The following is a 287,344-nucleotide window of genomic DNA, read 5'->3' on the forward strand; positions in this document are numbered from 1 at the left end:
AAGGCCTCCTGGAGGAGGTGAGCTCTCAGTAGGGCCTTGAAGGGAGGAAGAGAGCTAGCTTGGCGGAGGGGCAGAGGGAGGGCATTCCAGGCCAGGGGGATGACGTGGGCCGGGGGTCGATGGCGGGACAGGCGAGAACGAGGTACGGTGAGGAGATTACCTTGAATGGATTATCATCAACCGATGGTATTTATTGAGCGTTCATTGTGTGCAGAGCACCGTATTAAGCACTTGGGAGAGTACAGTGCAATACAATTGGTAGGCAAGTTCCCTGCCCACAATGAACTGTTATTGCACTCCCCCAAGTGCTTAGTACAGTGCTCTGCACACAGGAAATGCTCAATAAATATGATTGATAGGACTGTGCCAAAATCCCATTCTTCATGATCTCTTCAAAAACATTCAATAACTTCAGTTATTCCTGTTTGTTTATTCCCCCTTTAGACTGTAAGCTCACTGTGGACAGGGAAAGTGTCCACCAATTCTGTTGTACTCTCCCATGTGCTTAGTACAGTGCTCTGCACAGATTTAGTGTTCAATAAATGCCACTGATTGATTGATTGTTTCCAGGATTTAAGAGTTCTTGCTCTAGGGAGGTTATTCCTTTTAATCTGCATCTAACCTAAAAACTAAAACTAAATATCTCCTATTGGAGGTTAAGTACATTTTCTGATCAGCCTTAAACAAATCTGAACCAGCGAAACTCCAGAGCTTGTGGGGTGGGTGCTTGTCCCTTGTCAGTTGCAGCAGGAACATCAGTATAATATTAATAACGGTGGTGCTTGTTAAGTGCTTACTGTGTGCCAAGCACTGTACTAAGCAGTGGGGTAGATAGAAGATACTCAGGTTGGACATTGTCCTTGTTCACATGGGGCTCACAGTCTAAGTAGGATGGACTAGGATTTATTCCCTGATTTACAGATGGGGAAACTGAGGAACAGAGAAGCGAAGTGACTTGCCAAAGGTCACACAGCAGATAAGTGGAAGAGCCAGGATTAGGACCCAGGACCCCTGATTCCTGGGCCCATGTTCTTTCCACTAGGCCAGGCTGCTCCTCCATCTATGGAACGCTTACTATATGTAAAAACACTCAGTCCATCGGTTCAAAGACGACATTACAGCCACGAGCCTGCGTCATCCCGAGAGAATCTCTTGCGTATTTTTTCCATGAAAATACAGTAGATGGGCAAGGTCTGCTCTACCACCAGCAGGACACATACTTGAGTTCTTTTTGTGGTAGTGGTGATTAAAGACAGAGCCATCCACAGTCTCTCCCCTGTCATCCCTTGGCTCAGTGGCATGGACTGAGGGCTTGCTGTGAGTTTCCAAACGCTAAAATGGCATGGATGGGCTGAAATGGTTGTTGCAAGAATATAAAATTTGGCAGTTAGAAATTCATCAGGGAAGGCTTCCTGAGGAAGATGTGATTTCAGAAGGACTTTGAAGATATGGGGACCAACGGGTTGGATGTGAAGGGGGAGAGAGTGGAGAGGGTCTGAGCAAGAGGTTGATGGGTGAAGAGATCAGAACGAGGCAAACTAAGTAGATTAACTTGAGTGAAATGAAGGGTGGAGCTGAGGTGTAGTGGGAGAAGAGAGTGGATAAGTAGGTGGGAGAGAGCTGACGGAGAGAGCTGGCTGAGTGTCTTAAAGCTGTGGGTAAGAAGTAGGTCAGGACGATGAGAAGATTGAGCAACTATTTGAGATCTCTGAGGACTGTGGAGACGTGTTGAGAAATGTTTTAGAAAGATGGTGGAGGCAGCAGATATTGTATACCCAGCAGATATTGGGTTGTATACCCATCCGAGAAGTTTGAACAGGAAAGGGAGGAGGAAGTTGAATCAATAGCTGGATGGTTCAGGTTGGCCCGGAGTAGGTTCTTTTTTAGGATACAAGAGATGTGAGCACTTTTGAAGGCAGAGGGGAAGAAGCCATCGGGGATTGAGTGGTGGTTGTCAAAGTAGGAAGCAGAGTGAAAACATTTTTCAAAGGCGAAGGGATGGTATTGGAGGTGCTGGGGGAGAGGGTAGATTTTGAAAACAGGTAGGACATTTCCTCTTAATAGATGGCTGAGAAGGATGAAAGAGGAGATGTAGGAATGGGAGGCAGCTAGGGAGGATTTTGCTGGAGGTGCTCATGCCTGAAGGCTGGAGTTTGGTGATGTTCAATGAATAGAGGGAAAGAGGGGCAAGGAATTGAGCTCAGTGGAGAGGACGGAGTTAAGGATGAGACTATGGGAGGGGAAATTGGGGAAGGAGTCCTTATACCATGATGGCCAGGGATAAGTGGAGGGGGCATCTGGACTGGGGGTCTCTTAGGAGGGAAGGGACAGTTTTGCAGTGAGGGTGAGTGTGCGGGAGAGAGGCAGGTTAGGAGGTTGTGACAGAAGGGTGGGATTTGGCTAGAGAACAGAGCTGCTGTCAACTACTGTGCTCAGGAGGCTGGAGACCTGGAAGGAAGGACGGCGGCTTTAGCTGCCGCTGCAGAGCAGGCTCCCTAGCTCAGACTTGGGGGACAGGGGACCTAATTCCAGGTTCTCATTCTGCCTCTGGCTTCCACACAGAGTTTCTCAGAGGAGGCAGCCTGCTCAGCCTTTCCCACATCTCAAACCCAGAACTCACAGCAACCATGGCAGTGGACAGAGCATGGGGCTGGGAGTCAGAAGGCCCACTTCTCTGCTATGACCTTGGATAAGTCACTTCACTTTCCTGTGCCTCAGTTACCTCATCTGTGCAATGGGGATTAAGACTGGGAGCCCCACATGGAACAAGGTCTGCGCCCATCTGATTAACTTGTCTCTCTCCCAGCGCTTAGTACAGTGCTTGGCCCTGTACTAAGCACTGAAGAAATACCTCTGAAAAATAGTATTTATATGAGCTGTGGAGGACCTCGTGCTGCAGCATTCATTAAGTCAGTCAATAGATTGTATTTATTGAGCACTTACTGTGTGCAGAGCACTGCACTAAGCGCTTGGGAAAGTACGATACAACATTAAAACGGACATATTCTCTGTCCACAATGAGCTTTCATTGAGCTAGAGAAGCAGCATGACTCAGTGGAAAAAGCACGGGCTTGGGAGTCAGAGATCATGGGTTCTAATCCCAGTTGTGTGACTTTGGGCAAGTCACTTAACTTCTCTATGCCTCAGTTACCTCATCTGTAAAATGGGGGTTAAGACTGTGAGCCCCACATAGGATAACCTGATCACCTTGTATCCCCCCCAGCACTTAGAACAGTGCTTGGTACATAGTAAGTGCTTAACAAATACCATCATCATTATTATTATTATTATTATTTCAGTCTAGAGGGGGAGACAGATGTTAATATAAATGAGAGATATATAAAGTAGGAAGTGCTGTGGGACTGGGAGAGGAGATTAATAAAAGGAGCAAGTCAGGGCAACACAAAAGGGAGTGGGAGATGAGGAAAGGAGGGCTTAGTCAGGGAAAGCCCCTTGGAGGAAATGTACCTTCAATAAAGCTTTCAAGGTGGGGAGACTAATTGTCTGTCGGATAGGAAGTGCCTTCCTAGGGCTGAGCAGTATACTAAACTATAAGCCCCCTCTTTTCCTCAGCTCCTCCTCCCCGCCATCGCTCCAACTCCCTCTGTTCTACCCCCAGCCCCAACCCACAGCCCTTGTGTATATACATACATATCTATAATTCTATTTATTTGTATTAATGCCTGTTTACATGTTTTTATGTATATATATATATACATATAATTTGGTTTTTTTATATTGATGCTATTGATGCCTGTTTACTTATTTTAATGTCTGTCTCACCCCTTCTAGGCTGTGAGCTCATTGTGGGCCAAGATTGTCTCTCTTTGTTGCCGAATTGTACTTTCCAGGCACTTAGTACAGTGCTCTGCACACAGTAAGCACTCAATAATAACAATAATAATAATAATAATAATGGCATTTGTTAAGTGCTTACTATGTGCAAAACACTGTTCTAAGAGCTGGGGAGGATACAAGGTGATCAGGTTGTCCTACATGGGGCTCACAGTCTTAATCCCCATTTGACAGATGAGCTAACTGAGGCGCAGAGAAGTTAAATGACTTGCCCAAAGTCACACAGCTGACAATTGGTGGAGCCGGAATTTGAACCCAAGACCTCTGACTCCCAATCCCGGGCTTTTTCCACTGAGCCACGCTGTTTCTCCATAAATACGATTGAGTGAATGAATGAATAAACTAGGAGCAGCCTCTTTCGGTGATAAGGTTCCTTGGCAGGGAGTCAAGTGTACTGGACAGGGAACACCAACCCTGGACTCTCCAGAGGCCTGGCGCCCCAGTGGGGTGGGACAAACCCAAGGCCAAGCAATGTTTGTTGAAAGGATCACGGAGGCTCCTCTAATTATCCTTGCAGTAATTACAGGCTTTGTTGCTTCCACCCACTGTACTCAAAGAGGCCTAACGAGCCTCCCAAGCCTTCATCACCCAGCCCCAGGCACAGACTCCAAGCACCCACAGAGAGCAAGACCCATTGCGTAGAGGCTGCTGGCAATATATTCCACAGAGCCTCCTGGGAAAAAAAAAAAAAAGGGTGTTGACTGTCTGACAGGGCTATTCAACCAATCAATCGTATTTATCGAGCACTTACTATGTGCAGAGCACTGTACTAAGCACTTAGCACAACACAACAGAATTAGCAGACACTTTCCCTGCCCATAGCGAGCTTACAGTCTAGAGGGGGAGACAGACAGGAGTGTCTAGGTTGTTTTCTCAACATTAGCTGACACCGCTGCTGAACAAGTCACTTTCCCTCTCCAGCCCCTTCCCTCAAGGTTAGCATTTACCTATAGAGCAGGCATCTCTCCTGGCAGATGTCAAGTGGGCCTAGAATACAAGAGCACAGCTTCACGGGAGTGCTTTTTTTTGTCTCTAGGTCCCTCTCCTTGGGCTTCCACTTGACCCCAATCCAAGCACCCCACATCCCATCCGCACCAGACCAGCACTAGTCAGGGAAATGGCCAGTATCCCTGAACTCTGGGGAGAGGCCAGACAGCTCGTTCATCCTTTTCCACTGCAGCTAGCCCCGAGAGTGCCCATCCGCCAAACTAGCTCTCTTCCTCCCTTCAAGGCCCTCCTGAGAGCTCACCTCCTCCAGGAGGCCTTCCCAGACTGAGCCCCTTCCTTCCTCTCCCCCTCGTCCCCCTCTCCATCCCCCCATCTTACCTCCTTCCCTTCCCCACAGCACCTGTATATACGTATATATGTTTGTACATATTTATTACTCTATTTATTTTACTTGTACATATCTATTCTATTTATTTTATTTTGTTAGTATGTTTGGTTTTGTTCTCTGTCTCCCCCTTTTAGACTGTGAGCCCACTGTTGGGTAGGGACTGTCTCTATATGTTGCCAACTTGTACTTCCCAAGCGCTTAGTACAGTGCTCTGCACACAGTAAGCGCTCAATAAATACGATTGATTGATTGAGAGTGGAGCGTTCATTTGGGGATGTAACTAATCCGCAAAGTGGAGGCAGCCACCTAGGCTACAGAGAAGATGAGCTCCTGGTTAGCCCCACTCCCAGGAGCTCAGTGATCACAGTTTGCCACAACATGCCTCTCTCACCCGCTACAGACTCTGACTCTTCCTGTCAAACTCAGGGGGCAGAGGAAGATATAATCCCTACTGTGCTCAATCACCTAGGACCCGTGGGGAAGGCTAAGGTCAGTAGGGTTGGTGGGTGTGGGGGCTTCTCATTAGTCTCGGGCTAATTGAGCCTCTCTGCTGCTTGCTGACCCAGCTCAACCCTAACTGGAAGAAGTTTGGAGAAGTGGGAGAGGTAACATAACGAGAGTTGAACATAACAAGAGATGAACTTAAACCCCATGGGGATTTCACACAAAACCTCTCAGGGGTTTCTTCTTCTCTCAGGGGTTTCTTCGTTGCAATTAAAGCTGTCAGAATAACAGAAATGGGATTCACTAAAACCTAGGGGAATTCTGCTGAAAATGGGGAAATCACCTATTACCCGGGCTCCTGGTTGCCCTCCTCCTAGGAGGCGGCCAGTATCTAAATAGTACTTTTTTCTCAGTCTCGGGAACCCCTAGGGAAGTTGAAAGAAGGGTCTGAGGCTACTAGGAGTCAGTAAAGAGGCTCCAGTCCCAAATTGCAGAGGAGGCACAAACACTAGCTCACTCAAACTCCAGATGGAAGAAAACCTCCTTCTACCCCCTCTCCATCCCCTCCATCTTCCCCCTCTCCATCCCCCCCATCTTCCCCCTCTCCATCCCCCCATCTTACCTCCTTCCCTTCCCCACAGCACCTGTATATATGTATATATGTTTGTACATATTTTTTACTCTATTTATTTATTTTATTTGTACATATCTATTCTATTTAATTTTGTTAATATGTTTGGTTTTGTCTCTGTCTCCCCCTTTTAGACTGTGAGCCCACTGTTGGGTAGGGACTGTCTCTGTATGTTGCCAATTTGTACTTCCCAAGCGCTTAGTACAGTGCTCTGCACATAGTAAGTGCTCAATAAATACGATTGATGACGATGATGATACCCCAGAAAGAGGATGAAAGGAGAGCGGAACCTCGAGGCTGAGTCCCGACCAGCCCAGGAGCGGGACGGAAGCCACCCGGGGCCCAGATTGGAGGGGCCGCTCTGCTGATTAAGCAACGGCAGGAGAGTCGCATTGAGCCTGGCTGCTGTGAGTCACGATTTCTGTCTCTCCTGCCTCCTGTCAGGGGCCTGTAGGTTGGCCCACTTGGACATGCAGGAACTCGTTCCAGCTTCCCTTCATTAGGCCACCCACACCCACTCCTTTCGATGGCGGCCCATTGAGGCTGGCTGCTCTGCCTCAGCCTTCTGGCGGCAGGGAAAACCTGTCACCCAACAAAGAGTCAGCCGTCAGGCCCGGCTTTTGGTCCCGCTACCCTCGTTGGAGAGCAAAAGTCGCCTCCCTGAGAGAGCCATTTGACGGGTTTGACAGCTTCGGTACCCTCTTTGGTACCAACTTGCCGGGGAGGGAGGGAAGGCAGAAAGACAAGGCTTGCTGGGAGGGAGGCCTGACCTACATGGACACCTGGAAGCCAGAGGGCATAAACTGAGTCAGCGAGGGCTCAGTTGTTTGATTATTAATTATAGCAAATGTTAAGCACTTGCTATGTGCCAGGCGCTTTATGAAGCGCCGGGGTGGATATAAGCAAATCGGGTTTGACACGGTCCCTGTCCCACCTGGGGCCCACAGTCTCAATCCCAGTTTAGAGATGAGGTAATGGAGGCACAGAGAAGTGAAGTGACTTGCCCAAAGTCACACAGCAGAAAAGTGGTGGAGCCGGGATTAGAATCAGCCGGGCATCTGACTTCAAGGCCCATGCTCTACTCACTACACCATGCTGTTTCTCAAAGACTCGAGACTGCTGGACCATGCCCTTGGGCGTCTGTGCCACCTCAGGGCACAGGACTGGAGTACTCGAAAATCCAGTTACGATCCCTTCTTCTGTCACTGACTCCTTAGAGAAGGAAGCATGAGAGGCTGAAGGAATATGTTCATCACTGGTGCTGAAGAGCAACAAGAACAGAGAAGCAGCATGACCTAGTGGATACGGCACAGGCCTGGGAATCAGAAGGACCTGGGTTCTAATGCCGCCTCCGCCACTTGGCCGCTTTGTGAGCTTGGGCAAGTCGCTTCACTTCACAGTGACTCAGTTACCTCATCTGTAAAATGGGGATTAAGAGTGTGAACCCCATGTGGGACATGGACAGTGTCCAACCTGATTAGGGAGTACCTACTCCTGAAACAGAGTGAGTGCTTAACAAATACCATTAAAAAATGGCAGTGGGACAAAATACAACATATCTACTGGAAGATTCTGCTAGGGAGAATATGAGTGAAAGTGAAGATCCATATTATACTTAAAAAACCTTAATTGAGAGGAAAATCCACTCTGAATCAAGCCCTGCCTCCTTTCACTCCCAAGCTGTGTGACTAAATGTGAGCATAGTCACCTGCCTTACTTGGGTGGTTTGGAAGAAAATACCTTTCTACATTTAAGGAACTCTTGTTTATTTTTTAAAATCTACTTTCAATCTCCTAATGAGGAAGTTTCCTAAAGACAGTTAGGCACTCCTTGCAGCCAAGAATCGGCCCTGTGCTTCATTACATGTGGGGTGATTACCATGAGAAGGCTTCTGGCTATCTCCAGAACACTAGCTGACAGAATTTAGTGACTCGATCAATTAATTGTATTTACCGAATGCCTACTGTGTGCAGAGCACTGTACTAAACACTTGGGAGAGTACAATATAGCAGAGTTGGTAGAATCCTTCTGGAATTAAAGATACTCACATTCCACTTCGTCCCCTTTGAGACCAAACCATTTGCAGACGTGATGGTGGGCCCAGGTAAGCATTTTCCAGGTTTTATCCAGAGATGTGTCTATGGTGTCGCTTTGGGTTGGAGACGACTTTGCAGCACAAGACAAGACAAGAACTTCACTGAGTCTATCATCAACCAATCACTGGTATTTACTGAGTGCCTACTGAATGACAAGCACTGTACTAGGTGCATGGGGAATTAAGAGAAACAAGACACATTCCCTACCCTCAAAGGCGCACAATCTAACAAAGAAAACAGACAAAAATTGTTTACACATGATGGGAGCAGAAGGAATGACAAGGATATAACAGGTAATAGTACAAATATATCAGGATGGAACAGCTGAATAAATGATTGACTATGCAAATAAACATTCATACACACGAATATTTGTATATATATAAACACGTGTGTGTGTGCTGAGAATAGGAACAAATTACATAAGTGCTAAAGATGGCTGTTGGGTTTGCAACAAGAGTGGGTTTTTTGGGGGTTTTTTTGCTTTTTATGGTAGTTGTTAAGCGCTTACTAGGTACCAGGCACTGTACTAAGTGCTAGCATAGATACAAGCTAAACAGGTTGGACACAGTCCAGGTCCCACATGGGGCTCACAGTCTTAACAGTCTTTTAGACTGTGAGCCCACTGTTGGGTAGGGACTGTCTCTATATGTTGCCAACTTGTACTTCCCAAGCGCTTAGTACAGTGCTCTGCACACAGTAAGCGCTCAATAAATACAATTGATTGATTGATTGATTAACCCCCATTTTACAGGTGAGGTAACTGAGGCACAGGGAAGTTAAGTGACTTGCCCAAGTTCACAATACAAGTGGCAGAGCTGGAAATAGGACCCAGGTCCTTCTGACTCCTGGGCCCATGTGCTATCCAGTAGGCCACGTTGCTTCTCTGTTGTGAATTTATCTGGAAGGCTTCTTGGAGGAGGTGTGCTCCTCCTCAATGTCACCAAAACCTAGTTCTTCCCAGATGACACGGTCTCCCCTGCTGCTCTCCTTAGAGGGGACCTCATCTTCACCCACTCCTCCAGTCTCACTGGGAAAGGGGGAGGAGTTGGCTTGCCGTTTTCATATTGTTTCACTTCCCCCATCCCTCTCCTTCCTTTCCTTTGAAGTCCATATCATCGACCTCTACCGCCCACTCCAGATCCTAGTAATGGTCATCTACTGCCCCCGAGGGCCCCAACTCCAACTTTTTGAACCGTTTTGATCCCTTTCTCGCATTCCTTCTCTCTTTCTCCATCCTTGGGGATTGCAATGTCCACATAGACATTCCTGACGACCCTTCTGCTACCTGCTTCCTATCGCTTCTCAACTCCACTCTCCTCCTTCTCCACCCCAGCTCACCCTCTCACCAACGTGGATGCCCACTTCATCTCATCATCTCTAGTCACTGTACAGTCTCTACCCCTACCAACTCCGAAATCCCTCTATCTAATAATAATAATAATAGCATTTATTAAGCACTTACTATATGCAAAGCACTGTTCTAAGCACTGGAGAGGTTACAAGGTGATCAGGTTGTCCCACGTGGGGCTCGCAGTCTTAATCCCCATTTTACAGATGAGGTAACTGAGGGCCAGAGAAGTTAAGTGACTTGCCCAAAGTCACACAGCTGACAAGTGGTGGAGCTGGGATTTGAACCCGTGACCTCTGACTCCAAAGCCCGGGCTCTTTCCACTGAGTCACGCTGACCACAACCTTCTCACCTGACTTCTCTCCTACACACCTCCTGCCCACAAATCTGTCCTATTCTTCCACAGAAGCCTCTTATCCTTTGACCCCCATCCACATCGGGCTTGGGTTTTATTGAGAGCAGCAATATGGCCTCGTGGAAAGAAGATGGGCTATTTTTCTGCCGTGTAAACTTGGACAAGTCATTGACTTCTCAGAGCCTATTGCCCCCCTTATTTAGACTGTGAGACCCACGTGGGAAGCGATTTTGTCCTACCTGATTCTCTTACATTTACCCTGGAGCTTAGTACGGTGGTAAGTGCCTAACAAATACTAATACACTTACTACTGAGAAGGTCCGCACCACTAGTCCCACGTCTGCACCCATCCCACAAACTTGAGTTGGCAAGAATGATGGGAAGTTTGTTGCGGATGGGGAATATGTCCATCAATTCTGTTATATTGTGCTCCCTCAAGCACTTAGTACAGTGCTCTGCCCACAGTAAGTGCTCAATAAATATAACTGACTGATTCATTAGTAGTCACCAATGCCCCTTTCATTGGACTGAAAACAAGATTGGGCTTGCAACTGTTCTTAAGTCACTGGTGCTAACCGCTCGAAAATCTTTCTTTCCAAACCACAGTGCAGTTCACTTGCTCTAACCAGTGTTAAATTGTATCAGTCACAACAGCGGTAGTAACGACAGAGAAGGAGGCTGAGGTAAATGACCTTTATTAACATGGGCGTGAACTTGTTTTTGTAGGATGATCATAGGTTTAGGAGCTCATATGGGTCAGGGGGTGGGTCTGAAAAGGCAGGGGAAAAGCAAAAGAGGACAAGGGAACAAAGAGAGAGAAAAGAAAGAAAAAGAGAGAGAAAAAAGAAAAGGACTTAAAGTAAAAAAAATGAAAGGGAGAGGGAGATAAAAACCAAGAAAGGATGGTGGAGTGGGGGGAATCAGAGAAAAGAGGGGATTGAATGAGGGGAGGTAGGGGAGACCAAAGAGGAGGCTGGGAAAAGACAGAGAAAAGCGTCGACAGACATCACACATACACACACTCACACAACACACAGCACACACACACACACGCACATAACAAACAACACACACACACACACACACACACACTCAGGTGTCCAATACTCAAGATATGGACAAACACAGACGCTTGGACACGGTCATACTTACCTTGTGGCACTAACCCTCTCCATGGCCATGAGTCCTCACACTGTTTCAACCTGGGGCATAATATTGGATCATCTGCAGTTGTGGCCTGGGAAGTGGCTATGGAAGTGGCTACATCGAATAAATGTAGGATAAATTCCTGGACAAGAGGTCCATGATGGGTTGGTTGTTAGAGGGAAAGTTAAGGATGTTAGAATTCAATGGAACATACCTAACCATTCGGTTAGATGACAAGGAAGCAATTACCACACATTTCCTCAAAGCATCAGTGTGAGGGAAAGATACTATGAATAATAATAATAATACCGATAGAATATCAGAATTCTTTTATCTTCCCACCCAAACCCTGTCCTCCCCGACTTTCTCATCACTGAAGATAGCACCACCATTCTTACTATCTCACAAGCCCATAAATGTGACATTTTCCTCGACTCACCTCTCTCATTCAATCCACATATTCAGTGTTACCAAATCTCTTCTGTTCAACCTTCACAACAGCACTAAAATCTGCACTTTTTTCTCCATCCATTCTGCTATCATATTAATCCAAGCACTTAGGCTATCCTGCCTTGATTACTGTATCGGCCTCCTGGCTGACCTCCCTGCCCCCTGTCTCTCCTTACTCCAGTCCACACTTCACTCTGCTGCCTGGATCGTTTTTCTACAAAAACATTCAGTCCATGTTTCCCCCATCCTCAAGAATCTCCAGCGGTTGCCCGTCCACCTCTGCTTCAAACAGAAGCTCTTTACCATCGACTTTAAAGCACTCCATCACCTTGCTCCCTCCTACCTAACCTCCCTGATTTTCTACTACCACCAGCCCGGACACTTAGCTCCTCTAATGTCAACCTTCTCACTATACTTTGATCTCATCTATCTCAATGCCGACCTCTCCCCCACATCCTGCCTCTGGCCTCAAACACCCTCTGTTTTCATATCTGGCAGACAATCACTCTCCCCATTTCCAAAGTCTCATTGAAGGCACATCTCCTAGAGGTCTTCCCTAAGCCCTCATTTCCACTTCTCACACTCCTGTATTACCTCTGCATTAGTTTTGAATCCTTTACTCACCCTTTCCTCAGCCCCAGAACACTTATATATGTATCCATAATTAATTTATGTATATTTAATGTCTGTTTCCCCCTTGACTGTAATCTTGTTGTGAGCAAGGAATGCGCCTACCAACTCTGTTTATATTGTACTCTCCCAAGCACAATGCAGTGCACTGCTCACGGTAAGTGTTCAATAAATGATTGCTTAATAATAATAATGACAATAATAACATTTGTTGAGCAGTTACTATGTGCCAAGCATGGTGCTAACAGCTGGGGTAGATTCAAATCAATCAGGTCAAACACAGTCCCTGTCTCACATGGGACTCATAGTCTAACAGGGAAGGCGAACAGAACAGGTATTTAATCCCCATTTTACAGATCAGGTAACGGAAGTCGAGAGAAGTGAAGTGATTTGTTCAAGGTCCCACAGCAGGCAAATGGCAAAGCAGGGATTTAAAAAACCCAGGTGCTCTAATTTCCAGGCCCCTGTTCTTTCCACCAGGCCACACCCTGACCCATTAGCAGCATTTCCTTTGAAAATCTACTTCCTCTCTTTCAGTTCTCAGTGAACATGGAGAAGTGGTCAGCCTCCTCATGAAAAGCCTTCATCTACTTGGAGTTTTCAAGCCCATCAATTAAGCAATCAATCAATCTGTGGCATATATTGAGCACTTCCTGTGTGCAGAGCTCTGTGCTATGTGCTCGGGAGAGTACAATACAACATAGTTGGTAGACACGTTCACTTTCCACAATGAGTTTACAGTCTTGAGGACAATCTTACCGTCTAGAGGACTGTCCATTAGCCCTCTTTGCTCTAGGCTAAATAACCTCTATTCCCTTAACCACTTTCATTCTTCTCTAGACTCTTTAGTTTCTCTATATCCCTGTGAAGACCAAAATTGAATTCATTCATTCATTCATTCAGTCGTATTTATTGAGCACTTACTGTGTGCAGAGCATTGTACTAAGCGCTTGGGAAGGACAAGTTGGCAACATATAGAGACAGTCCCTTCCCAACAACGGGCTCATAGTCTAGAAGGGGGAGACAGACAACAAAACAAAACATGTGGAAAGGTTTCAAGTCATCAGAATAAATAGAAGTAAAGCTAGATGCACATCATTAACAAAATAAATAGAATTGTAAATATGTACAAGTAAAATAAATAGAGTAATAAATCTGTACAAACATATATACAGTTGCTGTGGGGAGGGGAAGGAGGTAGGGCAGGGGATGGGGAGGAGAGGAGGAAAAAGGGGGCTCAGGCTGGGAAGGCCTCCTGGAGGAGGTGAGCTCTCAGTAGGGCTTTGAAGGGAGGAAGAGAGCTGGCTTGGCAGACGTGCGGAGGGAGGGCATTCCAGGCAATTCTTTAAAAAGAGCATCATTATGTTGCCAGTTCACTAGACTTCCAGTGAACAATGACCCCCACACTTTTCTTTCAGCTATACCTCTGTCAAGTCAGTCTTTTCCCCTATAACAATAATAATAATGGTAATTGCAAAGTGCTTACTATGTGCAAAGCACTGTTCTAAGCGCTGAGGGGGATACAAGGTGATCAGGTTGTCCCACGTGGGGCTCACAGTCTTAATCCCCATTTTACAGACAAGGTAACTGAGGCACAGAGAAGTTAAGTGCCTTGCCCAAGATCACACGGCTAAGTGGCGGAGCCAGGATTAGAACCCATGACTTCTGACTCCCAAACCTGTGCTCTTTCCACTGGGCCACGCTGCTTCCCCCCGCCTCCTTCTTCTCCCCCTACTCCCCCTCCCCATCCCCCCCACCTTACCTGCTTCCCCTCCCCACAGCACCTGTATTTATGTATATATGTTTGTACAGATTTGTTACTCTATTTATTTATGTATTTTACTTGTACATATTTATTCCATTTATTTTATTGGGCTTATATGTTTTGTTTTGTTGTCTGTCTCCCCCTTCTAGACTGTGAGCTCGCCCTTTTAGACTGTGAGCCCACTGTTGGGTAGGGACTGTATATTTTGCCAACTTGTACTTCCCAAGCGCTTAGTCCAGTGCTCTGCACACAGTAAGCGCTCAATAAATACGATTGATTGATTGATTGATTGATTGTTGGGTAGGGACCGTCTCTATATGTCGCCAACTTGTACTTCCCAAGCGCTTAGTCCAGTGCTCTGCACACAGTAAGTGCTCAGTAAATACGATTGAATGAATGAGAGAGTGAATGTCATCCTGATGTTTTATATGTGTCTCTATGTGCACTTTTCCCTGCCCAACATCTCCCTAACTCTCTAAATTCTCTAAAATAGCTCGTGGTTTCTCAAAAACAGCTGTGAGTTGTGAATTTTGTTGGGTTGGGGACTTTTCATTGGGAAAGGGAGAAGGGTGGCGCCCTCTGCTGCCCAAATCAATGAATAACTAGTAGGCGCTCAATCAATCAATCAATCAATCGTATTTATTGAGCGCTTACTGTGTGCAGAGCACTGTACTAAGCGCTTGGGAAGTACAAGTTGGCAACATATAGAGACAGTCCCTACCCAACAGTGGGCTCACAGTCTATACGATTAAATGAATAAATCAATGAATAACTTGGACTCCAGATCACGCCCAAGGGCTCCAGCAGCCAGTACCCTGTTGGCATGATTTTTTTTTTTTGGGGGGGGGGTCTTAACTATAATGCAACAGTCACCGGACCATGACTGAGAAGCCCCTCACCTCTAGGCACTTAGGGTACCTGATGACCTTGTAACCTCTCCAGCGCTTGGAGCAGTGCTTGGCACATAGTAAGCGCTTAATAAATGCCATTATTATTATTATTATTAATTGGCGGAGTCGGGATTTGAACCTATGACCTGACTCCAAAGCCCGGGCTCTTTCCACTGAGCCACGCTGCTTCATAAATACGAATGAATGAATCAATCGATTATTTTTATTGAGTGTCTGCCATGTGCAGAGCACTGTACTAAGCACGTGGGAGAGAATAACAGAACAGAGTTGGTAGGCAAGTCTCATGCCCGCGAGGAGCTTAAAATCTGGTGGGGGGGGGGAGGTGGACATTAATATATGAAGAGATAATTAGAATGATGGCATTTGTTAAGCACTTACTATGTGCAAAGCACTGTTCTAAGCGCTGGGGGGGGGATACAAGGCGATCAGGTTGTCCCACATGGGGCTCACAGTCTTAATCCCCATTTTACAGATGAGGGAACTGAGGCTCCGAGAAGTGAAGTGACTTGTCCAAGGTCACACAGCAGACATGTGGCGGAGCTGGGATTCGAACCCATGACCTCTGGCTCCAAAGGCCGGGCTCTTTCCATTGAGCCACGCTGCTCAGTTATGGATATGGACATAGAGGATGCAGACTTCTAGACTGTGAGCCCACTCTTCTAGACTGTGAGCCCACTGTTGGGTAGGGACCGTCTCTCTATGTTGCCAACTTGTACTCCCCAAGCGCTTAGTACAGTGCTCTGCACACAGTAAGCACTCAATAAATACGATTGATGATTGATTGATTCCCAGCCAGGTTTTTACGGAGTATCTGGATGAAAGGCACAATCCAGGCCAGAGAAGCCCTCTGGGGTTCACAGCCCCAAGCAGGTAAGGCAGGGTCAGAGGGTCACCGTCCATTGTGTAAGATGCTGGCACCCCGGAATATTAGTGGCCGGAGAAGATGTGGGGCGGGAGAGGGGAACTGTGACATCTGTTGGGAGGCGGGCAAGGATTCATGAGGGCTGGAGAATGTCATAATAATAATAATAATAATAGCATTTGTTAAGTGCTTACTGTGTGCAAAGCACTGTTCTAAGCACTGGGGGGGTTACTAGGTGACCAGGTTGTCCCACGTGGGGCTCACAGTTTTCATCCCCGTTTTACAGATGAGGGAACTGAGGCTCAGAGAAGAGAAGTGACTTGCCCAAGGTCACACAGCAGACATGTGGTGGAGTCGGGATTAGAACCCATGACCTCTGACTCCCAAGCCCAGGCTCTTTCCACTGAAAGGCAGGTATTGGAGGCATCTGGGCTCAATCGTTTGCATTTAGAGGGTCAGGAACTACTACCACATCTACGGCTAGTGAGCACGGTGTCTGTTCCCCAACAATTCATTCAATCGTATTTATTGAGCGCTTACTGTGCAGAGCACTGTACTAAGCGCTTGATGTCTTCCTCAAAAATCTCCGATGGCTACCAATCAATCTGCACATCAGGCAGAAACTCCTCACCCTGGGCTTCAAGGCTGTCCATCACCTCGCCCCCTCCTACCTCACCTCCCTTCTCTCCTTCTACAGCCCACCCCGCACCCTCCGCTCCTCCACCACTAATCTCCTCACCGTAACTCGTTCTCGCCTGTCCCGCCATCGACCCCTGGCCCACGTCATCCCCCGGGCCTGGAATGCCCTCCCTCTGCCCATCCGCCAAGCTAGCTCTCTTCCTCCCTTCAAGGCCCTACTGAGAGCTCACCTCCTCCAGGAGGCCTTCCCAGACTAAGCCCCTTCCTTCCTCTCCCCCTCGTCCCCCCTCCATCCCATCTTACCTCCTTCCCTTCCCCACAGTACCTGTATATATGTATATATGTTTGTACATATTTATTACTCTATTTATTTATTTATTTTACCTGTACATATCTATTTATTTTATTTTGTTAGTATGTTTGGTTTTGTTCTGTCTCCCCCTTTTAGAGTGTGAGCCCACTGTTGGGTAGGGACTGTCTCTATATGTTGCCAACTTGTACTTCCCAAGCACTTAGTACAGTGCTCTGCACACAGTAAGCGCTCAATAAATACGATTGATTGATTGATTGGTTCTCCAGCTCAGGCTAACTCCTTATTCTCACCCTTTTAACTTTGGAGGTTTTCCTTTCCTCTGACGTGGTCCCCTTCTCGATCATTTCCAAGCCAGAGGGTCAAGTACACCAGATCTCCACTCCCACCCATTTTGAAGAGTGAGGTGGTACAATTCTAGACTGTGAGCCCGCTGTTGGGTAGGGACCGTCTCTATATGCTGCCAACTTGTACTTCCCAAGCGCTTAGTACAGTGCTCTGAGCACAGTAAGTGATCAATAAATACTATTGAATGAATGAATGAATGAATTCTATATGGGTGGACTATCTCCCACTGTCCACTTCTCAGCCCTTCCTACTTCCACTAGCTTTCCTGACATGATGACTGTGGCATTTGTTAAGCCTTCACTACGTGCCAGGAAATGTTCGAAGTGCTGGGATAATAATAATAATAATAGTAATGAGGACATTTGTTAAGCGCTTACTATGTGCAGAGCACTGTTCTGAGCGCTGGGGGGGATACAAGGTGATCAAGTTGTCCCACGTGGGGCTCACAGTCTTAATCCCCATTTTACAGATGAGGGAACTGAGGCTCAGAGAAGTTAAGTGACTTGCCCAAGGTCACACAGCAGACACGTGGCAGAGCCAGGATTCGAACTCATGACCTCTGACTCCAAAGCCCGTGCTCTTTCCAATGAGCCATGCTGCTTCTCCGATAGACACAAGGCTAGACACAAGGTAATTGGGTTGGAACAGTCCCTGTCCTACACGGGGCTCACAATCTTCATCCCCATTTTCCAGATGATGGAACAGAGGCATAGAGAAGTGAAGTGACTTTCCCAAGGTCACAGAGCAGACAAGAGGCGGAGTCGGGATTAGAACCCAGGTCCTTTTTACTCCCAGGCCTGTACTCTATCCACTAAGCCATGCTGCTTCAGAAATGATGATGATGGCATTTATTAAGCACTTACTATGTGCAAAGCAGTGTTCTAAGCGCTGGATCCAAGGGATAGAATAATTAGAGAAGCAGCGTGGGTCAGTGGAAAGAGCATGGGCTTTGGAGTCGGAGGTCATGGTTCAAATCATGGCTCCACCACTTGGCAGCTGTGTGACTTTGGGCAAGTCACTTAACTTCTCTAGGCCTCAGTTACCTCATCTGTAAAATGGGGATTACGACTGTGAGCCCCCCGTGGGACAACCTGATCACCCTGTAACCTTCCCAGCACTTAGAACAGTGCTTTGCACATAGTAAGTGCTTAATAAATGCCATTATTATTATTATTATTATTGTTCCTGATGACCTGCAGGGTCACCAGGTAATACTACTAGTGATAACCGTGGTATTTGTTAAATGCTTACTATGTGCCAGGCACTGTACTAAGCACTGGGATAGATACAAGTAAATCTTGTTGGACACAGTCCCTGTCCCACGTGGCTGACCGTCTCAATCCCCATTTTACAGATGAGGTAACTGAGGTCCAGAGAAGTCAAGTGACTTGCCCAAGGTCACACAGCAGACAGTGGCAGAACCTGACCTTCTGATTCCCGGGCCCGTGTTGTAGCCACTCTGCCATGCTGCTTCTATAAGATGAGAGTAGGCAGGAGGCTTGACTGACCCAGAATTCTCCTTTTCATCTAGAAGATCATGGGTGGAAGGGAGACTATTTAGGGGATGGCTTGGAGGTGGGACGAGGGGTCTCTTTCTTCTCTGTTCTCAAGAGGAGGCCCCACAGCTTGCCTCTATATGTTGCTAACTTGTACTTCCCAAGCACTTAGTACAGTGCTCTGCACACAGTAAGCACTCAATAAATATGATTGATGATGATCCAGAGGGACGAGTTATGCTCAGTGTTTCTGAAGAACCAAGGAGCAACTGAGAAACAGCAGCATTGTCCATGAGACCAGAGGTTTGTCCAGTATTTACCTTGTTCAGCCGCAGCCAAAAAGGGGACATAATTCTGGGCACCATTACAAAGGGCCTAGAAAGCAAAAGTCAGAGTTTGGTCATGATATAAAACCATGGAAAGTCTGCAGCCGGACACGCACACCTGAACCTGCTTGCGGCTATTGTCCCTACGTTTTAATTATAATAATAATAATTTTGGTATTTGTTAAGTGCTTACTTTGTGCCAAGCACTGCTTTAAGCGCTGGGGGGAATACAAGGTAATCAGGTTGTCCCACGTGGGGCTCACATTCTTAATCCCCATTTTACAGATGAGGGAACTGAGACCCAGAGAAGTGAAGTGACTTGCCCAAAGTCACACAGCCGACAAGTGGCAGAGGCAGGATTAGAACCCATGACCTCTGACTCCCAAGCCTGAGCTCTTTCCACTGAGCCATGCTGCTTCTCAGAACGACATAGAGCGTCAGAAGGGATACAGAGAAAGGGCAACCAAACTGATCAGGAAATGGAGCAGCTTCAAAATCAGGACAGGCTGAAAAGATTAATACTGAAAGACGAGAGCCAAGAATGATTAGAAGCAGTGTGGCCTAATGGAACAAGCATGGGCCTGGAATTCAGAGGATGTGGGTTCTAATCCTGACTCTGCCACATGTCTACTGTGTGACCTTGGGCAAGTCACTTCTCTGTACCTCATTTACCTCAACTGTAAAATGGGGATCAACCTGTTCCAGTTGGACACAGTTCCAACCTAATTACCTTTATCTACCCTAGTGTTTAGAGCAGTGCTTGGAATATAGTAAGCACTTAATAAGTACTACTATTTGTATTATTATTATTATTAAAGTTTACAAACTCCTGAAGGGGGTAGGTAGGAGGATCATGTAATTGATGTTCAACAAATTCCAGAACTTCAGGACAAAGGTCCGTTTGTAACCATTTGTTTCAGTGTCTGTGTCCCCCTCTGGGCCGAACTTCTTTTGGGCAGGGGTCGTGTCCACCATCTCTATTGTAATAATAATAATAATAATATTGGTATTTGTTAAGCGCTTACTATGTGCCAAGCACTGTTCTAAGTGTTGGGGGGATACAAGGTAGTCAAAGGTTGTATTGTTCTCTCCCATCTCTTAACAGAATGCTTTACAAACAGGGTTTAATAAATGTCATCAATCGATTGATTGATCCATTGGCACTGATGAGAAGGAGGACAACCAGCTTACTGCTCCATCCAAAATCTTGTTGCCAGTTTTGGAAACGGAAGACTGGATTGGATATCTACTGGTCTGATTACGCTTGAAAATCCTATATGTAGACATGAGCCCTCTCTTCTGTCATTAGAGACAAGCAGAGACCAAGACAGAGGAGGAAAGACAAAAAATACAACCACAAGAGCCAGTCACGCACACACACTTGGCCAATGACAGAAGCACTCAAATGGGGCATCTTAAGGACAGAGTAAGATGCGGGGATGGAAGCAGAGGCAGGTAAGTGTTGAAAGGGGAGCTTGGCTTTGTAGAAAGAGTTCAGGAATATGAATTGGGAGACTCAGGCCCTAGTCCTGGTTATGCCACTTGCTGCTGTGTAACCTCTCTGCACCTCAGTTTCCTCATCTTTAAAGTGAGAATAAGGTAGATGGTAGAAACTACCATGGTAGGATAAGCCTGGTGTGGGGAACAGGGACTGTGTCCAGTCTGAATCACTTTATAGCTACTTCTGGGTTTAGCACTTAGTAAATCCTATTAGTAGTAGTAGTAGTGGCAGCATGGTGTAGTGGAGAACGGTCCTGGGAGTCAGAAGGCCATGGATTCTAATTCCGACTGTGCCACCTGTCTGCTGTGTGACCTTGTGTAAGTCACTTAACGTCTCTGTGCCTCAGTTCCCTCATCTGTAAAATGGGGATTGAGACTGTGAGCCCCATGTGGGACAGGGACTGTGTCCCACCCAATTTGCTTCTACCCACCCCAGCACCTTAGTACAGTGCCTGGCACATAGTAAAAACTTAATAAGTACCATAATTATAATTATTATAGTAGTGATAGTAGTAGGGCACACCTTTTCTTTGTCTCCAGTGTTGCAGCTGCCACCACCTAAATCCAGGAGATTCTAGGGAAAAGGTGCCTAAAAACCAGCCAGGGAGAAGATTGTAGTTTCTGCAGCAGCGGAAGTGATTAAAGAGGCAGTGAACGTGGCAGTGGTGGCACAGGTGGTGGACATGCCCCTACCCTGCCACCTCCACTGCCCCTGTGGATTCAAGTCAGATTTCAGGGGTTCCAGTAGGGATTTTTAGGGTGATGGGCCAATGGATCAAGCAATAATAATAATGATAATTGTAATATTTACTAGGCTTTTACTACTTTTACTTAACTTCCCCCTCTAGACTATAAGCTCCTCGTGGGCGGGGAACATGTCTATGAACTGTTATATTGTACTCAGCATACTGCTCTACTCATAGTAAGTTATCAATAAAGATGATTGATTGATATGTGCCAAGCACTGCACTAAACACTGGGATAGATAATCAAGTCGGACACAGTCCCTTTCCCACCTGGGGTTCAAAGTTGAAGATTCCTAATCACAATATTAATAATAATAATTACGTGCTTACTGTGTGCAAAGTACTGAACTAAGCACTGGGATAGATACAATAACTGTGGTGTTCATTAAGCACTTACTATGATGATGATGGCATTTATTAAGTGCTTACTATGTGCAAAACACTCTTCTAAGTGCTAGGTAGGTTACAGGGTGATCAGGTTGTCCCACGGGGGGCTCACAGTCTTAATCCCCATTTTACAGATGAGGTAACTGAGGGCCAGAGAAGTTAAGTGACTTGCCCAAAGTCACACATCTGATAAGTGGCAGAGCCGGGATTTGAACCCATGACCTATGACTCCAAAGCCCGGGCTCTTTCCACTGAGCCATGCTGTGAGTCAAACACCGTACTGAGTCCTGAGGTAGATGCAAGACAATCAGGTCCCACATTAGGTTCACAGTCTAGGTAGAAGGGAGAACAATCAATCAATCAATCAATTGTATTTGTTGAGCGCTTACTGTGTGCAGAGCACTGTACTAAGCTCTTGGGAAGTAAAAGTTGGCAACATATAGAGACAGTCCCTATGCAACAGCGGGCTCACAGTCTAGAAGGGGGAGACAGAGAACAAAACCAAACATACTAACAAAATAAAATAAATAGAATAGATATGTACAAGTACGATAAATAAATAGAGTAATAAATATGTACAAACATATATACATATATACAGGTTATATATATATATATATATATATAAATAGGGATTCAATACTTGTATATACCTGTGTATATATATATATATATATATACACAGGTATATAAAATAAATAGAATAGATACGTACAAGTAAGATAAATAAATAGAGTAATAAATATGTACAAACATATATACATATATACAGGTGATATATATATATACATATATATATGAAATAGGGATTCAATACTTGTATATACCTGTATATATATATATTTTATATATATATATATATATATACACACACACACACACACACACACAGGTATATACAAGTATTGAATCCCTATTTTATATATATATATATGTATATATACATATATACAGGTGATATATATTCATATATATATAAAATAGGGATTCAATACTTGTATATACCTATATATATATATACATATATATATATACAGGTACATACAAGTATTGAATCCCTATTTTACAGATGAGGGAACTGAGGCCCAGAGTAGTTAAGTGACTCGTTCAAGATCATACAGCAGACAAACAGTACAGCCGGGATTAGAATCCAACTCCTTTGACTCCCAGACTCAGGTTTTTTCTACTAGGCCAATGCTGCTTCTCTTCTGCTACAGTCAGATTGGATATAGTCCCCATCCCACATGGAGCTCACCTGGGGATCTATCCCTTCACCACTGCTCTCTGGATAACCAGCTTGCCCACTACAGCCTCGGCAATTCCCCAGATGGGCTGCCCAAAAACGGTCTTAGGACTGTGCGAGCCCACAACCCCTACCCTCCCTCCTCACATCCACCAAACTAACACACTTCCCCCTTTCAAAGCCCTACTGAAAGCCCACCTCCTCCAGGAGGCCTTCCCAGAGTAAGCCCCCCTTTTCCTCTGGTCCTTCTACCCTCTCTGCCCCACAGTACTTCATTCATTCATTCATTCAATTGTATTTATTGAGCACTTACTGTGTGCAGAGCACTGGACTAAGCGCTTGGGAAGTACAAGTTGGCAACATATAGAGCCAGTCCCTACCCAACAGTGGGCTCACAGTCTAAGAGGGGGAGACAATCAATCAATCAATCAATTATATTTATTGAGCGCTTACTATGTGCAGAGCACTGTACTAAGCGCTTGGGAAGTACAAGTTGGCAACATATAGAGACGGTCCCTACCCAACAGTGGGCTCACAGGCTAGAAGGGGGAGACGGAGAACAAAAAACATATTAACAAAATAAATAGAATATGTACAAGCAAAATAAATAAATAGAGTAATAAATACGTAAAAACATATATACATATATACAGGTGCTGTGGGGAAGGGAAGGAGGAAAGGCAGGGGGGATGGAGAGGGGGAGAGAGGGAGAGAGAAAGGAGGGGGAGAGACAAATATATACTTGTGTATATATTTATTATTCTATTTATTTTATTAATGATGTGCATATATCTATAATTCTATTTATTTATATAGATGCTATTAATGCCTGTTTACCTGTTTTGATGTCTGTCTTCCCCCTCCTAGACTGTGAGCCTGTTGTTGGGTAGGGATTGCCTCTATCTGTTGCTGAATTGTACTTTCGAAGCGCTTAGTACAGTGCTCCGCATACAGTAAGCGCTCAATAAATCCGACTGAGTGACTGAAAGAATGAATTTTATTCGCTCAGAAGGAGCCTGTGAGCCTCACTGTGGTCACCTGGCTAATAGCTTTGGGCCTCAGGGGCTCCCAAGATCAAACGATCAGGTTCAGACAGCTGGAAGCCATAATCATCTACAAGACCCCCAATCTCCTCTATGTTGAAAAGCTCAGGGGAACTTGTGAGCTGAGTGAAGAGTAAGGACCCTGCTGATCCATTGAAAGGGATTAAAATTTGCAAATCATTTTACACTGGGGGGCGGATTTTCACAGGATTAGAATCATCTCTTGCTGTTTATAACAAGCTGGGAATCAAGGGCTATTTCCTGATTTGTCATTGCTCCGAGACACGTGTCTCTTGAAGGGTTGGGTTTCTGGAGGAGAAACTGCCCTCTGCTTAAAGTTGGACCCATTCATTCAATCAGTGGTATTTATTGAGCATTGACTGTGCCTAGAGCTGGTTGGGAGAGTGCAATAGAGTAAGTAAAGCTGAACCCTGCCCTCAAGGAGCCTGGAATCCAGGAGGGAAGGTAGACAATAAAATAAAGATATGCGTGTAAGCACAGTGGGGGTGGGGTGAAGACCTAAGTGCTTAAGGGTAACAGATTCAAGTGCGGTGAGTGACTAGGGAAAATGGAAAATAGGAGGGAGAGATAATAATAATAACGATGGCATTTGTTAAGCGCTTACTATGTGCAAAGCACTGTTCTAAGCGCTGGTGGGGATACAAGGTGATCAGGTTGTCCCACGTGGGGCTCACAGTCTTAATCCCCATTTTACAGATGAGGTAACAGGCTCAGAGAAGTTAAGGGACTTGCCTAAGCTCACATAGCGGACATGTGGCGGAGCTGGGATTAGAACCCATGACTTCTGACTCCCAAGCCCGGGCACTTTCCACTGGGCGTCTCTCTCTGAAATGTTTTTAATTTTTTTGTCCTCTTCAGCAGTGTGGCCTATTGGAAAGAGCATGGTCCTGGGAGTCAGAGGACCTGGGTTCTAATCCCAGCTCCGCCACTTGTCTGGTGTGTGACCTTGGGCAAGTCACTTAATTTCTCTATAATAATTCATTCACTTCATTCATTCAATCGCATTTATTGAGCACTTCCTGTGTGCAGAGCACTGTACTAAGCGCTTGGAAAGTACAAGTTGGCAACATAGAGAGATGGTTCCTACCCAACAGCGGGCTCAGTCTAGAAGGGGGAGACAGACAACAAAACATATAAACCAAATAAATAGAATAAATATGTATAAGTAAAATAAATAAATAGAGTAATAAATATGTACAAACATATATACAGGGTTGGCTCTAAGGATGGCATTTCTTAAGTACTTACTATGTGCAAAGCACTGTTCTAAGTGTTGGGGAGGATACACGGTGATCAGGCTGTCCCATGTGGGGCTCACAGTCTTAATCCCCATTTTACAGATGAGGAACCTGAAGCACCGAGAAGTGAAGTGACTTGCCCAAAGTCACACAGCTGACAAGTGGCGGAGCTGGGATTTGAACCCATGACCTCTGACTCCCAAGCCCGTGCTCTTTCCACTGGGCCATGTTGCTTCTCTATGCTTCAGTTCCCGCATCTGCATAATGGGGATTCAATACTTGTCCTCCCTCCTGCTTAGTCTGTGAGACCCTACCTGGGCCCTGATTATCTCATATCTACCCCAGTGCTTGGCACAGAGTAAGCACTTAACAAATATCGTAATTATCATTTATAAATACTGCGTGTTCAAATGAACATGTTTTCATATGTTATAGTTTCAGCATTGGTCTAGTATACATTTTTGTACACTGTGTTCTCTTTGCTTGCCTTGCTGTACTAAACGTTACAACTGTGACCCCACTGTTGGGTAGGGACCGTCTCTATATGTTGCCAACTTGTATTTCCCAAGCGCTTAGTACAGTGCTGTGCACACAGTAAGTGCTCAATAAATACGATTGAATGAATGAATGAATGAATGACAGTTTCTTTGGCCAGGTGTCCTAATTCATACTGTTGAGAATGGGGCATTGTGTTTGCTGCTTTTCCCTTACTCTTGTGAATGTTGCTAAAATTGGGCATTTGCTATTTACCCCATCCTCAATCCCTCAGGACCTATGTACATATCTTTAAAGTATATATTATAAATTATTTATATTCATTTCTCTCCCCACCTTTAGACTGTAAGCTCCTGTGAGCAGGGAACGGGTCTACTAACTCTGTTGTATTGCACTCTCCCAAGCATTTAGTACAGTGCTCTGCACATGCTTAAGCACTCACAAATGCCTTTGACTGAATATTGGCATTACCAGGTACACCTTTGCTGCTGCAACACTGGGTCCCACATGCATTGATTCTTAATAATAATAATGATGGTATTTGTTAAGCACTTACTATGTGCAAAACACTGTTCTAAGCACTGGGGAGGTTACAAGGTGATCACGTTGTCCCACAGGGGGCTCACAGCTTTCATCCCCATTTTACAGGTGAGGTAACTGAGGCCCAGAGAAGTGACTTGCCCAAAGTCACACAGCTAACAGTTGGTGGAGCCGGGATTTGAACCCATGACCTCTGACTCCAAAGCCCGTGCTCTTTCCACTGAGCCATGCTGCCTCTCTTCCGACTAACCTGCCAACTGGTTGTCCAACAGGATTGTCTTGCTTCGGCCAACGTGCCCTGCTTTTCATTCATTCATTCAATCGTATTTATTGAGCGCTTACTGTGTGCAGAGCACTGTACTAAGCGCTTGGGAAGTACAAGTTGGCACCATATAGAGACGGTCCCTACCCAACAGTGGGCTCACAGTCTAGAAGGGGGATGCCATGGCCATGCCCTTTCCGTAATTCCCTTCAAGTAATTTTACTTGTTGATGCTATTATTTTGACTAATTGCCTTTGTAATTTGATCTGGGAGCACTCAGCAGCTCAGACTGGGGATTGGCCAATGTCTATGCACAGGTTGGTATGGGTGTTCAGATAAAGAAATCCAGTTCTTCCTTCTACTTAGGCTATGAACCTCGTATAGGATAGGGACTCTGTGTCCGACCTGATTATCTTGTATCTATCTATCCCAGTGCTTGGTACAGTGCTTAGCAGGGCTTGGGAAGCAGCCTGGCTCAGTGGAAAGAGCCCAGGCTTTGGAGTCAGAGGTCATGGGTTCAAATCCCGGCTCTGCCAATTGTCAGCTGTGTGACTTTGGGCAATCACTTCACTTCTCCGGACCTCAGTTCCCTCATCTGTAAAATGGGGATGAAGCCTGTGAGCCCCCTGTGGGACAACCTGATTACCTTGTACCCCCCCCCCAGTGCTTAGAACAGTGCTTTGCACATAGTAAGTGCTTAATAAATGTCATTATTATTATTATTATATGGTAAGCACTTAACAAATCTTATAATTATTATAAACAGAAGAGAAAACAATCATTCATTCATTCGTATTTATTGAGTGCTTACTGTGTGCAGAGCACTGTACTAAGCACTTGGGAAGTACAAGTCGGCAACATAGAGAGACGGTCCCTACCCAACGATGGGCTCACAGTCTAAAAGGGGGAAACAGACAACAATGCAAAATATGTAGACAGGTGAAATCAAAATTGTCAGAACAAATAGAATTATAGCTATAGTAATAATGGTATTTGTTAAGCACTTACTATGTGCAAAGCACTGTTCTAAGCGCTGGGGAGGTTACATGGTGATCAGGTTGTCCCGCGGGGGCTCACAGTTTTAATCCCCATTTTACAGATGAGGTAACAGGCCCAGAGAAGTTACGTGACTTGCCCAAAGTCACACAGCTGACAATTGGCAGAGTCAGGATTTGAACCCATGAACTCTGACTCCAAAGCCCGTGCTCTTTCCACTGAGCCACGCTGCTTCTCATAATAATGCACATCATTAACAAAATAAATAGTCCACTAGTGGGCCAGTAGAGTGAAGGACCTTTCCAAAGAGGCTAATATGACAAAAGATTAATTTTAGGCATTGAGAGAATTGGATTTAAAGTGTAAAGTCTCAGTAATCCTGTTCTCCCTCCTACTTAGACTGTGAGTTCCATGTGGGACAGGGACTGTGTGTCTGATCTGATTATCTTGTATCTACGCCAGTGCTTATACAGTGCTTGGCACATGGTAAGCGCTTAACAAATACTATAATTAATATACACAGAAGAGCAAGAAATGAATTTGGATGACTGTCACCCTGTCCAGCTAGGGACCCTGAAACCAAACGCATAGCACCCAGAAAAGCCCTACTAACACCTGGGATAGCTCGGAAGAAGCCAACTTAGAATCCAGGGAGAAGTCCAGAGAGTCATAAAGTACTTAGAACAGTGCTCGGCACATAGTTAGCGCTTAATACCATCATTATTATAAAGAGCACGATCCAGGAAAAGGTAGGGGTCATTAGGAAAATGATGTAAGAATCTCTAGGAGATACAACAACAAGGCTGGCAGCCCCTCCCCTCAAAATTCAGGCCCCCAGACCACCTGCACGGACTCTCTGTAGATATACAGGGTATGAAAACTGGGGGGCTTGAGTGCATCACAACCCAACCTACCAGAGAAAGGCCTAAGGCCGTATAAACTGAATTAAAGATACAAGATTGGACTGTGCTCAAAATACTGAGCAGACTTGTTGTAATGCTAAGTGTGAAACATGAAGTTGATTGCCATTTTGTGAGCTTGCAGTCATGGGTTGGGAGCTGTAGGTTTGGGGGTTTTGATGTCATTTGGAGGCTTTGTGAACTGTAAAGCTTACAACCCCTTAAAATATGGGTGCCTATTTTTTATGGTATTAAGTACTTTCTATGTGTGAGACTTTGTACTAAGCACTGGGGTGGATACAAACTAATCAGGTAGGACACAGTCTCCCTGTCACAGTCTTAATCCCCATTTTACAGATGATGGAACTAAGGCACAGAAAAATTAAGTGTGTTTAATTAAGTGTGTTTAGTAGAGTGGTTTAGTGGAAAGAGCCCATCTTGGGAGTCAGAGGTCATGGGTTCTAATCCCCGCTCCGCCACCAATCAGCTGTGTGACTTCAGCTATGTTAACTTCTCTGTGCCTCAGTTACCTCATTTGTAAAATGGGGATTAAGACTGTGAGCCCCACGTGGGACAACCTGATTACCTTGTATCTACCCCAGTGCTTAGAACAGTGCTTGGCACGTAGTAAGCACTTAACAAATGTCATCATTATTATTATTAGTAGTAGTACCCAGGTCCTACTGGCTCCCCAGGGTTGTGCTGTACCCACTAGGCCAAGCTGCTTCCTTTATTTGTCCTAATAGATGGGCAAATAAATCTTACTGAAGTCTATGACAACTGCTTATTGAATTTAATAGCAATAAATGTGCTGCTAAGCACTTACAATGTGCTAAGCACTGTAGTAAGGACTGGGGTACATACATTGTAATCATATTAGATACCACCCCTGATCCCATGGGGCTTGCAGTGCAAGAGGGAGGGAGATGAAAGAGGGAGAGAGAACAGAATCCCCATTTACAGATGAGTAAACTGAGGTACAGAGCAGTCATTTGGCTTGCCTAAGGTCACACAACAGGCAAATGGTGGAGGTGGGTATTAGAGAAGCAGCGTGGCTCAGTGGAAAGAGCCTGGGCTTTGGAGTCAGAGATCATGTGTTCAAATCCCGGCTCCGCCAATTGTCAGCTGTGTGACTTTGGGCAAGTCACTTAACTTCTCTGTGCCTCAGTTACCTCATCTGTAAAATGGGGATTAAGATTGTGAGCCCCCCCCGTGGGATAACCTGATCACCTTGTAACCTCCCCAGCGCTTAGAACAGTGCTTGGCACATAGTAAGCACTTAATATATGCCATAAAAGAACCCCCAGGCCCACGCCCTTTCCACTAGGTCTTGGGGCTCACATTCAGATTACAAGAAGATGGATGTATTTAGGGAAGTAGAGAGGGCTACTTTTCAGCCCTGGGGATGGATTCAACCCTTCTTTGGGGTTGAAGGAGGGACTAGGCAGCTGAACAGTGTAGGAATGGTAATGATTGAGCATGCACTAAGTACTTGGGAAAGTACAATAAAAACATAAGACACATGACCTGCCCGTAAGGAGCTTACAATTAAGGGATAGATCTAAAAATAATTTTAAATGGTGGAATCAGAATAAATAATTGGACATACAGTTGAATATTTGTATAGACAGAAGGGTTAAAGATGGGTATAAATATGTGTGTTAGACAAAAATTGTGGAATTGATACAATTTGGAGTATTGAGAATTAATTAGTGATGGCTTTAGAGGAGGAGGGATTTTAAGAGGGCTTTGAAGATGGGGAGAAGCTGAGGTCTGGAAGATTAGATGCAGAAGGGAGTTCTAGACTGTGAGTACAGTGTGAGTGAGGGTTTGGAAGTGGGCAAAACAAGAGTGGACTACAGTTAGGAGGTGATCTTTGGAGGAAAGTAGAATATGAGCTGGGGAATAGGAGGTGGAGAGGCGATGCGAAAGGAGAGAGCTAGTGGAGACCCCTGAAGCCGATGATAAGGAATTTTTGTTTGTTGTAGAGAGAGGTGAGCAAACTTTGGCGGATTTTGTGGAGTGCTTTTGTTGGAAGCAGTTTGTCCTGGAACTCTCTCCTGGAGAGTTTCAGTCTATGGTGCAGATGAATCCGGAAGCTGGTTAATTAATTAAATTAATGATGGCATTTGTTAAGTTCTTAATATATGCCAAACACTGTTCTAAGCGCTGGGGGGGGGGGATACAAGGTAATCAGGTTGTCCAACATGGGGCTCAGTCTTAATCCACATTTTACAGATGAGGTAACTGAAGCACAGAGAAGTTAAGTGACTTGCCCAAAGTCACACAGCTAAGTGGCAGAGCCGGGATTAGAACCCATGACCTCTGACTCCCAAGTCTGGCTCCTTCCACGGAGCCATGCCGCTTCTCTCTTCTGGTTGCGTTACAGGGGTCTGAATCTTGGTGCTCTGAGCCTGGGGTGCCCAGAGGACCAGATCAGACCAGAACCCTGTGCCCCCAGTAATATAGCCCAAGGCCCCAAAGAACTTAAAAATGCACTCGCCCAGTGTGCTCCTGCCTAGAATTTCCTGAGCCCAGAATTTCACAGGAGTGCCCCGAAAATCCCAGGGCTGACATCATGGCAGGGACAGTACCAAGAAGCCAATGGCTGTTGATTCTCCAGTTCAACCTCACTGGGCACAATTTCAAAACTATCCTCCCTTTCTCTCCATAATACCAAATATTCGTTTACTTCATCTTTCTTCTTCACCTCTCCAGTGCTCACACTGACTTTTTCCAGCAGATTGTTGCCCCATTTTGTTCTGTTTTCATCTCCTTTGAAACAAAAAGCACATTTAATTTCTATTTAGTCCCTCTCCTCCATCTCCCTCTGCCTCAAAAGCTCCCAACCTTGGGGCCCTTAAGGCTGAATCTGACCTGCACAGAGCAATGCCTGTCACTTGGCCAGAGAGTTGGGTTGGGGGCTGGATTTTCAGCGAGACCCTCCCAAACACTGAGGTGCCAGAGGAACTCCAAGGACCCAGCATTGGCCTGGGAATCAGAACTCCTGCTATTTCCCATGGTGTGACTTTTGGTGAGTTTCTTCTCTCCTGGTGTCTTCTCCCTAAAAGAAAGGGAAAATAGATCATTCTTCCCCCTCAAATCCCCACCCTGCTTCCTAACATACCCGTCACTACCCTCTTTTCTCTCTGAAAATAAATGAGATAATGCTGAAATTTGGGTGACAGTTGGAGTCTCTAGATCCTTCTAGGCCGCCCCTCCCTCCTACCCACTGTCCTCTGCCTCTGGGCAGGACCGCACCTAAACCATTTGAACCAACGGACATAAAGCCCAGTCTTGGAAGTCTCCAGGGCCAAATATCTCACAGCCTCCCCTCAGTAACTGGCAGTCCTTTGGAAAGTTCTTTCTTCTTTCTATAATAAATCTCCCCTGCCATGATTTAATCGTATTTCCTCTTATTCAGTCCTCAGTGTGATAGTCCCCACTTTCCTGTACAGCTCCTTCTCCCCTTTAAGCTCCATGAGGTTGATGTGTGGGTGTTCTGAAGGGAAAGAATTGATCCCCAAGGGGGCCCTCAACATGACCAGGAGCCCAGTTACAACCTGGAATGCCATAAATTCTGACCCCCGGCTACCAGGGAGTGGCAGGGATAGCAATCCCGCACGTTGTTCTGGCCCCAGAGATCAGGGAGTGGCAAGAAAGTAATCTTGCACGTTGCCAGAAGGAGGCTGCTCTGGGGATAGTTAGCAGAGGTGTCACCCTGGGCCTTGGTGGTCTGGAGCAGACAGAGCTGGAGGGGACGGCTCTGCCCACTCAGTTGCCTGTCTCTGCTTTCTTTCCAGATGGAAACATGGATGAACCCTCCTGTCTCAGCCCTGCCCTAATTCAGTAGTAGACACCCTACTGATCCCTAGGGGGGTCACTGAGATCCAGAGGAGACACTGCCCCTGTGTCTCTGCTTCTCAGAATTGCCCCCTTCCCTGACAGCCTCCTGAGCCCCCCGCCCTCCCCCCCGACCCAGCCCCCAGCACTCCCGATTCTCCCGCTCCCTGCACTCTGCGCGCGCCTGCGGGGCTGAAGTCCAAAGTTCAGTACCTTGGTAAGCACACGGATAAATATGAACCTTGGAGAATTTCCCTGGCTCCAATGTAAACAGAGAGTCCAGGGGCCCTGTGTCAGCGCCGGCTGGCTAGGGCAGGTGTGGGGGGTCTGCAGCATTGGGCTGGTGGGGTTTCGGGGGAGTGAAAAGGGGGAGGCCTGGCTCCACTCCACCAAGGGCTGGCAATAGGGCCATGGTCTAGTCGGGGAACTAGGGTCAGACGGGCAGAGGCGGCCTCCACCAGGAGCCATGGTCTCCAAACTGAGCCAGTTGCAAGCGGAGCTCCTGACCGCTCTCCTGGAGTCAGGGTTGAGCAAGGAGACCCTAATCCGGGCCCTGGGTGAGGCAGAGCCCTACAGCGTGCCCAGCGAGAACAGCTTGGACAAGGGGGAGCCATGTAGCGATCTAACCGAGCTGCCCAACGGGCTGGGGGAGCCCCGGGGCTCAGAGGACGAGACCTCGGACGATGGTGAGGAATTCACACCGCCCATTCTGAAGGAGCTGGAGAGCTTGAGCCCCGAAGAAGCGGCTCACCAGAAAGCTGTGGTGGAGAGACTCTTACAGTAAGACCCCCTCCCGGCCCCAACACCCCCGCCTGCCCACTCCCCTGCTGAGCCCCAGGCCGGGCCCCAGGGTCAAACTCCTTAGTCCCCCAAGGTCAGTTCCCCTGGTCCCCAGGGCTGCCCCAAGCCAGGACCATGTTCAAGGTGATCTTCACACCCCCCTCCTCGGAACCCAAAGGGCAGAATGGTCACCAGCACCACCCCAGCCCGGAGAATCAATGGTGGGGATGTGGAGAGGGGGCACCGAGCCTGGACAAAAGGACAGAGTTGGCAACCCAGCCGCTCCCAGCTCACCCCAAGAATCAGGCTCTGCACAGTCTCTCTAGACAGCCTGGCCTCTCGTGAAGCAAAACCTTCCCCGATAGCTCCGAGTCCTTTCGGAAATGCCCAGGTCCCAACCTATCTGGGAGGTGGGTTGAACTGAGGGACCTGTCCTGGATGGTGGAAGAGTGTAGCTACTCTGAGAGCAGGGGCTAAGTAATCAATCAAGCAATCAATCATATTTATTGAGCGCTTACTTTGTGCGGAGCACTACGTTAAGCATTTGAGAGAGTACGATATAACAGATTTGATGGTCGGAGAAGAGTTCCCACCAACTCTGTGGATAGCAAGTAATCCAAATGGCTCTTACCTGGGGGAAGACAGTGCTCAGGATCGAAGCTTGCTTCTCCCTCCCACTTGTTCTCATGAACGCTCATTCCTCCCTCCCTGTCCTCCATTTTCACTCCCTTTTGTCCTCTCAGACTCTTCCACTGAAATCGGCCCCCATCTGCCCGCATTCCCTCCCTGGGTGATGGCTCTCTCTGCCCAGCCTTCCCTGTTCCCTACTCCTTGGGGCTTTGTTGGGCCCTCAGGGCTGGCTGCACCCCCCCTTCCCCTGGAGGCCTGCCTAGTTACTAATTATCCAGTGCCTTTATTATTTCTTGTTTTATAATTTTATAAATGAAAAGCCCCTGATAAGCCATGTGATCATTAACTTCGACAGTTGTGTTCCTGGGAAGACATGGCGGCCAAGAAGGGCCTTAGCTTCTCAGATCCATCTCAGAAATCTCTCAGCCTGACCCTCCTTCCTGTTCTGGCCACGGGACACTTTGGGACCTGGAGGCCGAGGGATGTAGCTCCTTCTCAGGATCCAGGAGCCTCTCCGTCCGATATCCTGACCTCCCTCTCAGGGCAGTCTCTGGAGTGAGACCCACTGTTGGGTAGGGACTGTCTCTATATGTTGCCAACTTGTACTTCCCAAGCGCTTAGTACAGTGCTCTGCACACAGTGAGCATTCAATAAATATGATTGATTGATTGATTGATTAAGGGGGCTGTGCTATATCCAGTCCCTGCTAGAGGCTCCTGCTCACCAGACCCTAAGGCCAGTTTGGAGGTTGAATATAGAGGCGGGGAGGTGGGTAGGGCATACCCGGAGGGGTCTTGTCCCCAAGGTGCCTCAACCCTCTCTTCCTGCCAGGGCAGAGTTGTCAAAGAGACCCCCCAAGGACTTGGAAGAAAGGAAGAGTCCCTGGGGCATTCCTGGCCAGAACCCAGCTGGGGGCCTGAAGAAATTAAGCAGAATCCTAGGGCCAGAGGGGCCAAGAAGGGGTTCCATTCTCTTGGCAGATAGCCTGGGGCAAAGTGTACTCTTTGGCTGGGGGATGGGGCCAAGAGAGAACATCCTGTCCCAGGGAGAGGGCGAAGCCAATTAGGGGGTCTCAGAGGCCATCTCTAGGACTGGAGCTGTGGCATTCCACTGGGGTAGCTCAGGGTGGGTCTCTGGGCCTGGTCAAGCCAGGCCCGAACCAGTGGGAAGAAAATCCTGCCGGGCGGTCTTACCTGGCTAGGGCAGAATCAGTCTCTGGAGTCAGTGGCCAAGTGGTGAGGGCTCTATCCGGGGTCCCAGGCCCCACCCAGGAGCTGAGGCCAGAAGGAGAGAGTATGAGAGAGAGAGAAAAGGGAGACAGAAGAAGAAAAGGCAAATGGAGAAGAGGGAAAGCTGGAGAGAAAGGTCAGGGAAAAGCTAAGAAGAAAAGTGGAGAGAGGAACAGAGGGAAGGGGAGGGGAGGCCAGAGTGCTGCATCCCCTGCTCTGGGATTGGGTTTTCTTTAATGCTAACAGCTTGATATTTACTTTCCATTTAAATTGGAGATGTTGCTATAAATTATCAACCAGCCCCTTGTTCCTGCAGAGTTTATAACTAACCACCTGGGTTACTTATTGTTCAGGTAACAAAAGGGAGGTGAAAACGCCCTGGAAAAAAAGGGCCCTCAAAGCCCAGGACTGGGAAAGTGGCTGGAAGGAGACCTGGGGAGCTGGAGATCTAGGAGGAGGGGGCGCTTGGGGTTAGGGCCCGGCCTGGAGACCAACACTGACCCAAAAGAGGCAAACTTTGGGCAGATTCAGGGGATCTTTGTTCCGAAAAGAAACTGGCTGCATGATCGGGCAGCTGGGAAATAAGACATGATTAATGGCTCAGTTTCAAGAAGACCAAAGCCCAGTCAAGAGGCTAGTTACCTCCCAGACCCAAGAGAGGAGCCACACCAAGACAGGGGTGTAGCCTCAGAAACGGAATAATCTTGATGGAAGCTCCTTAAAGAAACTTAATCTGTTGGTTTTCTCCAGCATCTGGAAGACCTTACTGAGAAAGGAAACCCTGAGCCTCCTGAAACTGCTAATGATGATTGCAAAATATTAGTAACAGTTATAGCCAATAATTCGGATTTCTTTGGCATCTTTCTTCCTAGGAATGCAAAGTTCTTTCCCTTCTCTCATCCCCACAGTATTTTTTTAATTAAAGCTTTTGCTGTGGCAGTTGAATTAATATGCACACTCACACACAGAAAGTCATAAAAACCAAAATGTACATTACGATTTTCGAGTTCCATTCAAACCTAATCCATTGAACATGTTCTAGTCATTCTTTTCATTTGGTTTATTGCTCTTCCTTTTCTTTATAAATAAATTAAACCTTAGTCTCCATATCCATTGAACTCTTTCCCAATTTTCTAATTTTATTATCCATGATTTTAAAAAATTCATCCACTGAGTTTCTGTGCTGTTCTTAAAAATGTTCCATGTTTCTGAAAAATGTCTTGATCCCTATTGCGTTCAGTTTTAGAAGTTCTTCATTCCCCTTCTTGTATCTTATTATGTCAATCTCTAATAGGTCAGGCTCTGGTTAAGGAAGCCAGGAATACCCTATTATGTTCTTTTAGGATTCCTCTCTTTAACTGCTTATTGCTCCAGGGTATAGCTTGTCCATAACTCTTCTTTATTTCATATTGCCTTCATTAACAAGGACCTCTTCATTCTCCACATGCCACCTACCATTACCTTTTTGTCCCAGTTCTGTCTCAATCACTCAATCAGCTCTCCCCCTCTTAACCTCAGTGATCTCTTACTACAACCCAGTCCACACATTTTGCTCTTCTAAAGCCAATCTACCTACTGTACCTCACTCTCGACCGTCTCACCGACAAAGCCTTGCCTGTGTCCTCCCTCTGGCCTGGAACTCCCTTCATATCCAACAGACCCCCACACTACCAGTCTTCAAAGCCCTGATAAAATCATATCTCCTCCAAAATGCCTTCACTGACTAACCCATTTCCCCATATTCATTCGTTCAATTGTATTTATTGAGCGCTTACTCTGTGCAGAGCACTGTACTAAGCGCTTGGGAAGTACAAGTCGGCAACATAGAGAGAACAGTCCCTACCCAAAAACGGACTTATGTATTATAAGACCACCCTTCTTCATCACTTATGCACTTAAATGCTTTGATACTCACCTCATCCCCAGTCCCACTGCACTTATTTATATAACTAAAGATCTTGAGCCTGGGCTCAATCCAGTTTCCCCATAATCCAGAGGAGCCCAATCTGTTCCTTAGTCTCTGCCATTTCCTCTATCTGAAACTATTTTAATGTCTGTCTCCCTCTTTAGACTACAAGCTCCATGTGAGCAGGCATCATGACTACCAATTCCTTTGTACTGTAACCTCCCCAGTGCTTCATACAGTGCTTTGCATACAGTAAGCACTCGATAAATACCATTGATTGATTTTTTTTAATTTCAGTATTGGCTGCCCTTTCCCATTTCCTAGCCTCAGAATTCACCTTATTTTACTTTAAAAATTTCATTTTGTGAGTCCTTCCTTTCCTTTCCTTCCCAAATTCCTGTCATTCATTCATTCAACGTATTTATTCATTCATTCATTCAATCGTATTTATTGAGCACTTACTGTTTGCAGAGCACTGTACTAAGCGCTTGGGAAGTACAAGTTGGCAACATAACATATAGAGACGGTCCCTACCCAACAACGGGCTCACAGTCTAGAAATCTTTTCATTCATTCTGTTATTTTCTTTTATCAATAGTTATTATATGCTGCACCTTTCCATGTTCTCATCATCTTTCTTTTCATGGGGTCAATCTAGGTGGATGGTACCTAAAGAAGGTATGTAGAGAAGCAGCTTGGCTCAATGGAAAGAGCACGGGCTTGGGAGTCAGAGGTCATGGGCTCAAATCCCGGCTCCGCCAATTGTCAGCTGTGTGACTTTGGGCAAGTCATTTAACTTCTCTGTGCCTCAGTTACCTCATCTATAAAATGGGGGTGAAGACTGTGAGCCCTACGTGGGACAATCTGATCACCTTGTATTCTCCCCAGTGCTTAGAACAGTGCTTTGCACATAGTAAGTGCTTAACAAATGCCATCATTATTATTATTATTACCTAAAACATCTGACCTAGCTCTTCTCCTACCTCTCCTTATTTAACCTGTAGTATTGGTAGAACAGAACACAGATTAATTCTACTTTCCAGAGGCTCCATCTACTGAGGATCATTATGTTTGTACCTTCGAGTAGGACTGATAATTTTACCCACAAAAATATCTTTTTCAGTCCTCTCAGACACCTCCAGATATAATCTATATTAAAAATTGGGATTAAAAATGACAAAATTAACTGAAGACTGCTTCCTGGTGACATTTTCCAACAGTGGCTTCTCCTTCTTTTAGCTTTATTTCCCAATTTGCTTAGAGCCATCTTTCCCTCTAGATTAGAACTGCAAGAATGAGAGATGTTCATCCTCCTTTTAGGATGGATTCAATGTTTCTTTTTTCTTCTCTTTCCCTCTTGCAATGGAACACCTTCACAGAGTCACGTTAAATCATAAAACTATGCCTCACTGCCATCTGTATGCGTACATAAGCAATTTTGGCCCTGGAAGGCTCACTGTTCCTATTTTTTCATCTTTTCATTATACAGGACTCCTCTCCCTAGCATATTTTCGGACCAATTATTCATGGACTTCACCCACAACAGAGACTACCCAGACACCCTTTTCTAACCTCTCAACACCCTATTACCTACCCCCATCCATTCACTTTACTGTTCATTCACTAGTTTTATATAATAACTTCAAGTGACTCATCAAATTCATTTGAATTCCATATATTTCCATTGTCTTAAATAACCCAGAAGAATCTCACCTACCCAGACATCTTGAGCGTGGGCTCAGTCCAGATATCCCATCATCCAGATGAACTCAATCTCTCACTTCCTGTCCATTGCACACAATATGAGTATTGAATATTGTCCGCACAAATCTGCACAACTTCCCATGAGAAGCAGCGTAACCTAGTGGGTGGAGTGCAGGCCTAGGGGTCAGAAGGACCTGGGTTCTAATCCTGGTTTTGCCACTTGTCTAATTCTGGTTCTGCCTCTTGTCTGTTGTATGACTTTGAGAAAGTCATTTCACTTTCATTCATTCATTCATTCAATCAATCGTATTTATTGAGTGCTTATTGTGTGCAGAGCACTGTACTAAGCAGTGTACTGAGGCACTTCTCTATGCCTCAGTTCCCTCACCTGTAAAATGGGGATTAAGAATATGAGTCCTATGCGAGACAGGGACTCTGTCCAATCCAATTTGCTTGTATCCACCCCAGTACTCAGTTCAGTGCCTGGCACATAGTAAGTGCGTAGGAAATACTACAATTATTATTATTATCTCGCCATTATTCTTACCTCATTGCAGTTTTCTCCACTGGTTTCCTTTAGTTCCATCCCCAATGTGACAGGCAGCACCACAGACTCTGATGCAACCTGGAAGTGGCGCTGAAGGGGCTCTGGGGAGCTCTCACTGCTTCTCCCGAGGCTTAGTGGAAAGAGTCCAGGCTTGGGAGTCAGAGGTCATGGGTTCTAATCCTGCCTCTGCCACTTATCAGCTGTGTGATTTTGGGCAAGTCACTTCACTTCTCTGTGCCTCATCTGTAAAATGGAGATTAAGACTGGGAGCCCCACGAGGGACAATTTAATTACCTTGTATCTACCCCAGTGCTTAGAACAGTGCTTGGCACATAGTAAGCACTTAACAACTACCATCATCATCATCATCATTATTATTATTGTTCTCCCAGGACCCCTGCAGTCCAAGGAGGGGGTATGGGCTGGGAAGAGGGCAACCAGCTGCAGGGACCATCAACAAGAGTCCTCAGGGATCCTGTAGTTTCTTGTCAAGCTTTACTTTTGAGATTCCACCAAAAACAGCCCAGATAACCAGCAATCTGCAATAATGGCAGTCCAGGTTCTACTTCAGCTGGCTCTTGTTCTAAAGAAAGTTTGTTCCTGGTCCAAATTACTGCAGAACATAACTTGATTCAAACAGCGGTGTTTAAGGAGCACCTACTGAGTGCTCTACATATGAGAGAACAGCAGAAGATGAGGACAGGAATGCTCCCTGTTCTCAGGGAGTTTACAATCTAATGGGTTGTCCTCCATTTTAGGGAGGCTCAGTGATCTCTTTTATGTTCAATCAATCGATCAATCATATTTATTAAGCACTTAGAGTATGCAGAGCACTCTGCTTGGGAGAGTATGATATAACAATACAAGAGACACATTCCCCACACCAACCAGTTCTTAATTTCTTCCCTTCATTCCTTTCCTTTGTGCTTCTAAGGCCTGGTTTGTCTGCGATTTTTGATAATCTATGCATTCTGTATTTAATGCTTTCAGTGGTCTGCAGCTCTTACTAGTCTTTTCATCCTTTATTAAACAGGATTATGAGCAATCCTTGAGTGGGTGTTGTGGTCTTATCTCCTTCTGTTCAGGCTACAGAAGGTTTATTAATTTCCCCTACAAACTCTTCATAGAAATCTGCCCTGCTTCAAGTCACATCTGGTGCATCCTTTCCTTAGAAAGCTCACTCTGGGCCAAAGTTTTTGAATACTATTTCAGGTTCTAATTCCTTAATTATAATAATAAAATAACAATAATAGCAATAATAATAATATCTAAGTGCTTACTATGTGCCAAGTTTGTACTAAGCCTTGGGGTAGATAACACATAATCAGGTCCCACAAGGGGCTCACAGTCTAAGAAGGAGGGAGAACAGTCGAGGGGACTGAGGCACAGAGAAGTTAGGTGACTTGTCCAAGATAACTCAGCAGGTTGGTGGTGGAGCTGGGATTAGAACCTTGGTTTTCACTAGATCACTCTGCTTCTGTGTATGTGCCTTAGGGGTGCGTCCATCAATCGCTGTCTTTTTCTGGATATTTTCCTGTTCCCACCAAACTTGAACAGAATTTGGTCATTAATATCTTGAACATTTCTATTCACTGGCTATTTTTATCTTCAGTGACATCATAGTTTTCCTTTCCTTTCACCTGGGGTAATTATTTCCAAATAAGATGTATGCAGTGTTCAACATAGATTTGCTCAATAGGATCACTAGAAGGAATTTCAGCAGTTTCCTCAGCGCTTTTTCCTTGGACTTTCACACAACTGTATCATAAATTACCCATAAACTTAAATTTACCTCAAATTATTTTGTTTCCGGATTTCGGATCAGTCTTGTATGCCCCCTGGGTTGATTTTTGAAGATAAAGAGATTCCTCTCGCTGGAGCCCAGCATTCTGGAAGATCCTCTTCCTTTCAAAGATTCTGTGGGTGCCTGGGCATGGCCCTGGCCGCATGAGGAGAACGACTCCCAGAAAGGGGCTGTGGCTTGTCCCAAGACACCCACTGAGGCAGTTGTAAATTTGGGACCCAAAACTAGAACCCTCACCTCTGAACTTCTCAGTCCAGAATCTTTCCCTCAACTTCTCTGTCCCCAGAGAAACAGGACCCTGGGGCTCATCAAGTCCATCGTCTTCACTCTAAATGCCCTCGGCATGGGTTGAGGCTGGAATCTTCCTGTTTCCCATGCAATAGAGAGAGATGCTAAGGCATAAAGAAAAGAGTTTTGCCTAGTTGGAATCAGGCTCAGCCTTTGTCCCCCTCCACTTTCCGTACCCCCTCTAGAAAAGCAGCATGGCTTAGTGGATAGAGCCCAGTCCTGGGAGTCAGAAGGACCTGGGTTCTAATTCTGGCTGTGCCACATGTCTGCTCTGTGACCTGGGGCAAGTCACTTCACTTCCCTGGGCCTCAGTGACCTCATCTGTAAAATGGGGATTAAAACTGTGAGCCCCAGGTGGGACAGGGACTGTGTCCAACCTGCTTAATTTGTATCTACCCTAGCCCTTAGAACAATGCTTGGCACATAGTAAGTTCTTAACCAGTACCATTATTATTATTAATGATAATAGTAATAATAATAGTGTAAAGATAGTGTTGATCTTCCTGCTATATAAGGGCTGTTTGTTGCAACAAGATGGGATGGATCCCAGTCCTGGGAGTCTTGCTCTATGTCCGGAAACACTGCTGGCCCGCCGCTCCCAGAGCCCTCTCTGCCAGTATTAGCACCAGGGTGATCCTCACATCCCACCAGGAGCTGCTGGGGAGAGTGGCAGAGGGCAGGACACAGGAGAGGGAGATAGAGGGTGGGGCAGGATAAGTTTTAAGGCAAAAAAGCAGAAACACATCCTGCAGAGTCACATTAGTTCTGTGGCCTAATAATGGCATCTTCCCCGGTCTTTGACTCCCAAACTCTCGGCTGAGGACCTGGCCCAAGTCTGGCCTTCCTTCTCAGATCTTTCAGGCCAGTCAGGAAGAGGAGGAAGAGGAATAAGAGAAGAAAGAATAAGAAGAGAAGAAAGAGGAAAGGAAAACAGGCCCCACAGGGGGATCCCCACTTGGGCCCAAAATTGGGGGCTCCGCCCAGCCCAACCCACGCCAGTTCCTACCCACATTTGACCCAGCCTGCCCGGATCAAGCATGCCACCCTGTTCCCTTCCCATGCTGGACCAGGCCTGGACAGTAATAATAATGATGCTAATAGAAATAATAATTGTGATATTTACTATGGGCTTACTAAGTGCACTGGGATAGCTATAATAGAAGCAGCATGGCTCAGTGGAAAGAGCATGGGTTTGGAGTCGGAGGTCATGGGTTCAAATCCCGGCTCCACCAGTTGTCAGCTGTGACACTTGGGGCAAGTCACTTAACTTCTCTGTACCTCAGTTACCTCATCTGTAAAATGGGGATTAAGACTGTGAATCCCCTGTGGGACAACCTGATCACCTTGTAACCTCCCCAGCGCTTAGAACAGTGCTTTGCACATAGTAAGCACTTAGTAAATGCCATCATTATTATTATTAGTAGAAGTAGTAGTAAATTGGATACAGTTCATGTTCCATATGGAGCTCACAGTCTGAAAGGGAGGGAGAACAGGAATTGAATCCACATGTAACAAATGAGGAAATGGAAACACAAGGAAGGCCCAAGGTCACTCAGCAGGCAAGGGAAGGAGTCGGGATTAGAACGCAGGAATCCCAGACTCTCACCTAGGCCAGGCTGCTACCTTCCAACTCTGAATCAAACAGAAAGTGAATTCAGAGTAATTGTTCACATATGGCATTATGTGAGGAAAGTGAATCCCAAGGTGGCCCAGTTTCACTTTCAAATTGGTAGGGACTCAGGTGCTGAACTGCACAGCCTCTTCCTGAGAATGGGGGATCTCAGGAGGGCTGAGGGGTATTCACAACAATCCTAAACCCAGCCAGGATGGCTTTGCCCAGGTCTGACCTGGGAACGCGGCTGAGTCTGGTTCTTGTGAGGCTTTCTTTCAAGGCTTCCTCCCCTCCTCAGACCTGCCCTACCCCCCTGGGCCCCCTCCACCAGAGACACCTGGCCAGTAGGGAGAGAGGAAAGGGATTCTAGCCAGCTGTTCAGTCGCAGAAATCAAATAAAATGTTTGCACTGAGCTGGGTGGACTTTGGCCTGCTTATCATATCGCCTGGCTAGCAACTCAAAGTCAACATGGCAGGCAGTAGGGCTGGGCAGCAAAAATGGAATAGGGCTTCCAGGAGAGAGAGAGTAGAGAGGTTAAGATGGAAAACAGGAGGTGGGACATGGTGAGAGGGAACCAAGGGAAGTAACCTAAAGGGACTCAGGAGAGCAGGAGCTCTAGCATTACCGGCTTTACCTCCTTGGTCCCAATCATTCCCCTCACCCTAATGGAGTTGGACTTTACCGATTATCATTATTTTAAAAGACATTTGTTAAGCGCTTACTAGGTGCCAGGCAGTGTTCTAAATGCGAGGGTAGATACAAGATCATCAGGTTGGACTCAGTCCCTGTCCTACATGGAGCTCACAGTCTTAATCCCCGTTTTACAGATGATGTCACTGAGGCCCAGAAAAGTGAACTGACTTGCCCAAGGTCACAAAACAGACAAGTGGTGGAGCTGGGATTAGAACCCAGGACCTTCTGATGCCCAGTCATGTTCTCTATCTACTAATCCACACTAATCTATCTCATTATTATCATTATCATCATCATTATTACGTTTGTTAAGTGCTTATTATGGGTCAAGCGCTATTCTAAGTGCTGGGGTAGATGCAAGTTAATCAAGTCAGACACAGTCCATGCGTGTTTCTATGCCTCCCTGGTGAGTAATAATAATAATAATTTTGGTATTTGTTAAGCAGTTACTGTGCCAAGCGCTGTACAAAGCGCTGGGATGGATACAAGCAAATTGGGTTGGACACGGGCCCTGTCCCACATGGCGCTCACATATTTTACAGATGAGGTAACTGAGGCCCAGAGAATCAATCAATCAATCGTATTTATTGAGCGCTTACTGTGTGCAAACCACTGTACTAAGCACTTGGGAAGTACAAGTTGGCAACATATAGAGACAGTCCCTACCCAACAGTGGGCTCACAGTCTAAAAGGGGGAGACAGAGAATAAAACCAAACATACTAACAAAATAAAATAAATAGAATAGATATGTACAAGTAAAATAAATAAATAAATAGAGTAATAAATATATACAAACATATATACATATATACAGGTGCTGTGGGGAAGGGAAGGAGGTAAGATGGGGGGGAATGGAGGGGGACGAGGGGGAGAGGAGCGAAGGGGCTCAGTCTGGGAAGGCCTCCTGGAGGAGGTGAGCTCTCAGTAGGGCCTTGAAGGAAGGAAGAGAGCTAGTTTGGTGGATGGGCAGAGGGAGGGCATTCCAGGCCAGGGGGAGGACGTGGGCCGGGGGTCGACGGCGGGACAGGCGAGAACGAGGTACAGTGAGTAGATTAGCAGCAGAGGAACGGAGGGTGCGGGCTGGGCTGGAGAAGGAGAGAAGGGAGGTGAGGTAGGAGGGGGCGAGGGGATGGACAGCCTTGAAACCCAGGGTGAGGAGTTTCTGCCTGATGCACAGATTGATTGGTAGCCACTGGAGATTTTTGAGGAGGGGAGTAACATGCCCAGAGCGTTTCTGGACAAAGATAATTCGGGCAGCAGCATGAAGTATGGATTGAAGTGGGGAGAGACACGAGGATGGGAGATCAGAGAGAAGGCTGATGCAGTAGTCCAGATGGGATAGGATGAGAGCTTGAATGAGCAGGGTAGCGGTATGGATGGAGAGGAAAGGGCGGAGCTTGGCAATGTTGCGGAGCTGAGACCGGCAGGTTTTGGTGACGGCTTGGATGTGAGGGGTGAATGAGAGAGCGGAGTCGAGGATGACACCAAGGTTGCGGGCTTGTGAGATGGGAAGGATGGTAGTGCCATCAACAGAGATGGGAAAGTCAGGGAGAGGGCAAGGTTTGGGAGGGAAGACGAGGAGTTCAGTCTTTGACATGTTGAGCTTTAGGTGGGCAGACATCCAGATGGAGATGTCCTGAAGGCAGGAGGAGATGCGAGCCTGGAGAGAGGGGGAGAGACCAGGGGCAGGGATGTAGATCTGGGTGTCATCAGCGTAGAGATGATAGTTGAAGCCGTGGGAGAGAATGAGGTCACCAAGGGAGTGCGTGTAGATCGAGAACAGAAGGGGACCAAGCACTGAACCTTGGGGAACCCCCACAGTAAGGGGATGGGAGGGGGAGGAGGAGCCTGCAAAACAGACTGAGAATGAACGACCGGAGAGATAAGAGGAGAACCAGGAGAGGACGGAGTCTGTGAAGCCAAGGTCAGATAGCGTGTTGAGGAGAAGGGGGTGGTCCGCAGTGTCAAAGGCAGCTGAGAGGTCGAGGAGGATTAGGACAGAGTATGAGCCGTTGGATTTGGCAAGCAGGAGGTCATTGGTGACCTTTGAGACGGCAGTTTCTGTGGAATGTAGGGGACAGAAGCCAGACTGGAGGGGGTCGAGGAGAGAGTTGTTGTTGAGGAATTCGAGGCAGCGCGTGTAGACAACTCGTTCGAGGAGTTTGGAAAGGAATGGTAGGAGGGATATGGGGCGATAACTAGAAGGTGAGGTGGGGTCAAGAGAGGGTTTTTTTAGGATGGGAGAGACATGGGCATGTTTGAAGGCAGAGGGGAAGGAACCAGTGGAGAATGAGCAGTTGAAGTTGGAAGTTAAGGAGGGGAGAAGGGATGGAGCGAGAGATTTCATGAGATGAGAGGGAATGGGGTCAGAAGCACAGGTGGCCGGAGTAGCACTTGAGAGGAGGGAGGAGAACTCCTCTGAGGATACTGCTGGGAAGGATGGGAGAGTAGCAGAGAGTGTTGAGAGCCGGGGGGTTGGAGAAGGGGGGGAAGTGACTTTGGGGAGGTCGGACCTGATGGATTTAATTTTGTTAATGAAGTAGGAGGCCAGATTGTTGGGGGTGAGGGAAGGAGGAGGGAGAGGAACCGGGGGCCGGAGAAGGGAATTGAATGTATGGAAGAGCTGGCGGGGGTGATGGGCATGGGAGTCAATGAGGGAGGAGAATAGTTTTGTCTGGGAGAGGAGAGGGCTGAGTTAAGGCAGGAAAGGATAAACTTGAAGTGAACGAGGTTGGCATGGTGTTTAGACTTTAGCCAGCAGCGTTCGGCCGCTTGAGCATAAGAGCGAAGGAGGCGGACAGTGGCAGTGATCCAGGGCTGTGGGCTAGTGGTACGAGTGGCGAAGGGAAAGGGGAGCGAGTGAGTTTAGCTGAGTAGAAAGGGTAGAGTTGAGAACAGTAATCTGATCATCAAGACTGGGTAGAGAGGAGAGGGCGGCGAGGTGAGGTGTGAGGCGCTCCGAAAGATGGATGGGGTCAAGAGAGCGGAGATCTCTGTGAGGGAGTAATATGGATTTACGGGGGAAAGGAGTGTGAGTGAGGAGGCAGGTGAGAAGATTATGATCAGAGAGAGGGATTTGACTTGCCCAAGGTCACACAACAGACAAGTGGTAGAGCTGGGATTAGAACCCACCACCTTCTGTCTCCCAGGGCAAGCTACCCAAAGTTGAACAAGCAGGATTCATCAGACATGGGGGTCCCAAATCTTGTCTCCAGGGCTGGGCAGGGCCAGGCCAAAGGACAGCCTCAGTGAGCGGGCTCTGCCTTCTGCTCCTCCCAGGGAAGATCCATGGCGGGTGGCAAAGATGGTGAAGTCATATCTGCAGCAGCATAACATCCCTCAGAGGGAGGTGGTGGACACCACGGGCCTCAACCAATCCCACCTCTCTCAGCACCTCAACAAGGGCACCCCTATGAAGACCCAGAAGAGAGCCGCCCTCTACACCTGGTACGTCCGCAAGCAGCGAGAGGTGGCCCAGCGTAAGTACCAAGCGTCAGCCGGGATGGCGTGAGGAGGCCAGGGCTGCCCTCCCCGGGAGCACTGGAGAAGTTTGAGAGTGTTGGGATGACAGATGTCAGGAGATCGTCCCGGGGAGCCAGATTCCACCCCTTTCTGTGCTAAGACGACCAGTGTGGAGTCTGCTAGGATCTGTCTTCCTTCTGGGATTGTCTGCCCCTGACCCTGGGCAGCCTTGGGTCTAGTTTACCCGGCCTGGGTACCCCCTCCCTACCCTGGCCCTAAGCCAGAGATCTGAAAGGGTGTCGAGTCCAGAAGGGTATGAGAGGGCAACAGATTTGCTTTCCTCAAAGAGAGGGAGGCCCAAATGTTCATAGGAGCTCAAGGCAGTAGGAGCTGGGACTGGGGACCCAGGGCTGGCAGGCTCTGCCCACAGCTCCCTGTGCCTCCAGAGTTCACCCACGCGGGGCAGGGCGTGCTGGCGGAAGAGCCCTTGGGAGATGAACTGCCCACCAAGAAGGGCAGGAGGAATCGCTTCAAGTGGGGCCCTGCGTCCCAGCAGATCCTGTTCCAGGCCTACGAGAGGCAGAAGAACCCCAGCAAGGAGGAGCGGGAAGCTCTGGTGGAGGAATGCAACAGGTGAACCTGGGGTAGAGGGTGGGGGCCCAGGTTTTGTGGGGGCTGAGACAGAGACTCCATGGAGCTCCATGGAACACTGAACACGCTGGTCTTGAACCTGTGTAGCCAGAAGGCACGTGACGGGGGATTTCACTCCTCACCCATCCCAAGCTGCCTCCACAGGCTCCATCCCTGGCTTTGTCTCTTCCAGGGAGCTGACCTTCTTGTTCATTCATTCATTCGCTCGTATTTATTGAGCGCTTACTGTGTGCAGAGCACTGGACTAAGCGCTTGGGAAGTACAAGTTGGCAACATATAGAGACGGTCCCCACCCAACAACGGGCTCACAGTCTAGAAGGGGGAGACAGACAACAAAACAAAACATATTAAAATAAAATAAATAGAATAAATATGTACAAATAAAATAGAGTAATACATACAAACATATATACATATATGCAGGTGCTGTGGGGAGGGGAAGGAAGTAAGGCAGGGGGATGGGGAGGGGGAGAGGGGGAGAGGAAGGAGGGGACAGTCTGGGGAGGCCTCCTGGAGGAGGTGAGCTCTCAGTAAGGTTTGAAGGGAGGAGAGGGAAGTGCAGGATCATCCTGCCAGGAGAACAGACTGCCTCTGATCTCACAGTTCCCACTTTGTCCTTCTTCCCCTGCTCCCACCTTGTCCACTCCATCTTCTCCTGGCAGAGCCCCTTTCCGGTCCCCAGGCCTCTGGCCAGAAGGTCACCTCCTTTGGCACACTTGCCCCCACCCTATATAATAATAATAATGATGGCCTTTATTAAGTGCTTACTATGTGCAAAGCACTGATCTAAGCGCTGGAGCACTGTTCAAAGTGCTGGACAGTAGCAGCCTGGGCCATTCCTGGCTGGAGAATCCTGGCCCCAAATCTGGTGAGGGAGAGTTAGAGGGATCTCAGGACTTGGGGCTGCCCACAGAGCAGAGATGGGCACCTCCCTGCCAAGGGGCTGTGCTACCTTCATCCTGTTATGGGGACGACTCACGGGTCACTGTGATGCCCCTCACAGGGCTGAGTGCCTCCAGAGAGGCGTTTCCCCATCTCAGGCCCAGGGCCTGGGCTCCAACCTGGTGACTGAGGTGCGAGTCTACAACTGGTTTGCCAACCGGAGGAAGGAGGAAGCCTTCAGACACAAGCTGGCCATGGACACCTACAGCAGCCCCCAGCCTGGCTCCACCCAAACACTGCCTCCTGCACACGGCTCCCCTGTCCTGCCGCCACCAACCGCCCTCTCCCCCAGCAAAGTCCACGGTGAGCACTGACCTCGGAGGAGACCGTTGAGCGCAGCCAGGAGAAGGTCTGGAAAACGAATGGGGGGAAGACTGGGGGCCTTAAGGAGAAAGGTGCTCAGGGGTGAGGGCCTCAGGGCTGTGCTAATGGTGGGAGAAGATTGTTGCCCCGGGGCCTAACTTCATCTAAACTGGGCCTCTGGGGTGGGACTGGTAAAGAGGGACATAAAAAGAGGCCAAAGGAGAGAGGAGATGGAACTAACTGCCTCCTCTCACTTTGCTCATTGACCCCTGCAGGAGTGCGATACGGCCAGCAGCCAACCAGCGAGGCCGAGTCTTCAGGCAGCAGTGCCCACGGGGGCAGTGCCATGGTGACAGCCCCCGCCATCCTGCACCAGGTGTCACCCCCAGGCCTGGAGCCCAGCCATAACCTGCTCAGTGCCGACTCTAAGCTGGTGAGTGTGTGCCCCGCTCTGCTGGGGCCCTGGCTCCGGCCCCCACCCCACCTCTGCCGTCTGGTCTCCTCCTCTAGGACAGGCAGGAGACCGAGAAGACGTGTTCCAGTCAGAGGTGCCAGGGGACTCTCCTCATGCCCACCTGACCCTCTGCCATGTGACGAGGCCGGGGGGTGGAAAAACTAGAAGCAGGGAAATTAGTTCTGTGGCCGGAGCCTCCAGGGCCTAATCAATCAATCAATTGTATTTATTGAGCACTATGCTCAGAGCACTGTGTAAGCACTTTAGAAAGCACAGTGCAACAGAATTGGCAGACACTTTCCCTGCCCATAATGAGCTTCAGTCTAGGCTGGAGAAGTCAGAGTCAACCTGGTCTGCAAACCTGATACTGAACCTCGATATGAGAAGCAGCGTGGCTTCGTGGATAGAGCATGGGCCTCGGAGTCACAAGGACTTGGGTTCTAGTCCCAGTTCTGCCACATGTCTGCTGTGTGACCTTGGGCAAGTCGTTCCATTTCTCTGGGCCTCGGTTACCTCATTTGTAAAATGGGGATTAAGACTGTGAGCCCCATGTGGGACAGGGACTGTTTCCAACCTGATTAACTTGTACCTACCTCAGTGCTTAGAACAGTGCTTGGCACGTAGTAAGTAGTATCATAATAATAATAATTATTATATTGGGGGAATTTGTGACCCCTCAGCTGCCCTGGCCTGGCTTTAGCCACCCTGAGATGGGCCCCATCCCCCCAGTGGCTATAAAATGCCAGGAGATTTTGATAGGTGGTGACTCCCTGAGTGCGATCTCAAAATCTCAGGGACTGGATTTCAAAAATCAAGGATTGAGAGGTGGGAGGCGGGAAATGGTCCTCAACATTGGTTTTTTTTTTCCTTGCTTGTTTTTTATGGTATTTATTAAGCACTTTGTGCCAGACACTATTCTAAGCGCTGGGGCAGATACAAGGTAATCAGGTTGGACACAGTCCATGTCCTACATGGGGCTCACAATCTTAAGCCCCATTTTACAGATGAGGAAACTGAGGCCCAGAGAAGTGAAACGACTTGCCCAAAGTCACACAACAGACAAGTGGCAGAGCCGGGACTAGAACCCAGATCCATCTGATTCCCAGGCCTGGGCTCTATCCACTAGGCCGTGCTGCTTCTCACTATTGCTCTCAAGCTTTTCTTGTGGGGAGACCGTGGTAGGAGAAGCCAAATCCACGGTCCCTCTTGCCTCCCTCCTGTTTCCTTGGGAAGTTGTACTTCCCAAGCGCTTAGTACAGTGCTCTGCACATAGTAAGCGCTCAATAAATACGATTGATGATGATGTTTCCCAGGTTGGCTGTAGTGCTGTCACTTGTTCTCCCCTGCAGGTCTCAGCCCCCGGTGGCCCCCTGCCCCCCGTCAGCACCCTGACGGCTCTGCACAGCCTGGAGCAGGCCCCCTCTGGACTCAATCAGCAACCCCAGAATCTCATCATGGCCTCACTGCCTAGCGTCATGGCTATTGGGGCCGCCGAACCCCCCTCCCTGGGCCCCACCTTCACCAACACTGGTGCTTCCACTCTGGTTATTGGTGAGTCACAGGGGCTAAGGTTGGCGAGGACAAGGCTCCTAGCCCTAAGACCTGGCAGGCCCCCAGAAATCCAGAAAGGGGATTGAAGGGAGGAGAGGGAAGTGTGCTTTGTCCTTTGCTACCCTGCCCTTCTTACCCGTGGAAGGAGAGGGTTTAGTCATTGAACTTCCATCCTAGTGACCCAGTGCAGTGAACATCCAGGCGTCTGTGGGCTGGGTTCTCCAGGCCGAGGCCGGACTCTGGCCGGATCGGGACAGAACTCTTTAATCCCGAGTCGCTCGAGACTGGCTTGGCTGGCTGCTTCCAAGGTCTAGAACAAAGTGGGTGAGAGGAAGGTTGGGAAGGGCTCAGCTGATTGTCCTCTTCCGGCGTTCCAGGCCTGGCCTCGACTCAGGCCCAGAGTGTGCCGGTCATCAACAGTATGGGCAGCAGTCTGACCACCCTGCAGCCAGTCCAGTTCTCCCAGCAGCTGCACCCTTCTTACCAGCAGCCACTCATGCAGCAGGTGCAGAGCCATGTGGCTCAGAGCCCCTTCATGGCCACTATGGCCCAACTGCAGAGCCCCCACGGTAAGGTTTTTCTACAGGGGTAGAAAAGGGAAGCTAAAAGGGGAGGGAGTCCTGCCAGGCTGAAGACCCTGGCACCGCAGCAGGAAGCACGGTCCGGAAGCCATTTCCTTGGGCATTCCCTACCACGCGCTTCCTCGGGTACCGTCGGCTCCACTCACTGGGATTCCGGGCTCGGGGAGAGGGGCGGGGAAGGGCCACGGGATGCCCTACGGTGCCACGCCCAAGGTCTCCTCATGCCCCCTCCTGCTGCAGCCCTCTACAGCCACAAGCCCGAGGTGGCCCAATACGCGCACACCAGCCTCCTCCCGCAGACTATGCTGATCACCGACACTGCCAACCTCAGCGCCCTTGCCAGCCTGACCCCCGCCAAGCAGGTAAGGAGGAAAGGTACAGGCCCCACCGCTACTCCTTTCTTATAAGCTCTCTCCTTCTGAGAAAGTCCATTTTTGTAGAACGCTTTTCTACCAAAATATTCAGGCCATGTTTCCCCTCTCAAGGACCTCCAGTGGTTGCCCATCCACTTCATCAAGCAGAAACGCTCACCATTGGCTTTAAAGCACTCAATCACACTTGCACACTTGGTCCCTCTAATGCTAACTGTACCTTACTCTTGTCTAGCTCACCACCAACGCCCACTTCCTGCCTCTGGTCTAGAACGCCTTCTTTCCTCAAATCTGACAATTACTTTCCCCCCACTTCAAAACCTTACTGAAGGCACATCTCCTCCATAAGGCCTTCCCTGATTAAGCCCTCTTCTCCCTCTCCCTTCTACGTTGCCCTGACTTGCTCCCTTCATTCATCCCCGCTTCCAGCCCCACAGCACTTATGTACATATCTGTAATCTACTTATATTAATGTCTGCCTCCCTCTTTAGACTGTAAGCCCATTGTGGGTAGGGAATGTGGCTGTTATACTATACTTTTCCCAGTGCTTAGTGCAGTGCTTGGCACACAGTAAGTGCTTAATAAATACAATTGACTGACTTTTGGGATAGCCCGCACTCCACTTCATGCCATCCAGAGCCCAACTCCCCTAGCTGAAACGTCATTCAATCGTATTTATTTTTGCACGCTTACTGTGTGCAAACCGTTGTACCAAGCACTTGGGAGATCGTACAGTACAACAAAGACGCATTCCCTGCCCACAACAAAGTCACAGTTTAAAGGGGGGGACACATTAATATACATAAATTATACTCCCCTACCTAGTCTCTTCCTCTTGGGGGGCATCAGCTTCCTCAGCTCCGACCCCACCTCCTCCAGTTGAGTGTCACCTCCATCCCACTAGGTGTTCACTGCGGACTCGGAGACTCCCAATGAGTCGGGGCTCCATACACCAGTGTCCCAGGCGGCCACCATCCACATCCCCAGCCAGGACTCGGGCATCCAGCACCTCCAGCCAGGGCATCGTCTCAGTTCCAGCCCAGCAGGTGAGGCATGCCCCCACTCCCGCCTCCCCAGAACTGGAATCCCAGCTGGGGCCCTGTCGCTTCCCGCGGCTCCAGCCGCACCCAGGGAGCCCAATCCGCACCGCCCGAGGAAAATGGGTAAAACGGGAGCAGAGAGCCTGGTGAGGAGAATAGAGGAATAAGAATCTAGGATATGTGGGGATGGAGCAAAGAAGCACCAGTGGCGGGGGAAGCAGGGTGGAGAGGAAGGAGAGGCAGAGGCCTGCAATTTTATTAAGCAACACCCACCCACCCACCAGGAAAGTGGTACTGCTCCCACTCAGCAACCTCCAGAGGCTGATCGGGCTCCGGAAGGTGCAGGTGGGGCTGGAGGGGTGGAGGAAGAGAGAGGGCTTTGTTTTGCCCCAATTCCAGGTCATCCTCAGCCACAGGAGCCCCCTGAAGCTGGGGATCTGGGAGTCAATAATAGTAAAAATAATAATGGTATTTGTTAAGCGCTTACTATGTGCCAAGCACTGTTCTAAGTGCTGAGTCAAGACTGACTCATTGGCATAGTTCAGTCTGGATCTGCCTCAGAGAAAATCTAATCCCCCAGATCAGTCCTTGACCTCCATGGTGCCCCTCAGACTGGGGAAAACCCAGAGCCACAAGGGACTGCACCAGTCTGGAGCCAAACCACTGAGGCAGGACCAGGACCTAACTAGCCTCTGGTAGTCAGTCGTATTTATTGAGCACTTAACATGTGCAGAGTACAGTGCTCTGCACACAGTAAGCGCTCAATAAATACGATTGATTGATTGATTGACTTGACACCCGTCCACATGTTTTGATTTGTTGTCTGTCTCCCCCTTCTAGACTGTGAGCCCATTGTTGGGTAGGGACTGTCTCTATATGTTGCCGACTTGTACTTCCCAAGCACTTAGTACAGTGCTCTGCACACAGTAAGCGCTCAATAAATACGATTGAATGAATGAATGAAATACTGTACTAAGCGCCTTGGAGAGTACAATGTAACAATAAACAGAAACGTTCCCTGCCCACAACAAGCTTACAGTCTAGAGGACTGGTACAGGTTCACCCTGGGACAGTCATCTCACTGTGGGACCACCCTAGGAAAGAGTTCTCCAAGAAGAACTCCCCTAAGGATCACTCTCCTAAAACTTTTTTGAAATGGTATTTTGGATGCAGTCGCTGTCCCAGGTGGAGCTCACAGTCTTAATCCCCATTTTACAGATGAGGGAACTGAGGCACAGAGAAGTTAAGTGACTTGCCCAGTATCATACAGCAGATAAGCAGCGGAGCCAAGACTAGGAGCCAGGATCTTCTGACGCCCAGGCCTGGGCTCTTTCCACTAGTCTACACTGCTTCTGTGGAAAGCAGAACCGGTTTTCAGGCTGGCTTGGCTGCGGTGAACTTTTCCTGATGATGGGGGAGAGAGAGAGAGCAAAGGAGAGGAAGCACTGCTTTTGCCTGGGTAATGGGGTTTGATTGGTACTGGGGCAGCAACAGCCAGGGAGGGGCAGAGCCATGAACCAGAGCAGGCCTAGGGGTCTGGGGAGAAAGGTGGTAGGTGATGTAAGGAAGCCTGTAACTTCAGTGCCTGTTTGCTTTGCCAGTCTCCTCCAGCAGCCTGGTGTTATACCAGAGTTCCGACTCAACCAACAGCCACAGCCACCTGCTGCCATCCAATCACAGCGTCATCGAGACCTTCATCTCCACGCAGATGGCATCCTCCTCTCAGTAACCATGGCGACTGGGCTGGCAGGAGCGTCCCCTTCTGGGAAGGGCACTGGCCCAGCCTTTTGCTGGGAAGAGACTGGAGCTGGCCCACATCTGCGGGCAGCCCCTACCCGCCTCTCCCTCACCTGCACAGCCACAGCAGGGGCAGAGCCTTTCTCAGGAAAAGTTTTTAGGAGACCGGCTAGTGAAGAGCCCTCATTCTGACCTCCACATCCCTCTCCAGCTTCAGGGAACAAGGTGAATCTGGGGGATTCTGGAGACGCCCAACTGGGTCTGGTTCCAGACATACCACAGGCCTTCAGCCTGATGCCAATCTCTGCCCTCTCAATGTCCTCTTTCTCTAGAAAGGTGGAACAGAAGCCTGGGGCACTTTATACTATGGAACTGAAGACCACTCCACTTAGCAGAAGAAAGGAGGGGTCTTTCACCTGAAGTTCAGGTTTGGAGGTGTCAGAGCAAGGTTGGGGAGACGGCAGGGAAGAGAGGCTCCTGCCTCAGGGACTGTGCCACTTCCGCCTTAGATTCTAGACCAACCACAAACCTCAGCCCCCATCCTTCCCGGAAAGCCTGTAGCCAGTACCCATGCTAACTTGGGGGAGGGAGAATTCATCTCACCCAGCAATACCCAGGAGGTGCCCCTTAACAGGCAGTAGATAAAACTCCAGGAGCCCAATCCCTCCCAGCCAGCTAGAATCCTCAGGTCCCCCAGTCCTATCTAGCTGCCACTTTAGCCTCCTCTGGTACCCAATCTGGATTCTCCTTCCTCCCACCTTCCTTTCCATTTCTTAGGCATCTGGGAATCTCTGAACTTCTGAGTTCCAAGCCCCATTTGAGCTGGTGGTTCCTAAGGCTGCAGCTTTCCAGGCAGGACCACTCGCCTCCTCTACTATAGACACAGCCCAATTTTCACTAGCAGCGCAGTATGGGGCGCTGATAGATACTGGGAAGGCCACATTCCCAGGCAACACTGAGGATGACAGAATTTAAATGTACTCTGTGGAAGAGGGGAGGGATGGGTGCAGTTATGTAGGGTTCAAGAAAAGAGAATCCTTTAGACATCCCTTACAGTTGCTGGTAACTACTGGCTATGGAGGAAAAAAAAGTCTAAACCATGGCAAATTGCACCCTTCTGGTTTTTCCAATGAACAGCTGGTCTGTGAAGGAGGGGAGGGAAAACCTGAGGATCTGAACAGAAGCTCTCCCCTTCATATGCTTGAAGGGCCCCCACTTAGGATACCCAGGGCTCTGGAAGTTGAGACCGAGAGGAGGGACTCAACACTGCAGCTGCTTGCTCCCTGCAGGGGGTAATCCTGTAAATATATTTAACTTTCAGTAAAGTGAGAGAAAAAAAGAAACCATATTCTGTTCATGAACTTGCAACAGAGATCTGTTGCGGGGAAAGCGCAGGGGCTGGGGTGGGGTAGGGGGTCCAATCATTGTATTACGGTAAATGAGGATATGGGAGCTGGGGGTTTGCACTCAGCTGGGCTCTCCCAGGTGTAGAGACCACAGGGAGTCGTAGGCCTTCTGCCCTTGGGGTTTTCAGGCTTCCTTTGGAGATGCAGTGAAACCAGTGCTCTCTTCCCAACCAAGGATCCCATCGCCAAGCTGTACTTTGGACAAAATATGAGGGGCCAGGGCCATGGGCAAGGCCTGTGGCCACACTTCTGGAGATCCCAGGATAAGACAACTGTAAATGACATGATCTTCCAGCACTTTCCCTCTTAATTCTGGGTTTAAGGAGCATAAGCGGATTGCAATGTCACTTCCTGGCCCCTTGTGCCTGCCCCTGAGAGGCCCTCCAAAGGAAGCAGGCCCCCGCTTTACGCAGAGTACCACAGGAAACAAACAAAAGATGGGATTTATTTTAGACCATCGCAGCAGACCAGCTGATGATCCAGAACAACTTAGAACAGGAGGAAAAGCCCCAAGCCCTGGGCCCGGATCTGCTTCCACACCACTCTGTATCTGAAGAAGGAGCTTGGGCTGAGAGGCTAAAGGCCCAACTGGGGAGGAAAGGCAACGTCAGAAAAGGTTGTCCAAGAGCTCGGCTGACTTGATCTCGACAAAGGTCCCGGGAGAGACAAGAAACGAAATCTCCTCTGAGCATGGTTGACAGTGAGTTGAATCCTCTTATCAACGTCCTCCACCATCAGCCGGGGGAATAAAGGAACAGAGTTCTCTGGGGAACGAATGTTGGAATCTTCTGGCCAGTAAACAGTGGGGGAAGCCCAAGTTCATACCCGAAAGCTCCAGCAGGGTTCACGCTAGACATCAGAGCGACCCACAACCTTCCACGCGCTCAGCTACCACTCTTTTCTTTTCCATTTTTCTTTCTTTTTTTCTTCTTTGCCCAGAGCAGCAGCGTGTGGGCCCCACTCTGTTCAGTCTCCCCATTAAGAGATGGGATTTGCGGCTTCTCATCCCCGGGGCACCTCGATGCGCCCATCATGACCCGATCAGAGACCTTCTCCTTTTTGTCCTTTTTCTTCTGTTTTTTTTTCTTCTTTACCGGCGTCTCCTCTCCCTTCTGCTTGCCGGTTTCCTGGGCTGCCATGAGAGGGACTCCCTGCTGCAGGATTTCTGCAGCGGATACAGCGGCTTCTTGGCACCGCCGCCACTCCTCATCATCGCTGTCCAGTTCACTGCAAGGAGCAATCGGTTAGGGATGTGGGAGGGCTCTCAAGACCCTCCCCCACGCCGCCAAGTTTCACACCACTCACAACCAGAGTCCCACTCACTGAAGAATCTCACAGGCTGAGCCAAGGGCAGTTGGAAATGAAGCACGCTCTCTCCCGGCCCTGACTAAAGAGTCAGGATCACCTTTCTGACCCAATAATGGAGCCACTGGCCTCTCCCTGGCAGGCCTCACCCAGCAGGTCCAAGTAAGGAAATATGCAGAGGCAGAAAATGAAGGAAAAGTGGAGCACACAGCCTGGTTAGTACTTCACCTGGAACTGGAAGGAGGCAACGTCCTTCTGATTTGAGGAGGAGGTGGCTTTCCACAGTCTCCTGGGATGGATGTGAAGAAGAGGCGGAAACCTAAAACACAAGAGAATGAAAGAATGACTAGGGGAGGTGGATGCCTTTGTACATATCTTTAAATTTATTATCAATTATTTATTCATATTAATGCCTGTCCCCTCATCTTTAGACTGTAAGCTCATTACGGGCAGGGAACGTGCCTGTTAATTCTCTTGTATTGCACTTTCCCAAGTGCTTAGAACAGTGCTCGGCACATAGTAAGTGCTCAATACATACCACTGATAAAGCTGCAGTCACAGAAAGTTGTTCCTAACATGGTGGAAATATCCACCGTCCCCGTTCAGCAGGGAGCTCCAGGGAAGCTGGCTCCGATCAGTCAATCAATCAGTGGTATTTCCTGAGCACTTAATTTGTGCAGAGCACTGTAGTGAGCATTTGGGAAAGTCTAATAGAGTTGGTAGGTTGCCTTCTCACAAGCAGCATGGCTTAGTGGACAGAGCATGGGCCTGGGAGATGGAGGGACCTGGGTTCTAATTCCAGCTCCGCCACTTTCAATCGTATTTACTTGTCAGCCACTTGTCAGCTGTGTGACCTTGGGCAAGTTGCTTAACTTCTCTGAGCCTGTTACTCCATTCTGTAAAATGGGAATTAAGACTATAAACCCCACGTGGGAAAGGGACTGCGTCTAACCGGGTTAACTGACTGTCTACATCAGCACTTAGAACAGTGCTTGGCACACAGTAAGCGCTTAAGTACCATTATTCTTATTAAGCTCCAGATTTACTACGCTTAGTAGGAAAGTTAGCAACTCACCATCATCCTCACAGGTGGTCGCCTCCAAGGGACCCCGTGCCGGTGATGACCCCAGTTCTGAGACCACAATGCAGCTAAAGGGAAGAAGACGACAGGAGCAAAAGAAGATGGACCCTTGAGGAAAGCCCATGGATTTTTCATGCTACAGCAAACTAGCTTGAAATCCACCAAAAATCAGAGTGCCCGTCCCTTTTTCTCAGCAGATAACCTAATCACTGCAGTTTCTTTTCAGAATGTTTGGAATCAAAAAGGGAACCAATGTACAAATGTTTCGGTCAGGAAGCTGCGCTCATCTTAATGCAAAGAGAAAAACTGCCCTGAGACACTCACTGATGCCCTTGGGCATTGTGGTCCCTGTAAATAGCAGTATCACATTAAAGAGAAGATTAGGATCACTTCTTCTACTTAGTTAAACCCAGAGTGGTCTTTTGAGTTCCACTAGTTGCTGCCTCAGTTTGCTTGTCATCTGAGGCATTTTAGGGAGGAGCCAGGGACCAGAGAAGATATTGACCACAGGTCGCATAATTTAAGACGATGGTCCACCCACGAAAACCCTTATTTTTGCCTCTTTGTGCCCTAGGAAATTTCCTGTTCCTAAGGGCAGCCTAGCTGGGGAAGGGGTGATGGTTTTGTGTGAGCGACCCACATTTGAGTGGGGGGGTGACTCGATTTCCCAAATCACAGTGGCTTTGTGTGAGCATCCCACTTAGATGGGGCTGACTGGACTTTGCACCCCAATCGCACTGACTTTGTGTGAGCATCCCACAATCCTCTCCCGCACAAGACAGGAGCTGCATCTTCCGATGATCAGACCCACATGAGCATATCCACGGCTAACAAGAAACAATCCCTGAGCAAATCAACAACCACGGCCTTTGAACTCAAACCGACTTTTCCTAATTTCCTCACTTCTGCTCCTCAAGAATTGAAGGCTCCTTGTCCCCCTAAGCTCCCTCCCTAGGCATGAAGAAGCAAGAGACACAAAATCCGGGAATGACGTTACCTGTCCAGCAAGGATCCAAGTTTCTTTGCTACATGAAGACGAAACTCTGGAGTGGTCTGAAGTTCGTTTCCATCTTGCTCATGCTCATCTGCGTTAGGCCTGAAATATACACAAAGGGTCCTGACATCTCTGTCAGGTCAGATCCTGCTTTTGCTATCAATCTGAGCCGAAGGACATGGAACTAAGCCAGAGGTCTGGATCCAGGTGCAGGCACTCCCAGGGGCAAGGGACTGATAGTCACACCCACTCTTACCATTGCAGAGTGCTGAAACCCTTTGGCTTCTGCCCAATGAGAGTGTTCCTATTTCTCTGAAATATGAGTCTAAAGCCCGAAGTACCTGAGGCTTGGTGGAACAGCTGGGAAGTTGGCTTTTCCTGAGATACCTGTGGAAACAAAAATGAATTACACAGATTAGAGAGCACTAAAAATCGTAGAATCTGTTAAGCACTCATTATGTGCCACGTACCTTTACTAAGTTCTCAGGTAAAAGACAATCAGGATGGACACAGTCCCTGTCCAACACAGGACTTGCAGTCTAAGTAGGAAGAACAGGCAACGAATTCCCAGTTTTACCGATGTGGAAACTGAGGCACAGAGAGGTTAAGTGACTTGCCAAAAGTAAGCAGGCAAGTGGCAGAGGCAGGTTTAGAACCCAGGCCCTGACTCTCAGGCCTGTGCTCTTGCCAATCCAACATATTCCAATTACTTGCACTCCAATCTATCAATCAATGGCATTTATTACTCTGGGCAGAAGCCCTGATTTTGGTCTTCTAGACTGTGAGCCCACTGTTGGGTAGGGACTGTCTCTATGTGTTGCCAACTTGTACTTCCCAAGCGCTTAGTACAGTGCTCTGCACACAGTAAGTGCTCAATAAATACGATTGATTGATTGATTGGTAGAGTGGAAAGAACACTGCTCTGGGAATTAGCAGTCCTGGGGTCTAGTGTGAGACTAGAAGGTTTCTGACTGGAAACCACCTAGGACATTATACAATTAATACTACTGATTGACTGACTGGGGAATAATCTAAGTTGTTCTTTGGTCAGAAAACTTCACTAAGGATGGAATAATCCCAGCTGGCAAATCTGGACTAGAACCCAGGTCTCTTGATACCCAGAAATGTTCTTTCTTCTGGATTAACAGCAGGGTCGAGAGCTTACCTACAACAGAAACCAAAGACATGCTTTCCCGCTAGAAAATCAAATACTGAGGATTCTAATTCTGGTTAACTTCCCTAAGACATGGCGAAGGGAGCATATTTAGGGCTGAATATTCACTGAATATACTGGATATGAATGAAAATATCCAATAGTGAGAAGCAGCTTGGCCTAGTGGATAGAGAATGGGCCTGGGATTCAAAAGGATCTGAGTTCTAACCTGACTCCACCACTTGTCTGCTGTATGACTTTGTGCAAGTTACTCAACTTCTCTGTGCCTCATTTACCTTTGTCCATAAAAGGGGATTAAAAATGTGAGCCCCATGTGGGACATGGACTATGTCCAATCCAATTATCTATCTTGTTTCTACCCCACTTTTTGACACTAAGGTAAATAACCCCAACCCTTTTAAGAGTTTATAATGAAAGAAATCCATGAATGATATAATAACAACGATGGCATTTAAGTGCTTACTACGTGCCAAACACTGTATTAAGCGCTGGGAGAGATACAAGGTAATCAGGTTGTCCCACATGGGGCTCACAAACTCAATCCCATTTTCTAGATGAGGGAACTGAGGCCAAGAGAAGCAAAGTGACTGGCCCAAAGTCACACAGCTGACATGGTTGGAGGCGGGATTAGAACCCCTGACCTTTGACTCCCAAGCCCGGGCGCTTTCATCATTCATTCAATCGTATTTATTGAGCACTTACTGTGTGCAGAGCACTGGACTAAGCGCTTGGGAAGTACAAGTTGGCAACATATAGAGACGCTCCCTACCCAACAGTGGGCTCACAGTCTAGAAGGGGAGACAGACAACAAAACAAAACATATAAACCAAATAAAATAAATAGGATAAATATGTACAAGTAAAATAGAGTAATAAATCTGTACAAACATATATACATATATACAAGTGTTTCTAGACTGTGAGCCCATGTTGGGTAGGGACCATCTCTATATGTTGCCAACTTGTACTTCCCAAGCGCTTAGTACAGTGCCCTGCTCACAGTAATTGCTCAATAAATACGATTGATTGATTGATTGAAGGAGGTAAGGCGGGGGGGATGAGGAGGGGGAGAGGAAGGAGGGGTGCTCAGTCTAGGAAGTCCTCTTTCCACTAAGCCATGCTGCTTCTTAGCCCAGAGAAGCAGCGTGGCTCAGTGGAAAGAGCCCGGGCTCTGGAGTCAGAGGTCATGGGTTCAAATCCCGGGTCTGCCACTTGTCAGCTGTGTGACTTCGGGAAAGTCACTTAACTTCTCTGTGCCTCAGTTCCCTCATCTGTAAAATGGGGATTAAGACTGTGAGCCCCACGTGGGACAACCTGTTCACCCTGTAACCTCCCCAGCGCTTAGAACAGTGCTTTGCACACAGTAAGCGCTTAATAAATGCCATTATTATTATTCTCTGGGCCTCAGTTCCCTCATCTGTAAAATGGGGATTAAGACTGTGAGCCCCACGTGGGACAACCTGTTCACCTTGTAACCTCCCCAGCGCCTAGAACAGTGCTTTGCACATAGTAAGCGCTTAATAAATGCCATTATTATTATTATTATTCTCTGGGCCTCAGTTCCCTCATCTGTAAAATGGGGATTAAGACTGTGAGCCCCACGTGGGACAACCTGTTCACCTTGTAACCTCCCCGGCGCTTGGAACAGTGCTTTGCACATAGTAAGCGCTTAACAAATACCGTCGTTATTTTTTTATTATTAGAAGTCACGTGAATGGTCGGGGGTCACAGAGCAGACAGGGGGCGGGGGCAGGATTGGAACCCAGGCCCGGGCTGATGGGTAGGGTTGGGCCAGGCTGCCTGTCAATCAATCAATCAATCGTATTTATTGAGCGCTTACAGTGTGCAGAGCACTGTACTAAGCGCTTGGGAAGGACAAGTTGGCAACATATAGAGATGGTCCCTACCCAACAGTGGGTCCTGCTGCTGGGAGGGTTCGGCTCCCTACCGGCGTGGGGTCCGCTGGTGGGGCCTGCCCTCGGGTCCCAGCCCTGGGCAGCCTGCCGGCACCGCTCCAGCTCCTCCTCATCCTCCTCCTCCTCCTCCTCCTCGCTGCTGCTCTCCGAGGCTCTCACCATCCCTCCGAAAGTTGCCATCTTCCTCCTGGCCACCCCGCCGCAAAGCATCACGGGGCTTGGCCAGGGCCCCGCGCGCTGCACTGTGGGGATTGTAGTCAATCAGTCAATCAATCAATCGTATTTAGTGAGCGCTTACTGGGTGCAGAGCACTGGACTAAGCGCTTGGGAAGCCCAAGTTGGCAACATCGAGAGACGGTCCCTACCCAACAGCGGGCTCACAGTCTAGAGCTCCGCCACTTGTCAGCTGGGTGACTTTGGGCAAGTCACTTCACTTCTCTGGGCCTCAGTTACCTCATCTGTAAAATGGGGATTGACTGTGAGACCCCTGTGGGGCAACCTGATCACGTTGTAACCTTCCCAGTGCTTAGAACAGTGCTTCGCACATAGTAAACGCTTAATAAATGCCATTATTATTATTATTATTCTCTGGGCCTCAGTTACCTCATCTGTAAAATGGGGATGAAGACTGTGAGCCCCAAGTGGGACAACCTGATCACCTTGTAACCTCCCCAGCGCTTAGAACAGTGCTTTGCACATAGTAAGCGCTTAATAAATGCCATTATTATTATTATTATTATTAGAAGGGGGAGACAGAGAACAAAACAAAATCAATAGTATTTATTGAGCACTTACTGGGTGCAGAGCACTGGACTAAGCGCTTGGGAAGTCCAAGTTGGCAACACAGAGAGACGGTCCCTACCCAACAGTGGGCTCACAGTCTAGAGCTCCACCACTTGTCAGCTGGGTGACTTTGGGCAAGTCACTTCACTTCTCTGGGCCTCAGTCACCTCATCTGTAAAATGGGGATTGAGATTGTGAGCCCCCCGTGGGGCAACCTGACCACCTTGTAACCTCCCCAGCGCTTAGAACAGTGCTTGGCACATAGTAAATGCTTAATAAATGCCATTATTATTATTATTAGAAGGGGGAGACAGAGAACAAAACAAAATCAATCAATCAATCGTATTTATTGAGTGCCTACTGTGTGCAGAGCATTGTACTAAGTGCTTGGGAAGTACAAGTCAGCAACACATACAGTCCCTACCCAACAGCAGGCTCACAGTCTAGAAGGGGGAGACAGAGAACAAAACATATTAACAAAATAAAATAAATAGAATAAATATGTACAACAAGTATACAATATTAAATATCAAAATACTGTGAGGTTACAAATCTGACAAAAACATTTTCCACTGTTAAAACAGTGGGAAAAGATTTAATACTCATAGTCATTTTAGACTGTGAGCCCACTGTTGGGTAGGGACTGTCTCCATATGTTGCCAACTTGTACTTCCCAAGTGCTTAGTACAGTGCTCTGCACACAGTAAGTGCTCAATAAATACGATTGATTGATTGATTGATTTTCAAGGACGGAAAACCTAAAAGTTTGCAAAAAGCCAACTCTGATCTCAGGATTTTTCTATCTGATCTGCCTTTACAATTCTCCTAAGATTTTTTTCCCTTTTTTATATCAATCAATCAATCAATCAGTCGTATTTATTGAGCAATTACTGTGTGCAGACCACTGTACTAAGCGCTTGGAAAGTACAATTCGGCAATCCCTACCCAACAACGGGCTCACAGTCGTCCGACTCGGGACCCCGGCCCTTATGTCTGGTCTTCATTCATTCAGCCGTATTTATTGAGCGCTTACTGTGTGCAGAGCACTGTACTAAGCGCTTGGGAAGTACAAGTCGGCAACATATAGAGACGGTTCCTACCCAACAACGGGCTCACAGTCTAGAAGGGGGAGACTAGCTCTCTTCCTCCCTTCAAGGCCCTGCTGAGAGCTCACCTCCTCCAGGAGGCCTTCCCAGACTGAGCCCCTTCCTTCCTCTCCCCCTCGTCCCCCTCTCCATCCCCCCATCTTACCTCCTTCCCTTCCCCACAGCACCTGTATATATGTATATATGTTTGTACATATTTATTACTCTATTCATTTATTTATTTAGTTATTTTACTTGTACATATCTATTCTATTTATTTTATTTTGTTAGTATGTTTGGTTTTGTTCTCTGTCTCCCCCTTTTAGACTGTGAGCCCACTGTTGGGTAGGGACTGTCTCTATATGTTGCCAATTTGTACTTCCCAAGCGCTTAGTACAGTGCTCTGCACATAGTAAGCGCTCAATAAATATGATTGATTGATTGATTGAGACAGACCACAAAACAAAACATGTGGACAGGTGTCAAAATCGCCAGAACAAATCAATCAATCAATCGTATTTACTGAGCGCTTACTGTGTGCAGAGCACTGTACTAAGGGCTTGAAATAGAACAAATAGAATAAATAGAACAAATAGAATTAAAGCTAGATGCACATCATTAGCAAAATAAAAAGCATAGTAAATATGTACTAAACGTTTTCCAATGGCTGTTAACACTGTCCAAATATTTCCTAACATAGTGTTGTGATGACCCAGCCAAGAGGGAAAAGTCTCAGTTGTATTTTCAACACAGTCTTATAGATGTTTCTTAAATATCTGATGCAGAAAGAAATATTTGATACCACCAGCATCTGAATCTTCCTTGTCCCATAGCAGGGCATTGGAGAATTTCATTGTTAGGAGAAAGTCTTGTAGACAGATAAACTCTACCTAGTCAATGAGTAACAAACAAATAATTTTGGTATTTGTTAAGCGCTTACTATGTGCCAAGCATTGTGGCTCAGTGGAAAGAGCATGGGCTGGGGAGCCAGAGGTCGTGGGTTCTAGTCCCGGCTCTGCCACTTGTCAGCTGTGTGACCTTGGGCAAGTCACTTTGCTTCTCTGGGCCTCAGTTCCCTCATCTGTAAAATGGGGATTAAGACTGAGCGCCCCACGTGGGACAACCTGATCACCTTGTATCCTCCCCAGCACTTAGAACAGTGCTTTGCACATAGTAAGCACTTAACCAATGTCATTATTATTATTATTTAATATGGTGTTCTGCACACAGTAAGCCCTCAATAAATAGGATTGACCTATGTAAGCCCGCTGTTGGGTAGGGACTGTCTCTATGTGTTGCCAACTTGTACTTCCCAAGCGCTTAGTACAGTGCTCTGCACATAGTAAGTGCTCAATAAATACGATTGATTGATTGATTGATTGATGTAAGGGGCAGAATAAATTCAGTACATTATCATCAATGGTATTTATTGAGTATTTACTTTGCGCACAGCACTGTACTAAGCCCTTGGGAGAGAACAATAAAACAGAGTTGGTAAATACAAATTCAGATATGAGTGACTGTCAGAGTCGTAGTACTAATAGTAGTATTTAAAACACACTGTGTGCAGGGTTGAGACATAATAATCAATCAAATGTATTTATTTGTTCATTCACTCATTCAATCGTATTTACTGAGCACTTACTCTGTGCAAAGCACTGTACTAAGCACTTGGGAGAGTACAATATAACAACAGACACATTCTCTGCCCACAAGTGCAATTATTGAGCATTTACTGTATGCAGAGCACTGTACTCGGCACTTGGGAGAATACAACACAACAATATAACAGACACTTTCCCTTCCCACAACAAGCTTACAGTCTAGAGGGGAAGAAGACACTATTTTCCCAAGGAATATACACAAAATAATAATAATGGGGGTATTTGTTAAGTGCTTACCATGTGCCAACTACTGTGCTAAGTTCTGGGGTAAGTACAAGATAATCAACTTTGCTTAGAACAGTACTATACATGTAGTAAGTGCTTAATAAATGCCATCAATATTACTATTATTATTAAGTATGAGGGAGAACAGGTAGTGAATCCCCATTCTGAGGATGAGGGAACTGAAGCCCAGAGAATCAATCAGTGGTATTTATTGAGTGCTTACTATGTGCAGAGCACTATACTTAGCACTTGGTTCTGCAATCAATCATGCCATTGATTAATTTACTGATTGAGTGGGTGGGTGTAGATGGAGAATAGAAGGGGACCTAAAACTGAGCCTTGAGGGATGATAATAAGCACTTACTATGTGCCAAGCACTGTTTTAAGCGCTGGGGTAGTCTTAATCCCCATTTTACAGATGAAGTAACTGAGGCAAAGTGAAGTTAAGTGACTTGTCCAAAGTCACACAGCTGACAAGTAGCAGAGCCGGGATTCAAACCCACGACCTCTGACTCCCAAGCCCGTGCTCTTTCCCCTGAGCTGTGCTGCTTCTCCCCACTATCAGAGGATGGGAGGCAGAGCCAGAAAAAGAGACTGAGAATAAGCTGCCAGAGAGATAGGAGGAGAACCAAGAGAGGACAGTGTCAGTGAAGCCCAGGTTGGATAAAGTTTCAAGGAGGAGCGGGTTGTCTATAATGCCAAAAGTAACTGCGAGGGCTAGAAGGATTAGAATAGATTAAAGGCCGTCAAATTTGGCGAGAAGGTATTGGTTACCTTAGAGAGGGTTTCTATGGAGTGAAGGGGGAAGAAGCCAGACTGGAGGGGATCTAGGAGAGAACTGGAGGAAAGGAAGTGGAGACTGTGGGTGTAAACAACTCTCTCAAGAAGTTTGGAGAGAAATGGTAGGAGGGAGATGGGGTGGGACAGGCGAGAACGAGGTACGGTGAGGAGATTAGCAGCGGAGGAGTGGAGGGTGCGGGCTGGGCTGGAGAAGGAGAGAAGGGAGGTGAGGTAGGAGGGGGCGAGGGGATGGAGAGCCTTGAAGCCCAGGGTGAGGAGTTTCTGCCTGATGCTCAGATTGATTGGTAGCCACTGGAGATTTTTGAGGAGGGGAGTAATATGCCCAGAGCGTTTCTGGACAAAAATAATCCGGGCAGCAGCATGAAGTATGGATTGAAGTGGAGAGAGACACGAAAATGGGAGATCAGAGAGAAGGCTGGTGCAGTAGTCCAGATGGGATAGGATGAGAGCTTGAATGAGCAGGGTAGCAGTTTGGATGGAGAGGAAAGGGCGGATCTTGGCAATGTTGCGGAGCTGAGACCGGCAGGTTTTGGTGATGGCTTGGATGTGAGGGGTGAATGAGAGAGCAGAGTCGAGGATGACACCAAGGTTGCGGGCTTGTGAGACAGGAAGGATGGTAGTGCCGTCAACAGAGATGGGAAAGTCAGGGAGAGGACAAGGTTTGGGAGGGAAGACAAGGAGTTCAGTCTTCGACATGTTGAGCTTTAGGTGGCGGGCAGACATCCAGATGGAGATGTCCTGAAGGCAGGAGGAGATGCGAGCCTGGAGAGAGGGGGAGAGAGCAGAGGCAGAGATGTAGATCTGGGTGTCATCAGCGTAGAGATGATAGTTGAAGCCGAGGGAGCGAATGAGGTCACCAAGGGAGTGCGTGTAGATTGAGAACAGAAGGGGACCAAGCACTGAACCTTGGGGAACCCCCACAGTAAGAGGATGGGAGGGGGAGGAGGAGTCTGCAAAAGAGACTGAGAAAGAACGACCGGAGAGATAAGAGGAGAACCAGGAGAGGACGGAGTCTGTGAAGCCAAGGTCAGATAGCGTGTTGAGGAGAAGGGGGTGGTCCACAGTGTCAAAGGCAGCTGAGAGGTCGAGGAGGATTTAGGACAGAGTATGAGCCGTTGGATTTGGCAAGCAGGAGGTCATTGGTGACCTTTGAGAGGGCAGTTTCCGTGGAATGAAGGGGACGGAAGCCAGACCGGAGGGGGTCGAGGAGAGAGTTGTTGTTGAGGAATTCGAGGCAGCGCGTGTAGACAACTCATTCATAATTAGAGTACGTTCATTCTAATGATCTTATATCTACCCCAGCACTTAGTACGCCACTTGGTATATAGTAAGCACTTAACAACCATCACTGTTAATAATATTAATTATTACCATTAATATGTTAACTATTAAAAATGCCATTATTATTATTTTAGTGTCAAGTACAGAAAGGACTGCAGCAGAGAGCCAACTCATTCTCCTCTCTTTCTGTGACTGGTCCAGTGACCTGATCTGCTTTATAGTTCCACTTCCTGGCTTTGAAGAGGTGACCCCATCTGAGCAGAAAATGATTTTTTCATTCATTCATTCAATTGTATTTATTCAGCGATTACTGTGTGCACAGCACTGTACTAAGCGCTTGGGAAGTACAAGTCGGCAAGACGGGCCCTACCTAACAACGGGCTCACAGTCTAGAAGGGGGAGACAGATAACAAAACAAAACATGTAGACAGGGGAGGGGAAGGAGGTAGGGCGGGGGGGGGATGGGGAGGAGGAGAGGAAAATGGGGGCTCAGTCTGGGAAGGCCTCCTGGAGGAGGTGAGCTCTCAGTAGGGCTTTGAAGGGAGGAAGAGAGCTAGTTTGGTGGATGTGTAGAGGGAGGGCATTCCAGGCCAGGGGAAGGATGTGGGCCAGGGGTCGACAGTGGGACAGGCGAGAACGAGGCACAGTAAGGAGATATGGCACCCATGTCCCTTTTATTGTTTACCTCTTACGCTCCAAGGTAAACCTTCCCAAGGACCTTCACTGGCTGGATCTGACATCTCATATAGTCCCATTTTGCACAGCCTGTGACAGTTGCTTAACTTTTTTTAAGCTCATCTATGTGGCTACTGACCTCTCGCCCATGTCCTGCCTCTGGCCTGGTTCGCCCTCCCTTTCCAAATCCAACTGCCAATTACTCTCCCCATCTTCAAAGCCTATTCAAGGCACAACTCCACCAAAAGGCCTTCCCTACTAAGCCCTTGTTTCGTCTTTTCCCACTTGTTTCTATGTCACCCTGACTTGTTCCTTCTATTCACCACTCCCACCCCGAGCCCCACAGCAATTATGAACGTATCTGTAATTTATTTATATTAATGTCTATCTCCCCCTCTAGACTGTAAGCTTGTTGTGGGCAGGGAATGTCTGTTATATTGTTGTGTTGTACTCTCCCAAGTGCTTAGTACAGTTCCCTGCACACAGTAAGTGTTCAATAAATATGATTGATTGTGATCCAGAGCTGTACCTTGACCTCAACCACAGATCTGTGGCACAGAGTTGGGGTAACTAGGCCACCACAGTAGGGCAACTACCCATAAAGGGATTAGGAAGTTTCACCATTTATCCCAATATGTCTAAAATATAGGTACTATAAAATCTGTGCAGTCCTGATAAATAATCCTGGAGCTCTCTCCCAATTCATTCATTCAATCGTATTTATTGAGCGCTTACTGTGTGCAGAGCACTGTACTAAGCGCTTGGGAAGTACAAGTTGGCAACATCTAGAGACGGTCCCTACCCAACAGCGGGCTCACAGTCTAAGCTGCGAGGCCTAGTGAACGCCTGGGAGTCTGAAGGACTTGAGTTCTAATCCCAGCTCCACCACTTGTCTGCTGTGTGACCTTGGGCAAGTCACTTAACTCTTTTGTATCTCATCAGAAAAAACGGGGATTAAGACTCTATGCCCCATGTGGAACATGGACTGTTTCCAACCTGATTAGCTTGCATCTATCCCAGCACTTAGAACAGTGCCCGGCACAGAGTAAGCACTTAATAAATACCATTTAAAAAAACAGGCTGCTAATGCCAGAAGTGGCCCTAAATGAAAGAAACCATAAGGTTCCTTGCAAATACTCAAATGACGTTAGGCTGAAGCAATGCCGATTCAGGTTGAGGAATTGAGTCTGGGGATTGGGCCTGATCTGATTACTTTGTATCTACCCCATCACTTAGTATACTACAAGCCACTTTTAAAAAAAATGTTGGTATTTGTTAAGCGCTTACTATGTGCCAAGCACTGTTCTAAGCACTGGGGGGGATACAAGGTGATCAGGTTGTCCCACGTGGGGCTCACAGTCTTAATCCCTGTTTTACAGATGAGGGGACTGAAGCACAGAGAAGTTAGGTGACTTGCCCAAGGCCCACAGCTGACAAGTGGCGGAGCCGGGATTAGAACCCATGACCGCTGACTCCCAAGCCCGTGCTCTTTCCACTAAGCCACGCTGCTTCTCTTACATAGTAAGCACTTAAGAAATACCATCTTAATGATTATTAACAGCAGGAGAAATTGTTACATTAGCTGCCAAATACAACTACAGCCAACTTCCTGGAGTCCCTATTTCTGTTGGCTCCAGAGAATGGCCATTCACAGGTTCTGTGCCAGGCAGCTGCAGTAGCAGATCCAGGGAGCCAGGGCTCTGATGTTTATGGTATTTAAGTGTTTACTACGTGTCACATACTGTTCTAAGCACTGGGGTAGATACAAGTTAATTAGGTTGGACACAGTCCCTGTCCTACGTGGGGCTCAGTCTAAGTAGGAGGGAGAACAGGAGAACTGAGGCACAGAGAAGTTAAATGACTTGCCCAAGGTCACACGGCAATCATATGGCAAAACCAGGATTAGAACCCAGATCCTCTGACTCTCAGACCTGTGCTCTTTCCACTAGGCCAGCTCCACACTAGGCATTTCTGTCTGGTGAATGCATTTACGTGTGGTCAAATACTAATATGTGTTTGTTTTTCTTATATTTTCTTAGCATGAGTATGTGAAATTTTGTCTGGGTGGTCCTCCTATGAGCACGTGCCTGTCTCTGACTCAGAGCACTTGAGTTCAAAGCCCAGCTCTACCACTCGCCTACTGGGTGTCTCTAATAAACTTCTCAGTGCCTCAGTTTCTCATCCATAAAATGGGGATTCGATACCTGTTCTCTTATTTAAACTGTGAGCCTCATGTGGGACAGGGATTGTCTGCAGCATGGCCTAGTAGAGCACAGGCCCGGGAGTCCGAAGGACCTGGGTTCTAATCTCCACTCTGCTGCTTGTCTGTTGTTTGACCTTGGGCAAGTCACTTAAATTAATTTAAATACCACAATTACTTAACTTCTCTGGACCCGTTACCTCATCTGTAAAACGGGGATTAAGACTGTGAGCCCCATGTGGGACAGGGACTGCGTCCAGCCCGCCTGGCTTGTATCTACCCCATCGCACGAATACCATCATCATTATTATGATTACCCCAGTGCATAGTACAGTGTCTGCCATATAGAAAGCGCTGAACAAATACAACTGTTAACATTTGGGTGTCTATGGGCATTAGCTACACGTGGGTGTGAGGGAATCTCGCCCCCAAATCTCCTTTTTTCTCCCTGGCTCCCTCCTTCTCCAGGGTTATTCGCTTTGCGGCTCTTTTTCCTTCTACATACCCAATTCCCTGGCTCCGTCCTGGGAAGTTTCTCCTGTTCCCTTCCGAGCAGCTTGGTTCTGGATGGGGAATGGAAGAACATGGTAGGCAATGGGAACAAGGCCCAACTCCCGTCAGCCAGGCCCTACTCAGGGAGGCCGGCCCTGGTCATTCATTCATTCAATCAATCGTATTTATTGAGCGCTTACTGTGTGCAGAGCACCGTACTAAGCACTTGGAAAGTACAATTCAGCAACAGAGACAATCCCTATCCAACAACGGGCTCACAGTCTAGAAGGAGGAGACAGACATCAAAACAAGTAGACAGGCATCAGTAGCATCAAAATAGGTAAATAGAATTGTAGATATATACACATCATTAATAAAATAAATAGAATAATAAGTATGTACAAATATACACAAGGACTGTGGGGCGGGGAGGGGGTAGAGCAGAGGAAAGGAGTGGGGGTGATGGGGATGGGAGGAGGAGCAGGCGAAAGGGGGGGAATCGAAGAACACAGTAGGCAACAGTAATGGGGACTGGGCCCCGTCAGTCAGGCCAGGACCCCCTCAGGCCCGACCCCCGTCGGTGAGGCCCGGCCCCCATCAGTCATCCTGGCCCCTGTCAGTCATCGGCCCCCGTCAGTTAGTCAGTGAGGCCCGGCCCCTGTCAGTAAGTCAGTGAGGCCCGGCCCCCCGTCAGTCATCCAGGCCCCCGTCAGTCAGTTAGTGAGGCCTGGCCCCTGTCAGTCAGTGAGGCCCGGCCTCCCGTCAGTCAGTCAGGCCTGGCACTCGTCAGTCAGTCAGGGAGGCCTGGCCTCCGTCAGTCAGTCAGTGAGGCCCGGCCCCCGTCAGTCAGTCAGTGAGGCCCGGCACCCAGTCAGTCAGTCAGGCCTGGGCACTCGTCAGTCAGTCAGTAAGGCCCGGCACCTGTCAGTCAGTCAGTGAGTCCCAGCCCCCGTCAGTCAGTCAGTGAGGCCCGGCCCCTGTCAGTCAGTTAGTGAGGCACGGCCTCTGTCAGTCAGTGAGGCCCTCCCCCTGTCAGTCAGTCAGGCCTGGCATCGTCAGTCAGTCAGTAAGGCCTGGCCCCCCGTCAGTCAGTCAGGCCCAGCACCCCGGCAGTCAGTCAGGCCCGGCACTCGTCAGTCAGTCAGGCCCAGCCCCCGTCAGTCAGTCAGTGAGGCCCACCCCCCGTCAGTCAGTCAGGCCTGGCACTAGTCAGTCAGTCAGTAAGGCCTGGCCCCCCATCGGTCAGTCAGGCCCGGCCCCCGTCAGTCAGTCAGTCAGTCAGGCCCGGCACTCATCAGTCAGTCCCAGCCCCCGTCAGTCAGTCAGTGAGGCCTGCCCCCCGTCAGTCAGTCAGTCAGGCCTGGCACTCGTCAGTCAGTCGGTGAGGCCCAGCCCCCCCCCCCCCCATCAGCCAGTCAGTGAGGCCCAGCCCCCGTCAGTCGGTGAGGTCCGGCCCCCCGTCAGTCAGTCAGTGAGGACCAGCCCCCGTCAGTCAGTGAGGCCCGCCCCCATCAGTCAGTCAGTCACTGAGGCCCAGCCCCCGCCAGTCAGTCAGTGAGGCCCGGCCCCCGTCAGTCAGTCAGGCCCGGCACTCATCAGTCAGTCGGGCCCAGCCCCCGTCAGTCAGTCAGTGAGGCCCGCCCCCCCGTCAGTCAGTCAGTCAGGCCTGGCATTCGTCAGTCAGTCAGTGAGGCCCGGCCCCCCGTCCGTCAGTCAGTCAGTGAGGCCCGCCCCCTGTCAGTCAGTCAGTGAGGCCCAGCCCCCGTCAGTCAGTCAGTGAGGCCCGGCCCCCCGTCAGTCAGTCAGTGAGGCTCGGCCCCCGTCAGTCAGTCAGTCAGTGACGCCCGCCCCCTGTCAGTCAGTCAGTGAGGCCCGCCCCCTGTCAGCCAGTCAGTCAGGCCTGGCACTCGTCAGTCAGTCGGTGAGGCCCGGCCCCCCGTCAGTCAGTCAGTCAGTCAGGCCCGCCCCCTGTCAGTCAGTCAGTGAGGCCCGCCCCCCGTCAGTCAGTCAGTGAGGCCCGCCCCCCGTCAGACAGTCAGTGAGGCTCGGCCCCCCGTCAGTCAGTCAGTCAGTCAGGCCCAGCCCCCGTCAGTCAGTCAGTCAGGCCCGCCCCCGTCAGTCAGTCAGTCAGTGACGCCCGCCCCCTGTCAGTCAGTCAGTGACGCCCGCCCCCTGTCAGTCAGTCAGTGAGGCCCGCCCCCCGTCAGTCAGTCAGTGAGGCCCGGCCCCCCGTCAGTCAGTCAGTGAGGCCCGGCCCCCCGTCAGTCAGTCAGTGAGTCAGTGAGGCCCGTCCCCCTTCGGGTGGTGCGTGGGGCGGCGGCGCAGGCGCACTGGGCCCGGGGCCCTGAGGCCGAAGTTCCGGGTGCGGCCCTTGGACCGTCAGGTGAGCGGAGGCCGCGGAGGAGGGACCCCCAGAGCCCCCGCCGTCACCCCCCCACCGCCGTCACCCCCCGCCGTGACCCCCCCCCCCAGGCCGCGCCCAGGCCCCTCAGGTGGGCTCCGACCAGGACCGGGCCGCCAGATGACTGTGAGCCCGCTGTTGGGTAGGGACCGTCTCCATATGTTGCCAACTTGGCCTTCCCAAGCGCTTAGTACAGTGCCCTGCACTCAGTAAGCGCTCAATAAGTACGATTGAATGAATGAATGAATGAATGAATATGGGCGAGGGACCGGAGACGGCCAACAGCTGGAGCAGGGCTGGGGCACATCAGCATGATGATGACGATGATGGTATCTGTTAAGCGCTTACTATAACAATTCTATTTGTTCTGACGATTTTGACGCCTGTCTACATTCATTCATTCAACCGTATTTATTGAGCGCTTACTGTGTGCAGAGCACTGGACTAAGCGCTTATGTTTTGTTGTCTGCCTCCCGCTTCTAGACTGTGAGCCCGTTGTTGGGTAGGGATCGTGTACGTCACCAGCTTGTACTTCCCAAGCGCTTAGTACAGTGCTCTGCACATAGTAAGCGCTCAATAAATACGATTGAGTGAATGAATGAATAATAATGACATTTATTAAGCGCTTACTATGTTCAATTCACTGTTCTAATAATAATAATAATGATGGCATTTATTAAGGTTGTCCCACGTGGGGCTCACAGTCTTAAGCCCCATTTTACAGATGAGGTAACTGAGGCACAGAGAAGTGAAGTGACTTGCCCAAAATCACACAGCTGACAATTGGCAGAGTCGGGATTCGAACCCATGACCTCTGACTCCAAAGCACGTGCTCTTTCTACTGAGCCATGCTGCTTGGGGAGGTTACAAGGTGATCAGGTTGTCCCACGGGGGGCTCACAGTCTTCATCCCCATTTTACAGATGAGGTAACTGAGGCCAAAAGAAGTGAAGTGACTTGCACAAAGTCATACAGCTGACAGTTGGCGGAGCCGGGATTTGAACCTGTGACCTCAGACTCCAAAGCCCATGCTCTTTCCACTGAGCCACGCTGCTTCTCGTGGTATTTGTTAAGCTCTTACTATGTGCTAAGCGCTGGGGTGGATACAGGGTAATCAGGTTGTCCCCTGTGGGGCTCACACTTTTAAGTCCCATTTTACAGATAAGGGAAGGAGCATGGATCAATGAAAAGAGCCCGGGCTTGGGAATCAGAAGTCACAGTTCTAATCCTGGCTCCGCCATTTGTCAGCTGTGTGGCTTTGGGCAAGTCACTTCACTTCTCTGTGCCTCAGTTCCCTCATCTGTAAAATGAGGATGAAGACAGTGAGCCCCATGAGGGACAACCTGGTTTACCCTGTATCCCCCCCCACCAGTGCTTAGAACAGTGCTTGGCACATAGTAAGCACTTAAATACCAAAATTATTATTGTTATTAAGTACTTTCCTAAGGTCACACAGCAGACAAGTGGCGAAGCTGGGATTAGAACCCATGACCTCTGACTCCCAAGCCCATGCTCTTTCCACTAAGCCACACTGCTTCTCGATGTGCCAGGCACTGTACTAAGCGCTGGGGTGGATACAAGCAAATCAGATTGTGCACAGTCCCTGTCCCACAAGGGGCTCAAATTCATTGAGCTCTTACTGTGTGCAGAGCACTGTACAAAGCTCTTGGAAAGTACAATACAGCAATAAAGAGAGACAATTCCTGCTTACAGGGCTTACGGTTTAGAGGCGGGGAGACACATCAGAACAAGTAAATAGACATCAATTTACATAAATAGAATAATAATAATAACTAGAATTATAGATATATACATGTGTCCCCCATTTTACAGATGAGGGAACTGAGGCACAGGGAAGTGAAGTTACTTTCCCAAGGTCGTACAGCAGACAAGTCCCTTCTACTGTGAGCTCGTTGTTGGGTAGGGACCGTCTCTATATGTTGCCGACTTGTACTTCTCAAGCGCTTAGTCCAGTGCTCTGCACACAGTAAGCGCTCAATAAATACGATTGAATGAATGACAGCCTGCGTCCAACCTGATTGGCTTGTGTCCACCGTAGTGCTTGGCTCATAGTAAGCTCTTAATATTTATTACTCTTATTTTATTTGTACATATTTATTCTATTTATTTTATTTGTTAATATGTTTTGTTTTGTTCTCTGTCTCCCCCTTCTAGACTGTGAGCCCGCTGTTGGGTAGGGACTGTCTCTGTTGCCAACTTGTACTTCCCAAGCGCTTAGTCCAGTGCTCTGCGCACAGTGAGCGCTCAATAAATACGATTGAATGAATAAATACGATTGAATGAATGAAAGTGTCAGAGCAGGGATTCTATTTATTTTATTTTGTTAGTATGTTTGGTTGTGTTCTCTGTGAGCCCACTGTTGGGTAGGGACCGTCTCTATATGTTGCCAACTTGTACTTCCCAAGTGCTTAGTACAGTGCTCCGCACACAGTAAGCGCTCAATAAATACGATTGATGATTAGAACCCTTCTGACTCCTAGGCCTGTGCTTTATCCACTATGCCGCGGATGTAGCCGGGGCGAGGGAGGGTTGCAGAACTAAGGGCAAGAGCTGGGTCAGGCCGGGGGAAAATCCAGGCTCCTGCCAGGAGGAGGGCGACGGGAAAGAGGACGTGGCATTTCTGAGCAGTTGGTCGGGCTCCTGTTGGTGGTTGAAGAACTCGGAGACTCCACTTCCTGGTAGCCACTGCTCCTGACCTGCTGAGTTGTCAAAAACTTTAGGGGGTTCAGCCTTGGAGGGGGAGACAACCACCCCATTCCTCCCCTGGAAACACGACCCCATCCAGCAAAACCCCCAGCACTGGGCTCCGCCAGAGGGGAGGGGAGACCGGACAGCCCCCAAACACCAAACCCGACCTGGAGAGACATATATACCTGCAATTTATTTACTTATCTGTTTATTTATATTAATGTCTGTCTCCCCCTCCAGATTCCTGTGGGCAGGAATATGTCTGTTGGCTGTTATATTGTACTCTCCCAAGTGCTTAGTACCGTGCTTTGCACACAGTAAGCACTCAGTAAATACGATTAAAAGAATGAACGGGTGAAGCTGGGTCCGGGGCACCCTGGGTTTCTGAAAACGCAGCCCTGACATGATGCAATCTCTCCCTGCTCACGCAGAGACTGGCACCTACTTGGCACGTCCGGGGCGTTGGCAGCCAGTTCAGCTCCCGTAGGAAATAAAGAACTGTAGGCCTTCCTTTAAGCGGAGTCTGAATGGTTTAATCAGAACCTTTTGGACATACCACTGTTCTGGAGGTGATAATCGATAGGCTGATCCATATATACTTGATGTCTCTTCTAATTCATCCTCTCTGAAGCATAAACATTTGATCGGGGAAGGTGCATTTAAAAGTAGATGTGTATGATCGATAAATGGCCTTTTGAGAGTAGGATTAGAACTTTCACAATCGACTCCAAGTGAACATTTTAGTTTTAAGCTTTCAGTTTATCTTCAGGATGTTTTAAATTGCAGCTGACATTGCACTTAAGCATGTTTTGCTTTATAATTTCAAGACATTAAAGCCACTGACATTCGCCTTTAATTTTTAAAAGCAATCTGGTCGTCTTTCTTGTTTGTAGAGGTGAAGTTGGAAAACTGATTCCAAAAATTGCATTCCGAAGGTCTTACAAAGTATGTATTCCTCCCAACCCCATTACCTGACATTCTAAAGTGGAAATTTTAGTCCAGAGTGAGCTTAAGTTGAACTACATAGTCGTACAACCCAAGATTGAAAACAAAAATGAAATGACAGTTCAGAATATCTGAGGATTTGTAAAGAGAAGATAAAAAGAGTGACACCCTTCCATTTTTCAAACACATTCTGTCCTAATCCCCAAGTTGCCTGATGCCATATAACAAGGAAATACAGTTGGCACTTTAGTAAACAAGATGTTTCATTTTTTGCCTTATGTTGTTGTCATTTTTTTATTAATGTTGTTTAGGAGCTTACTGTATACCAGCCACTGCGCTAAGCACCAGGGTAGGTACAAGCTAACCAGGTTGGACTCAGTCCATGTCCCACATGGGGTTTACAGTCTCAATCCCCATTTTACAGATGAGGGTGACTGCGGCCCAGAGAAATGAACTGACTTGCCCAAGGTCACACAGCAGCCAAGTGGTGGAACCAGGATTAGAACCCAGGTCCTCTGACTCCAAGGCCCATGGTTTATCCATTACACCACACTGCTCCCTGGGTTTACATCACCATTTCATCTCGAAGGTCCCTATATTGTTCTAGTTGGAAATTATTTTGTTCACCTAATGTATCTATTCTTGGAGAATAATTTGACAGCTAGCAGCAAATAACTAATCTATATTCATTGTTTTGTTTGAATGAAATGAAAGCAATTGATTTGTAAAGTTGATTTTACAATGTAGTCATCTTTTGTGGGAAGAAGATAATATGCATTCAAATAATGATCCTTGATTGAGCAGTGTCCTTTTGCTATTCCAGAAAAAGTTGACTTTGGTCATGTAGAGAAATGTTGTACACTAGCGTTTTAGTCCTCTCACTGGCACAGTCATACTAGAATTAAAATAGGAAGATATAAAGGAAAGAGGTAAAGAAGGCGAGAGTTTATCTACTTCTAACCCTGTGACAGCATCAGTGAAATTCATGTTCTGCTGATCCTCAGTAGTGCCAGCAATGCGAGTCATTCCACCATGGGTTTCTGCTGTCACTGCTCTTTGAACTGGTCTCAGTTAATCAGTCAATCAGTGGTATTTGTTGAGCACTTACTGTAAACAGAGCACTGTACTAAATACTTGGGAGAGTGCAGTACAATCCAGCTGTGCTCATTCCAGGTCTCCGACAAGACCTGAAAGCTTCCAAGCAAAGCAGAAAAGAGCCAAGAGTTGCCAAGTGGGAATGGAAAAACTTAAAATTATATTTTTCTGAGCCTGCCTGCCTATCTCATCCAAGCCCCATCCCACTTGGAACCCTTTCTTAAAGCCTAATCTGCTTTTTATTCTGGACAGAAGTTGCCACCCAGGTTCCCAAAACCAATCTCTCCCCAGAACTAATGTTTTTCCAACACTTGTACTTTCCTAGAGCTTTTGCAAATGTTTAATCTTCTGTATTTCCTTTCTCCAACTCTTCTTTAACAGATCCTTTTTGTTTCAGGGGCAAACTCTCCCCATCTCTGATTGATACAAACATTTAATAAATATTATTACTACTACTGTTATGCTGTTTTAAAGTTTTAGTGTTTCGTTGCTCCCAATGTTCCCATCTCCATTCTCCCCCGCCACCCCACCAACCCCCTACCTATAGTCATATATTTTTGAGCCCTTTGAGGGACAGAGTCTGTGTTTAATTTCCACTTGTACAACTCTTCCTAGAACTTAGTACAGTGATCTACACACAAGTGCTTAAGAAATACTGTTAATACTACTACTTGATATTTTTTAGGGAATCTGATCTAGAATTATTTTTCTATTTTCCTTAAGCCAGAGCACTTGGCTATTTTATTATTAGTAGTAATAGTAGTATTACTAGTAGTATTAAGCAGTGTCTAGGTACCAAACACTGTACCAAGTAAAGGGGTAGATACAAATTAATCTGGTCATGCACGGTCCCTGTCCTACACGAGGCTCACATTCTAAGTAGGAGGGAGAATGGGTATTGAATCCCCATTTTATAGATGAAGAAACTTAGGTTCAGAGAAATTAAGTGACTTGCCAAAGATGTCATAGCGGGTCAGTGGCGGAGTCAGGATTAGAATCAAGTTCCTCTGACTCTTAGTCCCAAATTCTTTCCAGTAAACCAAGCCGTGGTATGGTGTTAATTATCTCATATTTCCTGTCCATCATCCCTTTTTCCCTCCTTAACATCTTTCACTGAATTACGTTAACAACCGTGGAAGGGAAGAAGAGAATTTGATTACAATAATAAATCCCTTGAATTTATGTACACTAAGGAGTATACAGTGCTTCACACATATTATCCTTTTGTTCTCACAACTTCCCTGGGGAGGGAGCAGGTATATGTTGTTATTCCATTGTATATATAAGGAACAAGACTCAGAAATTATTCAAGATCACATAAATTTATTGGTTCTACCCTAGTACTAAAAGTCTTGCTTCTGCCCCAGTGTCCTTTCCACCGACTAACCTATGGGCATACACTCAGGGGGCAAAAATGAAAACACTGGGGAAAAAAACCTACAATATTTGTTGGTGTCTCAGTGGCTAATGGTGGCTGGCTTAGTAGCCAGCCAACTTGGGAGAGTTTGATATTTGATACTTTTGTTTCCAAATCAATGCAGCGGAGCTGGTACGGACTCTGAATTTTTGCTACATCCTTGAGCGTTCCTCTTCACTGGGCTAGCAGTTCTCACCTGCTCACTGCACCACACCCTGCCTCCTGATATCAGAGGAGGAGGTGGCCTGTATTTAAGTCTTTCTCCTATGTATATGGACTCCTAGTTGGATGGAGATGGTTAAAGTGTGACTAATTGCCCTTAACTGTGGGTGGAGATTATCAGTGGTTGCTCAGAGCAGACAGACACAGTGTTTTTGGAAGTAGAACAAGTATTTCTATTCCAGAACCTGACCCAGGAACCCTGACATTGTCAGGCTTACCTGACTATTGTCTTTGGATCGTCTATATGTGTCATCAACCAGTGGTATTTAATGATAGTTTACAGTGTGCAGGACACTGAACTAAACACTTGGTAGAGTACAGTATAATAAAGTTGGTAGACAAGATCCTTGGCCACAAGGAGTTTACAATCTACAGTGGCTGACAGTCTACAAGTCCTGCTGTTTTGGATGGAGGCTTTTTTAGACATTAATAAGACTCAGCTTTAATCAGTCAGTTCTATTTATGGACCACCTTCCTTGGGCAGATCCCTGTACTAAGCATTTGGAAGAGCCTGCACCAGGAGCTAAAGACCTGGCTCCTAAGAGACAGGCAAGTTATAAATTACTCATAAATAGTAAGAGTAAGGAAAGAATGAGATATAGTACCACTAATATATCAAAATGAAACTTAACATCACTGTCTCCGGCTTTTTTTTCCCTTTCCCTCTTTTTCCCTTTCTCGTTCTTCCTCTCCTTCCTGTCTTCCTTCTATTCTCCCAAACTCTTCATCTGTTCCCCCCAGAGTAGACTGGCTCCAATGAATATCACTAAAGTGCTTCACTAATATCCTAGGGAAGAAATTCCCAGGTATGTTATTATCAAGGACACTTCCAAGATCTTTGATTTTAAAAAAATTATTTATCTCTCTTATTACCTAAATTTGTAAATGTCATAATCCTTATAATCTCATTTTGTGTTTAATCTGGAGTTTTTAAAATCAGGTATGAGTTTATTGTATTAAAACATATTCTTAAATTCCTAACCTTCTCTGGGGTTTTGAGGGAGCTGGGTTTGTCCCAGGATTTACTAATTCAAGTGACCCTCATGTGGGGCAGGAAATGTGTTTTATCTGCTTATATTTTGTCAATTCCATTGCTTATTACATTGGTTGGCACATAGTAAAAGCGCTTAACAAATGCCACTTTTTTTTAGGTCAATAACTTTTTTTTCTTTGTTTTGTAAATCGTCATCTGAGAGGTCAGGCATGTTTCTGACATTCCCAATCGTCAAACATAAGCCTGTACCTTTCTGCCCATTTGACATTACAGCCATCTCTCCATTAAACAAGTTAGAAACATTTCATATTAGTTTTAAAAATGAATGTCACAGACGTTCAGGTTCGAGATGCTTGGCAAAATCTCTTGTCCATTCCTCCCTTCAGGGAAGAGAATTAATGTTTGAGTTTTTAAAACTGAGGTGGAACAAGATTCATGTGACCGAAGTCCCTTCTGAGCATTTTGCTGGGGGTAGTCAGTCAGGCGTATTTATTGAGCGCTTACTGTTTGCAGAGTAGTGTACTAAGCTCTGGGGAGAGTACAATATAACAATATAATAGACATGTTCCCCACCCACAAGGAGCTTACAGTATGGGGGTGTCGACAGAAATTAACATAAATGAATAAAATTACAGATATATACCTAAGGGCTGGGGGCAGGGATGAATAAAGGGGACACGTCAAGGGGGCACAGAAGGGAGTGGGAGAAGAGGGAAGGAGGGCTTAGTCAGGGAAGGCCTCCTGGAGGAGATGTGCCTTCAATAAGGCTTTAAACGGGGGGAGAGTGCTATCAAGCTGATGGTAAGGAGTTCTGTTTGATGTGGAGCTGGAAGGTTCTTGAGGAGTGGGGAAACATGACCTGAGTGTTTTTATAGAAAAATAATCCAGGTGGAGGCCGCAGCCAAGGTTACTTTAATATGACAGAGAAATTCCCAATTCTATTATATGCTACCAAGTTCATTCGTTCATTGTCGTTTTTGTTGAGCACTTACTGTATGCAGAGCACTGTACTAAGCACTTGGGAAAGTACAACATAACAATAAACCAATACTGGGTAGTACAGTGGTTTACGCACACTAAACATTCATTAGTTGATTGATTAAATGTTGAAGGTTAATTTGAAAGTGATCATTTTGGTATGGCTGGGAGACTTCAGAGGACCAGTCTTGATGTTTGGATCTCTCTCCTTTCTCTTTTTGGGAATCAGTTCCAATTCGGGCTAGGGAAGAGGATCTGAATGAGTTCCCTAGGTTAAAGTGGCTTTTGTATTTTGTTGAGTTCACAACTGAGGACAGCTGGGAGAAGGGAAAGTATAGAGATGAGTCATCTGAAAATTATTTGTTTAAAAAAATACTCATTTAATAATAATAATAATAATGACATTTATTAAGCGCTTACTATGTGCAAAGCACTGTTCTAAGCACTGGGGAGGGTACAAGGTGATCAGGTTGACCTATGGGGGGCTCACAGTCTTAATCCCCATTTTCCAGATGAGGTAACAGGCCCAGAGAAGTTAAGTGACTTGCCCAAAGTCACACAGCTGACAATTGGCAGAGCTAGGATTTGAACCCATGACCTCTGACTCCAAAGCCCAGGCTCTTTCCACTGAGCCACGCACAAAATCCCTCTTTTCCCCAACTCCTGCTTCTCTCAGGCTCTCCGAGGCTTGTTTATTTCAGTTATATCTGATGTGCATCTGGGTTTTTTGGGGCATGATCCAACTGCTTATTTTATTTACTTGGACTTATAAATGAAGAAGTATAGTCCCCAGCCCTGAGCACCACTAGTACAAGTGGTGTTCTCAACAGTGACTTATGAAGTAGTACTTTATCTGACATCAAACCTCATCTAGTTTTTAGATCATGAGCCCTTAGAGGGCCAGGGACCATGTTGAACTCTTCCCTATTTATTTTTTTCCCCAGTGCTTAGCGTTCTGCACACAGTAAGCGCTTAATACTATATATAACTACTTCCAGTACCCTCCCACCCACCTCACCACTGGTAGATACATCTGCTGAGTAGGTCTCCCAGAGTTTTTCAGAGTTTTTCCATTTCTGGACTACAGATTGCACTGATTACCCTCAACAGTTGTCTCACAATGTGTGGAGACTGGAAACCTGAGTGTGGGTGGCTCAGTGCAACTGATCACCTTAATCAAAAATAAAACAACAAATTTTGGCCTCAGGCTATAGGGCATCCCCTTTCTCTTCCTCCAGTCCTAAACCCGAGGCCTGTGTAAGTAGTCAGCCTAATTTTAGCCTCTCAGGTCCCGAAGAGGCAGACACACTTTTTGGCAAGACCCTTATTGTCTGTGTAAGTAAAGGCAATTTGAGCCTGGCATCAACCTAGAAATTTTCATCAGCAGTATATTTACATGGTGTGTGTCTGGCAGGGGCGGGGATATCATATATTGAATGTGAATTAGACTGTAATGATCTTTAGGGAAAATGTCTTCTAAATGGTTTTGCGCATTGGAGGAAACAGTCACGGTGGTGGGAAGAGTCAGGTGGTGGAGCCCGAGGTTTGAAGGCACCACGAAAAGGAAGTGTCTAGGTGTCCTTTTGGGACATCATGCAAAATGATGTAACTGAGTGAAAAAGCATTGTAGAAATTGGTCTCCTCTTCTTGAGGGAGTCATTCTGCCACTGTCTTTGGTGAGGGATGCTCATTAGCCCCGGAGCCATTGCTTTTGAAACTGTGAATCAGATGTTTAGAATGAACAAAGTAGAGGAAGGGGGTTAAGATTTTTTTCCGTCATTTTCCACATCCTGTGCTGCTTGTAGGCCTTCTTTAAAGGTCTTGGTAAGTATTGTACTTTTAGTTGTTTCAGATGGAGCCTCATTTTCTTTCCTAAAGATTTTCGGGTTGGTGGTGGTGCAAAATTTGATTGTCGGCCCTGTCTTTCAGTTGTTCAGTTTTGGGGGCAGGTTTGTTTTGGGGTTTTTTAATGGAATTTGTTTAGCACTTACTATGTGCCAAGCACTGTACTAAGCACTGGGATAGATACAGGATAATCAAGATGGACACACTCCGTGTCCCATGTGGGGACTTAGTTTTGATATCCATTGTACAGATGGGATAACTGAGATCCAGAGAAGTTAAATGACTTTCTCAAGGTCACACAGCAGCAGGTGGCTGGGTAACCTAGGGCAAGTCACTTAACTTCTCCGTAGTTTGTAGGAAATATTGCTCATTAAGGTGTGTATTGCTCGAGGAGGAAGATACATAGGCACCTGGATTTTGGGAATAGGGGTTGGGGAGGCTTGGGTCCCAGTTAGGCATCAGACAACATAGTTGTAAATTTTTCTCCCGAGTTGTAAGTCCTATGCCTGAGCAGACTGGCCCAGAAATATATACTGAAATCCTTTGTCCAGGTCTGTTAATATTATGTGAAAATTCAATTAATCATATTTATTGAGTGCTTACTGTGTGTAGAGCACTGTACTAAGTGCTTGGGGCAGTGCAATGTAACAGTTGGCAGACAGGTTCCCTGCCCACAATAAGCTTACGGGGGGCAGGGGGAGACAAAATTTAAAATAAATTATGGATGTGTACATAAGTGCTGTGGGGCGGAGAGTGGAGTGAATAAAGGATGCCAATCCAAGTGCAAGGGCGATGCAGAAGGGAGAGGAAGTAGGAGAAATAAGGGTTTAACTGGGGAAGGCCTCTTGGAGGAGATGTGATTTTAATAAGAGTTTGAAGATGGGGAGAGTGATTGTTTAACAGATAATGAAGGGGGAGATAGTTCAAGGCCAGAGAGAGGATGTGGACAAGGGGTTGGTGGCAAGACAGTCACGATTGAGGTACGATGAGTAGGTTGGCAATAGGAGCAGAGTATGTGGGCTAGGTTGGTGTTAAAAGAATGAAGTGAATGTGCAGGATTGTGGTAGGAAATCAGCGAGGTAAGATAGAAGGGGGCAAGGTGATTGAGTGCTTTAAAGTTAATGGTAAAGGTTTCTGTTTGATGCGATGGTGGAAGGGCAACCACTGGAGGATCTTGAGTGGAAAAATGTGGACTGATTTTTTTTTAATTAATCCTGGCAGCAGAGTGAAGTATGGACTGGAGTTGGGAGAGATAGGAGGCAGGGAGGACAGCAGAAAGACTGAGGGAGGACACAAAGTGGGATAGGTCTTGGATCTGTGCTTGGATCTGTGCTTGGATCTGTGCTTGGATCAGTTTGGATGGAAAGGAAAAGGTTTGGAGATAGGTTAAATATGTGGGTTGAATGAGAGAGATGAGTCGAGAATAATGCCAAGGTCATAGGCTCGTGAGATGGAGATGGTGGTGGTGCTGTCTACAGTGATGGGAAAGACATGGGAGGGACAGGGTTTGGGTGTGAAGAGAAGGAGTTCTGTTTTGGTCACAGACTTCCCGTGCTGTTCTGGGTCCCTATTCGGAAATACTTCAGTGTCACTAGCCGGCAAAGTAGGATCATCTCTGGGTGGATCATGATTTCATACTCGTCTTTCCACCCTCTCAGCCCATATTAAATTATAATCCCAAACTGGTACCTGTATATCCCAAAGGCAGTTAGGTAACCTGGAACCTCCCTGTGCTCTAAGTGGCAGGATTTGGAATTAGGCAGACTAAATCTGACTGTCTTTCAGGGTTCGAGCGGGGAGATTTTCTTTGCTTTGGATTTTCGTGAACGGCTGAGAATGGCAAGCAAAGGGCCCACAACTTCCACAGCTCCTGAGAGCTCCAGTACAGGTGGAACCAGTGGGAATAGTAACGGTCCTGGAGAAAGCAGTAATCAGGACAGTACTTTTGAATGCAACATCTGTTTGGACACAGCCAAGGATGCGGTTATCAGCCTATGTGGACATCTCTTCTGGTGAGTAATTTGCACTTTCTTAACCAAATCAGAACAATGGGAGTAGGAGGAAGATACTCTAGGTGTGTTTAGGAAAGGTGGCAGGCGAAAGGTCGTCTACCACTCTGAGAATCTCTAGGGTACTGGATCATATCTATTCATTCAATCATATTTATTGAGTGCTTACTGTGTGCAGAGCGTTGTACTAAGCCATCTATCCCATATGGCAGCCTCAACCTCTCGGTGAGTTGTCCAGGAAAAGTCAGCCATCCGTAATTGGTTTGAGGAGTTCTCGGGATTACTGTAACTAATCCCCCAAAAGAACAGAAAATTATGCGTGTCAGATCTCTGCGGGCTTTCTTACGTTAAGAACGGACCCATTCTTAATGTATACTCTTAGTAGGTACATTCCCCACTTCTGTCCTGGCAAGGTTAAGCTGCTTCTCTCCATCGCAGGGTCCACCATGAGACCAACATTTTTTCATTTCAGAGTAGAGTTTTAGCTCGATCTGTTCTCAGACCCTTACTGGTGTCCTCTGGTCAGCTGGCAGGCTTACAGTCCTTTTCATCCTCCCCACAGGCCTTCGTTGTCATCACTCAGCCTTTACCTCACAAGGCAGTTGTTTTTTGTAGCTTAAGGTTCTGCCATTCCAGTAGGCAGAGAAAGATGACGAATCAGTGCGCAAGCCAGAACCCTGAGAGGAATGAACCTGCATTTGTCCTTTCCCTTCCAAACCACAGGGAGTAAAGCATTATTCCCTAGGCGGTCTTTTCCAAATGCAGGTCTATTAGACGGCAGTGCGTTCTTAACGCTACCGGCTCAGCTTGGTCTGACCAACCAAGGCTAGTTCGGGGATAAAATATGAGGGACCTCCAGGAGGTTTTGTGTTTGCAGAGCACTTAAGTACATATCTATAAATTATATCTTACACATTATTTTTTAAAATTAATATCTGTCTCCCCCTCCAGACTGTCAGCTTGTTGTGGGCAGAGAATGTAACAACCAACTCTACTGTAGTATACTCTCCCAAGCACCTAGTACAGTGCTCTGCAAACAATAAAAACTCAATAAATACCATTGATTGTGCGCAGAGTTAGTTTGTGTGATTTGAACATCTAGAAGTCAAAATGTACAAAGAAAACATCACCTGCTTTAAGCAGGTGTTTCTATGCTGGCAAAAGAGACTAGGGTGGGAATTAAGCCAATTTTTGCTTTTCCTCTCATCTCTAAAATCCGGGCATATAGATTTCACACAAATTCATTCAGTTGTATTTATTGAGCGCTTACAGGAGGCCTTCCCAGACTGAGCCCCTTCCTTCCTCTCCCCCTCGTCCCCCTCTCCATCCCCCCATCTTACCTCCTTCCCTTCCCCTCAGCACCTGTATATATGTATATATGGTTGTACATATTTATTACTCTATTTATTTATTTATTTTACTTGTACATATCTATCCTATTTATTTTATTTTGTTGGTATGTTTGGTTTTGTTCTCTGTCTCCCCCTTTTAGACTGTGAGCCCACTGTTGGGTAGGGACAGTCTCTATGTGTTGCCAATTTGTACTTCCCAAGCGCTTAGTACAGTGCTCTGCACATAGTAAGCGCTCAATAAATACGATTGATGATGATGATGATGATTTAGCACTTAGCACTCTACTAAGCACGTATCATTGCCCATCAAGCTGGAAAGTGGCATGGAGCCAGTTAACAGCCTCAATATTCTCAATTCCACCTGAATATCTAGACTGCGCTGACATTTTAGAGCTTGTTCCTGGTTGCGTTGATCCACGCTTAGGGAAGGCAGTTGGATAGGTTTCAGATTGATCGAGGCTGGAAAACATGTTCTTCCAGCCTTTCATCATGGAGGAAAACAAGCTCCCCAGCAGGGACTTGGCCCATTCGTTGCAAACGCTAAGCAGTGCTGTGCTAGATTTGGGAGGTTGCCATTGGGTTTGTGCAGTTTCTGAAGAGATAAATTACGTGCTGTTGCTACCAATCATGGAGACCATTCAGGGGTCAATAGTGCCCACTAGTCAAGTTTCTTCTAGTTTGCTTTCAGAATATTTTTTAAAATCTTTTAATGACTTTAGAGCCACTAAAGACTTCCCCTAAGAGAATCTGAGCTTAATACTACTACTACTACTACTACTACCACTACTACTACTACTACTACTGCTGCTGCTACTACTACTACTACTACTACTACTACTAGTAGTAGTAATAATAATAATTGTGGTATTTATTAAGCATTTATTATGTGCCAGGAACTGTACTAAGCTCTGGGGTGGATATAAGCAAATTTTCAGAATATTTTTTAAAAATCTTTTAATGACTTTAGAGCCACTAAAGACTCCCCCTAAGAGAATCTGGGCTTAATAATAATAATATTAATAATAATAATAATGGTGGTATTTGTTAAGCATTTATTATGTGCCAGGAACTGTACTAAGCTCTGGGGTGGATATAAGCAAATTGGGTTGGACACAATCCTTGTCCTGCACAGAGAAGTGAAGTGACTTGCCCAAGGCCACACAGCAGACAAGTGGGTGAGCTGGGTTTAGAATCCACGACCTTCTGGCTCCCAGGCTCGTGCACTATCCTCTATGCCATGCTGCTTAAAATGGCAGGGAAGGGTCAGGGAGTAGGCAGAATACAACCACTGAGTCAGATCTGAACCTCTAAACAGGTTCAGAGTCAAGACCTTCGGCCTCTGGCAACTCCCACGGCCAAAATCCAGCTGCTCCGCCCCCAACCCACTCCCTGCACGCCCCAATCCTGAGAACAACAATGGGTAGGGGTTACTGACTGTATCTGCAGCTGGATGTGAGCCAGAAAGCAGCCACCATGGACAGAAGTGGTTGCACTTCTTCTTTGTGCTCCTCATCAGTGACCCTCTAAGCTGTAAACTCCTTGTGGGCAGTAGGTGTGCCTACCAACTCTGTTGTATTGTACTCTCCCAAGCATTTAGAACAGGCTCTGCACACCGTCAGCACTCAGTAAATACCATTGATTGATTGATTGATTGGTCTACGTCAGCCCCTGATATCTGGTAAGTGGCCCTTGTGCTGAAATGCTTGCCCTCTGCTGATGTAGGATAATCCCTGCTTCACTCCATGATACCGGTGACTGCCTTAAAGTTACTTTCCTATGCAGGACACTGATAGCACTGATTTCCCCCTCTCTTGATGCAATTTCACCTAATCCCGTACATGTGATCCGCCTTAGAATGTCTGGAATTGGAATTTTTGGTAACTGGGGCTTTTAGGATCACAGGAATTGTTTGACTTAATCATAGTATTTGTCAAGGGCTTACTATGTGCCTAGCACTGTACCAAGCACCGCAGCGGATACAAGATGATCAGACTTGCAGTTCTTTTCAGTCGATGGGCTGGCCAGTGACAATTAAGCCGAACTCTCAAACACAATGTAAAGATAGTTGCTTTTAAAATAAAGTCGATGACCTGACAGCACAGGATTTGATTTTCAGCTCTGCTGCTCCCAAACTGCTCTGGACTTGTACCATTTTAAGTGTTTCTAGTAATGGAAATATTTTTTTTCCCTTTTCTCTGTGTCCTGTGATTATTCACCTTGGGGACAACTGCAGTTGGCCTTGTTTACATCAGGTAAGATGTATTTCATTTTACTTTGCCTTTCATCAGCTCCTATTGCACAATGACTTCCTGAGCCCCTGGGGACTTTGTCAGAAATGGCAGTCTTCCCTTCTTGTTGGTTTTTTTTTTCTTTCTGGGTCTGTCTGTGACAACCGTTACATCAGAGTTGAGCAGTTATTTGGTATTCAGCTTTTTCTAAGAAAGGAAAATGTTAAATGAGCTCTAAATGCCTCTAAGTTTTACCCTGAATATTCTAAAGATATTAAGGAAAGGCCTTTTTTAAATGTCAGTGCATATACAGAGCAATTAATGTTCACCACATTCTATAATCCAAATGCCATGCAGATCTTTAAGGCTCTGACTCTAATAAATACATCAAGAGCAATAGATCATCTTCTTAATGTGGATTTTGCAGTAGTTCTACCCAAGGCAAAGGGAATACAACATAATCTCATTGCTCCCTTCTACCCTAATAGGGTTTCCTGGGGTAGGCCTGCTAAGAGCTTAAAAAGGGATCAGTGGTCAAAAGGAAGGAAAAATCCACTTCGTCATCATCATCATCATCAATCGTATTTATTGAGCACTTACTATGTGCAGAGCACTGTACTAAGCGCTTGGGAAGTACAAATTGGCAACACATAGAGACAGTCCCTACCCAACAGTGGGCTCACAGTCTAAAAGGGGGAGACAGAGAACAAAACCAAACATACCAACAAAATAAAATAAATAGGATAGATATGTACAAGTAAAATAAATAAATAAATAAATCGAGTAATAAATATGTACAACCATATATACATATATACAGGTGCTGTGGGGAAGGGAAGGAGGTAAGATGGGGGGATGGAGAGGGGGACGAGGGGGAGAGGAAGGAAGGGGCTCAGAAGGGGCTCACTTCCAAGTGGAGTGTCCAAAAGTACATCTGACGTTAAAAGGGAGAGGTCATTAAAGAAGCTGAAACAAAGAAAAATGTTTGGAGAGAACCTAGGAATGGAATTAAATGTTCCTGTTAGAATTTCTTCCGTCATCTTGATGTTCTCCAGTTCTCACCCTTTCTTTAAACGTGGGCCAAGACTACATTCCCCTGCCGAACAAGTTCCAGGCTTCTCATGGGTGGGAGTCTGGGGTGACACTGAAGCCATCTACTAGGCTATAAAGAGTTGAAGAATTCTCTTCTGTGGCTTGGAAGTTGCACTGTTTCATTCAAATATGCTTTGCTGTTTTGCCACACACCCCCTCCCGCCCCTACTCCAAGCCTGATATTTCTTCATGTGATTTCTAGTGGTTGGAGACTAGACCAAACAGACAGGTGTGTCCAGTATGCAAAGCAGGAATCAGTCGAGATAAAGTAATCCCACTTTATGGAAGAGGCAGTACTGGTCAACAGGATCCCAGGTAAGAGATTTGAAGGAGTATACATCTTTCTTCCATCTTTGGACATAAACTCTATATACGTCACATATCCTGTCTGTCTGCAGTTCCAACTCTTCCAACTCTCCCTTTCTTCCTTTAGTTGCACATTCCCCCATTTGGCCTTTGGAACACATGCACACACACACACACACATCACCACCACCCCCCTCCTCCCATCCCCAACTTCTCCCTAGGGAATAATCTTTAATTTGAGGTGAAAGGCAAGCCTTGACAGAAATGTCAGGGCTAAACTGGGAGAGAGGTGATATTTCAGTGCTATGAATAATCGATGTGTGGGCAATGATTCTTTTTGTATTAGGGTGGAGAAAATTACAGTTAGGTGCTAGTCACAGTCTCTCACCTGAGGAGAGCAAATCTATTAATCAGTAGTATATATTGAGCCCCTACTGTATCATTGCACTGAACTAAGCACTTGGGAGAATACAACACAGTTAATAGACATGATCCCTACCCTCAAGAAGCTTCCAGTATTTAGAGGGGGACAGATACTAAATTGTAGATAGGAGGAACTAGAGCATATAAACGATGTACATAAATGCAAAGCATTATCTAAGCCAATTGCTTTCTGCTGTGTCAGGACTTAGACCATTTTTCTTCTGCAGAGAGAAGACTCCTCCTCGACCTCAGGGACAGAGACCTGAGCCAGAGAACAGAGGGGTAAGGAAAAAAAAGAGTTGAATCTGGGAAACTAGAGTGGCAGAAGACTCTCTGGGGAAATCCCACCATTGGGTTCTCAGCTTTGTGTATTTCGGACCCCCTGAAGGTCTTGCTTCGTATCCTGCCTGTCTCTCTCAGTCTCTGAGCCTTCTCCACACCCTAGCCTCTTTTGCCATTGGAAGCCTTTTCACTCCCCAGAAGAATTCCCAGAACCCATTTGGAATCATTAGTCTTGGCTCTCATTCGACTTGTGGGTGCACTGTACATATACATTCATTCATGCAGTCGTATTTATTGAGCACTGTGTTCAGAGCAATGTACTAAGTGCTTGGGAGAGTTCAAAGCAACAGTCACAGCAGCAACGTTCTCAGCACGGGCTTGGGAATCAGAGGTCATGGGTTCTAATCCTGCCTCCGCCACCTGTCAGCTGTGTGACTTTGGGCAAGTCACTTAACTTCTCTGTGCCTTAGTTACCTCATCTGTAAAATGGGGATTAAGACTGTGAGCCCCACTTGGGATAACCTGATTACCTTGTATCTCCCCCAGTGCTTAGAACAGTGCTTGGCACATAGTAAGCGCTTAACAAATACCACCATTATAATAATTGTTATTATTTATTTGCACTCTGCACCTCTCAAAGTTTATCAGGGTCAGGCAGAGGTGTTCCAATACCATTTGTAGATTTTCTCTGGTAAAGGTGGGAAGAAGCTGCATTGAGCCTTCCTCACATGAAATAGCTCCTGATGAAATAATTGCCTTTTCCAATGTAATGCCGCCTCCTCTCCCCAGAGCACTGATGTGCCTCTATTTCAAATAAGCAGTCCTCCTGGACTGATTAGCGACCTTTCTGCATTGAAGAGACAGGAGCTGGCTGCCCTGATTCCCTGGAGAGTTGCCCTCTTATTAAATCAGCCAGTGGACCTTTAGAGGTGTGGCTAGTCCCTAGAGGAATTTGGTGCCTCTACACTGCCAGTTCTGGACATCAATCAGTCATATTTATTGAGCACTTGCTGTGTTCAGTGCTGAGGGCTTGGACATCTCAGCAATAGTAGTAGAGATGTTAAGGCTACTTAAGTGCCTACTAAGTGCACTGAGCATTTGGGAAGGTACAACTGAAGTAAGGGGTTGGGAGGAAATGTTTGAGCTCAGAACCTTTTGTCTACTCTAACGTACAGTAAGCACTGAGTTTAAGCCGTAATTATTAAAAGACACGTTCTCTGCCTACCTGCCTTTAATCTAATGGGAGAGGCGTACAAAATATTTACAAATAGCTGGTGTGATAAAAAGAACAAGGTTCAGATAGGGAGTAAAATGAATATGCCAGGATTAAAGAAGCAGCGTGGCTAAGTGGAAAGAGCATAGGCTTTGGAGTCACAGGTCATGGGTTCAAATTCCGACTCCGCCACCTGTCAGCTGTGTGACTTTGGGCAAGTCACTTAACTTCTCTGCGCCTCAGTTCCCTCATCTGTAAAATGGGGATTAAGAGTGCGAGCCCCCCGTGGGACAACCTGATCACCTTGTATCCCCCCAGCGCTTAAAACAGTGCTTTGCACATAGTAAGCGCTTAACAAATACCATCATTATTATTATTATTAAATACTAGAATAATAAATAAATGAACGCACAATTGAATACGTGTAACTATATAAGAGGGTGGGTACAGTTACCTAAGTGCTAGGGGTGATTCAATTTTGGGTATTGGGAATTAATTGAGGAAGGCTTCCTGGGGGAGGTGGGATTCAGCACTTAGAACAGTGCATCGCACATAGTAAGCGCTTAACGAATGCCATCATTATTATTATTATTATTTTAGGAAGATGGGGAGGGCTGGGGTCTGACGGATTTGAAGGGCTAGAGAGTTCCAGACTGATTGAACAGCATGGACAAAAGTTCAGAGACTGGAAAACTAAGAGCTGGGTAAAGTGAAACAGAGAATTAGGGAGGAGTAAAGAGTGTGAACTGGGGAGTAGAAAGTGCAAAGAGCCAATATGTAAAATGGAGAAAACTGGTGGAAAACCAGTGGGGCAGCAGTGAGGTGAATGGACCAAAATAAGCAGTAGCTGGAAGCCGGGAGACCAGTGAGGAGGTCAGTTTAGGAGTAATTGTAATTCGATGAATGATTGAACTGGAGAAGTGGCCTTTGAGGTAGAGAGTAAGAGTGGATCGGGAAATGTTTTGGAAGAAAAACTGGCTGGATTAAGAAGTTGGCTGAATGGAAGCCGAAAGAGACTGAGCAGTTGCGAATGACACCTAGATTGGTTTTGGAAAAGAAATGGATACTTTCCTTATTAAGGAATTTCTAATATTATTATTATTATTTTTAAGCCCCTGTGTGCCCAGAGCTGGGGCAGATACAAAGTAATCAGGCTGGACACAGTCATCATCATCCTCAGTGGTATTTTTTGAGCGCTTACTGGATGCAGAGCACTGTACTATGTGCTTGAGAGAGTACAGTCCAACAGAGTAGGTAGACACGGTCCCTGTTCCTTTCTCACATGGAGCTCAATGTCTAAGGGGGAGGGAAAACAGATAGTCAATCCCCATTTTACAGATAAGGAAACCAAAGCCCAGAGGAGTGAAGTGACTTCCCCATAGTCACACAGCAGGCAAGTGGCAGAGCAGGGATTAGAACCCAGATCCTTTGGCTTCCTGGTCTGGGATCCTTTTCCTAGACCATGTTGCTTCACTGAACAAGAGGACAAATAGCTGGTAGGCAGAAGGGGAGTTCCTTTGTGTATCCTTACAGAATCAGCAGTTCAGGCAGGGACTTTTATGTCAACAGTGTGCTTACTTAGGCAGTCTACTGTATGATGTGTTTAAGAGGAACCAAATCTGATTTCCTTAGAGTTTCTTTTTCCCCAGTTGCCTCTTTCATTGCTCCTATCATTTTATCTTGGCCTTGGGAAGGGCTCTCCTTCTCCTTTTGCTCCTAGCAGTTGTTTTTTAGCCTTGAACATACTTTCATTCATCCATTCAATCGTATTTCTTGAGTGCTTACTGTGTGCCGAGCACTGTACTAAGCGCTTGATGACCATACGGTCTGAACAACTTTCAATTATTCTGTACTTCATAATTCTCCGGTTTCTGGCTTTGCTCAGTCACTCTCTGGTGGTGCAGCAACCCACTCAGGTGCCTGAGGTGAGCGAGTTGAAAGTGACAGACAGTTAAAGCAAGTAAGAAATGATGCTCCGGGCCTAAAGTGTATCAACTGGTGTTTGTGGTGGTGAAACGGGTGGAGAATATTCCACCACCTTGCGCGAAGCGCTTTTTTTTTGTTTGTTGACCAAACTGTTCATTTCCCTGCCCACCCCTTCATGTTTTCCTAATTGGAGTCTTTCTCAATGATGCAGAGAAGGACTGATCTTTCTGATAAGTCTGACTTATAGCAGCCCTCGTGTAGCAGGCTTTGTGTGGATGTGAGCAAAAATGTCAGGTTGTTCATGTTATCTTTGTACTCACTATGGGACGAAGAGAATTTGAGTTAACAGTTTAGTTTTAAGCCACTATTGCACGTGAACGATTGCCAACTGGTAGCGGACTGTGTTTATTTCTACTCCTAAGTTTGTTTTTTTCGTTCCTTCTACATAGGGATTCCAAGGCTTTGGTTTTGGAGATGGCGGTTTCCAGATGTCCTTTGGAATTGGGGCATTTCCCTTTGGGATATTCGCCACAGCATTCAACATAAATGATGGGCGGCCTCCTCCAGGTAAGGTTCTGCTTTGAGAACATTCTGTTCGGTGTTCCTGTCCAGATAACCAGCCTTTTCCTACTTACTGATGGCTTTCTAATTACTAGTCTGTTGTAAGCGTGGCTTCTCTGCCTGCCTTGGGAAGTCCCAACAGTATTTAGTTCACTACCCGTCCTGGGTGAATGACAAAGATAAATCTTGGAGCTTCATAAGTAGCTGCTTGTGTCATTAATTTTGCTATTCCCTTCGTCCCTCATTGAAACCAGTTGAATCACTTTTAGACAGTGACCTCACACTGAGAGCTACAGGTCATTTCAACTTTCTATCTCCTCCAGCGCTTAGAACAGTGCTTGGCACATAATAGTAATATAATAATAATAATGATGGTATTTGTTAAGTGCTTACTATGTGCCAAGCACTGCTCTGAGCCCTGGGGGAGGTACAAGGTAATCAGGTTGTCCCACGTGGGGCTCACAGTCTTCATCCCCATTTTACAGATGAGGTAACTGAGACACAGAGAAGTTAAGTGACTTGCCCAAAGTCACACAGCAGACAAGTGGTGGAGGCAGGATTAGAACTCATGACCTCTGACTCCCAAACCCATGCTCTTTCCATTGAGCCATGCTGCGCTTAACAAATACCATTATTATTACCATTGTTACTATCATTATTATTATTATTATATCTACCCCAGTGCTTAGTACAGTGCTTGGCAACTACTAGTGCTAAAAAATACCACAATTACCATTATCAATTATTATTAGAGTTGAAGAACCCATACAGATTTTCCAGGCCTTTGGAAAGGACCTGCTCAGTATCAATCAATCAATCAATCAATATATCAATCGTATTTATTGAGCGCTTACTGTGTGCAGAGCACTGTACTAAGCGCTTGGGAAGTACAAGTTGGCAACATATGGAGATGGTCCCTACCCAACAGCGGGCTCACAGTCTAGAAAGTCTAGAAGTCTTTTGTGTTCCCTGATGTGCATTCGTGGGGGTTTGGAATTGTTTAGTTGGTGGTGAGGCGCTCAGCAGGAGTCTACGTCATTCAAACCCCTTTAAATAATAAGTTCCAGGCAGGAGCCCCAGATTGGAGGTGATTAGTGGATTAAGCTCTTTGACAGTCATATCCAGATCAATGCAGCAACTTGTCTGAAACAATGTCACCGTCGATGGCAGCTCCCTTCTGCGTCACCCTTGCACTTGGATTTGCTTCCTTTATTCACCCCTCCCTCAGCACCACAGCACTTATGTCCATATCGGTAATTTATTTATATTAAATGTCTGTCTCCACCTCTGGACTGTAAACTCATTGTGGGCATTCATTCATTCATTCAATCGTATTTATTGAGCGCTTACCGTGTGCAGAGCACTGTACTAAGCGCTTGGGAAGTACAAGTTGGCAACATATAGAGACGGTCCCTACCCAACAGTGGCCTCACAGTCTAGAAGGGGGAGACAGACAACAAAATAAAACATATGAACAGAATAAAATAAATAGAATAGTAAATATGTACAAATAAAATAGAGTAATAAATATGTACAAACATATACAGGTGCTGTGGGGAGGGGAAGGAGGTAAGGCGGGGGGATGGGGAGGGGAAGGAGGTAAGGCGGGGGGATGGGGAGGGGGAGGAGACAGACAACAAAATAAAATATATTAACAAAATAAAATACCATCATTATTATTATAGAGAAGCAGCGTGGCTCAGTGGAAAAGAGCCTGGGCTTTGGAGTCAGAGGTCATGGGTTCAAATCCCGGCTCCGCCAACTGTCAGCAATGTGACTTTGGGCAGGGAACTCCTTTACCAACTCTGTTCTTTTGTACTCTCCCAAGCACTTAGTACAGTGTTCTGCACACAGGAAGCACTCGATAAATGCAATTGGTGGATAATTTGAGGAAGTTTTCACACTTCACACAGTATATGTTTGGTTTTCACCATTCAGGATGTCTTCTTTTAGCATGAAGGACTACAGTGTGCAGTCAGTTCTCTTTCTCAAACATGGGGTTGCGTGGTTGACTCTCCCCAAGTTAAAGAATAATTGGTGTTTGTGCGTGTTATGGAGAAGCAGCGTGGCTCAGTGGAAAGTGCATGGGCTTTGGAGTCAGAGTTCATGGGTTTGAATCCCAGCTCTGCCAATTGTCAGCTGTGTGACTTTGGGCAAGTCACTTAATTTCTCTGTGCCTCAGTTACCTCATCTGTAAAATGGGGATTAAGACTGTGAGCCCCCTGTGGGACAACCTGATCACCTTGTAACCACCCCAACGCTTAGAACAGTGCTTTGCACATAGTAAGCGTTTAATAAATGCCATCATCATCATCGTAGTACGCTTGCCTTTTATCCTGATGTTGCCTTGCATTCTATCCAGGCAGATCGATGCACTTTTTCTGGAACCCTAATTCCCCCTGGAGCATTCTGTCCAAAACATATTGTGAAAGGCACATATCATGAAAGTTCTGTTGCCAACTTGTACTTCCCAAGCACTTAGTACAGTGCTCTGCACATAGTAAGCGCTCAATAAATACGATTGATTGATATATGTTTGGTTAAGAGCCATCAGTGATTTTTTTTTTTGCCCACCATAACTGCCCTGCAATGCCAGATTATCTAGGACTCATATTTTTGCAATTTTGACTTGCCTCGCACCAAATGAAATTCAGGATATGAAACTCCGTATGACAGGATTTTTTGAAGCAGAGAGTAGGTTCAAATCCTATGCCAGTAACTTCTAGTCCATTCAGTGGTAAACTTCATCAATCAATCAAACCTATTTAATGAGCACTTTCTGTGTACAGAGCACTGTATAAGCACGTGGGAGAGAACGGTATAAGTTGATACCTGCAACTAGCGCAGTTGACTGAATATGGGAAAAAAATCGTGTGTATCTTCTGTTTGTATTGACAATAAGATTACTCAACTTCTCTTTCTCCTGTTTTTTTCAGCCGTTCCAGGGACTCCCCAATACGTTGATGAGCAGTTCCTGTCTCGGCTTTTCCTGTTTGTGGCTCTGGTGATCATGTTCTGGCTATTGATTGCATAACGGTTTCCCGTGCCCTGTGTTTTTGAGGATTGCAGGGCCTCTGAACTGGTTACAGCCACTCCCACACTTTTTAAAAACCTCTTAGTGTCTGGCTTCCTAGCTAATCACAATTTCCAGGAATCAGTGTTGTTGGCAACACAGTGAGGAATTTTGCTTCCTGCATCAAAGCTTCGGAACTAAGTAGCGGTGAGGAGTACATCTCGGTTCAGTCTTTGGTAGCATCCAACCGCATCATTGGACATTGGCATTCATTTTCACTCTTAGGAGAGTGACACTTTGAAATCCCGTGCCAAACAGTTCAGGCCAGATGAACTCAAAGTGAGTATAAAGTGGGGAAGAGAAGATAACTACAGTGCATTTGCACCTGGATGTACTATCCCAAAAGCAGAGAGGTGGACCAAATGGTATTTATCGGAACTTTATTTCATTTAAGTCAAACACTTTCTGACTATAAAGTGGCATCTTTTACAGACACTTCCCAAAGAGGAACCTAGCTCCAGATATCAGCATTCCACTATCCTCCTCCCTGCCCTTCCTTAGAAGAATAGGGTGAAGTGTGTGGGCCCTTAGTGTCCTTTGCCTTATCTTGGGAACTTCCCCATGGTTCAAAGAAATCAGCCTGAAATGATCTAATAACATAATGCCCGAAGATTGTATTTGTGTCTGGACGGTGCGGGGCTCTATGGCCCTAAAGAAAAGAATCTCCACTGGGTTTATGCAATATAATCTTTTGGTTTAAAAGTGCATGTGACTTTTCTCATGAATATCCCAACTGCTTGAATCTGCTTTCACCAAGAATTAAAATTGCACTTGTCTTATTTTTCCAGCATGGCTGTCTGGACTCCTGCACCCACTGAAAAAAAACCTTTTCGGACCCACTAAACCTCCTTAAGAGGGATGCGGGGGGACTTGGGTTTTCTGATATTTTGTTTTTTTAACTCACTGCACACTTCAAATATTTTCAGCTAACCAGGAAAAAAAAATCCAGTTCTCTCTAAGCAGAAATCATTATTGGAGTAACTTCTAGGAGAAGCTCATTGCCGCCTCTGTCCTGCCCTCTCTCAGTAAGGGCAGCTATGTCAACCAAGGCTACAAAAGATAAATGTATAAATTACCAAAAAAGGGAAATCTTAGGAAGGTAGGGAAGATAGCCCTGGTGAGCCTGAATCAGGTGATTCCAAGTTGGTGCAGAAGTCTGTAACATGCTCAAGTTTTGACTAATTTGTTCTAATATTACTTTGTTGTATATTTTTGAAAGTGTTGTGTCCATTGTCTTTCTAGTGCATGCAGTACAACACATGACTCCACAGTGGATAGCCTATGATTCCTCCTGAGACATGAAGCATTCCTTAGCAAAAGGACATCAATTTCCCTTCCTTCCCTCGGTCTTGGAAGTGTTTCACTTTTTAAATATCAATTTTTATTTGTTTTTGAAATGTGATCTGGAAAATAGCTTGGTGCTAGGTGGGTTTTGACTATTTGGCATAGCATCTCATTAGGGCTTTTATCTGAATGCCAGAGTGCATTTTGGATTGAAAGAAGGGGATTTCTTCCTTTGAAAACCTTTTTCTCCCTCTTGCTAGATCTTCCATGATCTTCCTTTGAAAGAGTCCTCTGAGAGCAGTTTACAAGCAGTACCCCGTGCTTATTTCAGAAAAGGGAAACGCTGCCTTAAGTAGCTCCTGAAGGATTTTTCACACAAGCCAAATGAGTCTGCGTTAAGTGGAAGGAACGGCTGTTCTTTGAGGACCTTCTAAAAACGGAGCCCAGGATTTGAGACTTAAAATAAAGAAGTCTTTACGTTTACTGGATCAACAATGGAGTATTAATTACAAGCTAAAAAGTCTAGTTTTTAGTCTTTGATGACCATCTTTCAGCTGCGAGGGTAAATAGCTGGGCAGTGTCCCCATCTAGTGTAGTGAGAAAAGAATGAGTATGCATCAGCCAACCTAAATTTTTTTTTTAATTATTTCTTTCTCTTAGCACAGAAAGTGGAATATTTAGAGGAGTGGTGAGGGTAAGGATCTGACTAGGAAGCTTACCCATTTTGATTCTTCATATAAACAAGGCAGAGAGAGTACAAAGGCAACACAGGCCGCTGCATCCCAAGAATGGGCTATCGAAGTCTGGCTTTGTTGTCATTTTGTTTTTAATTGTAGATAGTTTAACTTTCCTTTGATGGCAGCCCTGGTGGGACCGCATTTCATCAGAGGTCCACAGGCTGAAGTGATGGGATCCGTATTTCCCTAGCAATCAATTTATCTTCAACTTATATTCTTTTAAAAATGGATACAATGACTCTGGGTGTGCTTTTTGCGTTCTCCCCCTTCCATGTCTTTGTATTAGGACTGTGCCCAGTCACAGTTAGACAATGACATTATGTACAGTGAGACACGTTTATTGGTCACTAATTTTCACTGTTGTGAAAGTGATTTGATTTAGAATAAAAAATGGTTTTACATTGAGTCTGCGAAGTGTAGACTTTTTGCGTGGTAGGCGGGTGGATGAGGAGGAATGGAAATCCCTGACCGATCAAAATTAATTGTGGTAGCGAAAGCCTTCAGCCTGATGCCTGGCTGACAGTCATGTATGAAATGGGTTCAATGTCTGGTTCATTTAGCAACCACACCCCAGATATGGAATGTCTAACATGTTTGTGTTGAATTCCTGTATTCAGCTGAATCTTTTCCCAGCAAATCTTCCTTTTGATTGTTCACAGTCCACAGAACATTGAGCATATTATTAACTTTGTTGGTCACACTACAGTGGACTAATTCATGTATTTGGTAAGAGGTCAAAGTAGTTTCTGAACAGATTCTAAGTAGGAGTACCTGAGTAGGAGTCGTTCCTCTCAAAATCTTATGGGTTAGGGATGCTTAATACTGAACCTCTTTTTATGCCACTGTAAACTTAACTTAAAACCAGCTGCATCCCAGGAACACTAGAACTGGGGCCAGGGCTGACTCGAAACATTTTGGTGCCCAAGGTAGAAGCAAGTGACACAGGAAGCAGTAGAACCACAAAGCAAAAAGTCAGAAAGAGAAAAAAACATGCCCCAGTTTTAGGCAGTTGCCTAGTCTGTCCATATTTTAGTCATCCCTGTTCAGGGCATTGTAACATCCCATTGCCTGTACCATCCTGTGCTGTCACGTAAACAGAACATTTTGTCACTCAATTTTTGTTCACCTTGCCTACATGCTACTTACTGAAAAGAGTTGCCACCAAAATGGATTAGCTTTTGGATAGTTTATTTGCATAAGACCATCTCACTATTAAATGTATTGAAAAGCTGTCAGAAATTTTCCAAGTTCCAGGTCAATTAGGATTTAATGCACACATAAATACTACTGCATGAGTTTACAATATTAAAGGCCAGCTCCTGTCTTCAAAGAACAGGTTCTGATCATCTAGCTTCTGCAAAGGAGAAAGCAGCATGGCTTAGTGGAAAGTGCATGGGTATGGGAATCAGAGGACCTGGGTTCTAATCCTGCTCCACCACTTGTCTGCTGTGTGAACTTGGGCAAATTAATTTCTCTGCACCTCAGTTACCTCATCTGTAACATGGGGATTAAGGCCGTGATTCTCAAGTGGAACATGGGCTGTGCCCAACCTGAATATCTAGTATAATAATAATAATAATTTTGGTATTTGTTAAGCGCTTACTATATGCAAAGCACTGTCCTAAGCGCTGGGGAGGATACAAGGTGATCAGGCTGTCCTATGTGGGGCTCACAATCTTAATCTCCATTTTACAGATGAGGTAACAGGCTCAGAGAAGTTAAGTGACTTGCCCAAAGTCACACAGCTGACAATTGGCGGAGCTGGGATTTGAACCCATGACCTCTGACTCCCAAGCCCGGGCTCTTTCCACTGAGCCACAGTGTTTCTCTAGTATCTACCCCAATGCTTAGTTCAGTGCTTGGCACATAGTAAGTGCTTAACAAAGACCATTAAAAAAGGAACATATTTGACTCAGTTTGCTCCTGTGTTGAGCACTGACCTACTTGTCTGCCCATTTATTTGCTTTTTATATATTTGGTTGTCATGTCAATTCTCTCACTCTTGGTTATATGTTTGCCCATTTATATTTGTCTTCCTCATTAGATGGTTAGCTTCTTGAGAGCAGGGATTACATCTGTTACTTCTTTTGTACATCCCCCAAGTATCCAATATAGTTCTCTGTACATGGTCAGTGCTTAGTAAATGATGTTAATGTGGCTATTGTTGTCCTTCAGAAAAAGGACTCTGAACCCTTCCCGTTTTGGGGGCTCATATGATCAATGTGATATTTATTGAGCACTTACTATGTACAGAGAGCATTGTACTAAGTGCTCGGGAGAGTAAACTGTAATAACAGAGTTGGTAGGCATGTTCCCTGTCCACAGCAAGCTTACAGTCTAGAGGGCTTACAGCAGGCCTTAATATGTTCTGGTGCTGGACTTCTAGACTGTGAGCCCGCTGTTGGGTAAGGACTGTCTCTATGTGTTGCCGACTTGTACTTCCCAAGCGCTTAGTACAGTGCTCTGCACACAGTAAGTGCTCAGTAAATACGATTGATTAATTGATTGATTGCTGAAGGGAATATACGTTCTTAGTGGTGGGACTCTTCAGGCCAGAGAACCTGAGGCTTCCCTGCCTTCCCCTTTTTAAATGTGTTTATTAATCAATCAATCATATTTATTGAGTGCTTACTGTGTGCAGAGCACTGTACTGAGTGCTTGGAAAGTACAATGGCTTTACAGTCTTATGTGCAAGTTCTGGGGTAGATACAAGTTCCTTTGGACACAGCCCCAGTCCCACATAGGGCTCAAGTCTAAGTAGGAGGGTCACACAGTAGAGACGTGGTGGAGTGGGATTAGAACCCATGACCTGGGACTCCCAGGCACTGCTTCTGACCCCATTCCCTCTCATCTCATGAAATCTCTCACTCCATCCCTTCTCCCCTCCTTAACTTCCATCTTCAACTGCTCATTCTCCACTGGTTCCTTCCCCTCTGCCTTCAAACATGCCCATGTCTCTCCCATCCTAAAAAAACACTCTCGACCCCACCTCACCTTCTAGTTATCACCCTATATCCCTCCTACCATTCCTTTCCAAACTCCTTGAACGAGTTGTCTACACGCGCTGCCTCGAATTCCTCAACACCAACTCTCTCCTCGACCCCCTCCAGTCTGGCTTCCGTCCCCTTCATTCCACGGAAACTGCCCTCTCAAAGGTCACCAATGACCTCCTGCTTGCCAAATCCAGCGGCTCCTACTCTATCCTAATCCTCCTTGACCTCTCAGCTGCCTTCGTCACTGTGGCCCACCCCCTTCTCAACATGTTATCCAACCTTGGCTTCACAGACTCCGTCCTCTCCTGGTTCTCCTCTTATCTCTCCGGTCGTTCATTCTCAGTCTCTTTTGCAGGCTCCTCCTCCCCCTCCCATCCCCTTACTGTGGGGGTTTCCCAAGGTTCAGTTCTTGGTCCCCTTCTGTTCACAATCTACACGCACTCCCTTGGTGACCTCATTCACTCCCACGGCTTCAACTATCATCTCTACGCTGATGACACCCAAATCTACATCTCTGCCCCTGCTCTCTCCCCCTCTCTCCAGGCTCGCATCTCCTCCTGCCTTCAGGACATCTCCATCTGGATGTCTGCCCGCCACCTAAAACTCAACATGTCCAAGACTGAACTCCTTGTCTTCCCTCCCAAACCCTGCCCTCTCCCTGACTTTCCCATCACTGTTGACGGCACTACCATCCTTCCCGTCTCACAAGCCCGCAACTTTGGTGTCATCCTCGATTCCGCTCTCTCGTTCACCCTTCACATCCAAGCCGTCACCAAAACCTGCCGGTCTCAGCTCCGCAACATTGTCAAGATCCGCCCTTTCCTCTCCATCCATACCGCTACCCTGCTCATTCAAGCTCTCATCCTATCCCGTCTGGACTACTGTATCAGCCTTCTCTCTGATCTCCCATCCTCGTGTCTGTCCCCACTTCAATCCATACTTCATGCTGCTGCCCGGATTGTCTTTGTCCAGAAATGCTCTGGGCATGTTACTCCCCTCCTCAAAAATCGCTACCAATCAATCTGCGCATCAGGCAGAAACTCCTCACCCTGGGCTTCAAGGCTGTCCATCACCTCGCCCCCTCCTACCTCACCTCCCTTCTCTCCTTTTACAGCCCAGCCCGCACCCTCCGCTCCTCTGCCGCTAATCTCCTCACCGTGCCTCATTCCTGCCTGTCCCGCCATCGACCCCCGGCCCACGTCATCCCCCTGGCCGGGAATGTCCTCCCTCTGCCCATCCACCAAACTAGCTCTCTTCCTCCCTTCAAGGCCCTACTGAGAGCTCACCTCCTACAGGAGGACTTCCCAGACTGAGCCCCCTCCTTCCTCTCCCCCTCATCCCCTCTCCCTCCCCCCTCCGTCTTACCTCCTTCCCTTCCCCACAGCACCTGTATATATGTATATATGTTTGTACATATTTATTACTCTATTTATTTTACCTGTACATATCTATTCTATTTATTTTATTTTGTTAATATGTTTGGTTTTGTTCTCTGTCTCCCCCTTCTAGACTGTGAGCCCACTTTTGGGTAGGGACCGTCTCTAGATGTTGCCAACTTGTCCTTCCCAAGCACTTAGTACAGTGCTCTGCACACAGTAAGCGCTCAATAAATACGATTGATTGATTGTGCAGAGCACTGTTCTAAGCGCTTGGGAAGGACAAGTTGGCAACATATAGAGACCGTCCCTACCCAACAACAGGCTCACAGTCTAGAAGAGTATTATTATTATTACTCTCTCTGTGCCTCAGTTCCCTCATCTGTAAAATGAGGGTTAAGACTGTGAGCCCCCCGTGGGGCAACCTGATCATCTTCATCATCATCATCATCATCGTCATCATCAATTGTATTTATTGACCATTGCCAAGATCCGCCCTTTCCTCTCCATCCCAACCGCTACCCTGCTCATTCAAGCTCTCATCCTATCCCGTCTGGACTACTGCATCAGCCTTCTCTCTGATCTCCCATCCTCGTGTCTCTCTCCACTTCAATCCATACTTCATGCTGCTGCCCGGATTATCTTTGTCCAGAAACGCTCTGGGCATATCACTCCCCTCCTCAAAAATCTCCAGTGGCTACCAATCAATCTGCGCATCAGGCAGAAACTCCTCACCCTGGGCTTCAAGGCTGTCCATCCATCCCCTCGCCCCCTCCTACCTCACCTCCCTTCTCTCCTTCTACTGCCCAGCCCGCACCCTCCGCTCCTCCACCACTAATCTCCTCACTGTACCTCGCTCTCGCCTGTCCCGCCATCGACCCCCGGCCCACGTCCTCCCCCGGGCCTGGAATGCCCTCCCTCTGCCCATCCGCCAAGCTAGCTCTCTTCCTCCCTTCAAGGCCCTGCTGAGAGCTCACCTCCTCCAGGAGGCCTTCCCAGACTGAGCCCCTTCCTTCCTCTCCCCCTCGTCCCCCTCTCCAGCCCCCCATCTTACCTCCTTCCCTTCCCCACAGCACCTGCATATATGTATATATGTTTGTACATATTTAGTACTCTATTTAATTTGTACATATCTATTCTATTTATTTTATTTTGTTAGTATGTTTGGTTCTGTTCTCTGTCTCCCCCTTTTAGACTGTGAGCCCACTGTTGGGTAGGGACTGTCTCTATCTGTTGCCAGTTTGTACTTCCCAAGCGCTTAGTACAGTGCTCTGCACATAGTAAGCGCTCAATAAATACGATTGATGATGATGATGATGATGGGAAGGCCTCCTGGAGGAGGTGAGCTCTCAGTAGGGCCTTGAAGGGCCTTAGAATAGATATGTACAAGTAAAATAAATAAATAAATAGAGTAATAAATATGTACAAACATATATACAAATGCCAATTATTATTATTATTATTATTCAGTCCTGCTAGTTGACTGTCTCTATATGTTGCCAACTTGTACTTCCCAAGCGCTTAGTACAGTGCTCTGTACACAGTAAGCGCTCAATAAATATGATTGATTGATTGACATACATATTTATTACTCTATTTATTTATTTATTTATTTTACTTGTACATTTCTATCCTATTTATTTTATTTTGTTGGTATGTTTGGTTCTGTTCTCTGTCTCCCCCTTTTAGACTGTGAGCCCACTGTTGGGTAGGGACCGTCCCTATGTGTTGCCAATTTGTACTTCCCAAGCGCTTAGTCCAGTGCTCTGCACATAGTAAGCGCTCAATAAATACGATTGATGATGATGATGATGGGAAGGCCTCCTGGAGGAGGTGAGCTCTCAGTAGGGCCTTGAAGGGCCTTAGAAAGGATATGTACAAGTAAAATAAATAAATAAATAAATAGAGTAATAAATATGTACAAACATATATACAAATGCCTATTATTATTATTATTATGTCCTGCTAGTTGACTGTCTCTATATGTTGCCAACTTGTACTTCCCAAGCGCTTAGTACAGTGCTCTGTACACAGTAAGCGCTCAATAAATACGATTGATTGATTGACATACACATTTATTACTCTATTTATTTATTTTACTTGTACATTTCTATCCTATTTATTTTATTTTGTTGGTATGTTTGGTTCTGTTCTCTGTCTCCCCCTTTTAGACTGTGAGCCCACTGTTGGGTAGGGACCGTCCCTATGTGTTGCCAATTTGTACTTCCCAAGCGCTTAGTCCAGTGCTCTGCACATAGTAAGCGCTCAATAAATACGATTGATGATGATGATGATGGGAAGGCCTCCTGGAGGAGGTGAGCTCTCAGTAGGGCCTTGAAGGGCCTTAGAAAGGATATGTACAAGTAAAATAAATAAATAAATAAATAGAGTAATAAATATGTACAAACATATATACAAATGCCTATTATTATTATTATTATGTCCTGCTAGTTGACTGTCTCTATATGTTGCCAACTTGTACTTCCCAAGCGCTTAGTACAGTGCTCTGTACACAGTAAGCGCTCAATAAATACGATTGATTGATTGACATACACATTTATTACTCTATTTATTTATTTTACTTGTACATTTCTATCCTATTTATTTTATTTTGTTGGTATGTTTGGTTCTGTTCTCTGTCTCCCCCTTTTAGACTGTGAGCCCACTGTTGGGTAGGGACCGTCCCTATGTGTTGCCAATTTGTACTTCCCAAGCGCTTAGTCCAGTGCTCTGCACATAGTAAGCGCTCAATAAATACGATTGATGATGATGATGATGGGAAGGCCTCCTGGAGGAGGTGAGCTCTCAGTAGGGCCTTGAAGGGCCTTAGAAAGGATATGTACAAGTAAAATAAATAAATAAATAAATAGAGTAATAAATATGTACAAACATATATACAAATGCCTATTATTATTATTATTATGTCCTGCTAGTTGACTGTCTCTATATGTTGCCAACTTGTACTTCCCAAGCGCTTAGTACAGTGCTCTGTACACAGTAAGCGCTCAATAAATACGATTGATTGATTGACATACACATTTATTACTCTATTTATTTATTTTACTTGTACATTTCTATCCTATTTATTTTATTTTGTTGGTATGTTTGGTTCTGTTCTCTGTCTCCCCCTTTTAGACTGTGAGCCCACTGTTGGGTAGGGACTGTCTCTATGTGTTGCCAATTTGTACTTCCCAAGCGCTTAGTCCAGTGCTCTGCACATAGTAAGCGCTCAATAAATACGATTGATTGATTGATTGATTGATTGATTGATTGACTGATCAGCGCCTGGGTCCGCAGGTCGGTTTCCTCAGGCCCCGCGGTGAGGCCCGGGCGCGAGCCGGGGAGCGAGGCTCCTGATTGGCTGAGCCGGGAGGGGGCGGGGCTTGTCGCCAGTGGGCGGGGCGCGCGCGCGCTCGGGAGAGGCCGGGCGGAGCTAACGGGCCTCGGGGGCGGGGGGGCGCGCGCGGGGGCGGCCCCCGGCCAGGTGCGGAGTGGTCCCGCCCTAGGGGCCGTGCGCAAAAGCGGCGGCCTGTCAATCAGCGCCTGAGGCGAGGGCAGCCACCTGGGCCGCCCTGAGGGGACCAGGCGCGACGAGGGAGGCCGGGCCATGGCGAGGCTGGCGGCGGGTAAGGCACGCGCTCGGACCCCTCCTCGCTCACCCCTTATTCACTCGTATTTATTGAGCGCTTACTATGTGCAGAGCACTGTACTAAACACTCCCACGGCCGCCGCTTCCTGCCTCTCCCCGCCCGGCTCCATTGTCCATTGTGCCCGGGCCCCAAGCTGCCCCGCGCCCACCGCTGCCCACCGCGGGGCGTCATGGGAATCATCATCATCATCATATTTATTTTATTTTGTTAGTATGTTTGGTTTGGTTCCCTGTCCCCCCCCCCTTTTAGACTGTGAGCCCACTGTTGGGTAGGGACTGTCTCCATATGTTGCCAGCTTGTACTTCCCAAGCGCTTAGTCCAGTGCTCTGCACGCAGTAAGCGCTCAATAAATACGATTGGTGATGATGGGTAGGGACTGTCTCTGTATGTTGCCAGCTTGTACTTCCCAAGCGCTTAGTCCAGTGCTCTGCACACAGTAAGTGCTCAGTAAATACGATTGATGATGATGGGTAGGGACTGTCTCTGTATGTTGCCGATTTGTACTTCCCAAGCGCTTAGTCCAGTGCTCTGCACATAGTAAGCGCTCAATAAATACGATTGATGATGATGATGATGATGATAATGATGGCATTTGTTAATTATAATAATAATAGTGATGGTATTTGTGAAGTGTTTACTAGGTGCAAAGCACTGTTCCAAGCGCAAGGCGATCACGGGGAATCAATCCTATTAACTTATCAACTTCTCCGCGCCTCAGTTACCTCATCTGTAGAAAGGGGATTATTAAGACTGTGAGCCCCCCGGGACAACTTGATCGTAATCATAATAACGATGGCATTTATTGAGCGCTTACTGTGTGCAGAGCACTGGACTAAGCGCTTGGGAAGGCCAAGTTGGCAACATAGAGAGACGGTCCCTGCCCAACAGTGGGTTCACAGGCTAAAAGGGGGAGACAGAGGACAAAACCGAACATACTAACAAAATAAAATAAATAGAATAGATATGTACAAGTAACATAAATAAATGTTGAAGCGGCGTGGCGCAGTGGAAAGAGCACAGGCTTTGGAGTCAGAGGGCATGGGTTCAAATCCCGGCTCCGCCAATTGTCGGCTGTGTGACTTTGGGCAAGTCACTTCACTTCTCTGGGCCTCAGTCACCTAATCTTTAAAATGGGGATTGAGATTGTGAGCCCCCGTGGGACAACCTGACCACCTTGTAACCTCCCCAGTGCTTAGAACAGTGCTTTGCACATAGTAAGTGCTTAATAAATGTCATCGTTATTATTATTATTATCAGGTTGTCCCGGGGGGCTTACTGTCTTAATAAACCCCTTTCTACAGATGAGGTAACTGAGGTGCATTGCTTACTATGTGCAAAGCACTGTTCTAAGCTCCGGGAAGGTTACAGGTTGTCCCACGGAGGGCTCACAGTCTTAATCCCCATTTTACAGATGAGGTAACTGAGGCCCAGAGAAGTTAAGTTACTTGCCCAAAGTCACACAGCTAAGTGTCGGAGCTGGGATTTGAACCCACGACCTCTGACTCCAAAGCCCGGGCTCTTTCCACTGAGCCACGCTACAGGGTGATCAGGTTGTCCCGGGGGGCTCACAGTCTTAATAATCCCCTTTCTACAGATGAGGTAACTGAGGCACAGAGAAGTTAATAATGATAATGGCATTTATTAATCGCTTACTATGTGCAAAACACTGTTCTAAGCGCTGGGAAGGTTACAGGTTGTCCCACGGGAAGCTCACAGTCTTAATCCCCGTTTTACAGATGAGGTAACTGAGGCCCAGAGAAGTTAAGTGACTTGCCCAAAGTCACACAGCTGACAAGTGACGGAGCCGGGATTTGAACCCACGACCTGTGACTCCAAAGCCCGGGCTCTTTTCACTGAGCCATGCTGTTTCTCTTAGTACAGTACCTGGCACATAGTAAGCGCTTAACGAATACCAGGATTTTCATTATTATTATTGCCCGCTCCCTGCCTCCGGCCGTCCCCTCCCCCCAATTTTCTGGCTTTGTGTCCGGCCCTGGAGGAGGGAACTTCCAGGACCTGTCATTTCCGCGCTGCGGGGAATTGGAATTGTGTGCCTCCGGTCTGGCTCCGGCTGGGAAGGGAAGGAAGGAAGGACGGGAAAAGCAGGCTGCTCCGACCCCGCTCCCTCTCTCTCCCTTTCCTCCCCAATTCCTACCTCTGCCTCCGAGAATATGCCGCGAGATCTTGGACAAATCACTTCACTTCTCTGGGCCTCAGTTCCCTCATCTGCAAAATAATCGTGATGATGTTTGCTAAACGCTTACTCTGTGCCAAGCACTGTTCTGAGCGCTGGGGTGGATACAAGGTAATCAGGTTGTCCCACGTGAGGCTCACAGCCTTAACCCCCCTTTTACAGATGAGGGAACTGAGGGACCGTCCCTATTTGTTGCCCACTTGTACTTCCCAAGCGCTTAGTACAGTGCCCTGCACACAGGGCATGAAGCGTTGAATGAATGAATGAACAGAGAAGTGAAGTGACTTTCATTCATTCAGTCATTTATTGAGCACTTACTGTGTGCAGAGCACTGGACTAAGCTCTTGGAAAGTACAATTCGACAACATATTGAGACTATCGTTACCCAACAACGGGCTCACAGTCTAGAAGGGGGACTTGACCAAGGTCACACAGCAGACAAACGGCAGAGGCGGGATTAGAACTCACACCCTTGGACTCCCAAGCCCGTGCTCTTGCTACTAGGCCGTGCTGCTTCTCAATAGGGGTCCCATGTGGGACCTCGACTGTGTCCATCCTGATTAGCTTCTATCTACCTCAGCAATTACTATAGTGCCTGGCACATAGTAAGCGCTTAACAAATACCATTAAAAAAAACAACAACAAAAGACCTTCCCCTTAATTGTCATCTTGCTGGTTGTGGCCTCGCCTTTCCCACGCCTTTTGCAGTTCCCCAAATCCAAATTTTGAGCAGAGAACACGACTAGGGATCCGTCTTGGTTTGAGGAACGGCCCGCAGGGAAACATAAGAGTTATTCGCCTATCCGAGGAGCTTTGGAGGGCTGGAGACAAGCTCGTGAAACTTTTCTGCTTTTCTGGGAGACAGCGGGGAGGTGGGAGGGTATTTTTATGAGCGTTTTGCAGATGGAGAAACCGAGGCATAATGATTAAGTAAAATTGTTTCCCGTTAGAGAACCTCAGTAAGAGAGCTGGCAATAGAGCCCAGAACTTCCGCTATTTGTTCAGACTTTGCTTCCAGTCTTGATTCCTTCCTGTGACAGTATCATTGCCAAGTTAGGGAATTGAGGCCTAGGTCATCCGGCCATTTGAATGCCCAGCTGGCTTCAATAATAATAATAATAATAATGGCATTTGTTAAGCGCTTACTGTGTACAAAGCACTGTTCTAAGCGCTGGGGGGGGGGATACAAGGTGATCAGGTTGTCCCACGTGGGGCTCACAGTTTTAATCCCCATTTTACAGATGAGGTAACTGAGGCTCAGAGAAGTTAAGTGACTTGCCCAAAGTCACACAGCTGACAGTTGGCAGAGCCGGGATTTGAACCCATGACCTCTGACTCCAAAGCCCGTGCTCTTTCCACTGAGCCACGCTGCACCCAAACGGTAGTTGTCTTATGATTTGGGGCACCCTCCCCTTGGGGATGTGGGGGGCCAGCACATATCGAATAATAGTCACACGGGTCTCTGTCCTGGAGCTGGGACTATCCAGTATCTTTATAAATGACAGAAACAAAGGAATTAAGTGGGTGCTCACCAAATTGGATGTGGTGGCTAATGTTTTGGAAGGTAAGAATAGAGTTCAACGTGTAGGGGGGCGGCACTTATCGAATAATAGTCACACGATCTCTGTCCTGGAGCCTGGACTATCCAGTATCTTTATAAATGACAGAAACAAAGGAATTAAGTGGGTGCTCACCAAATTGGATGTGGTGGCTAATGTTTTGGAAAGTAGGAATAGAGTTCAACGTGACCGTGGTAAATTCAGTAAGTGCAAGTGCCCTGTAATAATAATAATAATAATAATAATAATGATGATGGCATTTGTTAAGCGCTTACTACGTGCAAAGCACTGTTCTAAGCGCTGGGGGGGGATACAAGGTGATCAGGTTGTCCCACTGGGGGCTCACAGTCTTAATCCCCATTTTACAGATGAGGTAACTGAGGCTCCGAGAAGTTAAGTGACTTAAGGATCAAAAAACACTCTCAAGTACCTGAATAGGAAGGAGAAAAGCAGCAGAAAGCCAAGGTTTCGCAGTTGACTGTAAACTGAATGAGTCAGCAATGAAGAACATATTCTTGTTAGTTAAAAACCCAGCATCATTCTAGTATGATGCTCCCAGGAGAATGCCATCCTGGGTCTAGGGTGTACTGTCTCTGCTGCATTTGGTCAGACTATTAGTACAGTAGCTTCTCCAGTTTAGGTAATCACCTTCTTTAAAATGTAGGTAATCTGTAGGGGAACCAGCAAAAAGCAACAAAAATTATCGAAGGAATTTAAAACAGGTCCTGTGTGTCAATTGAGATTGTTTACCTTGGAAAATGAAGGCTAATGGATGATTTAACGGTCTTTGGAGGAGCGGTTTCTATGAGGAGGGTGTTGATGAGTTGTTGATTTACATCGCAGTTGGGGAGAGCTTAAATTGGATCCGAATCAGAATCGTCTGTCTGGAGAAGGGAATTAAACCAGGAGGTTGTTTCAGTTCTGTGTTTCTATTGAGAGTGTGGTGATTGTAGAAATATAGACTTGCATGCCCCATTTCCACTTCTCAAGACTCTCTATCACATCTTCTAGGGAAGAAGCGTGGCTTAGTGGAAAGAGCACGGGCTTGGGAGTCAGAGGTCATGGGTTCTAATCCCGACTTTGCCACTTGTCTGCTGTGTGACCTTGGGCAAGTCACTTAACTTCTCTGTGCCTCAGTCCCCTCATCTAGAAAATGGGGATTAAAACTGTGAGCCCCACGTGGGACAACATGATTACCTTATATCTACCCCAGTGCTTGGCACATAGTGCTTAACAAATACCATAATCATTATTATTATTATTATCTGGTAGTAATGCTTTCCCATTTTCTTAGCTCTTCTTGCTTTCCCATTTTCTTAGCTCTTCTTGCTTTCCCGGATTTGGCTTCCACGTATCGGCAGGGGTTGCAATTGAATTCATACGGGCATTTTCTAGGCACCACACGTTGCCTGAAGTGACCTCCTGGCTCTCTCACTGAAATGCAGTCTCCTTTATTGTAGACAATCAATCAGTGGTATTTATTGAGCACTTGCTAGGTGCAGAGCAGCACACTAAACGTTTAAGAGAATACAAATTCTCTTAATTCTGGAATTAGTGGACACTCCCTTGCCTATAAGGAGTTTACAGTCTAGAGCCTGTATTGGGGTATTTGTGAAGCACTTGGTATGTGCCATGTGCCAGAAGATACAAGATAATCAGGTCGGTCACAGCCCCTGGCCCACACGGGGTTCACATTCTAGTTAGGATGGGAAATAGGTATTAAATCCCCATTTTACAGATGAGGAAACTCAGGCCCTGAGAAGTTAAGTGACTTGCTCAGAGTCACAAGTGCAGCAACGTGGCTTAGTGGAATGAATACGGGCTTGGGATTCAGAGGTCGTGGGTTCTAATCCGGCTCTGCCACTTATCAGCTGTGTGACTTTGGGCAAGTCACTTACCTTCTCTGTGCCTCAGTTACTTCACCTGGAAAACGGGGATTGAGGCTGCGAGCCCCATGTGGGACAACCTGATTACCTTGTATCTACCCCAGCGCTTAGAACAGTGCTTGGCACATAGTAAGTGCTTAACAAATACCATCATTATTATTATTATGTGGCAGAGCTGGGATTAGAACCCAGGTTCTCTGACTCCCCAGCCTGTGCTCTTTCCATTAGGGCACATGGCTTCTCTTTCTTTTTTACAAGCCCATTATATTTTTCTTTCTTTCTACTTAGCTTTTTCTTTTGGTTTAGAAGAAAGTGGATACTGCTTGGCCCTATTTTTCCCATTTAATTAATTCAGGTCTTTTTTTCTTCATCATGACAAATTTTTCCTGAGTGTAAGTGTCTGAATCCATTATAAAGGACTGGCAACCAAATTGGTATTTATGACTCTTGGCTTTATTATTGTAGGTGCTTTTCTAGCTTGCTGTGATATCAGATGCCTGGTTTGAATTAGGTGTATTTATTTTTTAACCTCAAAAAATGTTCGAATAAGGTGGGAAGGAGTATTTCTTTGAGTTATAGGAGAACTTCCTTCTGGAAAGGGCCCAGGGAGTACACAACTTTTGTTTACTGTTTGATAAACTTGGGGAAGAGAGATTGCAGCCAACACATATTGGAATGTACATGAGGGAGCCTTCCTAGATAATTGGTAAATCATTACTGCAACCCTAATTAAAGATTATTGTATTTAAAGGCGATCTGTCTCCTCTTTGCCTCCTTCTCCATCTTGATTCCCTGCTCCTTCCATGCCTGTTTCCTAGTGTATCAGTTACAGAGTCTTCAGTCTCCAGAAGGTTGTCTGATTGTTGTACTTTGACAATGCTGAATGGTCACATTTGTTCTATGCTTCTGTTGTTTAAGGGAATGTGAGAGGTGTTAGGGTTTTTTTTTAACCCAAGAGATTGACCTAGGTTTATCAGTTCAAAGTAGTTTCTGTGATACTGAGGCTGCTCACTCTGATTTGGAGTTCCTATCTGTGTGGGAGGACTGGTTAGCAGTAGCTCAATTCACAAAATTGTTTTAAAGTGGAGGAAGGGAAGAGTGTGTCAGTTCAGTCAATCAGTCTTATTTATTGATCATTTACTATGTGCAGAGCACTGTGCTAACCACTTGAGAGATACAGGTGGTAGACACATTCCTTTCCCACAATGAGTTTACAGTCTAGAGGGGATTGGGGGATTTTTAGGTCACTTGAAAATCTCTCCCCTTCCACCTCTTTCTCCCTTTGTTTCTCGTGCTTCTCTTTTTCATTTCCAACACTCTTGCCTTGTCCTCCTCCCACTCCTCCCAACCCACACCTCATCAAGAACACTCAAGCGTGCACAATCAGGAGAAGTACTACTGGGGAAAAGAAGGAGAAAGGTTCCTATCCACGACATGACAAGATCAGAGGTCTCACAGCCTCCCAGAATGCAGGGGTCCTCTCTAGCACCATCCTCTTTCCCCTCCTCATTTCTTTCTGTTCCTTCTTCTCTTCCAGACCGTATAGACACTGTCAGAATAGAGCTGATCTTTGCCAGCCATCGTCCTCTGCTCCAGGTGATAATCAATCAATCAATCGTATTTATTGAGCACTTACTGTGTGCAGAGCACTGTACTAAGCGCTTGGGAAGTACAAGTTGGATAATGTGACTTATAGCTAAGGTCCGTATCACTAACATCCCAAGATTGGCACTTATGGTTGGATGGTGCCCCAAGGCTCGAGGTGATAATAATAATAATAATAATTCTGCTACTAGTTAAGCGCTCACTATGTGCCAAGCACTGTTCTAAGCATTGAGGTAGATCCAAGTTAATCAGGTTGGATGCAGTCCCCATCCCATATGGGGATCACAGTCTCAATCCCCATTTTCCAGAAGAGCTAACAGGCCCAGAGGATAATGACAATAATGATGATATTTGTTAAGCGCTTACATGTGCCAAGCACTGTTATAAGCACTGGTGTAGATACAAGGTAACCAGGTTGTCCCACGTTAGGCTCACAGTCTTTAATCCCCATTTTCCAGATGAGATAACTGAAGCCCAGAGAAGTGAAGTGACTTGCTCAAGGTCACACAACAGACAAGTCGTGGAGCCGGCATGAGAACCCATGACTTTCTAGCTCCCAGGCCCATGCTTTATCCACTATGCCATGCTGTCTCAGGATGAGGGGTTTAGTGGAGCAGGTTAAAACCTTGAATGGGTCCAATCCAACCAGTGGACCCTAACATTAATATTCCCACACTGTTTATCCCCCTGTAGGTGCAGAAATGATATTTCAGAAAGGGTTTCTACAGTTGAGTCGACCTCTTTTCTATGGTCAATAATCCAAGGAGGAAAATATTTAGGGAAGATGACTTCCTCTCTCATGCTTTCTCCTCTCTCCCCTTGCTGATTTACCACATATGCCAAGGTAACCTGACCAGTGCTTTGCACATAGCAAGCGCTTAACAAATGCCATCATTATTACTATTATTTCATAAATCTTTTGTTGTACAGCACTTCGTACAGTACTGCGCACATCGTAAGCGCTCAATACCATCGGTTGATCGATCTGTCACAGGGAGTGGGAAAGTTGGCCGGGATTTTAACAAGCAGATCTTGTTTGTTTCGGCAATTAAGCTCCTCCGAAGTGTTTGGGGATTTTAGGTTTCGTGGGTGTGAGTGATGGGCATATGAATTCTGTCACCGGGGGAAGTGGCAAGGGCCGAGGGAGCCAGTAAAGGGCAGCCTGCAGGTAGTGAGCCAAGTTTGGTAGCATCTTAGGGGGAGATGCCAGCACAACTCCCTCAGCTTGTGCTGTGTAGAATGCTCCTGAGCAATTATGGAATGTCCTAAAGCTGTCCATTGTATCTCATGCATAATAGCGATGAATGAACAATGCTGAGAAGCTGTCAGTGCTCTCAGCCTTGCTGCCAGTTTGGCATTGCACAGAACTGGCCGCTGCCGAGAAGAGAGCAAAGAACTGGAACAAAGCTCGCACACAAGCACATTACAATCAAGTCTTCTCGGAAACAGAGCTTACTTTCTGGGGCTGAGCCAAGTTGGACGAGCCTCATCTCGGCTAGCTTTTTATTTAGGAATTGATATCTGTGTTGGACGGGGCTTATCCTGTCCTTGCGTTAGCTGGATATGTCCCTGGTTCCTCTCCCACCTGTACTCGCTGCTGGTTTCTCATTAATTCTCGGTTCTTTTTGCAGATGAGGAAGCTTGGAAGTGTCGGGGCTGCGGGGACAACGTTGCTCCTGGTCATCGGCTGTACAGAACAGTGAATGAAGCATGGCACAATTCCTGCTTCCGGTAGGTGAATCCGTACCCTCATTCACCCTGACCACAGGGCATGGCCACTGGAGTCCATGCTGAGTTTGATGGCTGGCGGGAGCACCACATTTCCCCCACTCTCTGAAGCATAATCATGAAAGTCAAACTCACCGGACAGACTTGAAATTGAAACTTGAAATCTACTATTAGCAGAAGCACCATGACTTAGTGGATAGAGCACAGGCCTGGAAGCCAGAAGGACCCGGGTTCTAATCCTGGTCCACCACTTGTCTGCTGTGTGACCTTAGGCAAGTCACTTCATTCATTCATTCATTCATTCAGTCGTATTTATTGAGCGCTTACTGTGTACAGAGCACTGTACTAAGCGTTTGGGAAGTACAAGTTGGCAACATATAGGGACGGTCCCTACCCAACAGTGGGCTCACAGTCTACTTTGCCCATGGTTCAATTAAGTGTCTAGACCCCAAGGAAGGAGGCATCAATAAATATTACTACTCTGAATCGTCTCTGCTTACTCTCCTGGAGTTGTGTTATTTGTTATTAGTAATAATAATGGTATTTGTTAAGCGCTCACTACGTACCAAGCACTGCTCTAAGCGCTGAGGGGGGATAGAGGGTAACCAGATTGTCCCCCGTGGGGCCCACAGTCTTCCTCCCCACTTGACAGATGAGGGAACTGAGGCCCAGAAAAGTGAACCGACTGGCCCAAAGTCACTTCTCTGTGCCTCAGTTCCATCATCTGTAAAATAGGGATTGACTGTGAGCCCCATGTGGGACATGGACGGTGTCCAACCTGATTACTTTGTGTCCACCCCGGCACCTAGAACAGTGCCCGGCACATAATAAGCACACGGGCTTCGGAGTCAGAGGTCATGGGTTCAAATACCGGCTCTGCCAATTGTCAGCTGTGTGACTTTGGGCAAGTCACTTGCCTTCTCTGTGCCTCAGTTACCTCATCTGTAAAATGGGGATTAAGACTCTGAGCCACATGTGGGACAACCTGATCACTTTGTATACTCCCCAGCGCTTAGAACAGTGCTTTGCACAAAGTAAGTGCTTAGCAAATGCCATTATTATTATAACAAATACCGTAATTAAAAAAAGGAAAGTTTTCAGCATTTCTGACCGCCATGGTGGCATGAAATGCCATTACAAAGCACCAACCCTGACTGTGAGGTTGAAAATAAATCGATGCTCTTTGTGCCAAAGTTCCTACCTCTCACAGACAACCTCCTTGTCTTTAACAGCCACTCTTAAATATCTCTAGGTTGTGTGATTTGGTTTGCTTAAGGTACCTGCTTTTGTCAGTAAACTCTTGGTGGGATGGAGAGGGAGGGAGGGGTTGGTTGAAAGATGATTTTGCCTTGCCTCTTTCTGCTTCAAAAGCATTGTTTGAGTGTAAGCAATTTCTTGAAGAGAGGGAAATTTCAGTTAAACCAAAACTCCCCTTCCAGCCTAGCATCATATTCATTCAATTGTATTTATTGAGCACTTACTTCATATCCTCCAACCTTCTCAAACACTTCATTTTGAAATAGAGGTGCTTCTAGCTGTGCCTCTTGACAGGTTGATTCCATCTTTACAGTCCATTTTACTTTTATGGAATTAGTTTTATTTCACTATTTATCCGTTCTCCCACTTTTTTCTTTTGTTCAAGTGGAGGATCATGGAATGAGTGCCCAGGGCACCAGAAAGAACCTTTAACTATTCAACAATCAGTTTTTCTGGATACTGACATTTTATTCCCTTCTCCGTCGATTCTTGGGATTCTGTGATTTCCAGGGCCTTTGACCAGGACATGGCAACCTGGAAGAAGCTGCAAAATAAAAAAATTCCTAATAATAACAGCTATGGTATTTGTTAAAATCTTACAGTGTTCCAGGCACTTTACTAAGCGCTGGGGTGGGCACAGTCAAATTGGGTTAGGCACAGTCCCTGTCACATGAGGGGCTCACAGTCTCGATCCCCATTTTACAGATGAGGGAACTGAGGCACATTGAAGTGACTTGCCCAAGGTTACACAGCAGATAAGTGGTGAAGTCAGGATTAGAACCCATGATCTTCCGACTCCCAGCTCTGTGCTGACTCACCTTATCCTGTCAATTGTATTTATTGAGCGCTTACTATGTGCAGAGCACTGTACTGAGCACTTGGGAAGTACAATAGAGTTGTAGTTGTGGCTCAGTGGGAAAGAGCCTGGGCTTTGGAGTCAGAGGTCATGGGTTCAAATCCCGGCTCCGCCAATTAGCTGTGTGACTTTGGGCAAGTCACTTAACTTCTCTGGGCCTCAGTTCCCTCATCTGTAAAATGGGGATGAAGACTGTGAGCCCCACCTGATCATCTCAGCACTTAGAACAGTGCTTTGCACATAGTAAGCGCTTAACAAATACCATCATTATTATTATTATTATTGTAGAAGCGGTCTCTGCCCACAAGGAGTTTACAGTCTATGGGAATGAAATGTAAAGGAAATTTAATGAATTGTTCTCTTCAGATAAAGCATTTTTGCAATTGTATTTGCAAAACGGCCTCTCCCCACAGTGACTCTGGAAACACAAGTTAATCTGAGCCTGAATTGCCCCTGGGCTCAAGGCCTGGGGGGGCATTGGATTATTTTGATCCAAAGGCAGTGGGTAGTCCCAAGGCTGTGTGGCTTGACAACTCTCCTGTAGAAGATCTACCCAGCCAGACCTCCCAGAAGCAAAATTCTTTCTCTTCTGAAATTTGGAGAAAACCCACCAGTGTAGCTGCCATACCTCCTGCCCCCTGGAGTTATACTCTTACCCAGATGGGTTGCAATTACAATAAGGGAAATGGTGTGTTTTTTTTCCCCTTCTTTGTTTTCTGAGTTACAGGGTGGGGCTGGATATTGAAATGAGAAATTGCGGAGTTTTAAACAACAAAAATCCCTCCCCCTTCTCCACCCCCACTGTCTGTAGCCAGATACATCCGTAATCCTGCCTCTGTTAGCCTCCCACCAAATCTCAGAGGTTTTGACCAATAAAAAGCAATTTGCAGCTGGTGGCTGTGAATTATGACACTGCTTCGGAGGTTTGTTTTCAGGCTTCCTGCAGATTAGCTGACTTTTTGGCCTGGCCCATAATTGTTCTCATGCAGTTGGGAACCTCTCCAGGCTTGTTAGCACTGTTGATCTGCCACTGTCTAGTGCTTAACCTTTTTCTCTCCATCTATCTCTCTCCATCCCACACAAGTAGCTTGGTTGGGCCTTCAGCTCCGTCAGTCTTCTTCTTCTTCAGGCACTTGCCCTTTTAATTTGGATGTGGAGCTTTGCTCGTTGCCAGTTTCTTTGTGTTTTCTGGAAAGGGGCTCACTCTAGGTAGGCGTGGCAGGAGAAGCATGAGACTTGCACCTGGGGTTTATAAATTTAGGTGGATGGTAGAAATGACCTTGCTGTCAGGTCAGCAATGAAGCCCTCGCCTTTAGCTCCTTGGCCCAGTCAGAGGGACCTGACGTACCTTTACAAGGACTGGCCAGAACTGAGCTTTTCACTGAGCTCTTCTCCCTCAGCAGGGATGGTAGGGCAGGGTGTCAGCGTTCTGTTTTGTCTCTCTGACCCCACATACCTCTGACTTGGTTACTAACAGGATTATCGGAAGGAAAAATCCACCCCTCTTTTAAGTTCTTGGGAACTGTTCAAGGTCTTGTTTCCCAGGAGCCTGGGTACAAATTCTTTGCTCTTTGTCTTGTTAAAAAAAAAAAAAAATTCTGCCAGTACCCTGTGCTGGAGATGGTTCAGGGCAGATAGACGAGGTTGTGGTCATTTTATCGGGCAACTAGAGTATTTCCTCTAATCATGCGATTCCAGGAAGAAGAGTGAAGAAATAGCAACCATAGCAACAAGACACAGTGTTGTAATGGTTGAATGAGGCCTCTTCTTTATCATGGGATGGGAATGCAACACCTTCTTTTTCCACAGTTGGAGGTGGGACGCTTGGGTTTGAAGATCCAGGTCTGGGCTACCTCTCCTGTGATTTAGCTTGCCCTTTCCTGAAAGAAGAGATCATTTGTTCAGGTCCCGATCATGCATCCTCTCCCAAGCACACTGTACCCACAGGAAGCACTCACCTTCTCACTTTACCTCGTTCTTGCCTATCTTGCTGTCGACTTCTCGTCCACGTCCTGCCTCTGGCGTGAAACTCCCTCCCTCTTCATATCAGACTGGCAATTGCTCTCCCCACTTTCAAAGCCTTATGGAAGGCACACATCCTCCAAGAGGCCATCCCTGACTAAGGAACTCCCTTCTGCGTTGACTTTTTTGCTTTATTCATCCCTAGGCCCACAGCAGTTATGTACATATCTGTGATTTTATTTATTAATATTAATGTCTGTCTCCCCCTCTAGACTGTAAGCTTGTTGTGTGCATGGATTGTGCCTGTTATATTGTTATACTGTACTCTCCCATGCTCTTAGTACAGTGCTCTGGACACAGTATGTGCTCAGTAATTATAATTGAATGAATCAGTGGTCTGGGGTTCTAGTCCTAGCTCTGCCACCCGCCTGCTGTGTGAACTAGGGTAAATCACTTAACTTCTCTGTGCCTCAGTTACCTCAACTGTAAAATGGGGATTCAGTGCTTGTTCTCCCACCTACTTAGACTGTGAGCCCCATGTAGGACAGGGACTGTTTCCAACCCCATTATTTACCCCAGTGCTTAGAACAGTACTCGACATATAATAAGCACTTAAGTGCCATTGTGATTATTATTATTTTCAAACTCCAGGCAGAAATGGAGCCGTATCAGTCACTTTCAGTTAACCAAAATTCTCTTCTCCACAAGTCCTTCAACCACAGTCATGCCAGGACATTTTTGAGCCTGGGGCATATCCTTTCTCATATCTGCCCATTTCCTGCTACTTTTTCATGCCTTCTTCAGAACCGCTGCTGCCAGGAAGGGAAGGGAGTGCTAACCCTGCCAGGGACCTATCTTTGTAAATCCATTTGTAAATTTAAAATTCCCTGGAGTGGGGCTTGGGAAACTTTGAGAGTCCCCATCTAAGCGAGATTCTCTGGTAGCTGTTGGCACCATTGTCACACCTTTTGGTCCAGGCCTAGCTGTGCTTTCATCAGGGTCATCAGAGAAAAGAAGCAGCATGGCTTAGTAGATAGAGCTCTAGTGCTCTGCACACGGTAAGCGCTCAATAAATACGATTGAACAATTGAGTGAGTCAGAAGGACCTGGGTTCTAAGTCCGGCTCCACCGTGTGTGTACTGTGTAACCTTGAGAAGCAGCGTGGCTCAGTGGAAAGAGCACGGGCTTGGGAGTCAGAGGTCATGGGTTCTAGTCCCGGCTCCGCCACTTGTCAGCTGTGTGAATTTGGGCAAGTCACTTAACTTCCCTGTGCCTCAGTTACCTCATCCGTAAACTGGGGATTAAGACTATGAGCTCCATGTGGAACAACGTGATTACCTTGTATCCCTCCAGCCAGCACTTAGAACACCGCTTTGCACATAGTAAGCGCTTAACAAATGCCATCATTCATTATTAACCTTAGGCAAGTCACTGCACTTTTCTGTGCCTCAGTTACCACATCTGTAAAGTGGGGATGAAGACTGTGAGCCCCCCGTGGCACAACCTGATCACCTTGTAACCTCCCCAGATGAAGACTGGGAGCCCCGTGTGGGGCAAGGACTGTGTCTGACCTGATTAACTTGTATCTATCCCAGTTCTTAGAACAGGGCTTGGCACATAGTAAGCTCTTAACAAGTACTATTATTAGTAGTATTAGAGAAGCAGCATGGCACAGTGGAAAGAGCCCGGGCTTTGGAGTCAGAGGTCTTGGGTTCAAATCCCGGCTCCGCCAACTGTCGGCTTTGTGACTTTGGGCAACTCACTTCATTTCTCTGGGCCTCAGTTACCTCATCTGTAAAATGGGGATTAAGACTGTGAGCCCCCCGTGGGACAAGCTGATCACCTTGTAACCTCCCCAGCGCTTAGAACAGTGCTTTGCACATAGTAAGCGCTTAATAAATGCCATTATTATTATTATTAGTATTAGTATTAGAAAAGGTGAGGGCCAGACTCTCGGTATCTGGTCTGTTGTATGTCACGGCAGGGTGACTGTCTGGGGCAGAGCCGAGGATGCTCTATCTGGTCCGTTCCCCTTTGCCAATGAAATAACCCTGGGACTTAATGGGCCTGGGTTTTTTAGGTTCTTTTCTAATGGTATTAAGCACTTCACCATGTGCCAGGCCGCTCACAGTCTGTGAGCCCGTTGTTGGGTAGGGACCATCTCTATATGTTGCCGACTTCCCACACAGTAAGCGCTCAATAAATACGATTGAATGAATGAACAGGCCCTGTACGAAATGCTGGGATAGCTACAAGCTAATCGAGTTGGACACAGTCCATGTCCCACATTGGGCTCACGGTCTTAATCCCCATTTTACGGGTGGGGTGACTGAGGCACGGAGAAGTTAAGTGACTCGCCCCAGGTCACACAGCAGACCGGTGACAGAGCTGGGATTAGAACCCAGGTCCTTCTGACTCCCAGTCCTGTACTCTCTCCACTAGGCCATGCTGCTTCGCCTGTTCGATTAATTGTATGCCAACTGAAGGTCTATGGAGCTGCAGTGTTGTCTAACCTTCTCTGCACCTGTGAGACCTGGGCCCCACCAAGGATTCACAAGTCCAGCTCCTTGAGCAGTTTTATCAGTCCTTTCAGGGCTGTGATCACAAATCCAGCTACTTGAGCAGTTTTATCAGTCCTTTCAGGGCTGTGACTCCTGGAACACAGTCTCCTAGCAAAGCTTCTTTGCTTCTCCCCCTCAGCTCCTTGTGGGCAGGGAATGTCTACCAACTTTAATACTGTGCTCTCTTAAGCACTTAGTACAGTGCTCTGCACATAGTAGGCATTCGATAAATACTCTTGTTTAATTGATTTGCTTATCTAAACCTAGCTACACTGGCTGGGACACGGGAGGAGATTGAGTGAGAGCAGGGTACTCAGCTGCTGTGTGGGGAGCTGAAACTGGGAACCCTAAAGCGAAGAGGGCAGAGGAAACGTTTTAAGGACTTGGTAAAACAAAGCTTCGGAAAATGTTGCATCCCAGTTGACACCGGGGAATCCATTTCCAAGGGTAGCATACTGTTATCAAGAAAGGAGTGGCTTTTATTCACTCATTCATTTACTCGTATTTATTCATTCTTTCATTCAGTCGTATTTATTGAGCGCTTACTGTGTGCAGAGCACTGTACTAAGCGCTTGGGAAGTACAAGTTGGCAAGATATAGAGACGGTCCCTACCCAACAATGAGCTCACAGTCCAGAAGGAATAATAATGATGGTATTTGTTAAGCGCTATGTGCTGTGAGCCCCTTTTAGACTGTGAGCCCACTGTTGGGTAGGGACTGTCTCTATATGTTGCCAACTTGTACTTCCCAAGCGCTTAGTACAGTGCTCTGCACACAGTAAGCGCTCAATAAATACGATTGATTGGTTGCTGGGCATGTCACTCCCCTCCTCAAAAATCTCCAGTGGTTGCCTGTCAACCTACGAATCAAGCAAAAACTCCTCACTCTCGGCTTCAAGGCTGTCCATCACCTCGCCCCCTCCTCCCTCACCTCCCTTCTCTCCTTCTCCAGCCCAGCCCGCACCCTCCGCTCCTCCGCCGCTAACCTCCTCACCGTACATCATTCTCGCCTGTCCCGCCATCGACCCCTGGCCCACGTCCTCCCCTTGGCCTGGAATGCCCTCCCTCCACACATCCACCAAACTAGCTCTCTTCCTCCCTTCAGAGCCCTACTGAGAGCTCACCTCCTCCAGGAGGCCTTCCCAGACTGAGCCCCCTTTTTCCTGTCCTTCTCCCCATCCCCTTTCTCTACCTCCTTCCCCTCCCCACAGCACTTGTATATATTTGTGCAGATTTATTACTCTATTTATTTTACTTATACATATTTACTATTCTATTTATTTTGTTAATGACGTGCATATAGCCATAATTCTATTTGTTCTGACGATTTTGACACCTGTCTGCATGTTTTTGTTTTGTTGTCTGTCTCCCCCTTCTAGACTGTGAGCCCGTTGTTGGGTAGGGACTGTCTCTATATGTTGCTGACTTGTACTTTCCAAACGCTTAGTACAGTGCTCTGCACACAGTAAGCACTCAATAAATACGATTGAGTGAATAAATACGATTGAATGAATGCCGAGCACTGCTCTAAGCGCTGGGGTAGATACAAGGTGATCAGGTTGTCCCATGTGGGGCTCACAGTCTTAATCCCCATTTTACAGATGAGGTAACTGAGGCACAGAGAAGTTAAGTGACTTGCCCAAAGTCACACAGCTGACAAGTGGCAGAGTCGGGATTAGAACCCATGACCTCTGACTCCTATTGACTTCTATTGAGCAAAAGCTTCATATGGAATGGAAAACTAGGAAAAAAAGAGAAAACAGTGCCGGGTACTACAAACATTAAACATTAAACATATCATCATCATCAATCGTATTTATTGAGCGCTTACTGTGTGCAGAGCACTGTACTAAGCGCTTAACATATGGCAACAAGGGGCAGCCTTTCTGCATGCCTCGTGTGCCCAGGACCAGAAGTCCCACACTGACCTTTCAACCACCCACATACTTATAGGGGAATTTTATCATCATCAGTGATACCTTCTTTGATTCATTATACAGAAAGCAATCCTTGCCTTCAGTGGACTTACATTGTAATGGAGGTAAAACCAACTTTAGAAGCAGTGTGGCCTAATGGATAGAGCACAGGACTGGGAGTCAGAGGGACCTGGGTTCTAATCCTGGCTCCTGCATGTGTCTACTCTGTAACCTTGGGTAAGTCACTTAGCTTCTCCGTGCCTCAGTTACCTCATCTGTATAATGGGGATTAAAACTGAATCCCCATGTAGGGCAGGGATTCTGTCCCACCTGATTTGCTTGTATCCACCCCAGTGCTTAGTGCAGTGCCTGGCACAAATACCACAATTATTATTAATCAATCAATCATATTTATTGAGCGCTTACTGTGTACAGAGCACTGTACTAAGCGCTTGGGAAGTACAAGCTGGCAACATATAGAGACAGTCCCTACCCAACAGCGGGCTCACAGTCTAGAAGGGGGAGACAGAGAACAGAACCAAGCATACTAACAAAATAAAATAGAATAGATATGTACAAGTAAAATAAATAAATAAATAGAGTAGTAAATATGTACAAACATATATACATATACAGGTACTGTGGGGAAGGGAAGGAGGTAAGATGAGGGGGATGGAGAGGGGGACGAGGGGGAGAGGAAGGAAGGGGCTCATTATTGGGATTTGGGGGCAGGCAGGGGAAGGGTCTTTTGTAAGGAGTGGTTTGTTGACTATTAAGGAGAAAGTTTTGTGGAGCAGGTTAATATCTCGGGAAGGGGTAGGAGCAGGGGGTTGGGAATGGGAAAGTATTTTTTAGGCGCTAGAGTCGGAACAAAGAAGAAATTTATACCCGATTTACCGGTGTGTGCTGACAGCCCTCTGATGGTAATGTTGGCTATGCAGCTAGAGCCCTTAAAAAAATGTCATGTCCCTTTTACAAGCTGACCCTGACACAGGCAAATGCCATCTCTGGTAGGCTCTGTGCTTTCCCAATGGGTCCCTGAGGAGCTTTCAGGGTGAAGGCCACTGCTCACTGGCTACTATGTAGCGTGGTCAAGTGGGAAGAGCTTGGACCTGGGAGTGAGGGGATCTGGATTCTCTGCCACTTGCCAGCTGTGTGACCTTGGGCAAGTCTCCCAACTTTTCTGGGCCTCAGTTTCCTCATCAGTAAAATGGGGATTCAATACCCATTCTCCCTCTTAGACCGTGAGCTCCACGTGGGACAGGTACTGTGTCCAACCTGATTATTTAGTATCTACCCAGCTCTGAATACAGTACAGTGCATAGCATGTAACAAATACCACTATAATTGGGCAACAACCTAAAATGGGCTTCATTCATTCATTCAGTCGTATTTATTGAGCGCTTACTGTGTGCAGAGCACTGTACTAAGCGCTTGGGACATACAAGTTGGTAACACATAGAGACGGTCCCTACCCAATAGCGGGCTCACAGTCTAGAAGGGGGAGACAGACAACAAAACAACACATATTAACAAAATAAAATAAATAGAATAGTATTTTCTAAAACAAAAGCCTAGCTAATGGGGATAATGTGCTTTTATAAGTTGTGCTTTTCCTAACTTCTCATCTTTACCCACTTCCTTCCTTTAGAAGCTAGATATTATGGTAAATGGCATGCGGTGGGTGAGAGAAGTATTAAGCAATTATGGTAATAGCTCAGAGCCCAGAGGTGAGGGTTAAAACTTGGTTTTCTGTATTCCTTTGGAATTGTGCTCTGTGGAGAGAGGCATGCAGTGAGGTTGACCAAGGAAGATGAAATTCAAAGATAAAGTTCTGTCTGAGACTCAGCTGAGCAACTTTCTGGATGAGTTTCCTTCCCTCGGAGTGAGGTGGTCTTGAGAGAGCGGTGCTAGAGTTGAGTCCAAGTTGGATCCTTCTATTCTGAATGTAATGCATGTCTTTCAAAGTTAAAATCCTTTTGTTTCAGATTCAAAGATTATTTTTGGAAAGCTTGAAGAAAATTCATTCTACCTAGCGGTGCAGCGAAAATTTAGATTTTTTTTAATGCGTAATTATTTGGTTTTGCTGAGGAAACAAGGGGACTTGTGTCAGATTCTCTTGTCAGGGGTGTGCCTGGGAAAAATGTCAGGGAAAGCACAGAAGAAAATTGGTTCAAGTTAGAAGAGGGGTTAAGTTGTAGGCCTTTTATTGACTCAGTGTGCACGTGACTGGGCAAATTTAATGTCAGACTGTAAAAAATTTTGCAGAATCCCCATGTTTCTTACTGCTCTAATGGAGTCTGGCTCATTAGCTAACAATAGGGGTATTTGCTACAACTACTTTTTGTCACAATTCAGGACGAAAGGACCAAAAAGTATCACAGTGACATCACACATGGGCAGAGATTTTTTGTTTTTTGTTTTTCACCTTGTAAGATTGCATCCTCCTGCTCTCCTCCTGATTGGTCCAGGAGGCTTCCTGATTAGTAATAATAATAATAATAATGATGATGGTATTTTTTAAGCGCTTACTATGTGCAAAGCACTGTTCTAAGCTCTGGGGGAGGGGGATACAAGGTGATCAGGTTGTCCCACGTGGGGCTCACAGTCTTAATCCCCATTTTACAGATGAGGTAACTGAGGCACAGAGAAGTTAAGTGACTTGCCCAAGGTCATACAGCTGACACGTGGTGGAGCCGGGATTTGAACCCATAACCTCTGACTCCCAAGCCCACACTCTTTCCACTGAGCCATGCTGCTTCTCTAAAGCCTTGCCCTCTCTGAGGACCTTCAGATTATGAGACTGACGCACTGCCTGCTGAGCTAAGGAGGCACGTAGGTTGGTACGTGTTGCTCTGTACTGTTCTCCTTGCCCTGTTGCCAGCCTGGTCTCTGAGGGGCAGCAAAGTGAGGAGACAATAAAAGACTGAAAAGCCATCTCTCTCAAGGTGGTGAGCTCGATTCGGGATTCCTCCGGTGGGCTCTGTAACAAGACTAGTGGTAAATGGCTCCCAAGCATCGTGCAGACCCCGTTATTGTAAGGCAGCCATCAAAATGAAGGTGTGCCCTGTGTGGATTTAAACTTCCAAATTAATTTTCCACCAGAAAATTCCTTCAGAAAACAGACCTGGGTTCTTGCCCAACGGTTGTGTCCAGTAATAATAATGATGACGGTCCCTTGAATTTTGTAAATGTTTTTAGTTTTCCAAAGTGCTCACATCAGTTAACTCATTTTGTCCCCGTGTGCATTGCAGTTCCAGAAAGAATTTAGAAAGTGTACTCCCTGGCCTCTAGAAGCTTGCAATTTAGGGAATTTCAAAGATACAGAGTTATCCGTAGGCAGCCATCTGTGAGCCCATTTTTGGATAAGGACTGTATCTGTTGCCAAGTTGTACTTTCCAAGTGCTTAGTACAGTGCTCTGCACACAGTAAGTGCTCAATAAATACGATTGATTGAATGAGTGAATGGATCTGTACAGGTTTATACAAGGGTTAGTGAATCAATCAATCAATCATATTTATTGAGTGCTTACTGTGTGCAGAGCACTGTACTAAGCGCTTGGGAACTACAAGAAGAATAATGAAAGATAGTGAAAGAAGGGGACTTAGGCAGTGTGCAGGAGGATGGAGAGTGGAGGATGGAGGCCACCTCCAACTAGTTTCTCTCCTTCCCAGCTTATATTTTCCCCCACTGTTTTCACCGCAGGACTTCTGCACCAACAGTGCACTTATATACTCACAACTACCTGTAGTTCTATAGAAATTGATTTTTGTACCTCACGAGAAGCAGCATGGTCTACGAGAAGCAGTCTCGCCTTGTGGAAAGAGCGTGGGCTTGGGAGTCAGAGGACCTGGGCTCAAATCCAGGTTTAGCCACGTCTGCTCAGTGACCTGGGGCAAGTCATTTAACTTCTCAGTACCTCAGTTCCCTCATCTGCATAATGGGGATTCAATACCTGTTCTCCCTCCTACTTAGACTTTGAGCCTCATGTGGGACCTGATTATCTTAAATCTACCTTAGCGCTTAGAATAGTGCTCGGCACATCTAAGCGCTTAACATAGCCACTGCTATTATTATATCTTATTACTTAATCATTTGCATGTGAATTTTTCCTTCTTATTCCTGTCTTTAAATTATTTTAGCATCTGTCTCCCTCTTAATAGATTGTAAACTCCTTGAGGGCAGGGATAGTGTCTTCTAATTCTTTTATGCCCTCCCAAGCACCTAGTACAGCATTGTAGGCACTCAACAAATGCTAATGTTTGATGAAGTGGAGGTGACAGGTAGCAAAGTTGTACCAAAGAGCGGATAGCAAAGAGAGGATCTGGCATGAATGGAACTCCAAAGGCTGACAGTGTCACATGCATGTCTACTGCAGCTGGAATAACAGTAATAATAATAATAATTGTGGTGTTTAAGCACTAAGCACTGGGGTAGGTATGAGGTAATCAGGTTCCGCATGGGGCTCACAGTCTAAGCAGGAGGGAGAACTAGTATTGAATCCCCATTTTGCAGATGAGGGAACTGAGTCACCGAGATGTTAAGCGCACAGCAGGTAAGTGGCAGAGCCTGGATTGGAACACAGGCCTCTGACTCCAAGGCCCGCGATTTTTCCACAAGGCCACATTGCAGGGTGAAGTAGCCACGATGCTTGTATCAGTGGCCACAGCAGCAACAATTTCTATAGCCATTTGCCTCTTCTTGGCTAATGCTCCTCCTCTTGTTGATCTCTTTGTGTGGAGGAGAAGACGGTGGTGGAGGCAGCAGTTGTAGATGTTTTTCAACCTTCTCTTGCTGCTGCTGCTGCTCGATTTCTTGTTGGACTTCCCAAAAGCTCTCACCCCTTCCAGGAGCTGAGCAAGAAGTGGAATAGCAGTGGCAGGAGCTGGTAGGAAAATAAACTGCTTCTTCCACTGCAGGCACCATTGAGGCTGCCGCGACAAGGTAATGTACCTTTTTTAGGACCTGGAAGGGAATGCACCCCTCATACTGAGGTAATCCTGTTTCATATATATTTGCACCCAGAAGTAGGAAGCAGCATGCCCTAGTGGATAGAGTGTGGACCTGGGAGACAGAAGGTCATGAGTTCTAATCCTGGATCTACCACTTGTCTACTGTGTGACCTTGGGTAAGTCACTTAACTTTTCTGTGCCTCAGTTACCTCATCGATTAAGACTGTGAACCCCATGTGGGATATGGGCCGTGTCCAACCGGCTTAGCTTGTGTCTATCCCAGAGCCTTGTACGGTGCCTGGCACTTAGTAGGCACTTAACAAATGCCATAAAAAAGGGAGCATACATGGATTTATTAAAAGAAGAATGGACCTGATAAATTGGATTATTCTCGGAAGACTTTGTGAAGGAGGTGAGTTTTATTGATGATAATGATGATGGTATTTGTTAAGTGCTTACTCTGTGCCAAGCACTGTTTTAAGCACTGGGGCAGATAAAAGCTAATCAGGTTGAACACAGTCCCTATCCCTCTTGGGGCTCGCAGTCTTAATCTCCCTTTTATAGATGAGGTAACTGAGGCACAGAGAAGATGTGACTTGCCCAAGATCACAAAGCAGACAAGTCCTTCCAACTCCCAGGTCCTTCCAACTCCCAGGCCTGTGCTCTATCCAGTAGTCCACACTTCTTCCCTAAGTAATAATAATAATAATAATAATGGCATTTATTAAGCGCTTACTATGTGCAAAGCACTGTTCTAAGCGCTGGGGAGTTTACAAGGTGATAATAATAATAATAATGTTGGTATTTGTTAAGCGCTTACTATGTGCAAAGCACTGTTCTAAGCGCTGGGGGGAACACAAGGAGATGAGGTTGTCCCATGTAGGGCTCACAGTCTTAATCCCCATTTTACAGATGAGGGAACTGAGGCACAGAGAAGTTAAGTGACTTGCCCAAAGTCACACAGCTGACAAGTGGTGGAACCGGTGGAGACTTGAGTAGAGACTGAAGGAATTGGGAGTTATAATTTAGTGATGAGGACTAAAGAGGTGTACCAGAAGGAAGGTGCAATAGTGGGAAGCAGCATCGTGGCTCAGTGGAAAGAGCACGGGCTTTGGAGTCAGAGGTCATGGGTTCAAATCCTGGCTCTGCCAATTGTCAGCTGTGTGACTTTGGGCAAGTCACTTAACTTCCCTGTGCTTCAGTTACCTCATCTGTAAAATGGGGATTAAGACTGTGAGCCCACTTGGGACAACCTGATTGCCTTGTAACCTCCCCAGCACTTAGAACTGTGCTTTGCACATAGTAAGCGCTTAACAAATGCCATCATTATTATTATTAGTGGCAAGAGCACAGGCTTGGGAGTCAGAGGTCGTGGGTTCTAATCCCAGCTCCGCCACTTGACAGCTGTGTGACTTTGGGCAAGTCACTTAATTTCTCTGTGCTTGCTACCTCACTGATTAAAATGGAGATTAATCAATCAATCGTATTTATTGAGCGCTTACTGTGTGCAGAGCACTGTACTAAGCGCTTGGGAAGCACAAGTTGGCAACATATAGAGACAGTCCCTACCCAATAGTGGGCTCACAGTCTAGGATGGGGAGACAGAGAACAAAACCAAACATATTAACAAAATAAATAGAATAGATATGTACAAGTAAAATAAATAGAGTAATAAATATGTACAAACATATACATATATACAGGTGCTGTGGGGAAGGGAAGGAGGTAAGACGGGATGGAGAGGGGAATGAGGGGGAGAGGAAGGAAGGGGCTCAGTCTGGGAAGGCCTCCTGGAGGAGGTGAGCTCTCAGTAGGGCCTTGAAGGGAGGAAGAGAGCTAGCTTGGCGGATGGGCAGAGGGAGGGCATTCCAGGCCCGGGGGATGATGTGGGCCGGGGGTCAATGGCGGGACAGGCGAGAACGAGGTACGGTGAGGAGATTAGCGGTGGAGGAGCGGAGGGTGTGGGGTGGGCTGGAGAAGGAGAGAAGGGAGGTGAGGTAGGAGGGGGCAAAGTGATGGACAGCCTTGAAGCCCAGGGTGAGGAGTTTCTGCCTGATGCGCAGATTGATTGGTAGCCACTGGAGATTTTTGAGGATTAAGACTGTAAGCCCCACGTGGGACAGCCTGATAACCTTGTATTTACTCCAGCGCTTAGAACAGCACCGGGCACATAGTAAGCGCTTAACAAATACCACTATTATTATAACTGGATATGAGGACCAGAAAATACTTTGCTCAGATAGAGTGGAGTGAATGAGAGAGGGGCAGGGATGGAGGGCTAGCTTTTTGCAGAAATGGTCTAATTTATAGCAAAACCCTCTGGCATCTTCACTAATGTGAGAGTGCGGCTTGAGAACCCCATTCATCTCCAAGATTAGTCCCATGCTCAAAACTGATGATGATGCACCAGCTGTGAGTGTCCTGAAAAGGCCAATGCAAGACCCACCATCCCACCTATACCACGGGCCTACAAAGACTGTTCCTGGTTATGCCGTTGTGTTGATGCTTTGCAACACCTGACACTGTTTATCTTCGTCTCATTCCTATGATATTTCTGCTTGAAAAAAGCCACTCCTGTCTTAATTGCAGGACACCATGCTTGTTCCTCTGTGGCACTGCTTCTCAGATGGAATGCAACATTGTCTGAGGCTCTGTTTCACTTTTGGCTGGAGAAGCAGCGTGGCTTTGTGGAGAGAGCCCGGGCTTGGGAGTTTGTAGGTTCTAATCCCACTTCTGCCACTTGTCAGTTGTGTGACTTTGGGCAAGTCACTTAACTTCTCCGGGCCTTAGTTCCCTCATCTGTAAAATGGGATGAAGTCTGTGAGCCCTACGTGGGACACCCTGATTACCTTCATCCCAGTGCTTAGAACAGTGCTTTGCATGTAGTAAGCACTTAACAAATGCCATCATTGTTATTATTATTAAAACATATCTACCAGCCTTGCTTTTAGTTTTCCAGTTTCACCTCACCATACGACAGCTGTCTGGGTATCTTTCTGTTGGCTGTTTTCCTCTGATGTTTCACCCAGCCCAGTTATTTGGAGGTGAACTTAAGTCAGTGCTAGAAGACAGCCAAGTTTTCCTACTTCTCAGGCCTAGGAGAAGATGCAAGCTCGTCCTCTAGTCTGTTAGCTCGTGGGCAGGGAATGTGTCCTCCCAAGCACTTAATACAGGGCTCTGCTTGCAATAAGCACTCAATAAATACAACTGATTGATTGATTGATGAATCGTACACGCTATCCCTTTATTCGCAAAACTGAGGACTACCAATCCCCTTGTATGTGATTGGCTTTGATTACTTTACTCTTGTCTTCTCTTTCAAGCTTTGACCCACTGAAAATGCTTAGACAGCATATATATACTCACTAGAGTATTTGCTCCTTGGGCGTATGGTTTATATATACCACATTATTGTAACAAATACCCTTAATATTATTATTGTACTCTCCTGAGTGCTTAGTACAGTGCTCTGCATTCAGTAAGCCCTCAAATATCACTGATAGACTGGAAACTTCTGTTGATAAGCAGGGTACCTTATTTTCATCATCATCAATCATATTTATTGAGTGCTTACTGTGTGCAGAGCACTGTACTAAGCGCTTGGGAAGTACAAATTGGCAACATATAGAGACAGTCCCTACCCAACAGTGGGCTCACAGTCTAAAAGGGGGAGACAGAGAACAAAACCAAACAAAACCAAACCAAAACCTTATTTTCCCTCACAATATCCTGTTTTTTGCCTTTATTAGCTAATAATAACGGTACTGTTAGGCGCTTACTATGTGCCAAGCACTGTTCTAAACACTGGATGCAGCTATGCTGTTCTGCACCATATCTGTGATGATGATGGTGGTATTTGTTAAGCACTTACTGTGTGCCAGGCACTGTACTAAACTCTGGAGTAGATACAGGTTTGTCAGGTTGAACACAGTCCCTGTCCCATGTGGGGCTCACAGTCTTAATCCCTATTTTACAGATGGGGGAACTGAGGTACAGAGGATTGAAGTGACTTGCCCAAGTTCACACAGTAGACAAGTAGACTCGATGTTGGATTTGTTGTGAGTGACAATGGGAAGTCAAAAGGACTGGCATTTTGGGGGATCCTGGAGCTGGGAAAGGAGGTAATAAGGAGCCGGGATATTTAGCCAAAGTCATACATTCAGCCACTCACCCAAGATAGTGAAAAGTACCCGTTTGTAGGGAGGAAATGATCCCACTGTTCATTCATTCATTCGATCATATTTATTGAGCGCTTACTGTGTGCAGAGCACTGTATTAAGCGCTTGGGAAGTACAAGTTGGCAACATATAGAGACGGTCCCTACCCAACAGCGGGCTCACAGTCTGTTACTGAGGTTTTTTTTTTTTTTTTGGTAAATGAGAAAAATTTTCACCCATATAAATGTTGCTCCAAACTCTAATCATTCTCCTAGGTTTAGGAAGGAATTATTAATCTGTAAATTTCTACTCCAAGTGCTAAAACTCTGTGGGCAATCAATCAGGCATATTTATTGACTTACAGAGAAGCAGCGTGGCTCAGTGGAAAGAGCATGGGCTTGGGAGTCAGAGGTCATGGGTTCAAATCCCGGCTCTGCCAGTTGTCAGCTGTGTAACTTTGGGCAAGTCACTTCACTTCTCTGGGCCTCAGTTACCTCATCTGTAAAATGGGGATGAAGACTGTGAGCCCCCTGTGGGACAACCTGATCACCTTGTAACCACCCCAGCGCTTAGAACAGTGCTTTGTACATAGTAAGCGCTTAATAAATGCCATCATCATTATTATTATTATTATTATTCTCTGGGCCTCAGTTACCTCATCTGTAAAATGGGGATTAAGACTGTGAGCCCCCTGTGGGACAACCTGATCACCTTGTAACCACCCCGGCGCTTAGAACAGTGCTTTGCACATAGTAAGCGCTTAATAAATGCCATCATTATCATCATCATTACTATATACAGTAAGTGTACAAGAGAAGCAGCATGGTATAGTGGATAGAGCCCAGGCCTGAGAGTCAGAAGGCTCTAACTCCGGTTCCGCCACATGTCTGCTGTGTGACCTTAGACAAGTCATTTCACTTCTCTGAGCCTCAGTTACCTCATCTGTAAAATGGGGATTGAGACTGTAAACCCCATGTAGGACAGGGACTGTGTCCAACCTGATATGCTGCCTGGCCCATAGTAAGAGCTTAACAAATACCACAATTATTATTACTATTACAGAGCACTGTACTAAGTGCTTGGGAGAGTACTATATAACAAATATACCTTACAGTCTAGAGGACTCAGTAAATATTCGTTATCTTTTTATGACTTGAGATTTCAGCCATTGCAGTTCCAAGTCGTCTCTGCAACCCAGGGATTCACTAATGACTGCAGGGATCTTAGATGTGGGATCCTGAAACACTGATTCACAAGATTCCTGGCCCCCATACCAGTTCCTGTAACTACAAACCACCATGGAGAAACCTAACCTCAGCTCCCACAGCCTTGGATTCCCCCAAAGAGCAGTGATAGATGAGGGGACTTCCTATTCCTTCCTTCTGACTTCTTTTTAAAAAATTTTAATGGATATTTGTTAATAATAATAATAGTATTAACTGCTTACTATGTGTCAAGCTCTGGGGTAGATCCAAGCTAATCAGGTTGGACACAGTCCCTGTCCCACATGGGGCTCACAGTCTTAATCCCCATTTTACATATGAGGTAACTGAGGCACAGAGAAGATAATAATAATGATGGCATTTATTAAATGCTTACTATGTGCAAAGCACTGTTCTAAGCGCTGGGGAGGTTACAAGGTGATTGGGTTGTCCCACAGGGGGCTCACAGTCTTAATTCCCATTTTACAGATGAGGTAACTGAGGCACAGAGAAGTTGTGACTTGCCCAAAGTCACACAGCTGACAATTAGCGGAGCTGGGATTTGAACGCATGACCTCTGACTCCAAAGCCGGGGCTCTAAGATAAGTGATTTGCCCAGGGTCACACAGCAGACAAGTGTGGAGCCGGGATTAGAACCCACGTCCTCTGACTCCCATGCCTGTGCATTCTCAATCAATCGTATTTATTGAGCGCTTACTGTGTGCAGAGCACTGTACTAAGTGCTTGGGAAGTCCAAGTTGGCAACATATAGAGACAGTCCCTACCCACCAGTGGGCTCACAGTCTAAAAGGGGGAGACAGAGAACAAAACCAAACATACTAACAAAATCAAATAAATAGAATAGATATGTACAAGTAAAATAAATAAATAAATAGAGTAATAAATATGTACAAACATATACATATATACAGGTGCTGTGGGGAAGGGAAGGAGGTAAGATGGGGGGATGGAGAGGGGGACGAGGGGGGAGAGGAAGGAAGGGGCTCAGTCTGGGAAGGCCTCCTGGAGGAGGTGAGCTCTCAGTAGGGCCTTGAAGGGAGGAAGAGAGCTAGCTTGGCGGATGGGCAGAGGGGGGGTGTTCCAGGCCTGGGGGAGGATGTGGGCTGGGGGTCGATGGCGGGACAGGTGAAAACGAGGCACGGTGAGGAGATTAGTGGCAGAGGAGCGGAGGGTGCGGGCTAGGCTGGAGAAGGAGAGAAGGGAGGTGAGGTAGGAGGGGGCGAGGTGATGGACAGCCTTGAAGCCCAGGGTGAGGAGTTTCTGCCTGATGCGCAGATTGATTGGTAGCCACTGGAGATTTTTGAGGAGGGGAGTAACATGCCCAGAGCGTTTCTGGACAAAGACAATCCGGGCAGCAGCATGAAGTATGGATTGAAGTGGGGAGAGACATGAGGATGGGAGATCAGAGAGAAGGCTGATGCAGTAGTCCAGACGGGATAGGATGAGAGCTTGAACGAGCAGGGTAGCGGTTTGGATGGAGAGGAAAGGGCGGATCTTGGCGGTGTTGCGGAGCTGAGACCAGCAGGTTTTGGTGACGGCTTGGATGTGAGGGGTGAACGAGAGAGCGGAGTCGAGGATGACACCAAGTTTGCGGGCTTGTGAGACGGGAAGGATGGTAGTGCCGTCAACAGAGATGGGAAAGTCAGGGAGAGGGCAGGGTTTGGGAGGGAAGACGAGGAGTTCAGTCTTGGACATGTTGAGTTTTAGGTGGCGGGCAGACATCCAGATGGAGATGTCCTGAAGGCAGGAGGAGATGCGAGCCTGGAGAGAGGGGGAGAGAGCAGGGGCAGAGATGTAGATGCCACACTGCCTCGCTTAGTACGGTGCGCACAGTAAGTGCTTAATAAATAGGATTGAATGAACGAATGGATGGATCAGAATCCATTCAACCTCCAAGTCCAAATCAGGGTTTGAGGATCTGCTGGCCACTGGGGGGCCCCAGTACAGCATGTGGTTATTGTGTGACCTGACTAGTGAGGCCTTTCTAGCCTCCAATCCCAATCATCATCATCATCATCAATCGTATTTATTGAGCGCTTACTATGTGCAGAGCACTGTACTAAGCGCTTGGGAAGTACAAATTGGCAACATATAGAGACAGTCCCTACCCAACAGTGGGCTCACAGTCTAAAATGGGAAGACAGAGAACAAAACCAAACATACTAACAAAATAAAATAGAATAGATATGTACAAATAAAATAAATAAATAAATAGAGTAATAAATATGTACAAACATATATACATATATACAGGTGCTGTGGGGAAGGGAAGGAGGTAAGATGGGGGATGGAGAGGGGAACGAGGGGGAGAGGAAGGAAGGGGCTCAGTCTGGGAAGGCCTCCTGGAGGAGGTGAGCTCTCAGCAGGGCCTTGAAGGGAGGAAGAGAGCTAGCTTGGCAGATGGGCAGAGGGAGGGCATTCCAGGCCCGGGGGATGACGTGGGCCGGGGGTTGATGGCGGGACAGGCGAGAACGAGGTACGGTGAGGAGATCAGCGGTGGAGGAGCGGAGGGTGCCGACTGGGCTGTAGAAGGAGAGAAGGGAGGTGAGGTAGGAGGGGGCGAGGTGATGGACAGCCTTGAAGCCCGGGATGAGGAGTTTCTGCCTGATGTGTAGGTTGATTGGTAGCCACTGGAGATTTTTGAGGAGGGGAGTGACATGCCCAGAGCATTTCTGGACAAAGATAATCCGGGCAGCAGCATGAAGTGTGGATTGAAGTGGAGAGAGACACGAGGATGGGAGATCAGAGAGAAGGCTGATGCAGTAGTCCAGACGGGATAGGATGAGAGCTTGAATGAGCAGGGTAGCGGTTGGGATGGAGAGGAAAGGGCGGATCTTGGCAATGTTGTGGAGCTGAGAACGGCAGGTTTTGGTGACGGCTTGGATGTGAGGGGTGAAGGAGAGAGCGGAGTCGAGGGTGACACCAAGGTTGCGGGCCTGTGAGACGATCTTTTCCGGTTTCCCTCTCCCTTGCCCCGACGCCGCTGCGACCCCTCCCAACGCACAGAGCGAGGGGAAGAGAAGGGGGGTGGGGAAGGAAGGAGAGAAGAACGTGGCCTCAGGTTATGTTGACTGAGCCACACCATTCACAAATATACTGTTAATGAGATAATGGCCAGAACCAGCTCTGGGGAAACCAGACAGTTACCATTGGACCAAATGGGCCTCATTAATACTAACAATTATGGTATTTGTTAAGTGCTTACTATGTGCCAAGCACTGTTCTAAGCAACCCCCGGGCCTGGAATGCCCTCCCTCTGCCCATTCACCAAGCTAGCTCTCTTCTTCCCTTCAAGGCCCTCCTGAGAGCTCACCTCCTCCAGGAGACCTTCCCAGACTGAGCCCCTTCCCTCCTCTCCATCCCCCCATCTTACCTCCTTCCCTTCCCCACAGCACCTGTATGTATGTATATATGTTTGTACATATTTATTACTCTATTTATTTTACTTGTACATATCTATTCTATTTATTTTATTTTGTTAGTATGTTTGGTTTTGTTCTCTGTCTCCCCCTTTTAGACTGTAAGCCCACTGTTGAGCAGGGACTGTCTCTATATGTTGCCAATTTGTACTTCCCAAGCGCTTAGTACAGTGCTCTGCACACAGTAAGTGCTCAATAAATACAATTGATGATGATGCTGGGGTAGATACAGGGTAATCAGGTTGTCCCATGTGAGGCTTACCGTCTTAATCCCCATTTTACAGATGAGGTAACTGAGGCACAGAGAAGATAAGTGATTTTCCCAAGGTCCCCCCGCAGACAAGTGGCGGAGCCGGGATCAGAACCCACGTCCTCTGACTCCCAAGCCCCTGCTCTCTGCACTAAGCCACGCTGCCTCTCTAGGTAATCAGGTTGTCCCACCTGGGGCTCACACTTTTAATCCCCACTTTACAGATGAGGTGACTGAGGCACAGGGAAGTTAAGTGACTTCATTAGAGAAACAGGCCCTGGATTTGAGGGGGCCAAAGTTCCACTGGTGTTTCAGGCTGCTGGTCTTGTTGGCATTCTCCCTGCAGGGGAGAGAGCAGTCTCTTCCAGATGACTTCAAGGCAGGTTTCTCAGCCAGTTCAAAAGAGTCAGGTGGTTTGGCCCCAGACCAGGTTTCAGACTTGTGAAATATGCCGTAGATTAGCACCTCCGAAGCCTTTTTTATCAGGGCTGTAATTGTCTGAGGATCGCTGAAGTCATTTTCTCCTAGTCGGAATTGTCACTGTGGTCCCGTGAAGAACTTGGGCCAGAGAGAGCAAGCTCCTTGGGACTAAATTCCAGGGGCAGAGCCCCACTTCTAGAATAGGATTGCCGGTTTAGTCCTTCAAGGCCAGACTGAATGGCATGGGCCTTTGTTGGGGCGAGAGAAGAGGTGGTGTGTGAGAGGCAGGAATACCGTTGGGACTTGTCACCTGCATAGGGGACGGACTACAGGGCAAACCCAGGGAAGACTGGAGGTGGAAATTAGTGCCAGAGAGGAGGCAACCCAACAAATAACCTGTATCCAGCATAAATTCAGATACTTTGTGATTTTTTTGCTTTAAAAAATTGGATGTGGCAGCTGCTGCCTCTGGTCTGGACCTCTGCCCACCTTCAAAGCCTTATTGATGGCACATCTCCTCCAAGAGGCCTTCCATAAGCCCTCATTTCCTCTTCTCCCATTCCCTTCTTAACCCTGCTTAACCCTGATTCACTCCCTTTACTCGCCTGTCCCACCCCCATAGCACTTGTGAACATAGCCATAATTTATATTAATGTCTAGACTGTAAGCTCGTTGTGGGCAGGGAATGTGTCTTATTTTGTACTCTGCTAAGCACTTAGTACAGTGTGCTGCTCCCAGCAAGCGCTCAATAAATACGATAGAATGAATGCCTGAATGAGTGAATGAATGGCATGTGTCTGTTTATTGTTATATGGTACACTCCCAAGAGCTTAGTACAATGTTGTGCACACAGTAATCAATCGTATTTATTGAGCGCTTACTATGTGCAGTAAGCACTCAATAAATATGATTGGCTGATTGTCTAGGCTGTAAGCTCATTTTGGGCAGCGAACTTGTCTACCAAATGTTATTTTGTACTCTTCCAAGGACTTAGTACAGTGTTCTGCACACGGTAAGTGCTCAGTAAATATGATTGACTTGGGTGTGTCCCCAAAAGGTGGCATACTGATCCATTCTGGTAGACACATAGTGGGTGGCATGCTAACCCATTCTGGTCAGCATAATAGTGTACGGCTGTGACCATGGGAGGAGGTGGGCAACTGCTTATTTCCCTGGTTCAGTCTATACTTCACTCTGCTGCCCAGATTACCTTTGTACAGAAATGCTCTGGGCATGTCACTCCCCTCCTTAAAAATCTCCAGTGGTTGCCTATCAACCTTCGAATCAAGCAAAAACTCCTCACTCTTGGCTTCAGAGCTGTCCATCACCTCGCCCCCTCCTACCTCACCTCCCTTCTCTCCTTCTACAGCCCAGCCCGCACACTCCACTCTTCTGCCGCTAACCTCCTCACTGTGCCTTGTTCTCACCTGTCCCGCCGTTGACCTCTGGCCTGGAATGTCCTCCCTCCACACATCTGCCAAACTAGTTCTCTTCCTCCCTTCAAAGCCCTACTGAGAGCTCACCTCCTCCAGGAGGGCTTCCCAGCCTGAGCCCCCCCCTTTCTTCTCCTCCTTCCCTTCCCATCGCCCCCCTCCCTCCCTCTGCCCTACCTCCTTCCCCTCCCCACAGCACTTGTATTTGTACGTTTATTACTGTATTTATTAATGATGTGAGTATAGCTATAATTCTATTTATTCTGATGGTATTGACACCTGCCTACTTGTTTTGTTGTCTGTCTCCCCCTTCTAGACTGTGAGCCCATTTTTGGGTAGGGACCGTCTCTATATGTTGCTGATTTGTACTTCCCAAGCACTTAGTACAGTGCTCTGCACACAGTAAGCGCTCAATAAATATGATTAAATGAATGAATGAGGTGGCCATGGCACTTTTGATTCAGTGATGCAACTAATTTTTTGGAAGGGTGCTTAGACCTTGAGCCACCTGTCAGACAGGGACTGTGTTCCATCCACCCTAACACACAGCACAGTGCTTGTCGTATAATAAAAGAGAAAAGCAGCGTGGCTCAATGGAAAGAGCACGGGCTTTGGAGTCAGAGGTCAGGGGTTCAAATCCCGGCTCCGCCACTTGTCAGCCGTGTGACTTTGGGCAAGTCACTTCACTTCTCTGGGCTTCAGTTTCCTCATCTGTAAAATGGGGATGAAGACTGTGAGCCCCCTGTGGGACAAACTGATCACCTTGTAACCTCCCCAGCGCTTAGAACAGTGCTTTGCACATAGTAAGCGCTTAATAAATGCTATAAAAAATGCTTAATAAATACTTTCGATATTATTATTGTTAATAGAGGCTGTTCTGGAAACTTGTGTTGCCAACCTAGGCTTCTCTCTCTCCCCCTAATCTCCCTCCCCTCCACCCCCCACCAAAACTCCCATTCTCCCGTCAGCCCTTGCCTCTGCAGTGTGGGAAGAATGAGATTACCAAGAGGGTTGGACCTGGAAGTGGCAGTGACAACTGCATCAAGGCTGTGGCTTCCTCTTGGGACCTGAGTTCAAGTTTTTCCTCCCTTCCCCCAGGTGCCCCCACACTTTAGCCCAGCAACCATTTTGGATGCTATCATTCATGGCAAATAGATCTGTTGGTCTCCAGGAATTCTCCATCACAGCCTGTTCCTGTTACCCCACAAGAGGCCCTGCCATCTGATTTTTCAGTACTTTGAAGTTACGCTTGGAGGACGTGCCCACTTTTGCAGAGCAGCTCACTTACTGCTTTATCTCATGTGTTGATCGAATCTTCAAAGGTTTCTCCCGAAGACGCAATTTCTGGGGGTTACGGGGACTCGGCCTGGGGAACGCAGTGTTGCTCAGAGAAGAGACTGCCTTTTCTACCAGGGCAGAGATTTCAATGAGGCTGCATAACTGGGCTTCGGAGAGACCGTCTCCCTCGAATCCATTGTGTGTTGCGGATTGGACAACCAGGAGGTTTCTGAGATGAGAATGCCGGCAGGACGGCAGCCCTTCAGTTCACACACACACACACACACACACACTGGGATTGTGGGAGAAGGGAGCACATTCCTAGACGCAGACTCACGGCCCTGCTGCTTCCAGCCGAGCTGTGTGAAGTGTCAGGAAGAGTTACAGTCACAGGGCTGATTGGGGTTTTACAGGCAGCCCTGGGCAGCTTTGTATTATTAGTTCTCTGCTAATTCCTACCGTAATTTAGGACTTCTCCCCCACCCGATCCAAACTGCCATCTAATTTATCTTATTTTTAATGGGAAGCATTTGGTTCTCAGACCAAGTTCACAGCAACCTAGCTTCCCCACCCAATTTTTTCTGCCGTTTATTACCGGAGTACCACACCTTTCCTCAAACTTCTAGGGAAAAGGCAAGAGCTCTGTGTAGATAGTAGCATCATCCTTTGACCTTGGGATCCAAGGAACCAGGGGAGACTATTGTTATTATTACTCTCCACCTCTAAAATAAATATGTTAGAGGTGATAATAATAATGGTTTTTGTTGAGTGCTTACTATGTGCCAGGCACAGTTCCAAGTGCAGGGGGTAGATACGGCGAATCGGGTTGGACACAGTCACTGTCCCACATAGGGCTCACAGTCTGAAACCCCATTTTACAGATGAGGGAACTGAGGCCCAGAGAAGTGAAGTGACTTGCCCAAAGTCACACAGCAGACACGTGGAGGAGCTGGGGTTAGAAAGCCCTACTGAGAGCTTACCTCCTCCAGGAGGCCTTCCAAGACTGAGCCCCCTCCTTCCTCACCCCCTCCCCCGCCTTACCTCCTTCCCCTCCCCACAGCACCTGTATATATGTATATATGTTTGTACATATTTATTACTCTATTTTACTTGTACATATTTATTGTATTTATTTTATTTTGTTAATATGTTTTGTTTTGTTGTCTGTCTCCCCCCTCTAGCCTGTGAGCCCGCTGTTGGGTAGGGACCGTCTCTATAAGTTGCCAAGTTGTACTTCCCAAACGCTTAGTACAGTGCTCTGCACACAGTAAGCACTCAATAAATACGATTGAATGAATGAATGAACGAACCCACAGTCAGGAGCAGCACTGCAAAAATCACAATTTAAATTTTTTCTAAAGGGCTTGGTTCCGATCAAAATTCTCTGATAAACATTGTACTAAGCACTGGGGTAGAGAAAACACAATCAGATCAGAACCTGTCCTGCATGGGGCTCTGTCTTGTGGTGGGGGAATAGGTATTTTATTACAGATGAGCAAACTGAGGCCCAGAGAAGTGACTTCTGCATTGCGGGGTCGGTTTCAGTGGTTTACTAATAATGATGGCATTTGTTAAGCGCTTACTATGTGCAAAGCACTGTTCTAAGCGCTGGGGGGGATACAAGGTGATCAGGTTGCCCCACGTGGGGCTCACTGTCTTCATCCCCATTTTACAGATGAGGTCACTGAGGCTCAGAGAAGTTAAGTGACTTGCCCAATGTCACACACCAGACAATGGTAGAGCCGGAATTTGAACTCATGACCTCTGGCTCCCAAGCCCGGGCTCTTTCAACTGAGCCACACTGTTTACTAGTGGTTAAAAGTTAGGATTCCAGTCCTCAGAAACGAGAAGCAGTGTGGCATAGTGGCTAGAGCATGGGCCTGGAAACCAGAAGGTCATGGGTTCTAATCCTGGCCCCACTGCTTACCTGTTTTGCGACACAGGGCAAGTCACTTTTCTGTGCTTCATTCATTCAATCGTATTTATTGAGCGCTTACTATGTGCAGAGCACTGTACCAAGCGCTTGGGAAGTACAAGTCAGCAACATATGGAGACGGTCCCTACCCAACAACAGGCTCATAGTCTAGAAGCGGGAGGCAGACAACAAAACAAAACAGTTACCTCATCTGTAAAATGGGGATGGAGACTGTGTCCATCCTGATTAGCTTGTAGCCACCCTAGTGCTTAATACAGTAAGTCCTTAACAAATACCACAATTATTATTATTATTATTAAAGTTCTTGCTGCCCCTGCTTGCAGAATGTGGACACCCCCCCCCCCCCCCCACCTCCTTCTTAAGGGTTTGCAGGGGTTTAATTGAATGAGAATCCCAACTCCCTCCTTCCAGAGGGTCCCCGGGCATTATCTTAATGCAGCTTTCCGGTCATGGGATGATGAGAAGCCACGTGGCTCAGTGGAAAGAGCCCGGGCTTTGGAGTCAGAGGTCATGGGTTCAAATCCCTGCTCCGCCAGTTGTCAACTGCGTGACTTAGGGCAAGTCACTTAATAATAATAATGGCATTTATTAAGTGCTTACTCTGTGCAAAGCACTGTTCTAAGCGCTGGGGAGGTTACAAGGTGATCAGGTTGTCCCACAGGGGGCTCACAGTCTTCATCCCCATTTTACAGATGAGGTAACTGAGGCACAGAGAAGTTAAGTGACTTGCCCAAAGTCACACAGCTGACAATTGGTGGAGCTGGGATTTGAACCCATGAACTCTGACTCCAAACCCCGGGCTCTTTCCACTGAGCCGTTAACTTCTCTGGGCCTCAGTTAGCCTCAGTTACCTCATCTGTAAAATGGGGACTAAGACTGTAAGCCTCCTGTGGGACAACCTGATCACCTTGTAACCTCCCCAGAGCTTAGAACAGTGCTTTGCTCATAGTAAGCGCTTAATAAATGTCATCATTATTATTATCCAGGGCCGAGGTAATAATAATAATTATGATATTTGATAAGCGCTACAGTGGGCCGGGCACTGGGGTGGATACAGCTCTGTGAGCCCGTTGTTGGGTAGGGATTGTCTCAATCTGTTGCTGAACTGTACTTTCCAAGCGCGTAGTCCAGTGCTCCGCACACATTAAGTGCTCAATAAATATGACTGAATGAACGAATACAAGCAAATCAGGTTGGACACAGTCCCTGTGCCACGTGGGACTCCTAGCCTCAAATTCCCCATTTTACAGATGAGGTAACTTGAGGCCCAGTGAAGCGACTTGCCAAAGGTCACCCAGCGGACAAGTGGCGGGGTCTGGATTAGAACCCGCTCCTCTCCCACCCCGTCCTAACCTTTCCCAAACGGACTGGCATTTTTCCCCAACACTCCACGACCAATCAATCAATCGTATTTACTGAGCGCTCACTGTGTGCAGACCACTATACTAAGCGCTAGGGAAGTACAAGTCGGCAACGCATAGAGACAGTCCCTTACCCAACAGCGGGCTCACAGTCTAGAAGTCAATCAATCAATCAACCGTATTTATTGAGCGCTTACCGTGTGCAGAGCACTGGACTGAGCGCTTGGGAAGTCCAAATTGGCAACACATAGAGACAGTCCCTACCCAACAGTGGGCTCACAGCCTAAAAGGGGGAGACAGAGAACGAAACCAAACATACTAACAAAGTAAAATAAATAGAATAGATATGTACAAGTAAAATAAATAAATAAATAGAGTAATAAATATGTACAAACATATATACATAAGAGTTTATTGTCTGCGCCCGGAGCCTCCCCCTGGATCCCAGCTCCTCCCCCTTCCCAATCAGGTCTATTTCCTAATAGCTGCTCCAACCACACACCTCCCTTGTCCGGAGAGCCCCTCCTCTTCCTCCCTCCTCCTCCTCCTCCTCCTCTCCCTTTCCCATTCAGGGGTGGACCCGGAGAAGAAAAGCCCCAGTTGACAGCGGTCCTCCCGTTCCCTGCCAGCCCCGGCCGAAGAATGTCTGTCGTCTAGAAAGGGTAGCGGCTCTCCCCTCCCCTCGTCTCCCTCCCTCCCTCCCAAGGAGAGGATCGGTCCTTAAAGCAGGGGGGTCAGCCATGAGCCCCCGAAAGGCTCCAGAAAGAGCCCAGCGGGCCGGAGCAAGGCGGCGGCCCCAGGGCCAGTCTAGGTGAGCATCTGCCGGGAAAGGTGAAGGGAATCCCCGGGACGGCCATGCTGGCTGCCCGGAGCGGGGCTCAGGCTCTCCCGGCCAGGTTTGCGGTTGAGCCGGTGCTCGAAGATGGGGAGTTACTTGTCCGTCCCGGCTTACTTCACTTCCAGAGATCCTTTTCGGTGAGTGTCGCCCCGACCTGCCATCCTCCTGCTCGCCCTCCCCCCTTCTCTTCCCTTTAAAGCGCCCACCTCCCCCGGGTTGGTAACTTCCCCCCCATCATACCTCCTTCCCTTCCCCATAGCACCTGTATATATGTTTGTACATATTTGTTACTCTATTTTGCTTGTACATATCTACTCTATTTTGTTAGTACGTTTGGTTTTGTTCTCTGTCTCCCCCTTTTAGACTGTGAGCCCACTGTTGGGTAGGGACTGTCTCTATATGTTGCCAACTTGTACTTCCCAAGCGCTTAGCGCGCAATAAATACGATTGATGATGATGATGATGGTGCTCCGAGGAGGAGGTTTCGGAGCAATCCCCGGGATCACTGCGTGGCCTACTAGAAAGGGCACGGGCCTCGGAGGCAAGAGGACCTGCGTTCGAATTCCCACCCCGCCATTTAATAATGGTATTTGTTAAGCGCTTACTATGTGCCAGGCACTGTACGAAGCACTGGGGTGGGCATAAGCAAATTGGGTTGGAGACAGACTCATCCCCCCCATCTTACCTCCTTCCCTTCCTCACAGCACCTGTATATATGTTTGTACATATTTATTACTCTTTATTTTACTTCCTTCCCTTCCCCACAGCACCTGTATATATGTATATATATTTGTACATATTTGTTACTCTATTTTACTTGTACATATGTATTCTATTTACTTTATTTTGTTTGTATGTTTGGTTTTGTTCTCTGTCTCCCCCTTTTAGACTGTGAGCCCACTGTTGGGTAGGGACTGTCTCTATATGTTGCCAACTTGTACTTCCCAAGCGCTTAGCGCGCAATAAATACGATTGATGATGATGGTGCTCCGAGGAGGAGGCTTCGGAGCAATCCCCGGGATCACTGCGTGGCCTACTAGAAAGGGCACGGGCCTCGGAGGCAAGAGGACCTGCGTTCGAATTCCCACCCCGCCATTTAATAATGGTATTTGTTAAGCGCTTACTATGTGCCAGGCACTGTACGAAGCACTGGGGTGGGCATAAGCAAATTGGGTTGGAGACAGACTCATCCCCCCCATCTTACCTCCTTCCCTTCCTCACAGCACCTGTATATATGTTTGTACATATTTATTACTCTTTATTTTACTTCCTTCCCTTCCCCACAGCACCTGTATATATGTATATATATTTGTACATATTTGTTACTCTATTTTACTTGTACATATCTATTCTATTTACTTTATTTTGTTTGTATGTTTGGTTTTGTTCTCTGTCTCCCCCTTTTAGACTGAGCGCCCACTGTTGGGTAGGGACTGACTCTATATGTTGCCAACTTGTACTTCCCAAGCGTTTAGCGCTCAATAAATACGATTGATGATGATGATGGTGCCGGTCCGAGGAGGAGGTTTCGGAGCAATCCCCGGGATCACTGCGTGGCCTACTAGAAAGGGCACGGGCCTCGGAGGCAAGAGGACCTGCGTTCGAATTCCCACCCCACTATTTAATAATGGTATTTGTTAAGCGCTTACTATGTGCCAGGCACTGTACGAAGCACTGGGGTGGGCATAAGCAAATTGGGTTGGAGACAGACTCATCCCCCGCATCTTACCTCCTTCCCTTCCTCACAGCACCTGTATATATGTTTGTACATATTTATTACTCTTTATTTTACTTCCTTCCCTTCCCCACAGCACCTGTATATATGTTTGTACGTATTTCTCTATTTATTTATTTATTTTACTTGTACATATCTATTCTATTTATTTTATTTTGTTAGTATGTTTGGTTTTGTTCTCTGTCTCCCCCTTTTAGACTATGAGCTCACTGTTGGGTAGGGACTGTCTCTATATGTTGCCAACTTGGACTTACCAAGCGCTTAGTACAGTGCTCTGCACACAGTAAGCGCTCAATAAATATGATTGATTGATTGCCCCACGTGGGGCTCACAGTCTTAATCCCCATTTTACAGGTGAGGTAACTGAGGCACAGAGAAGTCAAGTGAGTTGCCCAAGGTCACACAGCAGGCAAGTGGTGGAGTCGGGATTAGAACCCACGACCTTCTGACTTCCAGGCCCGAGCTCTATCCACCACGCCATGCTGCTGCGTCACCTCGGGCAACTCACTTAATTACTCTATGCCTCAGCTACGAAATGGGGATACCTGTTTTCCCTCTTACTTAGACTGTGAGCCCCATATGGAACCTGATTATCTTGTCTTGAGCGCTTAGGACAGTGTCTGACAGAGTAGGCGCTTAACAAATATTGTTATGCTCCAACCATCGTAGGAGTCAGAGGATCTAATCCTGGCTCTGCCAATTGCTTGCTCTGTGACTTTAGGCAAGTCGCTGAACTTCTGTGCATTAGTTCCCTCAGCTGTATAGTGAGGATTAAATAACTCTCCAATCAGTCACATTTAATGAGTGCTTACTATATGCAGAACATTGTACTATATGTTTGGGAGAGTACAACAGAATTAAGCTGACACATTCTCTGCCCATAACGAGTCTACAATCCAGATGGGGAGACAGGCATTAATATGAATAAAGTTTACCCTCCTAACTTAAACCGTGAGCCCCGTGCGGGACAGGGACTGCGTCCGACCTGATTCAAACAGTGCCTGACACATAGTAAGTGCTTACCAAATACCTTAAGGAAAAAAATATCCCAATTCTGTGCAACCAGTTTTCAAACCCGGCTTTCCCAATGAATTTCGCACCTCTGCACTTTCGATCCCTCAACTGCCACTTCAGCACTTCTATCTAAACACTGATTCACAACACGTTCCCTCCCGCCTGTAGCTCTTGTTTGCTCTGTTTACTTCCTGCATTTGTAATATATTTGAGTGTCTGTTTCTCCCACTGGATTGGAAAGGCCTTCAACTGAAATCATACCTACTAATTCCGGTGTACTCGCCCAAGCATTTGGTACAGTTGCTCTCTCTGCGTATGGTAGGCACTCAATGAATGTTACGGGACTATCGGTTGATAAACTCAACTAATGATGGGGTTTCCCCACCCACAGGCTCCAGAAAAGGGAGTGAGGGGGCCAGTAAGGGAATCTTATTTAAGCTTGGGAGTCTTTCCTCCCCTTGGCCCTAGAAGAATCAACTGTATTTTTGCCTGGCCTGGACTTGCTCTTTTCTGTGTGGAGAGATTGCTGAGGGAAAGTTCTACCGGGCGGAAATCCTCACTGGCTGGGCCCTGCTAAGGGGTTTGAGGGAGCCTGCCCCTCCATATTCTTATTCCTATTATTATTCCCAGAGTGAAACTCCAGGAGCCCTCACCTTTGTAATCTCTGTCTTCATTCTTATTCCTGAAGTGAAACTCCGGGGGTCCTGCACCTTTGTATTCTGTGTCTTCATTCTTATTCCTGAAACGAAACTCCAGGTGCTCTGAGTATTCCATTGTGGGCTGAGCTTCCCCTGGGGGAAGGGAGTTCCCCTAGTGCTTTAGCTTGGCTGTGCGGTGCTGTGGGTATGTTTGGTCTTGAAAGGAAGAGATTACCCCAATATTGGACTATTTTCCCCCCCTGAATCGGGTCGGGGCACGTGCGGTTACCTTTTTTTGCTGTGGAAGGGAACATTTCCCCACTCTTTTTTCCATTCTCTCCGGGGCCTACCTGCACCTTGGACCCTCCGATTGGAGAGGGGGTTTCTGTCCCCAGGGCTTTTCTGAATGGGATCATTCCAGGCTTAGGTGGGGCTTGTTTTCCATCGGTAGTAACTTCCTTTCAAGTGTAAAGAAGGCCCTTGGCAGGGGGCTGACCCTCCTCTGTAACTCCTGGGCTCTGCAGAGTGAGGCTCAGCCAGCTGCTTCTGAAATCCCAGCTGCCCTGGCAGGTCTCAAGTCCTGTCTGGCTTTCGTGGGGAAGCCCTGGGTTTCGGGGAATGCAAAGGGGGAAGTAAAAGCGCAATACCCTGGGGAAGCAGCGTGGACTAGTGGATAGAGCAAGGGCCTGGGAAGGCCCTAGGTTCTAGTCTCAGCTCTGCCACGTGTCTAGTCTGTGATCTTGGGTAAGTCACTTGACTTCTCTGTGCTTGTTACTTCATCTGTAAAATGGGGATTAAGATCGTGAGCCCTATGTGGGACAGGGACTGTGTCCAACCTGATTAACTTGGATCTACCCCAGTGCTTAGTACAGTACCTGAATACTTAAAAAAAAACAAACCCTGAACCAAGTTGATTACACCGAAGCAGAGGGGAGTGAGCTGGGGATTGGAATTGTTTAGTAGAGGCCTGCTGATCTCCCTTCTCCTTGCTGAGAGGGTATTTCTCCTAAACAGCTGTCAATGCACTTCATTTGGCAAACTCAAAGCAGTTGTCTAAAGCCTCTTAGGAGTTGCTTCACCTCTCGTTTTCTCATTTCCAAAGACTGAGATTTTACTTTTTTTGTACTCAAACCTTTCAGAAATGGCTGGCTTTTACCTGAAGGGACTGGCAGAGAGGTGAATAATAGTAATAATAATAATTATGGTATTTGTTAAGTGCTTACTATGTGCGAGGCACTAAGGGCTGGGGTGAAAGAACAGCCACAGAACTACCTAGATAAGATCAGCTGCTTACTATTTATCTAGCACTTTCTATTGATGGGCAGCAGCTTTCCCCCTTTAGGCTGTAAGCTCACTGTGGGCAGGGAATGTGCCTACCAATTCTAGGAATTGTGCTCTTCAATCACTTAGTACAGGACTCTGCATACAGTAAGCGCTCCATAAATACAGTCAAGTGATTCCTTTAGGCCTAGTCGGTGTTTGCCTCAGTAAGCTCATGAGGTGGGTTTTTGCCAGTCTTCATAGTCTGGGCAGGTCCCACCCAAATTCAGGGGTCAGGTTGGATCCTCAGTGAGACTCCTAGAGCCTCTGCCTTTCCGTTTTGCATCAGGTATGTGGGAACCGCAGCTTGGCGTGTGTCAAACCAGAAGTGCAGCAGAAGCAGCTTGGTCCGGTGGGAAAAGCACCTGGAAGTCAGAAGACTGGTCTTTAATCCCGGGCTCTTCCACTTGTCTGCCCTTTGACCTTGGGCAACTCTGTGCCTCAAGTTACGTCGTCTGTAAAATAGGGATTAAAGCTGTGAGCCCCATTAGGAACATGGACTGTGTCCAACCTGATCATCTTGAAACTGCCCCAGTGCTTAGTACAGTACAAGAGAAGCAGTGTGGCTCAGTGGAAAGAGCACGGGCTTTGGAGTCAGAGGTCATGGGTTCAAATCCCGGCTCCGCCACTTGTCAGCTGTGTGACTTTGGGCAAGTCACTTAACTTCTCTGGGCCTCAGTTACTTCATGGTAATGAGGGATGAAGGGATGATAAAATGGGGATGAAGACTGTGAGCCCCATGTGGGACAACCTGATCACCCTGTAACCTCCCCAGCACTTAGAACAGTGCTCTGCACATAGTAAACACTTAATAAATGCCATTATTATCATTATTATTATTATTATTAGTGTCTGGCACATAGTAAGGGCTTAACAAAAACCATTTAAAAAAACCCGATTTGGACCTCATTTATGATGGGCAGTGCCGCTCAAGTGTAGTAGTTCCCTGAGTGCAGGTCCCCTGGGCCACTTTCAGTTCAACCTGATGTGGGCGAGATGGGAGTGTTGCCTGGGTCTGGTGATGAAGCCATCCAGGTCCAGTTGGATGGATTCTGACCTCTGCAGTGCACGTGGGACAAGGATGGCTGAAGCCTGAGAGTTGTTGGGAGTGAAGCGTTTGCTCGGGGAACTTGACTCCTTTGGAAAGTGGTGCCTTGGAAGGATTTTCCCACAAGAAAGCTAGTCATTCATTCATTTATTCATTCAGCTGTACTTTTTGAGGGCTTACTGTGTGCAAAGCACTGTACTATGGGTGTAGTCAGTGCAGCTCCTCCCAAATCGTAGTCGTCTGTCTCCCCTTCTGTTCTTGAAGACATCACTTGAGCTTCTAGACTGTGAGCCCACTGCTGGGTAGGGACCGCCTCTATGTGTTGCCAACTTGTACTTACCAAGCGCTTAGTACAGTGCTCTGCACACAATAAGCGCTCAATAAATACGATTGAATGAATCTGGCCCTTGCCGTCAGCAACCTGGGGGTCAGGAAGCCCCAGCCCTGAACCTTTGGAGAGAACACAACTGGCTCCTGTTTTTCAGGCTGCTTTCATTTCTCCCTCTCTCCCTCCAGCCCTTTTGGGTTACTCTCCTGTTTTAATAAACATTTTTGTTTGCCCAGCTGCAGGCAGGAGATACTCACTCTGGGCCTTCCTCCCCCACCTCAGCTCCCTAGAGCTTTGCCACATTCCTGAAGCCACTTCTGAGGAGGCGGCTGGCTGAGCAGGGTGGTACATCTGCAGGAGGGCCTCCCCTCCTCCAGGCACCGATGTTTGTGTGAGAAAGGAGTTTAGAGGAACCTTCTGACAGGTCTAGTGAAGTGGTTCTTCTGATGCTTGCTCCCTCCTTGGGAATTTCCTTTTTTTTTGGCTCCAAAGCAAGTCCCCAAATCCAAACTGTGACAAGGAGAAGGGATTCCGCACTGGAACGGTGGTGCTGTGATAGCAGTTGAGGTGATGCAAGCAAATTCCAGTGGGACATGATCAGGCGTGACAGAGAGAACAGCACTTCCATCCCAAAGGAATGTAATTGCTGTGTTCGGAGGCCTCTGACAGCTCAAAGCAAATGGCTAAAAGCCCGCTTTCTCCACTTTCTCTTCCCCACCTCCACCGACCACCATCAGAACTAAGCATCAATCAATCGATCATATTTATTGAGCTCTTACTGTCTGCAGAGCACTGCACTAAGTGCTTGGGGGAATATGATATAACATAACTGGTAGACGTGCTGCTTGCCCACAACGAGCTGTGTTGAAATCACCTACATCCATATTCTCAACAACCAGTGTGAAGGGGAAATTGTCACTGACCTGTGATTGGTGTGGAAGGCAGGCTCTTTTCAGTCTTGGGCTTAGAGTGGTGTTAGAGCAGAGTCTTGGCTCTCCACAGAGTTGAGTTTTTGGGAAGAAAAAGCACCTCTTCCCTACTTTTCCTATCAAGGGATTTGAACCCCCCTTAATGTTTTCCGAAGGAGAGAATGCTTTTGAGTTACTCGATTTGGTTACTATTTAGACAGATCGTCTTTGCAGCAGCTACATGTTGGTTTTCCACCCAGGTGACAATTTACTCCTGAAAAGTAGTTGTTGGTAGCCCCTGGGAGTCTAACACTGAGGAGAGTGGAGGGGGACAAATGGTAGGATGCCTTGGGCATCCTTTCCCATCCTCCGCCCCAGAGGCCAGCCCAGTAGTAGTCTCGAGTGGTTTGCAGTTTTACTCTGCAGGAAGATCCTAGAATTTCCCGGACTAACTTGGAGCCTTAAACCCTCCCAAGAGTGGGCTGAGCCCCAGATTGGTCTCAGAACTGACCTGGTCTCACTAGGTCCTTGGAGCCAGGGGTGATCCAGAGTCACGGATACAAACAGACTCCCTGTTATGAGTCTAGTTCTGGACACCTCCTCACCCCAACCCCCAGACTTCAAACCAACACGCTCTTGGAGTGTGGAGAAAATCGTTCTGTTCCTACTGCCTACCATCCTCTTTCATTTCTCCTCAATCCCAATTCACAACTCTAATGTACTCCCGAGTCAGCCCCTTAGGGCTTAAACAATGAGCTTTCTTGAGCCATTTTTCATGCTCACTGCTAGTATGAGGCTTCCAGGTCAACTCATTTTGTCTTGGATTCATTGGGAGAGCCTATTGACTTGTAAATGCCGATCTTTCTCGTGCTATTCTATGCTTCAGCAATGATAAATTCGCTTCCCTTTGGCATTGGCCAATAAAGGCCGAAAGTAAAACTGGTAACCTGCAAATATCAATACGAGGACACTACCGTGAAGGCCTTGAGCCTTTACATTGTCCCTGTGTCTTTTCTTAAGCCCAGGTTATTGTATGATAAAAGCATCCTGTGATTATAGTGACGGGCATCATTTGAGGAGGACTGGAATTTTTAGCGATCGGACAAATGGGATAGTTACTCTTGGTCCACCACAGCAAGTCCAACAGCATGTTCCCCCTCTCCAGTCAGTCAATCAGTGGTATTTATTGAGCGCTTGCTGAGTGCAGAGCTTTGGACTAAGCACTCCATCCAGTCTAGGGAGAAGTAGTGGGGCATGGGCTTCCGCTGCTGCCGATTTAGCCGCCTTCTTGGAAAAATCCTTCCCACTGCTTCCTCTTCCTTTAACTGGACCATGAAAAAAATTGGTTGAACCAGCAGGCTTCTCTTGGCCAAGGGTTTTAAAAACAAACATAGGTTAAAGAACATGGGCTCCTTTAACTCTTCACATTGGAGTAAAATCACTTCAGCTCAGCCTTTAATGTGATTATCTGTAGGCCATAATTCACTGGTATTAGGAGAGAACCAAGTGGCCCAATGGTCTGCCCACCTAGGTGTTTGTGTTTCTGGTCATCGTGTTCCTTGGACCGCCCTCCCTACCCCCCAGCACTAGCTGATTTATCTGACCAGGCCCTCCATGAGAACATGGTTAGATCATTTCACGTGGACCCTTTGTGCCAGTGTAACCAGGTGCTCAGTAGTGAGCAGACATGTCTCCTCCCCTGCTTGTCTGTGCTTGTTTTGTTCCCCGCCTCCTCCCAATCACCGAGCCGGGGACACTTGCAGCACACAAAAGCAGGATCTTGGCAGTGGTAGGTAAGACGTGTTCAAATGCTCCGTTGCCCCACGGCTCTCCTCTCCTGCGTACATACCATTGGGAGGGTGTAACAAACCCCGGCCTGCAGCCCAGCTGCGGTAATGAGTGTGCTGTGGGAATCCAACTGCGCCGATGCCCCTTCCTCACAAACAAGGGAGAGGCAGGGCTGCGCTCCCCCGGGGGTGAGAAGTCTTGTTCGCTGCCCCTTCGGGAGTTGGGCCTTGCTGGGATAATGTGGGTCACCTTGAGTTGGGAAGGGGAACGAGAGGAAGGGATCACCCCGACCTTAGGCAGCTCGGGCCCAGTGACTCCCTGAGGCGGCACGGTCACGGAAGTGTTTCATCCATTTTGCTTTTAAGCTGAGACACCTGACCAGTTCAGGTTTGTTTTTCCTTGCTGAGCAAGCACTGGGTGTGGTTGCTCACGGATGGCAAGGAAAGGCTTCTGGTGTGGAGATTCACTCTGTTTCAGGAGGGTAGAATTCCTTCACAGTTCAAGGTTCCCGGAACCCAGAGCAGAGGCTCAGGAGGAGGAGGCGGCAATCAGCACCCTAGGGACCTTTAGACTGTAAGCTCATGGTGGGCAGGGAATGTGTCTGTTATATTTTTAGTGCAGTGCTCTGCTCACGGTAAACACGCAATAACTTCGATTGACCGACTGACCCACAGCCCTCAATAGTAGTTAATATCAATAACAATCATCGTGGCCTTTGTTAAGCACCTACTCTGTGGTAAGCACTGTATTACACTCTGGAAAAGAGGCAAGGTAATCCGGTCAGACACAGTCCTTGTCCCACCTGGGCTTGCAGTCTACTAGGGGGGAGAACAGGAATTAAATCCCTGTTTTACAGATGAGGAAGCTGAGGAACAGAAAAGTTAAGAGCTTTGCCCAAGGTCACAGAGCCAGGCAGGTGGCAGAATTGGGATCAGGTCGTCTTTTCATTAGGCCACGCTGCTAGGAACTATTCAGAGCACACAGGAAAATGGACTTTACCCTCAAGTTCCCGAACATATTCGGAATTTTTTCTGCTTCTCTTTTGATTTGATTTTTGTTGTGGTTAAAACTTGTGTTTTCAGGGGTGGAGAGCAGTTGAGTTCAGATTAAAGGTGGGATTTGAAGGAGAGGGAAGTGGCTCATCCTACATAGGCAAGAGTGACATAGGCAAGGCTTCAGATACTGGAGTGGGACAAGGAAGAGTCCGAGAGTGACAGTTATCAAAGAGTAAATAGGAGGGGTGAAAAATGATAGGCAAATGGCCTGTTCAAAGACCGTCAGACCAAGAAGGATGAATTTGACACAGAGCATGGTGTGAGAAAGCATTGAGGAAAGGAGTAATGTAGAAAGTGACTAGGTAGCTCCACAGAAGGTAGATTTTGGAAAAAATTTTGGTAACCTTGTCCATTTATCATCTTTGGGCTTAGGGGGAACAGCCAGCGGTAGTGGATTTTGTGTCCGTCCAGCTCTCTTTCCCTCCCTCCAGGCTCGTATCTCCTCCTGCCTTCAGGACATCTCCATCTGGATGTCTGCCCGCCATCTAAAACTCAGTATGTCCAAGGCTGAACTCCTTATCTTCCCTCCCAAACCCTGTCCTCTCCCTGACTTTCCCTTCACTGTAGATGGCACTACCATCCTTCCCATCTCACAAGCCCGCAGCCTTGGTGTCATCCTCGACTCTGCGTTCTCGTTCACCCCACACATCCAATCCGTCACCAAAACGTGCCGGTCTCACCTCCACAACATCGCCAAGATCCGCCTTTTCCTCTCCATCCAAACCGCTACCTTGCTGGTTCAATCTCTCATCCTATCCCAACTGGATTACTGCATCAGCCTCCTCTCTGATCTCCCATCCTCCTGACTCTTCCCACTTCAGTCTGTATTTCGCTCTGCTGCCCGGATCATCTCTGTGCAGAAACGTTCTAGGCATGTCACTCCCCTCCTCAAAAATCTCCAGTGGCTGCCTGTCAACCTACGAATCAAGCAAAAACTCCTCACTCTTGGCTTCAAGGCTGACCATCACCTCACCCCCTCCTACCTCACCTCCCTTCCCTCCTTCTACAGCCCAGCCCGCACCTTTCGCTCCTCTGCCGCTAACCTCTTCACTGGGCCTTGTTCTCTCCTGTCCCACTGTCAACCCCCCGGCCCACGTTCTTCCCCTGGCTTGGAATGCCCTCCCTCCACGCATCCGCCAAGCTAGCTCTCATCCTCCCTTGAAAGCCCTACTGAGAGCTCACTTCCTCCAGGAGGCCTTCCCAGACTGAGCCCCCTTTTTCCTCTTCTCCTCCCTATCCCCCCAACCCTACCTCCTTCCCCTCCCCACAGCACTTCTATATATTTGTACAGATTTATTACTCTATTTATTTTGCTTGTACATATTTACTATTCTATTTATTTTGTCAATGATGTGCATATAGCTATAATTCTATTTGTTCTGATGATTTTGACACCTGTTTACATGTTTTGTTGTCTGTCTCCCCCTTCTAGACTGTGAACCCGTTGTTGGGAAGGGACTGTTTCTATATGTTGCCAACTTGTACTTCCCAAGCGCTTAGTACAGTGCTCTGCACACAGTAAGCGCTTGATAAATACAATTGAATGAATGAATGAACTGACCAACAGCCACCGGCTTAAAGCAGCGTCGCCAAGAGAAAAGACCACAACACAAGCCTGGGAGTCAGAAGACCTGGGTTCTAATCCCAGATCTGCCATTTACATGCCTGCTGGGTGGCCTTGGGCAAATCACTTAACATCTCTTATGTGCTTCAGTTTTCTCACATGTAAAATAGAGAATAAATACTTTTTCTTCCTCCCCCGTAGACTTTGAGTTCTATGTGGGCTAAGGACAGCGTCTGGTCCGACTGAATCACATCAACCCCAGCGCTTAGCAAAGTGCTTGACACAAAGTAAGCACTTATAAATCACTACAATAATGATCATTGTTACTATTAGTTGGGTAAGGGGTCACTGAGCCATTGTTTTCATCCTGATTTTGGACAGGGGACCCTGTGGTAGGAGCTGCTTCTCCTGTTACTAACCACTAAATTTGCAGGACTGCTGATCCAGTGACAGGTTAGCCCTTGAGAATCACTGTTGTCTCCTTCTCTTTCAGGTGTTCAGAATGTCAGGATCCCCTCACCAATTGGTACTATGAAAAAGATGGGAAACTTTACTGCCACAAGGACTACTGGGGGAAGTTTGGGGAGTTCTGCCATGGCTGCTCCCTATTAATGACTGGCCCCGTCATGGTAAGGACGGTGCTGAATTCAGACCCCCTTGGATCTCCTCCGGCCCCAATTTTGGTTGGTTTTTCCTTCGTGACCTCACTTGACTTGCCTGGATTCATCAAGGGTAAAAGGCACAGGGATGTTTGAAATTGGATCTTTAAGAATACAGATGAAATTTTGACATAAATATAGTCCTTAATGAGAACTGCATTAATGAGAAGCAGTTTGGCCTAGTGGAAAGAGCACAGGCCTAGGAGTTGAGGACCTGGGCTTTCATCCCAGCTCCTCGACTTGGCTGCTGTGTGACTTTGGGCAACTTAACTTCTCCGTGCCTCAGTTACCTCATCTGTAGCATGGGGATTGAGACTGTGAGCCCCATGTGAGATATGGACTGGGTTCAACTGGGTTGTCTTGTATCTACCCCAGTGCTTGTTACAGAGCTTGGCACTTAGTAAGCATTTAGCAAATATTTTTTTAAAAAACCCTATACTATAGCAAGAGGAAATGCAGGTCCTGATGTAATGCATAGTCATATGATTATCACTAGCTTTCTGAGCTATTCTGGGGTTTCACTTTGGCTGTAGAGGTCTGAGATATGGACATTTCGCCTTCCTAGAATTAGACTTCATACCAAATGTATACTCAGTTCATAACGTGAGGCATTTTGGATAGGGAATTAGGCCACCCACGTCTATCTGGATAGGATGTAACGTTGGAAGGAAAAAATGACTGTTCCCTCATGCGGCACCCCTCAAGGCGCTCGTACTGTAATGGGAGATTTCCTTAACGAGGGGTTCAGCAACAACGTAATGTCCGGGTTATCAGAGAACTGTGAGTAACGGCTTGTGATCTGGGGCCATCCGTGCTCCTTTCACAGCACTTGGCAAATGCCGGTGTTTTCTGATGAATTCTCAGGGCCCCAGGCCCCTGCTGAGAATATCTACCTTCACTTCTAGAGCAGAAAATGTCCCAAGGCGGCAGCAGCAGTGAGGTTACCTCAACACGAGATCAATTCAGCAAGTCTCTGTTCCGTTGGGGTGGGATCCCAACCTGGGCAGCACTTGATAACTTGCCTCAGAGGTGTATGGGAGTCAGTAGACAGGGTCCCCTGGCTAAGAAAATGGCATGAAGTAACTCGGCAATGTCGCCATTTTTCAAGGAACTGTCTGTCCCCCATGAAGGCAGCTGCTGCTTCTTCGCAGGGCAGCCATCCTCAAGTCTTGGCTGCAGGGTCCATAACTTTGAGCCCACACTACCCGACGGCTCTCAAAAATGGGCAGTTTCTGCCGTTAACTAAGGAGGTTAAAAAAAAGGCAAAGCTGCATTCTGAGTACGCGATCGTCAGTATCAGCAATATTTACTGAGCACCACCTATGTACAGAGCACTGTACTAGGTGCTTTAGGAGCATCCGAAAATAGTAGAAGAACACAGTCTCTGTTCTAATGGAGCCGTCACTGCACCAAGTGAAATTACAGTGCTTGCTGCAGTAAGAGAATCAGGGGCCACCCCAAGGCTTGTTGAGAAAGAGCTGTTGAGAATCCAGGACTGGTTCTTCCCTGTATCTTGGCCAGACCTGCCCTCTGCCCTGTAGTGGCTCTGCTGTTTGAGCTGTGCCATAGTCCAGATTAGAAACAAAGCAGTAAATGTGCCTCAGTCGGAGTAGGGCAAGGCAACTGGTGCCCACTAGAGTTTTATACAGACTGGAAACCCCTCCAGGGCTCAACCTGGAACTAACCGGGCAATTGCCATCTAATGCCAGTTCCCGGGAGAGAGATCCAGTTCGCCTCTGCATTGCTGGCATCCCAGTTGGTACCTTGTGGTCCAAAATTGGAGATGGAGGGACATCTGAACTCAGGCTGGCTGAGTTTTTTGCCACGCCAACTCAGTCTTGGAGCCTTGGATTCCATGAGAAAATAGGCTAGTCCGGGGTCCGATTAGAGCACTGCACTAAATACTTGAGAAAGTACAGTACAATAGACACATTCCCTGCCCACAACGAGCTTACAGTCTAGCTACCCTATCCTCTCCCACCACCCCAGCAGTTGCTTGGGAGAACTCAGGTGGGTAAATGGGCTCTGTTGGTGTTTGTCAGCAGTGCTGCTGACCTAGTCTAGCAGCTAATAGTTTCTCCTGCCTTGCACTTTCTTACTCATCTCCTCACTTTTATGCTCCCCGCAGGTGGCTGGAGAGTATAAATACCACCCAGAATGCTTCACTTGTATGAGTTGCAAGGTAATCATTGAAGATGGAGACGCATATGCACTGGTTCAGCACACTACCCTGTACTGGTAAGGCAAGGTCCTCCCAGCTTAATGCCCTTGGAAGAGGGTAAGGAGGGAGTAGGGGAAGTAGTCTACACCAGTCGGTCTCCTGTATCAAGCTCCACAGCGAAAGGCCATGAGAATAGGGGTAGCCCAGCACCTGTTGTGGGGTTATCTCGTCAATGGCAGCTCGGCACAGTAATTGTCTCATCCTACCTCACCCCCTTTTCCAGTGCTGCTTGGGTTTGGTTCATGGGTGACCTGCGCGGTAGTTGGAAGGGGATAAAGGAGTAACTTTTGCCTTCGCTGGCTCCTCTCTCCAGTGGGAAATGCCACAATGAGGTCGTGCTGATGCCCATGTTTGAAAGGCTTTCCACCGAGTCTGTGCAAGACCAGTTGCCCTACTCAGTCACCCTCATCTCCATGCCGGTCACCACCGATGGCAAGAGAGGCTTCTCGGTGACAGTGGACAGTGCCTGTTCCAACTATGCCACCACCGTGCAGGTGAAAGAGTGAGTATTCCAGGGCTTCGGCCGAGGAAAGCTTGGGCAGGCGGTGGGAAAGGGCAAAGAGAAGAATTCACATTTTGTGTGTGTTCACCGCCCTAGCCTGGTTAGTGATGGGAACCCAGTGGATCTCTTTCTGCTTCGGTAATGGCTATTTATCTCCTTTGCTGGGGAAAGAGGTCCTTCCTAGACCTGGGCCCTGCACACATCATACGTTCCTGTGGCAGTTCTGCTAAAAGAGTTACGGAGGAGGGAGGAGGTGGGGGCTTCTTTTGGAAATGGATTGCCTTTCCTGGGTCCAGAGGGCATGCACTGTGGGGTCAAGAGCAGCAGCAGCTCTGAGACCAGGAGCCGGTCCTGCTCTGACCTGCCCTTGCCTGTGCTCTCTTCTCTGTTCAGAGTCAGCCGGCTACACATCAGCCCCAATATACGAAATGCCATCCACCCAGGGGACCGCATCCTGGAGATCAACGGGGTCCCTGTCCGGACGCTGCAGGTGGATGAGGTATGGATTCCTAGGCTCTCCCGCTGCTTCTTTGTTGTCTATCATGTTCTCCAGGGCCTGGCACTTCTTACCTTCTTTGGGAGCCTGGCTGGGTTTATTTTGGGGAAAGGAAGAAGGTCAGTTTCCCCTGCTGGTATAGATTTCTGCCATTGGTTCTGCTCTGACTCAAAAGTTCTTGGGTCCCTGTTCCTGAGGTCTTCTTGAGCCCAACTGAGTTAGGTTCTCGAGGTAGAAGGGAAAAGCTACTGGAATTCAGGGCGTTGGGTGGCGGCGGCTGAAGTCCTACATCGATGCCGAAGCAGGGAGTTGCCCTGGGGCTTACGGACAACTGGGCAATCTCTGCGAGTCCGATGGGTTCTTCTCCAGGGCAGAAGAATGGCCGAGCTTACCTGACTCTGCTCTTGGCCATAGGTTGAGGAGGCGATTAGTACGACGAGCCGGGCGCTTCAGCTACTGATCGAGCACGACCCCGTGTCACAGCGTCTGGACCAGCTGCGGCTAGATGCGCGACTCCCAGCTCACCTGAAGAATACCACCTCCCTTCATCCGGTCGGCACGCTGGATGCCAAAGAGAACCTTGAAGGGACGCTCCGGAGACGCTCACTCAGGTATGGCTGTCACTCCAGGCTCTTCCTCGCTGGCAGTCAGGCAGCTGTCCCTGGGGCGAAGCCCACCCTGTAGAGCTGGGGGTCTCTCTAAGGGCCGAGCCAGGCTCCAGAGGAACCTGCTGGCAACCACGTTGTGCTAACTCGGCTTCCCCCTCAGTGGTGGATTCTGGCCCGTAGATGGGGGATTGGGTGTGATACACAGCAAGCAGCTGCTCTACCAGGCAGGACAGGTACTAATTAAGGTTGGAATTGTGTTATCCAAGGGTTCCAGTCTTATTTTTAGAATCCGTCAAAATCCCATCCTGGGCTGAACTGGAGAGCGGAGCTCCTGGAGAAATGGTCTCCAGTCCTTGAATCCTCCATGTATTCGTATTGGAACTTTCCGAGCGTGTGGTTGGTAGGCCTGGGAGCCTGAGACTTTTGCTGAACATCATCATCATCAATCGTATTTACTGAGTGCTTACTATGTGCAGAGCACTGTACTAAGCGCTTGGGAAGTACAAGTTGGCAACACATAGAGACAGTCCCTACCCAACAGTGGGCTCACAGTCTAAAAGGGGGAGACAGAGAACAAAACCAAACGTACTAACAAAATAAAATAAATAGAATAGATATGTACAAGTAAAATAAATAAATAGAGTAATAAATATGTACAAACATATATACATATATACAGGTGGTGTGGGGAAGGGAAGGAGGTAAGATTGGGGGGATGGAGAGGGGGCCGAGGGGGAGAGGAAGGAAGGGGTTCAGTCTGGGAAGGCCTGCCTTCATGTACTAGCTCCATGAGAAATGCCTGGCCCGATCCCGAATCTAGGGTTGGATCCGCTTTCAAAGTCAGATCAGCAGCCTCTTGGGCTCTCTGGAATGGGAAAACTGGAATTGTGAAGTGGGGTTGGAGAAAAGATACATTTGGCAGTGTCCTCTTCCTTCTGGCAGCCAGATCTCCGCCTACGCTGGGTTGGGAGAAGGAGACAGACTGGCCAGTCCAAACCTACTGTAGCCTAACCACTGGCCCAGGGATGGCCTCTTTCCACGCTGCTCTTCAACAGGGGGCACTCTGGGCTAAACAGGATGTTCTGCTCCAGAATACCACAGTTCCCAGGAGCCCAGCAGCTGTTTAAGCAGGGGTGAAAGTCAGGAGTCCCTATATTCACCATTCATGGGTAGAAGTCATTTTCAGGAACTTTCCTTTGGGAATGTGCACTTCCAGAGATCTGGAAACAAAGACTCCAGTTCTGAGCTGGGCCACCGCTGGGTTGTTCTTGTCTCTACTGTGTTATTGCCAGCTGGGGACTCGTATCTGTTGAGCTGCGACCCCCCCACCTCACCACCCACCTTTTCTTCTCAGGCGCAGTAACAGCATTTCCAAGTCCCCGGGTCCCAGCTCCCCAAAGGAACCCTTGCTGCTGAGTCGGGACATCAGCCGCTCAGAATCCTTGCGCTGCTCCAGCAGCTATTCCCAGCAGATCTTCCGGCCCTGTGACCTGATCCATGGGGAGGTCCTGGGAAAAGGCTTCTTTGGGCAGGCCATCAAGGTGAGGGCAGAAGCTTCTCAAGGAAGAGCTTTCTGTGGATGAAAAGAGCATTTCTGGGCTACCTGTCCGTGTTGACTTTAGATTCTGATCTTTAACTCACTAGGTTTGGGAGCGACTACCGGATGCAGGCTAACACCTCCTCCCACCCCCAGTTTCAGGCTTCCCTAGTTTTCTCAGTCCTATGTGGGCCGGCATCCGGCATCCCTCTGGCCACCGTGGAGGTCCACCAGCCCAGCAGGAGAGTAGCCCAAGGCTGCCGCAGTGGGCATTGCTGCTAGGGTTCTGGAGTATTGATTCTTTTCGGGGGGGGATTCTGGCACTCTTCTACTAACACTTATTTCTCTCCTCCTCCCTCTCTGCTCATAGATAGGAGGCGGGGCCAGGTAAGCAATCTTTTCCCTGTCTGTATCTTTGGGAGGGGGTGAGATCAGAGCAGTCTCTCACCCAGTTCTGGACATGTCTGTGCATGGACCCTCCCCTACTCCTCTTACTCCCTATAGGCGTCAGAGCCTGTCCTCATTAGGTCCTCTTCTCTCCCTCGCTTTCTTTCCACTTCCCTGACCTGAGTTCCTAGTTCTGTGGAAATCTGTCTCTCAGGGAAGAGGTGTCTTACCTACTCCTTCATGAGGACCCAAGGGTTAGGAGGAGCAGAACCTGGAGGCTGAGTCCTATCAACCTCAGCGTGCCCCTCCTCTGAAGAGGAGCAGCGTGGCTCAGTAGAAAGAGCACGGGCTTTGGAGTCAGAGGTCATGGGTTCAAGTCCCAGCTCTGCCAATTGTCAGCTGTGTGACTTTGGGCAAGTCACTTAACTTCTCTGTGCCTCAGTTACCTCATCTGTAAAATGGGGATTAAGACTGTGAGCCCCCCCGTGGGCAACCAGATCACCTTGTAACCTCCCTAGCGCTTAGTGCTTAGCACATAGTAAGCGCTTAATAAATGCCATCATTATTATTATTATCAGCGGCTGCATGGCCGTCAAAGGACCTGGGTCTAATCCCACCTCTGCCACTTTTCTACTGGGTGACCTTGGGTAAGTCACTTCACTGCTTGGTGCCTGTTACGTCATCTATAAAATGGGGATTAAGGCTGTGAGCCCCATGTGGGACAGGGACTGTGTCCAATCTGATTATCTTGTATATGTCCCAGTGCTTAGTACAGTGCCTGGCACATAGTGAGCACTTAACAAATACCATTTATATATAATGGCTCCCAGATGAAGCCCTGGAGGTCCCTCCAAACTCTCTTTCAGCAAAGCTTAGAGACAAGGGAACTCTAGTGGTCACTGCATACTGGTCCTCTAAGCTGTCTCTAGGTTTGCTTCCCACTGTAACAGCGTTTCTTTTCTAGGTAACACACAAAGCCACAGGCAAGGTCATGGTCATGAAGGAGTTAATTCGGTGTGATGAGGAGACACAGAAGACCTTTTTAACAGAGGTAGGCCTATGGGGAGGGCTGGGCACAAAGCAGAAAATGTGGATTTCCATTAATAGAAATTCCAGGCAGCAAATTTTTCTCTGTGTTTGAGCCAGCAAGAGGCAAAGACACTATCAATCTGGAGACTAAGGGTGAAACCATATTCCCTCTTCTGCAAACTGACTTGCCTCTGGACCATTGGACTTTGCGGAAAGGGCTTAATGAAGGGGAGAGTAATAGGATGTGGGAATATCATGGAGTAGATCTGGAGACGTACTGAGAACAGAACTGTCTACTGTGAGAGGAAAAGACACCGAGCCTTTCTGGGGAAATGCCAGGGAGTAGGGACCCAGTCACTGCAGAGAGGAATGGGGACTTGAAGTAGGGCTAGCTTTCTCTTAGGCCCTTTTGCCATGTGCTTCGCTGCCAGGGACTATCAGCGGGTAGGGCAGAAAGATCCCACAAGGTAATGAGACCCAGGAAAATAGGGCTGGGCCAAGGAGGTACTTTCATAGTGAAGTCTTTGGCTTTGCCAGGTACCCACTTTGGGGTTAGGACTAAGCCAACCCAATTGGCTTCTGGGCTGGCCCATTCATTCCCAGGGTCAGCAGTGACCTCTGTACCCTCTACCTCCAGGTGAAAGTGATGCGGGCTCTGGATCACCCCAATGTGCTCAAGTTCATTGGAGTCTTGTACAAGGACAAGAAGCTCAATCTCCTGACGGAGTATATCGAGGGGGGCACGCTGAAGGACTTCCTCCGGAGTGTGGTGAGAACCATTCCCACTCGTGCCCCTTGAAACTGGCAGGCAATGGGGTGAGGGATGAGTTCCTTTGCTGCTTGTTGCTGCTTACCTGAGTTGCGCCCACCCCAACAAACATTCACATTAATGGTGCCCACACGGAGAGCGAGGGAGCAGCTCCACCGTGCCCACTCCCGTTGTGGAGTAGAAGTGGGCACAAAATGCAGAACCGAACTTGGGCCAGGGGAAATTGGGCAGCAGATGCCCCAGTGATGTTATGACCACTGATTGTCTCCCTTGTCTTGCAGGACCCATTTCCCTGGCAGCAGAAGGTCAGCTTTGCCAAAGGAATTGCTTCAGGAATGGTGAGTGCCTGTAGAGCCACTTATCTGCTGGCCAGGGAGAGAGAATCCACCAGGCTTTTAGATTCACCAAAAGCCTGGGCCAGCAGGAGGCTGGCTGGGGAGGGTGAAGGGTGGGTGCTTGGCTCTGAGAGGCATTACCACCACCAAGCCAGCTCATTGGTTACCCAAGGAGGGAGGCTGGTCTAGAGGTTGATCTCGGACAGAAAACAGGGCAGCAAAACTCTTTAATGGAGCCCTGGGCACGTGTCTATCCCTCTCTGGGCCTAATGTGTTACTGAAGATGTGATGGAGAAGTTTGCAAGTGACCTGTGTCTGTAAAAGGCATAGCAATCCCGAAATGAGAGGCTGAGACTATGAAAGGCTAAAGTGGGTTGAATCCAGGGCTGGCCTCAGTTGGGAGCGAGGCAACTGCCCCAGTCAATGGTGTTTACTTACCATTTACTATGTGCAGAACACTGTACGAAGCGCTGAGGAGAGTACAGTGTAACAGCGTTGGTAGACACATTCCCTGCCCACAAGGAGTGTCAAATTTGAAAGTGTCAGCCTGTCATCTGTGTGAACAGAGTCCTGGGAGGGAAGAGTAGTGGCTCTGGAGCAAGGGGATGGTTCTGGGATTTGAACAGACTTCCATCTGACATCAAAATGCAATGCTGCATGAGCCTGCATGGTGACATAAGGATTTCTCACAAAATGGGAGGAGAGAAACAACCTCCTTCCTCCTCCCCCACTGCCCCAGCTCACCTCAGGGTGACCAGCTGCGTGAAACGGCCCTGGGTGGGTTCCTGTAGTTGATGCTTCTATTTCTTTCCAGGCCTATCTGCATTCCAAGTGTATCATTCACCGAGACCTGAACTCACACAACTGCCTCATCAAACTGGTGAGCCTCAGAGGGACATTTCCGATTACCAAACTCCAATCTTCTGGCATTGCTGAGTGGGGTTGGGGAACAGCCTCTCTCTTCTTCCGCTCCCTTCTTTGTCTCCCTCCTACTGGGGCACTTAGTGGACTGTGGTGCCCCTGACCAGATGTGGCAGAATTCTGTAGTTCTTTGGAAAAACTGGGAGATTGGAGAGCACAAGAAAAGCCCACCTTTGCTCTATGTCATTGGCTTCTGAATTTTCACTATGTCTGCTATCCCTCCTCCCAGAACCTGGCTTCGTTCCTTCTTCCCAGCCAGGCTCCCATCACCACCCCAGTTGGGCTCTTCTCCTCCCCTTTCCTCATCCCGACGCTGGCTCCTCTTTGATATCCTCTGGTCCATCCAGCCCAATATTTCTGGGTTGGTAGGTGGTCTTGTCTCCCCAGTTCTCATATAGTTGGGGTGTATGTTGGGGGCTGGGGGGTGTGCATGCATCCGCCGCTGGGGAGACCCATATTTCTGGCATAGAAGGCTTGTGTGGTCTGGTACTGGGTAAACCACTACGGTTGTCCTGACTCCGGATCTCTCTCCCTGAGCAGGACAAAACTGTTGTGGTGGCGGATTTTGGGCTGTCACGACTCATAGTGGAAGAGAGAAAGAAGCCTCCCGTAGAGAAGGCTTCCACCAAGAAACGCACCCTGCGGAAGAGTGACCGCAAGAAACGCTATACAGTTGTGGGGAACCCTTACTGGATGGCTCCAGAAATGCTAAATGGTGAGAACTGGGGACACTCCCAATCCAACAAATATGCTCTAGGGAAACTTGTGCCCTCATGGAGGCTAACTCCTGTCACCTACAGGTACTCCCATTTGTGAGGACAGATGCCACAGGGTGCTGCATAGTTATAGAGTTATGTGACCGGGACCCAGAGTTGGATGACATCTAGTAATAATAATAATAATAATTATGGCATTTAAGTGCTTATTCTTAACCAAGCACTGTACTAAGAGCTGAGGTAGAAGATCATCAGGGCTCACATGGGGCTCACAGTCTAAGTAGGAGGCAGAACAGGTTTCAAATCCCCATTTTGCAAATGAGGTAACTGAGGCACAGAGAAGCATAGTGAATTAATTGCCCAAGGTCACACAGCAGGCAAGTGACAGAGCCGGAATTAGAACCCAAGCCCTCTGACTTCTAGGCCTGTGTTCTTTCCACTAAGCCATGCTGCTACTATTGATTGACGTATCAAACAATCAGTACTATTTAGCCTGTGCCATTTTCTTTTCCCAACCAAGCCCAGTCCCATGAACTCCTTCATCCCAAAGGCTCAGAGCGCTTAATACCACCTTCTCTGTATAAGGGTCAAATTCCCATAACGGGAGTAGTGGGTGGCATCTGAGCCCTCTGATGGAAACATGGGCTATTTAGGTTTTCTTTGGTTCTGGCATGAGATCCAGGCCTACTGGAGTCTGCAGCAAGAGTTGATTTAGGGTCAGGCTGGAGGTGCTCCTTCCCGACCGGTGGTGGGCTATTGTCTCTTTGGCCATCTTTTCTGGGTGGTTCCCCTCCTCCTGAGTTTTTCTTACACTGGGATCTAGAGTGCAGTGCTCCCCTCTGCAGGTATTTTGTAGGAACCAAGACCACCAGAGGCTGGTGCTTTTTGGGCAATGCCAGCCCTTGCCCAAAACTTGTACTTGCCCATTCTAGGGTTGCTTCAGGTGGGCAACACCCCTTCTAGACTGTGAGCCCAATGTTGGGTAGGGACCGTCTCTATATGTTGCCAACTTGTACTTCCCAAGTGCTTAGTACAGTGCTCTGCACACAGTAAGTGCTCAATAAATATAATTGAATGAATGAATGAATTAACATACCTAGGGCCCACTGGCCAGTGTAATTTTCAAGTTCCACACATGATGTCTGTCCTTAGTCCCTGGGAAAAGTGCTGTTGTGAGGCCTCAGAGTATCCGGACCAGAGATTTGCCTGAATTCCTTAGCCACAAAGCTTTCTAATACGACTGCAGATGAGCCTCTTTCCCAGGAAGCAAATTTGCAGTAGGTTGAAAGAGGTTTTATTTGGTGATGATTGTTCTGCTCCCTCTAGCTAGCCATTTTTATTAATTTTTTTTTCCAGTAAGAAGGCATGGAAGAAATGTGGCCCAGTCGAAAGACCACAGAACAGGGTTCTAATCACCACTTGCCTGCTGTGTGTCCTTGGGCAAGTCACTTAATTTTTCTGGACCTCAGTTTCCTCATCTGAAAAATGGAGATTAAATACCTGTTCCCTCTCACCTTTAGACTGTGAGCACCATGCGGGACAGGGGCTGTGTCTGATATGAATGTATTTGTATCTACCTCAGCCCATAGAAAGCACTTAACTAATACCATTATTGTTATGATTGTTGTTATTTTGGAAACCATCGAGCTGCCAACCACCGCAGCTTCCTGCTGCTCCTTTCCTTCTCTTTGGACACTTGGGCTCTGATACCCACTGCTGGTTCTGGATGGTTTTTATGTTGTTGTTCAGGTTGTTTGCCACAACTTCCCAACTAATAGCTTGAGCTTTGCCTTTGATGAGGTCTGGCCCTGTGTCAACTGGGAGTCCCAATTCAGGGAAGAGGAGGGAAGTGAAAAGAGCTCAGGCCCGTGAGTCAGAGGACCTGCGTTCTAATCCTGACTCTGCCAGTTGCCTGCTGTGTGACCTTGGGCAAGTGGCTTCTTTGGGCCTCAAGTTTCCTCATCTGTGAAATGGGGAGTCAGTGCCTGTTCTCCCTCCTACTTCAGCAGTGGGCCCCATGTGGAACAGGGACTGTGCCTAATCTGTTCTACCCCAGCATGTAGAACAATGCTTGACCCATAGTAAGTGCTTAACAAATACCATAATAAAAACGAGTGCAACCTATCTGTTCTCTTCCATTCTCTTAGGAAAGAGCTATGATGAGACAGTGGACGTCTTCTCCTTTGGGATCGTTCTTTGTGAGGTAAAGCCAACGAGGACAATGTTGCTTCAGGTTTCAGGCCTGGGGGAGAGGGTCACTGTAGGGAGAAAGCAAGAGCCATGGGCAGGGTCTGAGTCAGAAGGAAGCAGGGATTTCACCCTTGTCCAAGGTGACTTCTCCTGTTTCTCAGCAGTCAGTGTGAGTTGATGCTGCAGCTCCTGTGACCAGGAAGCTTCCCAGCTCTTGAATTGAGTGAGATCCTGTCGAGTGCTAAGCGCTTAGTACAGTGCTCTGCACACAGTAAGCGCTCAATAAATACGATTGATGATGATGAGAATCTGGTCCCTCTGATCACTGGACTGTGGCTCTTCATTAGGCACCATAACTATCCGCTCTCCTCCCAAGAAAGCTTTCCCTCATTCCCTCACTCATAGCATTACACTTCCAGCCCATTGTTCACACCTTTCCCTTGCCTGGAACTTCTCACCACCCTTAGCTTCACTGATAGACCTTCTCCCCTTCTCCAAAGTCTCCCTGAAAAGATCCTCACTCCAGAAGACATTCCCTGATTATTAAACCCACTTTCCCAATCATGTCAGCACATCAAGAGAAGCAGCGTGGCTCAGTGGAAAAAGCACAGGCTTTGGAGTCAGAGGTTATGGGTTCAAATTCCGGCTCCGCCAATTGTCAGCTGTGTGACTTTGGGCAAGTCACTTCAGTTCTCTGGGCCTCAGTTACCTCTTCTGTAAAATGGGGATTAAGACTGAGCCCCCCATTGGGACAACCTGATCACCTTGTAACCTCCCCAGCGCTTAGAACAGTGCTTTGCACATAGTAAGTGCTTAATAAATGCCATCATTATTATTATTATTACTATCAACCACCTCAGGATGTGTGAGTTCATTAATTATCTGGGTTGGTATCTATTTTCTCCCTCTTTTGTGTATTTCTGGGTTCCATTAGATGGAAAGCCCTTCAAGGGCAGAAGTAATCTCTTTTCCCATTTTTGTATGTTCCCAAAGCACCTAGAATAGTTCCTAGCACACAGTAGTTTCTTAGCAAATACAGTTGATTCTGATGGCTTAAGAATGGAATGCGAATCCAGACTTGGTGCCCACCACCTCATCCGAGAGAGAATAGTCGATCAGTGGTATTTATTGAGCACTTACTATGTGCAGAGCACTGTATTAAGCACTTGGGAGAGTACAGCAGAATTAGCAGATACGTTCCCTGTCCATAATGAACTTACATTCTTGAGGGGGAGACAGACATTAATATGAATAAATAATTTATATAATTTAATTTAAAGGAATGAACATAAGAGCTGTAGGGTTGGGGGCGGGGCAAATATGAAATGGCCAAAGGTCACAGATCCAAGTGCTTAGATGAAGCAGAAGAGCGAGCTGAGGAAAAGAGGGCTTAATCGGGGAAGGCTTCTTGGAGGAGGTGTGACTTTAATGTTTTGAAAGTGGAGAGAGTAGTGGTCTAGTGTACAGGTTCCAGGCTAGAGGGAGGATGTGGGGAAGGGGATTGGTGGTGAGATAGACAAGATAGAGGCACAGTGAGTAAACTAGCGCTAGAGGAGTGGAGTGTGCGGGCTGGCCTGCAGTAGATCAGTGAGGTGAGGTAGAATGGGGTGATCTGATTGAATGATTTAAAGCCAGTGGTAAGGAGTCTGTGTGCTTATGTTGTGCCATGCACTGTATTAAGCACTTGGGAGAGTACAGTATCATCAGCATAAGGAACATTCAGGCAAATAGGACTTGCAATTTGCTTGGGTTCCTGGCATCTCCCCAAAAACTTGACCTTGTTAGTGTGAACGAGGTCTTTTTGTCACCGTCCCTGATCTCTCTCTCCTTTTAGATCATCGGCCAAGTGTATGCTGACCCTGATTGCCTTCCCCGCACACTGGACTTTGGCCTCAACGTAAAACTTTTCTGGGAGAAATTCGTCCCCACGGACTGTCCTCCAGCCTTCTTCCCTCTGGCAGCCGTCTGCTGCAAACTGGAACCCGAGAGCAGGTTGGTTCATCTCCTCCCCCAGGCCCTCCCACCATCTTGTGAGGGTTCTTAAGATCAGACCCTTGTTCATCTTGCTGGAGAAGGGAGAACACATACGTAACCTATCACATTCATCTCCAAGAGTCACTGCAAGAGAGGTGACCCGTCCCTAGGAGAGTTGGGGTGATTTAGTAGTTGCAAAAAGAGAAAATCGCCCCAAGGCTTTTTTATGGTATTTGTTAAACACTTACTATGTGTCAGTTGCTGTACTAAGCACTGTAACAACAGTAAAATGATGGCATTTATTAAGCGCTTACTATGTGCAAAGCACTGTTCTAAGCGCTGGAGAGGTTACAAGGTGATCAGGTTGTCCCACCGGGGGCTCACAAGGTTGTCAAGTTGTACACAGTCCCTGTCCCACATTGGGCTTACCACTGCATCCTCAGCAGAGAGTATCACTTTCCTAGTAGTAATAGTATTTATGCACTAAGCCCTGGGACAGAGTATATATGCGGGATTTAAACAAGGACCCTGTTCCTGGAGGGGCACACAATCCACGAACATTGAAGGCAGGGAAGATGGAGATAGACACATCTCATCTCCTGGATCTCGCCTGTAAATTGGGAAAGGAGGGGAGGCAGGGAGGTCGTGGACCTGTCTCTGAGGTACCTGTTCCCTGAGCTGCCACTTTCTCTTTTCTCTCCAGACCTCCGTTCTCAAAATTGGAGGACTCCTTTGAGGCGCTCTCCCTTTACCTTGGAGAATTGGCGATCCCGCTCCCCTCTGAGCTGGAGGAGATAGACCACAATGTGAGCATGGATTACGGACTGAGCCGGGACTCACTCCCCTAGGGCCTCCCAGCCTAGGGTTTCCTCACGCAAGCAGCGTGGAGGGAGGACAGAGGACGCTGTGCTCCATCCACCTGCAGGGCATTAAGGGACGTAACCCTGCCCACCACCACCACCATCACCACTTCTCCCTCCCCGAGGCAATGAAACTGCCCTTGTTTGGCCAAGCTTTGGGTTTCCTGTGGATGTTAGGAGAGGAAAAAAATCGTTTTCTACTGCCGCAGGAGAGAGAACCATGCCCTGGCTTGGTAAACCGGGGGTCTGGGATGTTCTGGGTCTCAAGTCATTCTCTTTGAACCTAACATTTGATTGAAAGCTGTGAAGAAAAACTCGACCAGTTGACTGGGAGGGAACTGACTGCTGGGTGTTAATTCTGCTCAGACTTCAGAATGGTTACTGCCTCCCTGCAGTTAGGATTACACTAAATTTGGGGAACCCAGGCCCTTAGGCTTCTTGGCCCCCAGAAACATTCCTGAATAGGTGGTGACTGTGTGGACTTGGCTAGAAGTTTCAGCAACTGGGATGGCTTTCTGGTGAGTGACCCTGGAGTAAAGGTGCTGTGGGAACTCTTCCCGGGACCTAGGCCTGGCCCCTCTCAGTGCATGGTGGTGGTGCTGGGATGATGTAGAGGACTGTGGTTAGGGTATTCCTTAGCTGGATAAATGGGAAAAGCAGAGGCTTAGGAAAATGTTATTCTCAGTTACAGCTCCTCTCTACTATCCCTTTTGCGGATCCAAGGAGCCAAGTACAAAGAAAGCATCAGCAGAGGACTTTTCTCTGTATAACCACAATCCTAACTTCTCCCTGGCAAGGAGCTCCTGTGAGGTAGTGTCAGAGCTGCCCCAAGCAACAAAGCATGCACACAGGCCCCGGAGGCTCTTGGTAGCCGGGTGGAAAGAAGTCACTGCTCCTCCCTGTTGGCACAGTAGACTGCTAAGTGGAAATGGTTGAAGTTCCTATATCAGCATCCAAAGCAGTGGTGGGGGAAAGAAGATTTTCTTATGGAAATTTGGTGATTGCCCGAAGTGTGGGAGTAGACCCTAGCTATGTTTGTTCCTCGAGGGCATTTCCTCTGTGTTAGGCACAGCCTTATAGGTTCCCTTACACTGTTACCCAGTCTGTAACATCCCTTTCCCCACAAGATTGGGGGATGAAGGGAGAGCAGCCGGCCCTCAGAGGGACTTGACAGGCTTCTTCCTGGGAAGGGGTATGAATCTTGAGGAAGAGTTCTTTTTCCCTGGGGTGCTGAGGGAAATGGAATTCCAAGCTTTATCCTCAAAGGGGGACCTGGGCATTGGCCCATTGGCTCAATCTTCAGCCTAGAGGATGGTTAGAAGCCAGCTTTCCAGGGAAAGGATCTGGGTATCATCTGAAGAAACTAAGGGCAATCCCTCTTTCTGGGTCCATAGTTCTGTGAATCTCGTGGTGCAACTGGATTTGCCCTCTCCTAAGCACCTCTTGGCCTCCAAGGAGGTGCCATATTTTACAGTCGGGAATGGGTTTTGGGTGATAGTGGTATTTGTTTTCTGAGGGGGCGGTGGGGAAGCAGGATGCTTGTTAATATTTTCAAGTTTATTGAGGAGGGGCGTATGTGAAATATTGTAAATAGGCCTAGTTGAGGAACCAGTTGTCATCTCCAGGTGAAGTTTACGGTTGTGTCTTTTGAGTTGTGTGCTATAGCTGAAGGAGGCTGGAGGCTCCCAAGTGAAGTCAGCCTGGGATGAAATGGGCGGAAGCCTGGTGAGTCCCAGTGGAGATGTGGCTCAGCTCAGTAGAGAGCATGGTTTGTGCTCTTCCTCTTGAGGGGTTTCTGTGTTTCCAAACCATTAAAAGAGCCAGTTTTCTGTGCTCGAGTAGTGCCTCATCTCTCAGCGGCTGTGGAAATGGTGCACCCAAGATGTGCAATTTTATTGACTAAATTAAGCAATAAACATCATCGATGGAACTATTGTTGCATTGATTTGTAAGGGAGTTCAGAAGGGTGTTTATCTCCTGTATCCCTTTTTCCACACAAAGAAGCAACCTCAAACTGCCTGCTGCAGTGGCAGTTCCAGAGACCAAGAAACCTGGTGCTAAGCTTTCCAGGAGTAATGGAGAGGCCTGGAATACTGGATTTTGGCAGCTTTGAAGGTAGGTTTGGAGATCTGACTCCTGGATGGAAATGGTACTGTAGTGCTGGTTAGCCAGTCATTGAGAATATTAAGGTAACCCCCCCCCCACACACTCCCACCCTTGCTTTAAAATATCCCCAAGACTGCAAAGAAATATCTCGCCCCAAACCACCACTCCCTCAGGGCAGCTTCGAGTTTTCTCGCCATTCCTTAGCCCAACCTATGACAGCACTCGGGCCCAAAGTGATCCTGAGAAGAAAACAAAAGTCCCTCACAACCAATACTGTTTTTTCTGACCCTCTCAGACAATCAGTGAAACCAGTAAAGCTTAGGAGCGGGCTAGAGGTGCAACAATGACTGGCTTGTTGTATAAATGGTTTCGGGAACTCTCTTCAGGGTGGCTATTAGGCCACACCTGAGGGAGGGTGGAAGATTGACCCTGCCCTTTCCCAGAGGCCCTGTTTCTCTCCAGTCCTCAGCTTCAGGACGATCAGTGTGAGTGACAGCCATTTCCCCACATAGAGGCCTGTGTTGCCAATGCACGTGAAGGCTGTTTTCCAAGTTTTCTAGCACAGGGAGTTGTGTCCTTGAAGAATCACTTACTATGGGGAAAACTGGGTTCTAGTAACCATTGACTCGATGGGAAGTAACGGGTGGTTGTGGGGTGGCTCGTTCAAGGATAACACCCTGACTGACATTTTTCTCTATAAATTCTTCTATCGTGTCTACCGCCAGCTGGATGCTTTACATCTTCACCCCTCACTGTAGTTTATGTATTAAAAGCTGAGAAGTCACAAAAACACGTAGAGCTCTACAGCCTAGTAAGGCTGAGACAGAAGCTTGGAGTAGAGTAGTATTATGCTCTGAATTTCTTAGACCAACTTGTGGTTTGTATTATGCCATAACAGACTCATGTTGTGGGAAGGCCATTCCCTAATTCTTCCATCAAGTTATATCCAAACCATGTAATGAAAACACATTTTAGCAGAACTGGATGTATTGCACGCTGTTATGCACTCACTATACCCCTCGGACACACACGTGCTTGTGAAAAACAAACCATAACCATTGTGAGCTTAAGGGAGCGAAGTGGGTCTGACCCGCCCCCAAACAAAATTAAAGCCACAACTCCCTCTAGTAGTTTGGAGAACTCATGTATTTGTACAAGTTGAATTGAGAGCAGTTTCTTGTACTCTATTCTCAGGTTTTAAAATGAGGCATATAAAACAAAAGTATAAAAAAGTAAAAACCGTTAACACTTTTCCCTTTTGTGCATCATACATAGCCAGCTAGTACAAATGCTGAGTGCCTGGAGAGACCTGATCCTTTTAAAAAGTCCTACATGAACAGCAGGGGGATAGAAAAACTTAATTCTGGGGTGTCGTCCCTTCTCGTGTGGAGCTGCATGGAGTTCCCAGGGGGAGGTAGACTATAAAGGACCATGTAGGGAAAGGAGAGGGGAGAGACCATCTCTCTACCCCACCAGTACAGTAATGGTGTGAAAGTTTTTTTGGCAGCTCTATAAAATTCTCCTAGTTGAAGCACGGGAGGTTGGGTCATGACCCCAGTAATTGGTGAATAATCTGGCTCTAAGCCACAGTGTCACTTGGGGTTTTCAGAGGTGGCCTGAAGTGGAGAGTACAGAGGCAAGCATTAGAGAACGCTTATTTCAGCAGAAGCCCCTTGCTGCTCCTCCCAGCTTCTAAGTTAACCCAACTTAAGTTCCCTGCTCTAGCTCAGCTTTCAGGATTATAACAACTTGGGAAAGTCTAAGGCATTTGGGAATGACGTTAATACTGGCTATTTCTCTGGCCGATTTACATTTCTAAATGAAGAAATATTAGTGGCTCTCCATATTCTCCACCGTTTCAGATCAAATCTCCAGGGGATGTCTGAGCGTGGGAGAGAGGCTTTCCAGCCCTTTCTGCCTGTCCTGTTTAAGCAGGAAATGGCAGCCATCCTGACCCCTTAATCCACTAACTGTCCGGGAACCATGTTCCCTCTGCCTCCCGCTGAAACGGGAAGTCAGCTTGAGCCCTGTGTTAATTTAGCACCAATCACTTTGGAAGAAATTTGATCTTTTTCTGCATAAGTCGAAGTCGAGGGAGCTAAGAGCTGTCCCCTCGCTTTTAGCCACTCCACACAAACTGATTCCCCATCCTTGTGTGGCCGTAGGAAAAAAGCTAAATTCAAAGTCGCCCTGTCTCTCTTGACCTGATGCGAAGCACCTGCTTGCCTCTGCATGTGGGCTGAAATATAAAGAACAGCATGGGCCAACCCAACAGGAAGGAGGGTGTGGGGATCCCCTTGGCTGCCAAGACACCTGGGGAGCACTGAGAGCCCGCTCTTTTTCATTAGGAAAGTAAACTGGTCTCGGTTCCACGGGGGCCGGTGAAAAGCCCCTACGGAGGGCTCCTGAGGCAGCCTCCATCCATGGGTGACATCCTGAACCCAAGAGATAAAAGACCAATTTTGGGTGATTCTAATAGTCTGCGGAAGCAGGGAGCCTGGACTAGCGTGTGTCCTAGTTCTGTCTCATTCACCCCCATAAAAAATACCGTAACAAAAGACAGGGGCCACCTTCAGCCTTGAGAAGGCAGATCTGCTCTAGAACCAATATCGTTGTGGGCTCCTCCACACTGTCTGGCAGCTCAGGCGCCGGGGGTGCCAGCCTGGCCCATGAGAGGGGCGTTGCCCTCACGTACGTCCTCCACGGGGGTCGGGTTGGTGTGGATCACGACCGTCATCTCGTCCACAATTTCACAGGATGGGTTGGTGAAGGCGGACAAGGGCAGGGTGATGCGTTGCATTTCCCGCTCAAACATCCTCTGCTCGTGCTGCTCTTTCAAGTCCTTCCCCCTGGGTGGAGAGAGCAAAACCACACGCAGCCCAGTAAGCCCACGTTCCCTCAGGGAGGCTATGTCCTTGCACGAGCATTTGATCGCCCTGCCCCAAACACATACCGTGAGCCCACTGTTGGGTAGGGACTGTCTCTATATGTTGCCAACTTGTACTTCCCAAGCGCTTAGTACAGTGCTCTGCACACAGTAAGCGCTCAATAAATACGATTGATTGACATGGGTACATTTTATAGGATCACCCTACCCCAACCCAGGGCCATCACTGAGTTTCAGCAAACTAACTAGCCATCACAAAAAGTTGTGCCAGACGAGGGGCTTACACTTCCTCCACCTGCTACTCCTGGCTGAATTACAGCCATAATAAGAATAATAATAATTCTGGCATTTGTTAGGTGCTTACTAGGTACCAGGCACTGTACTAAGCGCTGGGGTGGATACAAGCAAATTAGGTGGGACACAGTTCCTGTCCAATGTGGGGCTCAGCCTCCATCCCCATTTTACAGATGAGGTAATTGAAGCACAGAGAAGTTAAGTGACTTGTCCAAGGTCACACAGCTGAGAAGTGGTGGAGCAAGGATTAGAACCCATGACCTGACTCTCAGGCCCGTGTTTTATCAACTAGAGAAGCATCATGGCTCAGTGGAAAGTGCACATGCTCGGGAGCCGGAGGTCGTGGGTTCTAATCCTGACTCCGCCACTTGTCAGCTGTGTGACCTTGGACATGTCACTTAACTTCTCTGGGCCTGTTACCTCATCTGTAAAATGGGGATGAAGACTGAGCCCCAAGAGGGACAATCTGATTACCTTGTATCCCCCCCCCCCCCACAGTGCTTAGAACAGTGCTTGGCACATAGTAAGCACTTAAATACCAACATTATTATTACTATTATTACACCATGCTACTTTCCATTTTGGGAATATCTTGGGCCAGGGTTGTCCTAAAGCAGACCCCCTGCCTTGCAGCTTCTCTCCACGGGGGAGGATAGTAACAATAATGATATTTGTTAAGCACTTACTGTGTGTCAGGCACTGTTCTAAGCACTGGGGTAAGTACAAGGTAATGGGGTTGGACACAGTCCCTGTCCCACATAGAATTTACAGTCTTAATCCCCATTGTGCAGATGAGGGAACTGAGACACAGTGAGTTGGCCAAGTTCACAGACCAGACAAGTGGCTTAGCCAGGATTAGAACCCAGGTCCTTCCGACTCCCAAGCCCGTGCTCTATCCACTAGGCCATGCTGCTTCTCAAGGTGGGTGTGAAGGGGAGAGGATAGATAGTGGCAGGTCCAGGCAGGAGGCCCCCTGCAGCTCTTCAGTGACTCAGGAATGTGTGAGATGGAAAGGAGTCACAATTATTTTAAAGTTCAGTGGGTATAATGATGGGTTCATCAACACAAATGATTCCATCGGTATCTTGTCACCCTCCAACTTGCTCGGGGACACATGGCCCTCAGGGTGCCACAGCCAAGGAGAAAGAAGACCCCAACTGGACAGGCACTGACATTTATCTACAGGGATAACACTTGCAATTGGCAAGGACAGTGCCCATCTAACCAGAATCTCAAGGTAAGGACCTTCCGGGAAGGGACTGTAGCACTAATAATAATAATAATAATAATAATAATAATAATAATGGCATTTACTAAGCGTTTACTATGTGTAAAGCACTGTTCTAAGCGCTGGAGAGGTTACAAGGTGATCAAGTTGTCCCACGTACAGTCTTCATCCCCATTTTACGGATGAGGGAACTGAGGCACAGAGAAGTTAAGTGACTTGCCCAAAGTCATACAGCTGACAACTGGCGGACCCGGGATTTGAACCCATGACCTCTGACTCCAAAGCCCGTGCTCTTTTCCACTGAGCCACGTTGCTTCTCTAAATAAAGGGAAGTTATTCAGCCTAATACCGATAAAGTGATAGTCCTTTGGGCACAATGATGTGAGCAATGTCTAAAGGTGGGGTTATAATGGTGACCTACTGAATAATAGAGAAGTCTTTAGGGAGAATGGGAATTGATACAGAAAATCAAGAGTCTTGGGGAACGGAAGTAGTCGAGGAGAGAAAGTGATGCCTAGATTACAATTTGACCCCAGCTTTAACCATTAATCCACACATCCCCTTCCCACAGCCTGGCTCCTGAGTCAATAAGGTTTTGCAGTGCGGCCAAGAAGAAACAAGCATCTTATTCACAAACTGTGGTCTCCACTGAAGAAGTGGAGTGGTGTGGACTTCCAGTTTTTTCTTTGACTCGGCAGAGAATAAATGTTCTGGGTCAAAGTTCTCCTGAGGAGTCTCCAGCGACTCCTGAGGGGATGGATTGTTACCGGCATCAGTTTCTCGACCAGAATGCGCTAATTCAAAACACCCTTACCTGCCACCCTTCCTCTGGGCTGTGATTCTTAAAGTTTAAGATCTACCCCCACCCTACAGGTTAATGGAGAGCTGGGTCCTCCCAGCCAAAGCAGTCACACCACTTGACTGGGTTCAAGACTGCAGGAATTTAATCCCAGACTTTTGCTAAGTCTGGACTTTTGCTATGGTTGTACATATTTTTTACTCTATTTTACTTGTACATATCTATCCTATTTATTTTATTTTGTTGGTATGTTTGGTTTTGTTCTCTGTCTCCCCCTTCTAGACTGTGAGCCGACTGTTGGGTAGGGACTGTCTCTATGTGTTGCCAATTTGTACTTCCCAAGCGCTTAGTACAGTGCTCTGCACATAGTAAGCGCTCAATAAATACGATTGATGATGATGATGATGATGATGATGCTAAGGGATGAGAAGATCAAGCCTGGCAGCAAGGAAGACAGGTGGAAGAAATGGGCAAACAAATTTAGGCATTGAAAAAGATTTCATACAGAAGAACCTGTTGCAAATCTCTTTCTTGATTCTTCCTGGGCTTAAGTGGACTCCCTTAGGGAAGTAGAATGGCGCAGTGGATATAGCATGGGCCTTGGAGACAGGCAGGTCATGGGTTCTAATCCCGGCTCCGCCACTTGTCTGCTTGGGCAAGTCACTTCACTGTGCCTCAGTTACCTCATCTCTAAAAAGGGGGATTGAGCCCCATGTGGGGCAGGGACTGTGCCCAACCCGATTTGCTTGTATCCAGCAAATCAGTGCTTAGCATAGTGCCTGGCACATAGTAAGTGCTTAACAAATACCATTATTATTATGTAGGGGTAAAACTTTCCTCAAAAACACTGCCTTCTGACTCTTTGCACATAGTAAGTGCTTAATAAATGCTATCATTATTATTTAGAAATAAGTTTAACTCTTGCAGGGCTATGGTTCGTTGATTAATGGGGGAAGAGAAGATGGAAGGGGAGGTTTGAATTTTGGTTTCAGGATGACCCAATAAATCATCCAGGAGGACAGGTAATATCACTCATTCATGAAATGAGAAAATAAGGCATAGATGTGGAATGATTTCTTCTGAAGCAAAACTGGAATTGAGACTCAGGCATTCAGAATTTGGAGCTCATTAGAATTAGGGAGTGTGTCTGCTTATTGTTATATTGTACTTTCCCAAGAGCTTAGTACAGTGCTCTGCACACAATAAGCACAATAAATACAACTGAATGAATTCCAATTCCAAAACATCTTCATGCTTGAGAGCTGTTAATCCTTTTTGCTCTAGTGTTCCCTCTGATTTTTGAAAAGGCCACAGCAAGAAAAATATTTTAAGATCTAAGCATTAAATAAAGAATTTGGTTTGACTACAACAGGCAAGGCCAGAAAGGCAGTACGACTTCTTGCAAAACTCTGAAAAGGCAAAGCAAGCAGTAACTTATGGGCCTTAGAGTTATAATTCCTGGGACCAGCATTTCTTAGAGAAAGTTTATCCTCTTTAGAATTGCTCCTGCCAATTGAGTGTCCTCATGGGGGATAAGGGCAGGGATCGTTTCCCTGAAATCATGAAAGCACAGAAGAAAAGAACGACAATTTGCCTGCCATAAATAAGCACTGAGATGCAGGCTGACTAGAAACTCTCACCAGTGGTGCAGAATGGTCTTCAGGTCCATGAAAAAGAAATGGTGGAAACTCCATAGTCTTAGGTAAATTAAAGCTCAACTGGAAAAAGTCTTGGAACTGGATGTTTGTAGGAGAGGCTCAGTACCCCAAATTCTTTTGACAATTTTTACAAATCTGTGCCTATCTCCTCCTCTAGACTAAGCTCGTAGTGGGTAGGCAATGTGTCTATCAACTCTTGTACTATTAATGCAATCAATCTTATTTATTAAACACTTACTGTGTGCTGAGCACTGTACTAAGCGCTTGGGAAAGTACAATACAATAATAACCAGTGACATTCCCTGCCTCTTCCCAGCGCTTAGGACAGATAATCAGCAAAGAGTAAGCTTCGTGGCTCAGTGGAAAGAGCCCGGGCTTTGGAGTCAGAAGTCACGGGTTCAAATCCCGGCTCCACTACTCGTCAGCTGTGTGACTTTGGGCAAGTCACAACTTCTCTGGGCCTCAGTTACCTCATCTGTAAAATGGGGATTAAGACTGTGAGCCCCACATGGTACAACCTGATCACCTTGTAAAATTCCCCAGCCCTTAGAACAATGCTCTGCACATAGTAAGCGCTTAATAAATGCCATTATTATTATTATTATTATTACTCTCTAGAGCCCAGACTAAATTCTTGCAGTACAACAGGGTAAGTTGTTCAGCCGCTTAAGGGAAGAGTTACAGTCTCCTCTCAAAATGAATACTTTTTCCCTACATTATCTCCAACTCCTCAGCTGTCCCTTGGGTGTCTGAAAGGGGAGAGTGAGATACTAACCTTTTGTAGACATATCCCAGGACAATGCCGGCCCCAATGGCAATGATGATGACTATCATGGTGACACCCAGCACGGATCCTGTCAGAGGAAAGGGCAAGGGACATATTAATGTCATATCGTATATGTCTGGAAGACATCTAACGGGACTCTGCCTTGAAGAAATCCTCGGGAAGGATGGGAATGAGGAGTGGGAAGGGCCATACCTAGAGTCCCCAAGTCCTTCTTTTCCTTGGGGTTCATCCTCACTCTCTGGCTGATCCCAATAACAGACTGTACTGCTGCTGCTTCACTCCCGGAAGGTAAGGAACTTGCAGGGGCAAAGACTTGGATATCATCCTTGGCTTCCTGTGACCGCTCTGCTTCAGGAGTTCGTGGCAAAGGTTCCAGGGAAGGTGCTTCAGGAGAAAAGGAGGAAAAACTGGATTGGAAGGAATGTTCTGGATTTCATTGACACTTGGGGTTGGAGGAATTTCCCCCAGGGCCTTGGGATCCACCCCACTCCATTCAGGCAGGACTGTCATACATCAATGACCCATTCCCAGAACATGGCATTTCGGGGTTGGGGGGGATGTCCTTAGATAATGATGTATTTGTTAAATGCTTACTTTGTGTTAAGCACTGTTCTAAGCACTGGGGAAGATAAAGTTAATAATAATAATGATGGTATTTGTTAAGCACTTACTATGTGTCAAGCACTGTTCTAAGTGCAGATCAGGTTGGACACGGTACCTATCCCACATGAGGCTCACAGTCAATCTCGATTTTACAGATGAAGTAATTGAGGCCCAGAGAGGTTGAGTGATTTGCTCGAGGTCACATGGCAGACATTTCGCAGAGCCGGGATTAGAACTCAGGTCCTTCTGGCTCCTAGACCCTTGCTCTATCCACTAAGCCATGCCGATATCAATGATCCTTCCCCAGACCTGACATCGGGGGACCCACCAGGACCTAAGATGCCACTACCTTCATGGTAATGCTGCTTCCCTAGAATGATAACATAAACTCAATGAAAAGTTCTGGGCCCAGACATGAAGCCCAGGGTGAGGAGTTTCTGCCTGATGCGCAGATTGATTGGTAGCCACTGGAGATTTTTGAAGAGGGGAGTAACATGCCCAGAGCGTTTCCGGACAAAGACAATCCGGGCAGCAGCATGAAGTATGGATTGAAGTGGGGAGAGACACAAGGATGGGAGATCAGAGAGAAGGCTGGTGCAGTAGTCCAGACAGGATAGGATGAGAGCTTGAACGAGCAGGGTAGCGGTTTGGATGGAGAGGAAAGGGCGGATCTTGGCAATGTTGCGGAGCTGAGACTGGCAGGTTTTGGTGACGGCTTGGATGTGAGGGGTGAACGAGAGAGCGGAGTCGAGGATGACACCAAGGTTGCGGGCCTGTGAGACGGGAAGGATGGCAGTGCCGTCAACAGAGATGGGAAAGTCAGGGAGAGGGCAGGGTTTGGGAGGGAAGACAAGGAGTTCAGTCTTGGACATGTTGAGTTTTAGGTGGCGGGCAGACATCCAGATGGAGATGTCCTGAAGGCAGGAGGAGATGCGAGCCTGGAGAGGGGGAGAGAGCAGGGGCAGAGATGTAGATCTGGGTGTCATCAGCATAGAGATGATAGTTGAAGCCGTGGGAGCGAATGAGGTCGCCAAGGGAGTGACTGTAGATCGAGAACAGAAGGGGACCAAGCACTGAACCTTGGGGACCCCCCACAGTAAGGGGATGGGAGGGGGAGGAGGAGCCTGCAAAAGAGACTGAGAATGAACGACCAGAGACAGGCAGTCAACTGTCTGCTGTGTGACTTTGGGCAAGTCACTTAACTTCTCTGTATCTATCGCATCTATAGGATTAAAACTGTGAGCCCCCCTCGTGGGACAACCTTATCACCTTATAACCTTCCCAGCGCTTAGAACAGTGCTCTGCACATAGTAAGCGCTTAACAGATACCATTATTATTATTATTATTATTATTATTAAATCCCAGCTCCGTGAACTGTCAGCTGTGTGACTCTGGGCACTTCTCTGTGTCTAGGTTATCTATAAAATGGGGATTAAAACTGTTAGCCCCCACTGTGGGACAACCTGATCACCTTGTAACCTCCCCAGCGCTTAGAACAGTGCTCTCTGCATATAGAAAGCACTTAACAAATACCATCATCATTATTATTATTATTAAATCCCGGCTCCGTCAACTGTCAGCTGTGTGACTTTGGGCACTTCTCTGTGTCTCAGTTATCTGTAAAATGGGGATTAAAACTGTGAGCCCCCACCCCACGGGACAACTTGATCACCTTGTAACCTCCCCAGTGCTTAGAACAGTGCTCTGCACATAGTAAGCGCTTAACAAATACCATCATCATTATTATTATTATTAAATCCCGGCTCCGTCAACTCTCAGCTGTGTGACTTTGGGCACTTCTCTGTGTCTCAGTTATCTGTAAAATGGGGATTAAAACTGTGAGCCCCCCACCGTGGGACAACCTGATCACCTTGAAACCTCCCCAGCCCTTAGAACAGTGCTCTGCACATAGTAAGTGCTTAACAAATACCATCATTATTATTATTATTATTATTAAATCCCAGCTCCGTCAACTGTCAGCTGTGTGACTTTGGGCACTTCTCTGTGTCTGTTATCTATAAAATGGGGATTAAAACTGTGAGCCCCCTCTGTGGGACAACTTGACCACCCTGTAACCTCCCCAGCGCTTAGAACAGTGCTCTGCACTTAGTAAGCGCTTAACAAATTCATTCATTCAATCGTATTTATTGAGCGCTTACTGTGTGCAGAGCACTGTACTAAGCGCTTGGGAAGTACAAGTTGGCAACATATAGAAATGGTCCCTACCCAACAGCAGGCTCACAGTCTAGAAGGGGGAGACAGACAACAAAACAAAACATATTAACAAAATAAAATGAATAGAATAATAAAATAGAGTAATAAATACGTAAAAACATATATACATATATACAAGTGCTGTGGGGAGGGGAAGGAGGTAAGGCAGGGGGATGGGGAGGGGAAGGAGGGGGCTCAGTCTGGGAAGGCCTCCTGGAGGAGGTGAGTTCTCAGTAGCGCTTTGAAGGGAGGAAGACCCTTCGATACCATTATTATTATTATTAAATCCCGGCTCCGTCAACTGTCAGCTGTGTGACTTTGGGCACTTCTCTGTGTCTCAGTTATCTGTAAAATGGGGATTAAAACTGTGAGCCCCCCCGCCGTGGGACAACCTGATCACCTTGTAACCTCCCCAGCGCTTAGAACAGTGCTCTGCACATAGTAATTGCCTAACAAATACCATCATCATCATTATTATTATTATTAAATCCCGGCTCCGTCAGCTGTGTGAGTTTGGGGAAGTCAGTTCACTTCTCTGTGTCTGTTATCCATAAACGGGGGATTAAAACTGTGAGCCCCCAAGTGGGACAACCTTGTAACCTCCTCAGCGCTTAGAACAGTGCTTTGCACATAGTAAGCGCTTAACAAATGCCATCATTATTATTATTATTAACAAATTTTTTTTTTAAAAAAAAGGAGAGATCAGGAGGGTGTGCGCCCCCAGCCGGGCGCCGGGCGCAGCGCGGGCTCGCGGGAGACTTGTTTACCGGCGGCTGCCGAAGGATGAGATCACTCGGTTACTGCGACAGCCAATGGGCTGTCAGCCCTGCGGCCTTAGAGACAGTTCGGACCAATCGCGGAGCAGGGGGCGTGGCTTGGCGCTCTGGCCACGCCCCCTTCTCGCCCGCCAGGTTTGGCGCCGCCTAGTGACGGCTGCGGGCGGCGCTTGGCGATGGTTCCGCCAGGACCGGTCCGGGCCCTTACCTGGGCATCAGCGGACTGGTTCGGGCCCTTAATCAATCAATCAATCAATCAATCAATCAATCGTATCTATTGAGCGCTTACTGTGTGCAGAGCACTGGACTAAGCGCTTGGGAAGTCCAAGTTGGCAACATATAGAGACAGTCCCTACCCAACAGTGGGCTCACAGTCTAAAAGGGGGAGGCGGGGAACAAAACCAAACATACTAACAAAATAAAATAAATAGAATGGATATGTACAAGTAAAATAAATAAATAAATAATAAAATATTTTATTTTGTTAGTATGTTTGGTTCTGTTCTCTGCCTCCCCCTTTTAGACTGTGAGCCCACTGTTGGGTAGGGACTGTCTCTATATGTTGCCAATTCGGACTTCCCAAGCGCTTAGTACAGTGCTGTGCATATAGTAAGCGCTCAATAAATACGATTGATGATGATGATGATGATGATGTACAAGTAAAATAAATAAATAAATAATAAAATATTTTATTTTGTTAGTATGTTTGGTTTTGTTCTCTGCCTCCCCCTTTTAGACTGTGAGCCCACTGCTGGGTAGGGACTGTCTCTATATGTTGCCAATTCGTACTTCCCAAGCGCTTAGTCCAGTGCTCTGCACATAGCAAGCGCTCAATAAATACGATTGATGATGATGATGACGAAATAGAGTAATAAATATATACAAACATATGTACAGGTGCTGTGGGGAAGGGAAGGAGGTAAGATGGGGGGATGGAGAGGGGGTACCTGGGCAGCGGCGGGATTGGCAGGTCCTCTTCTCCGGGGCACCGGCCTCGCCCCTGATGTAGCACCAGGGACCCCCCGAGGCCCCGTCGGGATTCCGGCAGTAGCTGTGGTCCTCGGTGGCTACGGGAGAAAGGCCCAGGATGGAGCAGGGGGATGGAGGGGAGGGGAGGGGAGAGAGGGCTGGGGGGCATCCACCGGGCCCGGGGCTGGTGGGCATCACTCACCGGCGGGGGGCTGCCCTGTGCCGCCCTGCGCTTCTCGCCAGTTGAGGCACAGCAGGCCCGGGGCGGGAGAGGACTGGTCCGCTCGGTACAGGACCCCGTTATCCCAGAAGCAGCCTGCAGGAAAGGAAGGGCGTCGAATTCATTCATTCATTCATTCATTCATTCAATCGTATTTATTGAGCGCTTACTGTGTGCAGAGCACTGTACTAAGCGCTTGGGAAGTCCAAGTTGGCACCATACAGAGATGGTCCCTACCCAACAGCGGGCTCACAGTCTAGAAGGGGGAGACAGACAACAAAACAAAACATAGTAACAAAATAAAATAAATAGAATAGCAAATATGTACAAATAGAGTAATAAATATGTACAAACATATATACAGGTGCTGTGGGGAGGGGAAGGAGGTAGGGCGGGAGGGATGGGGAAGGGAAGGGGGTCGCCCCCAGCGCTTAGCACCTCTAGGCTTGGAGGGCATCGTGGGCAGGGCACGTGTTTGACGGTCTACTGTCCTCTCCCAAGCGCTTAGTACGGTGCTATGCACGCAGCAGGCGCTCAATAAATACGATGAATAATAACCAGAGCACGCATTGAATAAATACCATGGGTATTCCCGATGATCATCGACACAGTCAGTGGCCTCCCTGAAGGGAGGAAGAGGAGGAAAAGGAGGAGGAAGAGAGGGGAAGTGTCCCCACTATGTGTTGCTAAAGGGGGAGGTCCCTTAGGAGAAGGCGAGGGGGCAAGCATCGCACCCCCAAAACCCGGGCCCCTTGAGAGTCTAGTTCCCCAAGTATCCATGTTCTATCGGGCCGCAAACCTTCACTGGGGGGCACAGTGCTTGGCACACAGCAAGCGCTTAACAAATACCATTATTATTATCTCCTCCCCTACCCCCACCCCGTCGAACCCATGAGTGAATCAGGAAAAAGGAGAGGGGAGCAACAATTGTCCAACCCCCCTCGGTTCTGCTCGGATTGAGGAGTGTACAAGCCGACTGTCAACTCGCACCTGACCGCCTTTCTGATCTTCGTACGCGGGGGGAAAACGGAATTGGCATAAAGAGAGAGGTCTAGGGATGATGCCCCAGCATGCGTGAACCTCTGATCCACCAGCCAAAATATATATATATATATATACACTCACATATATATATACGCATACACACATATATAAAGCCATGCCTTTGTTCCCAATAATAAAGATGGAGCTGTGTATCCCTAATAGGAAGAAACCTGTCTATTTGTTTCGTTTTGTTGTCCATCTCCCCCCCCTTCTAGACTGTGAGCCCGTTGTTGGGTCGGGACCGTCTCTGTCTGTTGCCGATTTGTCCTTCCCAAGCGCTTAGTCCAGCGCTCTGCACCCAGTAAGCGCTCAATAAATACGATGGAATGAATGAAAAAGAAAATGAACAAACACCCCCCAACCCTGTGCATGGGCGGCAGAACGGCTGGTCCCCCAACCTTTCCTCCTCCTAACTTAGGCACTCTGAAGAGGGGGGAAATAGTGGCTGTCTCTGCTTTCACTTAGGCACTCTGAAGAGGGGGGACATAGTAGTCGTCTCTGCTTTCGGTTGCTGCAAAAAGGGGAGCTGTAAATCTCACCTTCGGAGCCATGGGTCGCAGGTAGGAGCAGGCTGCTGAGCAGAAGGGTCTGTGCCCAGACCCCCGACATCCTGGCCTCGCTTTCTGTCCGGCGCCACAATGCAGTGGGGATGGGGTTGGCCTGGGCCCTGGCTTTTTCTCTTCTGGTAAACAGGCTGGCTTTATCAGGGAGCGTCCCCACTGACTGCAGCCCGAGCCTGCTGGCTCCCTCTGGGTCCTAAACCAGCTCAAAACCTGCTCCTTCTCAAGCCCGAAAAGAAATACAATCAATCAATCGTATTTATTGAGCGCTTACTGTGTGCAGAGCACTGTACTATGCACTTGGGAAGTCCAAGTTGGCCACATATACAGTCCCTACCCAACAGTGGGCTCACAGTCTAAAAGGGGGAGACAGAGAACAAAACCAAACGTACTAACGAAATAAAATAAATAGAATAGATATGTACAAGTAATATAAATAGAGTAATAAATATGTACAAACATATATACATCGACCTAAGCGCTGCGTCCCGGCCAAGCGAAATTCACTGGCTCCTTCAGTCGCATCTGCTGAGCAGAGTGGAATATGGACTGGAGTGGGGAGAGATAAGAGGCATGGAGGTCAGGAAAGAGGCTGATACAATACAGGCAGGCGGGATTAATGAGGTAGCGGTTTGAATGGAGAGGAAAGGCAGATTTTAGTCGTGCTGTGAAGGGTGAACTGACGATTTAGTGAGAGATCGAATATGTGGGTGGAATCGATCAATCAATCGATCGTATTTATTGAGTGCTTACTGTGTGCAGAGCACGGGACTAAGCGCTTGGGAAGTCCAAGTTGGCAACATATAGAGACAGTCCCTACCCAACAGTGGGCTCACAGTCTAAAAGGGGGAGACAGAGAACAAAACCAAACATACTAACAAAATAAAATAAATAGAATAGATATGTACAAGTAAAATAAATGGAGTAATAAATACATACAAACATATATACATAGATACAGGTGCTGTGGGGAAGGGAAGGAGGTAAGATGGGGGGATGGAGAGGGGGACGAGGGGGAGAGGAAGGAAGGGGCTCAGTCTGGGAAGGCCTCCTGGAGGAGGTGAGCTCTCAGTAGGGCCTTGAAGGGAGGAAGAGAGCTAGCTTGGCGGATGGGCAGAGGGAGGGCATTCCAGGCCCGGGGGAGGACGTGGGCCGGGGGTCGACAGCGGGACAGGCGAGAACGAGGCACGGTGAGGAGATTAGCGGCAGAGGAGCGGAGGGTGTGGGCTGGGCTGGAGAAGGAGAGAAGGGAGGTGAGGTAGCAGGGGGCGAAGTGATGGGTGGAATGAGAGAGATGAGTCAAGGATATTGCCAATGTTATGGGCTTGTGAGACAGGGAGGATGGTAGTGCTGTCTACAGTGATGGGAAAATCACAGGGAAAACAGTGTTTGGGTGGGAAGTATGAAAAGTAGTAATAGGAGGCGGAGGAGGTGGGGTACCATGGTGTATTGGATAGAGCATGGGCCTGGGAGCCAGAAGGTCATGGGTTCTAATCCCAGTTCTGCCACTTTTATTCATTCACTCATTCAATCATATTTATTGAGCGCTTACTGTGTGCAGAGCACTGTATTAAGTGCTTGGGAAGTACAAGTTGGCAACAGATAGAGACGGTCCCTACCCAACAGCGGGCTCACAAGTCTAGAAGGGGGAGACAGACAACAAAACAAAACATTTAGACGGGTGTCCAAATCGTCAGAACAAATAGAATTAAAGCTATATGCACATCCTCAACAAAATAAATAGAACAGTAAATATGTACAAGTAAAATAGAGTAATAAATCTGTACAAATATATACAAGTGCTGTGGGGAGGGGAAGGAGGTAGGGCCGGGGGGATGGGGAGGAGGAGAGGAAGAAGGGGGCTCAATCGTGTCTGCTGTGTGACCCTGGGCAAGCCACTTCACTTCTCTGAGCCTCAGTTCCCTCATCTGTCAAATGGGGATGAAGACTGGGAGCCCCACGTGGGACAACCTGATCACCTTGTATAATAATAATAATAATAATAACAATGGCATTTATTAAACACTTACTATGTGCAAAGCACTGTTCTAAGTGCTGGGGAGGATACAAGGTGATCAGGTTGTCCCACGTGGGGCGCTCAGTCTTAATCCCCATTTTACAGGTGAGGGAACTGAGGCACAGAGAAGTTAAGTGACTTGCCCAAAGTCACAAAGCTGACAAGTAGCAGAGCTGGGATTTGAACCCATGACCTCTGACTCCAAAGCCTGTGCTCTTTCCACTGAGCCATGTTGTTTCTCTTGTTTCCCCCGAGTCACGCTGTTTCTCTTGTTTCCCCCCCAGCACTTAGTACAGTGCTTCGCACATAGTAAGCGCTTAACAGATGCCATCATTATTATTACTAAGCACTTGGAGAGTACAATTCAGCAATAAGGAGAGGCAATCCCTGCCCAAACTGTGCTAACAGTGTAGAAGGGGGGAGACAGACATCGAAACAAGTGAACAGGTATCAGTAGAAATAAAGAGAATACAAGGAGAACAGGTGTCCCACGTGGGGCTCACGTCTGAATCCCCATTCTATAGATGAGGTAAAATGGGTAGGGGGTTGGTGCTTTGAGAAGCAGCCTGGCCTAGTGACAAGAGCTCGGGCTTGGGAGTCAGAGGGCATGGGTTCTAATCCCGGCTCCGTCACTTGTCTGCTGTGGGACCTTGGGCAAGTCACTTAACTTCTCTGGGCCTCAGTTGCCTCATCTGTAAAACAGGGATGGAGACTGTGAGCCCCATGTGGGACAGGGATTTGTCCCGCCCGATTACATTGTATCTTTTAGACTGTGAGCCCACTGTTGGGTAGGGACTGTCTCTATATATTGCCAATTTGTACTTCCCAAGCGCTTAGTACAGTGCTCTGCACATAGTAAGCGCTCAATAAATACGATTGATGATGATGATCTACCCCAGCGCTTAGAACACTCCTCGGCACATAGTAAGTGCTTAAAAATACCATTAAACTGTGAGCCCACTGTTGGGTAGGGACTGTCTCTATATGTTGCCAACTTGTACTTCCCAAGCGCTTAGTCCAGTGCTCTGCACACAGTAAGTGCTCAATAAATACGATTGATTGATTGCTTGATTGTTATTATAAGGTTTCCTAGAGAGTTGGGTTTCCTGTAGATTCGGGTGCTGGTTGGTTTGCAGACAGAATTCTGCAAGCAACCGATCGATCATATTTATTGAGTGTTTACTGTAGGCAGAGCACTGCACTAAGCGCTTGGGAGGAGAGTATAATATAACATTATAACAGAGTTGGTAGACGCAATCCCTGCCCACAACGAGTTTACAGTCTAGAGGGAGAGACAGACATTATTATGAATAAATATAAATTAAGAATATGTGTGTAAGTGCTGTGGGGCTGCGGGGGTGAATAAAGGGAGCAAATCAAGGGCGAAGCAGAAGGGAGTGAGAGAAGAGGAAAAGAGGGATTAGTTAGGGAAGATCTCTTGGAAGAGATGTGCCTTCAAGAAGACTCTGAAGGTGGGGAGGGTAATTGTTGGCTATTCCAGGCCAGAGGCAGGATGTGGGCAAGAGGTCAGAGGTGAGATAGGAGAGATCAAGGAACAGTATTACCACCCACCTTGGATCAATCTGGAAAATGGGGATGAAAACTGTGAGCCCCCTGAGGGACCTGTATATATGTACCTGTATGTATGTATATATGTTTGTACGTATTTATTACTCTATTTATTTTAATTGTACATATTTATTCTATTTATTTTATTTTGTTAATATGTTTTGTTTTGTTCTCTGTCTGCCCCTTCTAGACTGTGAGCCCACTGTTGGGTAGGGACCGTCTCTCTATGTTGCCAGCTTGTACTTCCCAAGTGCTTGTACAGTGCTCTGCACACAGTAAGTGCTCAATAAATATGATCGAATGAATGAATGAATGAGTAAATTGGCATTAGAGGAGCAAAGTGGGCTGGCTGCGTAGTAGTAAGAGAACAACTAGGTGAGGTAGGAGAGAGCAAGGTGACTGAGTGCTCTAAAGCCAACAGGTGAGGAGCTTCTGTTCGATGAGGAGGTGGATGGGCAACCACTGGCGGTTCTCGAGACGTGGGGAACGTGGACTGAATATTTTTGTAGAAACGTGGTCTAGGCAGCAGAGTGAAATATGGACTGGAGTGGGGAGAGACAAGAGGCATGGGGGTCAGGAAAGAGGCTGAGACAATACAGGCAGGATTAGTGAGGTAGCGGTTTGAATGGAGAGGAAAGGGCAGATTTTAGTGATGCTGTGAAGGTTGAACGGACAGGATTTAGCGATAGATCGACTATATGGGTTGAATGAGAGAGATGAGTCAAGGATAACGCCAATGTTATGGGCTTGTGAGACAGGGAGGATGGTAGTGCTGTCTACAGTGATGGGAAAATCACGGGGAAGACAGGGTTTGGGTGGGAGGTATGAAAAGTAGTAATAGGAGGAGGAGGCGGTGGGGTACCATGGTGTATTGGATAAAGCATGGGCCTGGGAGCCAGAAGGTCATGGGTTCTAATCCCAGCTCTGCCACTTGTCTGCTGTGTGACCTTGGGCAAGTCACTTAACCTTTCTGTGCCTCGGTTATCTCATCTGTAAAATGGGGGTTGAGACTGTGAGCCCCATGTGGGACAGGGATGTATCCAACCCGATCTATTTGTATCCACTCCGGAGTTTTGTACAGTGTCTGGCACAAAGTCAGCACTTAACAAATGCCACAATTATTAGTAGTAGTATTTGACAAATGCTTACTTCAAGTGATGTACTGGGCTAGGTGTTTGGGAACTGCAGAATAAAGCAGTGACACACTCCCTGCCACTTAAGGAGTTTTACCTTCTAATGGGGGAGACAAACATATTTTTTTTATAACTAAAGTGATGGAAATAAATGAGTATATATACATGAGTGCTGCTAGTGGATTCTTTAAATGGCATTTGTTAAATGCTTACTATGTGCCCTGTACTAATTGCTGGGGTAGATACAAGCTAATAGTGTCCCACATGGTTCTCACAATCTTAATCCCCATTCTATGGACGAGGTAACTGAGGCACAAGAAGTGAAGTGACTTGCCCAAGGTCACAAAGCATCCAAGAGGCAGAGGTGGGATTAGAATTTAGGTCCTTCTGAACTCTCAGGCCTGTGCTCTATCCAACAGAATACTCTGTTTTTCAATTCATAAATTCATAGGGGCTAAAAGGGGCAGAAGGACTGATATGCCCACTGTTGGGTAGGGACCGTCTCTATATGCTGCCAATTTTTACTTCCCAAGCGCTTAGTACAGTGCTCTGCACACAGTAAGCGCTCAATAAATACAATTGAATGAATGAATGAATGAATGAATATGGCTCAGGGTGCTGGGAGATTAATTGGGGAAGGCTTGCTGGAGGAGGTGGGATTTTAGGAGGGCTTTGAAGGTGTGGAGAACTGTGGTCTGATGTGGGAAGGGGAGTCTCAGGCTGGAGGAATGGGGTGAACGAGGTACAAAATTGGGAGAGTCAAGAGCAAGGCATAGCTAGAAAGTAGAGAAGAGTAATAGGAAACAACTCCTCCCCCTCCCCATCCCCCCCGCCTTACCTCCTTCCCCTCCCCACACCACCTGTATATATGTTTGTATGTATTTATTACTCTATTTATTTATCTATTTATTTTATTTGTACATATTTATTCTATTTATTTTATTTTGTTAATATGTTTTGTTTTGTTGTCTGTCTCCCCCTTCTAGACTGTTAGCCCGCTGTTGGGTAGGGACCGTCCCTATATGTTGCCAACTTGTACTTCCCAAGCGCTTAGTCCAGTGCTCTGCACACAGTAAGCGCTCAATAAATACGATTGAATGAATAAATGAATGAACTAAACACAGAGAGATGCTGTTCAGCTCTAAAGTCAGAAAGGGTGATAGCCACTCAAGAGTCTAAAGGGATGGAAGGAAGTTAGTAGAAAAAGTGTTCATCTTTTTTAGCCTAGAGGGGAGGATAGTCTGGCACTGTGAATCCCCTGAAGAACCCAATAGATCCGATAGTTCCAGGATTAAAATGTGGGTTTGGATGACGTAGAGTGATCTTTGCTGCGGGGAGAAGTGCAGAGGTCCGCAAGGTTCCAATAGCACTGAAAACTCTTTTAAACTTTACAAAAGTATTCAGAACTTTGTAAGGACCTGGAAGTTGGCCACTATTAAGAAACTGTGGCTGCCCTGGAGAATTAACCAAGATTTGGAAAGCATGTCAAGAGTTGAAAATCCCGTGTCTGAGCTTTCACCTCTTTAAGTATTTTCATAGACCCTCGAACTCCTGCTTTCCATCAGCTCGTGCCCTCTTACCTTTCCTACACCCCAAGCAAATGATCCTCGCATGCTTTCAATTCACCCATTTCCAACCCCTTACTCCCACCTTGCCCCTGTCTGGAATGTCCTCCCTTCTCGGCTTCACCGATACATGTCCTATTTCAGAGCCCCCCCGCGTTGTTGGGTAGGGACCGTCTCTATATGTTGCCAACTTGTACTTCCAAAGCGCTTAGTATGGTGCTCTGCACACAGTAAGCGCTCGGTAAATATGATTGAATGAATAAAAAGTCACCTCCTCCAGAAGGCTTCTCTGGATAATCCCTCCTCCCTGGTCAAGTTATCTATTTATTTGTTCATTCATTCGTTCAGTCGTATTTATTGAGTGCTTACTGTGTGTAAACCACTGTACTAAATGATTGGGAGAATACAACATAGCAATAAACACATTCCCTGCCCACACTGAGATTTGTTCTTTTGTTTAGTTACTTGTGTTTATTCTTTGTATCTATTTCTCTTCTCTGTGGTGTATTAATCAGTCAGTTCTAGACTGAACTCCTTGTCTTCCCTCCCAAACTTTGCTCTCTCCCTGACTTTCCTATCACTGTTGATGGCACTACCAACCTTCCCATCTCACAAGCCCGCAACCTTGGTGTCATCCTCGACTCCGCTCTCTCGTTCACCCCTCACATCCAAGCCGTCACCAAAACCTGCTGGGCTCAGCTCCGCAACATTGCCAAGATCTGCCCTTTCCTCTCCATCCACACCGCTACCCTGCTTGTTCAAGGTCTCATCCTATCCTTTTCTGGATTACTGTATCAGCCTCCTCTCTGCTCTCCCATCCTCCTGTCTCTCCCCTCTTCAATCCATACTTCACGCCACTGCCTGGGTTGTCTTTGTCCAGAAACGCTCTGGGCATGTTACTCTCCTCCTCAAAAATCTCCAGTGACTACCAGTCAACCTACGCATCAGGCAAAAACTCCTCACCCTTGGTTTCAAGGCTGTCCATCCCCTGGCCCCCTCCTACCTCACCTCCCTTCTCTCCTTCTCCAGCCCAGCCCGCACCCTCCGCTCCTCTGCCGCTAATCTCCTCACCGTGCCTCGTTCTCGCCTGTCCTGTCGTTGACCCCTGGCCCTCGTCATCCCCTTGGTTTGGTATGCCCTCCCTCCGCACATCCGCCAAGCTAGCTCTCTTCCTCCCTTCAAGGCCCTATTGAGAGCTCACCTCCTCCAGGAGGCCTTCCCACACTGAGCCCCCTCCTTCCTCTCCCTCTCCTCCCCCTCTCCAACCCCCCCCGCCTTACCTCCTTCCCCTCCCCACAGCACCTGTATATATGTTTGTATGTATTTATTACTCTATTTATTTATTTATTTTATTTGTACATATTTATTCTATTTATTTTATTTGTTAATATGTTTTGTTCTCTGTCTCCCCCTTCTAGACTGTGAGCCCACTGTTGGGTAGGGACCATCTCTATATGTTGCCAACTTGTACTTCCCAAGCGCTTAGTACAGTCCTCTGCACACAGTAAGCGCTCAATAAATACGATTAAATGAATGAATGAATGAAAGTACTATTTATTGAGTACTTAATATGTGCAGAGCATCATACTAAGAGCTTGGGAGAGTAATAATAATAATAATGATGGTATTTGTTAAGCGCTTGCACTGTTCTAAGCACTGGGGTAGATACAAGGTAAACAGGTTGTCCTACGTGGGGCTCACAGTATTAATCCCCATTTTACAGATGAGGTAACTAAGGCACTGAGAAGTTAGCGACTTGCCCAAAGTCACACAGCTGACAAGTGGCAGAGTAGGGATTCGAATCCACAAACTCTGATTCCCAAGCCTGTGCTCTTTCCACTTAGCCACGCTGTACTGAGAAACAGCACGGCACAGTGGATAGAGTACGGGCCTGGGAGTTAGATGGTAGTGGGTTCTAATCCCACCTCCATCACTTGCCTGCCGTTTGATCTTGAGAAAGTCATTTCACTTCTCTCTGGCCCAGTACCCTCCCTCACCTATACAATGGGGATTGAGACTGTGAGCCCCATGTGGGACAGATAATAATAATAATGGCATTTGTTAAGCACTTACTATGTGCAAAGCACTGTTCTAAGCGCTGGGGGGGATACAAGGTGATCAAGTTCTCCCACGTGGGGCTCACAGTCAATCCCCATTTTACAGATGAGGTAACTGAGGTTCAGAGAAGTTAAGTGACTTGCCCAAGGTCACACAGCAGACATGTGGTGGAGCCGGGATTCGAACACATGACCTGTGACTCCAAAGCCCATGCTCTTTCCACTGAGCCACGCTGATCTGTGTCCAACCCCATTTGCAGAATATGTACTTGTAGTAGTATAGTGCCTGGCTTAACAATGCTTAACAAATACCACAATTATTATTACTGTCTTCCATTTCCTCTATTAGATTAGATTGGAAGCTCCTTCAGGATAGAGATCTATTCTTTTGTATCTTTAAAATGGTTTCCAAGCACAAAGTACATATTCTGTCCACAGACACTCCAACAGTACTGCCAATACTGACATTTCTCCCAGAACCAGAAAAGAGCAAAGCAAGGTGATATAATAGTTGCAGTATTATTCAACATACTCTATGCCAGCCTTTTTGAAGTCTTTACAATGAATCTGGAAGCTGATATATACTCATATTTCCTAACCTTTGGAAAAGACTAGAGAAGCAGCATGGCCTAGTGGTCAGAGCACGGGCTTGGGAATCAGAAGGTACTGGGTTCTAATCATGACTCTGCCACTTATCTGCCGTGTGAACCTAGGCAAGTCACTTAACTTTTCTATGCCTCAGTAACCTCCTCAGTAAAATGAGGATTAAGATTGTGAGCCCCATGAGGGCTAAGGACTGTGTCCAACCTGATTATCTTGTATCTACCGCAGTGCTTAGTACAGTGCTCTGAACATATACTGTTAAAAAAAATCAATTGATAAAATTTATTAAGTATTTACTGCCATGCACAGCAATTTGCTAAGTGCTTACAGCTGTAATAAAAGCCTCCAACTAGGACACTTAAAGGCAAAGATCAGAGTTCCCCAAACAAGAAGATATGCAGAGAAGAGTCAGCACGGTTCTATGGGAAAACATTAAGCCCGAAGAAAACGACGAGCACAAGTCTAGGAGTCAGAGGACTTGTGTTCTAATCCTGGCTCTGCCACTTGTCTGCTGTGTGACGACCTTGAGCAAATCACTTAACTTCTCTGGGTCTCAGTTTCCTCATCTGCGAAATGGAGATTCAATACCTGTTCTCCCACCTTAGACTGGGAGCCCCATGTGAGACCTGATGACCATGTATCTATGGCAGCACTTAGTACAGTCCTTGGAACATAGTAAGCACTTAACAAATACTACAGTTATTATTATTGTACTAAGCCATTCAAGGAAAGCCCTTCACTCATCCTGATTTTAATCAGCATCACACAGATGAAGGAAGAAATTTGCTCTTTAGCAACACACTTCATCCTCGGATGAATCTTGGGAGGACGAGCTTCCGACTTGGGTACGTATGGACATATCTGTAATGTATTTATTTCTATTAATGTCTGTCTCCTCCTCTAGACTGTGAGCTCGTTGTGGGCGGGGAATGTCAGTTTATTGTTATATTGTATTCTCCCAAGTGCTTAATACAGTGAGGCATCTCAGGACTGCTTCCTGGCTCCCGGATCTAATAATAATGATAATAATAATAATAATTGCGGTATTTGTTAAAAGTGCTTACCACGGGTCAGGCACTGTTTTAAGCGCTGGGGTGGATACAAGCAAATCCGGTTGGACACAGTCCCTGTCCCACGTGGGGTTCACAGTCTCAATCCCCATTTTACCAATTATGTTGCCAACTTGTACTTCCCAAGCGCTTAGTACAGTGCTCTGCACACAGTAAGCGCTCAATAAATATGATTGAATGAATGAATTCATTCATTGAGAAGCAGCGTGGCTCAGTGGAAAGAGCCCGGGCTTTGGAGTCAGAGTTCATGGGTTCAAATCCCAGCTCGACCAATTGTCGGCTGTGTGACTTTGGGCCGGTCACTTCACTTCTCTGGGCCTCAGTTACCTCAACTGTAAAATGGGGATTAAGACTGTGAGCCCCCTGTGGGACAACCTGATCACCTTGTGACCTCCCCAGCGCTTAGAACAGTGCTTTGCACATAGTAAGCGCTTAATAAATGCCATTATTATTATTATTATTATTATTTGCACACAGTAAACACTCAAGAAGTGCAATCGAATGAAGGGTAGGGACTCCCCCAAGCTCTTCCCCAGCTCCCACTACCTCTTTCCTCAATCCCAGAGTGGGCTCCCTCTCCCCTGCCCCATTCAGTACCGGGTAGAGCAGGGAAAAAGGTCCATATTCAGAATGCAAAACAGGCATTCCTGCCCTTGATGTTCAATTTACCTACTCCTCTACTATATACATAAATATTATCCCCATGCGTATATGTACTCACATATGGATTAATATAAATGTAATGCCTCATTTTATTCCTCACTAAGCAATTCAGTGAAAATGGAAGTTGGTTAAAATATGCTATATATAGCTGACAAGTAAATTCATTTTTCCCCAGAGTCTCTGTCAAATCCAATAATTTTGCCAATGTTGAACCAGTTACTGCATATTGGCATTACAAAAAATTGTCAAAATATTTTAGGCAGTCACAAACCTTCCCAGCATTATCAACCTCATTATCTACCCCTTAGTGGGACAAACTTGAAAATCTGAAGGTGCAAGATCTGGCCTATAAGCAGGAGAGAGAAGGAAAGTACATCACCCTTCTAGACTGTGAGCTCCTTGAGGGCGGGGATTGTGTCTATCAACTCTGTATTTTTGTGCTCTTGTAAGCACATAATACAGTGCCCTGAACACAATAAATGCTCAATAAATACCACTGATTGTCCACAAACCTGCAGTTGCCTCCGCGTTTCAGCTTGATGTGGGGCTGGGTGTTGTCAGGCAGGAAAAGGATCTTGTTCAGGATTCAATCAGTCCATTGACTGCCACTTGGATTTGGGGTTAAAATGGTGTCTTGTCTCCTGTGAAAATGTAAACTAGAAATTCCTCCCCTTCGGCTTCATGGAATTCAAAGAGCTCCTTACACGTGGAGCTTTCCTTTGTGCTCCTCCACCAGTGTTCCAGAGGCCACACTTAGCCCACATTTTAGCCCACCCAATTCTATCCAAGAAACAAATTTCCTAAATGACAGTGACAAAGCAAATGAAAAACAAATGCTAGGGGAAGATCAAATTTTGGTTTTGTTCTTCTCTTTTTGACACAGCACCTTCAGATCTCTTTAGCTTTATGAGCTCCAATAAATATGACCGGATGTTGCTGATGAACCTTCAGCCTACCACTTAAATGTCAACTTTACCTTAATTGAAAACAAAGCTCAGCAAACGCACCAAATGACAAAGAACATCTCTCCGCATGGGGTGGTATCATTAAACTTTTTTTTTTAGTGAGGATGTCTTTAATTCTTGTCAACAGCACCACAGCATCAACTGTATTGATTGATACGTACTGTGTGTGAAGTATTGTTTTAGATGCTTAGAAAATACTCGGGAAAATTAGAGGCCTGATCGCTACTCCCAATCCCTTGTTCATGTTGAACTCAGAGCTGAAGCTGCCCCCGAACCCCCCACCTTCCAGAACTTAACCATCCCCACTTTCAAAGCGTTCTTAAAATCCACCTTCTCCAACAAGTCTCCCCCAACTAATCATTAGTACCCCCACTGCATCAACCCTTCAATCACCGTAGCATGGCTTAGTGGAAAAATCCCGGGCTTGGGAGTCAAAGGTCGTGGGTTCTAATCCCAGCTCTGCCACTCGTCAGCTGTGTGACTTTGGGCAAGTCACTTAACTTCTCTGTGCCTCAGTTATCTCATCTGTAGAATGGGGATGAAGACTGTGAGCCCCACGTGGGGCAACCTGATAATCTTGTATCTACCTCAGTGCTTAGAACAGTGCTTGGCACATAGTAAGTGCTTAACAAATACCATTATCATTATTATTATTAGGCATTCATTTATTCCCATCTCCATCACTTGTGCATATATGCATATTTGATATTTCTATTTCTGTCTCCAAAGTTTGACTGTAAACTCTTTGCAGAACCTCTCAAGACATATCCATAGTTTATTTATATTAATGTCCATCTCTATCTCACCTTCTGGATTATAAGCATCTCTTGGGCAGGGAACATGTCTACCAAATCTGTTGTATTGTACTCACCTGAGCTCTTAGTATAGTGCTCCGGACACCGTAAGAGCTAAATAAATACCACTGATTGACTGATGTGCTTTTCCAAAACCCATTGCCCTGACCACATCTAATAAAAACACTTCAATCTAGCTCTTATTTGCCACTGCAACAGTTGCCAGATGATCAATCTGAGGTTTGAAGCTGATACCACTCTCTCCTCCCTTCAATCACTTTGTCCAACACTGAATGATGCCTCCATCCACATTAGTGCTCCTGCCACGTTCCTTCAATCAATCAATCAATCAATCAGTCGTATTTATTGAGCGCTTACTATGTGCAGAGCACTGTACTAAGCGCTTGGGAAGTACAAATTGGCATCACATAGAGACAGTCCCTACCCAACAGTGGGCTCACAGTCTAAAAGGGGGAGACAGAGAACAGAACCAAACATACCAACAAAATAAAATAAGTAGGATAGAAATGTACAAGTAAAATAAATAAATAAATAAATAAACAGAGTAATAAATATGTACAACCATATATACATATATACAGGTGCTGTGGGGAAGGGAAGGAGGTAAGACGGGGATGGAGAGGGGGACGAGGGGGAGAGGAAAGAAGGGGCTCAGTCTGGGAAGGCCTCCTGGAGGAGGTGAGCTCTCAGCAGGGCCTTGAAGGGCGGAAGAGAGCTAGCTTGGCGGATGGGCAGAGGGAGGGCATTCCAGGCCCGGGGGATGACGTGGGCCGGGGGTCGATGGCGGGACAGGCAAGAGCGAGGTACAGTGAGGAGATTAGTGGTGGAGGAGCGGAGGGTGCGGGCTGGGCTGGAGAAGGAGAGAAGGGAGGTGAGGTAGGAGGGGGCGAGGTGATGGAGAGCCTTGAAGCCCAGGGTGAGGAGTTTCTGCCTGATGCGCAGATTGATCGGTAGCCATTGGAGGTTTTTGAGGAGGGGAGTGATATGTCCAGAGCGTTTCTGGACAAAGATAATCCGGGCAGCAGCATGAAGTATGGATTGAAGTGGAGAGAGACACGAGGATGGGAGATCAGAGAGAAGGCTAGTGCAGTAGTCCAGACGGGATAGGATGAGAGCTTGAATTAGCAGGGTAGCGGTTTGGATGGAGAGGAAAGGGCGGATCTTGGCAATGTTGCGGAGCTGAGACCGGCAGGTTTTGGTGACGGCTTGGATGTGAGGGGTGAATGAGAGAGCGGAGTCGAGGATGACACCAAGTTTGCGGGCTTGTGAGACGGGAAGGATGGTAGTGCCGTCAACAGAGATGGGAAAGCCAGGGAGAGGACAAGGTTTGGGAGGGAAGACAAGGAGCTCAGTCTTCGACATGTTGAGCTTTAGGTGGCGGGCGGACATCCAGATGGAGATGTCCTGAAGGCAGGAGGAGATGCGAGCCTGGAGGGAGGGGGAGAGAGCAGGGGCAGAGATGTAGATCTGGGTGTCATCAGCGTAGAGGTGATAGTTGAAGCCGTGGGAGCGAATGAGGTCACCAAGGGAGTGAGTGTAGATTGAGAACAGAAGGGGACCAAGCACTGAACCTTGGGGAACCCCCACAGTAAGAGGATGGGAGGGGGAGGAGGAGCCTGCAAAAGAGACTGAGAAAGAACGACCGGAGAGATAAGAGGAGAACCAGGAGAGGACGGAGTCTGTGAAGCCAAGGTCAGATAACGTGTTGAGGAGAAGGGGGTGGTCCACAGTGTCAAAGGCAGCTGAGGGGTCGAGGAGGATTAGGACAGAGTATGAGCCGTTGGATTTGGCAAGCAGGAGGTCATTGGTGACCTCTGAAAGCGCAGTCTCCGTGGAATGAAGGGGACGGAAGCCAGACTGGAGGGGGTCGAGGAGAGAGTTGTTGTTGAGGAATTCTAGGCAGCGCGTGTAGACAACTCGTTCAAGGAGTTTGGAAAGGAATGGTAGGAGGGATATGGGACGATAACTAGAAGGTGAGGTGGGGTCAAGAGAGGGTTTTTACCTTCAATACCTATGATCACCCAAGGAACGTAACGCTTCTGCAGTTCTCTGCTTTTTGTGCACTTCAAGTGACGTTGGAATGTGGGATGCGATGATGCCCCTTGATCAATCTCTGAACCCCTCAACTGAAAATGGGTGAGACAAACTGACCACCAGTAAGTGACCATTTCCTCTCTATATGGATAGCAGACCCCTTTCTATCTTCTTTATTGCTAATTGGTACATTTGACCCCACTAGCCCTGTTTCTCTTCCTGCCCTTATTGTCATGAAGGTCAAGAAATCTCAGTCTTGGTTGAAACGCCCTAGTCCAAGGCCTCCTCACCGTTTTAGCTTAATTTGGGGGAGCGGTGGGGTGGGGAATCCAGAAAACACCTTCTTTAACAATGAATGCTTAGCCCACATCATTCTGGTTTTCCCTCTCAAGGTTGCACCTGGAGAGTTTCCAGTACTCTACGAATCTTCACTACAGGAGAAGTCAAACAGAGGCATACCCATTCCATTCCTAGCTTGGGCAGTGGCTAGTGAGTGGAAGGCAATCTGCTACAAGTCAAAACTCACCTTGTGCTGGATAGCAGCAGAGTTTTGAGGGCGGAATCTCAAATTTACTGCATGGAAGGAGGCACTTCAGTATTTTTACCAAGAAAACTCCATGGATACACTACCAGATTGATTGCAGATGGAGGTGGGGCCTTCTGGGAGAGTTTGCTCATGGCATCGCTATGGGTCAGAGTCGATGCGACAGCATAAGACAAGACAAACACACAAGGTGGGCATTATTACAGATGAAACTTTGTGCTTGCCCTTTTTCTGGAAAGGCAGTCTAATATTTCTGTCAGATTCCTCAGTTTCCTTTATACCAGGACTCAAACAAATCCTCCCCACAGCTCTTGCTCTTTTGCACTCTCTCTCTCTCGCATGCACAGCAGAGGTGCCAAGGTGCCAGAAATCAACTGAGATTGGCACTTCTTTGAAAAGACCCAGGGTTCTTAAGGATTGTTTTCACTGGAGTTGATGGTTGTTTTTTTCCACATTTCTCTTAATGGCTTGCTGGGAAACCTGCCATAATTGCAAAGTGCTCTGGGTTCCACACGGTAGAAGCTTCTCATTATCAGAGGGATACCCCAGGGCAGAAATAGATAGCCTGCCCAGAGGCAACTAAATCAACCATTTAAGACTCATCACTTCGATTTCTAGGATCCGGTTCCCTCCGGCATAAATTCATGAGCTTTGGCCACTTGCACAATTCTTCAAATTCTCCAAAATGGATCCCCACATCCAAGTTCCCCCCTCTTCTAGAGGGTGATTAAAACTTCAGCCAGCACAGAGCTTTTGCAGTGATTGGTCTTTGATCTCTAGGAAACACAGGAGAAGCTGCTAGGACCCTGGAAGATCAGTCTTGGGAAAAATATCCACTGGTGTCACAATAATAATAATAATAATATTAAGTGCTGGAGTATACACAAGCTAAGCAGGTTCTATCCCACATAATAATAATAATAATAATAATAATAATAATGGCATTTATTAAGCACTTACTACATGCAAAGCACTGTTCTACACGCTGGGGAGGTTACAAGGTGATCAGGTTGTCCCACGTGGGGCTCACAGTCTTAATCCCCATTTTACAGATGAGATACCTGAGGCACAGGGAAGTGAAGTGACTTGCCCAAAGTCATACAGCTGATAATTGGTGGAGCCTGGATTTGAACCCATGACCTCTGACTCCAAAGCCCATGCTCTTTCCACTGAGCCATGCTGCTTCTATCTAACTGGTGACTCTGGAGAGCTCACTCAGTGTATCTGAAAAAGGGAATAATTTTCTGGCCCTGCAGATTTGCTAGCTGACTATTCATTCGTTCATTCAATCATACTTATTGAGCACTTACTGTGTGCAGAGTACTGGACTAAGCGCTTGGGAAGTACAAATCGGCAACATATAGAGATGGTTCCTACCCAACAACAGGCTCACCGTCTAGAAGGGGGAGACAGACAACAAAACAAGTAGACAGGTGTCAATACCATCAAAATAAATAGAATTATAGCTAAATATACATCATTACCTAACTCGCATTATATAGGGGTGTGGGCAGGGTGAATAGGGAATTGCTATTCAACAAACGAACAACCACAGGGTCGGGGGCACCCACTGAATCTTATAGGTTGTAGCTAAAGGAAAATCATGGTGACAGGCACATACATGTCACCACGGGATTAGATTTCAATAGGTTCAAGAAGGATTTGGATAAACTCATGGAAGAGAGAATCAGACTAGATTATTAGAAAGAAAAGTTAGGGATGTTAGAGAAGCAGCTTGGCGTAGTGGAAAGAACATGGACAATTGCCAATCGCTTGCAGTGTGACCTTGGACAAGTCGCTTACCTTCTCTGTGCCTCAGTGTCCTCAACTGTAAAAGGGGGATTAAATCCTATTCCTTTCTATTTAGGTCGTGAGCCCCAAGTGGGACAGGAACTGGGCCCATCCTGATTAATTTGTATCTGTCCCAGTGCTTGGAACAGTGCTTGGCCCACTGTGAGGACTTAAGAAATACCCCAATAAGAACAATAGTATTAGAAGGCTTGAGAAGGTTTAGAACAGCGATGGAAGACGTGCCACTGGAGACCTCGAAGGCTGGCTGTAACAGTTAACGGCTTGGGGAGAGGGGAGCATTTGACAGGACGCAGCATCTGTAATTCTGCCCATAGTGGCTCCTTCCTTCCTCCCTCAAGGTTGTAAACTCACTGTGGGCAGGGAATGTGTCAGTATGTTGTTATATCGTACTCTCCCAAGCACCTAGAGCAGTACTGGGCACCCAGTAAGTGCTCAATAAATACAATTGACTGATTCTGAGCCAGGCAGAGATGTAGCGAGCCCCCCACTCAGGCCCTTGCTCTCGGGCTTTGGCCCACTCTTGAGTCTGATGGATTCCCCGTTGATAGGCCCATGGAAGATTATTAGAATAGTCAGAAATCATGTCTACCGACTCCGTCGCATTGTACTCTCCCAAGCACTTAGTACAGTGTTCTGCACATAGTAAGCACTCAATAAATACCACTGATTGACTGACAGTATATGTTACACCCCTCATTCTGATGACACATGTCAAAGAGGCAGTTCTTCCATCAATCCTTCAAGCATAATAATAATAATAATAATAATAATAATGGCATTTATTAAGCACTTACTACGTGCAAAGCACTGTTCTAAGCACTGGGGAGGTTACAAGGTGATCAGGTTGTCCCACGTGGGGCTCACAGTCTTAATCCCCATTTTACAGATGAGGGAACTGAGGCCCCGAGAAGTGAAGTGACTTGCCCAAAGTCACACAGCTGACAATTGGCAGAGCTGGGATTTGAACCCGTGACCTCTGACTCCAAAGCCCTGGCGCTTTCCACTGAGCCAAGCATCCTTTGGAGTCACTGTCAGAGACAGAGTACTAGACAGAGTGAACCACTGGTTTGATCCACAACTGGGAATTATACTCAATCGATCAATCAATGGTATTTAATTGAGCATTTGCTATGTGCAAAGCACTATACTAAGCCCTGGGGAGAGTACAATACAACCGAGTTGGTAAACACAGTCCTTGCTCATAAGGAACTTACAGCTTAGTGGGGGAGACAGACAGTAATATAAATAACTAAATTATGGATGTGCATGTAAGGGCTGTGGGACTGAGGGTTGGGTGAATATCAAGTGCTAAAAGGGCACAGTTCCAAGTGCATGGATGATACAGAAGGAGATAAAGTAGAGGAATACAGGGTTTAGTCGGGGAAGGCCTCTTGGAGGAAATGTGATTTCAATAAGGCTTTGAAGGTGGGGAGAGTGGTGGTCTCTCATAGAAGCAGTGTGGCTCAGTGGAAAGAGCCCGGGCTTTGGAGTCAGAGGTCATGGGTTCAAATCCCGGCTCCGCCAAGTGTCAGCTGTGTGACTTTGGGCAAGTCACAACTTCTCTGAGCTTCAGTTCCCTCATCTGTCAAATGGGGATGAAGACTGTAAGCCCCCACGTGGGAAAACCTGATCACCTTGTAACCTCCCCAGTGCTTAAAACAGTGCTTTGCACATGGTAAGTGCTTAATAAATGCCATTAAAAAAATGGAGGGGGCGGGAGCTCCAGGTCAGAAGGAGTACGTGGGAAATTCTTAAGTTCTAAGTAAAACTTCACTTCCTTCAAGAAGCCCTCCTAGAGGCAATCCATGTGTTTCTGGTCACTGATTACTTGCACTGGTGTAGATGTTTCTGTTGTCTGCATTCTCATGTATAACACCTCTTAGGATCTGTGTTGCATGTGAGGTTTTCTTAGGTCTCTGTATTTTTGTGTATTTGTGTCCCATTTTTCTTCCCCATTAAAACCTGGGAACTTCACAACAGCAGGGTCTGCATTCTCATTCCTTTGTAATTCTCAGAGGGCCAAGTAAAGGACTCCACACCCTCGGTGGGAGTTCATGCTAATCACGGAGAGAAAGTAAACAATGATTTTTCCAGGCTGCTTGATGCTCCAGGGCACTAGACTCTCCGCTCATTGGGAATGGGTCTGTTTATTGTTGTATTGCACTCTCCCAGGTGCTTAGTGTAGTGCTCTGCACACAGTAAGCACTCGATAAATATGCTTGAATGGATGAATGAACGTCAGGACCCTGGGCAGAACCTTGGATTGGGCCCAGGGTGGGGCTTCTAAAGGGGACCCGGCTCCCAAGAGCAGAAAATCTGTTTGTGAAGAACTTTGGGGGGGAAATTGAGATTCAGGCAATATCAATTCAGGGGAAAGAGCCCCTCAGAGGGCTCCTCAGGGGATTGGATGAGGGACACTCTCAAAACCAAGGGCACCTGAAGCTTCAATCTCCATTTAGTTGAGAACAGAGGCTCCCTGGAAAAGTTTGCTCTTGAGGGATAAAGTGAGCCCACTGTTGGGTAGGGACTGTCTCTGTATGTTGCCAACTTGTACTTCCCAAGCGCTTAGTACAGTGCTCCGCACACAGTAAGCGCTCAATAAATACGATTGATTGATTGCAGGGGGAAGGTTGGAGATGACTGATTCCATCTGAACTAAGAAAACCCCAAACCTGAAGTCTCTTCCCTAGAGCAGTTAGTCTGGAAGATAGGCATCCTTTACCCTAACCCAGCTCAGATTCTCTCAGTGCTTCTCGAGAGATAATTTACCAAGTCACTCCACCACCAGTCCAGACCAGATCTGATGGCCACAGTTTTCAATCAGTCAATCAATCGTATTTATTGAGTGCTTACTGTGTGCAGAGCACTGTACTAAGCGCTTGGGAAGTACAAGTTGGCAACATATAGAGACAGTCCCTACCCAACAGTGGGCTCACAGTCTAGAAGGGGGAGACAGAGAACAAAACCAAACAAAATAAAATAGAATAGATATGTACAAGTAAAATAAATAGAGTAATAAATATGTACAAATGTATATACATATATGCAGGTGCTGTGGGGAAGGGAAGGAGGTAAGACTGGGGGGATGGACAGGGGGATGAGGGGGAGAGGAAGGAGGGGGCTTAGTGTGGGAAGGCCTCTTGGAGGAGGTGAGCTCTCAGTAGGGCCTTGAAGGGAGGAAGAGAGCTAGCTTGGCGGATGGGCAGAGGGAGGACATTCCAGGCCAGGGGGATGACGTGGGCCGGGGGTCGACGGCGGGACAGTTGAGAACGAGGCACGGTGAGGAGATTAGTGGCAGAGGAGCGGAGGGTGCGGGCTGGGCTGGAGAAGGAGAGAAGGAAAGTGAAGTAGGAGGGGGCGAGGTGATGGACAGCCTTGAAGCCCAGGGTGAGGAGTTTCTGCCTGATGTGCAGATTGATTGGTAGCCACTGGAGATTTTTGAGGAGGGGAGTAACATGCCCAGAGCGTTTCTGGACAAAGACAATCCGGGCAGCAGCGTGAAGTATGGATTGAAGTGGGGACAGACACGAGGATGGGAGATCAGAGAGAAGGCTGATGCAGTAGTCCAGATGGGATAGGATGAGAGCTTGAACGAGCAGGGTAGCGGTTTGGATGGAGAGGAAAGGGCGGAGCTTGGCAATGTTGCGGAGCTGAGACCGGCAGGTTTTGGTGACGGCTTGGATGTGAAGGGTGAATGACAGAGCAGAGTCGAGGATGACACCCAGGTTTTCCTTGGTGCATTCTAACTCAGACCAGAGAGGTGAGGGAGTAGGGGCTGGGAGGACAGAGGAGAGTGCGTCTGTGGTATTCCCTGTTCTAGATTATAAACTCATTGTGGGCAGGGAACATCTCTACCAACGCTGTTATATTGTACTCTCCCAAGCACTTAGTACAGTGCTCTGCACACAGTAAGCGCTCAATAAATATGATTATTTCACCTTCCAAGGTTGTGCTTTCCTCTTTTATAAGCTGGAGCTCATCACTCCCACCTACTCCCACCCAGGATATTACAAGGTAAACTGTGACCACTCAGTTATGATTATGTGCTTAAAAGCTTCTCAACCTAGCCCCGTCATCTCAGCGGCTCAGAGCTCATGATGCAGGCAGGAAACCAGAAGGATTTGAGGCCGTGAACTCCGGGAAATCCCATGAGTCATCTGGGTGCCCCTGCCAACCTTCCACTTGGACTGGCACTTGCAATGGGCAGACCATGTGGAAAGCTGCTATGTTGGGCTCCTTTGCCCCTCCCTCATCCCCATGCTACTTTCCCTTTCATCATCATCAATCGTATTTATTGAGCGCTTACTATGTGCAGAGCACTGTACTAAGCGCTTGGGAAGTACAAACTGGCAACATATAGAGACAGTCCCTACCCAACAGTGGGCTCACAGTCTAAAAGGGGGAGACAGAGAACAAAACCAAACATACTAACAAAATAAAATAAACAGAATAGATATGTACAAGTAAAATAAATAGAAAGAGTAATAAATATGTACAAACATATATACATATATACAGGTATATATTCATTTCCCTTTGGCCAATATAGACAAATATGAGAGCAGGAAGAGAAAGCAGGAGAGAAAACAGGGGACCTCAGTATCCCTGGGACCCAGTCCTGGGAATAGAACATAATAATAATAATGATAGTATTTGTTTAGTGCTTACTACATGTTAAGCACTGTTCTAAACGCTGAGGTAGATATAATCTAATCAGGTTGAACGCAGTCCCTGTCCCACAAGGGGATCACAGTCTTAATCCCCATTTTACAGATGAGGTAACTGAGGCACAGCAGACAAGTGGTGGAGCCTGGACTAGACAATCTGGGCGATCTGGGACTTGTGCAGGACTTGGGACTTGAGTCTCTATTTATTTATTTTATTTGTATCTATTTATTCTATTTATTTTATTTTGTTAGTATGTTTGGTTTTGTTCTCTGTCTCCCCCTTCTAGACTGTGAGCCCACTGTTGGGTAGGGACCGTCTCTCTATGTTGTTGCCAACTTGGACTTACCAAGCGCTTAGTCCAGTGCTCTGAACACAGTAAGCGCTCAATAAAGATGATTGAATGAATATAAACCTGTATATATGTATATATGTTTGTACATATTTATTACTCTATTTATTTATTTTACTTGTACATATCTATTCTATTTAATTTTGTTAGTATGTTTGGTTTTGTTCTCTGTCTCCCCCTTTTAGACTGTTAGCCCACTGTTGGGTAGGGACCGTCTCTATATGTTGCCAACTTGCACTTCCCAAGCGCTTAGTCCAGTGCTCTGCACACAGTAAGCGCTCAATAAATACGATTGAATGAATGAATGAATGAGTCGTGATGGTTGGGTGGCCCTGAAGCTCTACAGATGAGCTCCCTGTCCAATAAATAGCCCAGTCCAAGCCCAGGCCCCGGGGGCAGCTGCACTGACCTCACACCTCTGTCATAGTAGTCTCCTTCCTGCCCACACCCGCTCCTTTCAAACACCAACCAAATCCAACAAAAACTCTTCTCTAGGGAAACAGCATGGCCTAGTGGAAAGAGCATAGGCCTAGGAGTTGGAGGACCGGGGTTCTAGCCCCTGCTCTCCCACTTGCTGCTGTGTGACCTTGGGCAAGTCTATTCACTTCTATTTTCCATCTAGACACACTCCCCTGGAGAACTCTTTCACTCTCATGGTTTCAACTACTGCTTGGAGAAGCAGCATGGCGTAGTGGATAGAGCACCGCTATGCGCATGATTCCCAAATCTACATCTCCAGCCCTGACCTCTCTCCTTCTCTGCAGTCTTGCATTTCCTCCTGCCTTCAGGACATCTCTACTTGGATATCCTGCCCAAACTTAACTTGTACAAAACAGAACTCCCTTACCCTGCTGCCGACTTTCCTGTCACTGCAGAAAGGACCACCATCCTCCATCTCACAAGCCTGGAACCTTGGCGTTATCCTCGATCATGTTTCTCGTTCAACACACGTATTCAATTTGTCACCAAATCTCGTGGGTTCAACCTTTACAACATTGCTAAAATCCACCCTTTCCTTTCCATCCAAACAGCTACCACATTTATAATAATAATTACAATTATGGCATTTGTTAAGCGCTTACTTTGTGCAAAGCACTGTTCTAAGCGCTGGGGAGGACACAAGGTGATCAGGTTGTCCCATGGCGGGGTGGGGGGGGGCTCACAGTCTTCATCCCCATTTTACAGAGGAAGTAACTGAGGCCTAGAGAAGTTAAGTGACTTGCCCAAAGTCACACCGCTGACAAGCGGCGGAGCCGGGATTAGAACCCACGACCTCTGACTTCCAAGCCTGTGTTCTTTCCACTGAGCCACGCTGCTTCCCTTTATTTATTTATCCGTTTCTCCAAGCACTTATCCTCTCCTGCCTTGATTACTGCATCAGCCTCCTTGCTAACCTTCCAGCCCCCTGTCTCTCCCCACTCCAGTTCATACTTCATTCTGCTGCCTGGATCACTTTTCTCAGAAACGTTCAGTCCATGTTTCTACGCTCCTCAGGAAGCTCCAGTGGTTGCCCATCCATCTCCACGTTAAACAGAAACTCCCTACCAACTGCTTTAAATCACTCCATCACCTTGCCCCCTCCTACCTTATCTCCCTGATTCCCAATGACAACACAGTCTGCACATTTCGATCCTCTAATTCCAACATTCTCAGTGTACCTTGATCTCATCTATCTTGCTGCTGACTTCTCACCCACATCCTGCCTCTGGCCTGGGATGTCCTTCCTCTTCATGTCCCAGAAGCAGTCAATCTCTCCTTCTTTAAAACCTTATTAAAAGCACATCTCCTCCAAGAGGCCTTCCCCAGCTAAGCCCTCATTTCCTCTTCTGCCACTCCCTTCTGCATTGCCCTTGTACTTGCATTTGCACTCTCAGCCCCGCAGCACTGAAGTACATATCTGAAATGTATTCCTTTATATTAATGTCCATCTCCCCCTCTAGACTGTAAGCTCACTGTGGGCAGAGAACACGTCCACCACCTCTGTTACACTGCATTTTTGGACACAGTACGGTGCTTTGCGCACACTAAGCGTTCGATAAGTACAATCGATTGATTCACTTCTCTGTGCCTCATTTGTAAAATGGGGATTAAGACAGTGAGCTTCATGTGCAACAGGGATCGGGTCCAACCTAATTATCTTGTTATCTACTCCAGCACTTAGTAAAGTGCCTGACACATAATAAGTGCTTAACAAGTACCACTAAAGAAACAAAACAGAACGAAACAGCCCCCCACCCCAAACTGGTGGTGCTTTTGGTGGTGGCAGGATGGAGATGGCGAAGGGGGAAAAGGAGACTGTGCTGGTTTCTTCTTCTTCCTCCTCCCCCGCCCTGCCTTTTTGGCCCTGAAATTCCAGTTAACAATGCTGCCATCACCCCCACCCCTACCAAACTGGTCTTTCCAGGCCATCAATGGGAGTTTTGGACCTGGCCAAGAATGCATCAACAGGCTAACGCCATTAAGTCCATTTATTTATTTTACTTGTACATATCTATTCTATTTATTTTATTTTGTTAATATGTTTTGTTTTGTTCTCTGTCTCCCCCTTCTAGACTGCGAGCCCACTGTTGGGTAGGGACCATCTCTATATGTTGCCAACTTGTACTTCCCAAGCGCTTAGTACAGTGCTCTGCACACAGTAAGCACTCAATAAATACGATTGATTGATTGGAAATAAAACAAATTAATTTAAAAAGCCAAGTGTGACCCTCTCTGGAGGAATGGAGCAGGAGGGAATCGGGACAGAAGGAGTCCGGATCGCACCGCCGTGTTTGTTCTCATGGGGAGTCAGTGTTGTGTTCAACTCTGAGTTATTAGAGGGCAGGGTGTCCCCAAGGGTCCCCAAGGCAGCATTTTGCGTAGAGACTTTGTGGATCGGCTGGCTAATGGGGAAATCGAAGACACTAATGGCTCCAAATCAATTCCGTTCCTTTCAACTGAGGGCCCACCAGAGACCCAAGACTAGGCTAGGAAGGAGCAGAAAGAGAAAACGAGTTACAAAGGAGTGAGCCGTTGGCCTTGCCCAGAAGCTGGTAGGAGGCACTGAGGGAGTCAGGTGACAACAGGGCTCTTACCCAGTCTCTTGCGGCACTGGATCTGGGCCAGGGAAGAAAACGGAAGAAGAGATCTCATTGCAATTGTTCCATTGTGGCCTGTGGACAGATATGCGAACACATGATCATTCGCCTAACCAGGCTTTCCCTGCACCAAAAAAACCCTCCAGCCTGAGGCCTCTCCATCCCACTTACCTGCCTGTCAGAGCAGCTGGGTGGTTGCTCTTAGCAACCACCAGAGGTTGGCACACACAGGAAGTTGGTGGAGCCTAATTATCCACGGCCTGAGTGCGGGGTGAGTTTGCTCCTTGTATCCTCTGTGAGGAAAGCGCTCGGGCTTGGATCCAGGAGGAATGGCAGAGCTGGGAATAAATGACTGCAGGAATAAATGACAGCAGGCTCCACGCTGCCAGAGCACTTGGGATGACTGGAGCGCAATTTACCAAGTTCATACCAGGCACCAGACGCTGGAAGCGGCAGATCTCTCCCCCATCTTGAGCATCGGCAAGGAGCCGCAGCTCCAATCTCAGTGATTCCTCGGCCTGTGTGTCTTTGTTTCCGGAGATTTGGGACCAGAACCAGATGCCCTGACCACTCCTTCGGCCCTAACCTCAGTAAAATTCTCCCAGGTAGCTAACAGGCATGGCTAATCTGTGCGAGGGGACCTCGGCAGACCTACGACCCTACTATAGAGCTGCCGGCGTCTGGCTCGGGAAGGGCAGCCTAAAATGGTGGACTGCCAATCTGGACCTGAGCTGGAAGCTCTGGGCAGTGGCTGAGCCACCTAACCAAGATTTGGGATAGAAACCTCAGATCATCCCCTCTAGGGCTAGGACTGCACCCTCCTGTGCACTCTCCTTCCTCCTGCTGGGCCAAGTCCTTTAGGTTTCCTCCCCAGGGACAGAGAGGTCAGTGGATGGGGGCCGCAGCTGTGGGCATGAGGAGAAAGCAGTGGGTCTGGACTCTTCCTGGGGCTCTCCAATGAGGAAGCCCAAATGGTGGAACTCCTCAGCAGGCCCGTTAATGGGGTACAACTACCGCTAGCAAGCTAACTTTCCAATCTATCCCCCCTCTCCGTTTTGTTTCTAATCGGTATTAATGAGGAAGCGCCTTTGTCCTTGATTAACTTCCCAGAATCCCACCACAGTTTGGCACACCCCTCATCCCATTCTGACATTTACACCATGGGCTTGGAGATGCCAGGGGTCATGTCCCGGGAATAAGTTTTATTACCTTTAACAGGAGGTGTTGGAGTTGCAAATGTGAAGATTGCAAAGGGCCAGCTCGCTCTTCTGCCCGCACCCATGCAGCCCTTTGTGTCCAAGGATCGGGTTAGGGGGGCGGACTGGGTCCCGTGGAGAATGGTTCACAGGCACAGCCTTGACCTGGAGGGGCAATTCATGGAGGCAGTCCGCGCCAGCTTGCCCCCATCATTCTGTTCCACGAAGAAGGAAGTGAGCAGCAGACAATTGGATTAATGCTTGCTGGGATCTGCATTCAGCCTGAAGTAGAGGTGTGGAAAGATGGGGGCTGGGGACTAGGTGGGGACTCTAGGATGTTGAAGAGAAGGACTTCAGGCCCTGGCTAGCCATCCCTACCCCAGTCCTCCTCCTTGTCAGAAGAACAGAGAAGCTGGTAGGGGCCCAGGGAAACTGAGCTGCAGTCTGCAATGCTCTAAAAAGGACTAACCAGGCAGGAGTGCCCAGTGGCCCTCCCCACACTCCCCCACCCCGGCCCCTGCCACCTAGATGCACAAGAATCTGGTGAACAAGTGAGGAAAACAGAGACCAGTAGAGCACAGGCCTGGATTCTAATTGGGTAGGGACCGTCTCTATGTGTTATCAACCTATACTTCCCAAGCGCTTAGTACAGTGCTCTGCACACAGTAAGCGCTCAATAAATACGATTGAATGAATGAATGAATAATTCCAGCTCCACCACTTGTCTGCTATGTGACTTTGGGCAAGTTGATTGTTCATTCATTCATTCATTCACTCAATCGTATTTATTGAGCACTTACTGTGTGCAGAGCACGGTACTAAGCGCTTGGAAAGTATAATTCGGCTTACCTTTTCGGTGCCTCAGTTATCTGTAAAATGGGGATAAATACTGTGAACTCCATGTGTGACATACACTTGTGTCCAACCTATCTTGTATTTACCCCTGCACTTATTACAGTGCCTGGCACATAATAAGTGCTTAACAAATACTATATTAAAAAGTGAAGACGGGAAAAAAAGAAGAGAATTTGGAAAGGGTTTGGGGTAAGTACACTTTAACTGTCAACAACATGACCCACGCATAAGCCCCCGCGTGGACCTAGAAAGCAGCTTGGATCCCCGCACGTGCTCCCAAGAAAATCCGACTCTGAATGGTGAGGATCTCTGCTGGGTATGCGGCCTGAAGCCTCGAAGCGAACAGCTGTACTTTGGAATTCGGAGTGGATTCACACCGGCTCGCTCTCGTCCGCTGAGGTAGGGGAGGGAAGGGAGAAGAGTTTTCCAATTCTAGAAAGGAGTTTTCCAGGTGAGGCAGGACCCCAAAGTCCCCCTTCATGGGGACTCCTGACATCCGCCCCCGCCAGCTCAAAAACCAGACACAAACAGAATGGGGAAAGTAACATACTAACTTTTTTAATACAGTCCGATCAGATCAATCCATATCATTGAGCAAAACCAAGATGTATCCACACACAACTCAACAGTGGTACTCGATACGGGTGAGCTGCTGTCTTCTTTCCTCTTCCCAGACAGAACCCCAACACCCCAGACTGGCAAGTTTTTTTTAAAATTTTGCATAAAACTATTTCTTCCATAGACTTCAAACCATCAGCTAACCAAGTTATTATGATACATCTAAAAAAAAAAAAAAATTTAATACTAATCCTAACATGACTGCTGCTTCAAAAGAGCTCTGTATATCACCTGGACTGGCTTTCAGTAGCAATTCACTACAACAGGTCCTAAAAATAATAACAATAATAATAATTAAGAGAATTAAAACCCGACAGCAAGTTGAACGGTTAAAATAACAAAAAGGACCAGGTTGGAACGGTCAGCGTCCCCAGCAGCTGACCTCGCCTCTGCCGGGGACCTCACCTGCTCACAGGCAGCAGGACCGGGCCCTGCCTCGGACCAATTCTCAGTTTGGAGTTTCCCAGGGTGACCGAAGCCGTGCTCTGTTGGTTGACGCCGCCTTCCGGCTTTGGGATGAGCAACTGGAAGTTGGCGGGTGGGTTGGGGAGGGATTAGGAATTTACCGCTGCTTCTCGTGGGGAAGAGAAGACGATGGGGAGAAGGGCGAGAAGGACGAGGGGAGGGAGGGGGCCATACTGATCTCCTCAGGACACAGTGGGTGGGAAGGGAGGGGAGAGACTGGGTCACTAAGACGGCTTGGACTTTCAACCCAGGGGTTCTGGTTTCGATCTCTCCGCTAAAGCCCGTCCTGGAGCAGCCTCAGAGGTGTATGTAGTGTTATACGGTAGGCCCCACATCCTGTCCTGGGTCATACAGGCTTCCCTGCAGAGCACCAGCAGAGAAGCTATTTCTAAAGAGTATTTAGAAGGGAGAGGGAGAAGAGGGGAATTTAATAACGAATAAAAATCTCTCAGCTACAGAACCCAACGACGTCATCTCTTTTCTCATTCCCAGCATCTTTCCATCGCCAGACTGCTGTTTCCTTGGGGACCGTATCGACCTCATTTCCCCTCGGGCCCCATTGGCTGCTGGTCAACCTCCGGGTCCACTAGGGACGACGCGAATGCAGACTGGACGATCTGGAACCCGAAGGACTCCAGGAGGGACATGTTCTGTTGGGGAGAGAAGGGGGACCCCAGGGCGGGGCCCAGATCCCCCAGCGGGCCCCCAAGGGCCCTGACGTGAACTTTCTGTATGTGTTTGTTCAGGTAAGACTTGGAGCGGAAGAAGCTACCGCACTCCGGGCAAGGGTACTTCTTCTCCCCGTCGGACTCCATTTTGTTTTTGGGGACGGCCATGTCGCAGGAGAAGGAGCCGTTGGAGCTCTGCTTCTCTGGGGTCTTGAGGTCGCTGGCATCAGAGAGGTCTCCGTAGGAATCCGAACTCTCAATCGGGTCCTGATGTGAGCATTTCTGGCCTTCTACAAGAAACAGAACACAGAGGGAAAAATGAGCTCGGGCCGTGGAAACACTCCTTCTGGAGGAGGCAGTTTGGGACAGGCAGCAAGCATAGGGGGGATACGGCTGGCGGGCAGGCTGGGGCACATGGAGAACCCCAGGAAGTCTAACTGTTCAGCCTGGCAGTCAGGCCCGGGGCAGGGGAAGGGACTGGGCCTTCCCACCCCCAAAAGGAGGCTGGCCCCTAGCACCAACTCTGCCTCCCAACCCACCTCCTTGGCCTGAGCCCCAGAAGAATGAATGGGTGGAGAGGGAGTCTCTGCCACAACACCTGCCCACAGTTCCTTCCCTCCAGCACCTATGCCTTGGAAGATGCATCTCAGAGTCCCTCGGGAGATTTTGCCTCTCTCCACGCTGTCATTTTTATCCCCAACTGAGGTGCAGCGGCCTCAGTGCAGGAAGTATTCCCCCCGAGGGACAGCAACTGGGGGCAAGGAGTGAAGGAATCAGGAAATACTGCATTCATTAGTTCTCTTTGTCCGGTCCCCGCCCAAATAGCAGGCCAGTGTTTCAGGTCCCCACACCTCCGATTGCGGGAGGACAGAGAGGCCCAAAGGAAGGGTCCTCTGCAAGCTGAGTCGCTCTAACCGCTAGGCACCCTGCCCCGGCCAGGTGAGGACTGAGCCTGTCATCTCCACTGCCCAGTGCCCAAGGCCCCGGGCTGTTGAGGGAGCGGCTCCCTTCCCACCCGGCCCAACTTGACACTTGGGAAAACACCGACAGGACAGAACCGAGTGCCCCCAATTCTCCCCAGCACCGAGTACAAGCCACCAAACCCTATCAGGACCAGAGGACTTGGGTATTTCCAAGGCAGTCTGACTCAAAGTTTGCTGAGCCACCAACCCTGGCCAGGCCTGGGACGGGGCAGACTCTGCAGGACTTCCAGGGCCTCTGGGCTCCCCTGCCTGCCAGAGGAAACGGAGCTCCTCCATTTCACGTCAACATGCAGCCCAGAGCCAGGGGGGTTTCTACGATAACCAATGCTGTCGGGACCTCCTCGTCGGGAAGGACACCACCCGATGGGAGCATGGAGCATGCCATCTACGGGGTCAGGCTGGACGGGCTGGATCCCTTCCCTGCGCTACTGCCTCGGGTAATCATGGCCATAACCCCTCTAACACAAACTTGTTTCCAAGCAACAGAAGACGCTCTCTACAGTCCTACCTTCCCCCAGGGAGAAGAAGACTTGGAATGAAGCAACAGCAAGGGAGCGTGAACTCTCTCTCTCTCTCTCTCTCTCTCTCTCCCACACACACACACACTCTCTCTCTCCTATACAGGTGCACTGCCACCAGCCCAGTCAGAGGTCCGGCAGAAGAGGGGGCTTCCGCCCCACAAAGCGCTCAGAACCCCGGAGGGGCCCCATTCACGGCCATCACGCCGACCACCACTGACACCTGAGAAGACTTCTCCCTCCCCCGCTTCTATGGTCAACCGCAAGAGGAGGGAGAAAGCCGGCAAGCCCTCATCGTCCACACAGTCCCTAAGCGGTGACCACCAAAGCTGTGCTGCAGGCACACCGGACTCGACATGCACGGACCTTCCTGCGCTCAGAGAGGGGGGCCCCAGCAAGGCCAGAAAAGCCGAGCAGGTGGCCCCACACCTCGCTCCCAGCCCCCTTTGGGGCTCTCGGGGCCAAAGCAACACCGTGGCAGAGCCCAGGGCTCCACGCCGACGCCTTTCAGGGTTTGACCAAAACCCCGAGGATCCACCAGCCCCCACAGAGCATCTGCCTTTCCTCATCTTCCTCAACGCCTCTCTCCCTTGGCTATCCGGGCCCTTCCCTCCTCTCCTCCCCTCGCCCCGCCCGGAGCCCCACCACACAATCCTGTGCAGAGAAGCAAAGTGCAGAGCAGGGAGTCGCTTGCCTTTGGTGCCATAGGTCCTGACGCAGTGGAACGCTGCTCCCCCATTCGGGATGGACTCCTGGTGCCTGGAGACCTGGGGAAGGGGAACACCGTGGTGGGTTTTAACATGGACCTTTAAGTAGGAGGCAGAGGAGAAACCTAAACAAGATAAAAGGAGATGAGATCCTGCCACCAGCACAGACAGACCTCTGTTTTCCCCATTTCTCTTATCCTTCTACTTCTAGCGTCCCCTCAGGGGCTCAAACTAACAGGGGCCCAGGTGCTGAGAAACCCCTCTGTCCGGGTTGGGCCGAGGCACCAAGTGAGAAAAGGGCATTTCCAAGGGCCCCTGCCCCGAATGGAGGTGGGTGTGGAGGGAGGAGGCCGAAGCCAGTGCAAGAGAAGGGAGTGGGGCATGGTTTTTCCTACTCCACACAAGCTAAAGATCTCTGGCTTGAGTCCCTTCCTAAGCCAGGGCCAGATGCAAAAGTCATCTCTGCTCCAACTCCATCCCTGAAATCACTAGTGACCCTTCGAAGGCTTCATTGTGGGGGGAGTTGGACTGTACCAGAAACCCTGAACCGCTCAGGCGGGCAATTTTGCAACAGGGGTCTCCAAGGTGCCCCCTTCCCCGAGGACAGAACGTGGCTCTGTCCAATCTCTCCCCAGCCCTCAGTCCATCCCCATTAAATCTCTCAGGCACATTAACAGCACCAGGAGGAGGCTGGCAAAGCTTTGGCAGGGCCCGGGGGAGCAGCAAATGCAGCAAAGGAGCTCTCGCTTTGTTGTATCGAGACCAGCAAAATCCTTGCTGGGAAAGTGGTCAAAAGAAAGGAAAATAAAACAAGAAAGCTCCTCTTCGGGAATCAGGGAAATTAAAGGAGAAGGGGCCTACCTGGAAAACAGATCCCACAGAATCCCTAACATCTTTCTTCCTAACACTCAGGAAATGGCTTTTGCCTTTGGGAATGGATTTCCCAACTTTAGGGATAAACTGGATTTGACTGTTAAATCTTCTGAACAGGAAAAAAAATAGGAAGTTAATTTAAAGGGACACAGTCATCTACTTTTTTCCTAAAAGGACTTTACTGTTTTTCCAGCCCCTCTTAGGAGACAGGGAATTCCAACTTACTCTTTAGGCTGATTATATGAAAAAATACAGTGCGATTCTCCCGATGTCTGGAAAGTCTCACAAATCTGCCCTGCTCCATGTGTTGCTCTGGTTTCTGGTGCTGTTGCCACTGTCAGACCCAGCCATGGGGACTGAGGGAAGCCCGTCTCAGTCAGCTGGCCGGGGCACCAGTAGGCAGAGTCAGGAAGCAGAAAAACCAGACAGGAGAGCTTTCCATTTTGGGAGTCTTTGAAAGGAGAGGGGGGAAATCACGCCCTGGAGCAGAGCTCCTCCTCTTGGGAATTACCACATGGGGCCTTGGAAACTTGACTGTGTCCCTTTAATACAGAATTAATGCATCTCACACATTCTCAGACACGTTTACTCAATTTTCAAATGGCTGGGACCGCAGCTCAGCAGCTAAACCCAGGACTGGCGGCCTGGGAGAGCCAGGTGGCTCTGAGAAATTTTTCGACACAGACTACTTAAAATAAAATAAGTAATAATAATAATTTAAAAATCCTGACGCAAACATCAACTGGAAATCGGTAGGCCGAAGGAACAAGCCTTTCCCAGTTTTGGTGGATGCCACCTGGGTACCTCCGACAGGTACTTTACTCATACTTTAGAGGAAAATTTCTATTTATAGCGTGGGCTCGTCACAGCAGCGTCTCAGGGTGTCCCTTCAACTGAGCATGAATCAGTCTGCCCTCTCATGTTTGTCTGGACCCCTGGTCTTGGTTCGGAAAGTAAGTTTCTTGAGGTTAAGGTAATATCTGCCTGATTTATTTTGAACAGTGTTTCATAAAACATGTGGATGCCTATGTGGATGTTTAATAGCTCTTTGATGATGACGACGACGATGATAATAATGATAAAAAAGGAGGAAAAGTTGAGTGGAGGGGAAGTTTATGATTTATAACGGCTATTCCACTTCTGGCAGCCGTTATTTTGGGTCCTGGATTGGGCTTTATATGTCTACTCCCAGAAGCACTTTCACCCTGTTTGGATGACCCTGCTCTGGCAACTATGGGGCAAGTCGCTGTCAGCAGAAACTTCTGTATAAATGGGGAGAGGGCAAGCAGAGTGGCCCAAGAGAGAAATTCTGACTTCGGAGCCAAGTACACCGGACATCCAAGTCTGAGAGAAGCTCACACAGAAAGATCACAAGACAAAACTGTGGCTACAACCTCTTATCGTCGCACGTGCAACTGTGACCCTAAGAGCCAAGGAGACTTGAGCCTCCCAAATCCTAACTTGGGGGTTAGGGGGGAGGGAGTCCACCAGCCGCAGCATGTTCCCTCTAACACTGCCACATGGAGCTTCAACTGGCACCCCAAAATACTGCCACTTGGGAGAGCTTTGTTTAACCTCCCTGGTTATCTGGTGTCTACTCCAGTGCTTAGTGCAGTGTTTGGCACAGAGTAAATGCTTAACAAATACACAGTTGCTACTACCACCCAGTCCCTGCTAGAGGAAAATGAGTCTCTGCCCACCCTGAACGGAACCACACAGTGGGGTTCTGAGCCCAATTTAGAGGACTCTCTGTCCCCAGCTATATCTCTGGAGGTCTAAGGACAGACGATGAAGTCAGAAGACTCCTGACACAGCATTAGGATGAGGCACCTGACTGAGGTTCCCCCAGGCCTAGACAAATATGACAAGGGAGAAAGCCCTTTTCTGGTGAGCCCACCTATGTTCTCTATTTTCATAGTCCAGTCACAGGACACTTAGGATTCACAGGGAAAACCTGCCTTCTCTTCAAAGAAATAGCATTTAATGACTCAATGATGTCCCTGGGGAACGGCCTGAGTATCCAAACAGAGCATAATTTAGGGATAAAACAGTCTCTCTCTCTTTCTCTCTCTCTCAGCTGCCAGCCTCTCTACCAATTCATCCTGAGGGAAAGTGCCAGCCGAATGAAGGCACATGTAAAGCTGAGATGAGACATAAATGGTAGATGAACCAATGACATTTCAAATAGGGTTGCAAACCTCCCAGAAACAAAGAGCTTCTCACTCACTTGGCCATCATCTAGGACAAGGTGTCCACGGCTGTTCCTAGGACAGGCCACCCTTGCCTCTGGGGCTGGCAGAAGCAGGACTAGGGCTTCGGGGTTTGCAGGCTAATGGTGCTTTTCCTGGCTGAGAGTCACTACTGCTCACACCAAAGGGAGACCACCTCCTTAGTGGCTCAGCCACCCCAGCTACCTCATAACCCACCAAGCTTTCTGGGGGAAGCTCAGCCTTTGATCGCTCCAATTCCACTGCTTGGAGCTTGAAGCCCCTAGGAAGGAAATGGAGGTTTGTCCTTGGCACCCTAAGGGGACCGAAGGTCAGGTTGAACCAGGATGGGCTGAACCCTGTGTGGGTATCTTGTACACGGTCAGAGTCAGAAGAACTAACGGGTCCCAGGAGCTCCCTCATGAGCTGTGTTCGTGCGTGACCCAGGAGGAGAAGAAAGAGGCGACTGGGAAAATGTGCTTGAAGTGGAGATAGCCTCAAGGACACAGTAGTCACTGTTCTCCCCGACTGTTCTCTCAAAAGGGCAAAGGGAAAAACATGAAGGCGAGAGCTGGAAGTCTTCCCATGAAGGCTATCTGTTTGAATGCCCTACCCTGAATCACTCACACACTCACTCTCTCTCTCTCATTCCTCCTTCACAGTGAAAGCAGTTCCCTAAATGCTTTTTCAGCTTCTAAATTCCATTAATTTCTTCCATCAAGAAAGTGATGAGATTTACCCTGTCCCATCTCATGATTCCACATCCTCTACTGGACATTCCCATCCTCTAGACAGAGAATTTTACAAATCCTTTTCAATCTCTTCGAGATGGCCATCATCCTCAGAAAATAGCATTCTATCAAATCTGGAGCTTCTGGTCACCAAACCTTTCCCCCACTCCCAGTTTATTGAAAAAAAAAAAACAAACCCAAACCCAACAAAACAAAAACCACAAAAATTCACACAGTCTCCAGTCTTATGTATGTTTCTGCCCAAAATCCAGAACAAAATTAAGCTTTAAAGGATTCCTCTCTAGGATTTCTGCTAGTCCAGCCTGAACAGTACGGGTAACAGACTTCAGATAGATGAGCTTGCAGAGGAAGCTCTGCGGTGACTATGTTCACAGCACAAATCTCTGGTAAGGAATGAAAGAGCGAAAAGCAACCTTCAGCCTGTGAAAGGCTGAGGCTATTTATCTAAAAGCCACTGAAGAAACTGACTCCTTTGACCTAGACAGAGACTGTCTCTCCTGGAAGGAGAAAACAGAATAGCTTCTCAACTCATTGTGTCTGAACAGTCAGAACCGTCAGTGCTGTCCAAGGAGTCAAGAGAAACTGGGCTGCAGTTGTTCTCCTCCTGCTCCTTCGCCTCTGTCCACATGGACTATTAGCAGCCCCCTTCTTCTCCAGTAGATTTCGGGGTCTCTCTTCTGCTCTTGCCAATGTTTTTAGTACAATGCGTTGCACCTGAGGGATGTTCACTCCTAATGCATCTGTTCCCTCTTCTTTTGCCAAAGACCCAAGCCAAGTTTCTTCCTCTTCTGGAGGGGAGGGCTCCTGAATTACTCCTCCTCCAAGATCCAACTGCAATCTGAGTCCAGATTCTGCTCTCTGGAGAAAACGTGGTGTCTGGATTTTCTGTTCCTGAATCCCTTGGCCCTGCCCCCCCAAGTCCTCAGCATCCCCCCACGCTCAAATCCTCTTCATCAGGTGTGGAGGAAGAAGAAAGTGGCCTCGGTTGTTTCTCTACTCCTGGGAAATTTCCACCTCTATCACCTGTCAACTGGGACTCCTCTTCCAAGCTCTTCACTTTCCTTGGGCTCTATGGTCTTGGAATTTTTCATCCAAACCGTCGTCTCCACCGATCTGCGTCTCTTCATTACCTCTGTCTCCTGCAGCCTGGAGCGAGGATTTTCCAGCTTTCCTGTTGAAACCAGTCTCACCTTTCACCGCTTTCCAACAAGCTTAGAGCAAACACCTGCTTGGCCTGTGGGCCTGGGAACCTTGACTTTGGGAAGTCTGGCGGCGAAATGCAGGCTGATGTCATGGATTCGGGGTTATTTTTAGGAGCTGTGAGGAAGCCAAGTTTGAATAAAGGGAAAAAGGAAATCCCCAGCGCCCACAGCGTTCTGAAAGTGGCAAATGAGCCTGAAAGCACCTGCTTGTCAGCGGCTCCACAGTGGCCTTGCCTGCTCGCCCGTCACGTCACCTGCTCCCATGCTCCCTAAAGCTTCACCCCGACCTGCCCGAGAAGAGTATCTTGCTTCAACCCTAGGACACGAGCGACACTGAGACCAGCGAGGTTTTCTGGTGGCACATTGGGAGGAGAAACACTGACATCCAGTGGCCACGGAGGCGAGACCCAAGTGCCAAACCCGGTGCCCCAAAGGCGAATCAACCTTCAGTGCCAACTACACAAGAAGTTCGACCCACTGAGGAGTGGAGCTCACATCGAGATCCCCGGAACCTGAAAGCTGCTGGAATGAAGCAGCTGGGAAAGTTACATGGTCAAGAACATCGCTCCTCCTGCCCACTTTTTGCAGGTTACTTCTAACCAACTCGACTGAACGCAGTAGTCCGGCAACACCCTCTGGTCCAGAGGTCACCCACACGTGACCCTAACACACCTCAAGAACCTCCTCAGGCTTCTCCGATGCGACACCGCCCCCTCAACTAAAGCAGACACTGCCCCTTGACTAGTGCCGTCCCCGTCAACGCCAGGGAAACCACTCCCGAACACAACTCAGGCTCCCATCCATGATGTCCTCCCCGCCCTCTCACGCTTCACCCTCCCTGCCTTCCCGACAATTCAGATGGATACTTTGTTCCCCTGGGGGCCTGACCCTCTAGGTCTGAATTCAACCAGCCCCGGGGGGCCAAGCCCACACCACCACCTCTCCCTGAAGCATCTTCACCCTCGATGAACGTGTTTTTGGTCAGCATTCCCTGTCAATTGTACAGCCATCCACAGACCCAGTTAAGGGTGTCCGTCAGCCGAGAAACTGGTGTCTGGGATACTTTACCGTGGATGTTCTCCTTCATTTAGCTAAAAGTCCTAAGGGTGAATGGGTTCTTTCCTGTTTATTTGCTCTGCTTCTATCCCCAGCCTTTCCCTAGATGCTCTCAGGGGCATACCGGTACTGCACTGACCTCTCCCCCAACACGCCCTCCCCGCTGCATTTTCTGATGATTAGGTGGTGCACTTCAATGGACCGAGAGAAAAATGGGACCCACGCTCGTCCCATCAGTTCATTGGCTCTGCGCCATCATGAATCTCTCCTGACCTCTACCACATAAATACAGCACAAAAAACTTCAAGGCTCAGGGGTTCAGCTCACCAGGGCAGAAAACACGTCAAGGCCCAAAAGGCGGGGACTAAATACCCCTCCCTCTTGCTTCTCTTCTGAAAGCTCTGCTCCTGAGGGTACCAACTGGTTTGCAAGGAACCGTTAGCAAGCAGCTAGCTGAGAGTAAAAGACAGGTCGTGTTTCCAGTGATTTGAAGATGTTTATTGTTCTTTCAGTGAGGGAGGAGCAAAATAACGAGTCCCCAGTGTTATCCAGTGTTACCCGTGGCACCCTGGGGCTGGGCATGATCCTGACCCCTAAAATAAAGGCACGACATGGTGATTACCTCGGTTACAGATACTGCAGAAGTTGCTTGGTCCTTCGCTGTGCTTCTTCAGGTGATCTGCCATGTATGCCGCCCGCAGGTACTTCCCGCACACCTGGCATGGGACCTTGTCTTCGTGACAAGCCAGGTGGGAACGTAGACGGTCCCGGGTAGCAAAAGAAGCATTACAAGTCTAAGGGCAGAAGGGAAAACACAATGATTCACCCACCTGGGCCTGAATCCCCCTCCCAAAGGACCGCGAATGGAGAGCCCCAGGGTAGCCTGCATTAGGGCAGAAAGGTCCCGCTCACAAAGGGGCACTTACAAACAGGGTTGTTTGCAGTAAGCAGAACTGGGACCCATGACTTTGACCCAGGTTGGCAGCAGCCTTGGACATTCCCAAGTCATCCTGGTCCCCGAGGTAATCGGTCAGAGTGGTCACAAGCTGCTTATCAATCTGCACTTCCAGGTCAGCGTGAACTGGGTGCCAACGTCCCCCTACCAAAAAATCCCACACAGTCTGCAGGTGAAATACTTCAGACCACATGATGAAATAATCATCATAAAAAATTGTAATTGCGGTATTTACTAAGCGCTTGCTCGGTGCCCCAAAAAGTACAAAGCGCTGCGGTTGATACACGATAATCAGGTTGGACAGAATCCCCGTCCCACATGGGGCTCCCAGTCTCAATCTCCATTTTACAGATGAGGAAACTGAGGCACAGAGAAGCAACGTGACTTGTCCAAAGTCACAGAGCAGACAAGTGGGGAAGCCAGGATTAGAACTCAGGTTCCCTGACTCCTTGGCCCGCTCTCTTTGAACTAGGCCTCGCTGCTTAATTCTACAAGTAAATGTAGAATAAACTGTCTGCATTATCCTTTGGATTTTCCATTTGCTCCATATGGAGAATTTACCCTCTTGATGCCAGGAAGGAAAGAAGGGTTGAATCGACAATATTCCTAACAGTCCAGTTGGCGTTTGGGGTGGAAAAGAGAAACCTAAAGGGCAGGACAAGAATCAAAAATAACTCTGAATAACGGTACAACTTGTTCATATTGGAAAAACCAAACTCGTGAGATTACTGTATAGATTCCCAATACAAGATCATTAACGTCACAGAAAGGGGGAAGTCGGACTAGCAATGAACAAAGTACTACAAGTTTCACTGGGTAAAGAATGAACAGAACAGAGCCCTCAAAATAATCCGCTGCTCAAGCGACGTGTTAACATTCAGAAGGTGCAATGATCTCAGCGGGCTGGCTGCCGCATTGATGAATGTCAAAGAGAAAGAGACAGAATTCAAGCTTCAGTGAAAAATCTTAAGGTGATAGCTATAGTTACCCCAGTGTGGGAGGGCAACCCCATGCTATTTGTAACTACTTTTTCCCCTCAGTCAGTCCACCCAGCAGTACTCCCTTGGTTGCCTAGACCTATTCCAGGCACTATAATAATAATAATAATGATAATAACTATGGTATTTGTTAAGCACTTACTATGTGCCAAGCACTGTTCTAATAATAATAATAATGATGGCATTTATTAAGCGCTTACTATGTGCAAAGCACTGTTCTAAGCACTGGGGTATATACAGGGCAATCAGGTTGTCCCCTGTGGGGCTCCCAGTTTTAATTCCCCTTTTACAGATGAGGTAACTGAGGCACAGAGAAGTTAAGTGGCTTGCCCAAAGTCACACAGCAGACAAGTGGTGGAATCAGGATTAGAACCCATGTCCTCTGACTCCCAAGCCCGCGCTCTTTCCTCTAAGCCACACTGCTTCTATGCTATGAGGAGTCAGAATGGGGCACAATAGTTTGTGCCTTCAAGGAGCTTGCAGTCTGAAGGGAAAGACAATAAACACAAATACAGAAACTGCAGAGCTCTAAAAAATATACATATATCACAAATGACATAAATATGTGCGCATAAGGATATTAACTCTCTGTATTTTAAGTCCTGAGAGATATATTTTAAGTCCTGAGAGATACAGGACAATCTAGAATCAGGAGGGTTTAATTTGGGAAGGCTTCAAAGAGAAGGTAAGAAAATCCCCAGTCAGGCGAAGGGATAGGGGTAGGTTCCTCTAAACTGAGAAAATAATGCACAAAGTGGCATTTGTCAAAAGCATTGGGTGAGTGGGATGGCATGTAAGCTTGACTGGCTGGAGTGGGGCAAGCAGATAATAATAATAATAACAATAATAATAATTGTGGTATTTGTTAAGCACTTATTATGTGCCAGGCACCAGACTAAGTGTCGGGGTGGATACAAGCAAATCGGGTTGGACAAAGTCCATGTCCCACATGGGGCTCACAGTCAATCCCCATTTTACAGATGAGGTAACTGAGGCCCAGGGAAGTGAAGTGACTTGCCCAGGGCCACACAGCAGAGAAGTGGTGGAGCCAGGATTAGAACCCATGACCTTCCGACTCCCAAGCCAGTGCTTTACCCAGTAAGACACGCTGCATCTCCATGAGGCCAGAGCAGGAGACGAGGGCATTTAGGTAAGGCAGGGCCCTGGACCCCAAGGTCAGAAACTTTAATCTGATGCAAGTGGCAACTGGGAGCCATGGTAAGCTTTGTTTTGTTTGTTTGTTTCTGGGGAGGGTGGCGGTTGTGGGGAGAAGATATGAACAGGGACAAGCAGCTTGGCATAGTGGAACTTTCATTCATTCGTTCATTTAACTGTATTTATTGAGTGCTTAATGTGTACAGAGCACTGTACCAAGGGCTTGGAAAGTACAATTCAGCAACAAATAGAGACAATCCCTACCCAACAATGGGCTCTCAGTCTAGAAGGGGGAGACAGACAACAAAGCAAAACATGTAGACAGGTGTCAATACCATCAGAAAAAACAGAATTATAGATATACATCATTAATAAAATAGAGTAATAAATATGTACAAATACACACAAGTGCTGTGGGGAAGGGACGGGGGTAGGGCAGAGGGAGGAAGTGGGGGCGATGGGGAGGGGAGGAGGAGCAGAGGAATAAGGGGAACAGCCCTGAGCACTGAGTCCCATATAAAACCTCATTATCATCATCACCATCAATCGTATTTATTGAGCGCTTACTATGTGTAGAGCACTGTACTAAGCGCTTGGGAAGTACAAATTGGCAACATATAGAGACAGTCCCTACCCAACATTGGGCTCACAGTCTAAAAGGGGGAAGACATTATCTTCCCTCTAGACTGTAGGCTCATATTGGGCAGGGAATAGGTCTGCAAATTCTGTTGTATTGTACTTTCCCAAGTGCTTAGTATGTGCCCTGCACATAGTAAGTGCTCAATAAATAACAAGACAGTGTTGGAGGATGAATATTCCAGTGATTGGGTTCAACATGGATTGAAGCGGGGAGAGGCTGGAGGCAATCAATGGTATTTATTAATAACGATGGTATCTGCTAAGCACTTACTATGTGCCAAGCATTATTCTAAGCACTGGGATAGATACAAGATTATCAGATTGTACCATGTGGGGCTCACGGTCTTAATCTCCATTTTACAGATGAGGTAACTGAGGCACAGGGAAGTGTCTCTCTATGTTGCCAACTTGGACTTCCCAAGAGCTTAGTACAGTGCTCTGCATACAGTAAGCGCTCAATAAATATGATTGAAAGAATATATACCTGTATATATGTTTGTACATATTTATTACTATATTTATTTATTTATTTTACTCACACATATCTATTCTATTTATTTTATTTTGTTAATACGTTTTGTTTTGTTGTCTGTCTCCCCCTTCTAGACTGTGAGCCCACTGTTGGGTAGGGACCGTCTATGTTGCCAACTTGGACTTCTCAAGCGCTTAGTACAGTGCTCTGCACACAGTAAGCGCTCAATAAATACGACTGAATGAAGTGACTGGCCCAAAGTCACAAAGCTGACAAGTGGCGGAGCCGGGATTAGAACCTATGACCTCTGACTCCCAAGCCCGTGCTTTTTCCACTAAGCCACGCTGCTTATTGAGCACTTACTATGTGCAGAGCACTGTACTAAGCCCTTGGGGGAGTATGATACAACAGAATTAGCAGACATATTCCCTGCCCATAAGGACCTTGCAGTCTAGAGGCAGAGAGGAGATGATTTCAGGAAACACGGCTTAGGAGCTCAAGGCCTAGACTGGTAGCTTTGGCAGTGAGACTAGAGGAAGAGGGGCAGATCCCAAAAATATTTTTGAGAAAGAATTGGTGAGCCTCATGGGAAGAGCAGGGGCTTGGGGGATCAGGGACCCAGGTCTGGTCCCAGCTGTGCCCTTAGGCCTGCTGTGGGATGAAGGGCAAGTCACTTGACCTCTCTGGGCTTGTTTCTTTATCTGTAAGACAGGGATAATGTCTGCTCTCCCTCCACCTTAGTCATACAAGTCCCATATGGAAAACAAGGATTGGGTCTGGTCTTATTATCTTGTATCTACCCCAGGGCTTGGTCCTTCTAGATGTTATGGGGCAAAGGGATGGATCACTACCCTGAGGTTATCGGTCAGAGGGACCAGAAGGGTAGTGCTACCTTTCCTGGTGACAGGGATGGTCGAAATGGTGGGCTTTGCTGGTAAGGAAAGTAACGAGTTGTTTCAGAGAGGTTTAGTTACCTTTCCAAGCTGGTGACTTGCTCTAGAAACAGGAAGGACTAGGGGATGGGGGAAAAAAAAATGTACGAGGTCAGAGAGCTATAAATCTAAGAGATGATCTGCTTATGGGGGAATGCCTGAATCCGTGGACATGGACAAGCTCCCCCAGAGCAGCGAGAGTAAGGGTAAACCAGCTGAGGTGGAGACAAGTAATGTGGCCTTGGGATAGCGGAAAGAGTTGCCCCATGGGGCCTTTTGAGATTTTTTTGGAAATGTAACAAGTCTGCTCCAATGAATCCAGAGGCTTGGTTGAGGAAGTCTTGAGCCAATGAAATCATTCATCCTGGCGCTTCTACTGGGGCTTTCAGCTGAGAATCTCAAGCTACACACATGGAACAGGAGCATAAAGCGGTAAAATGATGGACCAATTTAGCTAGAGGTGATGCCCCAAAATATGGTGTTAACTTGATCACCATAACCAAAAGTTAAGGATTACCGTGGGTAAGAGGGCCATTTTTACTGTGGGAAAAATGGGGAGGGGTTTGAGGGAGAGGGCTGTGATGTTGAAAGTGGAAAGGCTCGGCTCTGCTTTGGGTCTGGAAATTTGCATATCATATGTTTCTGGGAAGAAAGATATCAAAGGTAAAGCTGTCAGCTAGTATCACTGTCTTAAAGCAGATGTTCGAAACCTAGTTGCAGGAATGGATTTGGATTCACTGAGGCTTGGGTGTGAATGATGGTGGAGTCTCCCAACAGGGAAGGCTCTGATTTCAGTGATGCAAAGAGGTCCAAAAAAAATCATTACTCAACAATCACCCTTCGAGTACAGGAAACTCTTCCTGGAAAGGTTCTATCTTCGGCTCATCTCTAAAGATGGTAAATAATAAGCCTCCAGAACCTTGAGTAGTCTCCAGGGAGAAGAGTACAAAGGACACCCTCTGAAGGAGAGAGATGTAAGTTATGCATATATCTATAAATTATATAATGCATAAATTATTTATATTACTGTCCCTTTCCCCCTCCAGACTGTAAGCTCACCCTGGGCAGAGACAAGTCTACCAACTCTGTTGTACCGTACTCTTCAAAATGCTTAATAGTGCTTGGCACGCAGTAAGCATTCAATAAATATCTTAATAGTGCTCGGCATGCAGTAAGCATTCAATAAATATCGTTGACGCCCCATTCTGCTGAAGGCAGCCTAGAAATGAGGACAAGGGATGAGGGCTTTGGGGTCGGGGAGAGAGCTGCAGGAACTGAGAAAACGGGGACATCCACGTTGGACATCAATGAGAAGACTCACTCCACCAAGTAGAAGAGTGAAAACAAAGCAGTTTGAAAACAAAGACCCCACGTTGGTGAAACCACATGCACATCTGCTGGGTATGTCCAGTAATTCTCATACTGTTTATCAATCCATACTCAAGACTTTTTAATCACCATGCAGAAGTTTTGACCAGTCCGCAAAATTTTCACCAAAAGTCAGGTGCCTAAGCAAGATCAAAGCCCCTTCCTTCCTCTCCCCCTCGTCCCCCTCTCCATCCCCCCCATCTTACCTCCTTCCCTTCCCCACAGCACCTGTATATATGTATATATGTTTGTACATATTTATTACCCTATTTATTTATTTATTTCACTTGTACATATCTATTCTATTTATTTTATTTTGTTAGTATGTTTGGTTTTGTTCTCTGTCTCCCCCTTTTAGACTGTGAGCCCACTGTTGGGTAGGGACTGTCTCTACATGTTGCCAATTTGTACTTCCCAAGCGCTTAGTACAGTGCTCTGCACATAGTAAGCGCTCAATAAATACGATTGATGATGATCAATAAACTTTTTGATTTTCCCATTATTGTTTGCGGCCAGGCCCTAACTTTCCTTTATTGATCTCCTTTCTGTCCCCAGCGCCATTCCTCCCTCTCCCAAATCCCTAGCCCAATTCCCCGACCTCCCTCGGGAGCCAGGGAACCGGGCCACAAGGAGGAACCAGTTCCCTCCAGAGACTTATCCCACCCCACCATCCCCCAACAGAACCAGGAAGAAGAGATGTGGCTCAGGAGCCTGGAGTGACTGAGTAGCCAGGGCATGGGGCTCTGCTTCACACTCTCAGGAGTGCCCGGGAGAGCCGGCTCCTTCTGGGAAAGGCTCCCAAGAAACCCGAGTTGAGCAAATTAATAACAGTATCTGTTAAGCGCTTACTATACATCAAGCACCGTTCTAAGCGCTGGGATAGACACAAGCTACAGGTTGGACACAGTCCCTATCCCACATGGGACGCACGGTATTAATCCCCAGGAAGCAGAGAGACATTAAGTGACTTGCCTAAGATCACGCAGCAGATAAGTGGCAGAGTCAAGATTAGAACCCAGGGCCTTCTGACTCCGAGGCCTTTGCACTACCCACTAGACTATGCTGCTTCACCAGTGGGACTATGGAATGGCAAGCCTCTCAGAGGTACAACTGGCTCCACTCTAGGCTAAACAATGCCCTCTCCAGGCGTGCCCTGTGGAGTCTGACCCCTTTACCTCTATTTATTCTGACGACTTATTTATTTTACTTGTACATATTTATTCTATTTTATTCTGTTAATATGTTTTGTTTTGTTCTCCGTCTCCCCCTTCTAGACTGTGAGCCCGCTGTTGGGTAGGGCCCGTCTCTATATGTTGCCGACTTGGGACTTCCCAAGCGCTTAGCACAGTGCTCTGCACACAGTAAGCGCTCAATAAATACGACTGAATGAATGAATAAAGGTCTCTAGCACTGACTCAGGGTCCCAGATGGGAGTGAAACCAGCTCACCTCCGCCAACACCCCATGATGGCAGGTGACCCAACCCCCTGCTCAGCTGAGTGATGTGAGTGCCCAGCAGCAGGCAGTAGGGCTAAAGCCCCGTAGCTTTCTCGCACCCTGTACCTTTCAGCGGACCCTTCCCATTCTCTTCATGAGCCCCTCCCACTAGATTAAGCCAGGTACATCTCATCAGTGGAAAACCGGGCTCCTTTTCCCCCTCTTCCCTGAATGGCTAAATGAATTCCACTCTCGAAAGGAGCGTTAAAGCAAGTGGGCTAGAACCAGACTTCGGAGGCCTTGCCTGCGGTTTCACGCAGCAGTTGTAACAGTATTAAACGAGAAGCAGCGTGGCTCAGTGGAAAGAGCCCGGGCTTTGGAGTCAGACATCATGGGTTCAAATCCCGGCTCCACCAACTGTCAGCTGTGTGACTTTGGGCAAGTCACTTAACTTCTCTGTGCCTCAGTGACCTCATCTGTAAAATGGGGATTGAAACTGTGAGCCCCCCCACGGGACAACCTGATCACCTTGTAACCTCCACAGCGCTTAGAACAGCGCTTTGCGCATAGTAAGCGCTTAACAAATACCATCATTATTATTATTATTATTTACAGAGAAGCTCAGAGAAGCAGCGTGGCTCAGTGGAAAGAGCCTGGGCTTGGGAGTCAGAGGTCAAGAGTTTGAATCCTGGCTCTGCCACACGTCTGCTGTGTGACCTTGGGCAACTCACTTAACTTCTCTGAGCCTCAGTTACCTCATCTGTAAAATGGGGATGAAGACTGTGAGCCCCACATGGGACACCCTGTATCACCTTGTATCCCCCCAGGTGCTTAGAACAGCGCTTTGAACATCGTAAGCGCTTAATAAATGCCATCATTATTATTATTACTATTATTTATTAAGCACGAGTTGTGTGCAGAGCACTGAGCGAAGTGCTGGGAGGGAATGCACAGATGGGAATAAGACATGGTCCCCCATCCCTTGAGGTGCTCACTATCTAAGAGCAACTCAATCAACGGTATTTATTGAGCCCTTACTGTCTGCAGAGCGCTGTATTATGTGCACCACTAGCTTACAGTCTCTAGCGTCGCGATTTGGCACATTCTGTTATGTCCACCTGAATCACATGTACAATTATTTTAGCGGGACAGAGGTGCCCCATGAATCCCTGAAAAATATGGGCTAGAGCCAGCTCCTTTTGGGGAAGACTCCCAAGAAACCAGTGATATCTCCCCCTTGAAGATTAAAGTGCCGTTTAGGAAGTCAGCAATCAGAAACCAGGGCTTAACAAACAGAGGCAACTTTGATTTTACGCAGAACAAAACTGTGAGTATTCCCTGCTTGGGTCTGGAATGAAAAGTAAAAGAGAGGTTCTAAGCAACTTGGGGAAGGGGAGAAGGGTAAAAGGGACTTTGGATGCACAATAGCCAGCTATGGTGTCTGTCTGTGCGCAAGGTTGGCTAGGGATGTCGGTCTTGGTGAGAACTTTGGTGTTACAATACGGGTCAAAGACGAAACACACAAATCTTAGAATTAAAACCTTAACGGTCCCGTCCCTGTCGTGGTGCCTGCATAGAACAGCAGGAAATGGGCAGAAGATGATAGTTCTGCATGTGGCTTATTGGTTTTACGGGCAAGCGCTGCAATCTGAAGCTTAACCTATTTCCTGAGCAGACCTGCTCCGAAAGCTTCAAAAAACACAAGGGACTAATTACACCGAACATGAAAGCAAGAACTGGTTGATTTTGGAGAGGCACCCTGGGAGATACAGCTGGGCTTTATCCATGACTGCTCTCAGGCCTGCTCACCTAATGTAAGGAAAGGAGCGCTTCCAGGAACACTTATTGGGTCCCAATGAAAACTCTCAGAAATGTGATTGATTTAAAGGGGCCGGAATCAAATAACTGTCTGCCACTTCTCGGGACTGGCTTTCCAAAGCAACGAGTCCTTTCCACTTTGCGTTATTGATTCATTTCAAAAAGCCCCCACCTCTACGACAGACAGGATCTGGGACTGGCTTGATGCTATGTTGGTATTCTTCGCAACGAGCTTCGCGCCAAGGGAAAACAGCTGAACAAACACAACTGGGCAGGAGAGTCCGAAACAGTGGGTGGAGTGGCAAAGGCTCAAATGTACTGACCTGAAAAGAAAGTCCCTGCCTTGAGCACTGGAGACTGCGACAGTCTCTGCTGGGCATCAACAAGGTGAAAACTCCCCAACCAGGAATCTCTGCTGACAGGGAGAACCTTCAAAAACCCAGTGAGATGCAGTGGAAGAGGTGGCGGCTAGAACCCAGCAGGCCCAAGAAATCAAGCAAGGGCATGGGACTCTCTTTCTAAAGACAGGAGGGGTTGAGGGGTAGGACGAGAGGGCAAGGGAAGGGGAACTGGAGCCCCGAGTTTTTGAGATTTCTGCTCCCCGGAAGGGATACACAACTATGTGGTGGATATTTCACACAGCTTAATGACGAACCGCAAATCGAATCAAATATATAAAAAAAAAAAGGTGGCGATGGAGGAGAGGGAGGAGAAAGAAACGGAAGGAGGAAGAGGGGCAAGAAACAGGGAAAGATAGATGCGTTTCCCCCTTGGTTCACATGCCGGGATTCTCATGGAGACTAACAGTCCTGGATTCAGCAAACCACTGCATTATGTACAGGAAATAAGGACGTTACCATGAAAAAGCAATAATTTTGCTCAGACAAAAGTGAAGGAAAACCCCAGGTCACCACCCACACCTCATCCCTGCTGGAAACGTTTTCTTAAAGTTTGGGCTTCTCCTTGTCTTTTTCCATCACCGCAGGGAGTCAGTGTGGTTGAAATTCCCCCAGTGATGCTAAACTCACCAAAAACTTGAACTGCTTCTAGTCTGAACGACCAACGGGAGAGACACAAGACAAAACAGAGCTCCTGTAATTGATTCTCTCCCTTCCCCCTTGGTGAGAAACCTTGGGTTGGGGGTAGAGGCAAACACTCAAGAACTCCATAGGAGAAAAGGAAAAAAAGCCGCTCATTATGGGAACGAGGAGCAGTGGTCCGGGCGTGACGTGCCCCAGTCTGTCAGGCTCCTTCCCCAGCTAATAATAATAATAATGTTGGCATTTGTTAAGCGCTTACTATGTGCAGAGCACTGTTCTAAGCGCTGGGGGGATACAAGCTGATCAAGTTGTCCCATGTGGGGTTCACAGTCTTAATTCCCATTTTACAGATGAGGGAACTGAGGCGCAGAGAAGTGAAGTGACTTGCCCAAGGTCACACAGCAGACAGGTGGCGGAGCCGGGATTCGAACCCACGACCTCTGACTCCAAAGCCCGGGCTCTTTCCACTGAGCTACGCTGCTTCTCATGAGAAGTTAAGTGACTTGCCCAAGGTCACACAGCAGACATGTGGCAGAGCCGGCATTCGAACCCATGACCTCAGACGCCAAAGCCCGGGCTCTTTCCACTGAGCCACGCTGCTTCTCATAATAATGGCATTTATTAAGCGCTTACCATGTGCAAAGTACCGTTCTAAGCACCGGGGAGGTTATAAGGTGATCAGGTTGTCCCTCGTGGGGCTCCCAGTCTTAATCCCCATTTTACAGATTAGGTAACTGAGGCACAGAGAAGTGAAGCGACTTGCCCAGAGCCGGGATTTGAACCCATGACCTCTGACTCCAAAGCCCAGGCTCTTTCTACTGAGCCACGCTGCTTCTCAGCTCCCCAAAGGTCTCCTTGACGCTCCTGACCGGGCCCAAGCTCTGATCTGCTTCCCGCCCCAAGCGACCACCCCTCCACCCTGGATGCTCAACCACCCGAAGCCCTCTCCGTTCTCCCTCCTGGAAATGGGTGCTAAGGAGTCTGGCCCCGCGGCCTCCTGGTATGTAATCCAGGCTCACGGGACACCAGGAGAAGCTCTCTGCCAGAGAGGGCCACCAACCATCCAGCCAACTCGCCATTAGCTGGGACTGGCTAACCCACCCTTGGCGCCCACAGGCCTTCCTGCTTCTCCTCCTCCCCACTGCTCCTGGCCTTTTGGCTACTTCACCACCCACGGGGGCAACAGGGTGCGCTGGGGAAACGTGAGGAGAAGCAGCTCACATCAATGTATTTTGCCACTTGTTGGCAGTGGGCCCGCTCCGCTAAAGGATTCGGAGGGGCCGGGGATTGAGACTTATCAGCTAAAATGAAGGTTTCTGAATCATCTGTGGATTCTACTATCCGAGCCATCCTTGCCCCTGACTGCCCTAGATTAGGAATCTCAAATGGCTGTTAAAATTGGCGCCTGAGAGCCTCTGGCTGAAAAGCGGCCATCCTGAAGAAAGGGCTTTGTTATAACCCCCGAGTGTGAAGTATTAATGCTATTATTATTGTTATCAGAACCATCGGGAGCACAGTGGAGGAAGGAAGAGCTTTGGGGAGGAGATCAGGACAGCAAGTGGTGACTTCAGCAAGAGGAGGGGAGGTTTGCAAAGCAGGTCTCAGTCTTGGCCTCCCCCTCCACCCCTGCACACACACACACACACACACACACACACACACACACACGCACGCACACAGCTGCACCAAGTATGGGGAGTTTTAAGAAGGGTGAGTCCAAACCTTAGGTGTCCCCTTCTTTCCCACCACGCCAACAGCCCCTACCTGACACTTGTGCGGCCTCTCGGACGTATGCACCTGTTTGATGTGCCCGTTCAAGTGGTCTGGCCTAAAAAGGAAAGAAGATTTTAAAACCGAGTCCCAAGAGAGGGAAGAGAGCAGACGTTACACACTCAAAGCTCAGAGGGGACTGGGTTCCATGTCAGCAAAGCCACCTATTTGCTGCCATCACTGGGGCCCAGGCGGCTCAAAGCAGACCATACCTCTTCATCATCATCAATCGTATTTATTGAGCGCTTACTGTGTGCAGAGCACTGTGTTAAGCGCTTGGGAAGTACAAGTTGGCAACATATAGAGACGGTCCCTACCCAACAGTGGGCTCACAGTCTAAACCTCTGCTCGGCTAAAGACGCTTTCCTCCTGAGGAAGGGGAAGAGAGGGCTTGCTGCCAGAAACTGAAAGATTTCTGGAGATGAGGGAGACTGTTTCAGAAGAAACCAACATTGAGAGGCTGCGGCTTTTCCTGGGAAGAAAAACATCCTTTTATTGTAGGAGGCCAAAGCTGCTGGAGAACACTGACAGCCCCCTCGCCCAGCTTCTTCGGTTTGGACAACCTGGTCTGAATTGGACAGAAATGATTCTCTGGAGATCGGTGGACGGTACAGAATAAACTAACCCGACAGTTAGGCAGGTGGGAAGAAGTTGCCTGACTGGAAAGACGGGTTAGGGAACCCAGCTCCGGGGAAGGGAAGACAGCGGAGGGAGGGGAGCTCAAGTCCCCTAGAGCTTTGTACAGCTGCCCCCTTGGCCTCTCTCCGGGAATTCCAACACCTTGAAGTCACCATCTTTCTCCCCTTGTCTTTCTAAAGGCTTCAGCCACAGATGAAGAAACCCCGCTTCCCCTCTGGGAACATATATGACTGAGCTGGTCTGCAAAATGGGTGCCAGGAGCCCACCCCCTACACCCTTACGCCAGCCACCATCCCCACCCCGCTCTCGGCCCAGATCTTTATGGTGAGCGCTGCCAGGCTGTGTCCAAACGGGACATAATACAGCCAGAGGGGCCTAGGTGAGGGACGGTTGAGGTTAATCCCTGCTTTCCCAACCCTTTCAGCCCAGCACAAGCCAAAGGCAAGGGACAGAAGGGGGGGGTGGGGGGGCGTGAGAGAGAGGAGAGAAAGAAAGAGCACCTGCTACTCCATTTCCCCTTTGGTCTTCCCCTGCCCTGCTTTAAAACAGCTTTCTGAATGTCCGGGAGCCCTGGCAGCAGGGAATCCCATCTCTTCCTAAACCCTGAAGGGAAATTTAAACCACCGGGTAGATGTGCCCACCAGGTGCACTGGTTTCACCATCCCAACATGTCCAGCGGACTGGGGCCTGCCTCAGGCAGCAGCTGCAGTGGACCCGCACACTGGCCGCAGAACGGAGCCCCTCCGGCCCCCAGAAAGGGCCCCCATTCTCAGGCGGTAAACACAAAGGCAATCTGTGGAAGGGGCAGGAGGGACCTCACTTCACCCGCGGGCTGAGGAATCTTCCATCTCCCAGCAGATTACCTGAGAGGTGGAGGGGGATCTGCTGGAAAGAACAGGCTACGGTCGAGATGGTCGGTTGTATATATGTATATATGTTTGTACATTTTATTACTCTATTTATTTATTTATTTTACTTGTACATAGCTATTCTATTTATTTTGTTAGTATGTTTGGTTTTGTTCTCTGTCTCCCCCTTTTAGACTGTGAGCCCACTGTTGGGTAGGGACTGTCTCTATATGTTGCCAATTTGTACTTCCCAAGCGCTTAGTACAGTGCTCTGCACATAGTAAGCGCTCAATAAATACGATTGATGATGATGATGATGATGATGAGACTGGAGAGGCAGAACGGAAAACTGGGGAAGATCTACCCCAGGGGAGGAGGGCCGGCAAAATGGTTTCCCACAGGTCAAGATGCTCGGCGCCAGGCAGGGCCCCACAGGCCGGCTACGAAAGCCAAGACGCCGGGCGAATCTGGTACAAAAACGCCCGAGCTGGTCCCCAGTCCCCGGCATTTGGTGGCTTTTCCGCGGGAAGCGGGACGGGCCGGGGGACGGGACCCAGTTGGAGAAGGGCCGGCGGGGAGGAGGTGGAGGTGGGATCTCCCTGGGCTCCTCAGCACCGGGATTCTCTTCCGGAAACGTCCTCTTACCTGGAGAAGCCTTTGCCACAGCTCTGGCAGATGTAGGGCTTGCCCACGGAGCCGTCGTGGGACCTGACGTGGTAAGACATCCTGTCTTTCCGCTTGAACCGCAGCCCGCACACGGGGCAGGAGTACGGTTTCTCCCCGGAATGGGACAGCTTGTGCCGGTTCAGGTGGTACACATCCCGGAAGATCTTGCCACAGATCTCGCACGCCACCTGCTTCCTGGTCCTGCTTCTCTTCCGGGGGCCGTCGGGGTCGTCCGGGATGGGCAGCCCGTTTTCCCCCAGCCTCGGCGGGGGGATGTCTATGTAACCCAGCTGCAGGCTGGTCACCCCGTGCTGGGCCTCGTGCTGCCGGAGCCGGTTGGCGTCGGTGAAGACCTTCCCGCAGAGGCCACAGGGGAGGATGCCGGCCTCTCGCAGGCCCCCCGGGGACCCGAACATCATGGAGTCCAGCAGGTTGGCCTTCCGGGGCCGCCCCCGGCCCCTCTTGCCGGTCAGGGGCGGGGCGGCGGCCCCCACGTTCTGGAACGGGGAGGCCAGCAGCTGCGGCGACAGGGGTCCGGCCACCATGGGGAGGCGGTCCACCCCCGGCAGCACCGGCAGGGCCGCCTGCCCGGCGACGGCGGCCCCCGCGGCCCGCGCCACGGCCTCGTCCTCCGGCTGCATGCCGCCCGCGATGCCGTTCCCGTTGGGTCCCAGGCCGGTCCCGTTGGTCATGTCCAGGGGGAAGCCCAGGTCGGTCGTTCCGGGGGGGGCGGAACAGCATGATGTCGGCCCGGGCCGGGGGCACCAGGATCTGGACGTTGGACTGCTTGATGACCTCCTGGCAGATCTCGATGACCGACCGCATGAGCAGGAACTTGGCGGCCGTCATGAGCTCGGGGAAGCTCTCCAGCCGCACCACGATGCGAGAGGTGTAGGCGAAGTCCAGGATGTCCCCGAACACCTTGGAGCTGATCGTGTGCATCTCCAGCTCCCTGCTCCCGCCGCCGGGCCCCGCGGCGCCCCCCACGTCGGCGGGACCCCCGTCTCCCGCCCCCGCGTCGCCCAGCTGGGCGCTGAACACCGACTCGAAGTACTCGCTGCAGGCGGCCAGCACGGCCCGGTGCGCGGGGAAGCTCTCGTCCCCCACGCGCAGCAGCACGTCGCAGAAGCGCCCGCCGTTCTTGCGCTGCTGGTTGAGGTTATGCAGCATCTCGGTGCTGTGCCTGCTCACCTGGTAGGTGTAGCAGCCGGAGGGGCCGCAGGAAGCGTCGTTCACCCGCTCCATGGCCACCCCCCCCTCCCGCCCGCAGAGATCCCCCACCCCCGGTGGAACGGGAAAGCCCCCTGGGAGGGGGAGGCGCCGTCCGACCAGTGGACACGAGCCGGGGGGAGCCGTCTACAGGTGTGCGGCATACATCTGTCGCTTAAAATGCACACATCTGGGGATGGACACGTGCCCCTCCGAGTCGGGGGGGGGGAGGGAGGGAAGAGGGGGAGGGGAGTCCACGCACACCCACTCTGAGTCGTGGAGGGTGGTGAGGAGGCGGAGGGGGATCCACACACACACACCCACTCTGAGGCGTGGGGGGGGGAGTGAAGAGGAGGTGGAGGGGGGATCCACACACACCCACTCTGAGTCGTGGGGGGGATGGAGGAGGAGGAGAAGGAGGAAGAGGAGGAGGAGGGGAATCCACACACACCCACTCTGAGTCGTGGGAGGGAGGGGAGTCCACACACACCCACTCTGACTCGTGGGGGGTGGGGAGAAGGTGAAGGGGAGTCCACACACACCCACTCTGAGTCGTGGGGGGGGAGTGAAGGTCCACACACACCCACTCTGAGTCGTGGGAGGGAAGGGAGTTCACACACACACCCACTGTGAGTTGTGGGAGGGAGGGGAATCCACACACACCCACTCTGAGTTGTAGGGGGGAGTCCACACACACCCACTCTGAGTCGTGGGGGGGAAGGGAGTCACACACACACCCGCTCTGAGTCGTGGGGGTGTGTGTGTGTGTGAAGAGGTGGAGGGGAGTCCACACACACACACACACACACACACTGTGAGTCGTAGGGGGGAGTGAAGAGGGGAGTCCACACACACACACACACACACACACACACACACACACACACACACACACTCTGAGTCGTGGGGGGGAACACACACACACACACACACACACTCACTCTGAGTCGTGGGGGGGAACACACACACAGACACAGACACACACCACACACACACTGAGTGATGGGGGGAGGTGGAGAGCGACGGTGCCCCTTTTCTTGCCCGCAACTCCCGCTCCCGCCCGACAGGCGGCGCCGGCGCGGAAGGCGCGCGCGCGCTTGTGCGCGTGCGCGAGCGGGCGCGCGCGCGCTCGCTTCCCGGGCCCGCGGGGGGCGCGCGCTGCCTCCCCTGCAAAGCGCGAGATGGGGTTGGAGCAGGGACAGGGAGGAGGAGGGAAAAAGAGGGAGGAGGGAAAAGGAGGAGGGAGGGAGGGAAAAGGAGGGAGGGAAGGAGGCCGCTGGAAAGGAAACAAAAGGTGGCGGCGAAGGCGGCGGTGGCGGCGGCGGCGGGAGCCGGTCGGTGTGCGAGCGGCGCGAAGACGACGGCGACGATATCGACCTGCTCGATTCCCCCCGGCCGGGAAGGAGGAGGCGGAGGAGGAGGAGGAGGAGGAGGCGGCCGCCTTGGCGGCGCTGGTGGCGGCGGCGTTGTCGGTGCAGCCCTCGCTGCGGCCCCGGGCTCCGTGTGTTTGGAGCGGAGGAAAGATGGCAGCGGCTGCACTTCCTCTTGCACTTTCACCCCTGGGGGGGGGGGGGGAGGAGGAGGAGAAGGAGGGGGCGATACCAACAACACCCCCCCCCCCACCCCACCCCCGTGCAAAAAGCCGGCTCGGCGCGGGGGGCCCCCCGGCCCCGGCTCCAAGGCCCAGCACGTGGCCCCGGCGGAGCCCCGGGCCCGGACCGACCCCAAAAACTTTCCACTTCCTTTGTGTTTAACGACCGAACCCCCCCCCCCCCCTCCTCCCCGCCGCCCGCCGAGGATGCACGGCCCCCCCTTCCCTATTTATACACCACCCCCCTCCCGCGCTTCCTGCCCCCCCTCCCCAGCTCCTCCAATGCAAGAGCAGCCCCTCCCCTCCCGTCCCCTCCCGTCCCCTCCCCCCCCGCCCGCGGGGGCCGGGGGCTGCAGTCCCAACCTCCCCCCCCCCCCCCCCCCGGACCGGCTCCTCCAATGCAATGGAGCCGTTGGCCCAGCCCGCCCCCCGCCCGACCTCCCCGAGCCCAGCCCGGAGGGGCCTGGGGGCTGCAGCCTCGGCCCTCCTCCTTTTCCTCCTGCAGACCACCCCCCCCCCAATGCAGGGGGCTGCAGCTGCAAGCCCACCCCTCCCGGGAGCCATCTTCCACCGTCCCCAGCCCGAGGGGGGTGCAGATAGAGGCCCCCCTCCCACCTCTGGAACTCAAATGGGAAGAAAGGACCCCCCCCCCCACGCCCACCCACAATCAGTCAATCGTATTTATTGAGCGCTTACTGTGTGCACAGCACTGTACTAAGCGCTTGGGAAGTACAAGTAAGACCCCCCCCCCCACGAGACCCCCAGGCGAGGGGAGGGGCAGGGGTTCCACCTCAGGGCCTCCAAAAGCACCCACCCAACCGCCGGCCCGGGGTAAAATGGGGGCCGGGGGGAGGGGGCTGCCGCCTTCATTCCTGCTTTTCCACCAGGCCTTCCCTTCCCCTCCCACCCCCGGCCCGGCCGGGATCCGCTGCCCCCTGCAAAGAGGACAGGGATCGGTCCCCAAAGGCAGCCCGGTGGGGTGAAGCTGGGCCCTTTTCCTCCCAAACCACACACTTCTAGACTGTGAGCCCACTGTTGGGCAGGGACCGTCTCTATATGTTGCCAACTTGGACTTCCCAAGCGCTTAGTACAGTGCTCTGCACACAGTAAGCACTCAATAAATACGATTGATTGATTCCCTCCTTAGCTGGAGACGTCAGGGGGCCGCCAACCCCAGGCGCCCCAACTCTCAAATCACTGGAATGAACTGGGAAACCTCTTCCCTCTTCCCCACAGTCTTTTAGACTGTGAGCCCACTGTTGGGTAGGGACTGTCTCTATATGTTGCCATCTTGTACTTCCCAAGCACTTAGTACAGTGCTGTGCACACAGTAAGCGCTCAATAAATACGATTGATGATTGATTGATTCCCTCCTTAGCTGGAGACGTCAGGGCGCCGCCAACCCCGGACGCCCCAAGTCTCAAATCACTGGAATGAACTGGGAAACCTCTTCCCTCCTTAGCTGGAGACATCAGGGGGCCGCCAACGCCGGGCGCCCCAAGTCTCAAATCACTGGGTCCCCCACGTGGAGCGGTCCTTTGCTCCCGTGCGAGGGGTACTCATTCGTTCAATCGTATTTATTATAGCAATAATAACGATAGTATCTGTTCAGCACTTACTATGTGCAAAGCACTGTTTTAAGCACTGGGGGGAATACAAGGTGATCAGATTGTCCCCTAATCTTAATCCCCATTGTACAGATGAGGTAATTGAGGCACAGAGAAGTTAAGTGACTTCCCCAAAGTCACACAGCTGACAATTGGCAGAGCCGGGATTTATTGAGCGCTTATTGTGTGCAGAGCACTGGACTAGGCGCTCGGGAACGGGCTCACAGTCTAGAAGACTCGGGCATCCCTGGCCCCCCGACATTCCCAGATCCCTCTACTCGTCCCGACTAGGGTCCCCCGACATCGGGCCCCAGTCCCGGCTTCTAAGGTTCGACCCCCCCCCCACCCCCCCAGGGGGTCGAGCGGAGCCACCCCGGTGAAATTTGTGGGGATCAGAGACGGGACCTCTGCCCGGGGAAGGGGTGCCTCTCCCTTTGGCTTTTCTGGCCTTTTTTTTAATCCGGTCACAAAAATCAGCCGTCACAATAGACAAGGGGGTGCGTTGCGCGCATTAAAGTTGGAGACCCGCTCTTGTGTCGGAACGCTGGAGCTCGCTTTGATTTCAAAATAAAGAATCAACCGGAGGCAATGAGTTCATAATAAAGAAAACTTAGTTCTGACAGTTGTGGGGTGAGGAGCGGAGGGTGATGTCTAACTTAAGAGTTCCAAATTAAGCGCTTGTGTTAAAAAGGCATTCTGGGTATTTTTGTACCAACGAACAGACCGAATTTAACAGCTTTTACCTCAAATCCTAAACTCTGGATCATTTCAAAACTAAAAGCCTTAAATTACACTTCTGGGTCCCTGTACACTGGTCCAGTTGAGGACCTGAGAGTCACGTAAGTGGAAGATGCAGCTTTCCTCTTCCACTGAGTCTTCACAGTTAATTTTAATGGCTGAACTATCGTTAATCAGGTGGGCAAACTTTTAGCCAAGGCAATTTGATCCCAGAGCAGCGGGAAAGTGTAGAGCAAAGCCTGTCAGACAAACATTTTGCGCCCAGAATTACGCGGTTCCTTCATTCAGCTCGACTGGCAGCCAGGCCCAGAGCCCATGGCCCAGAGAGGATTCAGCTCTTCAGATCAGGCTACCGCTTGACCCAGGACTCGTCCAGAAGTCAGATGGCCTTTCCTTCTTTATCAAAAATCAGAATCTGTGCTGGTTTTGGGAACCGGTTGTGATACGTGGTGCCTCTGTCAATATTATGGCTTTATGGCCCTTTGGCAGACTCCCCACTCTGAAGTGTGGACTAGGTGAATCCAAAGCGGCATTTCTGGGCAAGTGACGGAGATGCGGTCTCTGAGCGACAGAGTGACGGAGCCACCGTCTCCAAAGCTCACGGACGCCTCAATGGGAACCATTTTTTAATAGCTTAAAATTCCACTGGTGCAATTATTGGCCCCTTGGGGTATTGCATATTTCAAACTCTAAATGTTCTTCGTCCTCTCTATAAGTGATCTTTGTTACAGACTGAGCTTGGAATTCTCATTGTCCCTTCCTTCTGGTTCCCAGGAATTCCCTGTCCCTAGAAGATTCAGGCTACTCCAGTCATCTGTTCCTACTTTTCCAAGCTTATGTTGCTGTGACCGCTCCGGTTCCTTCGCAGGGCAGATTTCTGTAGCAGGGCCCCAATCCTAATTTCTTTCAGAAATCTCTTTTCCCCCCATCCTGGAGATCTGCCCAGAAGGTGATCTGTTCTCCCTGTTTATAATGTTTCATGTTAAAATAACACTCTTTATCAAATCACCGTTTTAAGACACCACAGAGACAGATACTCTGCTAGCCGGGTTTGAAAATCCCTCCTCACTTCAATGTTTATCCTTTCTAAATCATCTGACTTCCGTGCTGCCACAAAACCTTTCGTTACCTTTCTTCTTTAAAATAAAAAATACATCCCACCAAAGCGTTTGCCTAGTTTCCTAGGCAGACCACAGAAAAAAACCTGCAGGATGCAGTGAAACACATGTGCGAGCTAATGTGTGAGCTAATTCTACAAAGCTTTTTTACCCCCTCCTACTGTAATGAGTGTTCTAACAAATCACTGTATCCTCTAGACACATTGAGTCATATTCGAGCTTCATTTTCTCCGCCCTTAACTATAGGAATGCCAGCTGTTCCTAGCGGGAATAGACCCCTGGCTGTCTATCAGTTTAGCTGGTTGATATCAATTACTTTCTGAATTTCAAGATGACTCAAGATATCGTATCCTTTCCTGAGGTCTTTTCTAAGGTCCGTCTTCCGGATCCAAGTATAGGTGATTCAGAGTTCTGATCTTAAGAATCCAAACTTCAAGGTTTGTGAACAGATGTGGAGATCTGAGGTTGAAGCATATTCAGCATTCAAAACTTAGAACTGGGAAGAACAAGCATTCAGTACCACCAATTCAGGAGTATCACTCCTTTTTCCGTCGAGATATGGACCCAGAGCTAGAACTATTTTCTGTATAATAGTTACACATGGTGCCCAACTGCATTTTTTGAGTGCATACTGTGTGCAGAGCACTGTACTAAATGGGAGAGTGCAAATGGGCTGGTAGACGTGACGCCCGCCCTCTCTAAGTGTACAGTCTCATCATTACCTGATGGTAACTCAGGAGCAAAATTTGCTTAATGTGGGACAAAACATAGCTGGCGTGTGTACACTTCTTTATCTTTACCACTAGTCATTAAGCTCTAGGTCTGGGACCTACATGTATACCTGTATATATGTATATATGTTTGTACATATTTATTACTCTATTTATTTTACTTGTACATATCTATTCTATTTATTTTATTTTGTTAGTATGTTTGGTTTTGTCCTCTGTCTCCCCCTTTTAGACTGTGAGCCCACTGTTGAGTAGGGACTGTCTCTATATGTTGCCAACTTGTACTTCCCAAGCGCTTAGTACAGTGCTCTGCACACAGTAAGCGCTCAATAAATGCGATTGATTGATTGATTGATTGGGAGCAATTGAAAACCTTCCCTCCTATATAGAGCAGCCGCTAGTCCAGGCATTTGCTCTTTCAGGATGATCACTTTAGTTTCCTTTTCTGCTATTTCCTTCCCCTGGTTTCCTCTTTCATTTGCTCCTTGTACCATTTAGCTTACTTTCAGCTCCCTAACCTTGGTCTTTTCCCAGACTTTTATCCTTTCCTGTAAATTGCAATTGGCATCTGTTTTTTAACTAGAAGGCCCGTTGAATATTGTATCCTAAAAGTGAGAGATTCTGGGGCAGAAGACCTGGTTAAGGAGAGGGAGCTACTTCAGTGGAAAAGGAAGGAAGGGTAAGGGAGCTAGAGTTCGTATTTTCGGAGCCCGCTGCCCATGTGCTACTGTTTGGACGCCCTTGGGACTGCTGGTTTGGATTAATTTATCTCATGGCCAGAAGTTCTGCTGAATCCCAAATTCCCAGCAAATCCTACACAATTGCATTTATCGATGCATATTTATATGTGTTCTCTAAATATGTGTATATGTATTTATATACAGATACTCCCCACAAACGCACACGTACAAATAGAAGCTTCATATTTTGTGTGTGGGTTGAACGTGGGTTTTGCCGGAAGCAGTCGGGCAGTTAGTAGGACTGAATACAGAGCCATCCTAAAGATGTCCAGCGAAGCGATATGGATGAAAATATCACCGGAACAAATATCATCTGAACAAGAAGCAAACCCATTTGCATACTACATTGAAAATATAAAGCCTCTATGTTATTAGCCGTGAAAGTCTATGAAACAGTTAAACATGTACGCACCCACCCATAGGATCAATCTGATGGCGGAGGCTGATCTTAAAGCATTTTAATTTGGCATCTGCTTTACCTTCTTTGACTTTTACACGTCTTACTCCCTCGGCCCAGGTGTCCGGTAGCAGAATGAAACGGCGAATTGAGGAAAATTCAATTCTAGCCTTAATTATTTGAGTTATTTAGGCAAAGAAGGTTTTTTTTCCCCCTCTGGGGAAAATACATGGATAATTAGCTTCATTCTCAACTTACTGCCACCGAAGATCTATCCCCTTGCTTCTCTCCCCTTCCTCTTTATTTTACTCCTCTGAACTAGTACTAAGCAATTAGGCTAGACTAGACATTAGAGAAGCCGCGTGGCTCAGTGGAAAGAGCCCGGGCTTGGGAGATAGAGATCGTGAGTTCTAATCCCGGCTCCCCCACTTGTCAGCTATGTGACTCTGGCCAAGTCACTTCACTTCCCTGTGCCTCAGTTCCCTCATCTGTAAAATGGGGATTGAGTCTGTGAGCCCCATGTGGGACAACCTGATTACTTTGTATCCCCCCCAGCACTTAGAACAGTGCTTTGCACATAGTAAGCGCTTAACTAATGCCATCATTAATTAATTCAACCAGGCTGGACTAGAAATAACAAAATGGACAACTAGAAAATGGAGCTGGACATCCCAATGGGGGTGGAGGGGAGGGAGGACGGGGCAGAGGGGTCCCCAGTTTATTACCTTGTCCATTTAGCTGCCTCAGGGACTTCCTCTGCGCAAGGAGCTCCTGGCCCTCAGACTCTAGGCCTCAGGGAACCTGAACCCTATAATCACGAACGTGTGGAAAGCTGGTTCTTTGAGAGGATTAAGAGCTCAATCAATCAATCAATCAATCATATTTATTGAGTGCTTATTGTGTGCAGAGCACTGTACTAAGCGCTTGGGTGAGTACGATATAAGAGTTGGTAAACAACGTTCCCTGCCCACCTGCCATAGTTTTCCTCCTGCAGTACCCTGTCTGTGCTGAACAGGATTTGGAAGATTTCACCCTAATTTTTTCATATTTCTGCCTGGTGTAAGTGAAAGGTGTAGAGTTAGAGGTGCTTCCCCTACCTCATCCACTCCACTACTTGGACATATACCCGGTCTCATCACCATTAGTCACTGTTTACTGTTTCAAATCTCACCAACTCTGAAATCCCACTTTCTGACTTCATTCTTCTAATTTGCCTTCTCACCCCCCCAACCCCATCCCACGCACCAGCCAAACTATTCTCTTTCCCCACGGAATCCTCCGATCTCAAGAACCCTTCCACTTTATCTCAGGGCATCTTGCCCTACATGGACTTGCTACCTAACCTTCTTGCTCTTCCTGTACAAATTCATACTCTCAACACCTCCTTCTCCACCAAACGCAAACCCCAGCCCTCCTGTCCCTCCGTTGATCTCAGAGCCACCAACTCTCAGCTTCGGATCATCTCCACGATTTGCTTTCTCCCAGTCCTGCACTCAGGCTACAAAGCAGAAATCCAGACACCTGACTGATTTTGGCCACTTCAAATTAATCTTTGCTTGCAAAACTCTGCTCTCTTTTGCTCAGCAGATTGACTTCAACTCCCTCATTTTCTTCCATGTCCATTGCTCCCATCAATTATTCCAGACCTCCTGAAAGCCACAGATTTCTCACCTCTCCTCTTTCTGTTCATTGATGACTTTGTCATCTATTTTGTTGACCAAAGTCTCCCTCTCAGTCAGTCAATATGACGACATAACAGACACATTCCCTGACCACAACGAGCTTACAGTCTAGAGGGGGAGACAGACATTAATATAAATAAAATTACAGATATGTACATAAGTGCTGAGGGGCTGGGGAGCAGGGAAGGTGAATAAAGGGAGCAAGTCAGGGTGACGCAGAAGGGAGTGAAAGAAAAGGAAAAGAAGGCTTAGTCAGGAAAGGCCTCTTGGACGAGATAAGCCTTCAATAAGGCTTTGAAATGGGGGAGAGTAATTGTCTGCCAAATATAAAGAGGGAGGGCATTCCAGGCCAGAGGCAGGACATGGGCAAGAGACTGATGGCGATATAGATGTGATCAAGGTACAGCGAGAAGGTTAGCATTAGACGAGTGAAGTATGCAGGTTGGGTTGTAGTAGCAGAGTAGCGAGGTGAGTTGGGAGCGGGCAAAGGACTTTAACCCTGTGGTGAGAAGTTTCTGTTTCATGCGAAGGTGGATGGGCAACCACTGGAGGTTTTTGAGGAGGGGGGAAACATAGCCTGAACATTTTTGTAGAAAAATCTGAGCAGCAGAGAGATGTAAGGACTGGAGTGGGAAGAGACAGGAGGCAGGGAGGTCAGCAAGGAGGCTGTTACAGTAACAGGTTGGGATAGGAGAAATGTTTTGATTAACATGGTTGCAGTTTGGATGGAGAGGAAAGGGCAGATTTTAGCAATGTTGTGAAGATCGAAACAACAGGATTTAGTGATGGATTGAATATGTGAGTTGAATGAGAGAGAAGAAGTCAAGGGTAACACCAAGGTTACGGGCTTGTGATACAGAAAGGATGATGGTACTATCTGCAGTGATTGGAAAGTCAGGGGAAGGACACCACCCTACGTCACTGTGACCCTGATCTCCACTCTCTCATTCTTCTCAGCTGTTTTTAAAAAGGAGCTCTTCCCTCTGTTTTCAAGTTCTACCCCCTTGTCCTGTGCCTGGGTCCCCATCCCTTCTCACCTTATAGAAACACTTAGGCCTACTCTTCTTTCCTCCCTGACTGCCATTATCAATTGCTTCTTCTCTGTTGGCTCCTTCTCCTCTGCCTTCATGCTCACATGTCCCCTATCCTAAAAAAACCCTTCTCTGTATCCCAATGCACCCTCTAGCTATCACCCTATCTCCCTCCTCCCATTCCTATACAAACTCCTCCCACAGGTTGTATAAACCCTCAGCTTCCGCTCCCTCTTCTCCAGCTCCCTTTTGACCTTCTGCAATCTAGTTTACCTCCGCTTCTCACCACTGAGGCCGCTTTCTCCAAGGTTACCAACCTCCTTCTTGCCCAAACTAATGCACGCTATCCTAATCCTAATCCTCCTCACCGTCAGTGGTGTTTAACAATGGCACTTATTGATAAATCAATCAATAAATCCCCCTCCATCTCTCAGCTGCTTCCGACACTGTGGACCACTCTCTTCTTCTGGAAACACTTGCCTATTAACAAAATAAAATAAATAGAATAAATATGTACAAATAAAATAAATAAATAAATAGAGTAATAAATACGTACAAACATATATACATATATACAGGTGCTGTGGGGAAGGGAAGGAGGTAAGGCGAAGGGGATAGGGAGGGGGAGGAGGGGGAGAGGAAGGAGGGGGCTCAGTCTGGGAAAGCCTCCTGGAGGAGGTGAGCTCTCAGTAGGGCTTTGAAGGGAGGAAGAGAGCTAGCTTGGCAGCTGTGCGGAGGGAGGGCATTCCAGGCCAGGGGGATGAAGTGGGCTGGAGGTCGAAGTGAGTGCTTCCCACTCACTATCATTGGGTGTCCACCGGGGCTCTGTTCTAGGCCCCCCTGACATCTTTCGTCTATCAATCAATGAACCAATAGCATTTATTGCGTGCCTACCTACCTGTACACAGTAGGCACTCAATAAATGCTATTGCTTCATTGACAGACTCTTGGGAGACAAAGGAGAATTTAGTAATAATAATAATTATGGTATTTGTTAAGTGCTGACTCTGGGCCAGGCACTGTACTAAGAGCTGGTGTGGATGCAAGCAAATCGAGTTGGACACCGTCCCTGTACCACATGAGGTTCACAGTCTCAATCCCCATTTTCCAGCTGAAGCAACAGAGGCCCAGAGAAGTGAAGTGACTTGCCCAAGGTCACACAGCAGACAAGTGGCCAAGCCAGGATTACAGCCCATGACCTCCTGGCTCCCAGGATTGTGCTCTATCCACTATGCCATGCTGCTTCTCCTAATATACCCTCAAGGACCATAATGTAAATAATAACAATAATTGTGATATCTGTTCAGTGCTAAACGCCAAGTACAGTGGTAGATACATTGAAATCAGATTAGACACAGTCCCTGTCCTACATGAGGCTCAAAGTCTCAGGGTGAGAGAGAACAGGTATTTAACCTTTTTACAAGTGAGGAAACTGAGGCACAGAGAAGCTAAGAGACTTGCCCAGGGTCACATGGCAGGCAAATGGTGGAACCAGGATGATTAGAACCCAGGTCCTCTGATTTTCAGACCTGTGCTCTTTCCATTTGGCCACAGTGTGCCATGCTGCTTACACCTTAGAGAGGAAGATAGTTGAACAAATAACAGATAGCAGGAAGCCATGTAATATTATATGTACACAAGTGCTACAGGAGCTGTGAATAGTTCAATTCTGGCAGTTGGGGGATTATAAACCAGGGAGAATAGAGATTAATCGTGGAAGGCCTTCCAGAAAAGATTTGATTTCTGAAGAGCTTTGATGATGGGGAGAGCTGTGGTCTGTTGGATATGGAGGAGGGAGGGAGTTTCAGGCAAGGGAGAGGACATGACCAAAAGGGCAGTGGCAGGGGAAAGAATGAGGCACAGTGAGAAGGTTATTTTGAGAGGAACAAAGAATGGAAGCTGCATTGTCCTGGGAGAAGTGATCGGATAAGTCGAAAGGAGAGAGCTGATTGAGTGCAGTAAAGCCCATGGACAGTAGTTTCTGTTTGCTGCAGAGATGAATGGTAGGCCATTGGAGGTTTCTGAGGACTGGGGAGACATGTAAAGAACTCTGTTTTAGAAAAATGATCCAGGCGGCCGCATGAAATACAGACTGGAGAGAGTAGAAAGTGGTTGCCCGGCCATTAGCGAGGAGGCTGATGCAGTAGTCAAGCCGGGATGCGACAGTGAGGTCAAGAAGAATTGGAACAGAGAAGGATCCATTAGATTTGGCAAAAAGGAGATATTCGATGACCTTGGAAAAAGCGGCCTCAATGGAGCGAAGGGGGCAAAGGCAAGATTACAGAGGCTCAGAAAGGAAGTTGGAGGATGGCGCGGAGGAGAAGAAAGTGGTAGTGGATGTATGCAACCTGTTAGAAGATTTTGCTCAGGAATGGGAGGAGGGAGATGGAGCAATAGCTGGATGGTGCAGGAGTTCCAGAAAAGGTATTTTTAGGATACGGGGGTTGTGGGTGTGTTTGAAGGCAGTGGGGAAGGAGCCTGCAATCTCACTTTTCCTCCTCCTTGGCTTTCTTCCTCCTGACAGTAAGTTGTTTTAGAGCCTGTTTCCCCCACTACCTTGTATTTCCTTGAGGCTAGGAATCCTATCTACTTGCTCTGTTGAACTCTTTGAAGCACTTGGTAGAGTGTTCTGCACACATCAGGGGCTCAATATGTACTGCTGATTGATTTATTGATTGACTAGGCATTGCCTTCTCTCTAGGCACAATTAGTCTTTAAAGTTAACAGCCCACTAAGAAAAATAGAAAGTGTTTCTGATACTATTGTGGTACGTTCAAAACAACAGAGGAAACACTTCTTCACACATCTGGTAGTAAACATGAAATTTGTTGCCTCTGAAAGCTGGTCTGGCTGAATAGCAGAAAGTTGTTAAACTTCAAGGTTGAGAGGTCAATAATAATGTATTACCAGAAACAAACCTAGGATAAGTTAGGGGTGTTTGGTGATTCATTACTACAAACATTAAAAGGGTTGAGGTGATCAGGTGTTCCAATTATGAGAAGCAGCATGGCCTAGTGACAAGAGCACAGGTTTGAAAGTCAGAGGATGTGGGTTCTAATCCTGGCTTCGCCACTTGTCTGCTGTGTGACTTTGGGCAAGTCTCTTAACTTCTCTGGGCCTCAGCTACCTCATCAGTAACATGGGGATTAAGATTGGGAGCCCCATGTGGGACAGGGACTAATGTCCAACCTGATTACCTTATATCTACCCTAGCACTTAGTGGCTGGCACATAGTAAGGACTTAACATATACCGTAATTATTATTGATTTTGGTAGGACATTTTTGACATTTGAGGGTTGTTTGCACTGCTCACTTTCAAGGCACATTTATGTCTCAAAAGCCCTAATAACCCAGGTTATTAAATAAAACCAAACAGATATCTGGCTGGCTGGGATGAGCAGGCATCTCAATGGAAGGGAGAGATAACGTGGGGAAGGAGGTGTTTGACCATGAATCAATCAATCAATTGTATGTTTTGAGTGCATACTGTGTGCAGAGTACTGTATTAAGTGCTTGGTAGAGTACAATATATCAATATAACAGAGTTGGTAGATAAATTCCAACAGTGGCAGAGGCCAGCGGTGGCAGCAGAACAATCACAATAAATACAACTGAATGAATGAATCAGCAGAGGGTGAGAAGCCTCTTCCTTTTCCAACACATCTGTCTCTCTCACTCTCCTTTCCCTTTTACCCTTCCTGCCCCTTGCATTCCCTTCTTTTTTTTTCTCTTCCTTCTTCCCTTTTTTTTATCTTCTTCCTCCTCTTTCCCCTCTCTCCGTTCAACTTAGGCCATACCCCCTCTTCGGCCCCAGCCCTTCAGGCCTCTCCTTCAGATGGCATAACCCAACCAAAATTCTGTTCACTTTAGCCAAGAGGAGCAATCGACACACAACGCCTCCAAACATTTACATATTTTTGGATTGGAAAAACCACTGTTTTGTGGAACAACTAATCCTAAACCCATAAGCTAACATACTGATTATAATTCTGAGTAGTAGAAAGGACTTGGTGAAAGAAGTGTATGTGGGAGAGCCACTCTGAACATGACCACATCACACTTAAATTTAACAATTTTTGTTAGGAAGAGGCCAAAAAAAAAACCAAAAAAACCCCATGAAGGATATTAGATTTTAGAAGAGCATACAATGATGAAATGAAACTCTTAGAAAAAAACTGTGATAAAAAGAGCTACAAAAGCATACAAGAGGTCTGGAGGCTGCTTTAAAATACCATGTTTGAAGCCCTTTTAAGAGTGGATCTCAAACGAAAAAGAGCACTCAAACAAACCCTGACTAGTTAAATGATAGGGTAAAAAATTCTATCGGATTAAAAACAGTCATCCTTTAAAAAAATGAAAGGAACAGGAAAGCTCATAGAGAATGGAAAATCAGATAGATACAAATAGGAAATAAAGAGGCACTAAAATTGAGTTTGAAGAACACCTTGCAAAGGATGCCATAGCTGATAATAAAACACTTTTCCAGTATATTAAAAACAGGAAAGTGGTTAGGGAATCAGTTGAGTCGCTTAATTGGGAGTGGTGTAAACACTGCAATCCAGTATGAAAAAGAGATAGCCAATGGGGAAAATGTTAGTTCTCCTATCCAAATTGCTTTTTGTAGCAGAAAGTCCCCTTTCAGGATGGCACCTGGAGAGATTTCGACACTCTTCTAGTCTCGGCTACAGGAGGCAGAGTCAAGCAGAGGCCTAACCATTCCATTCCTAGCTTGGGCAGTGGCTTGTGAGTGGAAGGCAATATGTTACAAGGCAAAACTCACCCATGCTGGGCATCAGGGGTGTGGAAGAGAGTTGAGGGTGGAGACTTAAGTTTACTACGCAGAAGAAGGCATGGTAAACCACCTCTGTAAGTTTACCAGGAAAACTCTGTGGCTACGCTACTGGACCGATTGCAGATGGAGGTGGGTTATTATGGGAGAGATGTGTCCAGAGAGTCGCTATGGGTCGGAGACAACTCGACAGCATAAGACAAGACAAGCAGGAAGTCAGATGAATTAAATAAAATTATGATGAGCCGACAGGATGTTTAGACCAAATAGATAAGCTAGATATGGATTAGTCACCAGCACTGAATAACTTCAAAAAAAGGTGCTGGAGGAGCTCCGTTGAGGAGCCGGCGGAACTATAGCAGTGTGGCCTAGTGGAAAGAGCAAAGGCTGGGAGCCAGAAGGACCTGGATTCTAATCTCGGCTCTGCTACTTGCCTGCTCTGTGCTCTTGGGCAAGTCGCTTAACTTCTCTGTGCCTCAGTCACCTCATCTGTAAAATGGGGATTAAGACTGTGAACCCAATAGGGGACATGGACCATTTCCAACCTGATTAGTTTGTATCTACCCTAGCTCTTTGGTGCATAAAAAGCGCTTCATAAATTCCATATAAATAACACAAAAAGCAAAAATTTGGTTGTAGACTCTCAGAAAATGTGAATAACTTATCATTGCAAATGATCACTTGTAGATCAGCACTGTAGCTCCCACCTCTGAGTTCTGGTGGTGAACTTGGGAATTATAGTCTAGTGATTCTGACTTCTATATCTGGAAAATGGTAGAATCCATGTGATCAGTGTAGAAGGGAATCAATGCACAAAATATACTCATACTTTCAAGAGGACCTTGACAAGGCTCCTCACAAAAGGCCCCCAAAGTCTTTATAAGATGAGGTTGATGGGAATGTTCTATCATAGGTAGAAAACAGGTTGAAAGAAAAGGGACGAAGGGAAAAGTTATGTAACTCTGGATGAAGAATTAAAAGTACACTGTTCTGCCATAAAATGTGTTTTTACTACATGTTTTGACTAGATCATCTTTTAGGAACAAGGCAAAGTTTGTCTGGCAAAGTAAGGCTTTTTGAAGGAGGCGCACGGTGGAACTGGGAGAAATGGCTTGTGCCATTGCTCGTGGAGAGGCAGAAGACAGTGAGGATGATTTGGTAGTAGAAGGTAAATACTTCTACCTTCCTCTCTCTTTAATTCTCTTATTTTTTTCTTTTTTCTCTCCCTACTTTCCTCTCCCTTCTCCTTTCTTCCCCTTTCTACTTCCCTCTGTCCCCCACTCTATGTTCTTCTTTGGTCCCGCCCACCTTAAGCCTTGCTGTGCCCCACCTAAGATAACCAGAATTCCAATCATCTTCGGCAGCCTGTGAGATTTCCATTCTTTCCACAGATATGGGGCCAGGTTGGAGGCTTCTTTGTCCCTAGCCCAGCACCAAAGCCCAGTGGGGAGTGATTTGGTGGCTCCTCTCAATTTTCACCACTCACTTATTTTGTACTCCACAGGGCTTTCTTGCAGACGGGGTTACTGGGGCCTCCAGGGTCAGGCCAAGAGCTTTTCTCCAAGTTCTGGGCTACCTGGGGCTTTTGGAGCCCTTATTTGAGGTTCCAAATCTGGTAGAGGGGAGAATTCAGCCCTGGAAGCTGAACATGAGGAAATCATGTTCTGTCAAAGTTTTGCCTTCTGCACACCACCCACATCCCCTCAAAGACCCAACCACTGAAAGTTCCACATCATTTGCCTTCCAAGGGAAAAGGTCATGATTTTGAGTTTGGATGCTAGTGATGATAAACGCGGGTGTCAAGGAGGGCAATCCTATTTCTGTCATTATTAAAAACAGAATATTGGGCTTGGCAGACCATTGGTTTGACCCAGTAATGATGCTTTTACTTTATTTTGTTCATTTCCCTCTCCTTTGCTGCTGACTTCTAAAAAATCTAGTCGACATTTATTGAGTGCTTACTGCAGTACTAAACTCTTGGGAGAGTACAATACAACAGAGTTGGTAGACACATTCCCTCTCAACACATTCCCTCCCACAAGGAGCTTCCGTTCTAGGGGGGGGACAGACATTAATATAAATAAATAATTTACAGGTGTTGAGGAGCTGAGGGTGGGTTGAATACCAAATGCCCAAAGGACATTCATCTCTTTCCTTTCCTAGAGTCTATGTTCTGTCCTAGCTCTTTTCTCTTTCTATAATTTGAGGCTATAACAGTAGTTGCCACCTACCCAACAGGCTGCTGAGACAATTAATGAGATGAAGATGGGATGACATTTCTGCATTGATGAGAAGCAAACCATAAACAGGAGTATTATCCCAGAGATGTATTTTCAGCCCCATTTAATTGGTAATGAACAAGGTGCTGGAGTTCAAGCAATTATGTCATTTTACATTTGTAATGGCTTTGGAAATAACAATAATAATACTGCCACACATTCAACAGTAATACTTCCAGGTCTATGAGGTGCCCATCCTGGAGGCTGCCAGGGCCATAAACCTCCCATGCACACATTAAGCAACATTTCCCTCCATTATAACTCATTTACTTTCAGAATCATCATCTCACTCTGACCTCTCTGACTGACTTCTTATTTAAGTTCAACTCTTTTCTCCTTTTATTGATTTATTTTTTATTTTTCAATGCAGAATTAGAGGATAAATAGCACCCAGGCCAATGAAAACCCAAACGTAGTGCTCTATCAAGAATCAATTTAGAGCCAACACAACCCGGTGAGGTCTACATCTCAGAGGATTCAGGATCCTACTTTCACTTGCTACTAAACTAGGTTCACGAATACTGAACTGAGCCACAGGTCACTCTGATTTTTAATCTCCACTTCTTGTTTTATAATCTCAACTATTTCCTGTCAGGGTTATCCTGAGTGATTATATATACCTATCAATATAATAATCAATGTAATTAAGTCACGAGTTGAGTGAAGGTTTACAAGAGCCATAACAAGATGTTTGGGGCAGTTGGCTGAGGTCCCACAGCCTTTATGTGAACTACAAGAAAAGTCACCTTTGACCCACTGTACACTTAAGGAGGGGGGAAGCAGGAAATCTGTGCATTTCTTTGCATGCAAACTGTGTAAGTGAATGTGGGCACCGCATTTAAAGTGTTTAACTGTCAATTCAGACTAAAAACAATTCAGAGTATTTAAAGAACGCAGACTTCCTCATTCCCAGGGCCATGCTCTTCCTTCAGGACTAATTGCAGGGCTACTGCAAGTAGGGGAATATCAACTGGGGCTAAACCATCTGTAGTGAAAACTGATGACTGAGAACCACCTAGGTGCCTGCAAGGTGCACAGGCCCAGGAGGAAGCTCAAAAATATCTGGCTAATATGGCCAGAGAAGAACACGGTGGCTACCAGGAGAACCACTTCCAGGGCTACGCACTAGGGCATGGCATTGGCACTATGCTTTGGTCACCTCGGCAGAAATGGATCCTGCTTGTAAAAAATCTCTGGGTGCACTTTGCAAACATTGCATCCCCTTCTCCCCTACTTGTTTGTTGCACTTTGTGCCCCAGTGGGAATACAACTGGTAGGGACAAGAGAGTGTGGGTGACGCTGTGTAAAACACGCTCACCATAATCAATTCCTTCCTGAAGATTCTTGGTCCTGATGTCTCTTACCCTTGTCAGGAGACTCCATTATCATCACACATATTTATTTATTACATTTATTATTTAGTACATATTTATTACTCTATTTATTTGTTTACTTTACTTGTACATATCTATTCTATTTATTTTATTTTGTTAATATGTTTGGTTTTGTTCTCTGTCTCCCCCTTCTAGACTGTGAGCCCACTGTTGGGTAGGGACTGCCTCTATATGTTGCCAACTTGTACTTCCCAAGCAGTTAGTACAGTGCTCTGCACACAGTAAGCGCTCAATAAATATGATTGATTGATCACACCATTCTTTAAAGGACAAAGCGACATTTCTCATCTCTCCTGACTCCTCTCCTGTTCACATTAGTATCTTTACACAGACATCAAAACTAAGCAAATAGGTCATTTGGAGGGAGTGCTACGGTTGACCAGACAACTATGCTTGATCTAATGTTTCTAAGCCTGAATCTCATAAGGTGTGGCTTAGAGGTGGACAGTAACAGCTGCTGGGAGGCAGAAGCAGAAGGCATATCAGCCTAGCATACAGAATGAGAAATGGAGTGATTACCTTGGGGCAGAGCCTCAGGAAGATAATGGCACCAAGAGGGAAAAGTAAAAATGGGGCTAGGCCTTGGTAATCAATAAAACAAGGAAGCAAGGGACAATCTTAAATGCACACAATATGGGATTATTGGTTATTCATTTGTCTTAACAATCACCCTTGCACTACCAGAATCAGTCAATCAATCAATCCATCTTATTGAGTGCTTACTGCGTGCAAAATATTGTACTAAGCATGTGGGGGAGTACATTGCAACAAGAGTTGTTAGACATGTTCCGTGATCACAGTGAGTTTACAGTCTAGAGTGGGAGACAGACATTACTATAAATAAATCTCATGTTCCTACTCGAATAATAGCATTTTCTCTATTCTATTTTTAGTAGTATCTTTAGTAGCGTTTCTAGTAGTGGTGTCAAATTTAAGTACTGCAAAAGTGAAGCGATTTCTAGTTTTAGGGTTGCTAGGGAAAATCCTAAATCCCTAGAGAGCTTTTACTTCGCTTGTGAATTTGCTGATTTTAATTTATCCAGGGTTTAAAAATATTTGATCAGTTCCTTCCTGCCCTAGCTGCACTTCCTATCCTCCCATTACAGGATAGGAAGAGCCTAATCTTCATTTTCTGGACCTGGCTGAGCCTTTTAAAAACTACATTTAAAAAAGAAGTAGCGTGGCTTATTGGAAAGAGAATGGGCTTGGAAGTCAGAGGTCAAGGGTTCTAATTCTTGCTCTGCCACTTATCAGCTGTGTGACTTTGGGCAAGTCACTTAACTTCTCTGTGCCTCAGTTACCTCACCTGTAAAATGGGGATTAAGACTGTGAGCCCCATGTGGGATAACCTGATTACCTTGGGGAAGCAGTGTGGCTCAGTGGAAAGAGCACGGGCTTTGGAGTCAGAGTTCATGGGTTCGAATCCTGATCCACCAATTGTCAGCTGTGTGACTTTGGGCAAGTCACTTCACTTCTCTGGGCCTCAGTTACCTCAACTGTAAAATGGGGATTAAGATTGTGAGCCCCTCATGGGACAACCTGATCACCTTGTAACCTCCCCAGCACTTAGAACAGTGCTTTGCACATAGTAAGCGCTTAATAAATTCCATCATTATTATTATTATTACCTTGCATCTCCCCAGTGCTTAGAACTGTGCTTGGCACATAGTAAGCACTTCACAAATACCATTATTCCTATTAATAATGAAAAATCCTAGCCCTTTCAAGATCAGACTATTAGTCTTCCTTTCCTATTTCAAAAGAAGCCTTGTTTTCTTGGTTTGCTTTGTCTTAAATTTTGCCCTAATATAAGCAGAGATGGAGTTTATTTCTCTTTCATGGTCAGTACCTTTGGTTTTCTTGTTTTCATCCCACTCCTGCCTGAGTGACCAAGTTCGAGCCAGTCATTCCCTCCCCATCTCCCTCTCATTCATTCAGTAGTATTTATTGAGCACTACTGTGTGTAGCACACTGTACTAAGCACTTGAAGCTCTTGGCGGAGTTTTCTTTTCACCAATACATTAGATTTCATCAGGCGGTCCTCACAACTGGCACAGGAACGAGGTGATTATTCCGCTGAGCAGGAATCAAGTCCCCAAGTGACTGGGGACAAGCTATGGGCCGCTTCTCCTGAGAATAAACATCTGAACCTGACAGGGAAAGGAAGCTTCATTAGCTGCATTGTGGGGCTGAAGGGATTTGTCTTCCCTATACTGGCTCCTATCCAGGGGTGGGGAAGGAGGTGAAGGGAGTGAGGAGAGGCCTTGGGGAAAGCCTGACTGCCATCTGTGTAAACCTTCAGGCCTAGCCCAGAGTGAGCAGTGAGGGCCTGAGGGCCATGGCCCCCAAGCTGTGGGCTGCTTCTCCGGAGAATAAACATCTGAACCTGACAGGGAAAGGAAGCTTCATTCGCTACACTGTGGGGCTGAAGGGATTTGTCTTCCCAGTGCAGGCTCCTATCCTGGGGTGGGGATGGAGGTGAAGGGCGTGAGGAGGGGCCTTGGGGAAAATCTTCAGGCCTAACCCAGAGCAAGGAGTGAGGGCCTGAGGGCCATGGCAGCCAACCTGTGAGCTGCTTCTCCTGAGAATAAACATCTGAACCTGACAGGGAAAGGAAGCTTCATTTGCTACACTGTGGGGCTGAAGGGATTTGTCTTCCCAGTGCAGGCTCCTATCCTGGGGTGGGGATGGAGGTGAAGGGTGTGAGGAGGGGCCTTGGGGAAAACCTTCAGGCCTAACCCAGAGCAAGCAATGAGGGCCTGAGGGCCATGGCAGCCAACCTGTGAGCTGTTTCTCCTGAGAATAAACATCTGAACTTGACACGGAAAGGAAGCTTCATTTGCTACACTGTGGGGCTGAAGGGATTTGTCTTTCCAGTGCAGGCTCCTATCCTGGGGTGGGGATGGAGGTGAAGGGTGTGAGGAGGGGCCTTGGGGAAAACCTTCAGGCCTAACCCAGAGCAAGCAGTGAGGGCCTGAGGGCCATGGCAGCCAACCTGTGAGCTGCTTCTCCTGAGAATAAACATCTGAACCTGACAGGGAAAGGAAGCTTCATTTGCTACACTGTGGGGCTGAAGGGATTTGTCTTCCCTATGCTGACTCCTATCCCAGGGTGGGGATGGAGGTGAAGGGCGTGAGGAGGGGCCTTGGGGAAAACCTTCAGGCCTAACCCAGAGCAAGCAGTGAGGGCCTGAGGGCCATGGCGCCAACCTGTGAGCTGCTTCTCCTGAGAATAAACATCTGAACTTGACAGGGAAAGGAAGCTTCATTTGCAGCACTGTGGGGCTGAAGGGATTTGTCTTCCCTATGCTGACTACTATCCCGGGGTGGGGACGGAGGTGAAGGGCGTGAGGAGAGGCCTTGGGGAAAGCCTGGCCGCCGTCTGTGTAAGCCTTCAGGCCGGACCTAAAGTGAGCAGGGAGAGCCAGACAGCCATGGTGAAAGGCGGGATGGCGGAGGGGTTGTGGGGCATGAGCCCCCTCCTTCCTCTCCTCCTCCTCCCCCTCTCCATCCCCCCAGCCTTACCTCCTTCCCCTCCCCACAGTACCTGTATATATGTATATATGTTTGTACTATTTATTACTCTATTTATTTATTTATTTATGTTATTTGTACAAATTTACTCTATTTTATTTTGTTAATGTTTTGTTTTGTTGTCTGTCTCCCCCTTCTAGACTGTGAGCCCACTGTTGGGTAGGGACCGTCTCTATATGTTGCCAACTTGGACTTCCCAAGCGCTCAGTACGGTGCTCCGCACACAGTAAGCGCTCAATAATTTCGATTGAATGAATGAATGAATGAATAAATACGATTGAATGAATGAATGAATGAATAAATACGATTGACTGAATGACCGTCTCTCTGTGTTGCCAACTTGGACTCCTGAAGCGCTCAGTACGGTGCTCCGCACACAGTAAGTGCTCAATAATTTCGATTGAATGAATGAATGAATAAATACGATTGAATGAATGACCGTCTCTCTATGTTGCCAACTTGGACTTCCCAAGCGCTCAGTACGGTGCTCCGCACACAGTAAGCGCTCAATAATTTCGATTGAATGAATGAATGAATGAATAAATAAATACGATTGAATGAATGACCGTCTCTCTATGTTGCCAACTGGGACTTCCCAAGCGCTCAGTACGGTGCTCCGCACACAGTAAGCGCTTAATAATTTCGATTGACTGAATGGATGAATGAATGAATAAATACGATTGAATGAATGACCATCTCTCTATGTTGCCAGCTTGGACTTCCCAAGCGCTCAGTACGGTGCTCCGCACACAGTAAGTGCTCAATAATTTCGATTGAATGAATGAATGAATGAATGAATACGATTGAATGAATGACCGTCTCTCTATGTTGCCAACTTGGGCTTCCCAAGCGCTCAGTACGGTGCTCCGGACACAGTAAGCGCTCAATAATTTCGATTGAATGAATGAATGAATGAATGAATGAATAAATAAATACGATTGAATGAATGACCGTCTCTATATGTTGCCAACTGGGACTTCCCAAGCGCTTAGTACAGTGCTCCGCACACAGTAAGCGCTCAATAGATACGATTGATTGATTGATTGATTGATTGATCTATATGTTGCCAACTTGGACTTCCGAAGCGCTCAGTACAGTGCTCTGCACACAGTAAGCGCTCAATAAATAGGATTGATTGATTGATCTATATGTTGCCAATTGGACTTCTGAAGCGCTCAGTACGGTGCTCCGCACGCAGTAAGCGCTCAATAAAGACGAACGAACGAACGAACGAACGAACGAACGAACGAACGAACGAACGAACGAACGAACGAACGAACGAACGAACGAACGAACGAACGAACGAACGAACGAACGAACGAACGAACGAACGAACGAACGAACGAACGAACGAACGAACGAACGAACGAACGAACGAACGAACGAACGAACGAACGAACGAACGAACGAACGAACGAACGAACGAACGAACGAACGAACGAACGAACGAACGAACGAACGAACGAACGAACGAACGAACGAACGAACGAACGAACGAACGAACGAACGAACGAACGAACGAACGAACGAACGAACGAACGAACGAACGAACGAACGAACGAACGAACGAACGAACGAACGAACGAACGAACGAACGAACGAACGAACGAACGAACGAACGAACGAACGAACGAACGAACGAACCCCTACTGGCGGGTTCGGCGCCTCTCGGGCAGTGGGGGAGGCGTTTCCCTCGCGCCCCCACGTGCGGCTCGCTCTCGCGAGAAGAGAGCGCCGTCCGCGCCTGCGCAGAGCGCCGCCAGGCCTGCTTGCCAGGCCTTCTTGCCCGGCCTAGGCTGAGGCTGGGCCTACCATCATCTTCATCGCCATCATCATCATCTTTATCGCCATCATCATCATCTTCATCGCCATCATGAGCGGGACCTTAGCCAAGATCGCCGAGATCGAAGCCGAGGTAAGAGCAAACCATCTTCTAGACTGTGAGCCCACTGTTGGGTAGGGACCATCTCTATATGTTTTTGTTTTTTTTTTAATGGCATTTATTAAGCGCTTACTATGTGCCAAGCCCTGTTCTAAGCGCTGGGGAGGTTACAAGGTGATCAGGTTGTCCCATGGGGGGCTCACAGTCTTCATCCCCATTTTACAGATGAGGTCACTGAGGCCCAGAGAAGTGAAGTGACTTGCCCAAAGTCACCCAGCTGACAATTGGCAGAGCCGGAATTTGAACCCATGACCTCTGACTCCAAAGCCTGTGCTCTTTTCCACCGAGCCACACTGCTTTTCAGCGCTCAATCAATCAATCAATCGTATTTATTGAGCGCTTGCTGTGTGCAGAGCACTGGACTAAGCGCTTGGGAAGGACAAGTTGGCAACATATAGAGACGGTCCCTACCCAACAGTGGGCTCACAGTCTAAGAATACGATTGATTGATTGATCACCCATCAATCAATCAATCAATCGTATTTATTGAGCGCTTACTGTGTGCAGAGCACTGGACTAAGCGCTTGGGAAGTCCAAGCTGGCAACATATAGAGACAGTCCCTACCCAACAGTGGGCTCACAGTCTAGAAATGCGATTGATTGATTGATCACCCGTCAATCAATCAATTGTATTTATTGAGCGCTTACTGTGTGCAGAGCACTGGACCAAGCGCTTGGGAAGTCCAAGTTGGCAACATATAGAGACGGTCCCTACGCAACAGTGGGCTCACAGTCTAAAAATACGATTGATTGATTGATCACCTGTCAATCAATCAGTCGTATTTATTGAGCGCTTACTGTGTGCAGAGCACTGGACTAAACGCTTGGGAAGTCCAAGTTGGCAACATAGAGAGACGGTCCCCACCCAACAGTGGGCTCACAGTCTAGAAGGGGGAGACAGAGAACAAAACCAAACATACTGACAAAATAAAATAAATAGAATAGATATGTACAAGTAAAATAAATAAATCCGTACAAACATATATTCATATATATAGGACCTTGGGACCCGGTCCTGACATGGAGACCCTCTTCCCCGCAGTCCGGGCCCGTGTAGAGTAATAATAATAATGAAAGCATTTGTTAATAATAATAATGATAATGATGGCATTTATTAGGCGCTTATTATGTGCAAAGCACTGTTCTAAGCGCTGGGGAGGTTACAAGGGGATCAGGTTGATGATGATGATGGCATTTGTTAAGCGCTCACTATTTGCAAAGCACTGTTCTAAGCACTGGGGAGGATACAAGGTGATCCCAGGTTGTCCCACGGGGGGGCTCACAGTCTTAATCCCCATTTTCCAGATGAGGGAACTGAGGCCCAGAGAAGTGAAGTGACTTGCCCAAAGTCACCCAGCTGACAAGTGGCGGAGCTGGGATTTGAACCCACGACCTCGGACTCCAAAGCCCGGGCTCTTTCCACTGAGCCACGCTGCTTCTCTTTGTCCCACGGGGGGCTCACAGTCAATCCCCCTGGCCTGGAATGCCCTCCCTCCGCACCTCCTTCAAACCAGCTCTCTTCCTCCCTTCAAAGCCCTACTGAGAGCTCACCTCCTCCAGGAGGCCTTCCCTGACTGAGCCCCCTTTTTCCTCTCCTCCTCCCCATCCCCCCCTTCTGCCCTACCTCCTTCCCCTCCCCACAGCACCTGTATATATATTTGTACAGATTTATTACTCTATTTTACTTGTACATATTTCCTATTCTATTTATTTTGTCACTGATGTGCATACAGCTTTAATTCTCTTTGTTCCGACGACTTTAACACCTGTCCACATGTTTTGTTTTGTTACCTGTCTCCCCCTTCTAGACTGTGAGCCCGTTCATTCATTCAGTCGTATTTATTGAGCGCTTATTGTGTGCAGAGCACTGTACTAAGCGCTTGGGAGGTACAAGTTGGCAACATATAGAGACGGTCCCTACCCAGCAGTGGGCTCACGGTCTAGAAGGGGGAGACAGACAACAAAACCGAACATGTGGTCAGGTGGCAAGTCATCAGAATAAATAGAAGTAAAGCGAGATACACCATTCTAGATGCTAGATTTCTTCGAAGCAGATGCTGAAGATGTTTGAGATCATATTTCCAAAAGCTGGACAATTACTAGAATTTTCATCGGAATGGGTGAGAAACAAATTTATACTTGTAGGGACCGTCTCTCTATGTTGCCAACTTGTACTTCCCAAGCGCCTAGTCCAGTGCTCAGCACACAGTAAGCGCTCAATAAATACGATTGAACGAATGAGTGAAAGATGTTCAGGTTGTCCCACGTGGGGCTCACAGTCTTCATCCCCATTTTCCAGATGAGGGAACTGAGGCCCAGAGAAGTGAAGTGACATGCCCGAAGTCACCCAGCTGACAAGTGGTGGAGTCGGGATTAGAACCCTCGACCTCTGACTCCCAAGCCCGGGCTCTTTCCACTGAGCCACACTGCTTCCCTTAAAAAAGAGAAAGCCAACACACTGAGAATTATCCCGTATGCAATGCTTGGCACATAGTAAAGCACTTAATAAATACCGTAATTATTCTTCATTCATTCACTAATTCAGTTGTATTTATTGAGTGCTTGCTGTGTGCGGAGCACTGGACTAAGCGCTTGGGAAGTACAGGTCGGCAACATATAGGGATGGTCCCTACCCAACAACGGGCTCACAGTCTAGAAGGGGGAGACAGACAACAAAGGAAAACATGTAGACAGGGGTCAAAATCGTCAGAACAAATACAATTATAGCTATAATTATTATTATTATTCCTTAGGAGGCTGGGCATAGACACCCAAACGAATTCCCATTTCTAGGAGAAGCAGCGTGGCTCAGTGGAAAGAGCCCGGGCTTTGGAGTCAGAGGTCATGGGTTCAAATCCCAGCTCCGCCCACTGTCAACTACGTGACTTCGGGCAAGTCACTCAACTTCTCTGTGCCTCAGTTACCTCACCTGTAAAATGGGGATTAAAGCTGTGAGCCCACCGTGGGACAACCTGATCACCTTGTAACCACCCCAGCGCTTAGAACGGTGCTTTGCACATAGTAAGCGCTTAATAAATGCCATCATCATTATTATTATTATTAAGTCGCTTCTCTGTGCCTCAGTTACCTCATTTGTAAAACGGGGATTAAGACTGTGAGCCCCCCGTGGGACAACCTGATCACCTTGTAACCTCCCCAGCGCTTAGAACGGCGCTTTGCACATAGTAAGCGCTTAACAAATACTATCATTATTATTTTTTATTAGTATTATTCATTGAGTCAGGATAGCAGAGGGAGGGGATTGTGTTTTACGCGTGTGTTTGCTTTTGTAGATGGCTCGGACTCAAAAGAACAAGGCCACTGCGCACCATTTAGGGCTACTGAAGGCTCGGCTGGCCAAGCTCCGGCGGGAGCTCATCACCCCAAAAGGTGGTGGAGGTGGTGGGCCCGGAGAAGGTTTGTATTTTTTTCCAGCGTATAATTCTGACGTAATGTTAGGGTTGCTCTGGGGTACTTGGGTTAATGTTTGTGTTGGCTAGCAGCTCAAGTTCCCCCGAGTTCCCCCGGTTCCCCCGAACCTCCCCGATCCAAGGTCTCCATTATCATCAATCATCATCAATCGTATTTATTGAGCGCTTACTGTGTGCAGAGCACTGTACTAAGCGCTTGAGAAGTACAAGTTGGCAGCATATACGGTCCCTACCCAACACAGTCTAAAAGGGGGAGACAGAGAACAAAACCAAACATACTAACAACAAAGTAAAATAAATAGAATAGATAAGTACAAGTAAAATAAATAAATAAATAGAGTAATAAATATGTACAAGCATATATACATCATCATCATCATCAATCGTATTTATTGAGCGCTTACTATGTGCAGAGCACTGTACTAAGCGCTTGGGAAGTACAAATTGGCAACATATAGAGACAGTCCCTACCCAACAGTGGGCTCACAGTCTAAAAGGGGGAGACAGAGACCAAACATACTAACAAAATAAATAGAATAGATATGTACAAATAAATTAAATAAATAAATAAATAGAGTAAAAAAATATGTACAAACATATATACATATATACAGGTGCTGTGGGGAAGGGAGGGAGGTAAGATGGGGGGATGGAGAGGGGGAGAGGAAGGAAGGGGCTCAGTGTAGGAAGGCCTCCTGGAGGAGGTGAGCTCTCAGTAGGGCCTTGAAGGGAGGAAGAGAGCTAGCTTGGCGGGTGGGCAGAGGGAGGGCATTCCAGGCCCGGGGGATGACGTGGGCCGGGGCCATTACTAAACCACTTGGTATTCACAAATGTTTTAGGTTTCGACGTGGCCAAGACAGGTGATGCTCGGATTGGATTTGTGGGTTTCCCATCAGTGGGCAAATCGACGCTGCTCAGTAATTTAGCAGGGGTGTACTCCGAAGTGGCAGCCTATGAGTTCACTACACTGACCACAGTACCGGGCGTTATCAGATACAAAGGAGCCAAGATCCAGGTAAGACCTGTGGTCTGGGAAAGAAATGGTGGTTTGTAAATTAGCAGAAACTGCATTGTGTTTATATAATAATAATGATGATGGCACTTGTTAAGTGCCTACTATGTGCCAAGCACTGTTCTAAGCGCCGGGGGGGATACAGGGTAATCAGGTCGTCCCACGTGGGGCTCACAGTCTTCATCCCCATTTTACAGATGAGGTAACTGAGGCCCAGAGAGGTGAAGTGACTTGCCCAAAGTCACACAGCTGACAAGTGGCGGAGCCGGGATTAGAACCAATGACTTTGGCTCCCAAGCCCGGGCTCTTTCCACTGAGCCATGATGATTCTCATATCAATCAATCAATCAGTCGTATTTATTGAGCGCTTACTGTGTGCAGAGCACTGTACTGAGCGCTTGGGAAGTACAAGTTGGCAACATATAGAGACAGTCCCTACCCAACAGTGGGCTCACTCTAAAAGGGGGAGACAGAGAACAAAACCAAACATACTAACAAAATAAAATAGAATAGATATGTACAAGTAAAATAAATAAATAGAGTAATAAATATGTACAAACATATATACATATGTTATGTATATGATATGATAACTCAAGTCCAGTTAGGGGTTGACTTTTGATTAGGCTTCCAAACGGCTCGTTTTAGGCAAGGTGTCTAACATTCATTCATTCGTTCCATTGTATTTATTGAGCTTTTACTGTGTGCAGAGCACTGTACTAAGCACTTAGAAAGTACAATTCAGCAATAAAGAGAAACAATCCCTGCCCATAGCAGGCTTACAGTCTAGAAGGGGGTAGAGAGACATCAAAACATTGACTATGTGGGTTGAATGAGAGTCGTCAAGGAAAATGCCAAAGTCATGGGCTTGTGAGGCAAGAAAACTACACAATGGGGCAATAAAGTACTGTCGATTTGTACTTTCCAAGCGCTTAATACAGTGCTCTGCACATAGTAAGCACTCAATAAATACAATTGAATGAATGAATCTAGCACTAAATCCTGTTGGTTCAGCCTCCGCAACCTCTCTAAAATCTGTCCTCTCCATCCGAACTGCTAACGCATTAATCCAAGCATCCTATGCCAACTAGATACGGTATCAGCCTCCTGTCTCTCCTCCCTCCAGTCCATACTTCACTCCGCTGCCCAGAGCTTTTTTCTCCGAAAATGTTCAGTCCGTGTTTCCCCGCTAAAGAACCTCCAGTGGTTGCCCATCCACCTCCGCATCAGCAGAAACTCCTTACCATCGGCTTTAAAGCAGTCAATCACCTTCCTACCTCACTTCGCTACTCTCCTACTACAACCCAGCCCCCACACTTGGCTCTGTTAGGGCCAAGCTACTCACTGTACCTTGATCTCATCTTTCTCGCCGCTGATCTCTCACCCACATCATGCTTTTGGCCCGGAACACCCTCCCTCTTCATATCTGCCAATTAATCTCCCCACCTTCAAAGCTTTAGTGAAGGCACATCTCCAAGAGGCCTTCCCTGACTATTCCCTCATTTCCTTTTCTCCCACTCCCTTCTGCGTTGCTCCCTTTATTCACCCTCCCCCTCAGCCCCAAAGCACTTTTGTAAATATTATTTATATTAATGGCAGTCTCCCCCTCTAAACTATAAGCTCACTGTGGGCAGGAAATGTGGTAGTTATATTATGTCATCCAAGGCTGGAGATTACAGTTGAATCTGATTTAGGGTGATAATTCTTTTTCTTAATGGTACTTAGTAAGCGCTAACAAGGTGCCAGGCATCGAACAAAGTGCTGGAGTAGTTAGAAGATAATCTGGTTGGACACAGTCCGTGTCCCACATGGGGCTCGCAGTTCTAACAGCTGAGATAACTGAGTCACAGAGAAGTGAAGTGACTTGTCTAAGGCCACACAGCAGATAAATGATGGAGTCGGGTCCTCGGGGAATAAATCGTCAGTGGAAAGTATTAAGGTCCTGTCTTGAAAGCTGGGGTACCCTCTTTCCAGCTAGAAATCTAGTTTTGAAACATGGTTATTATTATTTTAGACTCTGATGTTAGAGGGGAGATAAAGTGTAGTTGTCAGAAGACTTTCATGTTTTTTGTTTGTGGATGTATTTCTTATTGGTATGTTGTGCTAGCCTGTGGCTGTTTTGGGGGTCCCATGATATATTTATTTAGCCTAGCTATTGCTGTGTATTCCTTTACAGAAAGTCATAGAGTCACCAAGACCTCTGTTTGACACTCCTGTAGTTAGAAAAAAATCTGGTGGATTGGAGGGTTTGAGGTTATGTTGATATTAAATATAGGAGATCCTGGATCTTCCTTTACCTGGGATTAATAATAATAATAATAATAATAATAATGACATTTGTTAAGCACTTACTATGTGCAAAGCACTGTTCTAAGTGCTGGGGAGGATACAAGGTAATCAGGTTGTCCCCAGTGGGGCTCACAGTCTTAATCCCCATTTTACAGATGAGGTAACTGAGGCACAGAGAAGTTAAGTGACTTTGCCCAAAGTCACACAGCTGACAAGTGGCAAAGCTGGGGTTTGAACCCATGACCTCTGACTTCCAAGCCCGGGCTCCTTCCACTGAGCCACGCTGCTTGTTTTTGTAAATTATGCCATTTGATGTCTTCACTTTCTAAACTCATCTTTCTACGCAAACTTGCAGCTTCTTGATCTCCCGGGTATTATTGAAGGAGCCAAGGATGGAAAAGGGAGAGGTCGCCAGGTTATTGCCGGTGAGTAGAACTGAGTTAAATAGATGTTGGTGCAGTGGCCAGGATTTCAGTGAGCAGTTGTTCACTGGATCCAGAGATAATGCAACACAGAGGCACGGGATTTTGAACTTGAACACCTTTAGAGTTTCAGTTTTAGATACATTATTTGCAGAGATGAAGCTACTCTTTTGACTGCATATTTGAGCCCACTGTTGGGTAGGGACTGTCTCTATATGTTGCCAACTTGTACTTCCCAAGCGTTTAGTACAGTGCTCTGCACACAGTAAGCACTCAATAAATACGATTGATTGATTGATTGATTTGTCTTTGAGGTGTCATCCAGACACTGGCAACACAGGTTCAGAAGTCAAAGTAGATTATCAGCTAAATTGAATTGCAGCTTGAGAACTCCTGTAACCCAGACCTCCCCTCAACATTGCTTAAGAGAACAGGTACTTTAGGTTGTACCCAGTCTGGACACAGCACACTTCAGAGCTGTCAATTTAACTCCTCTTCCCAAAACAAAAACCTTTAAGATACTTTTTTTTAAAAAAATGGCATTTATTAAGCGCTTACTATGTGCAAAGCACTGTTCCAAGCGCTGGGGAGGTTACATGGTGATCAGGTTATCCCACAGGGGGCTCACAGTCTTCATCCCCATTTTACAGATGAATGAACTGAGGCACAGAGAAGTGAAGTGACTTGCCCAAAGTCACACAGCTGACAATTGGCGGAGCCGGGATTTGAACCCATGACCTCTTACTCCAATGCCCGTGCTGTTTCCATCGAGCCACACTTAAGGCTTAAAGAATCTAATGAGACCCATGGACGCATGTCGTTAGAAAAAAATTTTGTAGATTGGAGGGTTTAAGTTGATATTAAATAGAGGAGATCCTGGATCTTTCTTAACATGGGGTTGTTTTTATAAATTATGCCATTTGATGTCTTCATTTTCAAAACTTATCTTTCTACACAAGCTTAATCAATCAATCGTATTTATTGAGTGCTTACTGTGTGCAGAGCACTGTACTAAGCGCTTGGGAAGTACAAGTTGACAACATTTAGAGACTATCCCTACCCAACAGTGGGCTCACAGTCTAAAAGTGGGCTCACAGTCTAAAACTGTGCTTTATGTGCTCTTTACATGCTTCCATGGGTCTCATTAGATTCTTCAGGTCTTAGGTATTTTAACAATGTTTGTTCTGGGAAGAGGAGTTAAACTGACAGCTCTGAAGTTTACTGTGTCCAGATTGGGGACAACCTAAGACACCTGTTCTCTGAAGAATATTTTGCTATGGCCATTTTTGTTGCAGCATCTTTTTCAAATTAACTTAATAAGGATAAAAGTTTTTAAATTGAAGTTTTTTCCAGGCAGATTTAATTGTATCTTCTTAAATTCAATTTTTAGAGAAAATAGTTGTCATTTTGAGTCTTTTATCATCATCAATCGTATTTATTGAGCGCTTACTATGTGCAGAGCACTGTAGTAAGCGCTTGGGAAGTACAAATTGGCAACACATAGAGACAGTCCCTACCCAACAGTGGGCTCACAGTCTAAAAGGGGGAGACAGAGAACAAAACCAAACATACCAACAAAATAAAATAAATAGGATAGATATGTACAAGTAAAATAAATAAATAAATAAATAGAGTAATAAATATGTACAACCATATATATATATATACAGGTGCTGTGGGGAAGTGAAGGAGGTAAGATGTGGGGATGGAGAGGGGGACGAGGGGGAGAGGAAGGAAGGGGCTCAGTCTGGGAAGGCCTCCTGGAGGAGGTGAGCTCTCAGCAGGGCCTTGAAGGGCCTTTTAGACTGTGAGCCCACTGTTGGGTAGGGACTGTCTCTATATGTTGCCAACTTGTACTTCCCAAGCGCTTAGTACAGTGCTCTGCACACAGTAAGCATTCAATAAATACGATTGATTGATTGATTGAGTAGCAATTAACTGCCCCCAAATTAACAGTTGCGTGCCGGTGGCCATCATGACTACCTCTGACCTAGAGACCACCAGAGCCAAAGCCAGTTTTGCTCTAATGTATGTTGTCATTCCATGTTTTGGGTAGGATAGCCATTGAGGAATTGGGGATCGTTCTTCCACAATGCACACTGTCCGGCTAACAGGCCGATACGGTGTTGAAGAAATAGTTGTGGGCATGCGCGTGGTGTTGGTCCAGATGGGAGTGTACTACAGGTCGATGCTCTTGAGGAGCACAGCCCCCGTGTTATAGGAGAACTGGCTGAACTCAGCTTGGCCTTCTGCTAAGAACATCACCATGCTATAATTGAAGGGCGTACCGTTCATCGTCTTCTTGGGGAAGCAGGGATTTGGATGATAATGAGCTCCTCCTCTGATTCCTCAGTGGCTCGAACCTGTAACTTGATCCTGATTGTCCTGGATGTACTGAAGCCTCTCGGACACAAGAAAATCATTGAGAATGAACTGGAAGGCTTTGGAATCCGTTTGAACAGCAAACCTCCCAACATTGGCTTTAAGAAGAAGGACAAAGGAGGCATCAATCTCACAGCTACTGTAAGCAAATGGCAAGATGTTGCGAGCAGCCGTGACTGGTTGTGGAAAACCTAAGGTTCTGGGTAAAGGGAAGAGGTTTCTTCCAGAAAAAGGCTGGGGGTAGTACCAGGCTTAGGATTTCAACCTTTTCTAGTTTAGTAGCCCATCCCGCTTTGACTAACAGGATTGTGACCTGACTGGGATATCAAGCTTATTTTTTGTTGGTAGAGATTGAGGCTTTCTTGTTTCCTGTCTGATGTTCCATGCAGGAACATGAAAGCAGCGTGGCGTAGTGGATAGACCATGGGCCTGGTGGTCAGAAGGGCCTGGTTTCTAATCTGAGCTCTGCCACTTGCCTGCTGTGTGACCTTGGACAAGTCACTTCCCTTCTCTGTGCCTCAGTTACCCCATCTGTAAAGTAGGGATTGAGATTGTGAGCCTCAGGTGGGACGAGGCCCGTTTCCAACCCGATTTGCCTGTTTTCACGCCAGGCACTGAACTAATACCATAATTATTATTTCATCATTTGCCTGTTCAGTGCCCTCAGAGTGAACTGGATGCAGAGACAGTGAAGAGCATTTTGGCAGAATATAAAATCCACAATGCAGACGTGACTCTACGCAGCGACGCCACTGCCGATGACCTCATTGATGTGGTGGAAGGCAACAGGTACTGAGCTGGCTTGTGAAAGGGTTTCAACTGGTGGGCTTTTTCTCTTCTTCATTCGAAGGCCCCGCTTCTCATTTAATTTATGGGCCGATGAATAAATACCCAAGTAAAGTCCCTGATGTCTGGCTGTGGCATAAGCTGGGGCTGTCAGCTACACTTTCAAAATTTCTGGTCTTGCCGGCTGAACGTGACGGAAGCAGATCTTTTCCATCTTTCCCAAACTGATTTGAGAATTTGGCGACCAGCAGACTGAGTTTATATCCATCAGGTTTCAGTCTTTGCACTCACCTTGTGTCCCTACCCGTGGCTGGGACCCAGCCTCGAAAAGGCAGATTGTACGACCTGGCTGGATTTGCATTATGAAGAGGTCGTGATGCATTTGAGAAGCGAGGCAGTTATTGACTGCTGGTCAGATGACTTTTAGCCCCTTGGAAGCTCTCCGAGCTAATGTTCCGGCCTTGGCCGTTGTAGTTTCTCATTTAAGGAAGTTTCTGTTTGGGGCCAGACGGGAGGGTTAATGTTTTAATAGTCTATCTAGTGCCCTGTTGCCTCCTTGCAGAGTTTACATCCCTTGCATTTATGTGCTGAATAAGATTGATCAGATCTCCATCGAGGAGCTCGACATTATCTACAAGGTGCCTCATTGCGTGCCGATCTCCGCCCATCACCGCTGGAACTTTGATGACCTGCTGGAGAGGATTTGGGATTACTTGAGACTAGTGCGGATGTAAGTCTCATTGGGATGCAGCTCTAACGAGGGGTGGAGCTGAAACTCCTGACCAGCGGCAAAGTCGTTTGAGGTAGAAACGAGTCGTGCCCTTCCGCTGCGCTGTCACAGGGGGAATGGAGAGGAGGGGTGAAGAGTGAGGGGAAGAAAAAGCAGGTGGTTTTACAGGTAGCAAGTGAAGGATGGTGGGACTCTTTTGTGGATGGCTCAGGTAAAAATTCAACTTCATGTAGTTCTTCTGGTGTCTGGAGAGATGTTATGTAGTAGGCCTTAAGGAGGAAGGTGGCGGTTAGGGAGGCTATGTGAAATAGTGGGAAGAGCACAGGGTTGGGCATCAGGAGACCTGGGTACTAGTCCCGGCTCTTCCGCTGTCCTACCATGAGACCTTGGGCGTGTCACGTAGCCTTTCTGGGCTCAATTTCCTCATCTATAAAATGGGGATAAGATAAATTGTGAGCCCATTCATTCATTCATAGTTATTGAGCGTTGTACTAAGCACTTGGGAGAGTATAATGTAACGATAAACAGACATATTCCCTGTCCACAAGGAGCTTAGATGGGGAGACAGACATTAAATACATTACAGATATGAACGTAAGCGCTGTGGGGCTGGGACAGGGGTGATGAATGAAAGGGAGCAAGTCAGAGCGATGCAGGAGGGAGTGGGAGTTTTGGGAACTGGGGACTGTGCTCAGTTTCCTAACCTTGTGTATTTACCTAGTACTTAGCACACAATAGGTGCTGAATACATACCATAATTTTATGAAAACCAATAAGCCTATGGTCTGTTATAGCTACACCAAACCCAAAGGCCAGTTACCAGACTATACATCCCCAGTGGTGCTGCCTGATTCCCGGACTACAGTAGAGGATTTCTGCATGAAAATTCACAAGAATCTCATCAAAGAATTCAAGTAGTAAGTACCTTAGGGAGCCCTGGTCACTGTTTCCATGGGAAGCCTAAACTGAACAGGTGGCATTGTGGGCTTTTGAAAAGTAACTTCTCTCGCTAAGTGCATCTTGCACTTAACTCAGCGCGACCTGGGGTGTAGTGATCAGGTGCTTTCACTTCTATTTCCAAATTCAGCCTGGGTTCCTTTTGCTGAACTCCTAAAATCTCTTAGCTAACCTTTTCAGGTCTCGAATAAGGCTGATGATGCCCAATTGTCCAGGAAGGGGCAGTCAGTTTTGTATTTGTTTTTAGGTAAAGTGATGTTAAGGAGAACAACTTTTGCTTGATGCCACCTAAACCAGGAATGCTTAACTGCTACAGCCTACTCCGTCTAAATCCTCCAATTCAAGGATCACTCCCTCCCCACCCCCAAGAAATAAACTTTAGGATTTAGACCTTAAATAGTAGCTGAACCAAACACTTCTGTTCCTCTAACTCTCACCTGTCCCCTTAGGTTCCCTTTTTCCTGAGTTCCACAATCTTAGGCTGCTGGATTCATCCCTTCTCAAGCCAAGGTGGAGAGGCTGATTCTACCAAATAATTATTCATTCATTCATTCAATCGTATTTATTGAGCGCTTACAGTGTGCAGAGCACTGTACTAAGCGCTTGGGAAGTACAAGTTGGCAACATATAGAGACGGTCCCTACCCAATCACAGTCTAGAAGGGGGAGACAGAGAACAAAACAAAACATATTAACGGAATAAAATAAATAGAATAAATATGTACAAGTAAAATAAATAGAGTGTAACATATATATATATATATATATATATATATATATATATATATATATATTAATCCCTCTTGCCTCTGCTGTTGAGACCTGAGGATTTAAGAAATGCCATTACCAACCCAGTAATCTGTTCCAATAGTGGCTAAAGGATGCTTGGGGGAATAGTGTGAAGATTGCTCTTTTTGAAATCCATCCTCACAGTACTTTCTAACATCTCTAACTCTTCCCTTTTCATAACCTTTCTTCTTCTAACTATTGTGGACTCCTCATTCATTAATTTATCAAAGTCTTTCATGTACCTAATGATATTTTCTGCCTGTCAATTTCCTGTGATAAATTACAAATGCTTACCATCCACTGTGGGCAGAAATCATTCTTTTATCAAGTGCTTCAGCGGGTGTTGTGACATTTGGTGGAAAATGATTCCAAACTTGCCCTGTATACCCTTTTCATGATTATATAAATTTCTGTCTTGTCCCCACTCAGCCTATTCAGACCCAACGGAGAAGTCCTTTATCATTTTGGGTACCTAATTTTATTCTCCTTGAATTTTACCCCAGAAATTTATCTCGGCAGAGTCCTTCTAGACTGTGAGCCCACTGTTGGGTAGGGACCGTCTCTATATGTTGCCACCTTGTACTTCCCAAGCGCTTAGTACAGTGCTCTGCACACAGTAAGTGCGCAATAAATACGATTGATTGATTGATTAATAACTTATGGGTCTGTTGTATAGTGTCCCCTTTGGGAAGCCAAACATCTTATCTTCCCTACTGGTTTTTTAAACAGTGTACATCTGAGATCTTGCAGAAATAGCAGTGCTCAAGTCTCCGTAGCACTCACTAAATCTGTCTAACTCGCCATGGTTTTTCCATTCACTAATTCATGCCACCTAACATCTCTTCTTGAGTTTGAAAAATACGGTTTGCATCGCGGGTGCAGATCTAACTTCTGGAAACAGCTACTTCACCATTTATCTGCCGATGAACCTTTTGGGGAGCTGAAGGCTTGTCTTAATTGGGTGGGCTAAGGGGGTCTTGGAAAAAGAGCAGGAGCTGGAACGACTAACCATCTCTTTCTTTCAGTGCCCTGGTTTGGGGTCTGTCTGTGAAGCATAATCCCCAGAAAGTAGGCAAAGATCACACAATGGAAGACGAAGATGTCATTCAGATTGTGAAGAAGTAAAACTACGTTTTCTCCTGTGCCCGCCCCATCTCTTTGTGACTGAATACTTGCGGCGAACTCTCCTCTGGCTCAGCTGCCAAGGGGGGAATTGGAGTGTCCCATCTTGGACCTGGTCACCTGTACGTGCCACCGCGAAAAGGATCCGGCCGCTTGTCTGCTTGTCTGGCTGGTAGCCCATGCTATAAATTGAGAAGTCATCTATTGGCCTGGTTTATTTTGCAGTTATAGGAAGACAGTTAATGATATTTGAGCGCCTACTGAATGTGATGCACTGTATGACAGGAGTGAAGTACGCGTTCCCTATCCGTAAGGGAGTTTACAATCTATTGAGGGAGACAGACACATAATGTGCTACCAAATAGAGGGGGAAAGAGGGAGAAGAGGGACCCAACCCGAAGGGCACAAAAATGCTGGGGGGAATTAATGGAAAAAGTAATGGTATATTCAAATGAAATTAAACAATAAAGATAAATCAGTAATCAAATGTGTAAGTGCCAGGGGTGGAGGCTGGTCTTACCTCACTGGGGTTTTGGGACTCAACTGGAGATGTCTCTGGGTGTAGGGTACTTGTTATCAATCAATCGTATTTATTGAGCGCTTACTATGTGCAGAGCACTGTACTTGTTGAATTCCTAAAGGGAAAAATGCTGTGAAGAGAGTTTTTGTGGTACCTGTAGTCTGGAATTCTGTAGGCCGGGTTCTGGTTCCAGTTTGTTACGTCTTAGAAGGGTTATTTAATGGCAGGGCTACCTTCAAGTCGCATATCTCTTTTCCCTTTCTGGCTTCTTTCTGAGTCAATGTGAAGGGAACAATGGTTGAGGGAAGAATTAGGGAATGGAGCATCTCCTTCCAAGTAGCTGTGGAATAGTGTGTTAATCAATCAATCAATCAATCGTATTTATCGAGCGCTTACTGTGTGCAGAGCACTGTACCAAGCGCTTGGGAAGTACAAGTTGGCAGCATGGCCTAGTGGGGAGAACTCGAGCCTGGAAGTCAGAAGGACCTGGGTTCTAATCCCAGCTCCGCCACTTGTCTGCTGTGTGACCTGGAGCTAGTCACTTCACTTCTCTGTGCCTCAGTTATCTGTAAAATGGGGAGTAAGATTGTGAGCCCCATGCCTGGCTCAACGGAAAGAGCCCGGGCTTTGGAGTCAGAGGTCATGGGTTCAAATCCCGGCTCTGCCAACTGTCAGATGTGTGACTGGGCAAGTCACTTCTCTGGGCCTCAGTTACCTCATCTGTAAAATGGGGATTGAGACTGTGAGCCCCCTCGTGGAACAACCTGATCACCTTGTAACCTCCCCGGCGCTTAGAACAGTGCTTTGCACATAGTAAGCGCTTAATAAAATGCCATTATTATTATTATTATGCGGGATAGAACCTGCTTAGCTTGTGTATACTCCAGCACTTAGAACAGTGCCCGGCACATAATAAATACTAAACAAATACCATCAAAAAGATGAGAACGCGGTATTGAGGTTTATGCCTGCTGATCCCACCCCTACCCCTATCCCCCACAACTCTTCTCCTTCCCTGTTCAACCTGTTTGTCTCATTTTCCCTCTTTTGTCCCATAGGGACAGCTTGATTAATCTCTCATTGGTTTCTGCTGGAGAGCAGAATATGCCAGTAGTTGCCCTTTCAAGTTGAAGCCAGGAGCTAGGATGCTGTCAGAAACAGGGTCGAGAACTAGATTAATAATAATTAGGGTATTTGTTAAGCACTTACTATGTGCCAGACACTGGCTGATCTATGTTGTGTTCTCTGTCTCCCCCTTTTAGACTGTGAGCCCACTGTTGGGTAGGGACTGTCTCTATGTGTTGCCAATTTGTACTTCCCAAGCGCTTAGTACAGTGCTCTGCACATAGTATGTGCTCAATAAATACGATTGATTGATTGATTGATTGCAGCCTGCAAGTGAGATATGCTTGTCTTACAGTGAAGAAAATGAAGCCCTGTTTCTAGGACAGCTGTAATGGTTGGGATAATGAGGGACAGTTTGTACTAGAGTGACATTCTGCTATATCATTGATGACTTAGAAGATTTTCTGGTTTTTAACAGTGGTCTGAACACTGGAATTATCATCATCACCATCATCAATCGTATTTATTGAGTGCTTACTGTGTGCAGAGCACTGTACTAAGCGCTTGGGAAGTACAAATTGGCAACATATAGAGACAGTCCCTGCCCAACAGTGGGCTCACAGCCTAAAAGGGGGAGACAGAGAACAAAACCAAACATACTAACAAAATAAAATAAATAGAATAGATATGTACAAGTAAAATAGAGTAATAAATATGTACAAACATATATACATATATACAGGTGCTGTGGGGAAGGGAAGGAGGTAAGATGGGGGGGATGGAGAAGGGGACGAGGGAGAGAGGAGGGAAGGGGCTCAGTCTGGGAAGGCCTCCTGGAGGAGGTGAGCTCTCAGTAGGGCCTCGAAGGGAGGAAGAGAGCTAGCTTGGCGGAGGGGCAGAGGGAGGGCATTCCAGGCCCGGGGGATGACATGGGCCGGGGGTCGATGGCGGGACAGGCGAGAGCGAGGTACGGTGAGGAGATCAGCGGTGGAGGAGCGGAGGGTGCGGGCTGGGCTGGAGAAGGAGAGAAGGGAGGTGAGGTAGGAGGGGGCCAGGGGATGGACAGCCTTGAAGCCCAGGGTGAGGAGTTTCTGCCTGTGTCTGGTTTCCCTTTTTGGTATCGCTCTGGTACTTACCAAAAGATGATACAGTAACTATACATTTTGAATTTACACAAGGACTGAGACTTTGTGCAGGCTGAGAGGTTTTTTCGCAGCTGAGGCCATCTAGAATGGATAGCATTTCTGGTTCTTTCAGGTTTAGGGAATGGCTTTCTGTTGGTTCAAACTGCTTTTGTGCGCTATTAGTTATTAAATATTTAAAAAATGCCCACTTGTAACCTTCTGCAGCCCAAGGTTACATTCCTTTCCAAGAGGAAAAAAGTTCTTTCCTCCTATCTTGGCCCCAACAAGCAAGCAACACCACACAAGTAAATGAAAAAACCTATGTTTGTTCATTTTCCTAGCCAGCTTCTAAGAGGATTCTTAAAAATAGCCTTTTTTTTTTTTTGGCATCTTAACAGCTCTTCCAAGCTACAGTTCTGTCCTGTTTATTAATTACTTACAGAAAATCTAGGGAAAGGGTCCTATTCATTCATTCAGTAATTCATTCAATTGTATTTATTGAGTGCTTACTGTGTGCAGAGCACTGTACTAAGCGCTTGGGAAGTACAAGCTGGCAACATATAGAGACGGTCCCTACCCAACAGTGGGCTATCTGGGTAAATACATACCCAAATGTATTAGTTTGGATCAACCCTACTCTATGAAGTAAAAACTGCTATTATTCCCTTTCCCCTTCTATCATCCCATGCTTTTGGCAGGGGAATTAAATTGAAATTTTTGAATTAGGCATTTTCTCAGTTACAGCGGAGGCATCATTCTTAATTGTTTTTCTCCGTCTTTAGTGAATAAGATCTTTTTCTTCAAGGTAACTAGTCAGACCATATCAGGCAGAATCATCATCATCAATCGTATTTATTGAGCACTTATGTGCAGAGCACTGTACTAAGCGCTTGGGAAGTACAAATTGGCAACATATAGAGACAGTCCCTACCCAACAGTGGGCTCACAGTCTAAAAGGGGGAGACAGAGAACAAAACCAAACATACTAACCAAATAAAATAAATAGAATAGATATGTACAAGTAAAATAGAGTAATAAATATGTACAAACATATATACATATATACAGGTGCTGTGGGGAAGGGAAGGAGGTAAGATGGGGGGGATGGAGAGGGGGACGAGGGGGAGAGGAAGGAAGGGGCTCAGTCTGGGAAGGCCTCTTGGAGGAGGTGAGCAGAATGATCCCGAATTTCAGGGAATCCCACCTTGACACCCAAAAAAGAATAGCTGTTGAGATCATTTAAAATTCCAGTTTGAGCTGGGTGGCAGAAAGGAAGAGTGAGCACTGTGGTTGGTAGCAAATAATAATTATATTTGTTAACAGGCACTGTTGTAAGTGCTGGGATGGATACAAGCAAATCGGGTTGGATACAGTCCCTGCCCCTCGTGGGGCTCACAGTTTCAATCCCCACTTTACAGATGAGGGAACTGAGGCACAGAGAATAATAATAATGGCATTTATTAAGCGCTTACTATGTGCAAAGCACTGTTCTAAGCGCTGGGGGGTTACAAGGTGATCAGGTTATCCCCCGCGGGGCTCACAGTCTTCATCCCCATTTTACAGATGGAACTGAGGCCCAGAGAAGTGAAGTGACTTGCCCAAGAGAAGTGACTTGCCCAAGGACACACAGCAGGTGGGATTAGAACCCGTGACCTTCTGATTCCCAGGCCCGTTCTCTATCCACTACGAAGGGAGGAGTGAATGAACAGCTGCCACCTTCCCTCTCTTGGGCTGCTGCCACTCCCTCAACGTTCATTCATGCAGTCAGTCATTGAATCGTATTTATTGAGCATTTACTGTATGCAGAACCCTGTACTAAGCGCTTGGGAAAGACCGTGAGCCCGTTCTAGACCGTAAGCCCGTTGTTGGGTAGGAATTGTCTCTATCTGTTGCCGAATTGTACTTTCTAAGTGCTTAGTACAGTGCTCTGCACATAGTAAGTGTTCAATAAATACAATTGAATGAATTAAAAAAGTACAATTCATTCATTCATTCAATCGTATTGAGCGCTTACTGTGTGCAGAGCACTGTACTAAGCGCTTGGGAAGTACAAGTCGGCAACATAGAGAGACGGTCCCTACCCAACAGTGGGCTCACAGTCTAAAAATACAGCAATAGAGACCATCCCTGCCCACAACGAGCTCACAGTCTAGAGGGGATAATAATTACGGTATTTGTTAAGCGCTTACGGTGTGCCAGGCACTCTACTAAGCGCTGGGGTGGATACAAGCAAATCGGGTTGGACACAGTCCCTGTCCCGTGTAGGGCTCTGTCTCAATCCCCATTTTACAGGTGAGGCAACTGAGGCTCAGAGAAGTTGAGTGACTTCTATGTCACACAGCAGACAAGTGGCGGAGTTGGGATTAGAACCCATGACCTGCGTCTCAGGTCTGTGCCTCTATCCACTATGTCATGCAAACTTGGTCCACCTATCTTTCCCGACACTGTGCCCTTAAAATCAATCAATCGTATTTATTGAGTGCTTACTGTGTGCAGAGCACTGTACTAAGCGCTTGGAAAGTACAAATTGGCAACATATAGAGACAGTCCCTACCCAACAGTGGGCTCACAGTCTAAAAGTCTAAAATGGCTGTATGGTCATTTTACTGCAAGGTCACTCAGAGTTACAGTAGCAGAGGAAAAAGTTACATTTATGGGAAAGCAAACTGGAACTTGGAACTAGGATAGAAATTGTTCTGGAAAGCTTATCAGAGGGGTGACCTGCCTTTAAAGCAGTGTGGCCTAGTGGGAAGAGGATGGGCCTGGAAGTTAGAGGACATGGGTTCTAATCCAGCTCTCCGCATCTCTGCCGTGTGACCTATAGCAAGTCACTTCTCTGAGCCTCAATTACCTCATCTGTAAAATGGGGATTGACACCATAAACCCTACGAGAGAAAGGGACTGTCCAACCCAATTTGCTTGTATCCACCCTGGTGCTTAATACAGTGCCTAGCACTTAATAAATACTCTTATTATTGCTATTGAAGTCCAATGTTTTATAGGTGTTCCTGGGCTCTTAGGACCAGTGGACCTTGGGCAGGAGTTCATTCAATCAATCAATCGTATTTATTGAGCACTTACTGTGTGCAGAGCACTGTACTAAGCGCTTGGGAGGTACAAGTTGGCAACATATAGAGACAGTCCCTACCCAACAGTGGGCTCCCAGTCTAAAAGGGGGAGACAGCACAAAACCAAACATACTAATAAAGTAAAATAAATAGAATAGATATGTACAAGTAAAATAGAGTAATAAATATGTATAAACATATACAGGTGCTGTGGGGAAGGGAAGGAGGTAAGATGGGGGGGATGGAGACGGGGACGAGGGGGAGGGGAAGGAAGGGGCTCAGTCTGGGAAGGCCTCCTGGAGGAGGTGAGCTCTCAGCAGGGCCTTGTGAGCTCTCAGCATTGACATTCATTCATTCATTCAATCGTATTTATTGAGCACTTACTGTGTGCAGAGCACTGTACTAAGCGCTTGGGAAGTACAAGTTGGCAACATATAGAGACAGTCCCTACCCAACAGTGGGCTCACAGTCTAGAAGGGGGAGACAGAGAACAAAACAAAATGTATTAACAAAATAAATAGAATAAAGATGTACAAATAAAATAAATTGAGTAATAAATACATACAAACATATATACAGGTGCTGTGGGGAGGAGAAGAAGGTAAGACAGGGGGATGGAGAGGGGGAGCAGGGGGAGAGGAAGGAGGGGGCTCAGTCTGGGAGTTCCAATGTTTGGGTTTGGTGGGTTGGGAAAGGTTGGGAATTGGGGTAATCATACTGCATTTTTTTAAATCGTATTTATTGAGCGCTTACTGTGTGCAGAGCACTGTACTAAGCGCTTGGGAAGTACAAGTTGGCAACATATAGAGACAGTCCCTACCCAACAGTAGGCTCACAGTCTAAAAGGGGGAGACAGAGAACAAAACCAAACATATTAACAAAATGAAATACATAGAATAGATATGTACA

The 287,344-nt window shown here is 47.3% G+C and overlaps 7 protein-coding genes across 11 annotated transcripts; 4 read left to right on the forward strand and 3 right to left on the reverse strand.

Annotated features, from left to right (window-relative positions):
* The first annotated feature begins 32,493 nt into the window (after positions 1–32,493).
* HNF1A (HNF1 homeobox A) lies at positions 32,494–55,734 on the forward strand. Its single transcript, XM_038763650.1, has 10 exons — positions 32,494–32,944; positions 46,638–46,837; positions 47,267–47,453; positions 48,475–48,716; positions 48,992–49,149; positions 50,520–50,721; positions 51,099–51,290; positions 51,543–51,664; positions 52,578–52,719; positions 54,315–55,734. The coding sequence occupies exons 1-10, from the start codon at positions 32,631–32,633 to the stop codon at positions 54,440–54,442; spliced, it is 1,887 nt and encodes a 628-aa protein (XP_038619578.1). The 5' UTR covers positions 32,494–32,630; the 3' UTR covers positions 54,443–55,734.
* A 547-nt stretch (positions 55,735–56,281) lies between these two features.
* C21H12orf43 (chromosome 21 C12orf43 homolog) lies at positions 56,282–71,723 on the reverse strand. Its single transcript, XM_038763942.1, has 7 exons — positions 71,545–71,723; positions 62,358–62,567; positions 59,578–59,623; positions 59,240–59,338; positions 58,237–58,310; positions 57,390–57,480; positions 56,282–57,083 (listed from the first exon to the last, which is right to left on the reverse strand). The coding sequence occupies exons 2-7, from the start codon at positions 62,533–62,535 to the stop codon at positions 56,741–56,743; spliced, it is 831 nt and encodes a 276-aa protein (XP_038619870.1). The 5' UTR covers positions 62,536–62,567; positions 71,545–71,723; the 3' UTR covers positions 56,282–56,740.
* A 2,101-nt stretch (positions 71,724–73,824) lies between these two features.
* RNF185 (ring finger protein 185) lies at positions 73,825–101,027 on the forward strand. 3 transcript variants are annotated; one of them, XM_038762911.1, is made up of 7 exons: positions 73,825–73,914; positions 85,922–86,148; positions 89,731–89,749; positions 91,020–91,132; positions 91,774–91,828; positions 95,417–95,534; positions 98,465–101,027. In XM_038762911.1, exons 2-7 carry the CDS (start codon positions 85,973–85,975, stop codon positions 98,560–98,562), a joined length of 579 nt encoding a protein of 192 aa, XP_038618839.1. In that variant the 5' UTR covers positions 73,825–73,914; positions 85,922–85,972; the 3' UTR covers positions 98,563–101,027. The 3 variants fall into 3 exon arrangements, with proteins under 3 accessions (XP_038618839.1, XP_038618841.1, XP_038618840.1); XM_038762913.1 differs by lacking the exon at positions 73,825–73,914 and adding an exon at positions 74,044–74,074; XM_038762912.1 differs by lacking the exon at positions 73,825–73,914 and adding an exon at positions 77,565–77,585.
* Positions 101,028–108,508: 7,481 nt separating this feature from the next.
* Positions 108,509–175,964, forward strand: LIMK2 (LIM domain kinase 2). Of its 2 annotated transcripts, XM_038762333.1 has the most exons (16): positions 108,509–108,617; positions 117,517–117,616; positions 159,324–159,459; positions 161,618–161,727; positions 162,024–162,212; positions 162,606–162,711; positions 163,123–163,319; positions 164,671–164,857; positions 166,205–166,291; positions 166,907–167,038; positions 167,320–167,376; positions 168,188–168,253; positions 168,835–169,009; positions 171,158–171,213; positions 173,035–173,192; positions 173,878–175,964. In XM_038762333.1, exons 1-16 carry the CDS (start codon positions 108,599–108,601, stop codon positions 174,020–174,022), a joined length of 1,920 nt encoding a protein of 639 aa, XP_038618261.1. In that variant the 5' UTR covers positions 108,509–108,598; the 3' UTR covers positions 174,023–175,964. The 2 variants fall into 2 exon arrangements, with proteins under 2 accessions (XP_038618261.1, XP_038618262.1); XM_038762334.1 differs by lacking the exons at positions 108,509–108,617; positions 117,517–117,616 and adding an exon at positions 147,176–147,569.
* On the reverse strand, positions 171,179–190,268 carry PIK3IP1 (phosphoinositide-3-kinase interacting protein 1). Of its 2 annotated transcripts, none has more exons than XM_038762336.1 (6): positions 190,160–190,268; positions 188,559–188,672; positions 188,335–188,454; positions 183,986–184,177; positions 183,782–183,860; positions 171,179–171,268 (listed from the first exon to the last, which is right to left on the reverse strand). In XM_038762336.1, exons 1-6 carry the CDS (start codon positions 190,227–190,229, stop codon positions 171,247–171,249), a joined length of 597 nt encoding a protein of 198 aa, XP_038618264.1. In that variant the 5' UTR covers positions 190,230–190,268; the 3' UTR covers positions 171,179–171,246. The 2 variants fall into 2 exon arrangements, with proteins under 2 accessions (XP_038618264.1, XP_038618263.1); XM_038762335.1 differs by lacking the exon at positions 171,179–171,268 and adding an exon at positions 177,269–178,989.
* A 27,441-nt stretch (positions 190,269–217,709) lies between these two features.
* Positions 217,710–243,202, reverse strand: PATZ1 (POZ/BTB and AT hook containing zinc finger 1). The gene is given in 6 exon segments (XM_038762852.1): positions 217,710–219,213; positions 221,119–221,256; positions 227,844–228,015; positions 239,799–239,862; positions 241,937–242,685; positions 242,687–243,202. Coding segments are annotated over 6 exon segments (2,058 nt in total). The 3' UTR covers positions 217,710–218,794.
* A 23,413-nt stretch (positions 243,203–266,615) lies between these two features.
* DRG1 (developmentally regulated GTP binding protein 1) lies at positions 266,616–281,140 on the forward strand. Its single transcript, XM_038763786.1, has 9 exons — positions 266,616–266,712; positions 270,033–270,156; positions 271,010–271,185; positions 273,827–273,896; positions 276,247–276,416; positions 276,934–277,064; positions 277,624–277,791; positions 278,586–278,708; positions 280,562–281,140. The coding sequence occupies exons 1-9, from the start codon at positions 266,671–266,673 to the stop codon at positions 280,659–280,661; spliced, it is 1,104 nt and encodes a 367-aa protein (XP_038619714.1). The 5' UTR covers positions 266,616–266,670; the 3' UTR covers positions 280,662–281,140.
* The last annotated feature ends 6,204 nt before the right edge of the window (positions 281,141–287,344 follow it).

Source organism: Tachyglossus aculeatus, chromosome 21 (assembly GCF_015852505.1).
Source record: "Tachyglossus aculeatus isolate mTacAcu1 chromosome 21, mTacAcu1.pri, whole genome shotgun sequence".
Taxonomy (NCBI): Eukaryota; Metazoa; Chordata; class Mammalia; order Monotremata; family Tachyglossidae; genus Tachyglossus; species Tachyglossus aculeatus.

Excerpts from the sequence above, each read along its gene's own strand:
- C21H12orf43 (XM_038763942.1), bottom strand. The coding sequence starts at position 62,535 with ATGCTTTGCGGCGGGGTGGCCAGGAGGAAGATGGCAACTTTCGGAGGG. Across the intron at positions 59,624-62,357 it reads CACCAGCGGACCCCACGCCG|GTATCTCAGGAAAAGCCAAC; the intron begins GTAGGGAGCCGA and ends TTGTTTCCACAG. Across the intron at positions 59,339-59,577 it reads GCTGTTCCACCAAGCCTCAG|GCCTAACGCAGATGAGCATG; the intron begins GTACTTCGGGCT and ends TGTATATTTCAG.
- DRG1 (XM_038763786.1), top strand. The coding sequence starts at position 266,671 with ATGAGCGGGACCTTAGCCAAGATCGCCGAGATCGAAGCCGAG. Across the intron at positions 266,713-270,032 it reads TCGCCGAGATCGAAGCCGAG|ATGGCTCGGACTCAAAAGAA; the intron begins GTAAGAGCAAAC and ends TTGCTTTTGTAG. Across the intron at positions 271,186-273,826 it reads ACAAAGGAGCCAAGATCCAG|CTTCTTGATCTCCCGGGTAT; the intron begins GTAAGACCTGTG and ends GCAAACTTGCAG.
- LIMK2 (XM_038762333.1), top strand. Across the intron at positions 161,728-162,023 it reads CAGCACACTACCCTGTACTG|TGGGAAATGCCACAATGAGG; the intron begins GTAAGGCAAGGT and ends TCCTCTCTCCAG. Across the intron at positions 164,858-166,204 it reads TCTTTGGGCAGGCCATCAAG|GTAACACACAAAGCCACAGG; the intron begins GTGAGGGCAGAA and ends TTTCTTTTCTAG.
- PIK3IP1 (XM_038762335.1), bottom strand. The coding sequence starts at position 190,229 with ATGTCGGGGGTCTGGGCACAGACCCTTCTGCTCAGCAGCCTGCTCCTA. Across the intron at positions 188,455-188,558 it reads CACAGGGCAGCCCCCCGCCG|CCACCGAGGACCACAGCTAC; the intron begins GTGAGTGATGCC and ends TTTCTCCCGTAG. Across the intron at positions 178,990-183,781 it reads CTGGGATATGTCTACAAAAG|GGGGAAGGACTTGAAAGAGC; the intron begins GTTAGTATCTCA and ends CTCTCCACCCAG.
- RNF185 (XM_038762911.1), top strand. The coding sequence starts at position 85,973 with ATGGCAAGCAAAGGGCCCACAACTTCCACAGCTCCTGAGAGCTCCAGT. Across the intron at positions 91,829-95,416 it reads CTGAGCCAGAGAACAGAGGG|GGATTCCAAGGCTTTGGTTT; the intron begins GTAAGGAAAAAA and ends CCTTCTACATAG. Across the intron at positions 95,535-98,464 it reads TGATGGGCGGCCTCCTCCAG|CCGTTCCAGGGACTCCCCAA; the intron begins GTAAGGTTCTGC and ends TGTTTTTTTCAG.
- HNF1A (XM_038763650.1), top strand. The coding sequence starts at position 32,631 with ATGGTCTCCAAACTGAGCCAGTTGCAAGCGGAGCTCCTGACCGCTCTC. Across the intron at positions 32,945-46,637 it reads GTGGTGGAGAGACTCTTACA|GGAAGATCCATGGCGGGTGG; the intron begins GTAAGACCCCCT and ends TGCTCCTCCCAG. Across the intron at positions 51,291-51,542 it reads CCAACTGCAGAGCCCCCACG|CCCTCTACAGCCACAAGCCC; the intron begins GTAAGGTTTTTC and ends CTCCTGCTGCAG.